Source organism: Oryx dammah, unplaced genomic scaffold (assembly GCF_014754425.2).
Source record: "Oryx dammah isolate SB20612 unplaced genomic scaffold, SCBI_Odam_1.1 HiC_scaffold_5, whole genome shotgun sequence".
NCBI lineage: Eukaryota > Metazoa > Chordata > Mammalia > Artiodactyla > Bovidae > Oryx > Oryx dammah.
In genome coordinates this window covers 82,535,293-82,823,650 of record NW_024070189.1, presented here as the reverse complement: position 1 = coordinate 82,823,650, position 288,358 = coordinate 82,535,293, and the positions used below count along the sequence as shown (strand labels likewise).

Sequence of the window (288,358 nt, the reverse complement as noted above, 5' to 3'; positions counted from 1 at the left end):
TGGTGGCCTTAAGAAACTAATACTTCCCTATTCTTCCCTAATTCTTCCTTCTTTTTCCCTTCCTCCTACTTTCTCAGCAGAGATATATAGCATCTCGTAAGATCTTGACACCTACTCTTATATCCTCAACTTTGACCCACTAGTAGTTGTGAAAAGTGAGTGTTAGTCATGTAGCTGTGTCCAGCTCTTTGTAATCCCATGGACTGTAGCCCTGTAGGCTCCTCTGTCCACCAGATTCTCTGGGCAAGAGCACTGAAGTGGGTAGCCATTCCCTTCTCCAGGGGATCTTCCCCACCCAGAGACTGAACACAGATCTCCTGCATTGCAGGCAGACTCTTTACCATCTGAGCCACCAGTAGTTGATGAGTGTATTTTCCTATTCAAGGACAGTTTTATCCCTAAGAGATAGTCTGGTGCCAGAGATTAAGAAAATATTTTTTTTCCCTCCACTACCTATAATGTATTTAGATTGTAAAAACAAATAATCCAAAGTCCCCTAATTAGATTTGGAGGTCAAAACTCAACAAATTGGCTGTTGCTCTTGGTCACAGAAGCAGACTTTTGCTTCATAACCATTGACAGCTTCCCATTGTCAGTAGGGAGGAAGGTCTTCCTGCTTTTCAGAGCTTGTAACGCTGGTGTGAACTGGCCTCTGCCTCCCTGCACCTCACCCCGAGCAGCTCCCCAGCCTCCGCTCTTGGCTCGGACAATGCTGGCTTCCTTCACTTCCTCTTTTTCAGTATGTGCGCCCTCCGCCCCCTCAGCACTGGCTCTGCTGCTCCGGCTGCCCGGAACTCCTTCACTCCGGACCCCGGCCCCGGCCCCTTTCTGAGCAACCACCTAATCATTCTCAGACCTCACTCAACTGTCAAGTTGTGTGCAAGGCCTTTCCTGACACCGGAGACTGAGTCACATGCCCCAGTTACAGACTTTTATGGAACCCACTGCTTTCTTTACTGATGTTTATTAGTTTTTAATCATAATAGAAACTCTTTTAATTGAGCTCCTCTGGGAAATTAACTGATGTTTTCAGATCCATCTGGAAAACGTATTGACTGATGCCAGAGCATGAGAAAGGCTTGCGACTTCTGCCGCCTAATACCCTCATCACTTCTCTCCCATCTAGCAGTGCTCTAGCCTTAGGAAGAGAGGGCTGTTTTTGTTCCCTAACTTGTTTATGGCAGTTGAACTTGATTACTATAATTATATAGTTTAATTAAATATCACATAAACTGATCAAATGTGAGCATAAAAAAGAGAGTCACTGTTTCTATGAAAACTTAAGTTCAATGCTATTGCTATGAAAAGACTTGAAAAAACTGGGGGAAAATTGCTCTTAAATTGTAGGCAAGATAAGTATAAAAGATTGGGGAAAAATAATAAGTTCTAAATGAATTCAAATTACTTCACAAGTGTCTTTAAGTTCTCCCTCTACTTTAATGTGTTTGAAATTGGAAATTATAGATGATATACATTTTGAGTGGGCCTTATGCAAGAAAGATGATGTTAACCTTCAGTTATCAGACTGATCCTCAAAGAAAGCACCTGGATCCTACCAAATTCAGCAAATAAACATTCGTTTATGCATTCGAAGTAAAAAATAAAACTGTTATGTTTGTGTATACATATATACACACACACTCCTTCTGCCTGCATTTCCCAATCACCTAACAAGCTACTAGTCTTGCTGTTTATATAAAAGGACTTCTGCAGTCAAGATCAGTAAATATTTATTGATGAGATCATTTGGTTAACACCCATCTCCCCCACTTTGTGAATTCCATTGTACCAAGGGGCATGTCTACTGGGTTCAAGGCCAAAGTTCTAGTACCCAACATTGGCATGTAGTACGTACCCAGGAAGCATTATTCTGAATAAATGAATGAAATATAATTTCCCTTTACTTTGTGTTATGCAGGTGTAGTAGATAATTTAGCAAAATATTTAAACATATTTCTAAAAGATGCTGAAAGCAGTGGGAAAAAAGTATCCTTCAGAATTCTTTTAAGCAATAAGTGTTAACTTCAACTCTGTGGAGGACTGCTCAGTGTGTCGGGGCATGTTTCTTTCTGACTGATGGGCTGGCTACCCCACTTTGTCTGTACAGGGCTCCCTGGATAGGTGTAGATAGGCAGCAGGGAACGAAGGAAGCACTTTTTACTCCTCTCTCCTCTCTTTATGTTCTGAGAAATCTATTCTCTTCCATGATCGAGGTTTAGTGAACATAACAGATGGGTTTAATCCATAAAACTGAAAAACTTTTCCCATTTCAAATCCATTTCCTGCTTCTCTAGGTAAAACAAAGCTTTCCCTGAGGAAATGATGTAAATGCACTCAAATGTTCTTAAAAGATGCCACATAGCACAAAATATTGCTATACACTGAACCATGTTTTTTTCATTTACATTTAAAAAGAAACATGAATTGTGGTAGTGGAAAAGAAAAATACAAATAAGAATTAAAACATGGTTTTCAATCCATGCTTCATTGTGTTCTCCCTCCCCAAGCAAGAATTTCCTAGAAAATGGGCTTGGTAAAAATACATGCCTCACCTATGTTACAGAATTCTTGTGAAGGATCAAAATAAATCACATACATGAAAACTTCCAAAATACAACAAAAGGTAAACACATGTATCCTGTCATCGTTACTACAAGGTGCCCACACCAGATTTCCTCAGCAGTGTCAGTCTCTGCCCTTCTTTGAGCCTGGCAGGCTGCATACCATCCACTGCCTTTTGCCCAGACATAGGCCGTCTTCTGTTACCACATTCAAGAAGTCCTGGAGTGTACAGTTAGGGGTAGACAGTCAGGTCCTGCTCCAGCAAACCTTCTGGGGAAATCCATAGGACACTCAATCCACATCTCCTCCCATAGTCTTTTCAAGACAGATATAGAGAGGCAGGATGAGTCCAGGCTCCTGTGAAAACCATAATTTCATTGCCGGTGTGGGTTTAAACTTTAACAGCTTTGGTATCCATCTGTAAAAATGTCATTTCTCTTGGTTCCATCCTAGTAGCTCAAACAATAGAAAATCACAAATCCACCTCCCTTGATAAAATGTAAAAGACTGCAGTCTCTGTATAATATATGTGCACTCAAGCTATACTAATTTATTCTACAATTACTTTTATTTTTTAGCATTTTTATTTGGCTCTTATACTACATAATTAATGGTGTTTACATGGAAAGGTTCTTTAACTAATGTAAATAGCATAAGTGGATTACTGAGCAAGGCTTAAAACAAATAAACATTTTTCTCCCTTTGAAATTTTCTTCAATGTCCTCTGAATGTCCGGCATGAGAGCAGAGTTTTTTAAACATCAAGGGGAATATAGAAATCAGGTTCCTGACATCCATTCTCCCCTGGTAAGACAGACTTATAATTCTCTTTCCTGTAACGGTTGGCCTGGGGGAGTCAATGGTGACCCAGCTGACCCAACACATCCAGACTCAGAAACTTGTCTTTTTTTTGGGAGGTTGCCACTGTTTTTTTCAATGACCTTAAACATAACACAATATCTGGTCCCTACAGATGATTTCCTGCACAATTTGCAGTACTGGGGATGAGACACTCAAGAGATAAACAAATCAGCTCACTATAAGGGCCAGAAAAAGACCAGGGAAGGTAGGTTTCTAAACACCTCCACCATCATGATCACATCGCCCAACTGGGGCAGTTATTAGGGCTGTCCCTCCTAGTCAAAGTTCAGACTACATTTTTCTTCAGTGACAGCACAGAGCCAGGTTACTGTAAAATAGAGTTGGCATGATATTCACTAACTGTCAGGACTTAAGTTATTTTTCTAAGGTGTTCCCAACGGAAGGCATTGGCATGAAAAGCCATTTCTTTGCTCCTTCTCTCCCAGAGGCAAAGCCTGGCATGCAGAAGGGAAGATACTTCACTCCTCACCACACATCCAGCCCTTAGGAGGCCTTAAAAGGAAGCCTGGCTCCAGGCCATCTCTGGAAGAACAGACAATGTGTTTTCTAAAGCATCCTTGGAGTTGAGGAGCTGTGGACTAGGCTAAACCAGCAGGCTTTCTCTAGAGCAGGCTTCTGTCTCAGAACTGATCACAGAGCTGGCAGGGTCTTGAGATCTAAGAGACAATTCAACCCAAGTGAGTTCTGAACGGACATTCCAGAACACAGAGATCCTTGCACCACTTCTATCCAGATTCCAAGAGCATAGCTTGGAACTGGAGTCCAAACCCAGATGACAAGATCAAATGCCTATGATAGGACTTCCCTGGTGGTCCAGTTGTTAAAAATCTGCCTCCCAATGCAGAGAACATAGGTTTGAACCCTGGTTGGGGAACTAAGATCCCACATGCCATGAGGCAATGAAGCCTGCCCACCACAATGAAGATCCAGCACAGCCAAAACTGAAAAAAAAAAAATCCTCATGACAAGCCAGTTTTGAGTGAACAAAGTCACTTAAGACCCATGGCTACACTAAGACCTCCAGATTCTCTTAAGACTCTTCCTTTCACATCACATGAACCATGTTAAAATCTATATACACCCTACACTTCATAATTTTGCTATATAAGATTTTATAATTTTACTTTTGAAATTATTTAGCTAAAATAACTAAAATATGCTGTGATTTCTCAACACATGCATATTAAGGAACTCTCACTCAGGAAAAGCATCTCATCTCTTTATAAAGAAATATAAAGAAATTGTTATGAACACTGAATCCAGCAATTAATGAACATGGCATAATACTGCAGGTTATAACTATTAATAAATGTTTATTAATTTTTCTTTGGCAGATGTTTTTTTATTTTGGAGATAATTCTTCCTGGTGAGACTTCAGACATTTTCTCCAGCTTAACTCATATGCCCAGCACTGTGAATCCTTTCTACTCCTAGAGGTAAACTGGTCCTCTGAGCTCATGGCACTCAGCCAAGCTCTTTCAGAGTGACTGGGCATCAATTACAGCAAGTCAACAGGGATGCCCAACTATCCATGGGACTTCTACTCTCTCGCACCATCACCTGAACAACACAAGAAATTCTTAGTAATTAAATTCTGTTTCTAGAATTTGTGAATTTTGGGCTCCATGGAGATATTTACCTTTAACCAATACTAAAAGCCTTCACTATTGGCCTTTGGTGGAGTCATTCTTCTCATTCAGCAGATGAAATCAGGTTTCACGAATTCAATTATATTTCCATTCTCCAAGAAATGAGATTTGGAAGCTGATTTGGAGTTGCATTTCTAGGAATTTTTCCTATCACACCACAAAATGTGAGTTACACATGTTCCACATTTATAACTAGACCCAGGATAACTTTTTTTAAAGATAACATATCAGCGACTATTAGGTGAAGTACACTTTGTCGATTGACTTCTTTTTTATTTTCTTCAGAAAGACTGAGTCTTATCAAAGTGTATCAACTCAAAAATAATCATAGGTAGTCTGTAGAGAGTCACAAATTCCCTCTTTTGTTCTCAACACATGATGAAAATGATAAGAATTTGAAAACTCAACTTTCTAGATGTGTCCTCTAAAAGTTATTACATAACCAATGTGGTCGTTTAGGGCATGCATTCCCGACCTTAGTTTGTTTTGTATCTTCTTGTAAATCCCTGAATAGAGCCTGAATGTACAGTGATAAACAGTGAATGCACCGTTTATCCATGATAAAAAGCTCGTGGACACTGACATCAGACAGCACGGGATAGAATCTCAACTCTGCCATTTTCCGGCTCGGAGAACTAGTGGTGACTGCCAGGTCTGTTGCTCAGTCGTGTCAGACTCTGTGCGACCCCAGGGACTGTAGCCCACCAGGCTCCTCTGTCCATGGGATCCTCCAGGCAAGAACACTGGCGTGGGTTGCTATTTCCTCCTCCAGGGTATCTTCTTGACCCAGGGATCGAACCCTCATCTCCTGCATCTTCTGAACTAGCAGGCAGATTCCTTATCACTGAGCCAGAATGCTGAGAACTAGAGCAAGTTACTAAGTCTCTATTTCTTTTCTATAAAATGGTACTAATAGTACTTAATGGATTGTTCTCAGGATCAATCAGGTTATAAGTGTAAAGCTGTGGTGAACAAATCAACAAATATTAGCTTTAAAAATTACTTATTATTATCCACCATTTGATCACTATTTACAGTAACAACTTCTTGAACTAACACCAAAAAAAGATGTCCTTTTCATCATAGGGGATTGGAATGCAAAAGCAGGAAGTCAAGAGATACCTGAAGTAACAGGCAAGTTTGGCCTTGGAAATACAAAATGAAGCAGGGCAAAGGCTAGCAGGGTTTTGCCAAAAGAATGCACTGGTCATAACAAACACCCTCTTCCAACAACACAAGAGACGACTCTATACATGGACATCACCAGATGGTCAATACCAAAATCAGATTGATTATATTCTTGGCAGTCAAAGATGGAGAACCTCGATACACTGAGCAAAAATAAGACGTGCAGCTGACTGTGGCTCAGATCATGAGCTACTTACTGCAAAATTCATATTTAAACTGAAGTACAGAAAACCACTAGGCCATTCAGGTATGACCTAAATCAAATCACTTATGATTATTCAGTGGAAGTGGTAAACAGATTCAAGGGGTTAGATTTGATAGAGTGCCTGAAGAACTATGGATAGTGGTTCATAACATTGTACAGGAGGCAGTGATCAAAACCATCCCAAAGAAAAAGAAATACAGGAAGACAAAATGGTTGTCTGAGGCAAAATGACCTTAAAAATAGCTGAGAAAAGAAGAGAAGTGAAAGACGAAGAAAAGGAAAAATATACGCAACTGAATGCAGAGTTTCAGGGAATAACAAGGAGAGATAAGGCTTTCTTATCTAAGTAAACAATGCAAAGAAATAGAAGAAAATAATAGAATGGGAAAGAATACTACAGATCTCTTAAAAGAAAATTAGAAATACCAAGGGAAAATTTCATGCAAAGATAGGCACAGTAAAGGACAAAAGCAGTAGGGACCTAGCAGGAGATATTAAGAAAGGGACAAGAATACACAGAAGAACTGTACAAAATAGGTCTTAATGACCCAGATAACCACCATGGTGTGATCACTCACCTAGAGCCAGACATTCTGGAATGCAAAGTCAAGTGGGTCTTAGGAAGTATTAGTGTGAACAAAGTTAGTGGAGGTGATGGAATCCCAGATAAGTTATTTTCAAATCCTAAAAGATGATGCTGTGAAAGTGCTGCACTTAATATGCCAGCAAATTTGGAAAACTCAGCAGTGGCCACAGGACTAGAAAAAGTCAGTTTTCATTCCAATCCCAAAGAATAGCAATGCCAAAGAATGTTCACACTACCACACAACTGTACTCATTTCAAATGCTAACAAGGTAATGTTCAAAATCCTACAAGCAAGACTTCAAAAATATGTGAACCAAAAACTTTCAGATGTACAGGCTGGATTTAGAGAAGGCAGTGGAACCAGAGATCAAATCGCCAATATCTGTTGGATCATAGAAAAAACAAAGGAATTCCAGAAAAACGTCTACTTCTGCTTCATTGTCTATGCTAAAGCCTGTGACTATATGGATCACAACAAACTGTGGAAAACTCTTAAAGAGATGGGAATACCAGACCACCTTACCTGCCTCCTGTGAAACCTGTATGCAGGTTAAGAAGCAACAGTTAGAACTGGACATGAAACAATGGTATGTCTGGTTCAAAACTGGGAAAGGAGTATGCCAAGATTATATATTGTCAACCTGCTTATTTAATTTATTTGCAGACTTGGAGAAGGAAATGAAAATCCACTTCAGTATTCTTACCTGGAGAATCCACGAACCAAAGAGTCTTGCAGGCTACAGTCCATGAGGATACAGAGTCAGATGCAAAATGGTGGGCTGGATGATGCACAAGCTGGAATCAAGACTACTGGGGGAAATATCAACAACCTCAGATACGCAAGCAGATACCAGCCTAATAACAGAAAGCGAAGAGAAACGAAAGAACCTCCTGATGAAGGTGAAAGAAGAGAGTGAAAAATCTGGCTTAAAACTCAACATTCAAAAACTAAGAATCATAGCCTCCGGTCCCACCACTTCATGGCAAATATATGGGGGAAAAAATGGAAACAGTGACAGATTTTATTTTCTTGAATTTCAAAATCACTGTGAATGGTGACTGCAGCCATGAAATTAAAAGACGCTTGCTCCTTGGAAGAAAATCTATGACAGATCTAGACAGCATATTAAAAAGCAGAGACATCACTTTGCTGACAAAAGTCCATATAGTCAAAGCTATGTTTTTTCAAGTAGTCATGTATGGATGTGAGAGTTGGATCATAAAGAAGGTTGGCACAGAAGAACTGATGCTTGTGAATTGTGGTGCTGGAAAAGACTCTTGAGAGTCCCTTGCACAGCAAGGAGATCAAACCAGTCAATCCTAAAGGAAATCAATGCTGAATATTCATTGGAAGGACTATGCTGAAGCTCCAATTCTTTGGCTACCTGATGGGAAGAGCCAACTCATTGGAAAAGACCCTGATGATGGGAAAGATTAAAGCAGGAGAAGAGAGTGGCAGAGGACTAGACGGTTTGATGGCATCATCGACTTAATGCACATGAGTTTGAATAAGCTCTGGGAGATGGTGAAGGACAGGATAGTCTGGCATGCTGCAGTCCATGGGGTCACAAGGAGTCCAACATGACTTAGTGACTGAACAACAACTACAGTAACACATTCAGGCCACCACACCTCACTCCTAGACTATTTACCACATCCTGCCTTTCCTGTTCCAGCTCTGCTCTCCTCTACCCCATCCCCTTCATTTGCCCTCCCTAAAGGTGAGTGATATTTTCCTAATGGAAAAACAATTCAACCTGCTTCCACATACAAAAACAGTAAAACAAAAAGTTCTCCAGCCGCCCTTAGCACAAACCTGAAAAGTCCTACAGGGTCTACTCAGGCCTATCCTTTCCAGCTTGTTTCCAACCCACCCCCAACTCCCAGATGCCTACTCCCATCCCTCAAGGTTTCGGCCTTGCTAGTCCTCTTCTGCACGTTGCCCACATTCCTGCTCCCTCAGGGTCACCTGTCCCTAGGCCTGGAGAACACAGTCCCTGCCCAGGCTGACCCTATATGTTCCAGTCTGAAAGTTACTTCTTTACCTAGAGTACATTCCTATTTTTCCCGAGGTCCCTTTCACAACAGTTAGCTCAGGAAACACAAGACTTGTAAAGCTGTTTCTAAATGTTTGACTTGCCTACACAGCCCTAAAGTTTGGGTGGGTTCAGGTACCCTTTCGTTTGTTCATCATCCCCATTCCCCATAACCTAGTTCAGCCGGGATTCAGAGAATGAGGGCAGTAAACAATGAATGAATGAATGCGGGGGAGGGGGAGTTAAAACGGCCTTCACTGCACATTCTCTAAAAGCTGGCTTTCACATCTGATGCTCGTTATTAAATGGTTCCCAAACATGCCAGGTCACTTTTCCGTGGTCTTAAAAAAATAAACCAGTGTGGCCTTGGTTTTAGCGTCTGTTTTCACGCCTAACAGCCCAGGCGCGGCCACCGTTCAGAGGGGCGACTGGCTCGGGTCTGGGCTCCACTGACACAAGTCCTAGGGGCTGCGGGCCGGGGCGGAAGTGCGGGAGGGGCAGGGCGCCTGCGGCCGGGGCGGAAGTGCCGGGCGCAGGGCGGAAGTGGCGACTGGGGCGGCTGAGGCTCAGGTGGGTCCCCGCGGTCGGGCGCCGGCAGGTGGGCGCTCGCGGTCCCCAGCCCGGAGCCGGTAGGCAGGCGGGCGAGGAGGTCACGAGAGCTCCACGCTGTGCCGCACGCTGCCGATTTCGATTGTCATTACAGGAAATTTAATTAAACCGGGAGCCATAAATCCGTGAACCTCCGGGGGCGAATTATAAGCGTGTGTGTATGTGTGCGCTCGCGATGCGCTTTGGGAAGTGAACACGGGTGGGAACAGGCAGCTTTTTAAGAGGAAGCAGAAAACATCACAACTTCATGCCCCTTCCCTGATTAACAGATGCTCTGTTTCGGATTTAATTGAGTTCTGTGAAGTGGCAACATAATCTCAGTTGGCTGAGATGACTGCCTTATGACATAAACGTTTTTGAGCAGCCATGTTGACCTTTAATTTAGGGCCAAAAGGTTTAATCGTGAGTGCTGTGGGGAACACAATCCTGGGGTTTTCTGCACCTCTTCTCTGCCTTTACTGCACAAAAGCAGCCTTCTGGGTGCTGAACCATGAGAGAATAAATCAGAACCTATACAATTCTTAATAAATATTTAACCTTATCAGTCACCCCTGACAAATATCACTCATATTTTTTTTTTTTAATAAGTCCAGAGTTACAGAAGTCCCTACTGGATTGTTACTAACATGAATAGGCAAGTGTCTTTCTAAGGTTGTCCTGTTAAAGAACAAGGAGTTATTCTTTTTTTTTTTTTAAATCTGGCTGATCTTTATTCTTAATAGAAAGTATTTTATGCAGTACTTTGTATTTTAGAACACTTTAAAAAAAAATCCACAGTATGACCGAGCTCAACCCCAAGATTCTCAGCTCCTAGAGCACAGAGATTGTTTCTAAGATCTGTTATATCCCCCACTCTCTCTGGCACCTTTCCCAACATAAGTAGGTTTCCTTAACCACAAACTGCCTTGGTTAAGCAGCCCTAGAGCCATGTTTCAGTGTGTGACTGCGAAAAGGTGAGGTGGCTGTTAGAGGCCAGTCTTCTCATTTACTAATTATCTCAGGAATGCTGTGTGAAAGTGCTTATGATGCTAGCAGTATTTGGAGCTATATACATTGAAACTGAAAACACTTGGAAAAAGAGCTGTGCCCTGGAAATACTGAGTGGTTATAGTGATGCGGGTAAGGCAGAACTAAATCATGGTTCTGTGTGAAATGTCGTAACCTAATAACCTGCGTCCTGCTCTGCCGAGGAACTGCCTGGAACCAGAACAGGTCCTGGTGTGAAAATTAAGGTTGGTGGGGCTGTCTTTTAGATAGGCGGACTCCCCAGAGTTTTTTAAACTTCATGCTTACTGTGGTCAGTAGTAACTGCCTGCCAAAGAAGTATCAATATTTTTTTGTCTCCTTTACTAGAGGAAAATGTGGCTATGTGGTTTTCTTTAGATGGATTGATGGCAGGTAAGGAAATAGAAATAAGGGTTTTCCAACTTGGGAATTTATTGGACTGTATTTCTATTTTATTCCAGATGCCTGTTTCCAGCAGACTCTTAAATACTCAGAAGCAGTGTGGAGGTATACCTTCAAAATAAGTTTTCTTTTTCTTATTATTAAGGTTTTTGTATTTCATAACATGCAAACTCCAGCTGGCTGATGCATTTAGTTATTCTAATGCCAGGGCTCAGGGTGTCACACATAGCAGGACCTTGAGGTGAGCTGGTACAAGTAATAAGGTTTTTTATGTTCCTTATTTTAAATCTAATTTTGCCACTGCTTTATTCAAGGGGTGTACATCAGAGGAAGCCAAAAGCCAGCTGGAATAGTTCCTGCTTGCAGCTTTAATCTTGTTTGCAATTATTTTGAAGGGAGAAACCATCTGGATCCAGGGATGTGTAGTTAACCCAGGTAGCAGAGTCTAGGTGAGCTTCCATCATCCTTCCCCTAGTATCATGGCCAGTTCAAGAGACAAAAATTATTTGAGGAGGAACATGCGAAGTGGAAAGTTTTGGCTAAGTTTCACCTAGATATTATTCCACATCCCTACCTCCCCATTGCAGTTACGGAGGCAGGGAATTGGAGGCGTGAAAACATTACTCTTTTTATTCCAATCCTTACCCAAGATAAGATTTCCAGAGATAGAAGTAAAACTCAAAATATCTTCTATTTTAAGAAAGTATCCATCTCCAAGGATTTCAGAGCATTTTACCAATATCTAGTAACAACCATTTTACTGCTGTAGACTGTGGTATTGTATTATTTGTTTGTAAATCTTTCGCCTACCCAAGGTGTGAGTTCCATAAGGGCAGGGAAAGTATCTGAATCACTTTTATATTTCTAGTACCTGGCACTGTACCTGGCACATTACAGACGCTCAGTACATGGTATAAAGGGGAGGCTGGATCTATAAGGAACGTGAAAGCATCAGTGGGAATCAGCAAGGTACAGAAAAGAATGTAAAACAGTAATCTTTCAAGGGGCTACCAGATGCAGTTATAAATGCTACAGTTAATGCCTTTATAAACAGCTTGGAGTAGGGAAGGGTGTATTTGAGAATCTACAGATGGTCACCAAACTGCCATCTAAGGTGATCTAGCCTGGTGAGTTGCACGGTCTTTCTTATACTGTACGGAATATGCAAAGTAAAAGACACCACCAGCCCTATTCCCATTTTCTCTTAAGGTCTGCAGTGCCCAACTCCTCACTCAAACACCTGTTGAGTGAATATCTGAAAAGTATCCATCTGAAGGTATACTAAATTATTAGCCTACCTAAGCCACTAATATCTTGGTTTGGTCCTGCCTAAAGGATAAAGGACTTTGATCACTCTTTTAAGGCAAGGTTACCCAAATAATATTGAACGAAAGCCACATCATCTTTTCTACTTCACTGACATTTCAAAAGAGTTCAAACTTGTCAGCTTTTTGTATTGTAATAGGGCAGGCATGTGGTATATGCTGCTTCCTTCTGTTGCCAATGGGAGTCCAGAAGAAGCCAGAATGTTACTGCTGGAAACAGATGACCTTCCTCTCATTGTTCCTGTACTTTTTCATATTAATCATGAAATAATGGGGAAGTGACTTCTAGTTTAGTCAGGGGTAAGGACATAAGACTGAATTATTTGATTTTGTTTTAATTCTGTACTTAAAACATGTAGTTCTTCCAGTCAGCCAAGAGAAAGGATACTGTTATTTAATAGAAATTCAGGGGGAAAAAAATGAATAGAAATTCAGTCAGCTGAAGCAGCTTAGTTCATAGACTGAAAAAAAAAAAAAAGATCTAAATTCAACTCTGTTTCTCCAAATTCAAAAATGAAGTTAATCTGTATCATCTTAGATTTAGAGATCAGAACCTTGTTCTTATAGTAAAAGAATTCTGCCACCTGAAGCTGAGATGTTTCCTCATTCGCTTCATCCTTAAATTAAATCTTAAACAAAATCTGGTTATCCATTACTTGGTATAATCTGAGGATTAATGTATAAAGCTTTTGGAGACTTTGGCAAAAGAGTTGACCTTGGAGATCCCTTTCTGTTCTGAAAATTCTGTGTTGGTCTCATATGAAAAATAAGCATTGTTCAAAGAGAAAATATAGAGGAAAAAACTGCAGAAAAAAAAATATGAAAGTCTTTGGTAAAACAATTTATCAAGCACAGGAATCTCCAAAGTCCCTTGGAATCCAGCTCCAAAATATTAAGATTTGCTATCAATGTGACAGCTGTTAAGTAACCAGAATAGGACTGAGAGAATTGAGGAATCTCATGTATCTGCAGGTTACTAGAGCAGGACCTCAAGAGTGGATAGTCCCTAATGTTCCAGTATTAGTGTCACAAGTCCAAAGAAGTGATGGATTTAATATCTCAAATGTTCCAAAGCCATTTACTACAAAATGGCTAAAAATGAATGAAACATCTTTCAGGTCTTGTGTGGTCATGTGGATAACTTCTGGAAGATGAATTGGAAATGGTGGAGTATTAGTGACAAATGGGAGACATTGCCTGGATGGATGGAATTTGAATTGCAAACAGTTGTTTTTGGAAATGAAATCGTGTGCTTTTTAAATAGCAAGGAAACTGGCATTACCAGCTGGGTACAATAAGACTAAGATGTTTTAATTAAATTGCCTTCTTTCTGGGTCAGTAGTAAGCATTAGAGATACCTTCAAAGGGAATGGGTCATTTTGGTTAAGAAGGATAATGTGGAAAGGAGTCTGCATAATTCCTTATGCACTTTATCCCCAACCCTTCAACTGGCTTGATTTTGCCCACATCTTAATGTTATCTTTATGGAATGAAGGAATTTTCAAATTGGTTTTTAAACGCTGTTAAGCCCCCATGTATGATATAACCCAACCACATTATTCAGGCTTTGTTGGCTTTCAGGAACAGCTTTGCAGCCATTATGTCCTAATTGTACTGGACATTGTTGCACGCTCTGAATTCAGAATATACCTCTGGCTCTAGGCCAGATGCTGAGTCAGTAACTTTGGGGTTGAGGATGAGGGGACGGGTACAGTGTGTGCAAGCCCCATTTTGTGAACAAGAATTAGTCTGGAATCCGTTTCAGACCCCTGGGTGCTAGAGGGAGGGATCCTCCCTCAACTACTATTCTTGATCAGCATCTTCATTTTATTTTTCTTAGCGAAATGTTTTTCTGGAAACTAACTCTCTTACCAAATAGGCTCTTCTGAAGCAACGATCTGGAAAATGTGACTGCTAAGGTCCAAAGATTCTAAAACAAACTCTTGCTTACTCAAAAGATTCCTCCTTCTTCCCATTTCACATTTGCTATTGGCCTCGGCAAACACAGCCGCACTTCTGGAAGTGGAGGAGAATGCCAAGATGATGAGGGTCTGTCATTAAAAATCACTCTTTAAATGTATCTATCAACAGGAAACAGTATTCTTATTTTTGGAGGCACATTCTTAGTATTCTTTTTGGAGGTACTTTTCCATCTGAGATGCTCAAACAATGCAAGATCAATGTCACCTCCCCCATTTTCCTGCAGGGTATTTTTGGATGCCAAGGCTTCCCAGTTATGATCAAGGAGCTAGAGAAACAAGCTTGGGATGAGGAAGCCCATGTACACTTCTGCCCAGATCTATGTATGAATTTTGGTTCTCTTTAAATGGGCCTAGCATTTTAGACTGCTACAGCTAACTACTTCCAAGGCTTTCTTTGGAGCCTTTTGACATCATGAGCTACTGCCACAGCATCTCTTCTGTACATGATTTTCCCTTTTCTGATCTGGAGGACATTTGATACCCAAAGCCTATGGGTATAGTTTCTCCTAGCCTCTGTAAAACGAGAGAGCAGGACAGGGGGTCGTAGTTCCATATTACAGTTGATGAAACTGAGGCTTAAAGAGACGAGGAATTGCCTAGCATCAGAGAGCTAATTGGTGGAGTTGCCTATCTTTGGGGGTTAGATTTATGAAATCCTCACACAGAAATGCACCTAGGAATTCAAACGTGCTGAATTCCAACTGAAACTCTGTAAGAAAGAGTAACTTTAAAGCTTTAGATGAAGAATCATGCCATTTGTGCTTAATTCCCCTGACTGATGAGTTTGTGGAAGCTATATTCCTTTACATTTACTTCGACCTCTCTACACATTTATTGAAAATACTTTGGAACAAGTTTTGTCTTTAAAGATTATTAATAAATCCAACTTTACCACTTCCTAGGCAGCTTCTGTTTTATATACAGGAGTTGGGTTGAGGACAGGTGAAAGGTAAAGTTGCTCAGTCGTGTCCGACTCTTTGTGACCCCATGGGCCGTAGCCTACCAGGCTCTGTCCGTGGGATTTTCCAGGCAGTAGTACTGGAGAGGATTGCCATTTCCTTCTCCAAGGGATCTTCCTGACCCAGGGATCGAACCCGGATCGCCCACATTGTAGACAGACGCTTAACCGTCTGAGCCACCAGGGAAGTTGAGGATATCATTGATAAAATAACAGTGGTACTGAATTTTCCCTTCTTTGAAAATATAAAGGCAAGTATTAGGAAGGAATAATAGGAAAGGAAGTGACCTTTGTTCAGAGCCCATCAAGGCAAAACCTCTACCTCTTGCATAATGAATTTCATTGTCCTGTGTAAGGCCTGAGTAAGCTAAGCCAGAACCTGGTGCCAGGGTATTTGCTGGTCAAGATATTAAGTCTTAGTGGAAAATAAATGGGCTTCTCTGGTGGCTCAGACAGTAAAGAATCCACCTGCAATACAGGAAACCCAGTAAAATCCCTGGGACAGGAAGATCCCCTGGAGAAGGGAATGGCTACCCATTCCAGTATTCTTGTCTGGAGAATTCCATGGATGGAGGAGCCTGGAGGACTATAGTCCAGCTAACACCAGAAAAATAAATATGTTGGGTCTTGAATCGGTTATAGCCTGTCTTAGAAATTCCCATTTAAGTAGTCTTCACAATCTCAAAGTTTTCAGCTATTTGTTTGAAATGTTTTTCAGTTTTCAATTCCCTGTTTCTGAGACAATCATTCCTGGAGTTTTAAATCCTCCTTCTGGGGCCAGTAAAAGCACATTTCAGTCAGTAGACTCATCATCATCAGAAACAATACCTTATCTTTGTATTATTTAGTAACAAATAGCTAAGCTTTATTTCTCTATTCTGCTTTTTAACTTGTACAAAGATTTTTACATTTATTATCTCTTTTTAAGTCACCCATCCAACTTTTGCTTTTACTCTTCTCCCTACCCCTCTGCCTCCATCTTCACCAGAAATATCTCCTTTTGTTTAAGAGGTGAAATTAGCCAGGGATCAGACAAGGCCGTTCATTTTAGGGGTTGACATTGGTTGTAAGATTTCATTCCTTTGGAGGGACATCAGACACATCTTACCTGATTTGTGGTAGATTCTTGGACTGTCCCTTTTCCAGTCCAAGCCCTCATCACTCTTTTTGACAACCGGCCGCTCCTATCTTTCTGGACACACTTTCTCCTCCTGGCTTCCACGACAGCCCACTTTTCTGATTTTCCTCCTACCCTATCAACCTTTCTCTTTGCCTCCTCCACTGGCTCCTCTCTACGGTACTTCTGGATGTTGAATTGCCTGAGCAGTCTCTCCTGGGCCCTCTTCTTTTCTTAGCTATTTAGATGATTTCACAATCTCAGCTGTAATTGGAGCCTTCAAACTGAAGGAGTCTTGAATTTTATCTTCAGTCCTGGTTTCTCTCCTGCCTACCAAACCTGTACATGCCACTTTCTACTTGAGCTCCAGCCTGTCCCTCACTGAGCTCCCAGACCTATACCCCACTCAATCTGTTCCTGCTTCCGCATCCCTCATTTTAGTAAACTGGCACCGCAACCCACCCAGAGGCTCACTACCGAAACTAGGATAGTCCTTACTGTCATTTTTAATTTCTCAAATCCAGTTCATCGGCAGGTCCTTTCAGGCCCATCCATGCCACCCACCTTTCTCCCATGGACTACTACTGCTGCTGCTGCTGCTAAGTCACTTCAGTTGTGTCTGACTCTGTGCAACCCCATAGACAGCAGCCCACCAGGCTCCCCCATCCCTGGGATTCTCCAGGCAAGAACACTGGAGTGGGTTGCCATTTCCTTCTCCAATGCATGAAAGTGAAAAGGGAAAGTGAAGTCGCTCAAGTCGTGTCTGACTCTTAGCGACCCCATGGACTGCAGCCCACCAGGCTCCTCCGTCCATGGACTACTACAGTAGCCCCTAACTGACTCCCTGGTTCCACTCTTGCTATCCCAAACACATTCTTCACACAGTGCTAAGTGAAAGTGAAAGTTGCTCAGTCGTCTCTGACTCTGCAACCACATGGACTGTAGCCTACTATGCTCTTCTGCCTGCTCTTCTCCAGGCCAGAATACTGGAGTGGGTAGCCGTTTCCTCTCCAGGGGATCTTCCCAACCCAGGGATCAAACCCAGGTCTCCTGCACTGCAGTCAAATTCTTGACTGTCTGAGTCACCAGGGATACCCACACAGTGCTAAAGTCATCTCTTTTTTTTTTTTTTTGGCCGTGACATATGGCTTGCCAGACTTCCCAGGTGGCATGAGTGATAAAGAACCCACCTGCCAATGAGGGTCTTATGTCTCTTGACATAAGAGATGTGGGTTCAATCCCTGGGTCAGGAAGATCCCTTGGAGGAGGGCATGGCCATCCACTCCAGTATTCTTGCCTGGAGAATCCCACGGATGGAGGAGCTGTTGGGTTACAGTCTGTGGTGTCGCAAAGAGTCAGACACGACTGAAGCAACTTAGCACTCACATGTATGTGGCTTGCAGGGAATCTTAGTTTCCCAACCAGAGATACAGTCCAGGTCCCCAGCAGTGGAAGCACTAACCACTGAACTGCCAGGGAAGTCCCTACAGTCATCTTTTTAAACTGTACATGTGATCACGTAACTTGCTTCCTCTAAATCTAATTATGCTTAAAACCTCAATTCGTTAACATAACCCACGAGGCCTTAGGTGTTCCAACCCCCACTGACCTGTCTCCTCTACTCTTCCCCTTGCTTACTTGCTTTAGCCACACTGTCCTTTCTGTTTCTTCCACTGAATCAAAGTTGTCCTCACCCTAGAGCCTTTGCACTTACTGTTCTCTCTCCCACAATGCTCTTCTTTCAGATCTTTGTACCTTCTTAGCCTTTAGTCTCAGCAAAAATGACACCTGCTCAGAGTACCTTATTTAAAGGCCTGCCTTGGTTACCATCACATCACCCTGTTCACTCCCTCCCCTTTGCTTACTACTGTCTGATGTTGTCTGACCTAAAGTCTCTTTAATGTGCCCAGTGACAGTATGGACCCCATGAGGGCAGGGACTTAACTTTTTTGTGCACCACTGAACCCAGTACCTATGAGTATCTCATATGTGGAAAACAGCAGGTAATTGCTGAATGAGTGACTCTCATCCCACACCTAGATTTTCATAACTCAACTCTTTCCTGCCTCCATTCTTCTTTCCTTTGCAGTCTATCCTGTTTGCTGCTGCCAGATCAGTCTCCTAAAATACTGATTTTATCGCATCACTCTCTTCTTTAAAACCCTTCTTTGGCTCCCATCCAAAAGACCACAGCGTTCCTACCTCATGCCTTTGTGTCTAACCCTGACTTCAGAAGGCTTTCCCCTTTTCTATGTATCCAAATCCTACATGACTTAGGATCCTTCTCTTGTGAAACCAGTTCCAATGTCAGCCCACAGTACTCTTCTTTTCTTTTCTCTATGACATCTGAAGTTGCCCATTAGATGTCCCTGTTGTGATCTCCTGTATTTATATTGTTTCAGTGAAGAATTTAACTCCCTCCTAAATCCACTGGAGTGTGTCTCTCTCTAATTCTTTTTGCTTATATCCAGAATGTGGAGTTGATTTCTCCATGTGAGAGTTTTATTTGAAGGGAAAGAAATGGGCTAAACACCAGACAGGATGAAGAAAAAACAATAAGGGCTTAATTTTACTGAGAATTTGAAGGGAGTAGGATAGAGAAGCAGAGTGTAGGTACTAAGTGATGGACATGTAAATGCCGTATACCTTCAGAGGAGTTATAATCTTATTGGATAGGCCAGGGCCCACAATTCAAACAGTTAAAAAACTTTTTGTGCAGATCAGTGTGTTGAATGTAAATGAATGGAGCACCCATTGCATCCAAACAGTGGAGCAGAGACATCCAGATACTTGGAAAACCCAGAGTCATAGTAATCATTTAAAAGAAAGTTAGAAAGGGGGTTTTATCTCTAGGAACTCATGTGACCAGTCATATCTTTCTGAAACTGCTTCTCTCTATAGGCTTCTCTTTCCCCTTTGTGATGAAGCTGTTGCCACTGAATCCTGGAAATAGAAGCTGCAGGGAGCAAGGTGGACGTATGGGTGTGTCTGCTCAGGATCTCATGTATTATGTGGGATCAAGTCAGCAGTCCAGATCCCAGACAGATGAGGCTGTGATAATCATCTCACAGTATGTGCAAATATCAAATCAATATATTTTATACCTGAAACTAATACAGTGTTACATTATTTAAAAAAAAAGAATGGAGCTGAGCATGAAGCCATGTACAGGTGGCCCCACAGGCACATGGTGAGCCAGGGGTCCTTGTTGTAACATCATGGCTGAGTTGGGGCTATCTCCTTGGCAGTTCCCCTGGCCAGGTACCCTGACTGCTGCAGCTGAGATACTGAAAAAGCACCTGAGATCCCACCTAAGGAGTGAGGGGCCCCCTCCAGGCTCCCTTCCACCCCCTACCCTGTTTCTGTTCTGCAGCCTCATTGTAACCCTGATTACTCTTGGAACTGACACCTCAAAGTATCAGCTCAGTCTCCAGCTTTGACTGGGTCCCTGTACACCACCTCACCTTGCACTCTTGGCTCCACCCTTGGACCCAGGATCCCAGGCTAGGCTCCCACTTGTTTGGGAGAGAGGGAGGTTTAGACACCTCTGACTGACCACAAACATATAAGATCCCTGGGGAGGCATCATTCATCCCTGTTTCTCTGGATTAGGGAAAGCCCAGTGACCTAGATGAGTGCCCTAAGAGCACTCTCACCTCATTATATGAGCGCTCAGTAATCTAAAACAGTGGATTTTGTTCCCAATAGAGGGGTGTTTCTGTAGGCCTCTGTGTGTGTGTGTGTGTGTGCGTGCGCACACGCACACACGTGTTTCTTGTCACTGGATACCAATAGGAATGTTAGACTTAGATGGTAGTGAATGTGAAATGGAGCACTTAACATCTCACGTGGCACAAATGATTGAACAGAAGCCCTGAGCCTCTGCTGGAACTCAGGTCCAGCAAGAGCAGTGGTAATAGTCAGGTTAATTCCAGCTCAGTATTAAATTTACATTATACTCTTGTGAAGAAGCTCCAACGTTGAGCCTTGGAGTACAAGCAGGGCAAAGACTAACAGAATTTTGCTAAGAGAACACAATGGTCATAGCAAACAACCTCTTCCAACAACACAAGAGACAACTCTACAGCTGGACATCACCATATAGTCAATACCAAAATCAGATTGATTATATTTTTTGCAGCTAAAGATGGAGAACCTGGATACAGTCAGCAAAAATAAGACCAGGAGCTGACTGTGGCTCAGATCATGAACTCCTTATTGCAAAATTCAGACTTAATTGAAGAAAGTAGGGAAAACGACTAGATCATTCAGGTATGACCTAAATACAATCTCTTACGATTATACAATGGAAGTGACAAATATATGAAAAGGATTAGATCTGATAGATAGAATGCCTAAAGAACTATAGATGGAGGTTCGTAACATTACATAGGAGGTGGTGATCAAAACCATCCTCAAGAGAAAGAAATGCAAAAAAGCGAAATGGTTGTCTGAGGAGGCCTTACACATAGCTGAGAAAAGAAGTGAAAGGCAAAGAGAAAATGAAAGATATATCCATCTGAATGCAAAGTTCCAAAGAATAGCAAGGAGAGATAAGAAAGCCCTCCTCATTGATCAGTGCAAAGAAATAGAGGAAAACAATAGAATGGGGAAGACTGGAAATATCTTCAAGAAAATTAAAGATAACAAGGGAACATTTTATGCAAAGATGGGCACAATAAAGGACAGAAATGGTATGGACCTAACAGAAGCAGAAGATACTAAGAAGAGGTGACAAGAATACACAGAAGAACTATAAGACCCAAAAAAGACCCTTAATGACCCAGATAACCATGATAGTCTGATCCAGACATCCTGGAGTGTGAAGTCATGTGGGCTTTAGGAAGTATCACTACAAACAAAGCTAGTGGAGGTGACGGAATTGCCAGCTGAGCAATTTCAAATCCTAAAAGATGATGCTGTGAAAGAACTGCATTGAATATGCCAACAATTTTGGAAAACTCAGCACTGGAAAAGGTCAGTTTTCATTCCAATCTCAAAATAAGGCAATGCCAAAGAATGCTCAGACTACTGCACAACTGCACTCACGCTATCAAAGTAATGTTCAAAATTCTCCAAGCTAGGCTTCAACAATATGTGAACTGAGAATTTCCAGATGTACAGGCTGGATTTAGAAAGGGCAGAAGAACCAGAGATCAAATTGCAAACATCTGCTGGATCATAGAAAAAGCAAGAGAATGCCAGAAAAACATCTGCTTCATTGACTACACTAAAGCATTTGATTGTGTGGATCACAACAAACTAGAAAATTCTGAAAGAGAAGGGAATACCAGACCACCTTACCTGCCTCCTGAGAAATCTGTAGGCAGTCAAGAAGCAACAATTAGAACCGGACATGGAACAACAGACTGGTTCCAATTTAAGGAGTACATCAAGGCTGTGTATTGTCACTCTGCTTATTTAACTTATATGCAGAGTACATCATGTAAAATGCTGGGCTGGTGAAGCACAAGCTGGAATCAAGATTGTGGGGAGTAATATCAGTAACCTCGGATATGCAGATGACACTACCCTCATGGCAGAAAGCAAAGAGGCACTAAAGAGCCTCTTGATGAAAGTAAAAGAGGAGAGTGAAAAAACTGGGTTAAAACTCAACATTCAAAAAATGAAGATCATGGCCTCCAGTCCCATCACTTCGTGGCAAATAGATGGGGAAACAATGGAAACAGTGACAAACTTTTATTTTGGGAGGCTCCAAAATCACTGCAGATGGTGACTGCAGCCATGAAATTAAAAGACACTTGCTCCTTAGAAGAAAAGCTGTGACCAACCTAAACAGCATATTAAAAAGAAGAGACATTACTTTGCCAACAAAAGTCCGTCTATTCAAAGCTATGACTTTTCCAGTATTCATAGACGGATGTGAGAGTCGGACTATAAAGAAAGCTGAATGCCAAAGAATTGATGTTTTTGAACTGTGGTGTTGGAGAAGACTCTTGAGAGTCCCTTGGACTGCAAGGAGATCAAACCAGTCAATCCTAAAGGAAATCAATCCTGAATATTCATTGGAAGAACTGATGCTGTAGCTGAAGTTCCAATACTTTGGCCATCTGATGTGAAGAACTGACTCATTTGAAAAGACCCTGATGCTGGGAAAGATTGAATGCAGGAGAAGGGGACGACAAAGGATGAATCCAATTCGATGGACATGAGTTTGAGCAAGCTTTTGGAGTTGGTGATGGACAAGGAAGCCTTGGTGTGCTGCAGTTCATCGGGTTGCAAAGAGTTGGACACAACTGAGCGACTAAACTGAAATGAACTGAATGAAGGTGGTACCTGAGCTTATATAGACTTTTGATTTTGCACATGAACTAACAACACTGCAGCTTACTGATGAGAGATCATGTGAGCTTGGAGATTCAGTGTGCCAAAGGATTCTTTGAATGAATAAAAATTCTGATCTGTGAAGGTCAGTTTCTCTACTCAAATGAGAACAATGTTGTTTGCCTTCTAATCAGACACACAGAGCATTTGAAGAATCCAGGAGCCCCACAAAGGTGATGTGCAGCCAGAGCATGAGCAGCTCCTCATGCAAGAAATGAATAATCCTTATTAAAGGCGCAAATGACCCTGGCTTCTTTCTGTCCTGTGATAAGTTGCTTTAATGGTATGCCCTTCAGTGCTTCGGAGGGAAAACGCTATAAAGTTACCTTTCTTATATTGCTTCAAGGAGGACGGAATTGGGTCCAGTCAGCCCTCCCCCATGGTGTATTTGATTCGGCCATAAGACCACTGAAGTCAGCCTCAGTTTTGTTGAAAAGCCAGCTTTCCCTCTCTCTTTTTGGGTGACCCATGCCTTTGAGCAGCCATGTACTTGAAACAACCGAAGTCACCATCTTTACTGTTAGGCTATGGAATTTGTTTTAGACACATTCTAAATCCAGTCTTATACTTTTTTTTTGTTTGGCTGTGACAAAGGTGACCCAGTTGTGCTTTTTTGATATTATGCACACAGCTCTTTTTGCTTATATTACAGAGGCATGTAACAGAATACAAAAGATAAAATTGTGTGTGTGTGTAGTAAAGACAGCCATTTCATGACAAAATTCAATGACATAATCAAAAAAGTGTTGTCCTCCTAGTCATGAGCCAACAGGTACAGACCACCTTTCAGAATATTTCTTACTGTGCTGAGATACTGTTAAAAAATAATAGGACTATGTTCTATGAAAACGTCACATTGACAGAGTAATCCATATTAAGATTTTACTTCAAGAAGGCATGATTGGGTGAATATGACATTGACAGCAATGCCATTAGGGTTTACAGAGTTAATAAAATATCCTAAGAAGAATATTATAGGATTCCAATTGGAGTGTACCATTTTACTTTTTATTTCTAAAACTAAGTGAACTCCAGTGGTCAGAACTTGAGCCTTAATATCTTATTTCTGCCTAGGAGAGGTATAGGGAATTTTATATATATATATATATATATATATATATATATATATATATATATATGACTCCAATATAATTTTATAATACAGTGCTTACAAAGAAATAAGTTAATTTAACAGTGTGGTAAAACGCATGTGCCTCAGGGCATTTGGAAATACGCAGGTAGTAAAACTGCATAATGCTAATGCATTTCTCAGTGAACAAATGTTCCATGTTTAAGTGATTAAATTCACATGGGAGGAAAAAAGGAGAAATGGAGACTAACATGGAGAAGAGAACTAGTTTAGGCAGAATGGTAGTGGCATCTCTGAAGACTTTATTTAGCTTTCTGGGTTAGTTGAACAAGTATTCTTCCAAATCTGGAATGAACAGCAACTCTGTTTACTATGACAGGCTTTATTTCTCTTGGGTGCAACCAAGACCGCATGCTGTGTTTTGTCATGTTGGAAATACTAAAGCAGATTTCTACTGTGATTGTGATTTTTTTTTTTTTTTTACAAAAGCCTTAGCACCTCAGTCTCAACTTAGCTAGCTAAAAGCCATAAGTTTTCTATTCCTTACCAGGCAGACATCAATAAATCTTAAATCCTTCCACCCAAAGCACACAGCTGCCCGTTCACTATCCTGGTTGTCATCTTAGGTCACTGCCTTACATGGCCTGCTCCTTCTCATTTCCAGGGCTGCCTTTCTGTTTTTACTCTCACAAAACTGATCTTCAGAATTTTCTTTCTCCATTTAGTACAGCTTCTTTACCTTCATACCCTAGGAGAGTATGTCACTATTAGCATAATGCCTTCCCCAAACCAACGATGCAGAAATTTGTACCTAGTGTAAACATGGCTAGCATTCTACTTTCCCCCTTCGTTTATATCCTCTGTAGACAGAGACATGTTTTGAAGCTGCTGTCCCAACCACATTCACCTACTAGAGTGCTGATTCTGCTGAATTTATGGAAAATATATACACCAGGGCTTATCACTTAGTTGAGAATACCACAGCACATTGTGAAACTCTTTAGATCTGCTGTCCACCTTAGAATAATGCTGAGTCCTTGCAGAATTCTTATCACATTCTTTTTTATGCATTTAGGATCATTTAGTTAGCAGGGAGATCCAGAAAGAACTGGAAGACTAAGGGTTTAAGAAAGAAGGAAAGATTATTGTTTCCACAGGTCAGAATTCAGTCCTTTTGTCTGTCTTTACTCTAGTTTGATATGGGTTCAGTGCTTTTAAAGTCATATCTTTCTGTTTGAAATGAGTTTGAAGCTAATCTTACACTGAAAAGCCTGGTCACCAGTAGAGACCAGTGCACAGTTAATACAGGCATGCTGTGTGGAGCAGAGCAGAGTGAGACTCGAGACGGTGGGGAAGGGCTGGGACCAGCTGCAGTGCCCTGCCTGCTTCTTGTGGACACGCGAAGGAGCGCTTACCTTTAGTTATGATATGAGATCTACCCAGACAGTGACTGCTCTGCACCCTGAGTGTCTGATGAGGGGTAGAGGTGAAACTGGAAAGGGGGATAAAAAGTGTTAATCATTCGGTCGTATCCGACTCTTTGCAACCTCATGGACTATAGCCCTCCAGGCTCCTCTGTCTATGGAATTCTCCATTCAAGAGTACTGGAGTGGGTAGGTAGCCATTCCCTTCTTCAAGGGATCTTCCTGACTCAGGGATCGAACCCAAGTCTCCTGCATTGCAGGCAGATTCTTTACCATCTGATTCACCAGGGAAGCCCAAATAGTGACAACTGTGCACACCGAGTGTCTGATGAGGGTTCAAGGTGAAACTGGAGAGGAGGAGAAAGGCTCACTCTAATACTATTAACATTCAAACAATTATTTAAACAGCTACTATATACCAGGTTAACTGTAGACACTCAGGAATTACTGGAGTGAATAAGTATCTGCTCCTGTGGAACTCATGTTGTAGTAAAGGAAACATATAGGCAAACAATTTTAGATAGTGAAGGATAATAGAAAACTATAGCAAGGTACAAGGAAGGAGAGTGGTGGACTGGCCCATGTTGATAAGGTATTCACTAAGGCATCTCTAAGGAGGTGACATGTGCCCAGGCCAAATGAAAAGCTACTTAAGAGTTTTTCACACAAGGGGACAGGAAGTGCAGAAATCCTGATGAAGAAATAATCTTTGGTTATTCAAGAAACAGAAAGAAAATCTTTGCTCTGCAACTCATCAAGATAAGGGAGGGGAAAACTGGTAGATGAAGTTGGAGAGATGGCGTAAAGAGAAGTTAAGAAATAAAGATCCCAGGAATGAATTCATGCTAGGAATATTGATAAGCAATAAAGTCAACAATGCATATGTTTTAAAAGTAAAATGATTATATATGTAGTTTAAAGGACAAAGCTGGAGGCTCCGTAGAATAACTAGAAATAAGTAGGGTGTCTTATGTCATGCAAACTAGCAGGATGAGAGAACTTCAAAGCCTAGTGTTTGACATGCTGCTGTTACCAAGCTGTTCTTATTGGAATATCTCCAGCAGAAACACTAGTACATTTGTGGATGTTTTCAAAAATGATGGCAATCTCCTTTTAAAAATACTTATGAAAAGAGTTGTGTAGATTTTTGTTTTTGACAAGTTAGCTCAGCCTAATTCTCCTTGTAAGTTCCTCTAAGTACTGCTCTGTGTTTCCCCACCTCTTGCAGCAGAGTACAGATCTCATAAGTAATAGCCTTAACCTTCAGCTGGAGACTTGTGCTGCTTACTTACTGATCCTTTACCGTGAAGGTGACTGGGCACTGTTGAATGCCTACCAATAAGATAAGCTACCTCTGCAAATAAAAACCATCTCAGGAAACTTCCACATTTTAGAAGATCATCAGGATGCTAGCAAAACCTACAGGTGAAATTTAATTTTTTAATCTAATTAACACTTGCATGCAATTTGCTTACAGAAACCAAATGATTAGACACATAGTTAATCCATACATTTGGATTTTTCTCCTTCTAAGTTATGTTTTCTTTGGAATACAGTGCATATTGAGGCATCATGGAGACTTGCCAAACATCTTGGCCTCTCTGCCACTCTTGGACTCCAAGAAGCACATCTGAAGTCTTCAAATTCCATTACAGACTTGCAGCTTACTGTTCCTATTATAAAGAGCAAAGTCTAGGGCACATAAGTTTACTGATCTGTTTTTCTTTTGGCAGAATTAAGATGCTCTGGTTTCAAGGAAATAGCATGCAGCTTGCCAAACACTCCTTTCAGCTGCTCTTGAGAAACCTCTCTGCTTCAAAGACTGCTCTGCCTGTGCTGACCTTATTCACAAAGGTACAGAAGAAAAAGTAAAATTACTACTTTAAAAACATAAAGTATTCAAATGTTGGGAAAAGAAAGTTGTACATTTAAGACAGGGGGAAAATGTTGAAAGGAAAGCAAGCAATGGTATAAATTTTCTTCAGACCCACTCATCAGTTTACCCTACCTAGCTACTTCATTGTCTCACTGTTTTCAGAGAGTAAATTAATATATTTATCATCTAATCATTACCTTGAAAGAAAAGAACTGATGTTTACAAGTGTATCATTTAGAAATAAAGTCAGTTCTTGGCATTTGAATCAGTTCTAATGAGGTGGATGAAACTGGAGCCCATTATACAGAGTGAAGTAAGCCAGAAAGAAAAACACCAATACAGTATACTAACATATATGTATGGAATTTAGAAAGATGGTAATGATAATCCTGTATGTGAGACAGCAAAAGAGACAGAGATGTATAGAACAGTCTTTTGGACTCTGTGGGAGAGGGCGAGGGTGGGATGATTTGGGAGAATGGCATTGAAACATGTATAATATCATATATGAAATGAATCACCAGTCCAGGTTCAATGCATGATACAGGATGCTCGGGACTGGTACACTGGGATGACCCAGAGGGATGGTACGGGGAGGGAGGTGGGAGGGGGGTTCAGGATGGGGAACATGTGTATACCCATGGTGGATTCATGTTGATGTATGGCAAAACCAATACAATATTGTAAAGTAATTAGCCTCCAATTAAAATAAATAAATTTATATTAAAAAAGAAAGTCTAAAAAAAAGAAGAAATATAGTCAGTTCTTGTTATTTGTGATAGTCATAGTCTATAAAATCGCTACAAATACTAAATTAGCAAGTACTGAACCACTGCTTCTAGGGCGAATATAGGGTTAGAGTCCTTTGAGCACCTGGTCACAACGTTTTTGTCAGCTGATCAATACATAACCTTTGTTTTAAGGAAGATGGTCGGCTTTGCCAAATACTGCTATTAGTTTGAAAGAATGAAGTCTGAAAATTGACCAGTGGATTTAGCAACATGAAGGTCATTGAAACTTATGAGCATTTTCAGAGAAATGATGAGAAAGCTCTAGGGAGTTGGTCAAGAGAGGATAAGAGGAGGGAAAAAAATACATAACCTTGTTTTATGTGTGTTTCTGTTTAAAGGCACCTTATTTAATATATACCATTGATCTATTAACACTGAGCTCAGGGCCAGCAGCACCATAACATATGCCTGAACAAAGCTTATCTAACACAGCACTTTCTCCCTATGGCACATCACAGCCTTCTTATGCTTAGAAACACTGGACAGCACTTCAGCACTACACTTGGCTATTTTAAATGGCAGAAAAACACAAAAATGCAAGAAGCATGGCACTGAATAGATCATGATTTGGCCACCTGAATGCGAAGAACTAACTCATTGGAAAAGATCCTGATGCTGGGAAAGTTTGAAGGCAGGAGGAAAAGGGGACAACAGAGGATGAGGTGGTTGGATGGCATCATGGATTCGATGGACATGAGTTTGAGCAAGCTCGGGGAGTTGGTGATGGACAGGGAAGCCTGGCGTGCTGCAGTCCATGGGGTCGCAAAGAGTCAGACATGATTGAGCGACTGAACTGAAGTAGATCATGAAAAGGACACTTGTTTACAGTATGAGAGCTAGAAAGAGCATCATGTTGTCGCAACTCAGCCTGAAATGTGCACTTTGGGCAACTCAGATTTTTTACTACTCTATGCAACTGCACATCCATGACTGACTGCAAAAGCTTGGGTGTTCATTTTAGGGTTACAAATAAGTTTTAGTGAATAGATGAATTCACAGATACAGAATCCACAAATAATGAGGACTGACTGTACTTACTTTCTTATCCCTAACACTAGTTTTAAGCCATAAAGCAAGTGTAAATTTTTTAAGAGATTTTTTCTGTAAAAGTTATAAGACAAACATTATGGATTTCCTTTTGCTAATTAACATTACTTTGTGTGATTTATAGTCAAAAAAGAAATAAAGTGCTGGGTAACAGAATTAACTTTAGTGAAAAATACTGCAATTCAAGCAAAAAAGGTCTCTTGTTTAATAGACTTACTCAGATTTCAGGCATTTTAGCAATTTGAATATATCTGACAATTATGTAATAAAATTCTTAAATTAATTTCTTACTGAAAATAATCTTAACTACTTTTCATATTCATAATAATATATTGCACTATTATGGAACAAAAGTATTTCATAATCTGTGTCTACATATGAGAAACGCATGTGAAAATTAACCACAAAAATAAAATAATCCCTTAAGGTTAATGGTGCTCATTCGGCCTAACTATTCTGCACTATTTTTCAGTTTGAACAACAGCCAAGTAAGCCAAAAAAGAAAGTGAAGTCGCTCAGTCGTGTCCGACTCTCTGTGACCCCGTGGACTGTAGACTGCCAGGCTCCTCTGTCCATGGGATTTTCCAGGCAAGAATACTGGAGTGGGTTGCCGTTTGCTCCTCTAGGGTATCTTCCTGACTCAGGGATCAAACCCGAGTCTCCCACATTGCAGGCACTCTTTACCATCTGAGCCACCAGGGAAGCCTAAGTAAGCCAACACAAGTGCCCCCCCCAAAAAATTCCACTAATCTTCCATTCAGCTTAAAACTTGTACTGAATCCCCTTCATTTGTGTCATTAGACTATAAGATATTACTGTCACCTCTAGGAGTTCCCAGTTCTCTGAAAGAAAAAGTACATATCAATTCTCTTCCAGTTATAAATAATAGAAAATACTTCCCAGAGTGGCTTAAATGAAAAAGGGATTTTATGGGTTAGTTTGGTTTCAGAAGTAGCTTGATTCTGCAACTTAAGCATATTAGCAGTCTCTTCAGCTCCACATTCTCTGAGTTAAATCAGTGCACACTCTGGCTCTTTAGATGGATAACTGCAGCAATCCCAATCCCAGATCTCATATTTCAGGTATCTACAGAAACCCCAGCAAAAGCCTCACACTATCCATTGTCTATGACTGGCCAGTCCCTGAGTCATCTGTAGTCGAAGAGCTAAGTGTGTGTGTGTTAGTTGCTCAGTTGTGTCCAACTCTTTGCAACCCTATGGACTCCTTCCAGGCTTCTCTGTCCATGTAGTTCTCCAGGCAAGAATACTGGAGTGTGTAGCCATTCCCTTCTCCAGGGAATCTTCCTGACCCAGGGATCAGACCCAGATCTCTTACATTCTTAACCATCTTGTCATTTTTCAGTTCATAGATTTCTTTAAATTTGATGAACCCTTCCTCATAAAAATACATACACATGTGATAATTTGCCCAGACTTCCATGGTCCCTGGGTTTAAAAAAAGAGAAAAAAGTGATCCTAGATGTACTAAAGTTCTTTATTATAAAAGCAAGTACTTCTTCAATTTCACTGGCTTTTGTTTTGGTTTTGCTTTTAAGATCCTCTCTTGACTTTTTTGAACTTTTTCAGAAAATTTTAATGTGGTTATCTTAAAAATCACAGACTATCCATAATCTGTTTATTATAAAGTGAAAGAGGAGAGTGAAAAAGTTGGCTTAAAGCTCAGCATTCAGAAAACTAAGATCATGGCATCTGGTCCCATCACTTCATGGGAAATAGATGGGGAAACAGTGGAAACAGTGTGAGACTTTATTTTTTGGGGCTCCAAAATCACTGCAGATGGTGACTGCAGCCATGAAACTAAAAGACGCTTACTCCTTGGAAGAAAAGTTATAACCAACCTAGATAGCATATTAAAAAGCAGAGACATTACTTTGGCAACAAAGGTCTGTCTAGTCAAGGCTATGGTTTTCCCAGTGGTCATGTATGGATGTGAGAGTTGGACTGTGAAGAATGCTGAGTGCCGAAGAATTGATGCTTTTGAACTGCGGTGTTGGAGAAGACTCTTGAGAGTCCCTTGGACTGCAAGGAGATCCAACCAGTCCATTCTAAAGGAGATCAGTCCTGGGTGTTCTTTGGAAGGAATGATGCTAAAGCTGAAACTCCAGTACTTTGGCCACCTCGTGTGAAGAGTTGACTCATTGGAAAAGACTCTGATGCTGGGAGGGATTGGGGGCAGGAAGAAAAGGGGACGACAGAGGATGAGATGGCTGGATGGCATCACCGACTCGATGGACATGAGTTTGAGTGAACTCCGGGAGTTGGTGATGGACAGGGAAGCCTGGCGTGCTACAATTCATGGGGTCACAAAAAGTCAGACACAACTGAGCGACTGAACTGAATAATAACATAATGAGCCCAGTTCTCTGAAGCAGAAAAATAGGGCCAGAAAGACCTTTCTGAAGGAAAATGTCTTTTGATGCTCTGGGCTTTTGTTTCAAAATATGGTGAGTTAAGCTGGAGGAAGGCCCTCCATAACAGCTCATCGTTTTCTATCCTGTTAAAAAGCAGGTTTTATATATGCATCAGTAATGCTGAATCTGTTTTTAGCTCATACAAGAGAACCTACGGTAGTCCTTGTTCTCTGAGTCAGGGCCTCACAAGCCTTTAAAATCTGCCGATGGTCCATAGCATTCTCGGCAGACTTCTCCTCTAGACAGAGTGCAAACAACAGCCACTGAAACTTGCGTGCTCCTACAGTGGAGTTACTCTGGGAAACCTACTGCTGACACTTACAGTGAGAAAACTGACAAAACATTAAAGAGTGGGTAAAATCAGCACCCAAAGTAAAGAGATTTTTCCCTTCTAAAAATGGGGCAGTAACTATCTAACTCCATCCCAGTGGGTTATTAGGAAAAACAGGCTGGGGTCTTCCCTGGCAGCCCAGGGGTTAGGACTCCATGCTTTTACTGCTATGGGTCCAGGTTCAGTCCCTGGCCAGGGAACTAAGATCCCTCAAGCCGCATGGCATGGCCAAAGAAAAAGATAAAATAAATGGAAAAACAGGCTGGCAAAGCTCAGTACCCCCCAGTCAAAACAGATTTTAAGATATTCTGGCAATGTCAGCCAGGCCTAGAAGGTGCTCCTTATCTCGGAAGGACAAAGCCCTAAAACTATAGACGTTTGGAAAATGATCTTCCCAGGTATCAATTATACTAAGCCAGTAAGAAGAACATATAAACGTCTAAATGTATTGTGTGTACATATATGCATGCATATATATGTGTAACATGTAAGCATCAACATTTATTAGATAAATACGCTTGTAGAGAAAAAAAATCAAAACACAGTTAAAAATTGCCAGAAGCCCATTTACCATGAAATACTAGCTATTTATAAGATTATGTAGTAGTGTTTTGCTTTGGAAATAAAACAGTATAATTAACCTGGGAAAAAACAGTCCTTTAAATTAAGTATAATCTGCTTCTTGTGGCTTTTGTCAGGCCGAATGCCATTTCTTTGGGATTAATGGCTTTTTTCTTCCTATAGGATCCATGTCCCCTTTGTGATGAAGCCAAGGAAGTACTGGAGCCTTATAGAAACCGGGTAATATGATATGCTATAGCTTTATGTATATGGAATGGATAGTATATGTAGTATAAGACAAAGCATCTGTCTGGATGCTTTCTTTAGGAAAAGACATTGAATGATTTTTTCATTTAAATTTTCTTTCTGTTCTTCAGAGAGATTTTAGTGCTGATTTCCATAAAAGTCATTACACCTAAGTGTTTTTCTCTGAGCAGCACTGGTTTTCTTACTTTGATTGTTAAAATGAGTCAGAGTTAACTAGCAGGTACAGTATTCATGCTTTAAGCTTTTGTCCCTATTCCTTTTATGTTATTTTGTCATTTCCATGGAAGTGTTTTCCAGTTGCAAACTGTGACACCTTTCCCATGTGACACCTTTCCCAGTCTTCCAGTCCAAACATGTCTTTCCTGAGTCTCAGGCAGCTTCCCAGTTGGGGACAAAGTTTATTTCATTTCAACTGAGTAGTAATGCTGAACCTCACAGATCTAACAGAAAAGTAGCGAACTGGAAAATTAAAGAATATAAAGAAATCAATCAGTCTAGGGAAAACAAGGTCATTAGATGACTGTGGACCTCAAACAAACAATAACAGTAAAAAATCTCTGAGTGTTAGAACCGGTCTGGGGATCAGTTTGTCACTATAACCATTGCATTGTTCCATGTTGCTGAAAAATAGAGCTTTAGTCTGTCTCTGTTTCAGTTTATTTTACAGGAGGTAGACATCACACTTCCAGAAAACTCTGCTTGGTATGACAGGTATAAATTTGACATCCCCGTCTTTCATTTGAATGGCCAGTTTCTGATGATGCATCGAGTAAACCTCTCAAAACTTGAAAAACAGCTCCAGAAACTTGAGCAGCAAGGTGCAGGAGGCTAACAAACACCCTCATGATTTTCTACCTTCTCTGTCCAGAATGTGTTCTCCTAAGGAAATGACTGTGTCTTCAAACTCCTTTTGTCATTTTCACACAGCTCTACAGATGTTCTGAACTCAGTGGTGCCAAATAGTGATATTCCTTTTGTGATTAATGGAAGTACCAATGTGGGAACTGTTTACGTGCTGGCATTTTGTAAAATAAGTGGAGTGTATTGGCAGGGAGGGGATGATGGAAGGCAGGAGAAATCCACTTGTTTTATTTATTTTACTGTTTTGTATTACTATGGAAGTATCTCACATTCACTGGACAGAGCCGTTTATAAGAAGGCGGCTCTGTGTCCCTGCTGCTGCCTTAAGGGCTTAACTTTTTAATGAAAGAATAAATGTTCTTCCACTTGGTAGATAAAGTGAAATGTGAATTGCTAATAACTGAAAACAGTCAATAAAAGGATGTTTTAACAAATACATCTGCATGAAGTCTATTTCAGAGGAATTTAATAATACCTGTTTAAAATTAGAGCTCATTTTTTTGTACAGAAGAGAATAAACTATCCTAGCCAAATTCATTTCATTTGAGAAAAACAAAAGACTTGAACCCCAAAATGTATGTAAGGATCTCAACATATCTTATACATAGACAGTGAACTGATTTGTAATATCTGAGAACTGCCTTTCATAGTTTTTCAGTTATCATCAATTGAGTTAATTGAGCATATTTTGGTTTTATCAGATTTTAATATCTTGGGGAAAATTCATGTCGGGGCATAACTGAACAGGTATGTCGCCTAAAGACAAAATACTCTTTACCACCTTATGTAAAGTACTAAAAATGCAGTTGTGTTCTCTTAATTTATAGTCAGGTTCAGCCAATAGAGGAATCAATTCATTTAAAAACAAAACTGCCCTTTTTTCTTAAAATCACATCATTGCAATTTCATCTATAATGAAATTCTTTTGTGAACTATTTCAATGAATTTGGATATTGTGAGTCACTTAGCTGGATTTTAATTTTATCAGTATGAGTTTGTCTTCGAAATTAGAGAATTTTAAAGCTGGCCAATCTTAGACATTGTTTAGATCCACCCCCCTCATTTTATACATGAAAAGGACTCTGACATTCAGAGTTTCAGGAAGTTAACTAAGTCACACAGCCAGTCAGATGTTAGACTAGGTCTTGCCACGCACCCCAAATCTCTAGTACCACCTGGGTGGGGGCCTTGTGTTATCTCACATAACGCGTTCTTAACCATTCTGGACCAACACAAATTAAGAAACAACTTTAGAAAATTTCCAAAGTAACAACAGAAAAAAAAAAAATCTTACAATTGAATGTCAGTGTTTATAATTTATAATTTTTGGAACATATATCATTTGATTTTATAAATATTCATTGAGCCCTATGATAGGCAAAATTCTAGGAAGACCCCAATGAACCATTACCCTTGTAATCTCTCCCCTTTGAATATGGGTGAAACTTATGGATATGATGAAATATCCCCACTATGATTATGTTACATTACAGGGCAAAAGGAAGATGATCTAGGGTAGCCCTGGTCTAATCAGGTGAGCCCATTGAAAGCAGCCTGGTTCTCTCTGGCTGGTTGCAGAAAATGAAATCAAAGAGATGTGCTCCCTCTCTAGCTGCCGTCTTGCGTCCCCACATGTGTGTACCTAACCTCAGCGGGTCTGCCCGAGACCACCTGAGCACCAAGCCTAGTCCCCCGCACACCCCCATCTCTGCTCCAACAAGATGAAAGAAACTATCATGAACCAAGAGAAACTCACCAAGCTGCAGGCACAAGTGCGCGTTGGTGGGAAAGGAGCTGCTTGCAGAAAGAAGGTGGCTCACAGAACAGCCACAGTAGATGACAAAAAACTTCAGTTCTCTTTTAAAGAAGTTGGGGTAAACAATATCTCTGTGAATATGTTCACAAATCAAAGAACAGTGATCTACTTTAACAACCCTAAAGTTCAGGCATCTCTGGAAATGAACACCTTCACCATTACAGGCCATGCTGAGCCAAAGCAACTGGCAGAAATTCTCCCCAGCATCTTAAACCAACTTGGCACAGACAAGTCTGATCAGTTTAGGGAGACTGGCTGAAGCTCTGTCCAAACAATCTGTGGATGGAAGAGCACCACTTGCCACTGGAGAGGATGATGATGATGAAGTTCCAGATCTTGTGGAGAATTTTGATGAGGTTTCCAAGAATGAAACAAACTGAATTAACTTCTGAAGAAAATAAATCCTGAAGAAGTTACTGGAAGCTGCTATTTTATATTATGATTGCTTTTTAAAATTTTGTTTATGATCTGATAAAATCTAGATCTTTTAATATTTTAAATCCTAAGTCCCTGGACACTGCAGCTCTTTTCAGTTTTTGCTTATATACAATTCATTCTTTGCAGCTAATTAAGCTGAAGAAGCCTAAGAATAAAGTTTGAAACAAAGAAAAATAAAATTCTTTGCCCAGTAGGAAAAAAAAGAGAGAGAAAGAAAGATGTGCTCCTACCAGCCTGGAAAGAATCAGACATCAGTGTTGTGAACTGCCAACAAGGCAAGGAACTGGGCAACCTCTGGGAGCTGAGAGTAGTACCTGGCCAACAGCCAGCAGAAAAATGACATCAGTCCTACAGCTTCAAGGAGATGAATCCTGTTAACAATCAGTGAGTCTAGAAGAGGCCCATGAAACCCAGGAGAGAATCCCAGCCCTGGGTTATTTATATCTTGCGTTCAGCTCAGTGAGAATTTGATTAGAGAATTCAGCCACCCCATGCCTAAACATCTGATCTACAGACACTATGAGATAATAAATGTGTGTTGTTTCAAGCTGCTAAGTTCGTTGTAATTTTTTACACAGCAATAGAAACCTAACAGAAGTCCTTACAACACTGAAGCTCAGTGGGAGGTGGTGGGAGTATAAAAGTGAATCAGGCACAGTCCTTGTCTCAGAGACACTCACTGTCTCGGGCAGCAGGGAGAGGCAAATTAACAAAGCGCGACGACGTAGCATTGTGAGAGCTGGAGCTGAGACGTGAAAAATGGTACAGCAGCCAGATGGGGAACATGGCAGGAAGACGTCACAGAAAATTAGACTTAAATTAGGTGAAAAGTAAAAGAGTGTGGAAGGGCATGGCATATTTAGAAAATGGCAGGTGGCTTTGTGTGGCTGGCATGAAGGGGAGAGAAGTGAAGGACATGAGACTGATGAAATAGATAGGGGTCCACATTGTGAAGGACCTCAGGTAAGGTGGTGTTTTCCCTGCAGCAGTGCCCTCCCTTACTCCCTGCCCTTGCCCAGAGTCAGCCCTTCTGGCTCCTGAGTCCTCAGAGGTATCTGGCCTCTCTACTCCAGCCCTTCTCAGTTCTCCTAGTCCTCAAGCATGCTAAGCTCAGAAGTCCCCTGAGGAGCCCTACAGGACATTGACATCTTCATTACAACCAGGGCTGAGAGGGCCATAGACAAGATCGCCCTCTCGTGTGTCTGGGCACCCTGTGTCCCTTCCTCCCTGCTCCAGGCAACTTGAAAGCTACATGGCCCGTGTCCTAGGGCTACTGATCCAAGAGCTTCAGGCTCTGCTGAGCTAAGAGGGAGAGAATCCACTGGTTCCCTTCAGAAATTGAGGCTGGCCAGAGACCCTGGAATGTGTTCTCTTGGACCACTTCTTGCTTAAGAATAGCCAGCTCATCACAGGTGTGGAGGATCTGCAGGGACTTCATCCAGACAACACATTTCTGACATTAGGATTTCAAACAAGCAAACAAATCCACCATGTCCACCATGTACTTGCAAGGTGTTAAAACTAAAGTGTTGGCTGAGGCACAAAGACACATGAAGTGCTGCATTCCAAAGGAAATACGGGATCATGTAAGGATTGCTGGAGACTGGGGAGAGGATATTTGGAGGATGTTTTAAAAGAAAAATATGCTCTCACTTCCCACCAAAATAAAAAGTTGGGGTCACGTAGTGTCAAGAACAAGGGACATAAGTGCAATTCATCAGAAAGCCTTATATATGTTGCTGGGTAGGAAGAACACAGTGGTCTAGTTCCCTTCTGGACAATCAGGTGAAAGAGCTTACAAGCATTTCTGGTGTGGAGTAAAGGAGGACAGCTGCTGCCCCGAGTTTGTCCAAGGAAGAAGGGGTAGGTAGGTGTATGTTCAGGGATCAGATGTGTGCCAGACGTGTGAGAGGGCTGGCTGGGGAAAGCCTTGGGCACAGGCAGGCCTCAGAAGAGGCGAAGCGGAGGGAGAAGACTGGGTCCTCGGGCTGAGGAAGCAGGTGGCTGCTCAAGTGGAGAGCGCATTTGCCTGAATCAAGGAAATAGCAGGTGAATGATACCAGCTAGGAGTGCAGCCTCCCACAAACCTGCGGAAGTCTCTGTGAAATGTCTGCACCACAGCCCCAGAAGGATTAGAACCTGGCAGAAGCAGGGAAAGAAAGACCTTCTCCTTCCTTAGCTGACTGACTACACATGGCTTCTCACTGGGGTAATGGTAAGACGTAATTTTAAACCAAGTTCCACATTATCAACATAGGAATGGATGCCCTAAAAGTGATTTAGAGTGACCAAGAATTTTCTATTGCCTGTTCAGTCACTAAGCCATGTCCAACTGACTCTGTGACCCCATGGACTGCAGCATGCCAGGCTTCCCTGTCCTTCATTGTCTCCAGGAGTTTGCTCAGATTCACGTTAACTGAGTTGGTGATGCCATCCAACCACCTCATCCTCTGCCATCCCCTTCTCCTCCTACCTTCAATCTTCCTAGCATCAGGGTCTTTTCCAATGAGTTGGTTCTTTGCATCAGGTGACCAAAGTATTGGAACTTCAGTTTCAGCATCAGTCCTTCCAATGAATATTCAGGGTTAATGTCCTTATGATACACCACTTGCCTAAGATTTCTGTTGCCTAAGAATGCTCAAAATAGTTCTGACACTACCAAGTTTTTATTTTACCCTAAACAGAGGGAGAAACTCCCAATGAATACATTTTATAGGGATAGAGGGAAACATAAAAAAACATGCTTTCTAACTGTATTGCATATTCAGAGCATTGATTGCATGTACCTAATGTTTTTTACCTATAGATCTTCAATGAATTTAATTACGCTAATTTGAGAGAGGAATGCAGTCCCGTGTCTAAGATTCCTGGAGACCTTCAGTAATCCCTCTGGTCTCAACAGCTGGAAAATCGAAAGGCAGCTCTCTGAAAACATGTCATCTAATTATCCCACCATTGCTAAGCATCAGACAATGTTATGTCACTTATTATAGTCATTTTTGTATCATATTTGTAGCAGCAATTACTTTTCCTTTCTAAAATTATGTTTAGGGATCAATTTGTTGACTGATTTTGACACAAGAAGCTCATAATATTCTCCCACTCCCAGAGGAAACAGTGAAAAAGCTCTTTTTTTCCTAAGCTAATGCTTAAAAATGAAGTGGAATGAACACTGAGTTTGGGACTGCACATTGTTGCTTTTGGTTACAGTTCTGCTTTCTTCCAGATGTCTCATCAGAACATGGTAAAGACTTACTGGAACACTTAACTCTTTGGCCAATTTATTGAGGGAAGCAGGGGTTCACTCAGACTAGGGTTGTTGGTTTGTTTATAATAATGTCATGACTCCTGGAACTCTGACAATAGGAATGAGAGTAGGGTCAGGCCTCGGGAATTACTCTTAAAGAACCACAGAAGAGATGTAATGTACAACATGATAAATATAATTAATGGTGCTGAATGTTACATATGAAAGGTGTTAAGAGAGTAAATCCTAAGAGTTCTCAGCACAAGAGGAACATTTCTATTTCTGTAATTTTTGTATCTATATGAAATGATAGATATTCACTAAACTTATCATGGTAATCACTTCAGTTCAGTTCAGTTCAGTCACTTAGTCATGTCTGACTCTTTGCAACCCCATGAATCACAGCACGCCAGGCCTCCCTGTCCATCACCAACTCCCGGAGTTCACTCAGACCATCGAGTCAGTGATGCCATCCAGCCATCTCATCCTCGGTCGTCCCCTTCTCCTCCTGCCCCCAATCCCTCCCAGCATCAAAGTCTTTTCCAATGAGTCAACTCTTCGCATGAACTGGCCAAAGTACTGGAGTTTCAGCTTTAGCATCATTCCTTCCAAAGAAATCCCAGGGCTGATCTATATAAATCAACATGATTCAGTATGTCAACTATATCTCAATAAAAACTGGAAAAATAAAGCACTGGGTTAACACAAGTCTTTAAAATTATATTAAATATAAGTGATTTTTAAAAAAGGATAGCAGAAACTGAGGCAGCACCCTGCTCACAGTGCCTCAGCTTCTTTCTTTCCTTGTTCTCATCTTGCTCACTGGGTCCCCTCCATAGGTACAGTATCTACTTTCTCATAACTATAGCTTGCTCATTTCCATCATTCTAACTGACCCTTCTGTTCAGCAGTGCAGTGATCCCAGTCTCTCAGCTTCTCTGTTCCTCCTTTGGAGAAACTTACTAGCTTGTATTTTGCAACCAGCCACCCAAGTCAGATGTTGGCTGATCGAGCCTATAGAACAAACCACCCTTGGACCAGGTACCCGTCCCTAGCCCAGTCAGCTATAGGGACCAAGATCATGTGAGGCAGATTACAGTCACTGCCCTCTCAGCAGAGACTGAGAGCATGGCTGGGGATCGGCAGCTCTGGTATACAACCAGAGAGTATGTCATTCTACCATATTCAGGAGAAGTCGAGAGGAACAGTCTGGAAAGTTCATTTATCTACCTGTGGGAGTGACGAGGGCTTGGACCATGGCAATGCAAGTTAGACAGAAAGAAATATCAGGAGATATTTAGCAGTCAGATTGACAAAACTTCATGGCTGACGGGAGGGGATAGTGGAAGGGTGAGTAGAGAGAAAGTGTGATGTCTGGGATGGCCCCCAGTCTTCTTGCTATGGCTATGAAGTCAACCCTGGTACTTCCCATTCCCTGATAGAGAGAGTGGAAGGGGGAGGGGAGGTTAGTTTTTGGTGGTACTTGGTGGGTGGGAAGGATGGGACATGGGGATTTGCCATGCTTGGGAGAAATCCAAATAAAGAGTGAAGTTGGAAGTTCAAACCAGGGGTCTGGGCTTGTACACATTTGAGAACCCCCAGAAAATGGTTGAAGATGGTTGGGCCTGCATCTACCTGGCATTTGAGGAGAAAAGTAGACTAGCACCAAGTCCTGAAGGGAATACCAGTCTCGACTGAATGGGTAGAGGAAGGACCACTGAAGAAAAGTAAGAATGAGAGGTGACAGAACTATGGGGAAGTGCATCCAATTTGTATTATTCAGTCTCTTTCGTGATTTCATAATAGTAGAGACTGTTCTAATCACTGGAGATAGAGCTTAGAAACAAAATAGCCTAGATTTCTACTCAGGGGCTTGCATTCTAGAGGGAGAGACAAAATAATATCAGACAAGGAGAACAAAATAACCCATATCTTGAGGTCAGAGGAGCAGTTTTTCCCAGAGTAACCAACAGTATCAAATGTCATTTGAGCAAGGATGGGAATAAAAAGAAGACACTGGGTTTGAACAATAGGAAATCAATGCTATAGTAGTTGAAATAATGGCCCCAAATACCTAGTAACTGATCCCTGGAACCTGTGAATGGTACCGAATATGGAAAGGGGACATTGCAGATGTAATTAAGGATCTTGAAATGAGGAAATAATTGTGGGTTATCCACGTGGGTTCTAAACATAACCCCAAGTGTCCTTATAAAAGGCACAAAGAGAGGGATTTGACTGCAGAGAGGAAGTAGGAAATGTGCCAATGGAAACAGCAGGTTGGAGTGATGCAAGAAAGGGGCCCTGAGCCAAAGAATGCAGTGGCCTCCAGAAGCTAGAAAAGGCAAAGAAACAGATTCTCCCCTAGAGACTTCAGAAAGGGCAAGTCCTGCCAGCCTCTTGACTTTAGCCCAGTTAAACTGATTTCAGACTTTTGGCCTGGAGAACTGTCACAGAATAACCTTGTGTTGTTTTGAGCCAACAAGTTTCTGGTAATTTGTTACAGCAGCAATAGGAAATTAATACAAAAAAGGTAACTTGACCTTAGGGAGAACAATTTTGGTTGCGAGAGGGAGGAAGACGCAGACAACTAAACCTGCATGTGGATGACGAGTGGGAGGTTCAGAAGAGATGGCAGAATACCTAACTTCCAGGAAGTTTTCAAACATACCTCAATTAATCCTCTAAGAAAAAGCATCAGAGAAGAGCTGAAGACCTGATTAACTGGTGAGCTCAAATCCTCAAAATGGTAAGCAGTGTTGGGGAAGCACTATAACCTTCAACCTATCTTAGAAGAGCTAAGCAGCTGGAGAGCAGAATTCAGGGGCTCCCAGTGCAACTCTGACACTGGAGAATAGACAGCACCACAGCACCACATTCTCATCTGCAGGCATGCAACAGACCCAAGACTCCTGCTCATCACAGAGACCAGAATACTTTGAAACTGTGACCCGAAATCCTGCACCTGGCGCAGATCTTATACTTCTCCATTAACACAGGAAGCCATACCAACCACTGAGCCCACAGAGAATGGCCTCATCTGGCCAGACTTTACTGTAGGCACTGATACTTTACACTTAGCCTCTCCTCTCTGGTTCAAAAAGGATGACTGCCCAAGCCACAGTACTTCTGAATTCTAAAGAGCATATAATTTCAGGAAATGGGGGAACTATTAAAGTCATACAAAAGATGGAGAACAACTCATACAGGAAGTGACAGCCAGTAGATTTAGACACAACAAGACGAATCCAGCAGTAGGTATCCCTTCCTCACACCAAAATGTTATATTTGAATTACTGCTGGTGGAAAGCTTTCTACCCTCAGAAACAGGGTACACAGCATAATATCAATTTAGAATTTTAATGACTCAGAAACAAGAAGTAGAAAAGACACAAGTTAAAGGCAAGTTCTGCCTAAGGTCTCATTGTGCTACTCACCATGTACCAATGTGACCCGACTCCCCTGAGAAACACTGCTGGCCTTGCAGCAGCACGGCATTGTACAGACCCCAGCAACGATCCCACGTCCTCCTGACAAGGTCAACCCATGCTCTGCCCACCAAAGCAGGAGAAACAAATCGGAAAAAACACTTCCCTCAAAACGAGGTTAAAACATCCAATTGCATCATGCTACTGCTACTGCTAAGTCACCTCAGTCGTGTCCGACTCTGTGCGACCCCATAGACGGCAGCCCACCAGGCCTCCCCGTCCCTGGGATTCTCCAGGCAAGAACCCTGGAGTGGGTTGCCATTTCCTTTTCCAATGCATGAAAGTGAAAAGTGAAAGTGAAGTCACTCAGTCGTGTCCGACTCCTAGCGACCCCATGGACTGCAGCCCACCAGGCTCCTCCGTCCATGGGACTTTCCAGGCAACTAGGTTAAATATCAGTTGGGAAACTCCCTTTTTCAGGACAATCTATAGCCTGACCAGGTAAGAAAGATGGTCTTGTACGTTCTTTGTTATGAATTTAATATCAAGAAGAGAAAATGGGCATCTATTTCTAATCTGGGTAATAAAGAGGCATTAGAAATTGGGAAGATCCAGAAGAGCTAGGTCGCTGCCAGAAGAGCTAAAATTCAGGAATTATTAATTCCACCTGTCCCTTACTTTTCTTCCAAGTAAAGCCAGCATCACTCTTCTAAGACTGGAGAAGATTAAGACATTCGGAAACCACAGTTTGTGGGATTTATTCCCATTGTGATTGCTGACTTCTAGTATCGGCCTTCTGTTCTGCATGATGGCTTTTGTCTTGCAAACTAGCAAGACTCCTGAATTTGGCAAGGATCCTGCTCTGTGAAGCATTTTCAAGTTAGTCTTTAACAATGTCACATTTCACTAATCCAGTAATAAAGAAGATGTTGAGAGGACAAAGGATGCCACTGAGTTCTCACCTAATAGCAGAAAACAATCTCCCAGCAGGCAGATGCAGGCCAATACATACAGGGTGATCATGACCTTTGAGTTACAAAAGTTTTTTTTTTTTTTTAATTTCTTTACCTTAACAAATGACTTTGATAGGTAAAACTGAATTTAGAGATTATCCCTCCCCGCTTTTGTTCTATTCATTGAAGGTGGTATTTTCTATTTGTATATACTGTGACTACATGAAAAATACAGCATTTCACTTCTTGATATGTTTTATAGCCTGTACACTAAGTGAGGTCAAAAGGATGCTTTCAAGACAAATAAAGGATATCACAATCACTCTATGGAGGAGGAAACGGCAACCCTCTCCAGTATTCTTGCCTGGGAAATCCCATGGACAGAGGAACCTGGCAGGCTATAGTCCAAGGGCTGCAAATAGGACATGACTTAGCGACTAAACAACAACAATAATCACTCTAAGTAAATTTTCCAGGAGGAGGAAGGAAGAGTGGAATAGGTGATTACAAATATTTAGGAAGACACATCACCTTGCCAATGGTGCAGAGCCTACAATTATGTGCAACTCCCCGCTTAGATTTTTTAGTTATGCAGAATATTGGAAAAAGCTAAATGATGGGGAGAAGAGAGAAAGGGGGAAATTTAAGCATTCCTTGTAAGCCCTTCACCATACGGGGGCAGTTAAGAGTCTGATAATTCTGCTGGTATCCTGTTGTCAGGGGTGTCTCTGGGAGCTCAGCTGGTAAAAAACCTGCCTGCAATGCAAGAGACCCCAGTTCAATTCCTGGATTGGGAAGAGTCAAACCTTTTTTTTTTTTAAACCATGAATTTGGGGTCCTTAAAAATATTCTATATAATTTTGAAGTCAAGAATGGTTCCTCCTGCTCACAAAACATGATCACTTTTCATCAATATTTTTTAATGCTTTGACTGGTTTTGCATAGGCAGAAGAGATAAATCTTCAACTCTTGGAAATAAATCTTTTTCCTCCCTGCCAAATCCATAACATGATCCCAGTCTATCAATGACAGTGCCATCAGATAAGTAGATGTGTCTTGCTTGGTTAGAAGTGTGCTGTGGTTTTCAGCAAGAATAAGACTGTAGTTAGAGATCCAGACTGAGACATGTTAGACCACAGTACAAATTCTTTTCAATTCTATTCTGAAAGTATCTCCTGGAGCCCCAGTTTGACTGTGTGACTCATTCAGGTCTGACATCCTCTGGAATCGAGTGTCTCAGGGAGGGGAGAGAGGAGACCTTTGGGACTTGGGCTTTAGGAGGTGACATTGCAATTCATGACCAGGTAGCTGCAGGCCCTTGGCTCTTTAGATTCCTGGGGTCTTCACCCTCAGGCTGAAGATGAGTTTATACCAGAATTGGTGCTCTGGGGAGGGAGAGGCAAATCTGAAGACGAGCAAACCACAGAATCACTCAGAGGTATCTGAAAATGTAGTGTGAGATTCTACAACAGCCCAGACCTTTTTTTTTTTCTCTTGTTCCCTTTCATCATTTCTAAGTAAAATGTGGAACAAGCAACAGGAAATAAGCTACACTACCTAGAGTTATATCGCATTTTCTATGTTCCCCCAACTTTTATTTTTAACATATGTTTTCTTTTTCTTTTCCTTCTCAGAAATCCTGAGATATAAATAGGGCCACTATTATTATCTTTATCTTTGAGATGAGAACAGTGAGGCCCAGAAAGCGGAAGTGGCCTCCATCAGGTCATGCAGCCAAAGGAGGCCCAAGGAATGATATTCAGGTCTGCTTTCGTTTAATCCAGAACAGTCACCCTACCGGCTTCCAGCGTCCCTTTCCTCCTTTTCCCTTTGGTGATTTTCTTTTGAACGTGATCCCTCACCAGTTGAGGAGTGAAGATAGATCTGTGTTCAGAGCTGCAGAGAACTGTTGTTTAAAGGTCCCCCAAGGGGCTTGTTTCCATTGCTTACCTGCAAAACCAAAGTTTGAATGTGTGACGGAAGTCCCTTAGAGGCATCTGTTAGGCTTCCTCCCACCTGAGACTGCTGTAATTAGCTCTGCTAACAACTGTGATTGAACATAGCTCGTTGCAGTCATTGTTCACTGACAGGCACAGATAAGAGCCACATGTCAGCAAGTGGTGTTCTAAGTGGTGCTCCCTGCTTGGTTAAACTCATGTAAGGCACTTATCAGAAACGCTGTTCCCAACTTCAGCTAATAGCAGGCAATGTCATTGCAACACCTTCCAAAGCCTCCAAAGGAGACCCCCAGTGAGCATAACCAATACCAGGCAGTGGGAGAGACGTGGTCTATTTTGATCTTGCCTGGGAACTGGCTGCCCCTCCTTCTAATGGAAAACATAGGTGTGGCCCTGCATAAATATGAGAAAAAGCAAACTTCATGATCCTTATGACTCCCACAGTCTCAGATCTCCCCTGTAAGAACACTGGTAAGTGAAAGTTACAAATGTGTGGTACATTCAGCCTATGCGTTTCAGAGGCTGTGCTCTCATTAGAAGCAAAACAGAAGGCTGCTTGCGAACACCTGCTGGTAAGGACAGGGCCAAGAGGCAGCATGGGCGTTGGAGGGGAGGTGTTGCCCTGGCAGTAAATCCAAGCTGCTCACACCAAGGGAATGGTTTCCAGGGAAGCTATCTGACCAAGAGGTAAATAAATACTTACCCATTCAACAGGCCATATATGACTGCTTCACCTCCAATGTGGGGAGGTCTGATTCCAATAAGCTCCCAAAATGAGAGGATAGCATTTCTTTTCCAGCCACCCTTTATTCACAATATACATTCCTTTGTTAAGAAATGTAAGAATCTCTGTAATCAAACCCTTGTTGACAAGGAGTTAAAGAGCTACAATTTGGCCGGTTGGTGTTATTTCAACAATATGAAATATGATTCTAAATTACATAAAAGGACCCAGCCTTTCTGTGGCCCAAGATACCCTGTTGTATATATCCTGTGCCCTCTCACCTACTCCCCAGTGTCACAAAATTCTACGATTCTCCTTCTTAAATGGTTTCTCACATCTGTCTTTGTTCCAGTGCTCACTGCTGCTGTCAGAGTTGAGGGCTTCGTTGCTTCTTGTCTACACCCTGCCCTAGCCTGGCCTCCTAAATGGTCTCCCCTGCTCACTGCCCTCCCACCCCATCTCCCAGCCACCTCAGCACCACCTTCAATTATCCTTCCAAATCACAGCCACCATCAGACCACTCACAAGCCAATCACAGTTCTATAAAAATGAAACTAGTGATAGAACTAGTATGGTAGTGAGCGCCGTGCATCTAGCCCCCATCGGCTGTACCCTTCGTGTATCCTAAACTCCATCTTTTCCAGTTAACTGGCCTTTGCATGAAAGTATCATCACTCAACTATCTTTGAGCCTGTCTTCCCTCCTTCCAAAAATCTCTGTTTTGACTCAGCTCAAATGCCATTTCCTCCAGGAAATTTTCTACTACTTTCTTCCAGTCCAAATCAATTAACCACTCTTCTCATTAAGTCTATATAACACTATATATATATATATAAAAATATGTATGCTGGTGCTGCTGCTAAGTCGCTTCAGTCGTGTCCAACTCTGTGCGACCCCATAGATGGCAGCCCACCAGGCTCCCCCGTCCCTGGGATTCTCCAGGCAAGAACACTGGAGTGGGTTGCCATTTCCTTCTCCAATGCATGAAAGTGAAAAGTGAAAGGGAAGTCACTCAGTCGTGTCCGACTCTTCGCGACCCCATGGACTGCAGTCTACCAGGCTCCTCCTTCCACGGGATTTTGCAGGCAAAAGTACTGGATATATTTATATAAATACACAGACATGGACTTCCTACATGGTGCTAGTGGCAAAGAACCTGCCTGCCAATGCAGGAGATGCTCAGGAGATGCAAGTTTGATCCCTGGGTTGGAAAGACCTCCTGGAGGAGGGCATGGCAACCCATTCCGGTATTCTTGCCTGGAGAACCCCATGGTCAGAGGAACGGCAGGCTACAGTCCATGGAGTTACAAGGAGTCAGACATGACTGAAGTGACCTAGCAGTAGCCGCATATGTGTTTATATAGACACACACTTTACTGAGACATGATTCTCATACAATTCACCCATGTAAAGTATATGATTTAATGGTCTTTTAGAATCGTCACAGAGTTGTGCAACCATCACCACAGCTTTAAAACATTTTAATCAACCCCAAAAGAAACCCTGTACCTACTAACAGTTCCTCCCCACTCCTCCCCAACAAGCCCCCAGCCTTAGGCAACCACTAGTCTATTTTCTATCTCTATAGACTTGCTTATTTAGGATATTTTATGTAAATAGAATCATACAGTATGTGGTTATGACTGGATTCTTTCATTTAGCAGAATTTTTAAAAAATCCATCCATGTTGTAGCATGTATCAGTACTTCATTTCATTTTATTGTTGAATGATAGACAGCTTATTGTGTAGACATACCACATGTTATCTATTTATCAACCGATGGACATTTGGGCTGTTTCAACTTTTCAGCAACTACGAATAAGGCCTCATATACACTTCGACCATCATTTAACATGTGTAGCTTAGTATTATAGGATTTTGGTTTGTTTGGCCTGTGTTTATTTTATCACTTGATTATAAACTCCTTGTGGGCCAGGACCATTTTTACTCTGCAATCTCCACATAGTAAGTATTCAATAAATGTTTGAAAAATGGATGAAAGGACAGAGATTATAGGTTCTTAATGTGCTGATTATCATACAAGGTAATCAGAATAAAAGCATTAGGGTGGACTAAATAATAATCCAAGAAAGGCTCCAGTAAGTTTACCCAATAAAGTATAGCATTCAAACCTTATCAGTTCTTAAGTAAACTTTCATCTTTGGATTATTTCCTGGAATTCCATGCATGGATACTACAGTCAATTATTTCATGGAGGCAGTTCCTTTGCTAATAACAGTTGTGAATTGGTGGGTAGAACCCCGGAGATTTCTCCTAAATTGACTCCACAGTGTTACTGTTATTGTTGCTTAATTGAGATTATTATTCTGACCCAGAATCATGGCTCTCAACCTTAGCTGAGCATCAGAATCCCCCTGGAGATTTTTCAAGACACAGATCACCTGGGTCCTCTGCCCGACTGTGATTCTGTTCTTCAGGTAGGAGGCCAGGTGCTCACATGCTCTCAGAGCTATAAAGATGTTTCTGATACAAAGCTAGGTTCAAGAATTCCTGTTTTGAAAGTTGCTCTGTGGTTAAAAAGAATTACTTTCATAAAGCATGTATAGCACTTTACTCCTGGAGTGTATTTTACTCATCCTGGGATCATGCCCATTAATACTACCTAACATTCATAAGGCACTTTTTATTTGGAAAGAGCTTTGATGTTATCTTTTACTAGCTAGGCTAGCATGCTGGGTGACCTTGTACAAATCACATAATCCCTGAGTGGCACATATTTTCTCAACTGTAAACTGTAGGCAGTAATACTGACCCACCCTCAAGGGGTATTGTGTAGACTAATGGAAGACTATAAGGCACTCAGCAAACATAAAAATGTAACATGCATGCTTATTAGATATGAAGTCCCAGTCACAGCCTTTTAAGATGAGACAAATACCAAAATAAACTCTTAAACAAGACTTTCTGCAACCCTCACTGTCAACCAAAAAAATCCTTTCCCAGCACTAGAGTACAGCAATTCCCTCTTTCCACCAATATTAATAAGCAGATATAATTTGCGGTCACAAAGAAAAAGCTAATAATGGCAGCAAATAAATATACAAAACAGTCCTGAAATATAGTTTGCCAACCGTGTTGTTTATCATTCACAATGCAATTAGAGATTGTATCTATAAATACACTTTTCTGAAAAATTTTCTTAGAAAATATTTGTACATGTTCACACAAGTCTTCAAGCTGATGCTACATACTCACTGTTGACGTTAAGCTTGAAGTTGTTTTTGCTGATAGTTATCACGTGGCTATATTTAGCTTCTCATTTCCACCATGTAACTGGAAAAATATATGGTCAAAATGAGACTTTGAGATCTATCTCAAGTTGTGGGTGGGCAATAATGGGGAGGCAGAGGAAGAGCCTCCAATCTTGGAATCAGAGACAAGTCTCATAAGGATGATAACCCACAACTAAAGACTCAATGACACCATATTTTCAGCTTCTTGGAAAAGGGGGTCAGAGAACAGACATGGTTTTCCTTTTTTTTTTTTCCATTTTACTTTGAAAGGGCCACAAAATTTTAAACGGCCAGGTCCAATTACATATTGCAGTTCATTTACAATTGAATGGTTTCTGTGATTCTGAACTTGAATTTGTGTCCTCACGCCCGCCACAGCTGATCTGAACCAGGAATCCTAAGCAAGCGTGACCTGTCTGGGGCCACTTGACATTTGACCATGCTCTTTCCTCTTTGCGCCTTCTGAGGGTTTTGGTTTTATTCACAGGGGAAGTTGTCTATATTGCTTAAGCTTACCACTTGCTAACAACTAAACTTACTGAATACTTTTATCTGTGGATAATATTATAGTGCTTACTGTGGAGGTTACCAAGAGTTCCTTGAGAGGCTTACAAGGTTGCTACAACTCAATGACCTTGGATCCTTGAGTCAGGACAAGACCAACATCCTCCCCACAGAGACTCCTAAGGTTTGGTCAGCTGACATACTGGTTTCTTGGGGACTGACTCCTGGACTTGCCTTCACCAGCAGACATCAGATTGAAATGTCGTTCAGCTTCTCACACATTTTCCTACCTGCAATACCCCATTAGACTTCACCAGAATTCAGAAGCTCTTGTGAAAAGAGCCTCTGTACAGGAAGCCTGTTGGTTGGGGAAATTATCTATTATGCATAATTATTGTTTTTTAAATAAGGTTAATTCCAGCAGGTGTCTACCCCAATAAAGCGTTGAGAGTCTCAGCATTTTTGCTGAACATCTTAAGGGAAGAAAGAGCCAGGTAGGCTTCATTTCAATAGTTAGGAGAAATTAATGCTAATGCATACCTTCAATGGGACTCACTTGGTACTCTGAACACTTTCTTCCATCAACATGGAAAAATCCCCAGACGTACACACTGTGGATTTTTCCTCTGTAAAGAGATGCAAATGGTTACAATAAGCTGTCTGATTTCCTCTGAGTCTTTCAAAGTCCTGTTTCCTCCATATCTCAAGGTAACCATCCCTGCTTTGTGGATCTAGAAGTCAAGATGCTGTGAATTCGTTTCACCGTGTTCCTCAGTGAAACACAGGCCACCACATCTCAGCCCATTGCTTTCCTTGAAATCAGAGGGAAGAGCCATGCATTTTAAGATAAGAGAAATCAGGTACAATTTTCTGGCCTACTGCTTGTGTTCCATGTCTTTCACAGGGGATCCTTACAATCTTAAGATCTGAGATGAAATGTAATCATTCTTACCTGTTAGCTTTACTTTCTTTCAACTTCTTAAACACACACACGTACACCAAACATGAACAAACACTCAACTATTTACTCGTGAATCTCTGCCTTGGGTCATAAAATATAACCTGGGCAAAGCCAAACAAGGCACTAGAGGGTTGAAAAACAGGAGAATGTTGTGCATTGCATCTAGAATTTTAAAATGTCCCATTTTAGTGGTTCTCATTTGTTTTCAGGCAGGCAGTTAAAGCTGGCCTATCATTTGCGGTAGATATTTGACCTAAAGGAAGACTTCCCTGACTGATCATGGATAGCCATTTTCAAAGAAAACTCTCCCACAAAACCAAATTGATTTTTTAAAAAAATCACCCTACTTAATGTATGTTGAAATTTTTCACTTTTAATTTTTATGTCACCTAAACATCCACCCACCTCCTTAGAGCACTGCTTTGCACCTTTATAGAAAGATTTAAGTAAGCAATCTGTTTCCTTTCTAAATATTTTTGGGTTAACAGTCATTCTTCTCTCACTCGTATTTTAGTCCTGATAATTAAACAGTAAAAATGCTAATTATATCTGGAGAGAAAAAAAGCTTATTTCTTGATGGGCAAAATTCAAGCTGAAATGGAGACCTTCAGGGCACTAAGATAAATGGGTTAAGTTACATGCTAAAGGGAAGGAATTAGATCAAATTGACCAAGACACTTATAAGACTAAAGTTATAAAAATGCAGGCATTTGTTCTTAATTGTAGGGCAGAGAAAATAGGAGGAAACACCCTTTGTCTTTCTTTTAACCTGGAGCTAACTTTAGACATAGAATTACATGTGAAGAAATTAACTTTATTTCTCTCCTATGTATTTTTGTTTCGAGAAAGACAATGAGCTAGAGAGAGGGGCATACTATTAGCTGGGTATCTTGAGTACACTGTCCGGAACCTGCACTTATTCTTCCCATAAGTACATATCCATGAGGAAGTGAAGAGTGCTCCTTTCAAATTCCTCATCTGTCATTACCTACATGATGATTTTTTTCATCCACTTAAGGAAGAACAATAACTTGTATCTTGCTGGAATGCTGTGAAGTTTAGAGAAGCTGATGTATGGGGAAAATATCTGGAGACTAAGCACAAAATAATAGCACTCAGTACATGTTAGAATAATGAGTGAATGGGAGAAGTCAGAGATGAGTCCAGTCCCCACAACCCACAGGCTAAAATCTTTATATTTAACTGGGAATTCAGCACCCTGGGAAATCTGTTCCTTTTGACTCTCCAGCCCTTTTTCCTCCACTGCCCTGCTGCAGTCAAACATTCTCTAATACATCCTGAATTTGCCCATCTTTGTGTCTCTCTGTCACTCCCATCACTCTCAGCCTCTATTTTCCAAAGTTCTACCCATCTCTCAAGGGTCTCAAATCCCATCATCTGCTTGAATCTTCGGAGACTCACCTCATCCTCCTCTAAACCCTGATCCTTGCCGTCTAGATCTTTCCAGAAGACATAATCCACCAAACACTTATTGCTCCAGCAGATCGCAGGCTCCTGCAGTGCCGGGGCCCTGTATACAGTCCCCACCTCTGTACGCCACAGACCGTGGTGCCTGCCAAGAGTAGGTGCTGAATGGACTCGTGATTGAATGGATGTGTAATCTGTCACCCTGCCCCTGTTGTGTTCTTGGACAAAACGCTTTGCCTCTTTCAGTCTCAGCTGCCTCAGCTGTGAACAGCGGATAACAGCACGGATGTACTCCCCAGGTGTGCTGTGAAGAATAAACCAATGACTGAAAAGCAATTTGAAAATCCGAAATGAAATGCTATATATAAATGTTACATAATCAAAATCGTTTCCCTCTGTATTGTGTTTTATTTGGCTTTATATCTTGGAACCCTTTGTGAGTTCCAGAATTTCACAGATGCAGTACCATCCACATTAGCACCTAAATTCTCTTGGGTAATAAATGATTGTGTGTATTATAGCTCACGGCTACCTTTCCCTGGCATACTTATATGTGAATTTTTCATAATTTGGGGTATTCATAATAACTAATGATAGAATTCATTTTTAAGGGATCATCCATTTTTTCCCTTCTTTGGCCAGCCAGTTAGGATTCCAATATTGTTGCCTCAAGGGAACTAACTTCCATTAAACCAAAACCCAGATGATGAGCACACAGTTTAGAAGCCCAAATCTTCTAGGAGCTTACAAACTAAGACCTGGAAATTGATTTGGAGTTTGAAGCACTTATTTTTTTGGCCCTTTTCGTGCTAAATTCTGAATCCCTCATTTGCTTTGCTGTAACATATGTGCCACAGAGTCCTCACGGTAGCCTCATTTTCTAGACACCAGGAAAGGTGGTATTAGCCCACTCCACATGAAAGCAAGACAATGGTAGTTTTAAATGTTATTTTCTTTCTTAGTATGTTCAAGAAAGAGGTTGCCTATAGAAAAATAAATTTTTTGGAATATCTCCAGTACCTATAAAAAGAAGATTTTGATTTTTACTACATAGCAGGATACTATTCCTAGAATAGTCTGTCTACATAGATAGAAACTGAGGAAGAGATGGCAGTGACATCATAAGGTAGTTGCAGGGATTCAGTGAGTCATTAGGTGAAAAGGCTCAGAACAGTGCACAACACTAAGTGTTGCTCAATAAATATTAGAGATTATTATTGGTAGACAGAGAAGGCAATGGCACCCCACTCCAGTACTCTTGCCTGGAAAATCCCATGGATGGAGGAGCCTGGAAAGCTGCAGTCCATGGGGTTGCTAAGGGTCGGACACGACTGAGCGACTTCAATTTCACTTTTCACTTTCATGCATTGGAGAAGGAAATGGCACCCCACTCCAGTGTTCTTGCCTGGGGAATCCCAGGGACGGGGAAGCCTAGTGGGCTGCCATCTATGGGGTCGCACAGAGTTGGACACGACTGAAGTAACTTAGCAGCATTATTGGTAGAGGACCCACTGGTTTGATCTCCTTGCTGTCCAAGGGACTCTCAAGAGTCTTCTCCAGCACCACAGTTTGAAAGCATCAATTCTTCGGCACTCAGCCTTCTTTATGGTCCAACTCTCACATCCATACATGACTACTGGAAAAACCATAGTTTTGACTATAAGCACCTTTGTCAGCAAAGTGATGTCTCTGCTTTTTAATATGCTGTCTAGATTTGTCATAGCTTAATATCAACCTAAACATCATCAACCCTGAATATTCATTGGAAGCACTGATGCTGAAGCTGAAACTCCAATACTTTTGCTACCTGATGTAAAGAGCCAACTCACTGGAAAAGACTGATGCTGGAATGAATGAAGGCAAAAGGAGAAGGGGGCTGACAGAAGATGAGATGGCTAGGTAGTATTACCGACTCAACTGACATGAATTTGAGCAGACTCTGGGAGATAGTGGAGGACAAAAGAGCCTGGCATCCTAGAGTCCATGAGGTCACAAAGAGTCAGACACAACTTAGCAACTGAACAACAAGAAGGCCAACTAATCAGCCTGGACCTGTGCTCAGAGTTTGAGACTCACAACAAACCAGTAAGAAAAAGTTTATCACCTTCCACCCCGACTCCAGCTGTTTCCAAGAGACTACTACTTATCCAAGGTCTCAAATTGAGGAAGCAGTGGAAAGAAAATCCAGAGCCCATATTCTTTGCCCTGTTTCTTAGTAGCCTTACTGTTCTTAAATTTTACTTACGTTAGGAGTCCATTTTTCCTTCCTGAACACACGGTCCTCCCTTCCCCACAGTCTAATTCCTTGGTTTTACTAATTTCGTTAGGAAAATTTTAAAATTAGGACCAACTTGTCTAATTTTTATGTCAGGCCATTTCTCCATGATCATTCTCATCTTTCATCAGACTTGTGCTCACTTAGTGGCATTCATTTTTAAGAAGTTCAATGTAGTTTTTTCTTCTGGTATGTATGAACAAATCCCACATTTCTGTGGAATAGAGGCTTTTCCCTTCCCCACCCATTTCTGCCATCACATTTTTACTTAGTTGTGTCTGTGGCAATATACTCTCATATGGACCAGTGGCACTGTCATTCAAATGCAATGAGATATCACTGTTTTTGGGGTGGTATCACCCTGGCCACAGATACTGTACCAGAATTCTCTGGGTTAAAAAAATATCTCCTAATTGTGGTGTACAAACTAACACCATATTTTAGTGTGCCAAAAACAGCTACATGATATTTTGTGGTCTGCACTACAATATTTCAAAGTGCCTTATCATTTGTTATCTTTCCTATCTCATTGATATTAATCAGAAGTATCACTGTAGTTTCATAGATGGGAAACAAAGGTATGGGGAATTTTAATGGTTTGCCTAAGGTCTCAGGATGAACTCATAGCCTAGCTGGTATTTAGAATCTGCTACTTCTGACTGCATTTCTTTGCTCAACCTGTTCAAATTCTGAATAAGTTTCTAAGTTGAATATATGTTGAAAGAGGTGGCAGACAGAGGAAAGGGGAAAAATATTATTCACTAAGTAAAACTTTCAAAACATGAACGTTTTGAAAGGACTGTGAGGGCTGTTTGCCCTCATTTCCATTTGCAGAATGGAAGGACAGTAATCCAATGAGATTAAAATGAATAGAAATTGCAAGTGTAAAAGGGAATTGTTTCAGACCACACTATTTTCCCATTTCAACGTTGTTTTGTTCTCCTTTTCAGCAGCTGGTACATTTACAGTGCTGTGTCACCATTGGCCTTAAGTAGATAAATACAGTGGATTCAGCCACTGCTGGTTTAGGATCAAGGAAGCAAGGGTAAACAGAGGTTAAGTGACTGCCAGGAGCACTCACCGCAGCAGTCACTCAGACTAGAAGCCAGTGCTCCTCTCAGTCACGCCCTATTGGAATTTAGGAGGTCCCAAAATATTCTTCCTGTGTCAGAGGCGGGTGAGAGTGCCTGAAGGCAAATTTGCTCACCATCCACAAAGGGACCAGCCCTGCTTCCATGGTTCCACCTCAGTCTTCCAAGCCATTCCATAAACTTCCTCAATCCTTTGAGAGAAAGAATATTTCTTTTGGTGAAACAGGAAGAACTAAACAAGAGATTTCCAAGTTCAGATTTCCATGGTTTGGTTTTGTTTTGTTTCATACAAATAGGACCATAATGAGTTCTCAGACAAGTAATTGGTTTGCTTTTCCTTTGTATTAATAGAATATGGGGATGACCCCAACTCGAGAGATCATTAGAGGGACTAGCAACGAATAGAGTAAGTCTATGCCTGATTGATAAGCTCCTGTCAAGTACCAATTACAACAGAACATGGCATGGAAATATGAATGTAATCTAGACGTGCTCTGCCTCTTCCAATGTCATCCATCCTATAAGGGAAAATAAGACCAGTTGCTTGTCTACGGATTCATGGATGGGAAGGTCTCTGTGAAACAGACAAACAGAAAACCTTGGAAACTGGGACATGGAAGTTACTTGTTTAGTTGTAACTTATTTCATGAAAAGACATTTCCTATTTCCTTTTCTCATTATCTAACATAAATACTATATCAAGTGTAGTCAACAGCCAATGTTTGGCTCCTACTACCAAGGTGATTTTTAAAAAAATAATATTAGCACCTGTGCAAAACCTTCTCAGGGTGTTAATGTGATAAACACTGGTAGAAAACTTTTTCTCCAGTCATCCAGGAGTTGAAAAAAAAATCCAAGGAGAGACATTTTTCCTGTATCTCCCATCCTGACCTCAGTATAGACAGACCTAGTATATATTCCATTCACATGGTCTACATCTAATTCCTTGTGGGAAAAGGCCACTCTCCACAGCATGCTGAACAACTGTTCGAACTGGGTGGAATGGTCTTCCGTGCCTGTACCAGTCTTTTGGTTCATTAGATGAAAATGAAAAAGTGAAAGTCACTCAGTCATGTCCCACCTTTGTTACCACATGGACTGTAGCCTGCCAGGCTCCTCTTCAGGTCAGTACACTGGCATGGGTAGCCATTCCCTTCTCCAGAGGAATCATGACTAATTTATATTTCAGGGCTTCCCAGGTGGTGCCCAGTGATAAAGAACCTGCCTGCCAATGCAGGAGGCATAAGAGACATGGGTTCGATCCCTGGGTTGGGAAGATCCCCTGGAGAAGGAAATGGCAACCCACTCCAGTATTCTTGCCTGGAGAATCCCATGGACAGAGAAGCCTGGCAGGCTACAGTCTGCAGGGTTACAGAGTCAGAAGTGACTTAGCACAATCAATCTTTCAGGGCCTACTAAGGACTGTCCAGACCCTGATTTTCTTGCCCCCCCCGCCCGACAGCCTGCTTTCCCCATTGAGATGGGGAGATGAGGTGACACAATTTGAAACTCAGTCCAAGCACATAGCTCCTCTCAGAGTTGCAGCCTTCCCTGCTAGAGGGGCCATTTCACTGCTTTTCAGCCACAGGCCTTTTCCTTCCTTCTTGCCAATGACACTCATCAGAACCTGCTCTTGAGAGGTGGGCTACTTATGATGCAGGTCCTTAGGGGGGCCAGTGAAAGTCACTCAGTCCTGTCAGACTCTTTGCAACCCCAAGAACTATAAGTCCACGGAATTCTCCAGGCCAGAATGCTGGAGTGGGTAGCCATTTCCTTTTCCAGGGGATCTTCCCAACCCAGGGATCGAACCCGGATGGGGGGCTAGGGAGCCACTGAAATAACACTTCATGAGGTCTATATTCCCTCATGTGTGATATCCTGAACAGTTAACTACACTGAGGGACTACAACCTTTGGGACTTATGGGATGTGTGGGAGACAATGAATGGTCAGTGATGGAGGTGAGTGTCAGGGTGCCAGGGAGCTTGACCCCTGTCCTGCCATGCACATCTTCATTCCACTAACATGGGTTGGGTGTCTACCTGTGGAAGGCATACAGAGGTCACTCCCCACGAACAGCTTACAGTCAAGGGCTTGCTAACATTCCAGGCCTCAGACTGGAAAGTAGCACCCAGCTCTGCTTTGTGACTCTTGACACCCCCAGCTCTGCAAAGACTTAAAACTTGGCTGAAGAGCTGATCTGCCGAGAAAATGAGCAACAGTGACCTGGCTGTCCAGGGAGGACAGAGCCCACAAAGCCTTCCTTCGAGGCCACTCAGCCACGGATTGACCCAGCGAGCTCAGAATGCCCCCAAGACCAGGCACTACAAAGGTGTCTAACTAGAACCAGGGACTTCCGAAGGAGAGAGGGCGAGAGCGCGCAGTCTGAGACAGGCGGGATTTGTTCTGTGGCGTTCCTGCTCGCCAAGATGGGACGGTCCTGGTCCATCCAGCAGACCCCAGGGACAGCGGCAGGGGGAGCCACCTCTGCGGAGGTCATCCCGCCAGACAGCCCCACTATCGAGCGCCCCAAGCCTTCCTTTCGCCCCTGGGCCCTGTGCAAGTGCCAGGGCTCCTACGGTCGGCAAGGGAGCCTAGGCACCCGGTAAAGTCCCTGCTGCCGGTAGTGTGGAGGGTCGGGGTGAGGAGGGACGGTGTCGTGAACTCTCCGCGGGGCTGGCGGAGTTGGTGATACGTTTCGGAGATAACATCAGACCTTAGTCAGAAGCTTTTCAGAAAACCCGGAGCTCGCAGTTCTCGTCCCGGATGTCCACCGGTGGCCCCGTGATCCAGCCCAGGCTTCATCATCTTTGGGCCTCAGTTTCCTCCTGCTGACCCCCTTTGGGAACGCCAAGTTCCGCACCTCCTGCGGGCGCCAGGGGTGGACGGCGTAGATCCAGTCTCGGCCCGCAGGGCGCTCGGGCTTCCTGCTCCACAGCGCGCCGACTCAAGGTGGTTCCAGGCGGCCCCAGGCCCACAGGGGCCCTCCGGGGTCACCACTACCCTTTCGAGGCGTCGGGCTCCAGCCGCAGGCTCCCCCAAAGCGCCAGCCCTCAGTCTCGGCTCCGCACCTTTGCCAATTTCCCCGCCGCGGGCGCGTAGCCCAGCCAGCCCTCAGCTGCGGGCGATTGGACGGCGGCGACGGGGCGGAGCCAGGCGCTTAGCAACGCCCGCGGCCGCCCCGGGCCCTGACGCAGTTGCGATTGGCTGCAGGCACCGCCAGTCACGGTTGGAAGGGCGCCCCGCCCCGCGGGGCTGGCCCCGGGCTGGCCCCGCCTCCCTCCGGAGCCGGGTTGCCTCTACGCGGCTGTCCGCCTCATTCTCAGAGCAGGTCCGCGAATTGTCGGCGCGCTCCGGGCAGCTGCTGAGCCGGAGCTACCATCGGGCTTGTAGTGCTCCCTCCGAGGTGCCTGCCGGAGCTAATGTGCCCCGGTCGGCCAGGACTAGAGCTGTCGCCAGTTCGGGGCAACTTGGGATTCAGGACTCGCAGCAGGGGCGTCGGTTTGCGATCGGGACTCAGCTACGAGGGTGAGTGGCCGCGCGCAAGGAGAGCGGCTCCCCTTGCGTCGTTCGGCGACTGAGGGGCGGGGGGATACTGGACGCGTCCTGGCGCGCGTCGATCTGTCCATGCGAGCGTATCGGCTTGTTGGGAGGTCAGGGCTTGGCGGTATTAGCTCCTTGCCAGCACCCCCCAATCCCGAACTTCTTGTTTCAAAGCGTCCCAAATCGGCCCAGGACGCGGCTCTGCGTTGGCGAAAACTTGGTGTGTTGTAATTGGCATCATTAGATGGGGTCCGAGGACGCGTCCCCTGGCCGTCTACAGCGGTGACAAGCGCGCTAGGGGCTGTTTTCGTGTCCAGTGGCATGCAGACAGTAGTTCCTAGAAGCTTGAAGATGGGTTCCTGAAAAATTAACACGCGCCGGAGTCGGCGGGAAGAGGTAGCCCTGTGCCTCTTGCCAGCGATCATCCGGCTCGGGGTGGGCCTTTAGGGGTCAGAGAACTTTAGTACCAGTCAGGTTCCGTAGCAGCGGCTTCAGTGCTTTGCAGTTATTGAAGGGAATTGACAGTGCAGATATAAAACTTTGTCGAGTAATTACTTCCCATTAGCGCTTGAATCCGCATCCCTCATGAGGTGCTCAGACCTCTGCATCCTTATGCAAGGTGTGCCCGAAGGACTTCGTTAGGACAGGGGGTAGCTGCTGTCTGTCCCAATGCTGGGAGGCCCTGGGGAATCCAAAAGACTGTGAAAACGACCACCAGGCTGGTCGGTTGGTGTTTGTTTGCGCTCCTGTGTGTTTAAGTGATGAAGTTGTGACAGGAACTGACAACAGAGGATTCAAGGTTAAATCTGACACTTGATGTTTGTGACTCAGTCTGGGATAGATTTTTTTCCCCCCTCTGGTTGATAAGGGGTAAAAGCAGCTGTTTTTGTTTTGTTTTTGAGAGTGGTTACATACATGTAATTTATATAATGTGTGGACTAAGTAGAATTATCTTCTTTTAATTCTTATTTAACATGAATGAGAGAGAGCTTACTGAGAGTACTAGGTAGAGACTTAGGGACAGAATTGGAGGATATTTTGATCCTTGAGAATGTATGAAAACATTGAGATATATAGCTACCCATGCATATGTAGGTGTGCTTATATATGTGTGTATTTGTGTGTGTGTGTGTATAACTGATAAGCAAATGAAAGAGATATGGAGGGGGAAACTGCCTTGAACGTCGTCTGATCTGTGGGGTGTATGATGAGTGTGTGTGTAAGCATGTCTGGATCTGCCTAGTCTGTCTGGGTCAGTGTATGTCCATGAACTTTATGAGCATTCAGTTCAATACCACTCCAAGCAGCTTCCCAGTTCCTGTTTTATAGCCCAGCAGCCGCCAGCCGGCCCATCTGTTAAAACATAGTATGTATACTTCACTGGGAGCTCTAGGGTGGAACCTGGGTAGGGGGCATCCCTTAGTAGAAACAACATGCTACAGACAAAGCCTCCTCTCAGGTCCATTTTCATTCACAGTTCAGCCTGAACATGTGATTTTTGGTGATGGAGGGAAGGAGTGCTTGATTCTTCAGAAATGGCAAACTGTATTTTGTGAAATAATTATAGGCATGGTTTGGAAAGGGGGACTATATAAGGAGGGGAAAAAAAATCCCTGTAGAAAAGAAATGTGGAGCTTGTCATATAACCATGCAACACTGGTTTACTGCTTTGCAGTAGCATGTATATCAGAAACTGTTTGCTTTTGCTTCTAAGAGAATGAATTAAAACGGAATTGTTTTGCACCCCCCCCCCAAAAATCTTAATAGAAGTAAACAGAATGTTACTACAGAGGCTATTTAATCTACTAGCTCTGACTGCCTTAGTAATTCTAACGAAACATATTTTTAAGAATTTATCACTCGGATATAAATTCATATTCAGCCTAATCACTAGGTGCAATGGTTCACAATTTATACTTTAAAATAATAATAATTTGAAAAAGCCTTATCACTAAACTTTTGATGACTAAATGGCTATAGGAGGAGTGGAACAGCTTATTAAGTTTCTGCAGCCAAGTGACTGCTACTTAAAAAAACTATAAATTCCTTTAATAGCATAATTACTTTTGGTGACAAAATAAAGCCAGTGTTTTTGAGAAGTAGGGTTGATATTTTACCTAATAATTTTTTGCTCGTAATCACATTTTAATAATGGTGCTTATTATACGTGGATAGAAAATACTGGCATGGTTCTTAAGAACCTATCACAAACATTGTTTTCATTTTTATGGTACTTAAACATTAGGGGAAAAATATCCTAACCCCCAATCCATACATTTCTGATGGACTGTGTAGATACAATAACTCTCCTGTCTTGATAGGCGTCACCTGAGTCAACTGGGCTTCTCCTTAAAAATTCAGTTGATGGGCTGGACTTCAGTCTCCAGGGTTAGATTCAGGAATCTGGGGTGGGGCTTAGGAATCTACATCTTTAACAAGCACCCACAAGTTACTCTGATGTCACGGATCCTCTCACAATATTTTGAGAAACACTGCAACGGCATTTATAATATAAAAGAACAATTACAGTCTGTGAGTTGATTCAATAAATGATTGTTCCAGAATTTCCAGGTGGCATTTATTAGCCTTGTGAAATTTATAGGTAAACTCTTGTGTCCTCAACAATGGTACCTTTTGTCCTCTGTTCAGAAGTGTCTGGGGACTCCTTAGGAATCCCTGCTCCAGGTTAGCCCCAATTCTAAGGAAGTCTGTCTTGGGAAGCAAGGTAGTTTGAGACCTCTCCCCAGCTGGATCCCTTCCCTCCTCCAGGTCCAGTGGGTTCCTGGGGTGCTCTGGAGTAACCTTATGTGTCTGAACTCACATTGTTGGGCATTTCTCCCTGGAGGGTACAAGACTTCCAAATCTTGAAAGCCACCTTTAACTCACTCCAAGCTTGGGAGCTAGAACCTCAGTGGGGCTAGAGCAGACTTGTCTGAGGTCAGGGATCTCCTTAGGAAGCTGTAGCTGGTCTGCCTGTTGATCAGGAGAGTGTCCCAGGCCACAGCCCAGAGGCTCAGGGAGTCGCAGTTTCAGAAAGTCATCTTAAGGTTTTTGAGGTATCCAATTAATCAGGTACACAGGTTTTCTTAAATCACAGGGAGAAGGATTGAGAACTGATTGCCACTTCTCCTTTCAAATCAGTGTGCGGACTTCCCTGATGGCCCAGTGGTAAAGAATATGTCCTGCAATGCAAAGGTGTGTGTGCCAAGTCCAACTCTTTGTAACCCTATGGACTGTAGCCCGCCATGCTCCTCTGTCCACGGAATTCTCCAGGCAAGAATACTGGAGTGGGTTGCCATTTCCTTCTCCAGGGGATCTTCCCAACCCAGGGATCGAACCTGCGTCTCTTAAGTATTCTGCATGGACAGATGGGTTCTTTACCACCAGCACCACCTGGGAAGCCCGCAGGGCAAGGGATGCAAGTTCAGTCCCTGGTTGGGGAACTAAGATTCCAAATGCTATGGAGCACAAAGCCTGTGGGCCACAACTACTGAAGTCCGTGCACTCTGTACACGTGATTCAACAAAGATCCTGCATGTTGCAACTAAGACCTGACAGAGCCATATAAATAAATCAATTAGTTAACTTTTAAAAAAGCAGTTGTTAAAAAAAATCAGTGTGATTTTGATGTATTAATCATTGTCAATTAGCTTTTTTATATGTAGTTTGATACCTTTAGATTCTGTTCTTCCCTTTCAGACTGGCATAGTTCTCAGTGTTTAACACTCCTAAGTTTAAAAGAGAAAGGATCTGTTGGAAGTTGCTGCCCTTCCCTCTTCCTACCTTCCAAGTACCTAAGTAACCAGGTGGCTTCTCTGAGGTCAGATGTGCCCAGAATATTTACTTCACTGCTGACAAAAGGACCTGTATAGGCGAGAACACTGAACTTGGATTCTTCCAGGCCACCAGATCGTTACTGGTACTTTTATGGAGCAATTTATGTTCTGAGGAACACTTGGCAGGCATGTTTATAGGTTGCTTATCTTAACAATCCTTTGCGTGCAAGGATTTTTTCCCACTTTGTTACAGATGAGCAAACAGCAGCCACAAAAGAATAATAATGCAGTCATCCATCAGTATCCTCATGAGATTGGTTCCAGGACTCCCACCCCTGCAGATACCAAAATCTGAGGATGCTCAAGCCCCTTATATAAAGTGGCATAGTTCAGTCGGCATTCCATATCCACGGGTTCCTCATCCCCAGATACCAAGAGCCAACCTTTAGATTTTTTTCTTTCACATCCAAAGATGACACCAATAACTGAGAAGTTGGTCTTGTATTGAAATTGTTTTTATGTAACTTTGTGATGAGATGATAGAGTCATGCTTAGTCATTCATATCATCTAAGTTTTTTTTTTTTCACCTCTTCAAATTTTTTATACTGCATGTGACCTTGGAACAATTTTCTTTCTAAAGCTAACCAGCCACTCACCATACATTAGTATGATAATAATTCAATGATCCTGACCTTAACCATCTAGGTTTGACCCAGAATGGCAAATAATTTGCAAAAGGTCACAGAACCCAAATGCAGCAAAGCCTATATGGAGAATTTGGGAGACTTTATATTTTAGAACTGTACTATTTTAGAACTGTATGGTGCCTATTGAGTCATGTTGTATGGCTAATGTTAAGCTGGCAAAAAGAATTTGCCCAGCTTCTGTGTGATTGGATGGACCTAGAAAATGTCCAAAGTCTAAGGTATAATCACAGCCCCTGATTCTACAATGGTACTGATTTATGCCTAGTTAAAAAACTACAGTAGAATGCTACTTTTCTTGAAACTGGCCATAGGCCATGGCAAGATTCTAAGCAACAATTCTCACATTTTTTTGGGGGGGGGGGAGGCCCATGACACTTTTGGCAAAATGTTTTGACAAAAAAAATTTGACAAATTCAAGTTTTTGACTTTTCTTTCTATATCCTTATTCCCATGCTGAAATCTACATATAAAAAATTTACTTTTCAAGTCAATCTGCCTTTTTAACATCTCCTAATACTTAAACCTTCGCCATTTTGACTTTTTCTCCTCCATAATGCCCCCTTAAGTTTCTACCTTCACTTTGGTTTTTGGATTCAGTAATGTCTTCTAATAATAGAATGGTCATTGAACTATGGAAGTTCTACTCTAGCTTTAACTTTGTAGATTAACTATAACAGTATTAAGAAAAAAGAAAAACTAAGAAGGATAATATGAAAGTCATGTTATTACAAGTATCTTATTAAATATTCCCAGCGTATGGGAAATTTAAGATCCAGATGAATAAAGTGACAGCTTCACTCATCTGTGTCCTTACATATACTCTTGTGATACAAGCTGAGAAATATAACTGAATACAGCATCCTGGGTTAGAGAAGAAAAACAAAAGTTAAGCCCTGAGGAAAGAATTGGCAAAAAAGTGAAAGGTCACAGTTGGGATGGGATGGAAAGAGGGGTGGGAAAGAAATACCTCCTGTAAAATGCCAGATAGGGTGGTAAGAAATTTATAGAGGTGCTGATGGTTTGGGGTTTCTTGGGGGCATTGATTCTGTTTTATATTGTCTTCACAACCCACTAGCCCTGCTTGCTTTAAATAATTTATTATAGCAGCAAGCCTTCCCATGGTTGGTTTCTTTTCTTTTTTATAACATTTTCCTTCTCATCTCTGAGTCTAATCAGAGGCATTTATGATAGTGTGGCTGTTCTAGAATACTTTGGAAAATCCATGATCAATATCCCTACATTATAAACCCAAGGCTGTTCTGTTTTATTTTGCAGTGTTTTCTTCCCTGCTATATTAACTCAGGATCTATGTTTTAAATAGTATTTTATTAATCTTTGCACAATAAGACTTCTGGGCTTGTTTTTCTTGGCTGGAACTATCTTTTGAGTAATCTATCATCCAACCAGCATTGATCTAATGATGTATTTATTGCTCACTATTGCAGCACTGGCAAGAAACCCAGTATGATTCTAAAAATTTGATTAAAAAGAAATCAAGTTTTTGCAAGGCGTAGCCACCCAATTATGTTAGCAGCTGCCAAGTATATTTTATGCTAAAATATACACACATATTTCAAGTGAACAAAATGTGATCTTTTCAAAAGCTTTTAAAACTTTTTGCTATGAAATAAGTATAATGAGAAGACATCTTGTAATTAGAAAAATTACAAGTGCACTCCTCACCTTAGCCAAAGATAAAGTATAGTAATTTTCAGATTATACCCATAGACACTAACCTAAAGATAGGTTTATCTTTTTGATCGACAATAATAAAAACAATGGGGATAAGAACTATCTCCTAGTCTTTGAACCATCTTCCAGGCAGTCCTCACAAACCAAAATGAACAGAAACGAATTAGCAAGTAGTAATTGAGTGTCTGTCACAGGTAGCACCTTTTCTCAGCTTAGCCAACTCAAAATGCAGTTCAAGTATAAGCACCTTTGGGAACCTTTTCCATGCTCCTCTTTGGCCTGGCTGTATACAACCAGCAGAGCCCTTACCTGCTGTAATCCCTCCCTCCAGACTGGGAGCCCCTTAAGGGCAAGGACCACACCTGACATCTTCTAGCTTCTCAAGAGATGGTATTCAAGAAATAGTTGCTAGGTGCACTAGAGACTATAAAGAATTATAGGTGAATACCTGCAAGGCCTTAAAAGGACATTCATAGGATATTTACCCAAAGTCTGCATGATAGTAATAACTGAATCGTAGTCCCAAACTTTCTGCTGTAGCCCAGTCTTAGAAATTCATAAAACTGTCATCCGTGCCTGCCCATTGACCCTCTGCATCTCTCTGCTCCATCCCTGCCTTGCCTTCTTCTCTTACCATCTCCCTGTTGTGTCTTTAAGAATGTCTCCAACTCCCCACTGCCCCAACCAGGCCATCTCTCCTGGTTCCTTTGATGTTCCCATACCCGTTGGCATATCTTGTCAAAGCAGTTGACTCATGGGTCCCACTTTGAGACTTGGGACAGCCTCACGCTTGCATCGTTTGAAGTCTTAGATGGCTTGGCCTCTTTTGCCATCCAATGCAGCTGACTACCTAGGTTTGGCCATAGGAGGTTTAGGGTCCTTGCAGGAGCTAGATGGTGCTGTGCCTAGAGGCTGCTAGTATCCTAAACCCAGCATAATGGGGGAACTTAGCACTTAAGTTAAGCTTTTATTTATTTTTTTTAATTCCAGCAGACTTTTATTTCCGAGATTAACTTGCATAATATTTTTCATTGATAAATCACCCTTTTTTCAGGAAGCATTGTCCCTACATAGTCAGGTTTATGACCCAGTCTGAGGGCTTAGATAAATACCAGCTCTCACCTCAGAGCTGGGTTACTGAGGTGGTGTACACACTATGTGTCCAGGCAGTTAAGCATAACTCCCTGAGGTCAGGGCCATTAGGATAGCCCTTTTATGTTAGATCTTAACGGGCTTTAAATGACTGCAAGAGATCAAGGACCCCTATTTTCCATTTCATCTGGGAGATTAAGCCTCTCTTAACATAGGTGCTTTCTTCTCATACCTGCCAAGAAAATATCAGTAGAAAATTGAGTAATTACATCTAAAAGTTATTTCAGTGTTCAAGGCAACAGAGAAGATGAGCCACCCTATATTAGGTCATGGACTCAACCACTGATTTCTTTTGGATCTTGCGTCAGGAGCACCTGTCCCTGCATACCCTGGGGCTTCTGCTTTCCCCTGGGAGCTGCGGCTTGGGAGGATTTGAGGAAGGCTTGGGTGGAGGGGTTGGGGTTGAGGCAAACCTGAGTATACAGGGCACAGTCAGTGGAGGTTCTCCGTGTTGTGCAGGGCTTTGGCATTTTCTCAAATCTGCTTCTGGGCATCCCTAAGAGCCAATCCTCTTCCTCTTACACTTTGTGAGTGTGTTACCCAACAGAGGTTCTCACACTCCGCAAGTTTTTATCCTTAACCTTCTAAGTTTTCCTCCTTAACCTTCTAAGTTTTCCTAATTTCAACTTCTCTCTCTCCTGTAGCCCTACCCTGCAATAATGTGTATTTTTTTTTCTTTAATATTCTCTTTCCCTTCTGTTCAGGTAAGAACTCTACGTTATGAAAGTTCTTTTAATCAGTGTTACTATTCATCTTTTCCCTGCAGGAGTAACTGCATTTTTGACCATTTTCAAAGGAATTTCCTAGAGCCTTCTGGTGTGTGTGTGTGTGTTTCTGGTGCTAAGAAAAAGATCACAATAGCGCAGCTCCTCCTCACTGGGATATTACAGCCTTTCACAGTGCAAAAGTAATTAGCCTCACAAAACCTCACTTTTCACCAGCTTAACCCATGCTTGCCAGTGACACAGTCCCTCACCTGCCTAATCGTTCTTACCACCTCCTGCTCACTTTTTCTATCATTAGGAAACAAGATCACACATCTCTATTAACACGACATATTCATTACAACCAAAGAGATGAAACTTTCCACAAAAGCCAAACCTGACATACTCAGAATAGGGAAAAGAGGGGTAGGATCACCCTGATTTCTTTAAAAGCAAGGCTATGTGAACTGATGCATCTTTTATTAAGTCCTTGATTTGTTGTTGTGACAAACCCTGGCCTGTTTCTTTTTTGAGACTGGGTAATTGCCTTATAGCTAATGTCAATAGCTGTCACTTTTTTCTTTCCCTTCAAAATTGTTGCAAGTTTCAGTTTTGTCGCCTTCATTTGTTTAATTTTTATTTTTGGTATTTCGGGTTGTTTATCGTGACCTACTTAACCTGTGTTGTTTCTAACTCTTCAAGATATCTTCCCCCCACTTTCCTGCCCCTGACAATGTCTCACAGCTAAACCTAGTCCTTATGTTGAATGAATTCCCATTTTCGCTGCAGATTAGTAATGAAGACATTAAGTGGGATTCTGATAGTGACCCTTTTGAGAGCTAAGGCACCATTTACTATTCTGTTTTAATTACAATCTTTCAGCAAATTTTCACCAGTTATAATGTTCACCCCATTTTCTAAGTAGCGTTTCTCAAATACTATGCAACATTATGAAATCTGTGTGCATTACCCTTTCTGTTCTCCATTATGGGCTAAATTTATAATTCTATAATTTTCTCATAGGAAAAATGCTTATTAGACTGGAATGGTTACTTTGGTTTCAAGCCATACTGCTTTTTTGCTTATTGTGAATCATTGTAGACATTTATGTAATCTTTGTTTTACTTCATTCCCAACCCCCACCAGTACCTCCATAAGCCATAATCCCACTGTATCCCTTCCCTACATAGTCTGTTATCATCTGTGCCATTTTTCCAAGATGAATATTTTATTTTATGGGTCTTTAATATTTTCAATTTTAAAATAATCCTGCACAGCTAAAACAAAAACAGGCAGGATCCTATCTTGACCATAGCATTTCCTCCTTCCTTTTCAGGAGGAAGGAAACCCCCCCTGCCTACAAATGGCCATACTGCACCTCCCCTCTGGAGTGTTTCTGCCTGTGCCTGGGATCTGTGCTTTGTTGCTGTTCAGTGACTAAGTCATGTCCAGCTCTTTGCGACCCCATGAACTGCGGCACACCAGACTTCCCTCTCCTCCACCATCTCTTAGAGTTTGCTCAGATTCATGTCCATTGAGTTGGTGATGCTATCCAAACCAACTCATCCTCTGCCACCCGCTTCTCCTTTGGCCTTCGATCTTTCCCAGCATCAGGCTCTTTTCCAGTGAGTCGACTCTCTGTATCAGGTGGCCAAAGTATTGGAGCTTCACCTTTAGCATCAATCCTTCCGATGAATATTCAGGGTTGATTTCCTTAAGGATTGACTAGTTAGCTCTCCTTGCAGTCCGAGGGACACTCAAGAGTCCTCTCCAGCACCACAATTTGAATGGGGATCTGTGTTTGTCCTGCATGTTCTCTGCTCATATTCTTGTAATTAGATAAGAGTTCACAATCGGCAGCCTTATGGGGGGCGGGGGAAAGCCAGTGAAAGCTGTGCTTTATTTGGGTCTTAAAACAGTTGTCCTAAGCAAGTGGGAGATGAAAGTCAAAGTTTTTGAAAGATTGGGAAAGCCAGAGACAGGCCATTTGGTATCAGCTACGCATGCCAAAGTACCGTCTTCCTGTGGTGATTTCTAGGGTGTTTTCCCCTTGGGCTTTTCTGGATGACTATCCCAGTGTTGCATCAAAATTAAAATGCTGTATCAGCTCATATCCAGGACAGCTGGAGTTCACTGGGCTGGAGTCAGAAGTCCTAGTTCCATTTGCAGACCTTCCCAGAGCCAAAGGAAGGAGTGATGTTTCCAAATGGAAATGTCCATATAGAGGTAATGTGCTTGGAGACCTTCCGCACAAAACAGAATTCCCTAACCCAAACTGACCGACATGGTAAGGAAGTGTATTGAGAAGCAGGTCAGGCAGCAGGATTGGTTGACTCAGTGACACAAAGACAGTGATACAGGTTTTACTCATCTCTTTCATCTTTCTGCCACTGTTGGCCTCAGGGACCATTTCAGCTAAGACTGGTCCTTTCCTTTTGCAGGATGGTGACAGTAGTTACTGACATGTCATTGCAGGCAGGACAATATCTACGGCACGGAAAACTGACCCCCCTTCTAGGTTCTTCTTTTGGAAAGTATGGAAACATTACCCAGAAAAATCCAAGAAGACCTGTCTTTTCTTCTCATGGATTACAGTAGGATTATATGCCCCATCTCTACATCAGTCACTTGCAAGAGGACCATATCAGGATTCTGTTAGTAAGAAAGAAGTATGTGTGTGGAAATGAGGGGGGCAGTAGATGCTATCAGGCCATTATCACCCACTCCAGTACTCTTGCCTGGAGAATCCCATGGACGGAGGAGCCTGGTAGGCTACAGTCCATGGGGTCGCCAAGAGTCGGAGACAACGGAGCGACTTCACTTTCACTTTCACTGCACTCAGTGACTTGAAAAATAGCTGTGAAATTCGCCCTTATGACTGCTGTGTAGTTGATAGATACCACTGAACTGCTACACAGTGCTGGATACAAAATGACAAGGCTATAGATTGACAAGGAGAGAAAAGCCACAATGCAGACTAATTAAGGACAGAACTGAGCCAAGATCAATAATTATTCTGATTAGAACCACAATAAGCCCTAATGAATTTGAATGTACTAATTCATGTCTATTTGTCCTCAATAAGAATATGATCTTTATGGAATAAAAAAGATTCTTTTTGCTTATTTCTCAATAATTCTGTATTTCTGATATATAATTTTACAGCATAGCCCTATTTGAATGGAAAAAAATTATTTACTTTATTTACATGTCAGAACATTAACAATAATGATAATTACTGATGATTATAACTGGTCATTATTTATTGAGTGCCTCTTATAAATTAGGAATTTACTAATAGCATCTAAGACACGCCAGCAATTTGCTTATGCCACATAGTGGGCAGGCTTGGATCGAGACTCAGGTTCATCTGCTCATGTTCCTTCAGCTCTGTGGCTTTCCTTTGCCTTGGAGGACAGTCTCAAGACTCTTGTAGCCTGCAGGGTCCCGCCCATCTCTGTGGTGTCACCACTTACCCTCTTGGCCTCATTCAGTTATCCAACCACAGCAGCTTCCTTGCTGTCTAATAAACCAGTCTCACTCTCACCTCTGGCCCTTTGGATCTGCTGTTCCCTCTGCTTGGGTCACATGTCCTTCTTTCACATAGCTGCCTCTTTTCCATTCAGGGCTTCTCATCATAGGCACTTCCCAGGACTCTTCCATCTCATCTCTTTAGGGCGCCCACTAAATTCCTTGTTTCTCTCCCATTTTTGTTTCCAATATGGTTCTTGAACAACCTTAGGTAATTACCCAACTGCTGCTGCTGCTAAGTCACTTCAGTCATGACCAACTCTGAGCAGCCCCATAGACGGCAGCCCACCAGGCTCCCCCGTCCCTGGGATTCTCCAGGCAAGAACACTGGAGTGGGTTGCCATTTCCTTCTCCAATGCATGGAAGTGAAAAGTGAAAGGGAAGTCACTCAGTTGTGTCTGACTCTTTGTGACCCCATGCACTGCAGCCTACCAGGCTCCTCCATCCATGGGATTTTCCAGGCAAGAGTACTGGAGTGGGGTGCCATTGCCTTCTCCGAATTAACCAACTAGTCTACTTGTTTTTGTCTGTTTCCCCCATTAATTAAGTTCCATGACGGCAGAGGTGGTATATGTAAAAAGAATGATCAGGGGAGTAAGTTAATGAAGGAATTAATGTTTAGAAGTCTTAACCTCGAAGAATACATGGTCAGTCTTTTATCTCCTACACTAAGAATAAGGTAGGATATTAATCATCAATGAGCTAGGTGTGTGCACCTTAGTTGTTTTTCCTGTAAAATTTGAGAACTGAAAGAGTCTACTTTTCATTACTTCTCTCTTTGAAGGAAAACAAAATATAGATATCATAGTTTTTTGGAGAAAAGATAGATTTACTATTACAGTAGTATTACATAAAAGTTCAAAAGCTTAATCTAAGAAAGAAATCTGAGTAATACTCTTAAGTCTAGTTTTTATATTGATTTTAGTTTTATGGACTCCAACTCCTTTCATTTTAGGGCATGAAAACGAAAAGTGTTAGTCTCTTGGTCATGTCCGATTCTTTGTGACCCTATGAACTGTAGCCCACCAGGCTCCTCTGCCCATGGGATTTCCCAGGCAAGAATACTGCAATGAGTGTGGAAAGAAATGGAAGGAAGGAAGTACTGGAAGGAAATGGCTATTTCCTTTTCCAAGGGATCTTCTTGATCCAGGGATCAAACCCTTGTTTCCTACATTGCAAGCGAACTCTTTACTATCTGAGCCACCAGGGAAGCTCTAGGGAGTAAACCCTTAAAAATGAAGGTATACATATAAGGCTAAGTTGTAAATAGGGAGACTAATAATTGCATGATAATTTGGAGTGGCAAATTCACTTAAAATCGTTTTCTCTGCTTGCACATAATTTTTCATTTGAACTCGTGTAACTACTAAAATGATTTATTCTTAGAACTGTGTTATTAATTATTCTGAGGTAATTATGAAGGTGCAAATTGAAAAACAACTTTGCCTCACATATTAACTTGGATGGGATTGACAGAAATGAAACAGAGTGCCTTCCTCCGAATTCCCCTTTCTTTGGCTTTTCAGCATCTACATTTGAGAGTACCTTTTAATCCAGTTCTTTCAGTTTGTTTTGTTCTGTACCAGAGACAAGTCAAAAGGCAGGTGGGGCGAGGAGCAAAATGTTTTGAGGCTGTTCACATTGTACTTCTTCCTTGGTGTGTATCCTGGCAGGGACCCCTTTCTTCCTCACTTTGTAACCTGCGTAGATTTGGGTGTGTGATTGGGTAAGAAGCCATCAGGATTCAGGTGACAGTGAGATCAGTAATTAAGGGGCTGGGTCAGTGTCTCATCATTACTAAAGTTAGACAGGTGCATGGTCTGTATACGCTCTTGAGAGCCTGCCTCTGGTGGGGCAGTTTTCATATACAGTAGATTGGTCCTCTCATGGCTCAACAAAGGCTTCTTTCTTTCTTTCTAAGCTGTGTGGGTGGGAAACAGCATGTGGTTATAGAAAATGTATAGCGAAAGCAGTAGCAATGAGAAAGAATCCATAATGGGTACACACACATTGCTGGAATATTTCCCAAGGATGTGTCGGGGGGCAAGGGGAGGGCAGGCAGTGAGGTTTCTTTGGCAGAGGCAAAGTAGAACATGTGCTTTTCCATGTGTGAACACTGTGCTTTGAAAGGTCCTTTATAATTCAGAAAAGCAGCTGCTTTTGAGTTGATATAGCCACAGAGTTTGGGAAATTCACTGAAAAAAGGTGTGCTGCAGACTCCTGACATCTGTTTTGGAGATCTGGTTGAGTGTTGGGAACTTGCTTATTCACAAGTGGCAGGGCACAAGTTTCCTCATTAGAGTGTTGGATCCTTTGTTCATTTCTTTAGGGTTTGTGGATCAAAGCTGACAAGACAAGACTTAAAATTTTGAACAGTCATTTGCTATGTTACATACACACTTACATAAATTTGCAATGATGGCTTTTTTCTTAATTTATAAAACTATGCATGGCAGTTTTACTTTGCCTAGCAAATCAACTTTCCTGAGTTACTTTCAGACATTTTCTGTTGTATTATAAGGCTTTCTTGCTGAGTATTTGTAATCTTAATTTGCTTTTTTTTGGTGACTTTTAGTTTTACCTAACAAATTCTGGGGCTCTTTTTGTACACTTCTGTTGCATTTCTAGTGTTTCATCATCATTATTAAGTTATTTCCACTTTTCTAAGAATTTCAAACCTAAATAATACCAGCAGTGTTGTTTCTTGTCACTTCCAACAAGACCCATTTCTGTCCAGTTCTTCGAATAAGATAACTAGGACATACGATTCTTTTACTTTCTGCTCATTAGTTTTCAATTTATTATATACTGACATAATGTGGCATTTTCACATTTAAGAATAAGGCAAAACCTTTATTTTTAATGTGTTATAACTGTTGTTATTTTCTTAAATGACAAAGCAAAAAAAGATTACCACCAAATAAGATTAGTGTGGATATCTTGAACTAGAAAGCATTTGAAATGTTTCACAGCTACACTTTGTGCTAAATATAAAAATAATTGTGTTTCCCGTGTGTGAGCATTAAAAGACCCAGTTGGAAAGTCACATAGTATAGCAAGTAGGTCACTATTGATGGTAGAACATGAGACGGGAAATGTCACAGCTAAGATTAGAGGCCAAGCAGTATGTCTCGCCATGCTCGCTGCATTGTTCATCCTAAGAAGTGGAAGAACTCAACAGGGTATAACTAACTTTAGCCCAATTTAAAAGTATTAACAAGGATAGCCTTTTAATCTGTCATTCCCATTTGTTTCTATATAACTCACTTTCCCAGTTGGGCAAACTAATTGAACTGCTTGGGTTTGCACATGAGCAGACCTCTGAATACCAATTAAAATGGTAGGCTTCGCATTTTAGAAGTATAAATGGGAAGCAATAATCAGCTATGCACAGTTATAGTAAAAGATATACCTGGTGTTTGAAATTCCTAACAAGGAGTAAGCAGTTAAAAATGAATTCTCAAAAAAAAAAAAAAAAGAATTCTCTTAAAATATCATTTATCTTCATTTTTGAATGTAAAGTACTATATGGATACGGGAGAAAAGTACACTCTTAGGGAATCCAGTTGCTCTTTACTTTTATTTTGGGGGTAATGTAAGGAAGACCTGGGCTTCCCTGGTGGCTCAGATGGTAAAGAATCTGCCTGCAATGCAAGAGGGTTTGATCCCTAGGTTGGGAAAATCCCCTAGAAAAGGGAATGGCAACTCACTCCAATCTTCTTGCCTGGAGAATTCAATTCCATGGGTAGAGGAGCCTGGAGGGCTACAATCCATGGGGTTGTAAAGAGTCGGTCGCGATTGAGTGACTAACATTTTTATGAGGAAGGTTTAATATTTATATGCAAGAATTTTCACCACAGAAAGTACCTCACTTTGCATACATTTGCATATTCTAATTTTAACAAAAGAGTAGGGAAAAAAAGCAGTGCTCTCTGGCATCTGCCCCACACCTTGTTGGGAAGGGCCAGACCAAGATGGAGCCTTGGATTATGAGAGCAGCCATCCCCCCATGCTAGACCGAGCAGCTGAACGCAAGCCCAGAGTGCCGGCACTTATTTGGATGAATAGGTGGAGGCATGCTGAGATAACTGAATTTGAATCTGTCTTTAGAGCACTGAGGATTCATTTACTTCCAGCACAGAGTCCTTCACAGAAGTACCCTGGCTCATGGGTTCCATATATTCTGCATAGATCATTTCACTGCTTGAATCTCAAGGTCTTCCTAGACTCACCTTTTCAAAGGTCATTAACGCAGATTAATACGCTCTGAACTAGGATTATTTCAGGCAGGTTGCAATTTTCAAGGGGTGAGCTGAGTGGTGTGGAGGCTCAATGAAAAAAAGTATCTTAACAGTGTTTTTAGTCTTTATTCCTCCTCAGCTTAAGCGCAGAGTCTACATTTTTATTCCTGATCCAGGGGAAGTATGTTGGAAAGGGGTTGGAAGCACAGTCTCACAGCTTCCTCTCTGGAGTGAAAATCCTGGCAGTGGTTTTCATTTGGCAGGAAGACGTCTGCTGGCTTCTGATTGAAGCAAACACAAGTGATGTGGCCACGGGGTCTGGCTCCATCACTGTGTGTGCCGGGTTCTTGCCCAAAATGAGGTAAGCTGATTGTGAGCGGTAAAGTTAGCTCATCTTCTAGGCCTCTGTTGACAGAGGTTGGTGGGAACATCCTAGAAAAGATTTAGGCGTGCCTGAAATAGATTTTTGCTTTGAAAAGTCTCTTTTCTAGTTTCAAAAATGTATGAATAACTAATAAATATTTCAGTCCTTACGTGCCTTGTAGAATTCCTTAACACCTTATGGAATTGGTTATCTAATTTTAGATCCTGCTACATGAGATTCCTCTTTGATATCAGTGTAAATGACCAGAGGGTCGGGTGTACCATTCTACTTTGACCTCCGTCAGAACCCTGAGCCTGCCTGTGACAAGAGGTAAATATAGAGTAAGTTCCCAGGATCCTTTGTAAACCTTGTATCCCTCTTCTAGGAAAGGAACAGAAAAATGGGTCACTTCTATGGACTTGTTCCAATCTAAATAATTTATGATATTATTCATCTTTCAAGGCCGTTTGCTTATTTTTCCTTTCTGTAGTGAGAAATACGTAAAATTTTCTTGTTGGCACCTTTTAATTGTAACGGCAATACGCATCAGGCTGCTGGTTGTCTTTTTGAGTGCTTTTTACGGCTGTTTCTTTTACCTGTGTTTTGTTTTGTTTTGTTTTAATGTTTACTTATTTGACTGTGCTGGGTCTTAGTTGCGGCATGGGAACTTTAAATTGTCACATGTGGGCTCTAGATCCCCAAGCAGGGAATCAGACCTGGGAGCACAGTCTTAGCCACTGGACCACCAGAGAAGTCCCTTTACCAGTGTTACATGCAAGAGCTCAAATACAATTTGATCATAAATTTCAAGCAAGGTTATCAGTAGGTTTTGCATTTTAACACAAGAAGGGTATAAATAGGGGGGAAAGGTGGGGTGGTTGATATTGGTGGGGTATGGAGGGCCTAGTTCCATGGGAAAATACAGAATCCATTATGCCAACATGTAACAGGAACCTAGTTACAATTCACACATTTAATAACCTCTGTCCCTGCATATAGGAAATACAGCATCAATGCTTATAAACCTGTGTGCAAGGAAGTAGCACAAATAAAATCTTCATTTATAAGAGCCATCTTGTCACTCTATAAAAGGCCTACTGAAAAAGAGTTTATATAATTTTAACTGAGATACAAATAACCCTTTACATTATCTTAGGCTCTCTGATGATAGATAATGTTGGTGGAATCTCTAAAAACAACCTAGATTGGATTATTTTTCTTCTTGTCTTTTTGTCAACAAAACTTTCTTTGCAAAGAAAGAAAGACTGAACATCACCTGTAGTCTCTACGCTATCCTGTCCTCAAATACAGACATGGCCAATCAAAGCTACTTTCATAAATGTGACTTATCCTTAGTTTTTCTGAAGGACTCTCTGGTTGTGAGAGTGGTTAACATCTGAAAGGAAATAGAGGCTTTGGAATCTCCTTCTTGGGAGTTCTCAAACAACACAAGAGAAGTTAATTTTCAGGGAAGAAAGTTGACTGGACAAAGTTCCAAAGATCATCTTTTGGTCCTGTCTTTATTTTAAAACCTACCTATGTTCTTGTAAGTTAGTGCCTTAAGAGATTTTACTTAAGGGTAACCAGATCTTGGCACTGTAAAAATAATTTCTTCTAGATGTTTATGTCTGTCTTCCCAGACTCTTGAAACAGGCTCTGGTCTCTGAACTGGGTTGTCTGGCCCCCTGCCCAGTGGATGACTCTTACTGCTGGCTGCAAAGAACACACTGGAGTTCCGGAACTCCTACCCCTCGGCCGGCAAATGTAGAAAACAAAAATAATCCAGGTACTAAAAGATTCTAAATTTAGAAGACTTTTCCCTTCCACATAATAGAGTACAATTTGTTTCTTCTTCCCACACAACCTGGAGCTGTCCAGAACAACCATGAAAACACATGACCCCCCCGCCCCCCATCCCATCCCTCCCACTTGCAGCTGTCCAGGCTTGCAAGTGCAATTTGTGTGTGCTGAATTATTTTGCTTGGAGACGCATCACAATCACCTGTTTTAATGTTTGTGGAGGCTGAAAACTGCCAGTTCATTTGAGGGGTATGTGAGTGTAGTCTAATCAGGAGACAGAGACTGGCCAACCTTACCTGGTTCTTCTGGATGAATTCAAGAAGGCACTCTTCCAGCTGACAGAAGATGACTCAGCCAGGTAACCCATCTTCATTCCTCACTCAGTTGACTTGTATGTGGTGGGTTTTTCCAGAGCTACCAAGAAACATAAGTTTGGGGGTTATCTAGGAGTTGTTTGAGCAGTCAAACAATGAGAATACCTTTCTAGCAGAACATCCATTCATTTTTAATTTTTGAATTGGAAGTGGCACTGGAGATTGTCTAGATCAGGGTTTAGAAAGTGAAATTTCCATGATAAACCAATGGAGCATGGGAAAGAAAATACTAGAACTCCTAATCACCTTTTTATATTCCAAAATTAAGAAAAATTAAATTTTACTACTATATATGAATTTATATTTTCACCCTCCCCTGTTGTTCAAGTCAGGAGACCCTATATTCTGAGGGAGGAGTAAGTTTCCCTCAACATACAAGTGTTGTCTGGGCCCTCACTTGTCTATAGTATGTTGCATTGTATTGGTATGTGTCCAATTAATTTTGCAGAATATTCTTAGTTTCAATTAAACTACCTTTCAACAATAACAACCTGCCCACCGCCACCATTGCCAAAAAAAAAAAAAAAGAAAAAAAAAAAAGGCAGGTAGCTTAAAAAGATTCTGACAAAGTGTGAATTAAAGATGTCACTAATTGTGAAAGCAAGCACAGGGGAACAATATGAGGACAGAGGAGCTGACACTTCATTCCTGGACACGCTCTTTGATAGCTGAATTGTAAGTTAAAAACAGTAATGGTATGATCCGTTCTGATCAGAAACCAGCCCTCAGATTTCAAAACAAATAACTGAAATACGGACTTGTAGCTACTATCATGAAGAAGAATGAACACTTTCCTGATGAGAAATGAAGGGACCATGATTAGAAAAACATGGCGGATAACCTTTGCAACTTTTTTAAACCAATGTTTAAATTCACCTACTAATCGTTATGAAATTTCATAAAACCAAATGGTGGTTTGAACTTCTCTCGACGTCTTTTACTTGTACCCAAAGGTAGAAAAGCAACATATCTTTAGGAAACACTGGTTCTTCCTCTTAATACAAGACCAGATATGTTGAAAACAATCTGAGTTTCCTTTTCAGAAACTACTACTGAAAGTATTAGTGAAGATATTGCTGAAGAAGCAAATACTGTATTAGAACAAGTTATGGGTAGCAAAAGACTTGTTCTACGTTGGTAAGATGTTAGAGCTAATCTGTTGTATTTGTTCATTTCTCTTTAACTGATGACATATATATATACTAAGTGCTTCTATTTGGTGAGCCACCACTAGGTGAGACTTATTCATAATCTTAATGAAAATGTTTTATGAAAAAAACTGAGTAGCATTTCCTCTTAAGCAGCAGCTGTTGCTTAGAGAAGGATGGCAGGGTAAGGTTACAGGAGACAAATTCATTCACTGCATCATTCATAAGCAAGCAGCCAAGTTGTTGAAGCCAGAGGAACACAGAATGCTGCAGGATGCTACTTTGTAGTCAACTTTATAAAAATAAAACACCCTAATATACAGAGTGGAAGCCATACAATATTTTGAACAAGGTTAAGAAGAGACCATGAACGTTCTATACCTCACAGAGGTTTGCTGGTTATCTTGTGGGAAACTACTTAGTTGTCAAACTTACAGATAAGTTATATTCATTTTTCTTTTATAAAAAGGAAATGGCTTTGTATTTTGTAACCACTTCTGTGATAAGAGGCAACTTGGATAGTATACTACCTACAGGTCATTAAAAAACAGTTAATTTGTTCTTTCAAAATAAAGGTATCACTTTAAGACTAAGTAAGGAAATAGCTGAATTTGAAAGAAACTCTTATAGAGAGAACATTGTGAAAACAGTGTTTGGAGGTGTTTATGTTGTTACGTGATTTTATTGCTTAAAATGACAGCCATTAAAACCCATCTTTGTAAAATAAATTGAAGTTAAAACTAGACCTTCAAAGTAACGTATCACAGATAATAAAATCTAGAGTTTTAAACACAAAGTATTCAGTCATACTGCCCTTGACAAAATGATGATTGTTTAGTAAGATGAAAAAAGTTTTTACTCTTAGATATAAAGAAAATATTCTTTATTTCATATTTACCTTGTACATTTGTCATTTTGACGTTTGTTTTATAATGTACCTAATATAATACATGTGTGCACACCTAATACATGAGCATGGTATGTATGTTCAAAGGCTTTTTAGTGTTGGAATTCATGATTCAGTAATTTTGGAAACTAATGCTAGGCTAAAGATTTTTAAAACTTTTGGGGGCAATAACAGTCACAGAGTCTTTGAAACAATAAAAGATATGTACCCTCTTCTCAGAAATATTATCCACATATTCTGCCAAGTAAAATTTTGTCCAGAATCTTAGGGCAGTCACAGGCCTACCGATGGTTATTGTCATGGACTCCATTCGATCCCCAGGATGAGGACATGAATGATCCAAGGAGCTATGCAGCTTACCCACAGTCACCCAGTGACATGATCTGGCCTTTCAATCAAGACTTCCTGAGCATATGTCTCTCTAGGCTTTGGTCTGGTTGCTGAGGATGCAGACATGGGGATGGAACTCTAGTTGGGCTCCCAAGAAATTCACAAGCTCCCTGGCAAATCCAACGTGCAACAAATAATCATGATACAATTGATGTCTAGGAGAAACTTGTTTATTTGACTGGCCTTAAATAACACTGTCTGAGGGTGTTGTGTTGCACTCCATAGGAAATGCAGAGATGGGCAAGACAACCCTTGTACAAAATCGGGTCCCAATTACTTGCTCCAGCTTCCAGGACTTTTTCTAACGCACCTTTTATACTGCTCAACCCAGTGATGCTATTCATTGGGGTTTTGCAGCTTCGTGCACTAAAGGATGATGTACAAGTAGAGAGGTGAGGCAATGGGGTCACACTCCTTCCTATTTCTAAGCAACCGAAAGCTCTCTTTTTGAGCTTATGTGCACTAAACTGCATGCCTTTGTGCAATAGAGAAATGAACTTTTAAATAAATTGGAAAATGGAAGAAAACAGGGAGTAATAAATGAGGTATGGAATTTTATAAGCTTCATGATCTCCTTCCCCAAAGGCCTGAATCTATGTAATAAGGTAGTAGAATAAATTCTTGCTGAGTCTGAATTTATTCCTATAAAAAAGGGAATGGTAGGAATAAAGTAAGTGTAAATTTTTTTTTTTCTGCCTAGGTCATTAGTTAGTATATTCTTGAAGGTGATATGGAGTTTTTTCCTACAAATGTTGTGCTCTGTGTAGGGACTAAAAATAAACAGAGCAGCGCAGGGAAATCGGCAAGCATTATTGATCGCTGTCAGAGCCATTTCCAATTTAATGTTTGCAAAAAGCACAACCCAGTGTTGCAAACCTATTTATAGGGAGCAGTTCATCATTCATTGGTCTGTATGAGTGAGAAAAACAAGGTGAACTGTCAGGTAAATTTTGGTTTATATTAGGAAATAGAACAAGAAGGGATCTCCTTCAGAATTAGTGAAGCAGGCTCCTCCCCTGTGCTCCTGTGGAACAAAGGAAAGACCTGTGGAGTCTGGCATCTGGGGCTCCCAACCTGAGTGCTGCCTCCAGCTGGACTTTGCTCCATTGGCTGCACCCAGCCTCTCTCAGCTGCAACCTGCCACCTCCAGTCCTGGGAGCAGGGCTAACAACAAAGGGTGCCTCCCAGACCCCTCCTGCCCTTCATTCCTTCCAGCAAGCTCTATTCCCCATTGGTCTACATGCTTTTGTACACATATGTATGTACGTGCGTGTGTGCATTCCTGTGTATGAATGGAATGTTTTGTGGGATCTTCTTTTGACATTTGGTTCTCTATTCATTTTTGGTGAATTTTTGTAATTTTTTTCTTTCCACTCATTTCTTACCAGAGTCATTTAGTCCTCAAATACTCCTGAAACCCTAATTTTTCTAATTTCCTTCCCACCCTACTCACCAGGCTTCTACCCTTGGGCAGCTTCTTCTTTTTTTTTTTTTTTTACAAGTGTCAGTTGAATTTAATAAGCGTTAAGTGAGTGCTGGTCACAGCTTCAAGATTTGAGGCTAAAGAGACAAGGCAGAATCTTTGTCCTCAAGCTGCTCAGTCCGGGGGACTTGTGGTCTGTGCTCTGCCTTCTTCTCTCTACTCTAGTTATTGATCTTGCCAGCGTACTCCACTGTAGTAATAGCTAAGCATTGGTTCAGTAGAAATGAATTCTATCTTAAACCCCCAGTGACATCTGATTTGTGAAAAGAACTGGCTTGTAGCAGGCTCACCCACCTTGAAATGTCATTTAAGAAGGGCTTGGATTCTGTGTGTTAAAAATGCCAAGGGGATGCTAATGAGCCTGACCACCTTCTACCCCGCTGCAGTGATGGTATTTCACTCGAGGGCATGGCCGTCCAGGCTCTGGGAAATGGCCTGTTGACTGTTTTCACTCTGCTGTGGTGGTTTTAGTGCTAGTACAGCACTGGAATGCTAAAATAACTAACCATTTTTAAAACAGTACCCAAAACAGACAAGCAAACCAACTCTGATGCTGGGAAAGATTGAAGACAGGAAGAGAAGGGGACGACAGAGAATGAGATGGCTGGACGGCATCAATAACTCAATGGACGTGAGTCTGAGCAAACTCCAGGAGACTGTGAAGAACAGGGAAGCCTGGTGTGCTGAAATCCATGGGGCAGCAAAGAGTCAGACATGACTGAGTGACTGAAAGACCAACTCTGACTATGCGTGGTAACAGTTCACTTCAGTTTGTGGCTGGTAAAATTGCTTTCCATCATCTCTGTGTCCATCTCTTCCCTTTAGATCTTTTCTAAGTTCCTCTGTTCATCCAAACACAACGTCAGTTTATTTTCAATGAAAGAGGCACCAAGAATAGTGACAGGCAGTTCATCTTCCACAGTCACAAAACCATGCCAGTTGTATATAGGCCAGACTTCAAACAAGCAATAGGGACGGAACTTGAAAACTAATAAACATCTTAAATATAACCCTCATCTCTGTCCCTCAGTCTTTCTGATGATCACCAGACAAACGGTTATCAGGGCTGAGATAATGTGAGCTCTTTACCCTTCAGGGCCTTGCTGTGTGGATGGAATTCTTAACTGGTTTCATCACTCATGACAGGGTTAATATCTTTCTTGTGGCTGGGTACTGTTGGTTTCCCAGATTCATTCTTGAAATCCTTTTGCAGCATGTCACTCTTCAGTAAGTCTACTCAATCCATCCTTTGTCTTCCTCTGTTTCTCATGCCATACTCTCTGGAATATGTCACTATGCTTGGTGTCCATTCTGTCATTCTCTGAGTGGCATGCCTCCAAATGATTACAGCTGTCTTCCTAGAACCTTATACAGAATAATTCATTCTTGCCTCTTTCAAAGAGCAGTGATGCTTTGAAGCCACTGGCATTGCCAACTCCAAATTATTCCTCATTTTCCTTCATGTTATATCACTGCCCAGCATTCCAGACTAATAAAAGTTGCTGGGATCAAATTTGCCATGATTTCCTCGCATGTTATAAGCACCCTGATCACTGGTTGTTGCATAGCAAATAGACTGTACATGGACGAAAATGGAAGCAAGGCAACCAATTAGGAGGTTACTGCAGTAATTCAGGGAGATCTATCAATGGCTTGAATTAGGTGACAGTAGCGAGGCTGGACGGAGAAGGCAATGGCACCCCACTCCAGTACTCTTGCCTGGAAAATCCCATGGACGGAGGAGCCTGGTAGACTACGGTCCATGGGGTCACTAAGAGTCGGACACGACTGAGCGACTTCACTTTCACTTTTCACTTTCATGCACTGGAGAAGGAAATGGCAACCCACTCCAGTGTTCTTGCCTGGAGAACCCCAGGGACAGAGGAGCCTAGTGGGCTGCCATCTATGGGGTCGCACAGAGTTGGGCACAACTGAAGTGACTTAGCAGCAGCAGCAGCAGTGAGGCTGGAGAGAAGTGTGAAATTTCAAGGTGGCAGAACAAATGGGATTTGAAAGTGAATTGAAAATGTGGCATGAGGAATGGAATGAGGAAGTATGACGCCTCCTAAGTTTTGGGGAGAAGGAGGTTAATAAGGGAGGTGTGCTGAAGAGGAGGGGAATAGAGATAGCACAAATAAAGTTGGTTAAATGATGCTAAGGATCTCTTTCAATTCACTAGTGAGAATTTGACTTAAGATCATTAATATTGAAATATATATATTAGCCTCTTGAAATCTATAAAGTTGAGAATGACTCTGAGGGATTGTTATTATTTTGCTTTGGTTCCATAATATGGCTGCCATGGAGTGGGCTGATTTCTTTGCAGTGTGGGGCATTAGTGATGGGTAAGTTCTTTGACTAGATCTGATAGACAGAGTGCCTGATGAACTATGGAAGGAGGTTCGTGACATTATACAGGAGACAGGGATCAAGACCATCCCCAAGAAAAAGAAATGGAAAAAACCAAAATGGCTGTTTGAGGAGGCCTTACAAATACCTGTGAAAAGAAGAGAAGCTAAAGGCAAAGGAGAAAAGGAAAGATATACCCATTTGAATGCAGAGTTCCAAAGAATAGCAAGGAGAGATAAGAAAGCCTTCCTCAGCGATCAGTGCAGAGAAATAGAGGAAAACAATAGAATGGGAAAGAACAGAGATCTCTTCAAGAAATTTAGAGATACCAAGGGAACATTTCATGCAAAGATGGGCTCAATAAAGGACAGAAATGGTATGGACCTAACAGAAGCAGAAGATATTAAGAAGAGGTGGCAAGAATACACAGAAGAACTGTACAAGAAAGATCTTCACGACCCAGATAATCACGATGGTGTGATCACTCATCTAGAGCCAGTCATCCTGGAATGTGAAGTCAAGTGGGCCTTAGGAAGCGTCACTACAAACAAAGCTAGTGGAGGTGATGGAATTCCAGTGGAGCTATTTCAAATCCTGAAAGATGATGCTGTGAAAGTGCTGCACTCAATATGCCAGCAAATTTGGAAAACTCAGCAGTGGCCACAGGACTGGAAAAGGTCAGTTTTCATTCCAATACCAAAGAAAGGCAATGCCAGAGAATGCTCAAACTACCGCACAATTGCACTCATCTCACATGCTAGTAAAGTAATGCTCAAAATTATCCAAGCCAAGCTTCAGCAATACGTGAACCATGAACTTCCAGATGTTCAAGCTGGTTTTAGAAAAGGCAGAGGAAGCAGAGATCAAATTGCCAACATCCACTGGATCATGGACAAAGGAAGACAGTTCCAGAAAAACATCTATTTCTGCTTTATTGACTATGCCAAAGCCTTTGACTGTGTGGATCACAATAAACTGTGGAAAATTCTGAAAGAGATGGGAATACCAGATCACCTAACCTTCCTCTTGAGAAACCTGTATGCAGGTCAGGAAGCAACAGTTAGAACTGGACATGGAACAACAGACTGGTTCCAAATAGGAAAAGGAGTACGTCAAGGCTGTATATTGTTACCCTGCTCATTTAACTTATATGCAGAGTACATCATGAGAAACGCTGGGCTTGGAGGAAGCACAAGCTGGAATCAAGATTGCCGGGAGAAATATCAATAACCTCAGATATGCAGATGACACAACCCTTATGGCAGAAAGTGAAGAGGAACTAAAGAACCTCTTGATGAAAGTGAAAGAGGAGAGTAAAAAGTTGGCTTAAAGCTCAACATTCAGAAAATGAAGATCATGGCATCCAGTCCCGTCGCTTCATGGCAAATAGATGGGGAAACAGTGGAAACAGTGGCTGACTTAATATTTGGGGGCCCCAAAGTCACTGCAGATGGTGACTACAGCCATGAAATTAGAAGACGCTTACTCCTTGGAAGGAAAGTTATGACCAACCTAGAGAGCATATTCAAAAGCAGAGACATAACTTTGTCAATAAAGGTCCGCCTAGTCAAGGCTATGGTTTTTCCAGTAGTCCTGTATGGATGTGAGAGTTGGACTGTGAAGAAAGCTGAGTGCTGAAGAATTGATGCTTTTGAACTGTGGTGTTGGAGAAGACTCGAGAGTCCCTTTGACTGCAAGGAGATTCAAGCAGTCCATCCTAAAGGAAATCAGCCCTGGTTTTCATTCGAAGGACTGATGTTGAAGCTGAAACTCCAATACTTTGGCCACCTGATGCGAAGAGCTGACTCATTTGAAAAGACCCTGATGCTGGGAGGGATTGGGGACAGGAGGAGAAGGGGACAACAGAGGATGAAATGGCATCACTGACTCCATGGACATAGCTTTGGGTAAACTCCGGGAGTTGGTGATGGACAGGGAGGGCTGGCGTGCTGCAGTTCATGGGGTTGCAAAGAGTCGGACACGACCGAGTGACTGAACTGAACTGAACTGAAGTTCTTTGAGGGTGAGACCAGGGCCTTATTTGTTGTATCTACAGCACTAGGAATCTTAACAATCATAGGGACTTCCACTTGCACTGCAGGGGGTATGGGTTCAGTCCCTTGCCAGGGAACTAAGATCCTGTATGCCACATGGTGTGGCCAAAACAAAAAAAAGTACAGCTCTTACTTAACAGCCTTACAATCACAGGTGTTGGAGGTCTGTCAAAATTAAAAAATTAGGTTGTATATTCGATTTACAGAGAACTTGACCATCTAAACAAACCACATGTCTTGAAAATACATCTCCTTGAGGGGAAGTAATGCCCGCCAAAGAAGCCAGGGACCAGAGGACCATGGGCTGAATCAGCAGGGTGTCATTACTGCAAGAAGACTGGCTGGACAGATGCTGTAATGGGGTATATTTAGGCCTGGAATAGAATAGTGAAGGCCAAATCTGAAAGTCGGTGACAGAGTAGCCTGCAAGAACAAGGATTAGAGTTTGGAGTGGGAGGCCCAGCATGTAGGTCAAGACTTCCAGGACTTTGCCCTGTAAATAGCCTCCGTGTCCCCAAGGTGCAGACTGTCCATGAGGTTGTGCTGGGCTTCTCACTGAAAACTGGTCTGTGCATAATTGCCATTAAGATAGGCATTGCATAAGGGAAAAAGAAATGTCTTCTATTTGGAAAAGAGGAAGAAAATAAACCATTTTCTGCATCATGTACATCAGATAAAAATTCCTTATCCCCATTGGCAATATTTTATCTGTTTGCCCCAACTGAGGCCTACAGCTCATAGACCTGCCAGTATTATAGGATCAATGTAAAAAATCCTGTTGGTTTGCTGACTTAGGAATTATTTGAGAGACAGACCTGGAAAGCGATGATATGGCAAATTCAGTATGCTAGTTCTCCTTGAAAGAGGGTCTCTGAGAGAGGACTTTCTGGGGACCTCTCTAGTTTTCAGTTCCTCCCGATGTCTGGTGGCATGTGGTAATGTTTCTTCCAGTTCTTAGTCTTTTCACTTCAGTCCATCACTTTGGGGCCTCTTTAGGTAACATCCACAAATATTTTGGAGCTTGTTCTTTTAACCACAAATCTTTATAATATTTCAGCTTGTTTGGGCATGGTCTGGGGATTGGCACAGAGGGAATGGTGCAGGGGGACAAGTGAGACTGTTGTTTTTAAAAAAATGGCTTTTCTCAGCTTGATAGCTAGGGAAATCCCCATTTCTTGTCCTCCTGGCATAGATTTTAAAGTAGTCATGCGGTTGCCTTTTCTCCACCCTGTTCTTCACTTTTCTGCACCCCATCTTCCCACCTGTTCTCCCCACAGTGAGAAAATAGGTTTTGCTGGAGCCGTTTCCACCTGCTGGCTTCCAGAAGTGGCCCCAGCCATGGGATGCTGAATGTTTGTACTGCATTCGCAGAGAGCCAAGTCGAGGAACAAGTGTGTTTGTATGAGGCCACGTGCCCTTCGAGTGTGGCTGCTCTGGTTTTGTCCGTGACCCAGGCTGAAGTACATTCTCCAGGATGAGGAAGGCCAAGGAGTGGCTTGAAAAAAGAGCAGGAACTTTGTGCTTTATTCTTAGCTATGAGAACCGAGTTCTACTCCACTCTCAGTCAGTACTTTGTGCTCTCTGATCCACAGGTGTAGCCAGACCTGGCTGATCCCTGGTTGCCCAGCTCACTGGCTGCCACATGGGCCACTTGGAAGCTACGATGAATACTTTTGCACTTCCACGCGCCCTCCTTCCCTTGCACATGACGTTTTCTAACTTCTTTTGGGACCTACACAAAATAGAAGAATAACCCACCAACACCTAAGATTTCCCATGTTGTGAGATATAGTGTTATTTCCTGCCATTCAAGAGATTGTTTTATAATGCCAGCCAGGAGAATTTTTAGGAATAGGCTAACATTCTTTTTTTTTTTCCTCTTAGCATTTTCTCATTTGTTCTTAGATTGTCAGCAGCCTCCAATGGGTTTCTGTAATAACAGTTCTTCAGTGTTTTCTTTGTAGTGATAAATAAACACTCAGCCAATTATTTATTTTCTAAAGTCAACGGCAGTGTTTCTTTGCTATACTGATACCAGGGTACAAATGGTTAATTCCCCGACAATGGTAGCAGTAAAGCCTAGGCTGGTCAGATATAAGTGGACACGGAATGATCGCTCATCTCACAAATGTTCTTCAGAGAGAGAGAGTTCTGAAAAAAATGATCATCATAGCAAAAAATAAGGTATCCAGTCATCTTGGCTAAGCTGGCCAGAAGAATAAACTGAATAGGTTATTCTATATTTTCTATTAGAAAGAGAATCTGAACTCACAGGAAAGGCTGCCCGGAGCCCCCTGACCCTTCCACTTTGGGGTACCAGTGATGATGAGAAAGAGTAAGCCTGTCAATCAGGGCAGAGGGCTTCCTCTTCATACTCCTATCTCCACACTTGCAAAGAGAAGACTGTTTCTCGAGAAGTTTCTTGAGATAGAGCACCAAGCATATACACTGGTAAAGAACAATCCTGTGAAAGGCTGGCTGCTCTGGTTGAACATTATTCATACATGTACCAATGCTTTTTTACCACTGACAAAGAAAAGGAGATGAGAATTTGTTTTAAAGTGCCCATGTACACACTCCAGCATGTTTGTGAGGCAGGGGAGGAAATTCTTTAGTAGTATTTTCTCATTACTAATTCTAGTTCTTGGGTCTTGGTCCACATAGCTTCAGTTTTTAAAGCCTTTGATGGAAAAATATTAGCCCTTGTGACTGAGAGGGGCTGAGATTTTCAGATCTTGAAATTTTTTCTGGCTTCTAATACTGATCAGATCCAAAACAGAAATAAGAAGGGCAGGTGTCTCCATGTCAAGTGAAGGGCTTGCCATGTTATTGTTTTCTCATTGCTGCTCTTTCCTTGCTTCTTCTGCTTCACCAATTCAAACCCTAAGCCCTGCCTCCTCCAGGAAGTCTCCTCTGCCTGGCTTTCCCAGCATTCACATTATGTGTTGTGTTTTTGTCTTAACTTACTGCTGCATTCTACTATATTAGCTGCTCAAGAACTAAAACAGTGACATATCCAGTAACCACTTATTAAACTGTTTAATAATTATTGAAATGAACCTCTAGTCTCTGAATTGGCCCTCTAACAACAGTAGTCAGTGGTCTTCACTTTATATTGCAAGTCAGCCAAGGGATGATTGTAAGTATTAATATTTTATGTGATCAAAATTATCATCATCTGCACAAGTAATTAAAAATAAACTCAATAAACTCAGTTACAGAAGGGTAACAGACTGGCTCAAAATTTGGAAAGGAGTATGACAAAGCTGTATATTGTCATTCTGCTTATGTAACTCATATGCAGAGTACATCATGGAAAATGTTGGGCTGGATGCAGCACAAGCTGGAATCAAGAATGCCGGGAGAAATATCAATAACCTCAGATATGCAGATGACACCACCCTAATGACAGAAAGCAAAGAGGCACTAAAGAGCCTCTTGATGAAGGTGAAAGAAGAGAGTGAAAAAGCTGGCTTAAAACTCAATATTCAAAAAACTAATATCATGGCATCTGGTCCCATCACTTCATGGCAAATAGATGGGGGGAAAATGGAAACAGTGACAGACTTTATTTTCTTGGGCTCCAAAATCACTGTGGATGGTCACTGCAGCCACAAAATTAAAAGAAGCTCTCTCCTTGGAAGAAAAGCTATAACAAACCTAGACAGTGCATTAAAAAGCAGAAAAATCACTTTTCTGACAAAGGTCCATATAGTCAAAGCTATGAGTTTTCCAGCAGTCATGCACAGATGTGAGAGTTGGACCATAAAGAAGGCTGAGCACCTGAAAAACGACGCTTTTGAATTGTGGTGCTGGAGAAGACTCTTGAGAATCCCTTGGATAGCATGGAGACCAGTCAGTCCCAAAGGAAATCATCCCTGAATGTTCATTGGAAGGACTGATGCTGAAGCTCCAATACTTTGGCCACCTGATGTGAAGTACTGACTCATTGAAAAAGACCCTGATGCTGGGAAAGATTGAGTGCAGGAGGAGAGAGGGGAGACAGAGGATGGGATGGTTGGATGGCATCATCAACTCAATGGACATGAGTTTGAGCAGACTCTGGGAGATAGTGAAGGACAGGGAAGCCTGGCATGCTACAGTCCACGGGGTCGCAATCGGATACGACTGAGCAACTGGATGACAACAGCAGAAGGTTATAAACTGAAAAGTGAACATTTCTCTTTCTCCTACCCTCATTTTTCACTCTCCAAATATAACCAATGCTAACAGCTTTTATGTATCCTACTAGAGGTTTGTGTGCAAATGCAGATATAGCAGGGAGTCCATTATACATACCCTTCTGCACCCTGACTTTCAAATAACATGAGTAATTTATCCTAGAGGTCTTCCTGTCTCCTCACACTATTTTTTCTTGCTGACTATAATATCCTATTGGGTAAGTGATCAGTTATTGATTACAGCAGTTCCCTGTTGATGAGCATTCTGATGATTTTCATCTTATCAGTAATGATAGTGCTGCAGTGAAGCTTTCCCTGTATTCGTTACTGGTGTTTCTTGCTAACACCACTCCCCAAGGAGATTGAAGATCCTGGATCCATACCCCACTGAGAGGGACACGTGCTCCACCCCCTCTTGAAGCCTGCCACCAGGGTGCCCTCTTCTCTCTTTCCTGTTCATTTTAATTTTTCACTCACCTCTTCATAACTCAGCCACAATCAATCCACTTAAATGCCTTACAGAAAAGGCAGTAACTTAAGTACATGAAGTTGTCGTGTGTGAGAGAATAGGGTGCATTGGGATTCATGGAGAAAGGGAGAGCCCCAAGGCCTCAAGACATGGAAATTCCAGAAAAGTTTTAAACAGTCGTGGTTTTCAGGCTCTAGGACGCTAGCTGATGATAACTGATTTGAACAACGTGCACTTACAGGACCCTTTCTGCTAAGTAGTTCCTCAGCCTGGACTGTCTGCAGTCTCAATCTTCTCCATCCTTCAGGGGCCCAGCTTAAATTCCACTTTCCCAGAGTGTTTCACGTCACCCTTGCTGCCTTAGCACTATATTTTAGCCTCTGGTTATAACACATCACACTCTGCCTTCCATGGGAGGTTTTGAATAGCTGATGTTGGCCATCCAAGAGCCTGGGACTTTGAGTTTCTCATTCTGTCTACCTTCAGCATTTATTTCCATCTAGTGGATTCCTAACAGATGTTCTTACTAGGAGAAGGACAGAGAAGAAATAAAGCCTAGTTTTGGTGACAGTATATTATGGTCAGGGCATCGAAGAAAACCAAACAAAATCCTTTGAATATCATGGACATAAATGTTTTTTGGCCAAAAAAATTCTGTACAAGGAATCTGTATCACTAAACTAGGGAAGTCTGTCTTCTTTGTGTTATGTCTGGTTGGAATAATAAGGTTAATTTTCTTTATCATAGAAAACACAGACACAGGGCAGGCTTGAATTCTCAGTCTGAAATAACTTTTAACTCAAGTGGTTATAAAAACAGTGACATCCAGGCAGTTAGAACATTAGGCGAAGCAAGCTAGGAACATAGGCAGCACCCTGTACAGTCAACAGCACCTTCATGTCCGAATGTCAGAGGCTTTCTCATGAAGCACAGGCTTGGAAACATCCTAAATGAGTAACCCTAGACATGGGGACATGCTGATATGTTTACTTTATTGATTTATGTATTAGAGCTTTATTTATGTGTCCAAGAGTGACTGAGTGCCTGGCTTCTGAGCACCTCCAGATCCAGTTTGGGAGAAGGCCTCTAGATCCTGATGTAGGTAGGAAGTTCATCAGCAGTTTTGAAGGCTGCCTTTCTTAATCATTGAACATTTTCTACTGAGATTTTATATTAAAGTTGCATTTTTTGAGGCATAATTTCCATACAGTAAAATTCACTTTTTAGTGTATAGAACTATGTGTGTTTAACAAATACATACAGTCATATAACTAACACCATGATCAAGATATGGAATGGTACTATCATCTCCCCAAATTCTCTCAAGTCTTTTTTTTGTGACTACTTTTGGTAGTTGAGATTTTACTTCTCATGCCCTTTTACTTGCTTTTACTCCCAGCCCCTGGCCACTGGTGACTGGTTTCCTGACCCTATAGTTTGACTTTTTCCAGGATGTTACATCCATGGAATCAGGTGATATGTAGTCTTTTGAGTCTGATTTCTCTCATGCAGCAAAATATATCAAGATCCATTCATGCTGTTGTGTGGATCAGCAGTTATTCCTTTCTGTTGCCGAGGAGCGCTCTGATGTATGGATATACTGCAGTTTATCGCTTCACCAGTTGAGGGACGTTGGGGTTGCTTCCAGAGTTTAGCCATTGTGAGGAAAGTCACTATAAACATTCACATACCATTTTCTTTTGGTGTGAACATATGTCTTCATTTCTCCTACCTAGGTGTGGGATTGCTAGGTTGAATGACAAATGTGTGTTTAACTTTTATAAGAAACTGCTGAATCATTTTCAAAGTGGCTGTTCCATTTTGCATTCTGAGAAAAGTCTAGAATTAAGGTTACATCTATACCATCTTAGATCACTTCAATAGGACTTTATATTTCAAGTGGATTAGAAGTCGCTTAAAGGTGTCCATGAGGTTGTTCTGCTTCAGCTGTGGTTGAGTCGAGAAGAAGGGAGAGAAGTGGAAGAAGGATGTAGACCCTATCTCAGTGGGTTAAGCTTTTTATTTATATACAGAGCTTATTTTTTTTCCTTCTGCCTGAAAATGATTAAAGTGAGTGAGTGCTTGCTTGGCAAGCCACAGATGTGATATTCAAGGCAGATTAGAGCAGCTTTGAGATAAGCTCAGAAAATCTGCTGGGCCACAAAGTCGTTTCCCACGCCCCTCTGGGCAGTCCCCAGTGTCCTGGCGTGACGATGCTGGATAACGTCAAGTACTGGGAACCTGAAGATGGCACGTCTTTTAAGGATGATTTGCCAAGTTTTATTCCAATTTTCAACTGCCTGGTAACTGACGTAGCACTTCACCTAAATGCTTTCAGATTCTGACCACTGGGCATCCTCTCCTTGAAAGGCTACTTATTATCTAGATTTTATGTGGTTCGTATAGGGGGACTGTGGATCTGGCCTCTCCCACTGGCCTTGGAACCTCAGCCCTGACTCCTGACAGCTGTATCTGTGGGCTCTCTGGCTTTTGCTGCCATCAGCAAGCACTGCTGGGCTCCGCAGGAAGATCAGTTCAAAGGCTCTTCAGGTTGAAGGCCTTGTCCTCCTATGGCTTGTCAGGAGTCATACTGGTTTACTTTAGAGTCAGCTGGGCATCAAAAACAGGAAGGAAAAAAAATCAGTGACATGGGGACCTCTAATGCCCTTTTGTAACCTTCAAAGTTCTGTGTAATTGTATCAAACACCTTGACCTGGAAATCCAGCCAGTGTCCTCTGGGGACCAGTTACTTGCAGTGTTTGAGTAGGAATTAATGCAATGATCCTGACTAAAGGCAAACTTCCAACCAAGGGCACAATGGGGGTTTTGTATTTTACCTCACAGCTTCTACTTGAACAAAACAGAGAGGAGATGGAAAAGCAAATGGAAAAATGATTTTTCCGTCTGCTTTTGCTTCAGGGGACTGTCTGTTCAGTGCTTGCCTCTTGGGGGTCACAGCTTCCAGCTCCCCCTCCCCTCCCTGAGTCTGTGCGCTCAGAGGTGCTATGGAAGGTTTTTCAGCATCAACTGGCAGGTCTGTTTTTGGAGCTGATGTGACAGTCTTCTTAGTGATGCCAGTTTGAACAGAATGTTAAGGGCCAATGGACATGATACCTGAGGTATTGAGAGGAAGCAGCTTGTTTTCTTTCCAGCTATAGATGTGACTGCAGGTGAGCTCTTTGGAATTGAGCTACCAGAATTCAACAGAGAAGCTGTGGCAGCATGGGAAGACAATCACAGGTTTTGATTGTGCCACACACCCTGGAGCACCCAGCAGTTTTGTAACTTTTCAGTTGGCATTAACTAAACTCACAGGATGGCTTTCCCTATTTTTGTCCAGGAAATTGTTTCCCCAGGGCTGCCGGTGTTGGCAGCCCCAGTGAATGGTCCAACTTTGTGTACTGCACGTGGCCCAAGACAGACTCAGCTGGCAGGTCCTATGCATCAATTCCAAAAGGCAGAGAGTAAATGGAAACATCTTTGGGGACTCTTGCTTGCTAGGCCTATGGCGAGTTCACAAAGCTAGGCATCTTATCAGGCCAATAAATACATTTGCCAAGGAAAAGAATATAGTGCTAATGGTTGTAAGGGAGAAAAAACTCAGAGAAGCAGCCTGATGCTGCTAAATTTCATTCTTAATAAGGGAGGTTGCTATCAGTGCAGGAGACACTGAGGATGAGAGCATAATATCATAGGAAGCTGTTCATAATGATCATTGATGTGCTTTAAGTATTATAATTAATATATTCATACTGGTTCTATCAGTAAAACATTTCTCTCCACGATGTGTATTATAATTTATGGTTTGCTAGGTCACAGTAGTGCTGAATACTCCACAAATCTCATTCCTCAGCCAAGAGATGGTGTCAGTAGACCAGCTTATAGAAGCATTTGGTCCATTTTTCTGCTTAGATTTATGGTGGACCAGCGCTCATACACTGACAAAATCTACAGCATCTGGGGGAGAGGGAGGGGCTACTAAAGTGCTTTTTAAAAAATTCCTTTGCTTTTTGACAAACAGGATGGTTCAGAAATTTCCTAATCATCTTCCTGTGTGAACTTCTCAATCTGCATTTGAAATTGTTTCCCTTTGGTCCTATTATTATAGGCTTTTTTCCTACACTGAAGTGTGTTAGCCATGTCAGTGAGTATCACCTACATAAAAAAACATCTCATTCAAGTCTGACAGAATATTTTTGAAGAAACTCCTTTTAAGTTTTTATGAAAATGATACATGTGTAAGTTAAAAAATAAAATATCACAGAAATGCTTATATGAGAAGCCATGTGCCAACCCCCAACACTGAGAAGGGGCTAGATTTTAGACAGGAGTTTGGAGGTGGTACTCCAGATGTCTGCTGCTGCTAAGTCGCTTTAGTCGTGTCCGACTCTTCACGACCCCGTGGACTGCAGCCCACCAGGCTCCTTCGTCCATGGGATTCTCCAGGCAAGAACACTGGAGTGGGTCGCCATTGCCTTCTCCGCCAAATGTCTGAGGGAGAACTTTATTCTAGAGTGTTGGAACACATGCTAGCCCTCCTACGCCTTTCCAGACCATATTTTTAGGGTTTTATTTTGAGCTAATTTTAGACTTAGAAAAAAGTTACAAAAATAGTAGAATTTCTGTATATCCCTCACTCAGCTTCCCCTAATGTTAATGTCTTACATATAGTACAGTTTCCAGGCAGCTCTAAGTTTTCTCTATAGATAATGAGTCCTCTGATAGTCTGGGCACAAGTCACTTTTGGAGTGTCTAGCACAGCACATGGACCTAAGGCCCGGGATGGGGAGGAGAGTTAGGGGTACCTGCAGGCCACAGGTACATTGTTCTTGTTTAGTTGCTAAGTTGTGTCGGACTCTGAGACCCCATGGACTGTAGCACGCCAGGCTTCCCTGTCCCTCACTATCTCCCGGAGCTTGCTGAAACTCATGTCCATTTAAGTCAATGATGCCATCCAACCATCTCATCCTCTATCACCCCTTCTCCTCCTGCCCTCAGTCTTTCCCAGCATCAGGGTCTTTTCCGATGAGTTAGCTCTTTGTGTCAGGTGGCTGAAGTACTGGAGCTTCAGCTCCAGCATCAGTCCTTCCAATGAATATTCAAGGTTGATTTCCTTTAGAGTTGACTGGTTTGATCTCCTTGCTATCCAAGGGACCCTCAAGAGGCTTCTCTAGTACCACAATTCAGAAGCATCAATTCTTCAACACTCAGCCTTCTTTATAGTCCAACTCTCACATCCATACATGACTACTGGAAAAACCATAGCTTTGACTAGACAGACCTTTGTCGGTAAAGTGTCATCTCTGCTTTTTAACACACTGTCTAGGTTTGTCATAGCTTTTCTTGCAAGGAGCAAATGTATGTTAGGTAGATTCAATGAACTTTTCTGTTTTTCATCCCCTTCAAAACCCCAGTCTCTGTTGCAGCTGCCCAGTGAGCCTGGGGTTTTTAACGGTACATTGCCAAACTGCTCACTCCCATCCTCCCACTTAACCAAAGTTTTCTCCTCCATGTTCTCAACTTTTATATTCTTTCTCCATATCAGTCAGGGTTCTCCAGAGAAAAAGAATCAGGTAGATACAGATATACATAGAGTGATAGACACAGAGGTTGATTTATGTTAAGGAATTGGCTTACATGATTGTGGAGGCTGGGAAGTCTAAAATCCACAGGTCAGGCAAACAGGCTAGAAATTCAGATGAGTTGCTACTGTGGTCTTGAGTCCCCAATGCATAGGGCTGGCTAGCAGCCTGGAAACTTGGGCAGGATTTCTATGTTAGTGTTGAGGCAGAGTTCCTTCTTCCCTGGGAAACCTCAGGTTTGGATCGTAAAGTCTTCAGCTGATTGGTCGGACCCTGTCTCCCCTCAGCCCACCACATTATGGACAAAGATCTCCTCCATAGAAAGTTACATGATCATCAACACTCACCACATCTTTATAGTAACATCTAGACCAGTCTTGGTCCCCAGACAAGTGAGCACCGCAGCCTACCCAAGTTGATGCAGAAAGTTAACCATCATCTGCCCAGTTCTCATTTCCCATCCTCTCCTTGACTTGCAGAAATCTGTTGAAATCTTTCTCTTCTTTCCCTGATGCTTCTTTCCTGATTGCTCCACTGTTACACCCCTCCTCCCCTAGAATCATTTTACTAGCGTCCAGAGAGACAAATGCTTGTGTATATTCCGCTATTAGTAGATATCCAGGTTTCTTTGTCAGGGAGACTAATGGTCATGCAAGTGCCTGTCTTATATACTGGCCTGTTGGCAGAGATCAGCAGCCCCTTTAAGGTGAGAGGGGAAAAAAACATCACGATTCATCTCAAATTTATTTGCTTTACATATTACTTGATTTACTAACATTGATTCTTAGTTATCTATTGCATTGTACTTATTTAGATTTTTTTCAAGTATTCATTTTATTTAATCTGACCCATCTAAGTGAAATTATTTATTTTCCTATTCATTTGGCTGTAAGTCCACCCAACTTTGAAATATATGAAAAAAATCATAATGTGAATTCTGACCCTTAGTTTTTTTATTTTAATTTTTAAATCATAAACAAAGCTCTTTCAAGGACTTATGGTCACCTCTGTAATTCACAACACCTAGAAATGTGCTTTATTCAAAATAGGCACACAAAAAATTTTCAATATGCTTACATTTTCAAAAAGTCCTTTAGCTTTGTATAATAATGTCATAGTTTCATATGGTACTTTAGAGATGTCAAATGTTTTAATTTCTGATATTTCATTCACTGGTCACATTTGATACTGCTGGGGGTAGGGAGGTTGCAGGCATGTTTAGTCTTATTTACTGGTAGAACACTTGAAGTCTGTGTGAAATGGTGAATAATTCGCTGAGGTCGTGTGACTTACAATTTAATTTCTGAATCTGCCTGATACCAGGTCTTCTGACTCCTAGTTCTATGCTCTTTACTTAGGATACATTGCGGTGCTGTACACATCCTAATGGGAACATTAAACAGTGGGCCTATTTCTATAAATCCTAGTGCCATTAGATATGCTTGTGAAGGACTCATACTCAGGGCATGTTCTGGTAATGATCTAAACTATTTCTTTCTTTTGTAAGAAGCTAAATTTCCCTGGACAGTCAGTCCCCCTCACTGTGCCCTTACATGTTCTGTACCCATGGATCAAATGGAGTCATGCATGAAAAATGCTTCTAAGGTCAGACTCTCTCAGAGCAAAGGCATGTGTAAGAGTCAAAAACCACTGTGTTTTCTGAACCAGACCCTCCTCGCCACCAGCAAAAATTCATCCATACAAGAAATGCTCTAGTATTATTATAAAAACATCCAATTAAACCCATCACAGAATTTATGAACAGAAAACAGAGATGCAACCCTTTCCCCTCCACACAAACCTTCCAAGATGCAGCTTTTCAAAAATAACGTTAAGGTTTAATTAAATGACTAGAGGAAAAGTAACAATGCCTTGTTCAGAAAAGAACATCATTGCAATATAAGTATAGGCTCACTGGTGCAAGTAAATATTCTCTCTCCTTTTTTTTTTTTTTTAAGAAATACCATGTGTTACGATTTAGTATAAAGCAAATGTGACAAAAGCCAAGAATGGTTCCTAAAAGCAAAGCCTGATCATGCAGGGCCATTTACCATTGTTCTGAATTAACTTCTCCCACCACCACCTGGGGGTGAATGAGGGGTAGTTTCCTTGCCAGATACTCCCTACCTCTGGTTTCCCAATTTTTCTTTATTCCACTTTTTTCAGGGCTGCCTCTGGCACTTCTCTCCTGCCCTTCCAGTCCCCACCTCTCCACTGGATTCATGTACTCACCATCAGGTGAAGTATCTTAACTAATCCTAGTTGTAAATTATGGATTATTCAGACCAGTTTCAGGCCAGGTCTCATATTATTCCACTGAGTCTGGCAGAGGCTTAAAGGATTAAACAATTCTTCAAGTCTTTCCTGTTATCACTGCTCCTCTTTCAGTATCTAGGAGCATCCTTAGGGCCTGGGGCTCATAACCATGGAAGGGTATGTGACTTGGCCTATGGGGACCTGTGAATCTCCAGACGTGAAGGTGGAATAATATAAGCATGAATGCATTTTCCTGGGAAGTGGGTCTAGTGTTTTCCTCAGATCCTAAAAAGGACCCATGACCTAAGAATATTTAAGAAGCAAAAGTGGCTCTCAGAGGCCTGTGAGCTTCCTCCAGCTTCTTCTGTTTTCACTTGAGGCCTGGGCTGGGCCCTGGCATTGATCCCTCAGGCCCTGGCGCAGCTGCCTGTTTCCCGCCTGGTTTCCCCAGATGTGCTGGGCTTTGCTTCCTGCACTTTCTCGCCAGTGTGCTGCCCGTTGGCTAGACCTAACCTCTGCCTGACTTTTCTTAGTCCTTTACACACACCCCTGTCCTGGTGTAGAAGGTATTCCTGTCCAGTTTCTTTCCCAAGTAGTTCTACTCCAGTTTGGTTTATCCTAGAATATCTTTTCTGAATATAGAGCATCACCAGGAATTTTCCTCAACCCTATGCCCCTTGATATAGCTCAGTTGGTAAAGAATCCACCTGCAATGCAGGAGACCCCAGTTCGATTCCTGGGTCGGGAAGATCTGCTAGAGAAGGGATAGGCTACCCCCTCCAGTATTCTTGAGCTTCCCTTGTGGCTCAGCTGGTAAAGAATCCGCCTGTAATAGGGGAGACCTGGGTTCAATCCCTGGGTTGGAAAGATCTCCTGGAGAAGGGAAGGGCTCCAGTATTCTGGCCTGGAGAATTCCATGGACTGTATAGTCCATGGGGTCGCAAAGAGTCAAACATGACTGAGTGACTTTCACTTTTCACTTTCACTGCCCCTCATCAGTCCATCTGGTCCATCCCAGACCCACTGCCCTCCTTAAGGGTGACACATAGGGGCTTCCCTAGTGGCTCAGATGGTTAAGAATCTGCCTGCAATGCAGGAGACCCAGGTTTGATCCTGGGGTTGGGAAGATCCCCTGAAGAAGGGAATGGCAACCCACTGCAGTATTCTTGCCTGGATAATTCCATGAACAGAGGAGCCTAGGGGGCTACAGTCCATGAGGTTGGAAAGAGTTGGACATGGCTGAGTGACTAACACTTTTACCTTCTCAGGGAGTCATACTCCAGGGACCAGGAGCATCCCCTTGCCCTGAGAAATCCTGGCACTGCCGCCCCTCCTCAGTTTCAGTTCAGTTCAGTTGCTCAGTCATGTCCGACTCTGAGACCCCATGAATCACAGGACGCCAGGCCTCCCTGTCCATCACCATCTCCCGGAGTTCACTCAGACTCACGTCCATTGAGTCCATGATGCCATCCAGCCATCTCATCCTCTGTCTTGCCCTTCTCCTCCTGCCCCCAATCCCTTCCAGCATCAGGGTCTTTTCCAATGAGTCAACTCTTCTTATGAGGTGGCCAAAGTACTGGAGTTTCAGCTTTAGCATCATTCCTTCCAAAGAAATCCCAGGGCTGATCTCCTTCAGAATGGACTGGTTGGATCTCCTTGCAGTCCAAGGGACTCTCAAGAGTCTTCTCCAACACCACAGTTCAAAAGCATCAATTCTTCAGCGCTCAGCCTTCTTCACAGTCCAACTCTCACATCCATACATGACCACAGGAAAAACCATAGCCTTGACTAGACGGACCTTTGTTGGAAAAGTAATGTCTCTGCTTTTGAATATGCTATCTAGATTGGTCATAACTTTCCTTCCAAGGAGTAAGTGTCTTTTAATTTCATGGCTGCAGTGATTTTGGAGCTCAAAAAAATAAAGTCTGACACTGTTTCCACTGTTTCCCCATCTATTTGCCATGAAGTGATGGGACCGGATACCATGATCTTCGTTTTCTGAATGTTGAGCTTTAAGCCAACTTTTTCACTCTCCACTTTCACTTTCATCAAGAGGCTTTTTAGTTCCTCTTCACTTTCTGCCATATCCCCCTACAATTGCAAGGTCCCACACTAACATTATATAACATCCTGTTGCTCCCCGCCCCCCATCAGTCCCATCCAGGGTCAGCTGCAGATCACAAACAGGTTTTACCTTGCTTCAGCCTCACTTTAACAATTTCTGTCTCTCTTGGTTTTATGAGAGCAGTTCCTACATTTTCTGGTTAATTTTGTTTCAGTTCAGTTCAGTCGCTCAGTCGTGTCCGACTCTGCGACCCCATGAATCGCAGCACGCCAGGCCTCCCTGTCTATCACCATCTCCCAGAGTTCACTCAGACTCACGTCCATCAAGTCAGTGATGCCATCCAGCCATCTCATCCTCAGTCGTCCCTTTCTCCTCCTGCCCCCAATCCCTCCCAGCATCAGAGTCTTTTCCAGTGAGTCAACTCTTCTCATGAGGTGGCCGAAATACTGGAGTTTCAGCTTCAGCGTCATTCCTTCCAAAGAATCCCAGGGTTGATCTCCTTCAGAATGGACTGGTTAGATCTCCTTGCAGTCAAAAATAGCCAACACTGATTAAATTTGAAAAACAGGAAGCTGGACAGAGATAAAAGATAAGAAAAAGATCAAAGAACCATAGAGTTCTAGTACTTTCCATTGGGTAGGGTCTGTGCTTTGGTTTGGGCCTCTTCTAAGCGACCCCTTCACAGCCTGTGAACCTTCTGCTCTGCTACCCGTGAAGGGCCTGGCCAACAGAGGGGGGACAGTTGGAAAGGAAGCTGAAGGGTCTGGCTCTTCGGTCACAGGAGCCTCTGTGGATGGACCCCAGATCATAAGTCACATTGGCAATGAGGGAGGTTTGGGGCCCCGAGTAACCGCCGTTCTAGTCGAAAGTGGCTCCCCGCGAGGTCTGCATTCTGAGCCTGCTGCCGTCTCCCATAGCCAGCCTTTGCTGATTCCCAAACGAGAGAATTCACCCTGCTGTCTTTAGATCCCTGCTGTCAGAGTTCTGAGCTGTCCCTTTGCTGCTTATGATACTCGATCCCCAGCCGAGGAAGCGAGCCGCCTGTGGCCTCACAGACTCACAGGAAAGCTGAGTCATAGGCAGAGGGCTAGTTCCTGTCCTCAGACAGCAATGAGGGGTGCCACAGCCCCACTAGATCTCTTGCCCAGGTGTTCCCTCTCACCCTGAGGCCAGCTTTTCAGAAGGGATCATGTGTGCCTTTCTACCGCCGAAAAATGAGCAGTTCTCTTGGGAAGCCAAAGCCACCTCCTCCCTTGGGGCGCGTGGGAGCGGCTGTGCAGTGTCTGTGCCAGTCCAGCTCTGCTGTTCCTCCACGGCTTTCTCCATCCAGTGCTTCTCCTGCCCAGGGAGAAGAATGAGGTGTGCACAGCCGGCTCCATGAGAAGGCTTTGTCACCATTAAGACTTGTTAATGAGGCCTTGCAAAGTATTTGAGAGCCCATGGCTACCAGGTATTCTCGGTTTAATGTATACAGTGAGACCGTGGGAGGAGGAAAATGATGATTGCGTTTAGTTGGCTGCGGAATAGGGTGTCAAGAACAACCCGAACTGTGTGTGCAAGTTTCCTCCCATCACAGAGCACACACACAGAGTTCTCCTGTCTCGTAACCCGGTGGCCCTCCTCACACCACACTGCCTGCGTGACCGCGCTTCCCTGCATTGTAAAACACTGAACCGATGCAAAGTGTTGGGACTAGGCCCTGCACCTGTGCTGGGATCAGTTTAAGAGCCATGGTACCCTCAGCCAGCTGTCATTTTGCCTTTCAACAAAGGAGCCACCCTGATGTGGGCCCTTGTAGGAGACATACAGTGGTTCTTGGCTGGCACTACCCATGTGCGCGGTGTGACGAGGACAACACAGAACCGAGGCATGCATTCCCTACTATACCATCCACTTTCTGAGCACCTTCTATGCCAGGCACTCAGCTGTCTACTTCATCTGATTCCATTCATACTCAGAGCAGTTCCATGAAAAAGGTGTGCTTAGCCCCTGTTGCAGGTAAGCGCATTGAGAGCGGAGAGTTAACATGCCCCCAGGTATCACAGCTAACCTCTGGTAGACCAAGGTCTTCTAACGCAAGAGCGCTTGCTTGTCCTACTAACACTGTGCTATTGTGATAGTCTGTAAGATCCCAGAACTGCATGTGGGAGTCACCTGGAGACTTTGAAAATAATGTCAGAGCCTCTTCAGTTGGGGCCCAGGCAAAAGCTGCCAAACACCCAGCTTCTGCTCCAGCACTGAGAGGACAGCCTGCCTCACTGTAGCCTCAGGCTCAGCATAGGTCTGTGCAAAACCACCAGCTCTTCTGCACTTCCTGTCCTCTCTCTTCCCCTAAGACAAAGCCATTCAGGCCGTCATTAAAAAGTCCACAAGCAATAAATGCTGGAAAGGGTGTGAAAAAAAATGGGAACCCTCCTGTGCTGTTGGTGAGAATGTAAATTGGTGCAGCCACCATGAAGAAGTATGGAAGTTCCTCAAAAAACTAGAAATAGAGTTTCCATATGATCCGGCAGTCCCACTCCTGAGCACATGCCCAGACAAAAGCTGTAACTCAAAAAGATACTAAGCCAAGAGCAGCACTACTCATAATAGCCAAGACAGAAACACCTAAAGGTCCATTGGCAGCTGGATAGATAAAGAAGATGTGGTACATATATACAATGGAATACTATTCAGCCACAAAAAGGAATGGTATCATGCCATTTGCAACAGCTTGGATGGACCTAGAGAGTATCATACAATGAATCTAAACTATGACACAAATGAACTTACCTATGAAACAGAAATAGACTCACAGACATAGAGAACAGCCTTGTATTGCCAAGGAGGAGGCTGAAGGGCAAAGGATGGGGATTAGCAGATATGAACCATTATATGTGGAATGGATAAACAACAAGGTCCTACTACATACCATAGAGAACTATATTCAATATCCTGTGATAAGCCATAATGAAAAAGAATATGAAAAAGCTTTGTGTGTATATATATGTGAATCTGCACATACATATGTATTATACTTATGTATGTATTATATATATATACATATATATGTATGTATTATATATATACATATATATGTATGTATTATATATATATACATATATATGTATGTATTATATATATATATACATATGTATGTATTATATATATATACATATATATGTATGTATTATATATATATACATATATGTATGTATGTATATGAATCACTTTGCTGTACACGGGGAACTAACACAACATTTTAAAATCACCTATACTTCAACTGAATACATTTAAAAAATTAGATCCATTGACAGCAGTTCATTCCGGCTAGGGCTCAGCAACGGTGCAGACTGGAGCAGATGACTGCAGGCAGAGCCCCAAGGAGGGTGGCTGTGAGAGGGACTGGGACCGGGAGTGAACCCGAGGACACAGAGGCAGGCAGACAGGAGAGGCTGCGGAGGCGTCTAGCACAGGGATGGATGCATTCGACTTCAATGAGGGAAAATTGACTAGGTGTTCCAGTTTGTGTGGGCAAAAGCTTTTCATTACCAAAGATGAGTGGACACAGAAGAGTATTGTGTTTGGAGAGGGAAAACGCTGAGGTTGCATGGTACACACTGAGTGTGAGATGCTGTAAGACCCAGACCAGAAGATGGCTACTCGCAAGTGAACATCTGCAGTGAGAGACCCCAGGACCTGCTTGATTTCCTAAATGCATTGAGATGTGACACAAAGTCGCTGAAAAAGGTGACGCAGTTAGCAGCAGGACAGTGCTGCCCAGGTGCTTTTGGAGCATTCAGAGGATATTCTTGTGTGTGTGTAACATATCTCTTAGAAACCTTATAACAAGTGGAAAAAACAAACCAGGCCAGAAGGCTCCCTCTTGTTGATACAATGTATATAAAATGTTCTCAATAGGCAATCCATAGAGAAAGAAAGTAGGTTAGTGATTTCCAGGGACTGAGGGCAGAGAAGAGTGGAGAGTGACTGCTGGTGGATGTGGAATTTCTTTGGGGAGTGATGAAAATATTCTAAAATTGATTATGGCAATGGTTGCAGTACTCTGTGAATATACTGAAACCCACTTTAAATTGGTGAATTGTACAGTGTGTGAATTGCATCTCAATACTAATATAAGGGTATATACATATATTCTGTTCAAATTGTCATTATTTGCTTGACTAAAAATAAAATCCAAACCAAAAACTAATTCCAAATTGTATCCAATCTTTAACTCAAGTATATATGGGCATCTTGACTTCTTATGCAGACAAAATACACATCCTTACTCACTTCCCTTTCAAACGTTACCTTACTTGTCAGAGCAAGAAGCAAAAACCTATGAAATTGGAGATGGGAAAGCAATCTAAGGAATAATTAGATTCTTTATTTAAAGAACCAGAGTTGCTTGCAGGAGAGAAAAGCCCATGATCCTTTGCTGTCTTGTTTGTTCCCTGGGAGAACCATTCTTCTTGGCTTCTTTAACATATGTGCTCTTACATATTTATGATTTGAAAAAGTGGGATAGAAAAGGAGAAACTGAACAGTTTCTGTCTTTGAGATTTACACTAAAATATGTATCTGATCCTGGCCCATCATTTTTAAACCTGCAAGATACAGATGCCTGGACAATGGTATCAGATTTCATGATCATTGGTATTTCCTTATAACAGGTTGGGACTGGGTATGGGGAAATCTGAGTTAGCCTCAAAGTTAGGCACAATTTATCAAGTTGACTTGAAAGTGTTAATGGAAAGTACTGTTTAGAAACAGCCTTGGATATTTTACGAAAAACCTTAGGAATACTCCAGGATAGGGATTCTAAATACCACAGTAGTCGAGTCATGTGCTCTCCTTGTAAAATGAAAATGAGCCTGCCTGGCAGCCCATGAAAAACTAAGCTTCACTCCAAACATAATATTTGATACTGTCCACACTTTAGTGCTCTTGTTACTGTTGGCTCAGGTATCTGATATGATATTTTCTTTTGTTGTTGTTCAAAGAAAAAAGGTTGGAAAATTCTCAGATTGCTGGTGTGATGGGAGGGAGGTTCTGTGAATGCACAAATAGAAGTCTGTCTCCAAACTAAACACGCACAGTATACATCTTCGGTATGAAGAGAACAATGTGTTCAGTAATACTTCCCAAAGCCTTGCAAAATACATTAATATGCTGTTTCCATTTCACTAATGTATTTGAAGAGAAGGCGGCTCGAGGAAGTTTTCTCCACATACAAGTCTTAGATCTGGAGTAGGACCTAATGGAAACTAATGCTTAAAGTTCTCCAAAATCTCATCTTCTTAATTATGTTTTGGTATGGCTTCTTCCATCAGACCTTCAGAGGCTTTGCTGTCCAGGAAGTAGGCTGAGGGCCCCAGGTGCTCGAATGCTGGAATAGTTGATCCCTGAATGAGCCTAGATTTATTTGGCATTTTGCACAGCCTGGCTTGACAAGAGAACAAGGTATAGTAGGGACCCATCTTTAAGGAGAAGGTCCATTCTTCCGAAAAGCTGGTCTTCCTCCCTGGACTGTGACTAACTGGAGAAGTCCTGGAAAGACTCATTTGCTCGCTGCTGGAGGCTGATTTGCTGCCCTGCAGAAGCACACACCATGCAAGAAGACCTGCAGTGGGTCGTGGATTTTTCTGCAGATTCAGCAGAGTGCTGCATGCTAACTACCAGCTTGAAGAGTGCTGAAGTCATGTGTCACTGCATCCTAGGATGAGGCTTTGCAGTGGAGAGCTTGACTGGAGCTTAAGGATGTCACACACAACTGGATTTTCCATTTGGGGCCATGGATGGCTTCTTTCAAACCCACAGATGGTCTAAAACTTGTAGCCTCCCTTTTAACCACTTCCTTTACAAACCTTTCAATAAAGAATTGAACAATCAGCAGAACTGAACTCCCTTCCATACCCTCAGTCTGCCTGACTAGATCAGAACAGGCTCCCAGATGTTTCCCAAATGAAATCCAGGTTTGCATACTGGTGGCTCACAGGCCCACCCAGCCATAGATGACGTGTTTTATTTGGCCTATATTCTGTTTTTAAAAAATACTTGAATGAGTTGTCAACATCTAAAACTCAGGAAATTCCATATTTAACCTACATTTCTGGTTTCTCATAAAATTCCGAAGATGTGACCATCCTGGGCCAACAGTGATGTCATGACAGTGATACAGTGAGTCCAGGGGGGCAGCTGTGCCCTTCGAATTAGATGTGGCTCCCTTCTGGGTACCCCAGTTCTCACCCAGCCCACCTGAGTCACTTCCTTTATCTACTCATCCCTTTAGATGTTTGGGTTTGAGACCCCCACCCCACCCCAACAAGAGAAGACACCTTGTTTCTTGATGCTTGGACAGTGGTACCAGACTTTTTGACAAAGTGCCTGTCAGTATGAAATTTGATCTAATGATAAACAAGATTATCATACACATGCCTGAGTCCTGAATTCAGAGACAGGTAAAATGAGTACCATTTAGGATATAAGGTTCCACACTCATGTCTAATAAGGAACAAAAACTATTTCAAACAAAGAGATGTATATGGAAAGGCCCACTAAATGGAAGATAGGTAACCTGAATTTTTGACTCAGCTTCCCATGCCCCATGCTGATAGAGGTTAGCTTCCCTACCTTCATGATGGCAGCATTCGTAACCACCAGCATTACTCATTCAGCATTCATTCAATGTTTATCAAGTGCACATGATGCCGAGGCTTTAGAGTCTTGCAGACGTGGGTCTGCACATAGGACTTCATTTTCCTTATCTAGAAAATAAGGAACATAATATTAGACACCTCCATGTGAGCTGCAGGACCAACTGTATGCCAAGCTGGGCATCAGGCTCAGACTTTTTTTTTTAAAGAGGAGTTCCATATCAGACTTCTAAATCAGAGGTCCTTAGTGGATCAGCCCATTGATACTTGAATCCGAGCACGACCCCCTGCTACAAAGTTGTCCACACACAATTGTTTGCATGACATTCCAGGGGTTGGGGAGCCCACCCATGGGGCCAGCTTCATCTCTAGAACCTTCTCACTGGCTTGGTCACACAGGATGTGGAAGAAGTGGTTCCAGAAGAGACAGAGCCACATACCAACATCAGTCAGACAGGGCAGCTCTGTGTGAGGGCAGGGGGCTGAGGTGCACCGAGGTGAAGCGGGCAGTGAAGGGCATTTTCAATGAAGGTGTCACTCAGCCAACACAGAGTTAGCTTTCTGTGTATCTGTCATGTAAATAACCATGGCTACTCTGGCACAATCACGAAACTGATTCTTTCACAGTTTTTTCCTAGGTTGCTATTTGTCATCCTGGGTATGAAAACTAACCTCAGTATTGAGTGAGTCAGACCGCTGCTTTTGCAGAAGGCTGGTTTGACATACTGCATCCCCTCTTCCTCCCCGCCCACCCTATAGCTCCCAGTATGTTCAGGACTGGTTGCACATGGGACCTAGGTACCTGTTGATGACCCAGATGGTCTCTCTCAGTGGTCTCTGTCCTTGACCTTCTCTGACCTTTGGGTTGGATACAACACTTTATTACAGTCCTTCCAAAGCAAATCCAACTGCAAAAGTATTGGGAAACAGGTAGATTCTACTGACAGTTTGGCAGGCAGGGTGAAAAGAAAACTCATTGCACTTCACACTCAGATTCCCAACAGACAACCCTCAGCTGCCAAAGCTTGTCTCTGTCAGAGGCCAGCCCCCACATCTTTCCTCTTCACCCCTCCTCACCCTATAGCATGGGCTAATAAGTCAGAGAATGGAGCTCCCTGGGCTTCTAGCGTTGCTTCCTCAGTCCTGTTATCTAATACTGCCCTGAATATGAGAAAGCCTCTGTGCTGAGGATCACGGCTCTGTTTATACCAGGCAGCCAGCAACAAGTCCTTCTTAGTGTCCCTTCTGTTTGTGGTGGGGTTGGGAGAAAGTTTAAATAACAAATATAACCTCCTCTTCCCTCTTGCCACAAGGTAGCTTTTATTTCCACTTAATACATTAAAGACATCCTTTAATGGGTTGAGCATGTAAACTCATCTCTCATTTTTAGTAGTTGCATGGTGTACCATCGTATACAGCAGCATGATGTATTCATATTTCACCATTACTGAGCATTTACTTTATTTCCTTTTTTTTTTCTATTACAAACAGTGCTACAGTCAAATAAATATCGCACACTTGTGTGTGTCTGAAGGATGAATTTCTGGAGTAGGTATTTCTGTTTCATGAATATGTACATTATAACATTTAATAGCTATTGCTGTCCAGAAATTTATCTTCCCACCAACTGTGTAAAAGAGACTCAAGTTGCTGTAAAATTACCTCATTCTGTATGTTTGTTTATACCTGTCCCACCTTGATTCAGGAACAGTTTAAAGTGGCTAGCAGGGGAATATAAATGAGAGGCAGATGGGAGGAAGCATGAACAACAAAGATAAAGACATAAAATGGACTGATGAGTAAGGTTATTGTGAAAATTCATTCAAATTCATGGTATGCCCCAGGCAACCCTCATGTTTGGCACTAAGCTTTCCAGTAGCCAATGCAAAGAGGAAACGCTGGTCAATTACAGAATCCACACCCAAAAACAAAGTCACAGCTTGGCAGCCTCATATAAAGGACCTCGTATGGCAAGACGGTATTCTTAGCAGTGCAACCTCATGTGACCCCAACAGCACCCCTGTGGCTGCCCATTTTTCTCAGACCCAAAACACATTGCCCAGGAACAGAGCCCTGTCTTAAGGTGCCCATGTGCTGATTATGTTGGGTGGGGAGCAGGCTGGCCAAGACTGATACGCCAAGCCTCTGCTCTGAACGTGGCCAGATAGCAAGGCATTCAGAGCAAGTGTCATCACTCGAACACAAAGACCTTCCTTTCTCCCAAAAGCTTCTGGGAATTGCCTTGGAGGAAGAGACCAGAAGCGAATCTGGGCCAGTGTGCGTAAGGCTAGTCAGGAAAACACTCTGGAGATGGCCCCCGGGCAGGATGCATGGGCTGCCTGCCAGGTAGGCGGGCAGGGTGCCAGACGGCCATGCTCTCTGTGCTGCCCAAGGGTGAGGGCGAGGATCCCAGAGGGAGTGAGAAGCCAGGGGCCACCGGTGCAAGTTGTACATGCCTAAGAGTGGGCTCATGAAGGGGCTGGGGGGAAATTCAGACCTCAGACCTTGGAGAGTGGAGACAGGAAGAACCCGAGCGAGCTCAGCTGGGAGGGAAGACTGTGCTAATTAGCCCCCCAGGTGTGGAGCCGGCAGAGAGCAGATGGAGGATGTGAGGAGGCCTGGATGGAGAGAGAAAGGAGAGGAGCTTCCCCGAAATCACCAAGGACCCGAGTATCCCTGTGCAGATGGTCAGATGGCTCTTCAAGGAAGCTCCAACCCAGAGCAGAGGGAATGAAGCTAGATACCCAGCTGCAGGTCTGCTAAGAGACAGCTGGACTTGGACCTGCCTTTGAAAGGAGGGCAAACTAGCAAGAAAGAAGAGAGACTCCAAGGGTCAGGACTGGCAAAATATTCAGAAAACAAAACTGATTGAGTCACATCAGACTTTGTCCCCAAATCCCAGTGAGCTCTGGATAACTTTACCCTCAAGGTACCTGCAGTATAGTCCGGACACCCAACCACGTCCCATGGAGGACATATCAGAATGTATCAGGAGCAGGAAGAGAGAATTCAGAACGTGTAGTGCAGCCCCATGAATGCAGAAAAAGAGATATCTTCCTTTGTCATTCCCTGGGTGACAAAGTAGAAAAAAGGAGGGGAGAGTTATCCAAGGGGAAGAGAAAAAGACAGTGAGAACCTGACTGAGGGAGCTTTGAGTGTTACCCTGGGGAGTCACAAAAGAGAGAGAAGGATGTAAGAACGGCGGGCACCTCCAAAGGGAGTAAATGAAACGAAAAGAGAAGCTGGGACAGGCCTGCTGGGGATGTGACATGGCATGGGGGGAAGAGGAGGCACATTTCTTGTCTGGTAAACTTATACCAGAAATATACTAGAACCTAAACTGGGGTCATATTTTCTCATCAACCACATTCTGCCAATACAATAAGCCAGATACCCCAGGAAGCTCTTTATCACCAGGGGCTTCCCTGGTGAAAAATTTCCTTGATTCCTTTCAGGTGCTTCCATATGAAAATTTGCATTTCAAATCATCCTGAGGCTCGGCCAGTAAAGCTGTTGGGTTTTAGCTTCACGCACATAGACCCTGATCCATTATTTTTAAAACCTACCACCTTCACATCAGTTTGCTAACAGACTGCTTTTGCTCTTCCTGGGAGAAGAGCTTCCCCATCCCCATATTCTGCATCCCTCTGCTGCTGTTTTCTTTAGTCACTAAGTTGTGTCTGATTCTTTTGTGACCCCATGGACTGTAGCTCACCAGGCTCCTCTGTCCATGGAATTTCCCAGGTAAGAATACTGGAGTGGGTTGCCATTTCCTTCTCTAGGGATCTTCCCTAACCAAGAATCAAACCCACATCTCCTGTTTCGGCAGGCAGATTCTTTACCACTGAGCCACCAGGGAAGACCCTGGTGATAAAGTGCTTCCTGGGGTATCTGGCTTACTGTATTGGCAGAATGTGGTTGATGAGAAAATATGACCCCAGTTTAGGTTCTAGTATATTTCTGGTATAAGTTTACCAGCAATATCATACAAGTAAAATATAATGTGAACCCATATACGGGAAAACAAGAAAATGTGTCATAATAAAGTTTTAGTGTTAGAATACCATATTCTATTTTTAAAAAGATATCAGGGTGTGGCTCAGTGGTAAAGAACCCACCTGCCAATGCAGGAGACATAAGAAACATGTGTTCGATCCCTGGGTCTGGAAGATTCCCTGGAAGAGGAAATCACAACCCACTCCAATATTCTTGCCTGGAAAATTCCATGGACAAAGGAGCCTAGTGGGCTGCAGTCTCTAGGGTCGCAAAGAATTGGACGTGACTGAGCACACAAACAGATGCAATGATAACCAAATGAATTCAACTGCCACATATAACTTAAATAGCTTTTTGTTAAGACTTTTAAGTCATAGATAAAAATTAATTTTTTATAATAAAGTCATACTCAGGATGTGATTGAATATGCAAAAACTTAGTAAATGGAGTGTGTCTTATAAAAAGATACCCATTTCCTTATTGTCTAAATAGCCAGTTTCCATGAATTTAATGTGATCAGAGGTCTTGGTCAGGACTCCCCATGTTCAAATGGGTTCATTATATGAACACTACTAGAAAGGTGCCACCTCTGATCGGTGTAATGCTTTTGATTTGAAAACCCCTAATTAAGGATCTTCATCATTTCCTTGGTAACAGAGAGTTTTGAGCAAAATATCAGAGCAGGAATATTATGAAAAGGTTATTTATTTTTCCCTCCGCCTCTCATTAGCCAGAGAATAATACTGCCTAAATATGGAGGAAAGCAAGGCCTCTTTGGGTCAAAAGAATAGAATTCAGAAGTAGAACATACTGATGAGGCCTCTCTCTCCTAGGGTGATGGCTTCCAGGAATTTTTTTCCTCTGCTCAGTTGGGTGTAGCTTTGACAGAGTAAAGTAAGAGCCGCAAGCCTGGACCACCATCTCCAGCAATCAGACCGTCTTGATGGACAGAGGGTTTCCTATCCATCTTTTCTTCATTCTAGGTCCCCACCTTAAAAAATCTTTTGTTCTGTTATGAATAGGAAGCATATATTCCGCTAAGACATCCTTCAGCCCCCCAAATTACAGCGTTTTAAATGAATATTCTTCTCTGCCATCAACTTTAGCCACTTTTGTGTAGTGATTAACTACAAAAACATATACATGTTCTCACTAATAGAGATCACTTCCTACTTTATAGCCATAATCCACACCCCAGCATTTCTTTTCTAGCACTGGAAACTGATAGAGTCATTACAATGCCTTTTAGGCAAAAGGGATGTGAGAGTTGAGAACTGTTTACTCCAGCTCTCTCTGTTGCCTTCTTTGCTCCGGGATGGGCTGCTTTAGCCTCTGACTAGGTGAGAGGCACAGAGTCCTGTGACCTCAAGGCTGCCAGGTGTAGGTGCATCCCCTGCAGGGAGAAGCCTTGCTTCCTCTGGCCCACCCCACCTGGCAGGAGCCCCCCAGAGGTGGAATGCACTGGGGTGTGTGCTCACTCAGGCCTCCACGCACTACAGGCGACACAGAACGTGTTTACTTAGTTACAGTGACCCCATCCCCAAACGTGTGGACACAGAGTCATCCCAACTCCCACGGCAGCCTGAAGGAAGTATGCAGGTCAGGTTGTGAAATACCACCCCTGGTTATTTAGAAGGGCATTTGGAATTCACAGCGAGGCTGGTTTTGTTTTAAGCTCTGCTTATTGCACTAATAGGAAACAATATGTGTTGATTACCCTTTCTTCTCCGTAACATTAGTGATTCTTAAGGGAGATGCTTGCAGTGTTATTCTCCAGGGAGACATGATGACATGGACTTAGGTCCTGTAACCAGGTATTCAGCAAAAATAGCTAAGTAACGAGCCTGAAACATATTGAAATAAGGAAAAGTGTGAAAATACACGATTACGAACAAAGGTTTCTTTTGTATTCACAGCAAAAAGAGAGACACTGTTTTAAAACTGACATGATGATCGTGTGACGTAGAGAAATAGGTATATAATTTTTGCTGGGTATGGGGGAAATGCAGTATATAAATTATTCAGGAAATAAATTTTCTCCATTGCCTGAGGGTATTTGGGATTCATCTCTAAATCCTCTTGAATTTGCAAGTTTTATTTACAGTATTGTTTCTTACATTCCGTCTCAACAACTAGGTCCAAGTCATCAGACCTCCTTTCCCACAGTCTGGACACTTTTTCTTTTTCTTCTCATTTGACCAGGAGGCCAGTGAGGGCTTCCCAGGTGGCTCATTGGTAAGGAATCTGCCTGCCATCACAGGAGACACCGGAGACACAGTTTCGATCACTGGGTCGGGAAGATCCCCTGGAGGAGGAAATGGCAACCCACTCCAGTATTCTCGCCTGGGAACTCCTATGGACAGAGGAGTCTGGCAGGCTATAGTCCGTGGGCTAACAAAGAGTCAGGCACAACAGAGCACAGCATAGCAGCAGCAACCGGTGAGAATGAATTTGAGCCTTCAGTAGTAAAAGCCTCTCTCCCCCTCCCCTCACGTTTTGACAGCAGTCATAGAGGATGAAACCTGCTAGGGATGTGAGTGGTTGGTAGTAAGGTGGTACCAGGTGGGAGGAATATGCTGATGGAGGAATCTGACCCTCAATTAATGAATGACATCAATGCCTTTCATGTTGAATGGCACACCTGAGGGCTACATGAGACAAGCAGGCAAGAAGATCATATCTTGCTAATTGACCTAATCGCACCTCCTCCCCCAAAACTATGGATGATTTATAATACGGAACTTCCTTTAATTTCATCAAACTGCCTCACCCAGAAACGAAACACGGTAGTGATTATGAACAGTGATTACAGACATGAAGATATTTTGCTCCTGTCTCTTGCCATTATTTTCTCTATGAGCTAACTTTTTTTAGGGAAAGCTGAAGTGAAGCTCATTTCTTGTTTTGTTTAGGGTGGGGTGTTTTTTTGTTGCATTTTTTTTCTTTTAATTTTAAGCAGCCACACCCTCTGTTCCAAATGGAGCGCAAATGCCATCCCTTATATTCTTGGTGTTATAAATGTCAGGCTCTGCAAAAGCAGCCACAGTAATGGTGGAACTGGTATGGATAATAAAAACTTTGGGTCTTGGAAAGGAAAAAATGAAAAGACCTGTTCAGAATCACAGGGCCAGGGAGTCTGGCAGTTTTTCCTCATATTTCTAGATGATAGACAAATTGTTAGTTACCAAATGTATAATTTATTAGTAATTGCTCTAATTTGCCTCGGGTTTCTAAATTGCCAGTTCAATGAGATCAACTATTTTGTACCCATAAAATAGGAATCGTGTGGTCATTAAATGAAGTAGCTAACCAGTTGGGGTGATTTCTGTGCAAACGCAGTTATTGCCATTGTAATTTAGAAAGTCAGGGAGGAATACCACAGTCAGGTTTCTTAGAAGCCGAGTGACTAACACTACTCACTGGGATGAAAACACTGCACATATGTTTCCCTCTGCTGGATGTACGGATACTGGGATGACTGGTTTTCATTGGGTTGTGGTCTATTTAAAATAAAAAGCTTCATTCCTCCTTGGGAGGGTTACTGTGGGGTAGAAGATGAATCCCTGCTGTGGGTGGTTGGGTAACAGAAGGCTTGAGAGTGTGCAAATGAAGCTTGGAGCAGAGCTGGGCCTGCAGATGTTGCAGACAGGGATGGCATAGAACTCTTGTTTCTTCTTCTCAAAACCAATGTCCCATTTCTCTCAAAAAATGATTAACAGACTTCAGGGATTGCTATAAGAACCTAAATGCAAAGTGTCTTCTTGTGTCCGGCCTGTCAGATTTCTCTCTGTTCCCTGATCACCTCGATTGATCAGCAGAAACATTTTCTATTTACCCTTTCTGCCGAGAAGCCAAATGAGCTGAGGTCTCATTCTGCCACGTGCAGTCAGCAGCACTGGAAACTCCCTTCTGCTTGCTGAACTCTGCTCCTGATGATTTGTGAGAGACAGGAACACAGCTTGACATTCAGTTCTCAGGTTTAAGCTTGTGTCCTGGAAATGGCAGAAAATAGGAAAAATGAAGTTTTTAGCTGACCTTTCAGAAAGTAGGAAGTACAGGTGACAGAGTAAATGTGGATTGTGCAGGATGTTTTAGAAAGTCACTCTTTTGCCCAGCTCAGCTGGCAAACATCCTGGGACTGATAAAATTCCTTTGCAGTTCATCAGAATTTAACTTTGGCTCAATCGTCAAAGTCACAACCACATCTCTCAAGAGTACCATTTGGCCGTAGGTCAAATCCATTATGGCAAACACGGTGGATGTTCCTGAATAGCATTCCTAACCACAGCTGACATATACATGCATCAAGCAAATCAAATACCAAAGGAAAAAAAAAACTCAGTAAAACAAAATAATTTAGATAATCCCTGCTAATTTTATTCAAATCGCGATGCATTCAAATTGGGATGCATTCCCAAGTGACCAAATGGCATTTGGAAAAATTATCATATTCTTGGAACCTGAAATGAGACTGTCAGTGACTAAGAATTTAAACCAAATTTGGAAAGTATACTCACAGCCTCATGACTTCCTATTAGCATGTTCCTGACCAAGGTGGAGCACAGAGGAGTCTCCTGGCTTAAAGCTTGCTTGCTCAGGGTTCACTAAGCAACAGGGCGGGATGGGCAGTCCATTTATCCTCAAGCCGGGCCTTGGGGCCAGAATCTCCTAGCCTATCAGAAAGGCACATTTTGGGGCTCTTCCCCAGCCTGTTGTCCACCATTTCTGGGGATGGGGCCCAGGAATCTGGGTTTTTACAAGCTCTCCAGGTGATTCTGATGTTCATTTAAGTTTGAGAACTACTGGCTTCAGGGTCTAGAACAAACTGTCTAACAACTGAAGGTTTGTGGATGTATCTGGGTGGACATGAACTTGGGCAAACTCTGGGAGATGGTGAGGGACAGGGAGGCCTGGCGTGCTGCAGTCCCTGGGGTCGTGAAGAGGCGAACATACCTGGGCAACTGAACCACAGCAACAGCTGGGTATCCTTCTACAGTTGAAAAGTGGCCATCATGCTGTCCTCTTGTGGTTAGAAGCTAGGTCCCACCTGCTGCTGTTGCTTTCTTTTCTCCCTGACATTTTCCAATGTGTGGATCAGAACAGTGGGGCACCGTACACTGAAAATGACTTAACTCTGTGTTTTTAAACTTGGAACTATAAGGAGCATTTCCTAGATATATTTGCACTGTTTTCATTTTCTGGTACCCTAAGAGGTCACCATACACTTAAATAGTAGTACACACTTTTCCTGAATCAGCTCTCCGCACATCTCAACATTCTGCAATATAGCAAAACACTACAAAGGAGATTAAAAAAACCTCTCATTCAACTGTTTAAGAAAACTGTGCACGAAAGTTCATACTTAAATAAAAAAAAAATTCTTGGAGGCTGCCAGAATCTACTTACTCTTACTTTCTAAAACTAGTTGTACCTCAGAATTACACAAGAAGCTTTTGAAAAATTCAGATGCATGAAACCTAAATGTAAGAGCTAAAACTATGAAACTCTTAGAAGAAACTTAGGTGTAAATCTTTGGCATCTTAGATAGGCAACAGTTTCTTAGATATGACGCCTAATGCACAGGCAAACTAGGAAAAATTCAGTTCAGTTCAGTCGCTCAGTTGTGTCTGACTCTTTGTGACCCCATGAACTGCAGTACGCCAGGCCTCCCTGTCCATCACCAACTCCCGGAGTTCACTCAAACTCATGCCCATTGAGTTGGTGATGCCATCCAACCATCTTGTCCTCTGTTGTCTCCTTCTCCTCCTGTCTTCAGTCTTTCCCAGCATGAGCCAGCTCTTTGCATCAGGTGGCCAAAGTATGGGAATTTCAGCTTCAGTATCACTCCTTCCGATGAATATTCAGGGCTGATTTCCTTCAGGATGGCTTGGTTGGATCTCCTTGCAGTCCAAGGGACTCTCAAGAGTTCTCCAACACCACAGTTCAAAAGCATCAATTCTTTGGTGCTCAGCTTTCTTTATAGTCCAGCTCTCACATCCATACATGACCACAGGAAAAACCATAGCCTTTATTAGATGGACCTTTTTTGGCAAAGTAATGTCTCTGCTTTTTAATATGCTGTCTAGGTTGGTCATAACTTTCCTTCCAAGAAGTAAGCGTCTTTTAATTTCATGGCTGCAATCACCATCTGAAGTGATTTTGGAGCCCCAAAAAATAGTCTGCCACTGTTTCCACTGTTTCTCCATCTATTTGCCATGAAATGATGGGACCAGGTGCCATGATCTTTGTTTTCTGAACTTTTTCACTGTCTTCTTTCACTTTTATCAAGAGGCTCTATAGTTCTTCTTCACTTTCTGCCATAAGGGTGGTGTCATCTGCATATCTGAGGTTATTGATATTTCTCCCAGCCATCTTGATTCCAGCTTGTGCTTCATCCAGCCCAGTGTTTCTCATGATGTACTCTGCATTTAAGTTAAATAAACAGGGTGACAATATACAGCCTTGACATACTCCTTTTCCTATTTAGAACCAGTCTGTTGTTCCATGTCCAGTTCTAATTGTTGCTTACTGACCTGCATACAGATTTCTCAGGAGGCAGGTCAGGTGGTCTGATATTCCCATCTCTTTCAGAATTTTCCACAGTTTGTCATGATCCACACAGTCAAAGGCTTTGACATAGTCAATAAAGCAGAAATAGATGTTTTTCTGGAACTTAGACAATTAATTTAAAACTTTTACACTTCAAAGGGCACTATCAAGATACTGAAAAGATAGTCCACAGAATAGAAAATAGTTGCAAATTACATAACTGAAAATGTCTAGTACCTTGGTTTAAGAACTCAACAGTGAAAAATAAAACTCAAATAACCAGTTTAAAAATGGGCAAAAAATCTGAATAGATATTTCTTCAAAGAAGATAGGCAAATGGCTGATAAGCACACAAAAAAGACACTCAGCTCCTTTCATCACTGGAGAATTGCAAATGAAAACCATGATGAGATGCCATTTCACAATAGGTATGGTGGGAATCAAGACGACAGCAAGCACTGGGAAGAAACTGGCAGCCTCTTACATTGCTGGTGGGAATAAAATGGTGCAGCCACTTTGGGAACACTCTAACAGTTCTTCAGAAAGTTAAACATACAGTTACCATCTGAATGAACAACTCCACTTCTGGGTGTATACCCAAGAGAACTGGAGACTTAGAAACTTGTACATGAATGTTCCCAGCAGCCTTGTTCATAACAACTGAAAAGTGGAAACCCACATGTGCATCAGCTGGTGAATGGATTAACAAAATGTGGTGAATCATAGAATGGGATATTTATTCATTCAGGAAAAGGAGTCAAGTATTGATACATGCTACTACATGGATGAGCCTTGTAAATACTAAGTGAAAAAGCCAGACACACAAAAAAACTGGCATATTGTGTGATTTTCTTTATATGAAATGTCCAGAATAGGTTAAGGCCATAGATGTGGAAAGTTGATTCACGGTGGTCAGGGCCTGAGTCATACTACTGGGGTGGGGCTGCTGCTGATGCTGTAGAAGCAGATAACAGTGACGACTGCATAACTTTGTAAACTAAACCACTGAGTTATATACACTTAAAAGGGTGTATTTTATTGTGAATGAATTATATCTCAATTTTTAAAAAACTCGCAGCAAGTTGGATTTGGCCTGTGGGGGCAACTTTTTGTTTTTTGTTTTTAAAAACAAACAAAAAAAAATGGGGAAGGAGCAGATACATGGAAAAGATCAACAGAATGCTAATAATTGTTGAACTGGATGATGTAGAGGTTCATTGCAGTGTTTTTTTCTACTTTTGTGATCAGTATACACAAGCGTATTTCCATAATTTAAAGAAAGGTGATATGGGATGCATCCTGAATTAGAGATTAGAATCACCGAGGAGGGAGCCTGGACATCTGCAGTTTTGACAAGTTTCCAGGGATATATTTGAAACCAGTCAATTGCTGGTTTGTAAGTCAATAGGTGGGAACCACTGCTCTATACATACATGTGCTCATAATTTGATTATCTTAGAAGTTAGAAGAGAGGAAAGCAACTTCTATAGAGAGACAAATAGGCAACAGCAAAAAAAAGGAAAGAAAAGCTTGCTGATAGCCCAACAAGAGAAAAATAGGAAAGAATAAGATGCAAGCACAAAAACTTAAAAAGCTCAGTATTCTGAGGCCATTTAGCATAGAAGCAAATAGTTCTATGTGCAATAACAAACTGAAATCATCACCATATTACAGAATAGCACAACTTTTTATATTCATAATGATGGCCTCGAGGCATTCAGAGAAGATTAAATTGTATTCAGTAAATGTTATTTAAGGCATATGGATGTAAATAGTCATTTTAGCAAATAGCATTTTAAGAATACTCCGAGTGGTAAAACCTCAGATATAAAAGAAATCTGATTATCCAGGTAAGATGGTTTAAAAATTCTAAATAGCTTTATTTTTAAAGTCTAATAATGTTTTTCTACTTGGCTTTTATGAACAAAATCTAACTTGCAACTAAGGAAAAATAACAGGATATAAACTTCCTGAAACATTCCTGTAACATTCTGGTTACAGAAAACATTGTGGAAGAGAGAAACTGAGATGGAGGAATTTTTGTTTTTTAATGCATGCTCTCTTCTAAGCCAGTAATCTTTTTTTTTTTTTAAGTCAACTTTATTGAGTTGTAATTTACAAACAGTTTAGGTCTATCATCTGAATTCCTTGACTCATGTAACCACCACCCCTTCAACACTCAGAAGATTTCTTTGCAAAATTCTCTGCCCCTTTGCAGTCAGTTCCACACCCCAATACCCACCTTGCCCTGGGAAACCCCTGAGTATGAATCAACTGTCACTGTTGATTATTTCTGCCTCTAGAATTACATACAGACTTGTACTGTATATATGGCAGTATCCAACTTCTTTCAGCATAACTATGAAACACATGTATATTGCTGCATGCTATGAATTCATTTCAATTTATTGCTAAGTAGTATTCATTATGTGAAAGTGAAGTGAAAGTGCTGGTCGCTCAGTCGTGTCCAAATGTTTATGAACCCAAGGACTGTAGCCCGCCAGGCTCCTCTGTCCATGGATTCTCCAGGCAAAAATACTGGAGTGGGTAGCCATTTCCTTCTCTAGGGGCTCTTCCTGACCCAGGGATCGAACCTGGGTTGATTGCAGGCAGATTCTTTACCCCCTGAGCCACCAGGGAAACCAAAATTATTTATCCATTCTCCTGTAGTTTTCTATTTGAGGCTTTATAGAAAAAAAAAAGGAAGTCTTTTTATGGACATATATTTTCTCTTCGGTAAATTCCCAATGCTGCTGCTGCTGCTGCTAAGTCACTTCAGTCGTGTCCGACTCTGCAACCCCAGAGATGGCAGCCCACCAGGCTCCCCTGTCCTTGGGACTCTCCAGGCAAGAACACTGGAGTGGGTTGCCATTTCCTTCTCCAATGCATGAAAGTGATAAGTGAAAATGAAGTCGCTCAGTCGTGTCCGACTCCTAGCAACCCCATGGACTGCAGCCTACCAGGCTCCTCTGTCCATGGGATTTTCCAGGCAAGAGTACTGGAGTGGGTTGCCATTGCCTTCTCTGTCCCAATGCTGGGTCATGTGTCAAATATATATCTAATTTAATAAGAATCTGCCAAATTCTTTTCCCAAGTAGGTTCACCATTTTATACTCCCACTGGCAATGTATGAGAGTCCCTTGAACTGCAAAGAGATCCAACCAGTCCATCCTAAAGGAGATCAGTCCTGGGTGTTCACTGGTAGGACTGATTTTGAAGCTGTAACTCCAATACTTTGGCCACCTGATGTGAAGAGCTGACTCATTTGAAAAGACCCTGATGCTGGGAAAGATTGAGGGCAGGACGAGAAAGGGACAACAGAGGATGAGATGGTTGGATGACATTACCGACTCAATGGACATGGGTTTGGGTGGACTCCGGGAGTTGGTGATGAACAGGGAGGCCTGGCATACTGTGGTTCATAGGGTCACAAAGAGTCGGACACGACTGAGTGACTGAACTGAAGTGCTAATTAATTATATATGTAATTCGTGCATGTGTGCTCAGTTTCTCAGTCATGTCCAACTCTTTGTGACCCCATGGGCTATAGCTCGCCAGGCTCCTCTGTCCATGGGATTCTCCAGGCAAGAATGTTGGAGTGGGTTTCCATTTCCTTCTCCAGGGGATCTTCCCAACCCAGTGATCGAACCCACATTTCCTGAGTCTCCTGCATTGGCAGGCAGATTCTTTTCCACTGAGTCATCAGGAAGGCCTAAAATTTTAGTTTTATTAGTCATATATTAATTATATACAGTGTTACTTATATATATGTTTCCAGGTGGCTCAGAGGTAAAGAATCCACCTACCAATGCAGGAGACACAGGTTCAATCCCTGATCCAGGAGGATCCCACATGCTGAGAAGCTACTACGCCTGTACGCTGCAGCTACTGAGCCTGTGCTCTAGAGCCTGAGAACCACAGCTAGTGAAATTTTCATGCCCTAGAGCCCATGCCAGAGAAGGCAACGGCACCCCGCTCCAGTACTCTTGCCTGGAAAATCCCATGGACAGAGGAGCCTGGTAGGCAATAGTCCATGGGGTCACTAAGAGTCGGACACGACTCAATAACTTCCCTTTCACTTGTCACTTCCATGCATTGGAAAAGGAAATGGCAACCCACTCCAGTGTTCTTGCCTGGAGAATCCCAGGGATGGGGGAGCCTGGTGGGCTGCCATCTATGGGGTCACACAGAGTCTGACACGACTGAAGCGACTTAGCAGCAGCAGCAACAGCAGCAGAGCCCATGCTGCACAAGAGAAGCCACTGCAATGAGACGCCCACACACCACAACTAGAAAATAGCCTTTTCTCATTGCAACTAGAGCAAAGCCCACACAGCAATGAAGACCCAGCACAGCCAAAAATAAATAAATAAGATTTAAAAACCAAAAAAAACTAGAATTTTAAACACAAAATATTTTTCCCAGCACTGATAGCCAAAAAATGTTTCTGAAGCAGCATTTATGTTCCTTTCTAGTAAGTAGGCAATGACAACCATTTAAAGTCTTGGCAATTTATGTTATTTACGCATTTGAAAGTCGACTTTCTATGGAACCCAGAGTCTCTGTTCATGAAAGAAGAGCAGTGCAATTTAAAGATAAAGAGCTCTAGCTTAAAGTAGTAGTCAGAGCAGGATGAGAATCTTGGCATCTTTCGGGAGCACATTCTTTAACATGCACAGTCTCGGTTTCCTCATCTGCAATCTGGGGCGGAGGGAGGGGAAGGCAGTCATAATTATACACCTCTCACATGGTTGTTCTGAGGACAGTGATCTCATGTATATAAAGCCTTGGCAGTATTCCGAGTCTATATTTATTGCTCAACAAATGGAAGCTTTAAAAAGATGTGTTCATTGAAGAAAAAGCTCATCACAGGAAAAGACAAGAGGTTCTCTAGAATGTGAATTCTCTCTCTTCCTGGCTTTGACCAGGATCATGTTCCCTCTCTCCCCTTAGAAGTCAGAGAGACTCCCATTCCATCGGCTTCCCACAAGCCTCACCCTCAAGGTCATTCCCTCCCAACCCTCCACTCCTCCTGGGGCCGCTCAGTCTGAGGCGGGGTGTGACCCTTCTCTCACCAGTTCCAGTCTGGCTCGCCTGCTCAGAAGCCTGGATTCAAGGCTAGCTTACCATGCTGCACTCTGCCTCAGCTGTTTCAACTAATCTCACACTGAAACATCCTGCTTCCTTCCAGAATTCAGCCTTAAGTAACATCCCACATGTTCAGGAGAATTACACGGAATTTGTATGCAGCTGCTATATGGACCCCAGCCTCAAACAATCATAATAGGACAATGCAGGGGCGGGGGGGAAACTCACTGGACTCACATCTTAAAATTCCAGAAAATCTTTTTTTCCCTCAATTTTCCAAAGTCATGAACCATAAGAAAGGAAAACTCCCCAGTCTCTGGCTTTAAACTGTGTGCGTGCCCACACGCCAAGTCATGTCTGACTCTTTTGCGACCTGATGGACTGTAGCCTGCCAGGCTCCTCTATCCATGGAATGCTCCAGGCAAGAATACTGGAATGGCTTGCCATTTCCTGCTCCAGGGGATCTTCCCGACCCAGGTTATCAAACCCACATCTCTTGTGTTTCCTGCATCGGCAGGCAGATTCTTTACCACTGTGCCACCTAAGAAGCCCAGTTTGAAGACCGCTTGGTGACTGTTCGTCTATGCATCTGCACACAGGGCCTTTATGGAGTGGCCAGTAATTGCATCTTGCCTAGCTCCTGAGTCTGGAGAAACTGCAATCTGTCAGGAGGTGAATAAATCATAATAGGGAGTAAGTTAAGTAAGAAACTCTGTGTCTGTGTGTATATATATATCAAGCAAATAGAGTAACCAGAAAAATCAGGTTGCACCAGCATTATGACATCATGCTACTCATTTGAACCTCATATTGAGGCAAATCTTGTTATCCTCACCTTTGTGTGTGCTGTACCGTGCACCCTAGGGTGTTAATTCCACCTTCAGGCCAATGAGTGATGAGGTACATCTCAGAGAAAGTGGGGAGGAAGGCAGAGGTTATGGTCTGGCAGTACTGGGGTGAAGTCATGCTAACCTTAGGTCAGTGTCTTTCTGTCAAATACCCTCCCTACAGAGCATCAACTGAAGGCTAGCCTTGCATCCTTGACCACTTGATTCAAGCCAGCAGCTGGCTCACACAGAGTCCCCTCAGCCAGAACTAGTGACGGTGTAAGTCAAATTTTATATTAAATATTGCAAATAGGGACCAGAGTAGGAATGCTCTTTAGATAAGCACTTTAGTCCTCTGACACTGCTCCTCAGGTCAGTTCTATGTTACAAAGAGAAGAGGGGATAAAGGAAATATTGATGAATTATTTTGATGAGTTTCAGTAGTTTACAGTCAATACCCTTGGCATTCTGACATCCTCATCTACTCTTCTTTGGTTTTCCTGACAGAAGAGTATATACCAGCTGAGAAAAAATCAAGTGTCTCTCAACTCTTCAACTGCTCAAAAATTCATCAGCGTTTTTTCTTGGAAAATTTACTAATTTAAAATTTAAAATTTATATTTATTTATTTATTTGGCTGCATGGGGTCTTAGTTGTGGTACATGGGATCTTTGATCTTCCTTGTGGCATGAGGGATCTAGTTCCCTGACCAGGGATTGAACCTAGGCTCCCTACATTGGGAGTCTTCAGTTCGGTCGCTCAGTCTTGTCCAACTCTTTGCAACCCCATGGACTGCAGCACACCAGGCTTCCCTGTGCATCACCAACTCCTGGAGCTTGCTCAAACTCATGTCTGTCGCATCAGTGATGCCATCCAACCATCTCATCCTCTGCCGTCCCTTCTGCCTTCAGTCTTTCCTAGAATCAAGGTCTTTTCCAGTGAGTCAGTTCATTGCATCGGATGGAAAAGTACTGTAGTTTCAGCTTCAACATCAGTCCTTCCAATGAATATTCAGACTGATTTCATTTAAAATTGACTGGTTTGATCTCCTTGAAGTCCAAGGGACTCTTAAGAGTCTTCCCCAACACCACAGTTCTAAAGCATCAATTCTTCAGCATTCAGCATTCTTTATAGTCCAGCTCTCACATCCATACATTACTACTAGAAAAATCACAGCTTTGCCTAGATGGACCTTTATTGGCAAAGTAATATTCTGCTTTTTAATATGCTGTCTAGACATATTAAAGACAGCATGTAGTCTTAGCCACTGGTCAACCAGTGAAGTCCCTAAAAATTTACTAATTTTAAAACTAAATTTTTGTGAGCTTCTAGTTCTAAAAAGGTTTAGTGTCTAAGATCAAATTTATCTTACGTTAGTTCTGTCTAATAAGTCAGTCTCTGTACCAAACATCTTTTATGCCATTTATTCAGGCAGAAAATGTATGTGCTTGGTTTAACTTTCTTTTCATATATAGCATTCCCCCTTCCTCCTTTTTTCTCCTCCAATTGTTAGCAATAACATTCTAAGTTTTTTTTTTCCCCCTGATAACTTTGACAAGTTACCTAAGATTGATCATATCTCCCATTTTGGTTTATATGGGTATTAAAATCAATACTATCTGGGCTTATCCTACAAAGTAGCAAAGCCAATGTGTAATTACTCTAGTCTGTCTTTTAAAGGAGGATTGCATCATTTTAGGATCTATTCCTTCTGTTGAAAACATGTATTTCCGAAACTCAAATGCTGCTTCTCTGAATAACTGTAACTCATTAAAAAATATTTTTGTAACAGTTCAGTTTCCCTTCAAATTGGATAATCATAAGACTACTTATTCTTTATTTACTTGTTTTATAAACAAAATAGAGAGGGTTACAAAATAATATTTAAAAATGTATCACATACTTACTGTGTGCCCTGCACTAGGCCAAATATTACATGTATTATCTGGGTAATACTCACAACATGCTATAAACAATGATATGTGCTATTATCAACTTAATTTATATAAAAGGAAACAAAAGCTTGGAGAACATTAACATGCCCAGTTACCTGGGCTGAAAGAAAATCCTGTTATTAAAAAATAATAAACCCAATAACAAGTTACAGAATGTCAAGCTCATATGAGTTTTAGTATTATTGCTGTTGTTGGAAGCATATATATATATATGCATAGGCACACACAGAGATGATCCTTGTTGTATAACCTTAGACTGGAAAGGAATTCACAGGCAACATCTTATACCCTTGTTTTCCAAATGACGAAGTTAGGGTTCCTGGAAGTGAAATGACTGGCCCTCAGGGACACAGCCAGTTATGTGAATTTCAGACATAGTCAGCACATGTGTATCGTGTGCCTCCTGGGAATATGAGTTCCCCAAACACTGTCAGTTTGTCCCAAAGTTCCTTCCTTCCCTGAGTTCTCACACTGCAGAGTCACTGTGTTCATGGCATAGACCCATCCTTGTTTCTTCACATGATGCCGCCTCCCTGCCTCCATGGACAAAGATGCATACTGCATACCGCTGTTCAGTGCTACAGATGCTTGTTTGTTTACCCTGTCAAAGAGTCACCAGCGTAGCTTCAAGGTTCTCACTATCCAGCCTATGAATGTAATTGTGTAGTATCACTGGAGTTGTGAAACAAACATTAATATCCACTCCTTGTGTTTATATTTAGCAGTGAGTGTTAATGGTATGATTATTGAATGGAAACAAGCTCCACCCAGAAGGAGACTGGATGACGAAACAATTGCCTGGGGGACTTAAGTTATCCAGTGCACATTGCACTCTGAAATGAAAATATCCAGCGTAGACAACTTTATTATGTCTATAAATTTGGCTTCCTACTATCACCATTTCAAGCCAAATTATGTATGTTTGATGAGGCATAATTTCTTATTAGATCGAGAGAATACCAGGGCAGAATACATCACGATGGAATTATAATTTGAATTTTAATCAAGCTCTGTTCATTTCCCAATACTAGCTAATGAAATAAACTCCATACCGTAGTTATACAAATGAACAGGGCACAATATACAACAAAAAGGGAGCAAATCATACTGCTTACCATAAATATTTTTTATAACAGTAAGCATTAACTGTTGGCACTTTTTTTTCCTGACCTTTCTGTGAACCCTCTTTCATCAGCCTTATGGTGGTCGCTCCTGAAAGACAGATGTCTGACTCTGGGTTTTGGCATCTCTGATTAAGGATTTAATATGCTGTATTCAGCCCTTTAATGATTCTCTAAAATTTTATTTTGATAACCTCTATGTAAACCCTGCATGGAGATCAATGTTTCTCGTTTCTGACAAAGAGGATATGTTGAAACCTTTCCAACAACACGTCATTAGTGAAGTGGAGAGGGAACTGATGTGGTGGACTTTGGTTTGCTTCATTCTGCTTGCTGTTTCCTCTCTTCTCTTCATCTACCACACCCAGAATTCAGACGTTTGAAGCAAGTGTTTATAATAAGAGATGCCATTGGATGAATGAAGTCATAGCTGGAATTGCCTCTAACACATCATTGTATTGTCTGTACTAACCACACCAACAGCTCCATAAGAATGATATAAATAATACAAAATTCAGTTATCTGAATAATGAGCCATTTTCCCTTATTCCTAGCCACTTCAATTTAGTCTGGTGAGTAACTTCTAACCAGAGTATTTATCACCTGGTCATTTTTATTAGTTGGTATAATAAACTTGAGTGTATGAACAGTTAGAGTTTTGTAAAGGTTAAAGAGTCAGGTGGCCAACAGACACAAGTTGATATAATTTTGAATATTAAAACTGTGGTATTTGCCACCTGCCAGACGCTTCTCTCTTTAATCGCAAAAAGCAGGAAAATATCATTGCTGTAAATGGCTTGGGGGCCTGTTAAAACGTTGTTTTTCTAAAGTATTTAAGTCATCAAACAGGTAGCAGGAGGTCAGTGTCTAATAATGTTGGTTAATAGCTGGAGGCAGATCAGAATACATTTAGATTTCTTTTTCTAAACATTTTCACAAGGGCAAATATTAATAAAAAATTTAAAGCTTTAGAGTTTGCATAAAATATGCAGAAATAAGATTTATACTCTGCCTCTGTAAGGGTGTTGAATATCATTTCGACTTTCAAATATTGGTACAATGGTCATATTATTTTCACATTGTGACAGTTTTGCATTTTCTTCACTTGAAACATTGTCCCAGGGGGCATTGTGATTGTTAAACTAATCTTTATTCATGATTTATGCAGCCTTAACTCAAATCTCTGGATGGAACAAAATTAATAAATCATATGTTGATAGAGAATGGCAGAGACCGTAGATAATTTGATGAACAATTTCTATGTGATCAGTACCACTTATGCCAACTTATAGTTTATGTAAATTTTTTCCATAAGATATAAAAACTCTTAGGATCTTCTGAAAACTATAGAAATTCAGTTTCTTGCCTGATTTATTTCAAGATGGGCTGAAGCCAGACTGAACCAAACCAATGTATGGTCAACTCACCCTTAAAAGATTAACTAGCAAAGAATATCACATAACTTGAATTCACAGCATACCAGAACTCTTAACTCAAAACCCTCCTGCTGCAATTTATGTCCATTTGTTCTTGCTGTTGTCTCAAAGGAGCTCTTACAGTATAACTGAGTATCCTCTGTGGAACTATAACTAAGCAATAACCTAGGAGAAAAGGTACATGGGTAATTAGTCCAGGAAGTGATGCTGGCTGGAATACCAAGCAGGGCTAGCTGTCTGTTAGTTACAGAGTTTTCATGCCATTATAATAATTGCAGCTTTAAGGACATCCAGGTATTACTGGGTATAATTATTGAAGGTAAGATTTTTTTTAAATAAATTTTTAGAATAGTTTTATATTTACATAAAAATTGCAAAGATATTACAGTGTTCTCATATACTTTGCACCTGGTTTCCCCTGTTATTAACATCTTACCCAGCTGGACAACCTGAAAGAAATGGTTACATCCTTAGAAACATACAACCTTCCAAGAGAGCATCATAAAGAAGTGGATAATCTGAATAGAATGATTACTAGTAAGGAGATTGACCAATAATCAAAAACCTCCCCAAAAGCAAAAGTCCATAACCAGATAGCTTCATCAGGGAATTCTACCAAACATTCAAAGAATTGATAGCAATCCTTCACAATTCTTCAAAACAATTGAGGAGGAGACAATACTTTCAAACTCATTTTTACAAGGGCAGCATTACTGTGATAACAAAACCAGACACATACATCACACACGCACACACACAAAAATTGTAGACCAATATCCCAGATGACCATAGAAGCAAAGATCCTCAGAAAAAATCAGCCAACTGAATTCATCAACATAGTAAAATGACTATACACAATGATCGAGTGGAATATATTCCAGGGATGCAAGAATGGGGTCAACATCTGCAAATCACCCTGTGTGATACACCACATTAACAAAATGAGCGATAAAAATCTTATGATTATCTCAATAGGTCCAGAAAAAGCATTTGGCAAAATTCAACATCCATACTCAACAAAGTGGGTATAGAAGGGACATACTTCAACACAATAAAAGCCATATATGACAAGCCCACAGCTAACATCATACTCAATGGTGAAAACCTAAAAGCATTTAAGATCAGGAACAAAACAAAGATGCTCATTCTGGGCACTTTTATTTAATGTAGTATTGAAAGTCTTAGCTGCTGCAGTTAGGCAACAAAAAGAAAAGGCATCCAAACTGGAAAGGAAAAAGCAAAACTGAGATGATTTAAGGATGACATAATTTTATGTATAAAAAACTCTAAAGATTCCACCAAAAAGAAATGTTAAAACTAATAAAAACATAGTAAAGTTTCAGGATGCAAAATCAATATGCAAAAATCTGTTGTTTTCTAAAAACTAAAGTATCAAAAGATAAGAACCATAAGAACAATCCCATTTATAATTGTATCAAAGAGAGCAAAATGCCTGGAAAGAAATTTAACCAAAGAAGTGAAATACCTATACACTGAAAACTGTAAGACTTTGATGAAAGAAACTGAAGACAAATAAATGGAAAAATATTCTATGTTCATTGATCGGAAGAATTAATATTGTTAAAATGTCCATGGGGATGGACAGGTACACACTGCTATATTTAAAATGGATAACCAACAAGGACCTACTGTATAGCACATAGAACTCTGCTCAGTGTTAATGTGGCAGCCTGGATGGGAGAGGAGTTCTGGGGAGAATGGATATGTGTATACGAATGACTGACTCCCTTTGCTAGTCATCTGAAACTTATCACAACATTGTTAATCAGTTATATATACTCCAATACAAAATAAAAAGTTTTTTTTTTAAAAATCCATACTCCCCAAAGCAATCTACAGATTCAGTGCCAATTTCCCATTTTTCATAAAAATAGAACAATCTTAAAATTTGTATGGAACTACAAAAGACCCCAAAATAGTCAAAGAAATCTTGGGAAAGAAGGACAAAGCTGGAGACATCATGCTTTCTGGTTTCAAACTATCTTATAAAGCTATCATAATCAAAACATCATGGTATTGGCATAAAAACACAGAATAGAGTCCAAAAATAAACCCATGCATATATGGTAAATTAATTTATGACAAAGGAGCCAATAATATATAATGGGGAAAGACCAGTTTTTTTTAATAAATGGTATTGAGAAAACTGGGCAGCCACATGCAAAAGAATAAAACTGGACCACTCTTACACCATACACAAAAATTAAAATAGATTAAAGACCTGAAACCATAGAGTTCTTAGAAGAACACATAAGCAGTCAGCTCTTTGACATCAGTCTTGGCAATCAGCCTTGATTTTTTAATGTGACACCAAAATTGAAGATAATAAAAGCAAAAATAAGCAACTGAGACTTCCCCAAACCAAAGTTTCTTCACATCAAAGGAAACCATCAACAAAATAAAAAGGCAAACTATGGAATAGGAAAACATATTTGCAAATCATGTATCTTACAAGGAGCTAATGTCCCCAATATAAAGAACTCATATAACTCAATAGCAAAAAAAGAAAAAAAGAAACAATCTGGTTATGGGCAGAAGATCTGAATAGATATTTTTCCAAGGAAGACATACAAATGACCAACTGGCACATAAAAAGATGCTCAACATCCCTAATCAGAGAAATGCAAATCAAAACCGCAATGAGATATCACCTCATACCTGTTAGAATGGCTGTTATCAAAAAGGTAACAAATGACAGGTGTTGGTGAGGATGAATAAAGAAACCCTTGTGCACTGTCCAACGGTGGCTCAGACAGTAAAGCGTCTGCCTGCAATGCGGGAGACCCGCATTCAATCCCTGGGTCGGGAAGATCCTCTGGAGAAGGAAATGGCAGCCCACTCCAGCATTCTTGCCTGGAAAATCCCATGGACGGAGGAGCATGGTAGGCTCGCAAAGAGTCGGACACGACTGAGCAACTTCACTTTCACTTGTGCACTGTTGGTAGGAATGACAATTGGTACAACCACTATGGAAAACAGTGTGGCGTTCCTCAAAAAATTAAAAACAGAACCACCATGTCATCCAGCAATTCTACTTCTGGGCATCCATCCAAAGAAAATGAAAACATTAATTTGAAAAGATCTGTGTACCCCTCACCATGTTCATTGAAGTAGTATTTATAAGAGCCAAGATATTGGCTAAGTGTCCATTGACGGATGAATGGATAAAGGAAATATGACATCGATACTAGAATACTATTCAGCCATAAAAAGGATGGAACCTTTACATTTCTGACTACATGGATAGATCCTGAGGGCATTATGCTAGATGAAATAAGACCTAGAAAGAAAAATACCTTATGATTTCACTTATTTGTGGAATCTAAAAGAAAAAAAAAAAAAAGAAGAAAAAAAACCCAAGTCCAGAAATATCATATGACATCACTTAAATGTGGAGTCTAAAAAGACTTGATACAAATGAACTTATTTATAAGACAGTCACAGATATAGAGAATGAACTTAAGGTTGCCAGGGGAAGGGATAGTTAGGGAATTCGGGATGGATGAGTACACACTGCTATATTTAAAACAGATAACAAACAAGGACCTACTGCACAGCACAGGGAACTCTGTATAATGTTATGTGGAAGCCTGGATGGGAGGGAATTTGGCTGAGAATAGATACATTTATATGTATTCCTGAGTCCCTTTGCTGTCCACCTGAAATTGTCACAACATGGTTAATCGGCCATACTCCAATACAAAATAAAAAGTTTAATTAAAAAAAAACAAAAACCACCACAAAGCTCATAGATACAGTGAACAGTGGTTGCTAGAGGGGAGAGGGGTAAGGTAGATGAAAGGAGTAAAAGAGTTCAAAAGATACAAACTGCCAGTTATAACATAAATAATGTCCAGCATGGTGATTATATTTAATAATACTGTATTTTGTATTTGAAAATAACTAAGACAGTAAAAAAAATCTTATGTTAGATGTTTATTTGTTACAACAATCACCCAGCATTGATACATTATTACTAACTAAAGTCCATACTTCATTCAGATTCTTTAGTTTTTGCCTGATACCCATTTTTCTATTCTGAGATCCCACATTACATTTAGCTATCATGTTCCTCTTGGTTGTGACAGTTTCTCAGCCTTTTCCTTGTTTCTGACAACCTTGACAGTTTTAAAGAGCACTGGTCCAGGTATTTTGTAGAATGTTTCTCAAGTAAGATTTGTCTAATGGACTGGGGTTATGAGTTTTGGAGAAGACAAAAATAAAAGTGTCAATGTCATCAAATACGAAGGGCACATACATTGATGCTGATCTTGATCACCTGTCTGAGATGATTATTTGGTTTCTCCATGTAGCGTGACTGTTATGTACTCTCTGGAAGGAAGTCGCTATGCACTGCCCACACTTAGGGAGTGGAGAGTTATGTTCCACGTCCTTCAGGTCAAAGTGTTTACATAAATTATTTTAATTTTCTCTGCACAGGAGATTTGTCTCTTCTCTTTTATTTAATCAATTATTTATATATCGGTACGAACTCTTATACTTTGGGTTATAATGCAATACTGCTTCATTTTGTTTCTCAGATTATTCCACCTTTGGCCACTAGAGTTCTTAACACTTGGATCCTACATCTCTCTGACATAACCCCTCACCCCTGTGGGTTTTTGTTTTTTCTGGGGTTTTAGTGATTATTTGGAAGGAATGATGCTAAAGCTGAAACTCCAGTACTTTGGCCACCTCATGTGAAGAGTTGACTCACTGGAAAAGACTCTGATGCTGGGAGGGATTGGGGGCAGGAGGAGAAGGGGACAACAGAGGATGAGATGGCTGGATGGCATCACTGACTCGATGGATGTGAGTTTGGGTGAACTCCGGGAGTTGGTGATGGACAGGGAGGCCTGGCGTGCTGTGATTCATGGGGTTGCAAAGAGTCGGACACGACTGAGTGACTGAACTGAACTGAACTGAGTGATTGTTTTCAAGTTAATTATTTCTTGCACTGAAAATCAGTTGAATTGGTAGTTACCAACTTTTCTCCTGTATTCCAGTATTCAATCATTTTCTATTCAGGTGAACAAGTAGGATTTTTAAAAATCACTCATATTTGATTATTAATCAGACTATTAAGTACCCTTAATCTTTCTTCATCTTGTATATACTACCCAATCATGAGACCCTTTTTGGATTTAAAGATTCATTATTTTAAAAGCAGTGATAAACAGATTAGATCAGAAGTAAATAGGGACAAAAACTGGAATATAAAGACTCAGATAATGAAAACAAAACAATAGAATACAAAAGCAATGGGCTTTTAGAAGTAGAAAAAGGAACTCTGTGAAAAATGAGCTTAAAATTCAAGATAAATACCCTAGACCATTTATTAAACTAACATACATCTTAATATAATCAAGAGTGTCTCAGCCAGAGAAACAGCTTAGAACATGCTGAATGGTAAGCTGGAGACATTGCATTAAAATCAGGAGTGAGACACTCTTCACCATGATCATTCAGTATTCTACTGGAAGCTACAACCCCCTCTAAGAAATAGAAATCAGAGGGAAGGAGGAAAACGATAATCATTATTTGTATGTTATATACCTATTTATCTAGAAACTTAATAAAAATAATAAATAAAAATGTCTTAAAAAATTAAAATCTATATACAAAATAAACCAAAATCCGTAACTTTTCTTATGGACAATAATTACAAAATATAATGGAAAAAAATTTTCATGTACTAGAGTATAAAATAATAAATAGTAATAAATGATATCTTGGAAATTAAAATACTTTATGGGGAGAAATAAAAGGAAATTTTGCATAAATGCTGTGTGGCTAAATGGGAAGATTAAATTGCATCTTTAAAATGGTGGCTAAAAAAAAAAACGGCAAGAATAAACAGATCAGTAACGTCTGGGGGACAAGAATGTTGGAGATCTTCCTGTACTAGTTACTAAAATGAATTATAAAGCTATAATAACTTTAAAACATGGTATTTTACAAGAACAGACCGACTACTGAGACAGAACATAGGAAGTGCTTCTAGTATGTGTAAGAACTTACTCTAGATAAAAGTGATACATAAATGAAGAAGTTATCAATAAATAGGATTGAACCAACTGATAAACAATTCATAGAAAATGAAAATTAGCTTTTGACATCATACCATACACTAACATAAATTATAAATGGATTGAAGAGTTTATGAAGTCATAAAAGTCAGAAAATCTAAGAATTATTATTTGCACTTGGACTGAGAAGACCCTTCTACATAGAGGAGTAATAGAGAAAACCACAGAGAAAATAACTGATAGGTTTAAATTCTAAAAACCTCCAAGTCAAATAGACTATAAACAAGATTAAAAGATAAATGACAGGATCTCTTATAAGTTAAAGACAGAATACTATGGGCCAAGAAGTTTTTAAGGAGTATTTATGTACTTGATATTTGTGTATTTACTTATTTATGTCAAGAAATTAATAACGAAATACTATCCCTAATCTGCCAATTTGAAGAGATGTTTTGAAACAATGAAAACCCAGTCTTGGCAAAGATTCTGGGAAATGGGCAATTTCATTCACTACCCGTGGAAGTAAAACCTTGACAGAAAATGAAATTCGTAGGAGTGGTAGCCTAAGTGGAAAGAGGATTGGAATGCAGGCTGAGATCCTACTCTAAGCTTCTGTTGTGCAGTGTGAACCTAAACAGGAAGTATGAGATCTCTGCTTCTTTGTTTTCTCATCTGTAAACAGAGAGATGGGTTTAAAAATATTGTCAGTTTAAGTGAAGACAAGAGAAGCACTGATACTGGGGGAGAGATGAGAAATTTAGAGACCAGAAGAGAGAATCTGTTTGGAGAGGGAATCTAACTAAAATCTCAGATCTATTCATTGTAATAACATAGAAACCCCAGAAACAACTCCCCACATCTATAAGGGTAAATTAAAGCATTAAAAATAAGTGGGAAAAGGATTATTTGATAAATTATTTAGCTCTCATTATGAAGAAAGAAAAGCAGAGGCATCACCCCACACAGATGGATAATTTTAGATGGATTAAAGGCTTGAGTGTGTAAAATAAACCCTTAAATGTTTTAGAAGGAAATACAAAAGAATATTTTGGTGAAAACAGAAAGTATATTGATTTCCAGACTATATAGGTGGAGAATCCTTGATGAGTGAGTAAGTGAGTAAAAGTCACTCAGTCATGCCCGACTCTTTGTGACCCAGTGGACTATATAGCCTGCCAGGCTCCTCTGTCCATGGGATTCCCCAGGCCAGAATACTGGAGTGGGTAGCCTTTCCCTTCTCCAGAGGATCTCCCCAACCCAGGGATCAAACCCAGGTCTCCAGCGTTGCAGGCCGATTCTTTACCATCTGAGCTACCAGGGAAGCCTAAAAAGGTGAACATGTTAGTCGCTCAGTCACGTCCAACTCTTTGGGACCCCATAAACTGTAGCCTGCCAGGATTCTCTGTCCCTGGGATTCTCCAGGTAAGAATACTGGAGTGGGTAGCCCTTCCCTTCTCCAGGGGATCTTCCCAACCCAGAGATCAAACCTGGGTCTCCTGCATTGCAGGCAGATGCTTTACCATTTGAGCCACCAGGGAAGCCCAGAGAATCCTTTCAAATCAGTATTAAAAAGACAAACAACTGACTACAAAAATGAATAGCAAAGATACTTTCAGGAAGTAAACAAAGGAGGAGGTTTAAAGGACAAATAAATATAAGAAGAGATGCCGAGCCTTACTAACAATTAGGAGAAATGCTTACTAAAATAGGCACCATTCCTCATCCATCAGAATGACAAAAAATTATGAAGTATGACTGTCCAAATGTTGGGCAGGATGAATGGAATGAAGCATTTTCTCAGCTTGCTAGGCATGCAATCTGGTACACCTTTTTGGACAGCAAGTTGACAGTACCTGCTAAAGTTGAAAATGTGGTCTATTAAGCAGCAGTTTTACCCCTAAAAATATTCCCTAGAGAAGCACTTGCAACAGAAGCCCTGTAATAAGGACATTCATTTGTCATAGCAAAACCTAATGTCTGTTAATGGAGTAAAGATAAAATACATTATGCTATGTTCATATTTTGTTTTCTTCGCTGCTATGTCCCTAGCCATCAGAACAATACCAGGAGCACTGTTGATATGCATAAATATTTGTTGAATGAAAGGACAACTTACAGCATTAAAAATGGAGGACACTTACAGCATTAAAAATGAATAAATTAGGTCCATATGTACCAATATCAGTAGATTCCAGAAACAGTGTTGGGTGAATGAAATGATTTTTGAACTTGTATATTGTACAAATTTAACACACAGGAAACACTATTACATAGATACCTACATATAGTAAAACACAGTCTAGAAAAAAACAAAAAATGTTAATAGTGGTTGCCACTGGAAGAGAAGGGAAGGATGATAGCAAAGAGGAAAGCAGAAGAAGAAATTTGAGAGTAGGGGTTGGGAAACAAAGGAGACTTCAGTTTACCTCTGTGGTCTTATTTCTTCTAATAAAAATTCATCTGAAGTACAAATGACAAAGTAAACTTTTTAAAAAAATCTGACTTGGAAATACATGGTTATTTTTTCTGCTTATAAAACTCTTTAAATAGAGAATACTTTTAATTCATAAAACAAGAAGAGATAACTATATAAATGGGAGTAAGGAATATGAAACGGTGGATATTCAAAATACAGTAGATGAAATCAATTCATTTACTGAGTTTAAAATAAAATCAAGTAAATCTCCTAGGCTTTAGACCAAAAAGACAAGAAGATAGACTATACAAGAGAAAATATAATGGGCACGGACACTCAGTCCTAGAAGTCTAACATCTGATTAATGAGAGAAAGAGAAAGAGAAAACAAAGACAACAGTGAGGAGGTAACAGGTATTTAAAGAGATAATAAAACAGTTCCTAGAGCTCAGAAGAAGCAAGGGCCTTCAGATTTAAATCATAAATCCTTGTGAAATTGGAAACGCAAAAGATAAAGAGAATATGCTAATAGCATTCAGAGGGGGAAGAGAAGTTACTTACAAAGAAATGAGAATCAGAGTGGCATTTTATTTCCAATCAGCAACACTTTAGAAGAATGAATTCACAGTTCTGAGGAAAAATGATATTGAACCTAGGTATAGTTCAATGATATTGACTATATCATTAAGCTATTAGTCAATGGAAAGGCAAAATAAAGATTCTTTTGGAAGATTCAGGAATAAAGATCTCCAGGGAAATACTTGTTTGAGAACATTTTCTAGGAGAGGAAGCAGGGAACTTGAAGGAGAGAAAAAAGAACATCATTTGAAAAAATATTGACCTCACTCTCAAGAAGTACAATGAAAAGAAACCCAAAGTTGTGGCATGTTTAGATAACACTATGTCTGAATTACAGCATAACAGTCAGAAAGCAACAGGAAATCTTCAAAAAGAATGTGAATCTTCTGTATTGATTTGATTAACCAGCCATATGAAATTAGTATTAAGGCAAAAAATAAGCTGCCACTGTCAACAGAATAAAAATAAAACAAAAATAGAAGCAGTTCATACTGTCAGGAAAAACAAAAAGCTTCACAAGAAATATAGTCCAACTATGAAACAAATGAAAATGTGATTTGATTTTGAGCAACCGGTAGAATATAATACAATTTTTTAAAGTTTTGACCTTGAGGCTTGGAGGATTCTCTTTCAAGCAATATGGATTAAGCAACCCAGTATCGCCTTTTCTCAGGAGCTGAAGTGAGTAATATCTATAGAACTGTAATACTGAAATGCTTTTTCTTAGTTTTTGCTTTCTACAATTTATTTATAGAGAATTTGTGGAAGGCAATTAAGACTACCAACAATTTAAATTATAAACCCTAAAATACAAAATGTATGCTCTTGCTGAGAGAATTTAGGTGATGGAAGAAGAAAAGTGCAATGGAGGGAAGTGCAATGGTGCCAGTTTCCTCGAGGTACACAATTAAGAGATACTGGTTTAAATTGATGGATTAAGAAATAAGTGTTTAGGCATGTTATTTAAAGTTCTAAAGCTAGCAAAGAACTTTAGAAGTAAAAAATATAGCAAAATTTGGGGAAAGGAGGAAGGAGGGAAGGGGTGGTATATAATCTGGAAGTGTTATCAATATCCTCCTATAGTGAGTGAATTTGTATAACCATGAAAGTTCATTACTTTTATAATACATTTTTAAAAGGAGATAAAAAATTGTAAGACTCCCTCTGCCTTGCTGATTCCTCCAACACCACTCCATAAAAAGAGTCGAGCCAGAGGAAAGGGCAAGAGCTTGCTGTCAACGTTCTTTGTGTTATAATTTCGGCAGTCTTCTTATAGAGTAAAAGAGCCTAGATTACAGTTTGGCCAAAACTCAAAAACCCTGGAGCAAACACTGAACAATGTACAAAAATGTCCAAAGAACTCTAATGGAAACATCTAAGGTCACTGCTTTACAGACAATGCTGTTAGTGGTACATCTAATCCACTATTCTTATCCAGATGCATCGAACGTTACCCAAAACTATCAGGGAAAAGAGTGAGTCCCAGGAACCCAGTCAGCAGACAAACGGATGGACTAGAGATATAGTATACAATAATAACAAAGGTGAAACTCTATACTCAAGTTCATTGTTCATTCAGAGGAAGTCAAAGTATGACTCAGAATATTATTGTGAAGAAACTTCCACAAGTAGTACAACATTTTGAATTCCATTAAACATAATAGCTAACATTTTACTGAATGCCTATTATATGCCAAACACTGTGCCGAGTGCTTTAAGTGTATTATTTAATCTTCAGAAGATTCTAATGAGGTTAGTACCGTTATTATTCCCAATTATAGATATGGAAAGGGCTTCCTCAATGGCCCAGCAGGTAAAGAATGAGCCTTACAGTGCAGCAGACATCAACCCAGGGTTTGATCCCTGGAATGGGAAGATCCCTTAGAGAAGGAAACGGCAACTCACTCCCTGGCAGGCTACGGTCCAAAGGGCCACAGGGAGCCAGACTGCACTGAGTGACTAAGCCCGCAAGCATCAGATAAGGAACATGAGTCAGTGAGCGTTCAATAACTTGCTCAGAATCACATAGACAGTAGGAAATGGAACATATGTCCCAAATGTGCCCAAGTCCTCTGAGTTTAGAAAATATGAATACATTTTTAAGAGGTGAATTAATAATTATAATCTCAACACCCTGGGATTTTTATGTACTTTTATCTCTCTCATCTTCCCAATGTATTTTTTGAGTGTGATGCATTTTCTATTTCTTACTGATTTGGGGGTCCTGAATCTCTTTCTGTATGTGTGTGCTGTGCCCAGTCGTAGCTGACGCTATTGTGACCCCATAGACTGTAGCCTGCCAGGCTCCTCCGTCCATGGGATTCTTCAGGCAAGAGTACTGGAGTGGGTTGCCATTTCCTCCCCCAGGGGATCTTCCCAACCCAGGAATCAGAACTTAATCTCATGAGTCTCCTGCATTGCAGGTGGATTCTTTACTGCTGAGCCACTGGGGAAGCCCCTTCTGTACTGTATAGATAGATAGATGGATAGATTTCTATACTATATCCATCTATATATATATATATCTCTACATATATATAGTGTGTGTGTATGTCTATGTATGTACAGATATACACACACAAAATATATATTGTTTAATAATCTTTTCACTTAAGAATAATTGGATATTATTCCATATGATTCCATGGTCTTCTGCAAATCTGCTTATTAATTTATTCATTCACTCGAAGTTTATTGATGAACGAGACACTATTCTAGACACTTGTACTACACAAGTGAACAAGTACACAAAAATCCCCAAATTTATGAATTTATGGAGTTTACATTGCACTGTGGGGAAATGACAATAACAGAGGAAGTGGCATGTGTATGTTGGAAGCTGAAACATACCATTGCTCTTAATCCAATATATGGATTAAAAGATATAGCAGGATAAGAGGGATCAGGAGAGCTAGGAGGGTGGTAAGGTGACTGAAGTTTTCATTGAGAAAATGACATTGGAGAAAAGCCTTGAGAGAGCTAAAAGAGTAAGCCAGGCAGATAGCTGGGGAGAAAGCTCTTATAAAATTGAGATATAATTCATATATGATAAAATTCACTCTCTTAAAATATATAGTACAGTTTAGCAGAAAAATTAAATTCTTTAGGGAGAATTAATTTGAGACACTATCATTTACTAGCTGTTTAGTGCCTTGTTTTAACATACATACATGAAGGAGTTGCAATATGGATTTGTGTGTATTTATACCTGTATTTGAGCTTCCCAAGTGGCACTAGAGGTAAAGAAACTGCCTGCCAATGCAGGAGACATAAGAGATGCGAGTTTGTTCCCTGGGTTGGGAAGATCTCGTGGAGGAGAGCATGGCAACCCACTCCGGTATTCTTGCCTGGAAAGTTTCATGGGCCTTTCCAGGTGGGCTACCGTCCTTGGGGTTGCAAAGAATCGGGCACAACTGAAGCGATTTAGCACGCACGCACAAATACCTGTGTTTGCCTCTTAAGCCTTGTCTTTTAAGGTATTTCCTCTACTGGGATTTGCCTTTAGAAAAGCTAAAATTCACTTCAAAAGAAAGAATTCCATTATGCTGATATCATAAGCCTTGTTGATTACTAAGTAAGATTTTCCTTCATGGTGGGAAAAAGCCTTTCTGCCCTTTACATGCCCACATTCCCGGTTATGTCTGCCTCCCACCTCCCCAGCTGCACACCAACAAAGGCACGCACATGAAATATGCACGACAGGTGGTGCCAAGTCAAGAAGCCTGCCCTCACTGTGACGGCTTCCGCAGCCTGCTTCCACCAGGCGCAGGTACTGAAGATCATGACTTAGGGAGGATCCATCCACCTTTATTATTTCTCTGTTTTCTCAGTGTCTCCTCTACACACTAGAGGCTTTCATCCATAAGTGTCACCAAGTTCCAGGCTGCTGGCCTGTGTCACAGACATGATGAAATCCATGAGCACTTGAGAAATAACCCCCATTGGACCTGGCTCCAAGGTCATGATACAAAACGCCACATAACAGAGAAACTCCAATACCACGATTAGGGACTGTTTTCAACTGCCTCATGCATTCTTTCACTCCATGTATTGTTTTTCCAAGGAGCATGGGGATGATCAGGGGCAACATTTTCTCTATGTCTTTGTGTATTTCTGCACAAGCCCTGGTCTGGTGCATAGAGTGGATGCTCAAGTATTAACAGCCTGGGTGAGAAACTGGGCAGTCCCACTGAAGAGAGCCCAAGGGGCCGCCTAGAATGGGGCTACAAGGGGCTGTTGGTGGTGTTTGGGGAACGCAAGTGGGCGGTTCCTGGCCTGGCATTATTTTGTTGCTATTGGATGTATATATTGCTTTCTCCCTCCACCAAAAGATGATTTTGGTGAGTGAAAAGCCTTGCAGGAAAATGCAGTTAAGCCGAGAAGCAGGTACCTGCAGACACCGCTGAAAATGTCTTCTGTGATCACATACACAGTTGTTGCGTTTAGTGTCTGCTGTCCTACTGCTGGTGCTCCCCCCACACACACACACCCCCCCCGAGAGGTGGTTTCCTAACAGCTATGGTTTCGGTGACTGTCTGAACTGGGCACGTGACAGCTCGCACGCAGGGAAAGATGTTCTTCTGTTCTTTTGCTCCCTCACCTTCCTCAGTGAAATCAGGGTTTAAGAGGTTATTTTTAGCCACTTTTGTCATAAGGGAAAGAAGGAAAAGGCAAAGTGAAGATGCCCTGATGTGCTGTGGCAACTTACTGAAAAGAATGGGCTTTAAAAAACATCATTGGTGAAGATTAATTCCTTTGTCGATAAACGCCGGCAGCTAATCTAATGCCGATTGCACATGCCTGGGGAATGAGCCCTGTGGACCCTCAGGAAACTAAATCATTGTGTGACGCAGCACTCGTTTTTTCTCCCAAACCCTGACCAGGCATCTGCCATTACTTTCCATTTTTTAAATTGCAGAGCAAAAAGAAATGCCAAGTGGTTCTTGCAGCTCCAAAGGGCAAACTGCATGTTTTGACATAGGATGAAAATAAATTATTCTAAAGTCTATTCACATAGAGAATTATCTTTCCAAACTAAATGTCTGTTTCACCTCTCAGTTCCTTTCTACATCAAGCCTTTGGGCAGCAACCTGACTGGGTGGTGGTAGTGAGTTTGCCTCCTTTAGGGCTGAGTTTAGTGACCACAGGGCAGCTGAGGCCCTTAGTACCCTTTTCCCCCCATTCACACAGCCACTTCTGCTTAGAAGAAACACTCCCTCCCCAGCCTTTGGCTTGTGGTCACTTTCAGGGGCTACTAGACAGCAGACAGCCTAGAGCTAGGGTCCCATCTAGGACCACAGTGCATCAGTTTTTACTGGAAGTTAAAAAGCCTTGGAAACTCAAGGAAATAAACCCCTAAACTCGGACAATCCCAGCTCCTGAAGTAGGAGAAAGCTGGGCTGGCCCTGTTTCTTCTCATCCTGCCTACACTAACCCAGAAAGCTCACGGGAAGTTTCCTGTGGAAAACTTTCTCACTTTCTAACTGTAGTCCTCAGGAATAAATTTTAACATGGCAACCCAGTATACACAAACTCAAAAATAAAACTTACCTTGCAACGTACGGTGGGCTCCAGTGCTTATTTTTTTTCCTAGCTCCATTTAATTCTCTTTTTCTTTCTTTTTTAAGTGCTGCCCAAGACTCACTAAATTCATTTCACAACTCACTAGTGGGTCACCACCCACACTGGGAGAAACACTGTCCTAGACGAGCAGTGTTTTGAGGTGGAAAGAGCTGCATACACAGCGCCCGTCCTAGAGAAGGTGTGCGTTTGCTCTTCTGTGAGCTGGTCTGTGCTGGGATGCCTGCCCAGCGACTGCGAGGAGCCAGGCCTTCTGCTGAGCACCTGACCTGCAGAGCTCCAGCTGCAGGTCTGAGCGCTGTAATCGCTCACAGATGAGGCTCAGCTGAGCTAAGATGCTTGCCTGAGGATCCCCAGCTGGTGGAGCCAGAATTTAAGTGGCACGGCTCTGAACACCACACTCGTAACCTTGACCCTGCCCCAAAGCCCACTGGTTGCCCTCGGGATCAAGTTGAACTTCTTACCCTCTCCAGCTTCATTCTTCTCTCCTCCCTTGCATTGTAGCCTTAACGACCTTTCTTCAGCTGCTCTAACATGCTGGGTCTTTACACAAGTTGTTCCTTTTGGAATTCTATTCTCTCCCCTTTGCCTGCCTAGCCTCCCTCATTATTTAGGTCTCATTATTTACGTAAACCTCATTTCCTCCAGGACACCTTCTCTGGATGCTCACTGCCCGGTTCACAGTAACCAGTGCCTCCTTTAGGCTCCCAGGTCACTCTGTACTTTCTCCACCCCAGCACTTTGTGCTATTTTATTATTTTGCTTCTGTATCCAGTGGTGTGCTGGTAAAAGTTCAACAACCAGCTTCTGGGGAGTGGGGAAGGAAGGAGAAATTTGTAGCGTTTGCCTGTTTCCATAGTGTAAATACCTCCACTGTTGCCAATTTCAAGCTACCAGCATGGCTTCACTGAATATGAAGTCGGAAAGAAATTGGTGACAACTGCTGGAAAGAAGCCGGCTCCAGTACAACACTGGACATCTGTCTTGTCTTCTCTGACCTGGGGGGGAGGGTAGAGATCCTCTTTGTTTTGCTGACCCTTGTGTAACTCTTCAGTGGATGAAAAGAAGAGGAAAAGATTGGCAGGAAAAGGGACTGATATTCTGAGAAATACTAAGATAGTCCCAACAAGTAAAGAAAGACTGAGAGATGAAAGGATAAAGGCTGTGTGTGCTGAAGATAACCAGCAACAATGACCCCTTCTTTGTAGTGTATAGAATGCTTCCACATGCTTTGTGTCATTTGATCATATTCACAGAAATGTTAGGTTACGTGTTGCTCAGGAGATGAAGAAACTGTGTCTCTTGGAGGTAAAGTGATCTATGTAGGGGGTCACACAGTTCACACCTGAACTAGAACCAAGGTCCCGAGTTCCAGCCCCACATTCCTTTATTATTTAGGTGACTTTCCACATGAACATACCTTCTCACTGCACGAAGGCAGATAGCCAGACACATGCACGGACGGGAGTGAGGCAGGAAATGGTGCAGGGAAAGGCAAAGGCTGTCTTGGGAGTGACGAATGCTGTGTGTGTATGCCCGTGTGCATATGTGTATGTGTGCGTGTATGCACACTGGGGCCAGCATATGTGACACATAAATCTGTAATATTTTTATGCCATCATTTCCTACTACTAACAATTTTTTAAAGAAATAGTGCCTCCCTCCAAGAACTGAGATGAGGATTATATGAGATAATTCATGCTAAATCAATAAAGCACTACTTCTCATAGAGTGAACACTCAGCATTGTTTTTGTATCTTTTGTTACCTTCTCTTTATCAGGCTTTATTTTTATGACCCTGAGGTGATTAAGCCCTTCTACTGATGTAACTTATAGGAAAAGAAAGCCTTGCCAGCAGTGCAGAGCTGTTAGCAAGGCTGCAATGCCACCCAGCCTTCGAGCTCAGGAATGTTTTACTGTGTTTCTGAGGAAGTTTCAAAACATGTCAAAATACTGATCTGAAACAGGGTTAGAATGAAATCCAGTGACCACTTGGACTTGCCTCGTAGAAAGCTCTAATGATTTCCCTTCTCCCTGTCAATTCACCAGTGGCTTTACAAGGCTTAGGACACGCTTTGCAAAGCACCATCTTGAGTAAAACATACAGAAACATTAAACTCCATCTAATACAAATGACCCTCTCCTATTTTCTTACTATGTCTGGTGTATACTTCTCTGTGTTTTGTTTGTTTGTCTGTGCTCACAGTCATCACTTTAGATATTAAACTCCTAAGCAGTTAGACAGGGACTGCATTTGAGTTTTTAAACCAAGAGTATGTGTTTACATTCTTAAATGATTTTTAACAAAACTGAAAGACTACCATTTTATGATATGTGAATATCACTTGAAACTCAAAGCTCAGTGTCTATAAGTAACATTTTCTTTAAAGTTTTTTCATACCATGCTTATTCATTTAGTATAGTCTATGACTATTTTCATGTTACAATGGCAGGGTCAAGTAGTTGTGACAAGTTTGAATGGTCTGCAAAGCTTAAAATATTTACACTTTGTTCCTATAGAAAAAGTTTGCTGACTCTTGGCCTAGGATAACTAGTACATGCATGCTAAGTTGCTCTAGTCATGTCTTATGGACTGCAGCCCACCAGGCTCCTCTGTCCATGGAATTTTCCAGGCAAGGATACTGGAGTGGGTTGCCATGCCCTCCTCCAGGGGATCTTCTCCACCCAGGGATTGAACCTGAGTCTGTCTCCTGCATTGGCCGGTGGGTTCTTTACCACTAGCACCACCTGGGAAGCCCAAGACAACTAGTAGATCCCTTAAAAAGGTAAGGTTTCATCAGCAAATACTATGATGTTCATATTGAGGCTTTCAAGATTTTCAGTGCTTCTTAAATATGGGGAATGGTGGAAACTGCTGTGATGCTGTCTCTTTTTAAGCCAAATGCGATTAAATAGCTCAAAATGCTCAAGAAGGCTTGCTTTCAGAGATACTTATGAGGTTCATTTTCATTAAGAAGCACGAGGCAGGAAGCCTGCAACATTGAATTTCAGACAGCCCCGGGATTCTACAAACTAGCAATAATAACTGGTACTGCACAGGGCTGTTTAAAAGACTAACTGGAATGGTCTGTTTGTTGTTTTATGATACCCTCATTGTGTGCTCACACCTCACAGCACTCAACTCACCTTTCCATCCTGAACTTCTTCCACGAGTGGAGTGCCTGGGGATCTATCTGGGGTAAAGCAATAGCAGTGGAGTGGTCAGGGTGGCGGCTGGCTGCACTACCAACAGAAGGACCCTGAGACAATTTCATGTGGTTCCTCCAGTGATCCAACTAACGAACAAACGAATGCTTTCCTGGGGTCAGGGCCCAAATGCAAACTGTGAGAATCTTATTTCAGTGCTGTCCTAGACATAGACACAAGTCAGTCCTGCCTTATTCAGATTCTACTCCATGGGACACTTATCACACATAAACATGCTTTGGCTTAAGTTTTGAAAACCCAAGCACAATTCCGAAAACTGTTTCTAACAAGTGTGAATTTTCCCACCTGGTTTGTTTTTTGGTTGGTTGGTTGGTTGGTTGGGGGTTTTTTTGTATTTGTTTTTCCTACTTATTACACCTGCTTATTGAGTAGATGATGTCAAAAATTTTCTCCACAGTTTAGAGAAGATAACAACTTTTAAAAAATAGGTTTGAACTTCTCATCTTGCCTGGAGTGTTAGAAAGTTCCTGTAATGCAGCTCAGAACAAAAGGCTTAAGAAGACAAAGGCCTCATTTTGATATGTTCAGTTCAGAATCTCTCCCTTTTTAGAACACTTAGGAATTGGTCATGATTCTTCTACAAAATTCTGAGCCTACCATTTCTGAACCAGAACAAGTTATAATGCAGTACTTGTAGTTTTACTTGAATTACAAAAGTTGACTGCTGTATCTTTTCAAATCAGAACTCAGATTCAACACTATCTTTTACTGTAGCAGGGAACTGGAGGAAATTTTGTGAGCTTGTAGTTTTATACTTTCTACCACTCACAGTAATGTTCATTAGTTTTTCAAAATCAAATCTTCTAACATTCATCTACTTAAAAAAATAAAACAAAAACAAGCAAGCATATAAATAATATACAGTTGCACTACAATTTTAACAGCCCCCTAGCATAAAGATATTTTTTGGTGTTCAGCATGAGAGATCACTTTAATTGAGACTATCAGTGCTTAGGAGAAAAAGAGATAAACAAAGCACGATTTTCTATTGGATGAGAGGCAGAATTTCTACATTTGATTCTTATTATTGATGGATTCCATATTTGAGAATTTACACCTACTTGTTGAAATTTACTTGTAACCCTAAAATCAGTAAATGTAGCATTTTCTCTGCAATATGCAGGCATGCACAGAGAGGTAAAAAATTTGAATCACCCTCTGTATATTAATATATTCCGAGTCAAGGTCAAACAGGCAATGCTCAGCTCTGCCTTCTTGTTTCAGCTCTCATATTGTATCTTCTTTACAATATACTCCTGCGGTTCTTGTTGCTCCTCTGCTTTTTAAAATGGCCCAAGCAGAATGCTGAAATGCTGCCTGTGTCCCTGAGCACAAGAATGCTGTGATGTGCCTTATGGAGAAAATATAAGTTAGATAAATCTCATTCAGGCATGAGTTATAGCATTGTTGGTACTGAGTTCAATGTTAATGAATCAACAGTATATATTAAATAATATATCTTGAAACAAAAACACATAAAACAAGGTTATGTATTGATCCATTGATAAAAATGTGACCAAAGGCTCACAGGAAACTGACCCTGTATTTCCACTAGGAGCAAAGGTCTGCTGTTCCCTAATTCAGTGTTCTCAACAATTTATAAAACTAACTACCTCAAATAACAAGAATCAGCTGCTTTTGGATTTACTTTCAAGTCTCAAATTTGGAGCTTAGGTACTGTTACTCCAGAAGAATCTCTGGCTGTTAAAATTATAACTATATTTTATAATTACAATGGTTATTCTCAAAGCACTAACAAGAATTTCTTCCAGTCCTTCCAAGATAATTACAGTTCTCTATTTTATTAATACTGTACCATGTTCAGAAAGGAATCATAGTGAAGGCTGAATACCTAGCACAGATGATATTGGAAGAGGTTGGGGATAAGAGGGAAATGAAGAAATGGGTGGCAGCCAGGGAAGTATTAGGAAGTGATCTCCCATCCCAGCCACTGCTGAGACCTTTTTTTGCCCGCCCTGGCCAAACAGTTTATACCACTAGGAAAGCTTACCTCTCAGGAAAGGGCACGAAGGGAAGGATTATATGGATGAGATGTTGATCCAACCTATTCATACAAGGAAAGTATAGGCAAGAGAATGGAGCTGTCAATGAATAAGTAATAGTGTTTAAGTTGTTAAAATCAACCCTAACATAAGGTTATGTTTGTAAAAGAGCTGGATGCTAGCAGGAATTTGTACATGCACTATTATCACACAGTATCCAAAAAAGGGGGAGACCTCTGGCAATCTTTATAAGCTTTTCTAAGACAAACAGCCATTTGCAACTTTAGTGATTACCATATCCACGGAATTCACTTTCATTCAGTGAAAGAACAATCTGTGATTTCCAGCCCCTACTCTGGTGGCTCAGATGGTAAAACGTCTGCCTACAATGTGGAAGACCAGGGTTCGATCCCTGGGTTGGGAAGATCCCCTGGAGAAGGAAATGGCAACCCACTCCAGTATTCTTGCCTGGAGAATCCCATGGATGGAGGAGCCTGGTAGGCTACAGTTCATGGGGTTGCAAAGAGTCGGACACGACTGAGCAACTTCACTTCACTTCACTTCACTTCACTCCCCAAATACCTGATTTTAATAACAAAGGAGATCAGTGTGGACTTTTCTTGTTGTATGTAAGAAAGGAGGAAAATTATTTATTTTGGCTTCTGTGAAACTGAGGAAATATTACATTTTCTTCATTGTAATGCACATGTGATGTTATTTCCCTCAAACCAGATTCTAATTTTCTGTAATTCAGTAGGACAGCTCACAGAACTTTGTAGCCCACAGTTCTGAAGTGCTATGGGGAAAATTAAATCATTGCACAAGATGGGAAGTAGATGAATTGTGATGCTTATAAAAATGTGTGATGATTCACAGATAAGAAGAGAAATTTCATCCACAGTGTGAGCCTTTGGGAATACTAAGGAAAATGATTCAACTTCAAGGTTTTTGTAATTTATTTTCTACTTTTGTGCCCTACTCATTTAAAAAAGTTATATAGAATCAGATCAACAGAGCTGAGAATTATGTTCTACTCACCTCTAAGTAAAATGTGTTTTGAAAAAACCTGAGGTGTACATCAATGTGATAGGCACTACAACTGTCTATCATAAGATTTAATCATGAAATCTTGCAACCATTACACACTGCCTTGCCCAACCATTTAAAATACCAAGAATTCTTCCAGTTTCCCAATTTGAGCCTAATCAAAAGAGCATGTACTTTCCCTTGAAGCATTAACCATACTCAGTGTTATTAGGATACTCAGGAATTCTTCTGTGGAATATGCTTGTCATAACTGGAGAAATCACCTACTTTGTTAACTTTAACTTTGGGGAAAAGAGTTTTCACTTTTTAATTTCCTTTTTCCTACTCTTCCTTCTCACCCACTCTCACCCCAGCCGGAATGACTAAGGGTGCAGAATATGCAGGCATGCTCAGTCATGTCCAATTCTTTGTGACCCCGTGGACTATAGCCCCACCAGGCTCCTCTGTTCATGGAATTCTCCAGTCAAGAATACTGGAGTGGGTTGCCATTCCCTTCGCCAGGGGATCTTTCTGACCCAGGAATCAAACCTGCATCTCTTGTGCCCCCTGTATTGCAGGCGGATTCTTTACTGCTGAGCCATTGGGTACCTTGCATCATGTATGCATTTAATCCATGTTAAATAACAATAGTGGTAACAAGGCATAGGGAGTCAGAGGTGGAGTTATCAGATTCTTCCACTAACTGGAGGGTGCAGAGAAAATCATAAAATTCCTCTGCTTTGGTTTCCTCATGTAAGAAACAGGTGAAAATGCTCACCAATTCTCATAAGGCCATGTGGCTTAAATATACAATTGATGGCCAGGCAATTATATCAGTTCCAAACAGGAATGATAAATGATGTGTTAGAAAAGCTTGGCTGGTTATTACAGCTTCTGTTTATACATTTGTCTTCTCTAGCAAGGATATGACTCACATTAAGTATATGGGGTTTTAATCTAAATTGGCATGTTTTCTGGTTAAAAAAGAAAAAAGCCAACCAAATGTTCATTTAGGGCACGTTATATTTGTGTATGAGGGAAAGTAGAGAGAGAAAGAAAACATCCTGTCTGGGTCATTTTGTCTCTCCACTGTTGACATCTGTGACTGGCACCAGGGGAGTAGGAGGGGCCGTCAGAAGATTCAGTCACGAACCTCGTGGTGGGGACCAGCGATGATGTCACGCCGCAGGGCTTTGTACTTGGGAGTATTTGTGAATTTACTACTTCATTTTATTCTGACAAACCCCAGTGTAGCTCATAGAAACGGATTTAGTTCTCATGTATTCCTGATGAAAGAACCGAAACTGAGGGAGAGTTAAACGACACGCTGGTGACCCCAGCAGGCAGCAGCAAAGAGCCTGGGGCCTCTGAGGTCCGACCCAGGGGCCTTCGCACTAAACTAGCTATTTCCTAGGGCAGGCTGCTCTGGACAGGGGTTATCTAACTTCCTTCCCTGGAGGTCTGTAATGTCACGTCTGCACCTATGGAATAAAGGAAATCTTTCTGGCAGCTTTTTGGATTATTTATGATGAAGGTATGTGGTTTTGGGGGGTTTTGGGGTTTCTTTGAGTTTGGGTTTGGCTGGTTTGGTTTTCATGTTTATTGTTTACTTTCTCAGGAGGTGGTTTAATATGCTTCCCCTCTTGAGGGTTCTAAAATGTTATTCACTCGTCCTTTTTTTCTAAATACAATAAAAGTATTTTTTATTTTAAAAAATACAAAAAGCATTAACATTAAAAATAAGAATCATTTATTACCCAGAAAGAATCACTGTTCACATTTTGATATACCTTCTGTCTTTGGTGGTTGAAATCATAGGTACAAATACTTGTATAGTCCACTCCCCCCGCCCCACCCTGCTATAGCCTTATATTGTATTTTCAGTGCCATTACACAATTATGACAGTAATATTGATGGTTCCACCAACAGTTCCCTTTTGGATGTGCTCTATTTGTTTAACCTTTCCCCAGCTGTGGGACGGGCTTCCCTGGTAGCTCAGCTGGTAAAGCTACTTGAGATGCAGGAGACCCCAGTTGGATTCCTGGGTCAGGAAACTCCCCTGGAGAAGGGATAGGCTGCCCACTCCAGTATTCTTGGGCTTCCCTGATGGCTTAGATGGTAAAGAATCTGCCTGCAATGTGGGAGACCTGGTTTCGATCCCTAGGTTGGGAAGATCCCCTGGAAGAGGGCATGGCAACCCACTCCAGTATTCTTGCCTAGAGAATCCTATGGACAGAGGAGCTTGGCGGGCCACAGTCCATGGGGTTGCAAAGAGTCGAACATGACTGAAGCAACTAAGTACAACAGCACAGCTGTGGGACAGTTGTCTTGCATTACTAAAAGGAATCCTGCACTGTATAACAGAGCACTGCAGGTTGTGCCTAAGTCCTTGTTTGCATTTCTGATTACATCACTAAAATAGATTCCCTAAGAAGAGGTTCAAACATTATGTCTTAAAAACAGATTCCTAAAAGGAAAGCCACAACCATTTTAAGACCATTGAAACACACTTCCAAATTGCTTTTCAGCGTGTGTGAGGGCTCGTCACATGCTGAGACAAACTTGTGTCTTCTCTGCCCATCATACCCCTGTTATCCACTCTCTCAATGTATGACTGGGATCATGGGTTACTTTTTTACAATAGCCTGAGCATCAGCAAGATGGACGGAAATTTGCTTAGATTTTGCTTCATGGATTTTAAAGCCATAAAGGTCTATATAGTCAAAGCTATGGTTTTTCCAGTGGTCATGTATGGATGTGAGAGTTGGACCATAAAGAAGACTGAGCGCTGAAGAATTGATGCTTTTGAACTGTGGTGTTGGAGAAGACTCTTGAGAGTCCCTTGGACTACAAGGAGATCAAATCTGTCAATCCTAAAGGAAATCAGTCCTGAATATTCATTGGAAGGACTGAGGTTGAAGCTGAAACTCCAATACTTTGGCCACCTGATGCAAAAAATTGACTGATTGAAAAAGACCCTGATGCTGGGAAAGATTGAAGGCAGACGGAGACGGGGATGACAGAGGATGAGATGGTTGGATGGCATCACCCAATCAATGGACATGAGTTTGAGTAAGCTCCGGGAGTTGGTGATGGACACAGAAGCCTGGTGTGCTGCAGTCCTTGGGGTCACAAAGAGTCAGACACAACTGAGCGACTGAACTGACTGATATTTATATGTATACGTACATACCTACACACATAGGTGTATTTTTAGGTTATCAGTTCCTTGGTGCTTCCTGCTATATTAGTCAGTATCTCCAGAGAAATAAAACCAATAGGATAGGAGGGAGATAGAGATTTATTTTAAGGAACTGTCTGACATAATTATAGACGCTGACAAACATCAAGATCTACAAGGTGAGTTGGCAAGCTAGACACCCAGGAGAGTTGATGGTATAAGTTTGCTTCCAAAGGCTGGCAGGTTTGAAACCTAAGGAGAGCCAGTGTTTTATTTCAAGGCTGAAGGCAGGGAAAAAACCGATATCCAGCTCAAAAAGAGGTAGGTAGGTAGAATTCCCTCTTATTTATGGGAGAGTAAACCCTTAGTTTTATCCAGATCTTCTACCACTGGATGAGGCCCACCCAGATTAGAAAAGACAATCTGCTTGTCAATCGATTTAAATGTTAAACTCATCCCAAAATACCTTCAGAGAAATACCTAGAATAATATTTGACCAAATGTCTGGACATCCTGTGGCCCAGTGAAGTTGACACATAAAATTAACCATCACACCTCAGGGGACTTATAAAATAGCAACACTTTTTTTTTCTTTAGGACAGTAGCATTTTCTGGTGATTTTGCTACTTCACATCATTCAGAAACAGAATGGGCAGGCCTCCCTTAACTTGATGACGTGATGGTTTCCAAAACTAGCTCTTAAGAGCCCAATCACGTAATAGTGTTTCTGAATGCAGAAGTAAGGGTACCATTCAACTCTAACTAGCCATTTTATCCCCACTGGGAAAATGTACCCTCGAGTTCCAAATCAGGATGCCAGAAACATGCAGCTTGCACCATGCGTCTGCCTCACAGAGCAAATCAAGCCTACATAGACAGGATGGGATCGTTGACCTGAGATCCCCCTTTTCTGCACTTTCAAAGTGTCCTGAATTGACGGGGAAATAGACATTGCTTTACCTCTAAGTATTATGGACCTTTATTTACTCATTCAGTCCTTTCTTCATGATATTCATTCTTTAAGGATACTTATTTCATAACAGTATCCTCCATGCCAACTTCATACTACATGCCTGGGGCAAGTGGGGAAGGGGATTAGAAACTCGTTTTAGAGATGCTTGCAAGTCATTTCCAGATTAGGAGTCCAAAGTCATGGTCTGCAGGTTACTTTTTCTAAATAGCCTGTAGATTTCAAGTTTGGTTATGAAGAAAATTATCTGAAATTCAAGAAAAAAAATTAAAATATAGGTAACTGTCAAGTAATAGAGGGGAATGCTAGACTCGGAGGTTAAATGAGATAGAGGGTATTGTATTTCTAAATAAGAGGTATCAGCCTTGATTTAGAAATGAGGTATCTGGATCCAGAATTTGATATCAAGATAGTGAATTCACTTATTCATTGAATGAGTCAGCAAATATTATATGCCAGATACTTGTGAAAAAAGAAGTGAGTTTTAATATTTTTTTAAAAAGGAAAGTAGAGACAGGTTAGAAGGCAGCGGGAAGATCTATAAAACATACCCTTTAATTCAGTCTTCCCAATGACCGCATTGCTATTAAAGAAGATTGCTCATGTAAAGAAACTGCGTATGTTTTGTAGTTTAAAAAATAATGCAGTTTACTGAAGCAGATTGGAGCTTTATTCCTTGGAACTAATAAAAGAGGCTTATGGGAGTTGGAAAGAAATAAAGAGAATGACTTTACAATCATTTGTAGATACACAAGTATCTTTAAATGGCCTTTTTATTCTTTATAATGAAAATATCCAAAAGCCTCCACAGTAATTGGTAATTCACCTAGGAACTCATCTTCATTATTTGTGTAATTTTTAATTCCCCCAGCTTTTACCTTCATGTACATCAAAACCACTTAAGGGCTCTAAAAAGTTACTGAAGAGAATGCCATGTTTAGAGCAGAAAATTTTGTTATTGAATTTACCATAGTGATCATCGTTTGTAAATCTAAGGAATGAGTCCAATTTATGAACAGACCAAGCTGGAGAAATCAACATGTCTCATTTTCCATCTGTACACACTGTCATCATGGATTAGCTTTCGCTGCATTTTCTCCCCTAGTAGACACACATATTTTATGTCACCTTGAAAGTAGAACTTAATAAAAACCATGAGGCAGTATATTCTAACTTCTTTCAAATGTGCAGATCCTTATGACCTAAAAATCCAAAAAGTTGTAAATTTCTCCATCCACATATCCCTGTTTTATTAAAAGAACATCCCTTTCTTCCTGATGTACCTAGTAAACATCTGAGCGGGCCTTGTGCTGAATACTGTGTAAACAAGATAAAGACCATGCCAGGTTCTGGGAATGTTGACATCAACAGATGGAAGTGGAATTACAAACTCAATTTGATTCTCCCTTTATTGTTAGGAAAGTGCAAAGACACATCTTCCTCAGAAAAGAATGGGACCATTCATTTCTCTGTATCCATGCTGAATACTTCAGAGTGGCTATATCACTTTAGGGCCAAAATGGTACCTGGCTCTTTAGTAAACCCAGGGAGGATAAAGGGAAAGTTCCAAGAGTTATAGTGGCCCACCTGGCTCCCCAAAGCCTCGTACATGCCCACCATGTGAAGGGAGACAGTTTTATATTTTGTGTTATATTGATGCAGTGTTTTAAGATAATAGGCTCTGCACACTTCACTTTCCAGTAACAATTTCCTTAGACTTCTGATGTGCCTGGGATGTGCGTTCAGCCCCACCCTGAAGTTCCCCTGGCAAGTTCTGGCATGTCCATTCCAGTATCACAGCATCCAGTGCAGGGTTCATCAGGCCCACCTCTGTCCCTCTCCAGAGCCTCATATATTACTCTAATAATTCTGGGAGAGACTACTGAGTGGGCTTTCATTGGGTAAGGCATTGTACATACCCTGTGGGCTGACTGCACAGTGATTCTGTAGGAAAGTCAGCCACCCTCTGCCTTTTCCAAGATGGGCGACTCGACCTGAAGAGAAGCATCGTATCCAAGGTTGAACCCTGGGAACTGGTGGCAGGAGCCAGTATTTAAAGCCAGGTGCTTGATTCCTAAGCTCATGTTTTTTTTCTCTCAGTACTGCACTGCTTCCCATATTAGTATCGGTATTGTGATAAATTGGAGAAGGAAACGGCAACCCACTCCAGAATTCTTGTCTGGGAAATCCCATGAACAGAGTGGCCTGGTGGGCTACAGTCCATAGCATCGCAGAGTCAGACACGACTGAGCGACTAAACACACACATGCTGATAAATGTTGGCTTGAGCAGAAATATCAAATAACATAGATTACCCTAGAGACAGTTGAAGTTGCTGTAGCCCTAGCACAATATTGTAGGTAGCAGTGTTTGCTCTGTGCCAAGCTCTATGTTAGGCACTTTACATATATCATTGCACTGAATGCTCAAATATGAGATGGGCACAATTTTATTTCCACTATTTGGGAAGACAGAACTGATAGATGGAAACTCTGGGATTCAAACCAAAGGTGTCCAGTTCTGTGGCTCACATGTTGAATCATTGCAGAAAATAACCTTCCCTGACTTTGCTTTTAAAAAAGAAAATTGTAACACTATTTCCCTGGTGAGGCTAGTAATTTCTGGCTTCTCTCCTAGTCAAGTTGACTGCCACCACTGGACACAATGGCACTTGTTTTCCTCCTCCCCGTGCCCATCTTAGAACTTTACAGAAGGAATTATACTTGCGTGGGCTCTAGGTCCATGGCTCAATCCAGGATGGTAGGATTTTACAGTGAACTGTTAGCATGAACATGGCATTCTATTACAATTATTAATTGAATAAGTTAAAGTGGATTGAAAAAAAGATGGTATTACACAGGGCGTGTGTGTAGGATACGTGTGTGTAGGATATGCTTTTATTTGCATTAGCCAAGAAGTCAGGACCTGAACATACGGTTGGAGATTCAAATAACTGAGTAATGGTATTACTTTCTGACAAAGAACTATTTACTGGAAAGATTCTCAGTAGGAATCGAATTGCTTTTATTAGTTTATTTAAAGTGTGCAGTTCCCTTTTCACCTCCGTTTCAAAAGGCAGTATTTATGCTATTTCAGAATGTGTGAACATCCTCCATTTACAGAGCCGTGGAAGATGTTTACTGCCCATTCCCTGGTTCAGCAGCTCTCAGAGAGTTCCAGTGAGGCCAGAAAAAAAAACAACCAAAACCCTGCTTTCATCCTGCTCATCCTCTTTGGGATGCATTTGCTGACCAATCGCTCTCCTGGGCAGAGCAGCGGTCCCTGCTGGTGTCTGCAGAGCCATTTAGGAATTTCTTCTGATCCCTTTTCTCTGTTATTCCTCTTCTCACTGCTGTTATCCTCCACTCAATTTCCAACTTAATAGAAATGCAGATGGACACATGAGTTTCTAGGTTTCCCAAAATACACATTTTTCATGAGTGCTTCCTTCTTGAAGTGTGTGGACAAAGCCATTCTCTTCCCAGTATTACTCTGTTTTAATGTCTAACTGACAGATGCCTGTCAGTAAAACAAGGCGATAATGGGCAGAAAATATCTCTGCTCCTAGAGAGCAGAAGAGAAAGCTCCTGGATCCTGTCAGTCTCAGAGACTTGTCAGCCGTCATTAAGGAAGACCTATGATGGGCCTAAGTGTTTTTGCCCTTATTAGTGAGAAAACGGGAAGGAGCTGTTTCTAATACATGCGCAGAGTTCACCCACATGCAGGTTGTTCCCCAGTGGAAGCTTGCCCAGCGTGTTAAAGCACCACCTTTGCAGCCTAGAGCTGGGTGTGGCCATGCCAGATGGCACCTGAAGGCTTTATGGGACGGGAATGGCTTCCTGACGGATCATAGACAAAGCCCAATAATGTGATTTTGACTTGATAGCCTCAGCTATTCAGTCTGAAGTGGTGTAGTTCTGCTGATGGCTTCCAGACTGGAGGCACCTTCTGATATGTTTAGTAAATACTGTGATGGTGGAAATCCCCAGGGGCAATTTGACACTAAGTCATCTGAGCCACAATTAGCAGAAGAGGGGAGATTTTAATAATTGTTCTCATTTTCCCAAGGGATCAGTAAATGCAGACTAATCGCTGTCTGCAAGGAGTGTTCGGCCGGCCTGGGGGAAGACTTTATCAGACCTAAAGAGGATATACCAAAGCAGATGAGGGAAACAGTGCCTGGCCTTCCCGTCAGAAGACAGCTACAAGATGACAGGGATTTGTGCTCAGACTTAATTTGTGTCCTTGTAAATTACAAATCCAGATCTCTGTACTCAAGCAGAAGAGTTAGTTATAGAGTGGTGGTTCTTTTTTCCTAACTTCAGTAAAAGCAGATGGACCTGTAAAAATAATATGAAAGTGAAAAGTGAAAGTTGTTCAGTCGTGTCTGACTCTTTGTGACCCCATGGACTATACAGTCCATGGAATTCTCTAGGCCAGAATACTGGAGTGGGTAGCCTTTCCCTTTTCCAGGGGATCTTCCCAACCCAGGGATCAAACCCAGGTCTCCCGCATTGCAGGTGGATTCTTTACCAACTTATAGACAACAACATGGAGAAGGCAATGGCACCCCACTCCAGGACTCTTGCCTGAAAAATCCCATGGATGGAGGAGCCTGGTAGGCTGCAGTCGAAGGGGTCACTAAGAGTCAGACTTGACTGAGCAACTTCACTTCCACTTTTCACTTTCATGTATTGGAGAAGGAAATGGCAACCCACTCCAGTGTTCTTGCCTGGAGAATCCAGGGACGGGGGAGCCTGGTAGGCTGCTGTCTGTGGGGTCACACAGAGTTGGACATGACTGAAGCGACTTAGCAGCAGCAGCAGCAGACAAAAACAAAAATAACTTAGTAATAGGATATATATAAAGCACCAGTCCCTTACTCTGAAAATTGGCAAAGGAAGGAATGAAGAAGTGATTATGCCTTTTCTGTGCAAATTGTTTTTCAGAATAACCAGATTGAAAGGGTTGATGAAGGGAAGTTCTTCTTCACATGAGAATTCTAGCCACTAAATGTGGAAGGGAAGTTATAATTGAAAAAGCATAATTTTGTAGACCCCAAATGAAATCATTGATTCAAGCACTTGTCATCAATGGATGCAATCATTAGACCATTAGAAACATCATGAAGAACTCCGCAATGAAGGAATCAGCCTGCCATTACCTGAAGCCACTAAGAATGGATCATTATTATATTAGGAGCCTTCTGCAATGATGCAGTAAATAAGTACACAGTGCCACCAATGAGTTATTGCTGCAGAAGAGTTGACAGGAAGTTTCTAGAAAATACAGAGGATAGAAGAACAAGTTAAATGATACTGCAAGAAAAATTAAGAATGTGGCTATTCACTATGGTGAACAGTGTGGAGATTCCTTAAAAAAACTGGAAATAGAACTGCCATATGACCCAGCAATCCCACTGCTGGGCATACACACCAAGGAAACCAGAATTGAAAGAGACACGTGTACCCCAGTGTTCATCGCAGCACTGTTTATAATAGCCAGCACATGGAAGCAACCTAGATGTCCATCAGCAGACGAATGGATAAGAAAGCTGTGGTACATATACACAATGGAGTATTACTCAGCCATTGAAAAGAATACATTTGAATCAGTTCTAATGAGGTGGATGAAACTGGAGCCTATTATACAGAGTGAAGTAAGCCAGAAAGAAAAACACCAATACAGTATACTAATGCATATACATGGAATTTAGAACAATGGTAATGAGATAGCAAAAGAGACACAGATGTAAAGAACAGACTGTTGGACTCTGTGGGAAAAGATGAGGGTGGGATGATTTGAGAGAATAGCATTGAAATGTATATATTATCATATGTGAAACAGATCGCCAGTCCAGATTCAATGCATGAGACAGGGTGCTCAGGGCTGGTGCACTGGGATGACCCAGAGGGATGGGATGGGGAGGGAGTGGGAGGGGGGTTCAGGATGGGGAACACATGTACACCCGTGGCTGATTCATGTCAATGTATGGCAAAAACCACTACAATATTGTAAAGTAATTAGCCTCCCAATTAAACAAAAAGAAGAAGAAGAATGTGGCTGTTGAGATGGCCTCGTGTGGAGCCGTGTATGATTTTTTTTAACATGGAGAAAAAAAGAGAGGTGACTGTGTGCAAGTGAGAGGGACTTAGATGTATCCAGATGTTATACCTTGTCTGGATCATTTAAACAAAGCAACCATAACCTACTGCATAGCACATGGAACTCTGCTCAGTGTTATGTGCCAGCCTTTGGGACAGGGGTTTGGGGGAGAATGGATATGTGTATGTGTATGGCTGAGTTCCTTGAAACTACCACAACATTGTTAATCGGCTGTACCCTATGCTATGCTTAGTCACTCAGTCATGTCCAACTCTTTGAGACTCCATGGACTGTAGCCCGCTAGGCTCATCTGTCTATGGGGATTCTCCAGGCAAGAATACTGGAGTGAGTTGCCGTACCCTCCTCCAGGGGATCTACCCAATCCAGACATCAAACCCAGGTCTCCCGCATTGCAGGTGGATTCTTTACCATCTGGGAAGAATTCTTTACATTCCTGGGAAGCCCAGGAATACTGGAGTGGATGGCCTATCCCTTCTCCCTGACCCAGGAATCAAATTGGGGTTTCCTGCATTGCAGGCAGATTCTTTAGCAGCTGAGCTACCAGGGAAGCCCCGGCTATACCCTAATACAAAACAAAAAGTTTAAAGTTGGAAAAAAAGATTTTTCAAGATAATTGGAGAAATTTGAGTACAGTTTGGATGACAGATGATGCAAAGAAATTATTAAGTTTGCTAGATATGATCATGGCTTTGCAGTCCTGTAAGATATGTCCATGTTTTTAGAAATTCATATTGAAGTATGTAGAGGTACAATGACAATTTCTGAGATTTGCTTAAAAATTTGAATAGGATAGAATGAAGGAGGTAAGGGTGAAACGAGCGTGGCAAAATCTTGATTAACTGTTAGACTGAGATGATGGAAAATATGTGGGTTTCTGAATTCTATTTGTTTGAAATTTTTCATGATAAAAATATTTTAAAAAGAGTAACAGCTCTCTCAGAAGGTGGTGGGGATCCATTGGAGATGTGATTAGAGAAAGATCATTCTCTAATGATAAAAAAAAATTTTTTTAATATCCTTTATTTTTTAAAAAAAGTTTTGTTAGATTTTGGAGGTCGTTACTAAAAACCAGTTTCATCACTTTATGTCAAGCAATTGGAGGAGAATTTGGGAGACAGATAGTCCCCTGTGTGAAAGTGAATGCTGATCTTAGCTGGAATAACTTGCTTTCTTCAGCATCTGCAGTGCCTGGTCTCTAAGGACCTATCTGGCTACATGTGTTTTTCACATTTATTAGTGAAATTGGAGATTCAAGAGTAAGACACAGTCCTCGGGAACATTGTGTTAATTTGTGACACACTAGAGATTTTTTAGCCCATAAAGCAAATGAATGAGCTCCATGGGGGTATGACTGTTATTTTCACCCTGGAAGGCAGTAAAGACCCACTGTATTTATTAAGTACTTAGAGAATGGAAAGTGAATAGTGCTATGAAAACAGAAAAATACACTCTTGCCATTAACAGTGTAATTTTTTCATCTGTTCTGAAGGAAAACTACCATCAGACGAAAATTTTAACATTAAGGTTAACCTCTGTATATTTGGTTGTTTGATCTTGGGTAATAATTCAGTGTCCATGTAAAAGTTGCTTTTGTTTCTGTCAAACAGGTGGGGTGAGGTTAAGGAACCTCACCCATTATTTTTGCAGGGACGAATATACAAAGAAATGAACAGATCGGATACTTGATTTAGGTCCTTCCCTCTGAGTGGTTGAGAGGCCTAAGGGAAGACATCCCTCTGTGTCCGCTGATGCTCTGGGGCGTTTCTCGCTGACTGTGAAGGCTCGGCTCCCCTGGAGGCTTAGGGAGAGAGTGGGCTGGTTCTCACAGTGAACAAGTCCAGGTGAAGCTGGTGCTCCAACAGGTGGGGGCTGTGTAAGATGCAGGGACCAGTACATCCACCAAAGTCAAGATGCACGGCAAGATGGGGCAGACAGCCAGAGAAGCAAGTGCAGGAGGGGGCATGTGTTCTCCTTAGAAAACATAAGGCCTTCGAGGTCCCTTTGAAGAGGTTCAGAAGTGCTTTGCATTGAGGTAAGTAGGAAGCAAGCACAAATGAGGCCCCATTCACCACCAATTTCATGGTCCACAAGAATTTAGGATATACAACTGTGAAGAAATTAAGTGATAAAGACAGCTCAGGTAACTTGGTCCTGGGCTACGTGTTAGTTTTTTCTCGTGCTTGTTTATATCTTGATGGTTTAAAAGACTGGACACTTTTAGGGAACCAGTGAAAAGAAACTATGGTTTTTGTGTATATGTGTGAGTGTGTGTAGTGAAAGGGTAGTGGTGTCCAAGAGCAGAGTAATTCCAGGGGGCATTGCTGCGGTTTTTTTTTACCTCTGTTCATACAAGACTGTCAAAGCATTTCAGCCCCTACAAGACATTCACTTGGGAAAATGGGAGGGAAGTGAAGAGGACTGCAGAGAGGTGGGCTAGGCAAGGGGACTTAGAGGTAGGGTCTGGAAGGGACCTCTCTTCCTCACCCTGGTCCTTGGCTGTTGTGAGATGACCCTGCAGCCCTGCAGTCTCTTTTTTTTGGAATGGCTGCTTTACAGTGCTGTGTGTTTCCACTGTACAACAAAGTGAATCAGCTATAAGCGTACATATATCCCCTCTTTTTTTGGATTATCTTTCCATTTAAGTTACCACAGAGCACTGAGTAGAGTTCCCTGTGCAATGCAATAGGTCCCCTATTGGTTATCTATTTTAGACATAGTGTCGGTCATGTATATATTGAGGTCAATTCCAACCTCCCAGTTCATCCTGTCCCTCCCTTTCCCTCCTTGATATCCATGCCTTTGTTATCTACATCTGTGTCTCTGTTTCTGCTTTGTAAATAAGATAATCTATAACAATGTTTTCAGCTTCCACATATATGCATTAATATACAGTATTCTTCTCTCTCTGACTTACTTCCCTCTGTATTACAATCTCTGGGTCCAGGCATTGCGGTCTTAAGCACTGCCTGTTACCAAGTGACCCCCACCGGCCAGGCACATATCTATCCAAGGGCCACAGTGTCAGGAAGGAAGCTGAGGCTCAGTGCCAAGTGGGTGCTGGCTGGCAGTTCAAACCCTAGACCCCTTGATCCAAAGCCAAGGCTCTGTCCCCTCCCCTGCAACGTCCCCCAGAGCTTCCTCTGAATCCAAAGCCAAGGATGTACAAAGGTAACACAAAATACCTAGAGATTCTGACCATGTGAGAAAGAACCAGTGGGGTTTGGGGACCTTCAGCAATATGAAGCATATGATGGAGATCCTACCCATAATGCCAGAGACACAGCTAAAAAGCAAAAGCTGAAGAGTGTTGGTCTTTGCCCTTGCCTTGCTATTCCTCGGCTAGCTGAGTAAGTTGGGATATCCTTGTGTGTAAATGGAGGTCAGCCAGCCATATGTCTCCTGGGGCTCCAACAAACCCTGCAGAGAGGCCTGGGCCCCCAAGCCTGGCAGAATGCAGAGCTTGGACCCTGCCTCCTGAGAGGGCAAGATGGCAATCTCCCCATGGCCTTAGTGAAATGCAGCCTAGGAAAGCCCTGGGGAATGCTGGGGTTTAAAATAAGCCATAGCTGGCTTGATTCCAGGCTGCAGGAGGCTGGGGTCAAGACGGAGCACATCTGTGTAGCTAGTAGGGAGTTGTTTGTACAGAGGAGAGCGAGACACAACTTGGAATGAGCCCCAAATCAACTTCCTCTAATGATGGGCATTCAGCTGGATGCTGGTGGAAGATGTGTATGAACTTAATCACAAATCCAGAACTTGCAGTCCTCAGAGCATCTTTAGCCCTCACTTGTAGCTGAAATAGCTTCCTCCCGTATCCTCAGACATCTGGTCAGTGTGCCATCCCCTTCATACCTTCCTTATGCTAGACAGGTAGCCATTTGGCACAGGGCACCCTGAATGTCATCTGAACCATACACTTTTCTTGCTCATCTCTGAGTAACGTCACATGAACATCTCATTCTACTTTGCCTGCTCCCATCTGTTTTTCAAACTTGACATTTAAACTTTTCTGATGTGCCCTGATGGTTCACCAGCCCCCAGAACTCAACCGGGCAGCTCTGTTTCCCCTCAGTTCCCCTAACTCAGCAGGGCATCCCAGACAGGACCAGTTGTTATTTACAAGTGTGATTCAGCTGTCACTGTGTCTTTGAACACACGGGGTTGTTGCTGTGGGATTTTAATTGCCATTTTCCTCTGTATAATTATAATAAAATGAAAAGATGAGATAGTCTCCAAAATCTGAATTAATTTCATGAGTACTTCTTGAGGGGAAAAATATGTATAAATATGATAATTGTTACTTGCCTTTAGCAGAACTAGAGAATTTTACCTGGCTGAAAATAAAATATAGTCATTTTAAATGGAAGAAAAATTAGTCTGATACTTTTTGTGGCTGAGAATCAGAATTAATAACATGGATGGGAAATGATAAATAACTCTGGATATAAGTTTCAAATAGAACACAGGGAACAAGCTATAACTCTCTCTGGAGCCAGCTTGCCTTATGCTGGTCTGGGCTTTTTTCTCCCCAGGGTTCATCATTGATATTTACACATTTCTCAATAAAATGGCATAACCCCCAAATCAAACATTCCTTCATGCTTGGAAACAGGCATTTCACCTGCTTACTCTGCTCTGTAAGGGTGACAATGAGCACGTAGCAGAGAAAAATGAAACGACAAAAAGAGAAGGTTTTTTTTCTTTTCTTCTTTATAATTCACTGGGCCCCTAGTGTTTCACTCTGCAGACTTACCAAGCACCTGATGGGCATGTTTATAAAGACTTGGATGGTCACTTTATTTGGAATGACAAACTCTCCGCTCTACATAATGAGGTCAGTCAAGCATCCAGAAAAGAAATGTATAATTTGGTAGCTTGGGTCTGTAAGCACAGCCCTGCTGTGGCTATTTAAGTTTAATGAAGCAGCTACTTTGCCGCTAACACGCTCTTAGTGAATAGCCTCCTTGGCATGTTTTTGAAAACTTAAATGTTGCTGGTAATCATGTCCCAGCCATCTCCTTGGAGAGCTTTTGTGCCCTGTTCGCAGAAGAAATATGCTGCTTTTACATGTTAATGGTTTGGAAATTAGTCATTTGCTCCATTTTCATTGGAAAGGAAGGTCAGTGTGTGATTTCTTGCCTGCCTTATTTTCTCTGAACATACAGAATTCTAACTCGGTTCATCAGCCATGCAGTGCACCGTCTGGTTATAACATGCCTGAGAACCCAGGGAAATATTCTATCAAAGAGTGTTCCTATTCTCAGAGACTGTTCTTAGAATTCAACTCAGAGGGGAAAGTTCCTGGACAGGTCATTATTGCTATTTTTCCCCCTTTCAATTACCAACCAACTTGTATCATCCATTCCTTGGCCTCATTAGAGGAGGACTTGCTCCATGAGTATGCAGCTCCTCGAAGAAGGCTAAGGGACACTTTAGAGACCCTTTTTGAAGCAGATTTGCTCATGTAAAACTAAAGTCAGGTTTCCGAATCCTGGATCAGCATTAACGATGCACAGCTCTGTGGGAGCAGAAAGCCATCTAGCCATGCCATAGTTCTGCACTTTCATTCCCTCAAATTTAGAGCATAGAGTGCTGTCCTCTGAATTAGCAAATGCATGATTGCTAGTGTTGTTACTGTCACTGAGTCATGTCTGACTCTTTGCAACTCCATGGACTGCAGCACACCAGGCTTCCTCGTCCTTCATTATCTCCCGGAGTTTGCTCAAATTTATGTCCGTTGAGTCAGTCATGCCATCCAACCATCTCGTCCTCTGCTGCCCCCTTCTCCTTCTGCCTTCAATCTTTCCCAGCATCAAGGGCTTTTCCAATCGAAAAGTGAGTCAGCTTTTCACATTAGGTGACCAAAGTATTGGAGCTTCAGCTCAGCAGCAGACCTTCCAATGAATATTCGGGATTGATTCCCTTTAGGATTGACTGGTTTGATCTCCTTGCGGTCCAAGGGACTCTCAAAAGTCTTCTCTAGCACCACAATTTGAAATCATCAATTCTTTGGTGCTCATCCTTCTTTGTGGTCCAACTGTCATATCCATACATGACTACTGGAAGAGCCATGGCTTTAACTATACAGACCTTTGTCGGCAAAGTGATGTCTCTGCTTTTTAATATGCTGTCTATGTTTGTCATAGCTTTCCTTCCAAGGAGCAACAGTCTTTTAATTTCATGGCTGCAGTCACTGTCTGCAATGGTTTTGGGGCCTAAGAAAATAAAATCTGTCACTACTTCCACTTTTGCCCCTTCTATTTGCCATGAAGTGATGAGACCAGATGCCATGATCTTAGTTTTTTGAATGTTTAGTTTTAAGCCAGCTTTTTCACTCCCTCTTTCACCCTCATTAAGAGACTCTTCAGTTCCTCTTCACTTTCTGCCATTAGAGTGGTATCATCTGATACCACTGGTATATCTGAAGTTGTTGATATTTCTCTCAGCAATCTTGATTCCAGCTTGTGATTCATCCAGCCTAGCATTTTGCATGATGTACCCTGCATATAAGTTAAATAAGCAGGGTGACAATATATAGCCTTGTCATACAGTGGACTCATGTACAAAGCCCACTCTGTTGTACGGAGCCTCATGGCTCTGCAGCCTTGGAGAGAGTCTGGGGAACACTCTAGATTATTTGGAGACCTATGCTTTTCTTTGAGAAATGAAAAGCAGGGCTTGAAATGGTTAGACTCTGTACCACCAGAAACTTCATAGGAATAAACAGTAAACTCTCAAAAAATGCTTGTTTGAATGGATGAAAGAATAAGTGAATCCTTTTGTTGAAAACTCTGATTGCAGAGATGATACACAGGACCCTTCCAGGTGTATTGTGACCTGAGGAGCCTATTTTTTAAAATCTCTGAAATTATCATTAGGGTTGAATTTGGAGGTCCAGGCTAGCTCTGGAATGCCCCTCTGAGCTCAGGCCTATTCAGCCCACTGCCCATGCAGCCCACATGACCAGGTTAGTGCCAGCATACACACAGTATTATGCCCATTTACACCTTTAAATCCTGTGGGTAATTTTTATACCCAAATAGAGTTGCCAACGTACCAGGTACCTCCCTCAATTAACTTTGTCATCTTACATCTGAGAAATTAAAGTTGACTTGGTACTGAAAACACAAATCTGATAGAAGCAGGCTTGAAAAAGTATCTGGGAGTGGCTTCTGTTTTATTTTTCAGTGTATTTATCATGCAATAGATTAGCTAAGATAAAGGTATGCATGCATTCTAAGTTGCTTCAGTAGTGTCCAGCTCTTTATGGCTCTATAGACCATTGCCCACCGGGCTCCTCTATCCATGAGATTCTCCAGGCAAGAATACTGGGGTAGGTTCCCATGCCCTCCTTCAGGGGATCTTCCCGACCCAGGGATAGAACCCGCATCTCTTAAGTCTTCTGCATTGACAGGTTCTTTACCACCAGCGCCACCTGGGAAGCCCCAGATAAGGGTAGCTACGGTAACAAATAGATATGAATACCAAACATAATAGCAACTTTTCATCATGGATCTTTACTAAACATTTTCATGGAAAAGTGCAACCTGTGTAGGGGGCTATGGAGGTGACAGGTCTTGGGAGAATGAGAAGTTGGGTGCAAGGAAGATTCCCTTTGTACTCCCCACTGGGAGAAGACGGAGTGGTACAAGGTCAGGGCTCAAGTGTGATCTAAAGGGTGCAGTGGGTACAAACTGACCAGCGATGGAGGAAGATAGTTCTAGAAAACAGAAACAAGAGGCAGCTCAGGCCAGAGAACAAGAAGGTTAATGCAGTAATAACATGTGCATATGCCTAGCTCCCTGTGCATGGCTCATCCAACTTGCAGAGCACGTTCACATGTCTCATCCTATTTTAGACCTCACAAATAACCAGAAGAGGTGGCTCAGGAAGTATCAATACTCTGATTTCAAATGCAAAAAATCTCAGCAAAGTCTGAGAGACTGTGCCGTTTACTCCGGTGAGTGATGAGCCAGGGCGCAGGCTTTGATGTCCTGCTTCTAAGAACAGAGCCTTTCCTGTAACTCCACGATCTTTGTGGAGGTTCAGGGGCTGTGGGGCGCAAAGGCTGCAGAGGTGAGCACGGCTCGCTTCCCTGCCCTTCCCCCATGTCCTCTGAATGCATCCTCATGATGCTAGCCGTGTTCCCATGGAAATCACTCACCTTCAGCAGCCTGTTCAACCATGATTAGCTGCAGCCTGGTTGGGTCCATGCTTTTATGAAACTGTACTCTAGCCTTTAAAGGGGTCATAGTTTCACAGACAGTCCTTTTTATCTTCACAATTGTCTAATCAGGCTTTCATTTCTGTAGCCACTCCTTCCTTTTTTATTTGTCTCCCTCTCACACACCTATTCCCAGTCCGCCCACTGAGTGTAGCAGAATTTGGCCAGTGCCAAATCATGTTTTATTCTCAGCCTGAGGAATTATATAATGTGTCAAACCCAACCAACAAAGAACTCCCATCAGTGTAATTTGAGGTTTTGCATTTATATGGACACTGCTCCCTCCCAGCATTAGTGTTTTTGTCCTGAGAAATCCAGAGAGCAGAATTCTTGGGAGAATTTCCTAGGAGCAGTATTAATTTTAACAAACAAAAAAAAGGCCATCAAATGGCACTTGAAATTTTTCAGGAAAATCAGTGGAAGACCAGTGCTAGGCTACAGACCCTGACTAGGCTACAGCCTGATATTTTTAGCATCCTCAGCAAGAGCCTGCTGTTCTCCTAAGTGGCTCTGGAAGAGACAGGGCAAACCAGTGGGCCATTTGTCACTGCCCCAGGTGCAAACATGTGCATGCCAATTGATGCCCGCAGCCTGTGAGAACCACTCCTACCCCATGCCTTGATCTCAGCCTCAGGGCTTCTTTTTTACTGAGGTTGGGGAGACATGCTCCCCTCTCTCTTCTTCCACCTGATTAGACTCCCTCTTCTGGGGCTGGCACCCACTCAGCCCTTCCCACCAAGGTCAAGGTGCCCATCCTCCATGTAATCCCTCCCGCCACATTTTCAATTCAAGACAGGCTTTCAGGAGCGTGGGGACTCACCTCTGGCACACTGGACTTAGTACGTCAGGATTATTCTGGTGTGTGGTGGTCAGCGGATGTGCCGGTGTGTTCTTCAGTGAGTGTTGGACGCGAGTATCATTTCAATCAGGTGCTAGGTTGGGTGCAGAGCATGAGGGAAAGAGCCAGGGCTTGCTTGCAGGAGAAGGCAAAGTAGAGGAGGAATCTTTTTCCTTTATGCCCAGTTCAGTGCCTGATGCTCTCTGTGAAAGGAATAAACTGATCAGCTGGTGGGTAGTAGCTCTGTTGCCTTTGAGAAAGCAAGTGAAATGAAGAATATCATCTAAAAGTAAAATTATACTTCTAAGGAAACTCTACTTCCAGAACTGTTTTAAGGGCAATTTTATTGCAGATTTAGGTCATACATTTAGAACTACTACCTCTGTGTGTGTGTGTGTTCAGTCGGTCAGTTGTGTGTGACTCTTTATGACCCCATGGACTGTAGCCCACCAGGCTCCTCTGTCCAAGGGACTCTCCAGACAAGAAGACTGGAGTGGGTTGCCATTTCCTTCTCCAGGGGATCTCCCAGACCAACGGGATCAAACTGCATCTCTTGCGTCTCCTGCCTTGGCAGGCAGGTTCTTTACCAACTGCGCCACCTGGGAAGCCCTCAGTGAGGGCTTAGTCTTAAGTTTATAAGTGAATGAACCTGGGGACCTCATGTGTCTAAGAGGCAGACCCCTCATTAGGGGCAGCCTCAGCGCTGGCCGGCCGGGCCTCCTTTCCTCACTTTGCATCCCTTCTCCTCCTCCTTGCAGCTCCACGGAATGGAGGGAGGGAGTGCTTGGGCCTCTGAGTTGGAGTTATGCAAAACCCGAAAATAGACTCTCAGAGCGCACTCAGACATAATGATTTCGTGCAGCAAGAAGGTCACCGTGTCTGCTTTTCCTGCCAACACACCCCTGGCTCTTAATCTATGGCTGCCTTGTGAAGCAAGAGAGCTGTGCCAGGAAGTTACACTTTGTGATTGTCAGGCACTATGAGAATTTAAAATCATGTCAGTGGGGTTTTATCAGAGCAGGCCAAGGGAAGAGGGGTTAGACATAGTTTTCGAAGCTGACCTTTGAACATCCTTTTTGTTCTGTGGTCTGAAAACTTTGGAGGAAAAAAAAAAAAGATAAAGCTATCTGACCCCAGTTACAAATCAGCTCCACCCTGCCAATCCTGCCAAAACTTAAAAAGCTATCCACCCAAAAAGTTTACTGTGGTTATTCAAGTGGTGGCATTTTGAGTGAGTTTTATTTTCTTTGTGCTTTTCTGTACTTTCTTTAACATATATTTCTTGATTTTGTAATGTGAGAAAAAATAAAAGAGACAAATCCTTTTTAACAAGCAACACTATACTAGCTAATCAGCTCATTGGGTTTTTTGAATGCTCGGTACCTGCGGGTTGAGAAGGCCAGAGGGTCCTGATAGCAGGAACCCTGCCACTGTCTCACATCAGGCCTCAGACCATGGCTGGTGTCCACGGCCCCGGCCCCATTGCCAGTTTTCAAAGGGCTCCTGGGAGAGGCCAGACCGCAGACCCCGAGAGGACTAGAGGCAGCCAAGGAGGACAGGAAGGGGAGGCCAGCCAGACTCCTCGGCAGGAAGGAGGGGATTCCATTCCCATCCGCTGGTCAGGGCTGTGGATATGTGCTTGTCAGCAGTGACCGCAGCAGCTCAAGCTCATCTGAAAACCCGGCATTCTCCTCCTGAAAATGTCCAGTGGATGGACATTGCTCTGGAAGTTGGGCTGACTCTATTTTCCAGACCTGTAGGAGTCAAGTAAAATGTAGTAAATAGAGACAAATATCTAGTAGAAAATAACCCTTTGAGGAATTCCAAAAATCCTCTTAGGGTTGGGAGGCAGATTTATTTACACTTGGGGCCTTGACCACCCAGACCACTAATTGACAGGAACTTAGTCTGTCCACCAGCCCTGCCACTGTCCACTGAGGTCAGGCTGTGCCGGGCTCAGAAGCTCAAGGTGAGCAGGCTGGGCGGAGACGGTGTGTATGGACTGTGAAGCTGTGTCCTCTCAACTTTAGACATGAAAAACTGCCTCCTGCGAGTTTCTCTTAAGGCCTCTATTTCTTACACATCACATGCAAATCTGTTATTGGATGCAGTGGAGGTCCTTACTCCACTGGGTCTGAATGCTTTGAACTCGAGGTCAAGTTCAAGCCTACACCGCACAAATTGGAAACAGAATTTCTTGCAGTCTGTGTGACAGGCTGTGTGTCAGCGAGGTAAGGTCCTTATTAAGAATGGATTATTCGTAACAAGTGGTAGAGACCTCATTCACCTATGTGTTCACCTCTGAGAAGGCAGTGTCCCTAGATTTTAAATGGTACACAAAAAGAACCAAAAGCTTAGTACTAATGTATTTATTGTAATGTCCATTAAAAAAATATGTAGGGACTTGCCTGGAGGTCTAGTGATTAAGACTTTGCCTTCTAATGCAGTGGGTACAGGTTCAATCCCTGGTCCAGGAGCTATGATCCCACATGTCTCACCACCAAAATACTAAAACATATTATAGCAGTATTGCAGCAAATTCAACAAAGACTTTAAAAATGGCCCACATCCAAAAAAATAAACATCTTTAAAAGAAAACTGGTATAACGAGCTCATCAAACTTATCATTTCATGAATAACTTTAAGACAAGGCTAAAATAGGTTAACTTTTTAAAGCAAGCTAATTTTCAAGACACATTAAGTAGATAATTTTGTTACGGAACACAGACATGGGAAAAGTCAGAAAGGTGGTTCATTAACTGAGTGATTCATGTTTGGCAAATATTGCCCAGGAAGGTGCTACTTGGCCAAATTCACATAGTTTTGGGTTTTTTTTCTCCTTTCTTTTTGCCTTTTTTCACTCTCTCTCTTTTTATTTTTTATTTTTTTTCTCTCTTTTTAATCTTAGCATCTCAGAATGAAGCTGCATAGAGGATAAATTGCTTCCAAGAAAAAAATAGTTGCAAACGGTTTTAATAATTGTTCTAGTAACTCTGAGAGAGTGTCAACAAAGACTTATTGCTTCTCTGGCCCAGAGCGGGAGAACTGCTTATCTTCTCTTCAGATCCGGCTGCAGGGCCCACCATGCCCTCCCCTCTCCGATCCTCAGTGTTTACATACACTGACACGCTCACTGTCCTGTTCATAACCATATCTACTGTTTCTTGTGGGTCGAGTGTGTGCATGTGCTTTGTAAATGGTTGCAAGATAAAGTACCACCTGTTATTTCTATTAAATCATGACATGATGATGGTGGCCATGATTCTCCGTTTTCTATTAAGTACCCTGCCCAAGTAAACTGTTTTCTGATCTCTTTTAGATGGAAATCCTATATGAATGTGGAAGCCATTAGCAGAGTAATTGCTGTCTGTTACCATGACAACCAGCCGCTGCAGTCACCTGCCCGAAGTGCTGCCAGACTGCACCGGCTCTGCTGCGCCCGTGGTGAAGACCGTGGAGGACTGTGGCAGCCTGGTGAATGGGCAGCCGCAGTATGTCATGCAAGTTTCCGCTAAGGACGGGCAGCTGCTGTCAACAGTAGTGCGGACGCTTGCCACCCAGAGGTAGTACCACCATTAAAATCAATGAATCTGTAATTGATCCCGAGCGCTTTCTGTCAGATGTGAAATGCTGAAGAGAATGTAATTAGTGCTCAGGTCTTTGTGTCAGGTGAGAGGAGGTACTGGGGAGGAAAAAAAAAAAAAAACTACACAAGTTCTGTTATTGCTGTTTCTATAGCAATGGGGTAAAAAGCTAAAACTCACACTGTGGAGTTTTCTGCTTAAAGTCACACTCGCAGAGAGCCAGGCAGGGAAGGATCCCACAAGGCGCAGGGTCACTTGCTTAACATTTGTTATTTTGACCTTGCAACGGTAATTACTTTCTTGTGGACTTCAGGTACTAACAAAGGTAGCCCCCTTTGTTAGGATAAAATAAGGAGGCCTCTGGTTTCAGGTGCCTGAGCCAAAGTGATTGGATACGTGGGTAAAACTTTTGAAGTGACGTTCTGGTGTGCAGGCTAGTCAGCACCCCGTGATGGGGACCCATTCAGCGCAGCTTCCTGGGGGTTCCTCGGGCACATCCCCATTTGGGGGCCTCTTCTGCTGCCTCCTTCTTTGCCCTCCACATGCCCCCGCCACGATCCTTGATACACACTCTGCCCTGTGAAGTACTATCATTAATACCCTGCAGCTCGTCTCCCCTGAGTGATGAACTGAGCCAGAATGAAGGCTTTGAGCAGCCCAGACATGGTTTATCCAGGCCAGCCCTTTGTTCTTGGAGGTCTCCTCTGGTGCTCTTGCCACCCACTGGCAGGTGGAGAGCCACAGGCTGCCTGGCCACTAAGTGCTCCTCGGCTTCTCCGTTTATTTCAGAATGAGTAAGTGGGCCCTGACTTATGACTGTAAAATGTATTTCAATAGTAGGCATGCCCTATGATTTCACTGCTAACATGTCTGACCATGAAACTTTGGGTCAGCCACTCAGACCTCAACTGCTTACCTTGGTCTGAGCAGTTCAGCCAACTTCTCCAGTGCAGATACAGGCTCAGCAACCCCTATGTGCAACAGGACCCCTGGTGATACCACAGCACTCTCTACACCGCCCCGGACCCCCTGGCCCCACGTGTGCTGGCCGCCAGACATGGAATCACCCACCCACACCTGTTATAAACATTATCCATGTGCCTTCGACTGTCAGTCTGTGTGGCCTTCACAAAGGGAAGAAATTAAAAAAAAAAAAAGGTCAATATATATTTTTCTACCCCTGGGAAAACTTGTAACAATTGGTCAGGACTCAGAATACAAGGAGGCAGTGAGTGTGAGTGCTTGGCTGTGAGCTGAGACAGATAGTTATCTGTCTGCATGTGCTCCTGTCATCCTTGAGCTGTCAAATACCCCATCTGATCAGGAAGCATGGGCTGCAGAGCTGAAACGACTGAGACCTGGGAGCCAGTGTGTGTGTGTGTGTGTGTGTGTGTGCACGCGCGTGTGTGTATCAGGCATTTTTACATGTTCTCCTACCATATGGTAGTGTAAACCAGAACTTTTACAATTTTATAAGCATTTTGGTTCAGTGTGAATGATGAAGGCCAGGAATAATGAGAGAAAAAAGTCAACTCTCTAAACTTTCTTTTCCCACCCCTGAGCATGTGGGGCTCCTTTTGGCAAGTGGGAAGGAGTCTTCTTTCCTCTTTTACTCCCCTTTTAGCCTTCGCTCAGTCCCAGGATCATCCCCAGAAAAGCCTTTGGGAAAGAGCAGTGTTTTCATGGCTGTTTCCACAAAGATGGAGCCAGAGAGAGTGGGGTTAGCATAAGCCTGGGTCACTGTCTGCTTTGGGGGACAGGAAGAAGTGAAGAAAGGTGGGTAAAAAGTCTGGTCCTTGGGTTTGCACATACAGTGATGACATTTAAAAATCTAATACCCTGTAAGGACCTCTAACAATATAAAAAGACATTGATCAGAGGCAGATAGCCCTCCAGTATCCATTGAGAACTGAGGCCATCTTATTGGAGCTTTCCCTTGGCCTTTGACATACGTGATGAGGGCCATGTCATTTGATTTTTCCTGACCTGAGTTTTTCTACAAGTGAAGATAGTGAGCATTAACTAGGCACTTACTACCTGCTGGCCCCTCATCTAAGCTTTTAGCCTGGCTTACACTTTCTCATCCTCACAGTCACCATATGAGGAAGGTACCCTGCTTTGTGCCCATTTTAGAGATGAGGAAGCTAAAGTCCAGAGAGATGACATTACTTGCCCAAAGTGAGCCAGCTCATGTGCAGCAGAGCTGGGGTTTGAGCCCAAGTGGCATGACTCCAGAGCCTGCCTCACTAGCCACAACACCATGAGTCCTCACAGGGGTGATATTTCCAAGTTAAAGGCCAAGCCCTGGACTGAGGCCACCTTGGTAGGACATACCTTTACCGGCTTTCAGCTGAGTGTCCTCAGCAGCCCGAAGTGCAACATAGGAAAGCTCCAGCTCTGTTGTCCGGCTCAGGCTGCAGTTCTGTGTGGCGGCTTCAGGGTTGGCTGCCCATCTGCTTTCCTCCTCTCACTCTCCCATCCCACTAAAAAGAGAAAGGCAAAGAACCTCTGGGTATTCAAAAGTGTCCCGGCCTGGTTCAAAAGACTCAGTTTGTCTAGAAACTATAATCAGTGCTGTTTGCAAACAATTTCTTACGAGCAAAGGATGATTTTTATTTTTCGATTGATAGTTTGCCTGAACTACATCAACGTCCAAGGCAAAATTAACACATTGCTGCTTTTCCCTCACTGTGTCCCTGGGTCCGCCTACTCTGGTATTAGCCGCCCCCTAGTTCATTGTTTTGACAAAAGTAGATGCCCAAGGACCCTGGCCCCCATGGCCGAATGCCAGTGTAGATCTCGGGTTTTAAAGCAGGTGTATGTTCTGAGCAGCTGCCGCGGGGGAGGGTCCGAAGGCCCCAGAGCCGGAGGACCACGGCATGGTGGTGGTTACCAGCCCGTGACCCGCAGGTGCTCCTCCTTCTCTTGCAGTCCCTTCAATGACCGGCCGATGTGCAGGATCTGCCACGAGGGCAGCAGTCAAGAGGACTTGCTCTCTCCGTGTGAATGTACAGGGACCTTGGGGACAATTCATCGGAGCTGCCTGGAACACTGGCTGTCGTCCTCAAACACCAGCTACTGTGAACTCTGCCACTTCAGGTTTGCAGTCGAGCGCAAACCCAGGCCGTTAGTGGAGGTCAGTAATTGGGGCACGTCTTGAAAACTTAGCTCTAATGAGCAAATGATGTCTGCTTTTATGCCCAGCTCATAGACCCTGTGCTGCTTCACTGAAGCATAGTAATAGCTGTGTGTGTGTGTGTGTGTGTGCGCACGCACGTGTGTGTGTGTGACATGAGACACAGAGCCAGCACTCGGGAGCCAGTGGCAGAAAGGTGACCTCTATGAAGTGGAGATGAGAGAGTAGAAGAAATCAGTGTGAGGAGATAGGGGATGTTTTAGAGACTTGATCTCCATTTTTCCATGCCTGTGACACGGAGCAAACAGATCAAACACTGTTCTCTTTGCACACCATTGCTCACCTTGAAGCAACAGATAAATGGGATTTGGGTTGCCTAGTCTGAGAAATCTTTGTAGAAAAGTATAACTGCATGTGTGTTCAGCCGCTTTAGTCGTATCCAACTCTTTGTGACCCTATGGACTGTAACCCGCCAGGCTCCTTGTACATAGGATTCCCCAGGCAAGAATACTGGAGTGGGGTCTAGTATAACGCACAAAGACCTACATTTGGGGGTTTGACTAGTTCTACACCTTAGATAAGTGACTTCACCTCTTGGAGTTACTATGAGGGGTAAATGAATTAATATCTATATAATATTAGGTATATATGCAAGAGTTTGAATTTAAAAAAAACTCTCCTAGGAAATTACACACAAGCTTTTTTCAGCTAATAACCTAGTATTGATATCTCTTTTCCTAAAAGTGATGCTGTCAACCCAGCCATTAAAATGGCAGGACATTACCTTTCCTATTTTAGGAGCCACGTGATTCTTCTTTAGACCCAGGGTCCAGTCTTGTATTGCTGTTCAGTTGCTAAATTGTGTCCAGTTCTTTGCCACCCCATGGACTGCAGCATGCCAGGCTTCCCTGTCCTCCCCTGTCTCCCAGAGTTTGCTCAGATTCATGTCTGTTGAGTCAGTGATGCTACCTATCTCATCCTCTGCTGCCTCCTTCTTTTACCTTCAATCTTTCTCCACATCAGTGTCTTTTCCACTGAGTTACCTCTTCGCATCAGGTGGCCAAGGTATTGGAGCTTCAGCTTCAGCATCAGTCCTTCCAGTGAATATTCAGGGTTGATTTCTTTTAGGATGGACTGGTTTGATCTTGTAGTCTAAGGGACTCTCAAGAGTCTTCTTCAGCACCACAATTCAAAAGCATCAATTCTTTGGTGCTCAGCCTTCTTTGTGGTCCAACTCTCACATCCATACATGACTACTGGACAAACTATAGCTTTGATTATACAGACCTTTGTCAGCAAAGTGGTATCTCTGCTTTTTAATATGCTGTCTGGGTTCGTCACAGTTTTCCTTCCAAGGAACAAGTGTCTTTGTATTAACTGGAGAAACTAGAAAAAATTATTAAGTTATCTTTGCCTTCTCTCCTACTCCCCAGCTGCCAGCCAATCAAAAATTGCACATTGGCAACAATAAATATTCTAATACACTTGAACCAGAGCTAGCTGGAAGAGGCCAAGACATTGTGCCTATAATCCAGTTGGGCCGATAACCTCATTTCAGCTGACTCAGTGGAACTTTGACACTAAACTAAAGCTAGAAATCAAGAAGCCCTTCTTGGAGGCTATTTAAAATAGCATATGCTGTTAGCGTGTTGGCACTAAGGTTCTAGAGAGCTCTGCTTATACATTCTCTTGGTTCTGACCTTGAAAATCTAATCAGGACCCATAACTGGGGGCTGTTTTAGCTGTGACCTCCTTGCCAAATGGCACAAAATTTATTTGACTTGCCCCAATAAACTCAATACTCCTTTTTAAGATTCTAGATCAAGTGACCTCTTAATTTAGGTGTCTTGCTGCTTGACATCTACTTCCAGAAATTCATTTCTGTAGAGTGCCATGAGGATTTAGCTCACTACCACATTCCTTGAGATTTTCATTTCAGAACTGCTCTGCAGAGGAGGAAATATAATTAAATAATAAACAAAGGAGGCAAAGATTTTCAAGCCCAATGGCCAAAGGTAAAAAGAAGCCTATTTCTCCTTTCCAGAAACTTTGTGGAACCTCCCAGCTTGATATTACAGCTCTTTCCAGGGCAGCTGGCTTCCCAAAGAAAGAAAACCTTGCTTTGAAATGGGCTGTATCCAGTGGTCTTTTTTTTAAAGTGGTCTCTCCCCAGTAGAGAAGACTTTTTACTTGGCAAAAACCCCAGTATGTGTATGCATAATAGCTAACAAAGGCTGGGGTTGGGGGTGCATGCATGTCAGATAACACACATGTGTCAGGTCATGCAGTGAACCCGTGCAGTCTCAGAGAGGCACATGTGCCCCCACACAGAGGTTTCTTCAGAGCCACGGGTGTCAGGCTGTAGGTGGACTCCAGGATCTCAGACCACTGACATTAAACAAGGAAACAGGGCAAAAGACCTGGAGAACGTGTGAGGTGCTCTGACGATTTAGGGCCTCGCCTACAAAAACTTCACCCAAACGGTCATTGGTGGTGACATTTCCATTGCACAAATGGAATGTGACATTTTTCAGAGTTAATGATGATTGAACAGGTTGAAAGTGAAAGGCAGGGCTTCTCAAGCTGGGGGAGGCTGGCCGTTTGATCATCCGATGACGAGATGAACTTGCTGTTTGACCACAAGCAATAAAAAGAAGTTGTCTTTGGTTTCTCAGCTGGAGGACAAATGAGAACCAGGTGCAGGCGGATTTTTAAACAAATGACGTTACTAATTGACTTTTCTCCTCTTACCAAAGGGCAGGTTTATTCACAGAGAGCCTTGCTTCTCAATATGTTTACTTCAAGATGAAAATGAATCTTTTCAGCAAATCAGCAAAACCTGCCTATTTGGGTTTAAGCATTAGGAGTATTGTTACTTTATTTATCATTTTCCCTCTTTAATTGCTTTAATCATTACTTTATTTACCAGTTGGTTCTGCCTTCTCATTAAAGCAAGAAAATTCCGTAACATTTCATTTCAAGATCAATGTGATAGTAACAACTCCCATTGCTAGAGGAAGCGGTTTAAAAAGCCATTTATAAATTTTATTTGTCAGCATCCAGACATTACATCAGTTGGAATTGCTTAACTCCGCAGACTCCCATTCTTTAGTAAACTCTCAGTCCTTCATCCACCATAAGCCTTCATCTTCCTCAATCCCATTCTGAAGATACTTCCTCTCCTGTTGTTTCTTACATTCTCTGCAGCCAGCAACTGGATGTTCATTTTTAACAGATCAGGAACCCAAAGCTATCTTCTACACAAGCTGCTACATAAAGTCTTTCTTCCCTCTCCTTGCAAAGAATGAGTTTCTACTCAAAATGGCCAAGTCAATAGACTGATTATTAATAGCATCTCCAAACTGGGCATCACTTCTCCACTTTCCACTGACCATCTGGGTGACATACCTGTTTCTCTGAGCTGCAGTGTGGAGGGTGAACTGCAGATTATCCATGATCTCTTTGGTCTCCAAAAGGCTCAAATTCTTGTGCAAAAAAAAAAAAAAATCTATACTTAAAATGAGCCCATTGTAAGGTGAGTAAATTATATTGTGTTGGCCAAAAAGTCCATTCTGATTTTTCTATATGGTGTCACAGGAAAACCCAAGTAAACTTTTTGGCCAACTCAGTGCTTCAGTAAGTTGCTGTGTGTATCTACTTACCTACCTACCTACATGGCGAGACTAATTCTTTTAGTCTTTTTAATTCATTTTGTTTTATACCCTAAATATTTTCTTGGTGCTAAGTAAGCTAGTATAACGAGGTAGTTTCAACCCAAGAGAGTTGGTTGGGTTTATTCAATTATGGGTGGATTTCCTCTACAGTCCAGCTAGTGTAAATTTCCTAAAAGATCTGTGTCTACTTGGGCAAAGTTTGAAAGGAAAGCATTCAAACTGTCCATAGCAAAAAGGAAAACAAATATAACCCACATACATTTCATACCTACCCAGCCAGCACTTCTCTCAGGAAGGCCACATATTTTTGTTGATGATGGAAAATGTGTCCAGTGGCAATTTGTCAGATGAATTAGCCCCAAAATATTGACCTGGTAGAATGCAGTAAATAGACATCCACTAACCATAAAAGGATTCATGGAATGACTGGCCTGGGTGGTTTTATGGTCTCCTCTCTACTCATTTTCAGTTTTCCTCATTTCTGTCTGTAAGATGAACTCTAATACCATTCTTTTATAAGGGTGAAATACAGCAAACCAATAAAAATAGCACAATTTGTTCCCAAAAATGTGTGCCTTGACTTCCGCCTTTTGCCGTGATTGTATATCTGATTGAGCAGTTTTCCAAGGAAATCCGGCTTTCTATGTGCAGATAGCGTGCTTGCAACATCAGCTTCTAGGATGGGAATATCTGCCAATGGGCTTTCCTAAGACATATATCAGTAACACCTGCCCTTGCCCGGGAAACTCATGAAGTAATAGATCAGCTCAACAATGTCAAGATTAAAATGAAACAGCCAGGAAATGGTGGAAATCTGCAGGAAAGGCTTCCTAGGATCTGATCTGTCCCCAAACAGGAAAACATGGTGATTTTTCACAGAAGAAGTGATTAGGTTTCCGTATTCCTATTTCCCTTTACACAACCCCAGCTGATTGATAGGAATTGTATGAACAGTTTAAAAGCTGTTCCCGGTGCGTCTGAGGTTGAGCTAAATTGAAACTGAGAGTGTTTTCACACATATCAGTTACTCAGAATAATGGAATATAAAGCTTGGGAGATGAGGATTAAAGACTTTTTTTTTTTTTTCAAACTTTTCATTTATAATTTTTTAAGTCACTGGAGGAAAATGGTTTTAAAGTGTGCCAAGGATTCAATGTCATCTTCAGCTATACAAAAGGGAGCAGAGTTGAACTGCTGTGAAGAAATGACTTTGTACCTTGGTGCTTGGCTATTTAATAGATTTGAGATTTCACTGAAGCCCTCCTACTATGTTTCTGTCTGGCTTAGGAAAGGATGTTGCTCACTTCATCGTAGTGGGTTTGGTTTCTTTTTTATTTTTAACTTTATTTTATATTGGAGTATAGTTGATTAACATTGTGTTAGTTTCAGGGGCACAGCACAGTGATTCAATTATACATATACATGTACCCATTCTTTTTCAAGTTCTTTTCCCATGTAGGTTATTACAGAGTATTGAGCAGAGTTCCCTGCACTATACAGTAGGTCCTCATTGGTTATCTGTTTTAAAATATAGCAGTGTGTACATATGTATTCTTCTAGGTTAAAACGTGCTGGCATGCTGCAGTCCATGGGGTCGCAGAGTCAGACATGACCAAGCGACTGAACAACAACAAGGTTAAAATGTGAACTTTTGGTTTCAAAGTGTTCGTTTTCATCAGCAACCCCCTGTAGCCTTGGGATAATTAAGGAATGACACCAGAGAGGACAGAAACTGAAGGAGGAAGCTTCCCAGGCATGAGGACCCCCTACTTCCTCAAAGGAAGGTGGGCAACCTCCCCTCTGCATTCCAGCCGGTGAGCAAAGCACAGCCCAAGAGTAAGGTGGCTGGACCATAATCACAGCACGTGATAGGCCATCACAAAGCCTCTGTTCATTAAACAGACGGATAAATAGAGAATCTTCCTCCCAACTGCAAACCATATATCATATTTGGAGCCTGTGGTTGTACATCAAAGAGAATGACCCTTTGCCCTTCAGTTCAAGACTGACACAGTTGGACAAGGGTTTGTATAATATAAAACCAGCACCACTGCTTTGAGCCACACAACAAACGTGATGATTCTGACAAATTCTGCCTGCCTTCTAGTCATCAGTCCTCAGTCAGGTGGCAGGAGCCCTGTTCCACTGGCAACCAGTGAGGAGAAAACGTGTGCTTCAGAGTTTGGCCAGGAGACGCTGACCAGAGTTAGAGGAGGGAGACTGGGAGTCGGGAGGGTCAGGCCGACTGGGAAGATCCAGGCCCAGTTGGACTTTGCAAGCTTTTTGGAATGCAAGCTCTGGGCAAGCTAAGTCTTCAGCATGGTGTGCAGGGCAAAAGATGGTCTTGCCCATGTGGTAGATGAAGGCACAGGTTTGCCATGGGCCTCCCTGGTGGTTCAGATGGTAAAGAATCTGCCTGCAATGCAGGAGACCCAGGTTTGATCCCTTGGAGAAGCCCATAGAAGACCAGTCCAGTATTCTTGCCTGTAGAACTCCATGGACAGAGGAGCCTGGCGGGCTGCAGTGCATGGCCTCACAAACAGTCAGACACAGAGTGACTAACACTCACTCACTCACTTGAGGTCAAAATCCCAGCAAGCAGCAAGGAAGGTCTCAGGTACCGCTCTCAGGCCTTGCTCTCCTCCTGCGTTCTGGAGGGATAAGGAAAAGCCACACGCCGTGTCTGAGCGGTGGGATGGGGAATGGATTTACCTGAATCCACCTGGCGCTCCCACTTCCCTCCCTCCTGTCCACCAGGCATGGGGCCTCAGCTTCCCCAGGGCTGATCAGGCCTTCCTCTGCAGCCCTGTCTCCTGGAGGCAGCTCTTCCACCTGCTCCAGGCCAGGTTGAGGTTCCCAAAGCCAAGAGCAAAGAAAAGATTACATAACAGAAAGGGGGCGTGGTGAGGGACTTCTGTGTCTGTTTTTCAGAGAACACAACAAAAGCCCCTCACACTGAGTGACATCTGTGCTGGTGACTTTTCCTAGCAGGGCTTAACACCCCGGCTGTGGCTGCTGTTGTAGAACCAGCTGGCCGCCCACTACCTCAGTGAGAACCTGAACAAATCATTCCTCCTCTGAATGCGTCAGTCTTCTCACCAGTAAAACAGAGCAGAACTAGCCAACGGGTGACCTCATTCTTGCACACAGGTGTGCTTTATTGAATTAATGCTCTTTTTAAAAATTGAATGCCTTCAGGTTGGACATGCATGCATTGTCTAGTTCCTGAGGGTCTTGCCTTCTGCTTACACCCACCCAGTCCTCTTCACCCTCTGCAGCATGTGCCTGCTTTTTACATTTGAGATTCCAGAATTGCGTGGCATCCCCTACCTTTAAAACCTAACACTAGACAGTGTATTAAAAAGCAGGGACATCACTTTGCTGACAAAGGTCCAAACAGTCAAAGCTATGGTCTTTCCAGTAGTCATGTATGGATGCGAGAGTTGGACCAGAAAGAAGGCTGAGCACCAAAGAATGATGCTTTCAAACTGTGGTGCTGGAGAAAACTCTTGAGAGTCCCTTGGACTGAAAGGAGATCAAACCAGTCAATCCTAAAGGAGATCAACCCTGAGTACTCATTGGAAGGACTGATACTGAAGCTGAAGCTGCAATACTCTGGCCGCCTGATAATGAAGACTCATAGGAAAAGATCCTGATGCTGGGAAAGATTGAGAGCAAAACAAGAGAGTGGCAGAGGATGAGACGGTTGTATAGCATCACCAATTCTGTGGCCATGAACGTGGGCAAACTCCGGGAGATGGTAAGGCACAGGGAGCCACGGCCTGCTGCACCCATTGAACTGCAGAGTCAGACATGAGTTAGCAACTGAACAACAACCCCACCTTTAAAAGAATTTGCTAATGGTATGTGATTTCTTTCCACCAACATCCTTCTCCCAAGGTAGTACAGACTGAACGTAATGATCTCCTCCTATTGTCCCCACATGATGAGTGAGCTGAAATGGCTGGTTCCAACTCACACAATTAATGAGCCGGTAAGAGAGAGAATACTAGCACAGACAGTGGTGAGAAGTACCGTGCACTGCAGCTGCCTTAGTGTTGGCCAAGTGCTTCCTTGCCTGCCCTGTCACCAGCCTCCCCATCCTTTGTCCAGTAGTTGAGATGACCTGCCTGATGACTGAAGTCTAGAGACGCTTAATCCTACAGTTGTTCGGATTTGGATTTTTCTCTTGGTTCTGGTGGCTAATTTGGCAGTTGCTTCGTTACTTAAAGCTTAGTTACAAAGAAGCTGTTCTAAGGTATCTATTAAGTTCACAGCTTGCTTCATTAAAAATCACTTCATTTAAAAAGGCAAGCCAACTGAAGTGTTCACATGGCCATGCCAGATGGAAGGGAGCTAACTGCCTGGTGCCTGGGTGTTCAGCCCATCCACTGCTGGGAAAGGACTAATTTGGAGGGGAAATCCTGTTCCCTGCATAAAAAGAATTACAGGACCGATTCTAGCATTTTAACTTGTATTGATACTTGCAGTGACTTGGGTTGAAATACAAATTAGAACTCATGTTTTCTAAAGGCCCTTTCTCAGACTGGTGGCTCAGTGAATAAGAATCCACCTGCCAATGCAGGAGACACAGGTTTGGTCCCTGACCTGGGAAGACCCCACATGCCTCGGAACAATTAAGCCCCTGTGCCACTACTATCGAGCCAGCAAACGGCAACCACTGAGCCCACGCGCTGCAGCTGCTGAGGCCCATGCACCCTAGAGCCCGTGCTCCACAAGAGAAGCCCCCGCAAGAAGAAGCCCAAGCTCTGCAACGAAGAGTAGCCCCTGCTCAGCACAACGAGAGAAAGCCTGTGCAAAGCAAGAAAGATCCAGTGCAGCCAAAACCAAACTAATTACATTTTTTAAATATAAATTTTAAAAGAGGACCTTTCTCCATCCTAGCAGCTGCCTTCGACCTCTCCTCATCTGCGGGTCCCTGGAATAGAGGCCCAAAGATGCAAAACACTAGGAATTGTTTCACACACCTTTTTGATTTTAATTGTTCTGTGTTATAACACAGAGAGAGGAGGGCAAAAAACGATATATAGACAAGTGTGTATCCACCACCTCGAACTAACGAATGTCACCATTTTGCGAGCAACACATCTTTTAAAGAACAGCCTCCTGAGGGGGGAGGAGAAAAATGTCTGTAGTTGTCACCAACTCGGGCTTCTTTGATGGCTTAAATGGTAAAGAATCTGCCTGCAATGTGGGTGACCCGGATTTGATCCCTGGGTCAGAAGGATCTCCTGGAGGAGGGCATGGCAATCCACTGCAGTATTCTTGCCTGGGGAATTCCATGGACAGAGGAGCCTGGTGGGCTGCACGGGTCGCAAAGAGTCAGACACAACCAAGCAACTAACACACTTGTCACTAACTCCTCCTCAGGTAGTATCAAAAACAGGACAAGACTGAGCCAAGTTTCCCTGAAGCACATCTGGGCCAAGAACAAGTAAACAGAACACAGAGAATCCTGAAAAATGCCAGCCCCTTTGAGCTCCCTCCAAATGTAAGAACAAATAGTACAGTAGTGCTGGCCACCAAAGGGTCCACTTCTTTGAAAGGCAGACAGTTGGCAGCCATTATATGGGAGTTTTGGGGGGTTGTGGGGTTGGAGAAGAAAGTGTCCTCAGCTGGGCAGAGAGCTTTGTAAAGGCGAGTGTGATCAAGAAGCAGTGAAATGTCACTGCGTAACTACACCAAATAATCATCTTTGCCTTAAGTCCTGCTGAAATAACAAGGCACAATTAGCCCACAGGAGTGGCCCTGTGCAGGTGAAGGCACCAGGCTGAACTGAAGGGAGGCATAAATTGCATGAGCCCTGGTGCAAATTTCAGACACAGAGCTATCAGACATGCATAAAACTCCACACTGAGGACATCTGCCTGCCCTCCTCTGGCCTTTTCAGTTTTAAGTGTCAACACCTACACTTTTAATTCCAAAGAAAGAATACACATTTTGAAATACATAATGGTCTGAAATATTGTGAGCAGTACATGATTATGGTTAATGGTGCCTAATGGACAATTATATTTGAATGAGCCAAGTGAAGAAGTATCTTCAGTTAGGCAGTAGGAGCCCAGTGGTCATTTATTCACTGAATAACACCCTTCTTTGCCCATTTATGCTAAGATCTCCATTTTCTACAATAGGCACAGATCTTGACATGATATTCCAATCCAGTGGCATTCATTAATTTCACTTTGAGTCCATCTATTTTTATGCTTAAGATATTCACACCCCAGAGTTTTCTCTTCTTAAATTATTTAACCATTTCCTAGGCAAAGGAGAGAGATATATATTGTACATTTTATATAGCCATCTTATTTTAGTGTATCTGGTATCCCTATAATAGCTTTTATCCCATTTTATAGATAAAGAAGCTGAGATTCTGAGATGTAGTCACTAATCAGAGATCTTAAAGACTTTCAGCCACAGGGAAGTAAGCAGAGAAGGTAGAAGAATTCAGGTTCCTCTGGCTCCAGAGTCCGTGCACTTGCCACCATACCTGCCTGGCTTCTTCCTTCCTGGCTCAAGAGGTCTTTCCACTTGCTCATTGACATGTTAACACACAAGCACACAGAGAACTGAGGGCTTCTCTACCAATAGCCAGAGTTTCTAAGGGACTATATGTACTTTAGAAAGGGAAGCATGGAAAAGGTGATGACTAAAGCCCTGATGTGCCTCTTGACATTGACCCATCTATTAAATACAGAGCTCTGAGTGAGGAGGGAGAGGTAAACAGGCAGAGCAGAGAGGATTTTTAGGGCAGTGAACCTATTCTGTATCATACCACAATTGTGGCTATGTGTCATTATACATTTGTCCAAACCCACTGAATATACACCAAGAGTGATGTACATTCATCCTGTTCATTGGGAGGACTGATGCTGAGGCTGAAACTCCAGTACTTCGGCCACCTCATGCAAAGAGTTGAGTCATTGGAAAAGACTCTGATGCTGGGAGGGACTGGGGGCAGGAGGAGAAGGGGACAACAGAGGATGAGATGGCTGGATGGCATCACTGCCTCGATGGACATGAGTCCGAGTGAACTCCGGGAGTTGGTGATGGACAGGGAGGCCTAGCGTGCTGGGATTCATGGGGTCGCAAAGAGTCAGACACAACTGAGCGACTGAACTGAACTGAACTGAAACTATGAACTTTAGGTAACAGTGTAGGTACATCGATTGTAACAAACGTAGCACTCTTGATGTGAGGATGTTGATAGTGGGGGAGGCAGGGGATATATGGGGACTCTGTACTGTGCACTCAATTTTGCTGTGAATATAAAACCACCTCTAAAGAATGAAGTGTATTAAAAACACAACAACAATGAGCTGTGCCAGACTGGGTGCTGGGCAAGTGGAATGGCATTTCTTCTCTGTGCTTCTGATACTCTGGGCTTGTTGGGAAACAAAGCACAGAGGTACGCCGCCCTATTAGAAGCCAGAGAAGTCATTCTTCATTTCCAAGGGACTTTATATGCCCTGTCTCTCTCCCTTTTCATCTAGTTACTCTTTCTCTGCATTAGTCTTCATTTCCATGAATCATAATGTCACTCACTTCTTCCAAGGTCTCTACTAGGAGAGACGTTATTAGAAAGCTTGGTGAACCCAAAATGTTTAAGAGCCTTTTCCCTCCTTTCAGGAGCAGGTTGTGAGGATTAATTGCTTATAATATGGTTGTACACATGTGTGAGGTGAATTTCTATAGACACTGTCATCTATATAACTCAGATTGGTGAAACTGATTTTGCAACTCATGAAGGAAAACACTGGTCTTTCTCTTGAATTATTTATATTATTGCCTCTGTTCTTTGCTTCCGTTTCTTGACAGGTGCAGCAAATTTGGGGAAAGATAAGAAAAACCCTGTCAGGTCTCGCGGCTTTGTGTTCCTCCTCCATTGTTCACTAAACGTATATTCCTGTGCAGTGCCTCATAGCAGCCTGCCTTCATTCATAAAGAAATAGGAACCCTATGAGATTGCCTGAGATAAAATTGTTTCTTTGCAGTCCATTATTACAAAGCTATAGGGATAGGTTTATGCTGTGATGGATATATGAGAACAAAGTTGTATTTGTGTGTGTCTAACATGAAAGAGAAAGAAAAACGCTTTTAAAGCTTTTAGTTTAGAACACTGAAAAACAGGCTTAATTCTTAGGTATGCCCCTTATTAAAATGTGTAAAAGATCTGTTTGTAAAGACTGAGGTCAGATTAAAAGAAGAAAATGAAATATTTTCTAATCATTGTTTTATCATCACTTCATCTCCAGCGATGCTATTAGAGACAGAAAGTTGGCATACAGGGTGAAGTTCAGAATCTTTTAGGGCTCTCAGGAAAAATGGCTAATGTCGTATATGAAATGCTGCTGGCAGGTAGGAACTGCAGGAAAGTTGTAAAATAGAATTTATGGGCATTAAGGACTTATATCTGTGTAGAATCAATAAAAACAGAAATCAAGAGATGAAGAGAAAATATTCACCGTGCGAGGAATTTATGCAACCTCTCCTAACACTTTGCTTACTTCCAAAGGCTAGCTCTTTGCCTTACCGCTGGTAGATGATGGGAGGAAAGGGATGAGAGATGAAAGTAATAAAATGGCTCTAATATTTTTCTAAACACTGGCTCATCTGCTTAAAAGCCATGACTCTAATGCTAAAACCCAGAAGTCATTCGTTCATCAAAATATATACACATTATCAGCTGTTTGTAAGACGTACCTGACAGATACATATATCTGAAAAATAACCCTATTAGATGAAGTTGTGGCAAGGTGGAAATACCTGCAAATCAGAATTCATGCAAGAGAAGGGATTCTTTAGGGAAATCTACAGGCCACTTCAGAATATTTTTACCAAGGGTGTTTTTCCATCTCAGATTTTTAGAACACTTATTCAGACACAATTCATATACCATACAGTTCACAGAAATTTTAGAACATTTTCATCACCTGAAAAAGAAATATCACACACTTCAGCCTGAACTCTCCAGTCCTCATATCTCTACCTTCACACCCTCCCCCAGCCCTAGGCAACCAAGAATCTATTTTATATCTCTGTGGATCGATCTGCCTGTTCTGGACATTTCCTATAAATGGAACCCTGCAGTTGAGACTGGCTTCCTTTATGCAGCATAAGGTTTGTAAAGTCCAATGTCAGAATTTATAGAAAACATATCTTAAGCTTCCTTGCTATCATTTTCTTACTCCTTCTGCACATTCTATTCACCTTAATATACTGCTTCCTCTCCTACTTGCTGTCATTTACTGAGTATTTACCCTATGCCACTGTTCTACCCTGTACCACTTTCCTGTTCAACTGTTTGTATATACAAACTTCTTTGTCTTTTTTGGCTGCACTGGGTCTTCATTGTGGCACACAGGTTCAGTAGTTGCATTGTGCAGGCTTAATTGACCCACAGCATGTGGGGTCAAACCTGCATCCCCTGCTTTGGAAGGTGGATTCTTAATCACTGGACCACCAGAAAAGTCCCCAACCTTTTCCATTTTCGAAAGGAAGAAAGTGACACAGAGATGTGGATGGTTTATTCCCCTCTTAAAGTTTTGCCTTTTCCCTATTACAATTTATGTGATGAAACTCTGTTCACTTTTATTGAGAAGAAATAATTATGCATTGATTTTATGTTGTCTGAAATTTTGCCATCTTTGTCCAGTAAAAGCCTTTTTTTTTCCCCTTAAGCCTTTTAAATTTCATGATTCTGCTGCCCTACAACCACACAATTTATTTTTTAAATATCACAGTTTGTGCCCTAGGTTGATTTTTGTCTTAAGTCCAGGTCTAAGGAGATATGGATAGGCCATATGGATTCTCAGAAGGGAATCAACATCCTACCGCCCATATTCTGAAATTTATCAAAGCTCAGAAAGCTGGACCAGACCAAAGAGGGTCTTGAGACAGTTTAGGAAAATGCTCTGGAACAGCACTGCTTCCCCTCAGTCATGTTTGAAAATAGGATCAAGGCTTGAATTCTCTCCCCTGAAATGCACAGACACCCAGTGTTCACATAAAGTCACAAAGGGGTCACAGATTTTCTGAAGCCCTGCGCCCAGGGTCAAACATCCTTGACCTACACAAACAGTGACATAGGCTGCAAGGGAACATGCAGACTGTCCAAAAGCATCTCTTGCACCCTTAAAAGGGAAACTTCTCATTGCTTCACTGCAAATTCCTTCTTCTGTGAGGAGGCCACATTATAATTCTAAGGATATCCACAACAGTGGATATGACAGTGTTAAAGGGACAGCTGCTGATTCAGTTCTGCCCACATACAGCACTGGGCTGGTTATTAACTTGGGTTCTCCCGTGGTTGGCTTGGTTCTGCAGCAAGGACACATGTCTCAGCGTCACTCAAGCTAGAAATGTCCCCTGGTTGGGGCTGAGCTTTCCCCCAGACAGCAGTTGTGTCCTTCCAGCCGGTCTGCTGCTTGGCCTTCTGTAAACACTAGTCCCTGATGTCATGACCCGTGACATCCAGCCCTTGCCACTACTCCTTAAGAATGTCTTCCTTGAAGGCAGCCATGAGAGATTTGTAGCAAAATGGTCTGCAAACACTGAACATAATCAAAGCAACTCATGCCAAAAAAGGAAACTGGCACCCTCCCCTCAGGTAACACGGTGGTGTATTTTTACTTGGTGGTCTGATATTCTGGGACCCGTTCCTAATGAAGGATATCTGAAAAGTCCAATGTGTGTGTATTCAGTCATGTGCAAATCTCTGTGACCCCATGGACTGTAGCCCCCCAGGTTCCTCTTGTCCATGGTATTTTTCAGGCAAGAATACTGGAGTGGGTTGCCATGCCCTCCTCCAGGGGATCTTCCCCACCCAGGGATCAAACCCAAGTCTCCCACATGTCTCTTGCATTGGCAGGTGGGTTCTTTACCACTGTGCCACCTGGGAAGCCCCCTGAAGAATCCAAGGGAGCCAGAAAGGTGACTGGGGTGGCCTGGACAGAAAGAGGGAGACTTTTTCATTTGGATGTGAGGAGGCTAAGGAAGAGCATGTCTGAAATCTTACAAATCATGAAAAACTTAGATAACATGAGCATGGTGTTCGTAGAACAATCCGGATTGTGGGCTGGTGGGCTCCCTTTGAAATTTGAGGGCAAGAGTGCCAAACAAAAATAAAGAGTTCCCGCCAAATACTGCAACTTGTAAACTTAAGCCATTGTCTCAAGTGGAGCCTTGAAGGATTCCAGATCCATTGGTTGCTAGGATGTGTCCAATGTCAGCAAGATCAGACAGGCCCTAAATATTTGGGGAACTTTTTGGCAGCAAAACCCTGGACTGTAAGCACTGTGAATCTGGAAGTTCCTCTATTCTCACAGTCGTCCATCTAGCATAGAGTTCCTCTTCTCAAAGTGTTCCCATCCTTGCTGACTTTGGGAATATATGGTCCTGGTGAGAATGTCTCTTCTATCCTTTATTTTGCACATGGATCACTTTTCATTGAAATTCCTCCACCGCACTCTGCTTGGAAGCGTTTTCATACTCATAGTCTTAATACATGAGGATTTTTCACTACCGGTTTTTTCAATGTGGTCCCACTTTGAGGATCTGCTTGTAAATGTGATTTCTCCCTCTGTATTCCTTTAAGCATCCCTGATTCTCAAAATAGGTATTTATTATTCTTATACATGTTATTTATCATATTCTCATACTTTGTCCAGTGTTCCACTGAGGGTTCTTACTTGGTACCCTGTCACGGTACCATTTACTCTGTGATCCTGTCTTTCTCTTGGAAGTAATTATTTAAAGCTCCAGAATCCTGGGCTCCAACCACAGGCCAGCAGAAGGGGTGTTAGATGGCAGCAACTTCACCAGCTGTAGGGCCAGGGGTCCCATAAAAGCTCCAGGAACTTGGAGCTCTGTATGTGTCCTATTTGTAATAGATTACACAGTATAAAACCACTGTCTTCCAGAGTAATCATTTTTATTGTTGGCCCTATGCTTTTTATTAATTTCATCTGCAATTTTCTGTTTTCTTGCTCTTCCTGCTTTCTTGGTTGTTTATCTCATCTTATGTTTCTGGCTTTATATGGACCACATATGCCACATAATTCTGCAGTATCTTCTTATATTTTGGATAAACAATCTGCATTTGGCTGTGATCACTTCTACACACAGTGATATAAAATAGAGAAAAATGACTCCCCATTTTACTTATATCTGGAATTTCAAGTGAATATACAAAATTATTTTGCCATCTAATCCTGCTATGCTGCTAATCTTATCTTTGGAAAATTTCAAACCATTGGTGTGTGAATGTGTGTAGCAGTTGTTCAAATAATGCTGAAGCCAAATTATAATGTTCCAGACACAAATATAGTATTTATGGAGCATTATAGCCCTTTAATTGGCTTATTGGCCTGAGTCCTCCAGGGAGCATCACAGATCTCTAGGGTGTCCTTGAATATGATGTATACTTCAGCCAATTCACAGCTGTGAAGGCCAGAACAACTGCAAAGCACGTGTCTGGGACAAAAATTACTTAACTGGATTTGATCAGAAGAGTCATGGGGAGTGATTTTATGTATGTGTGTCTATATTTCACTTAAACTCGTCTGATTTCTACTAAAAGCAATCACCAAGTTTAGAAGGATTTATGTATTTCTTCAACTAACATTTATCAAACACAAATATTTTAGAAAATGGGATATAACTGTGAACAGGCTAGAACACTGTACTAACAGAGTTTACCTGCTAGAAAGAATGACGGAAAATACAAGTAAATAAAAAGATTAGTTCTGATAGTGATGTAAGTTATGAAGGAAGAAACAAGCTGTTATGTTACAGAATGACTCAGGAGAAGGAATTTGGGGGTTTGTGAAGGCCTTTCTGAAGAGGTGATGTATGAACAAAGGGATGTCCCATGGGAAGGAACTAGATGTGGGAAGAGTGGCAGGCAGAAGGAGCAGCCACTGCAAAGGTGCTGAGCCAGGCCAGTTGAGTATTTCTGAAACAGGAAAAAAAAAAAAAAAAACACTGCAAAGGAGCACTGTTTGAGGAGTCAAAGGAGCTAGGTTTCAAGGTGCTTCAGCTTTTCTGTCATGGATCCCATAGGCAGATCCAGTCTACTTGTGGATCTCTTCTCAGAATCATGTTTTTCATCATGTAAAATGCAGGCTTTCCCAAATGGCGCTAGTGATAAAGAAACTGCCTGGCAATGCAGGAAACCTAAGAGACATGGGTTCAATCCCTGGGTCTGGATGATCCCCTGGAGGAGGGCCAATATTCTTACCTGGAGAATCCCCTGGTCAGAGGAGCCTGGTGAGCTATAGTCCATAGGATTGCAAAGAGTTGGACCCGACTGAAGTGACTTAACACACACAAGATAAAATACATAGGAATGCAAAGAAAGCCAATTACATTATAATACAGCTATAAAAATATTTAAAAGACAAAGCTGTGGCATGAAATATAGATGCTGCTTTAACGCGTCTTGTAGCAGATCTAATGACTATGAAGTTAATTTGTCAAGATATCTGCAACAGTTTTAGTGTGAGATATCTGTGGTTTCTGTAGGTGACAGTCACTAAGATTTTCTGCATAACTCAATGAGATACTAAACTTCAGTTAGAGGCTGTGAAAATAAAGATGTGATTCCCCCCCCCCCCATCGTAAAATCACAGATCCCATGAGTCATACCCTTGGACCCCTTGGGGTCTGTAGAGCCCAGGATACAAACAGTGGGGCTACAACACGCAGGCTTGGTAGCTGCAGCGAGGCATTAGACTAAGTGCAATGGGGAGCCACTGGGGAATTTTAAGCAAGAGAAGTGATGTGAGCTTGCTGTTTTTTATATAGAACCTGGATTCTAGAGTAACAGGACGAGAAGAGTGAAGTGACTATTACATGGTTCAACTAAAAGGTGAGGGTGGCTTGGTAAAGAGCAGTGGCCCTAGAAAGAGAGATGTGAATGTGTCAAGATGTGTTCCAAAACGTCAGCATCTGCTGATGGGTTGGGTAGAAGGAGCGGGGAATGCAGAAAGGGAGAATAAGAATGAGCCTGTGGGTGTCGGTGTTGCCGCGGACTGGTGTGGAACCTCCTGGGAGAGGAACTGGAGTCAGTTTGTGGGTGAGTTACAGCGGTGGTGAGTCCAGGGTTGCACTGTGGACCTGGGGAAGGGTGAGATGTTTGTTACACAAATGGAGAGAGATTCAGCATGCAGTGGGATCCACGAGCCTGGAGCTCAGAAGAGAGTAGGGCTGAAAAATGACATAGCCACTCTACAGTTGGATTGGACCTGATGTTTTGAACAAAAGTGGGACATTAAGACCACTAGCGAGGGGTGTTCCCCATCCCCTCAAAGCTGGACCATCCTTGCTCCTTGGAGGGAGACCCCCATTTTCACTCCCCCAGAAAGGTGATGGAACTTAATGAAGTTCACACAGCATAAGGGGGAACCAAGAAGATACACCTGGAAGCAGGGTCCTGTCTCCTGCTTCCAGTCCCATGATTTATTGCTGCTCAGTGCTGCTTCTCCAACCTTACTCATTGTGATAGCAAACAAAAATGAGGGTCAAGGTTTTCTGTAGCACAGAAACAAGCTGAAGGGAAGATATGAAAGAACAGTAGGCTGGAGATTTCAGATACTGCCTCCTCCACCGTGTAACCTTGAACAAGTCATTTAACCTCACTAAGGCTTAATAACCCAATTCAAAATGGGAATACCACCACCATCTGGTGTCATTAAATTCAGTAAAAAATACCTGGCACATAATAGGCACTGAGCACCTATTTTTAGCTGAACTCGAGTTGTATAATTTTTAAATGGACACTTGGTATTGTCTTTTTCTCATATATTTCAAAGTACTTTTTTTCCAGAAAAAAAATAAGACAGTAACTGTGACTAAAACAGTACAAAGGACCTTGAATAATTTACTGGATTTCTCATGCTATTTCATGACCTATAGAAAAATAGATGATATTTCATGATTATTTACATCTTAGGGTAAAAAGATGACTTGAACAGAATCTACAGGATTTTTCACCTTGTAGCAACAAAACACTGTATTATCTTGGCAACTGGAAAGGAGTGCTATAAGAAATTCTATCTCCAAACTAGAAGGCTAAAAACAGTAAACTTCAGGAATTGATGTTTACCAGCCAACAGAGTTCTTCTCACTGACTGATTTAATTAGTTTAACATACTGCAGGGTCATTTCTAGTCAGGGCCACTGGCATCTCAGATGTTTATTCATTCATTTTCATGAAGTGTCTACTATGTTCCAGTACTGTTCTTGGATCAAGGCATACAAGAATGAACAAAAATGAAGTGCTACCATCATGGAGCTCTCATTGAAGTGGGGAGCAAAAAAATAAACAAGCAATCAGATAAATAGATAAACAGCATCATTTCATAGTGTCATGCACTCTGTAGAAAATATAGCCAGGTAATGCTTAGAGATGCAAGGAGTATTTTTGAACTAAATGATGAGAAGGAGCCAACCATGCAAGAATATGGGCAGAGCCTGTTCCCCTTATGGGAATAGCCACGTATAAATTTGGAAATGCAGGGGGAGAAGTTATAGGAGACACACAGAGGAAGGGCAGAGTTTTATTCTAAGCATCGGAGAATTTTAAGCAAAGGAGCAACATGGTCTGATTTATGTATTTACAAGGCCACTCTGACTGCTGTTTTGGATTTGGACAAGAAGGTGACCAGAATGGAAGCAGGAATGCAATTGCCTCCCAAGAGGTGATGGAGGCCTGGGGATGGCAGCAATGGAGATGGAGAGAGGAGCAGAGATTCCAGATGTGTGTTGAAGGAGTTCTGACGGGGCTTGCAGAAGGACTAGATTTGCAGGACACGACATAGAAAGGAAACAAGATTAATGAAGCAACGGGGGCTTGGTCATGTCATTTCCTGATAGGGATCCTTAGAGAAAAGAAAGGTGGCGTGCAGTTCAGTCACTCAGTCGTGTCTGACTCTTTATGACCCCATGAACCGCAGCACACAAGGCCTCCCTGTCCATCACCAACTCCCAGAGCCTACCCAAACCCATGTCCATTGAGTCAGTGATGCCATCCAACTATCTCATCCTCTGTCGTCCCCTTCTCCTCCCACCCTCAATATTTCCCAGCATCAGGGTCTTTTCAAATGAGTCAGCTCTCCACATCAGGTGGTCAAAGTATTGGAGTTTTACCTTCAACAGCAGTCCCTCCAATGAACACCCAGGACTCATCTCCTTTAGAATAGACTGGTTGGATCTCCTTGCAGTCCAAGGGACTCTCAGGAGTCTTCTCCAACACCACAGTTCAAAAGCGTCAATTCTTCAGCACTCAGCTTTCCTTATAGTCCAACCCTCACAACCATACATGACCATTGGAAAAACCATACCTTAACTAGATGGACCTTTTTTGGAAAAGTAATGTCACTCCTTTTTTAATATGCTGTCTAGGTTGGTCATAACTTTCCTTCCAAGGAGTAAGCGTCTTTTAATTTCATGGCTGCAATCACCATCCGCGGTGATTTTGGAGCCCAGAAAAATAGTCAGACACTATTTCCACTGTTTCCCCATCTATTTGCCATGAAGTGATGGAACCAGATGCCATGATCTTAGTTTTCTGAATGTTGAGCTTTAAGCCAACTTTTTCACTCTCCTCTTTCACTTTCATCAACAGGCTCTTTAGTTCTTTTTCACTTTCTGCCATAAAGGTGCTGTCATCTGCATATCTGAGGTTATTGATATTTCTCCCGGCAATCTTGATTCCAGCTTGTGTTTCCTCCAGTCCAGCGTTTCTCATGATGTACTCTGCATATAAGTTAAAGAAGCAGGGTGACAATATACAGCCTTGACGTACTCCTTTTCTTATTTGGAACCAGTCTGTTGTTCCATGTCCAGTTCTAACTGTTGCTTCCTGGCCTGCATACAGGTTTCTCAAGAGGCAGGTCAGGTGGTCTGGTATTCCCATCTCCTGAAGAATTTTTCAGTTTATTGTGATCCACACAGTCAAAGGCTTTGGCATAGTCAATAAAGCAGAAATAGATGTTTTTCTGGAACTCTCTTGCTTTTTCCAAGCAGATGTTGGCAATTTGATCTCTGCTTCCTCTGCCTTTTCTAAAACCAGCTTGAACATCTGGAAGTTCACGGTTCACATATTGCTGAAGCCTGGCTTGGAGAATTTTGAGCATTACTTTACTAGCGTGTGAGATGCGTGCAATTGTGTGGTAGTTTGAGCATTCTTTGGCATTGCCTTTCTTTGGGATTGGAATGAAAACCGACCTTTTCCAGTTCTGTGGCCACTGCTGAGTTTTCCAGATTTGCTGACATATTGAGTGCAGCACTTTCACAGCATCATCTTTCTGGATTTGAAATAGCTCAACTGGAATTCCATCACCTCCACTAGCTTTATTCGTAGTGATGCTTCCTAATGCCCACCTGACTTCACATTCCAGGATGTCTGGCTCTAGATGAGTGTGAGTGATCACACCACTGTGATTATCTGGGTCGTGAAGCTCTTTTTTGTACAGTTCTTCTGTGTATTCGTGCCACCTCTTCTTAATATCTGCAGCTTCTGTTAGGTCCATACCATTTCTGTCCTTTATTGAGCCCATCTTTGCATGAAATGTTCCCTTGGTATCTCTATTTTCTTGAAGAGATCTCTAGTCTTTCCCATTCTTTGTTTTCCTCTATTTCTTTGCACTAATCACTGAGGAAGGCTTTCTTATCTCTCCGTGCTATTCTTTGGAACTCTGCATTCAGATGGGTATATCCTTCTGAAGGTATTTTCTTCTTTGCCTTTCACCTCTCTTCTTTTCACAGCTATTTTTAAGGTCTCCTCAGACAGCCAGTTTGCTTTTTTACATTTATTTTTCTTGGGGATGGTCTTGCTCCCTATCTCCTGTACAACGTCACGAACCTCCGTCCATAGTTCATCAGGCACTCTGTCTATCAGATCTAGTCCCTTAAATCTATTTCTCACTTCCAGAGTATACTCATAAGGGATTTGATTTAGGTCATACCTGAATGGTCTAGTGGTTTTCCCCACTTTCTTCAGTTTAAGTCTGAATTTGGCATAAGGAGTTCATGATCTGAGCCACAGTCAGCTCCCAGTCTTATTTTTGTTGACTGTATAGAGCTTCTCCATCTTTGGCTACAAAGAATATAATGAATCTGATTTTGGTGTTGACCATCTGGTGATGTCCATGTGTAGAGTCATCTCTTATGTTGTTGGAAGAGGGTGTTTGCTATGACCAATGCGTTCTCTTGGCAGAACTCTGTTAGCCTTTGCCTTGCTTCATTCTGTACTCCAAGGCCAAATTTGCCTGTTACTCCAGGTGCTTCTTGACTTCCTACTTTTGCATTCCAGTCCCCTATAATGAAAAGTACATCTTTTGGGGGTGTTAGTTCTAGAAGGTCTTGTAGGTCTTCATAGAACCGTTCACCTTCAGCTTCTTCAGCATTACTGGTCGGGGCATAGACTTGGATTACCGTGATATTGAATGGTTTGCCTTGGAAACGAACAGAGATCATTCTGTCCTTTTTGAGATTGCATCCAAGCACTGCATTTTGGACTCTTTTGTTGATGACGTCCATGCTAAATCAAGTGTTCAGCTTTGGGGACTTCCCTGTGGTCTAGGGAGTTTGAGTTGTCTATTAGTCATGTAAGTGGAGCTGTGGAGTGGCCTGCTAGATATACACATCTGGAGCTTTGGAGAGAGGCCAAGGCTGGAGACTGGCATTTAGGGTCATGAGCAAATCATCTATGAAGTTTTTGTTTGAGGTGCATTGCTTGCAGCCGGGGTTGATGGACATTTGAAGCGAGCATCTCCTTAGCTTCCCTGGAGTCAGAATATCCTTCTGAGCAGCTTCAACTGTCCTGGAAATTCACTGACAGACTGCAAAGTGCAGGGACTTAAAACACTGGTGGGAATTTGTTTGGTTTTGTTTTCTGATATGTTTCAAGTTAACTGAAATGTGTGATTTTTTTAGTTTCATCTTCAGTTCTAAATTATGTCGAGGACCTGTCACTTGTCTTCTGATCTTTGCACTGCCCCTTTCCCATCGCAGCTCTCTGGGCAAGCCAGACAGCTCGGTGCAGGCTGTGTTGTGTTGGGCTTCAAGAAGAAGCCTTATTCCAAGAAAGGCAAGCACTTGGTGAATAACTCTACCAAGTGTCAGATTAACAGGAGACACTCAGGCAGATAAACCCAAGTGAGTAAACATTCTGAGATCAGGCCTTCTTTTTTCTGTCTTTCTACCCTATAAATTTGTTATGGTTCTATCGGTTATTATCCCTCCTATCAGTTTCTTTCATTTTCATGATGGTTTCTCATTAAGGAGATTCATGGGGAAGGTTGTAATCGATCGGAGCTATTAGCCACCAGAGTGTAATCTGGTTCCAGTACAAACTGACCTGCAAAATGTCCTGTCCACCTTGGGGATTAAAGCCGATTAACTCAGAGTCTGGGAGGCAGAATCTAATGTCCTATAGCACTGCACCCCCTCACTCCTCCCCAGCAGTAAGGGATTTAACAAACTGACACTGTAATTAGAACTGAACCCACAGTTAACCCACCTTGCAAATAACCACTAGTGCCTGGCTCAGCTTGGATATCCATTTACAGCCAGTGAATGACACTGTGTCCCTGGCAGTGGAATGCTGCTTCAATTCCCTCTGCTGTCTCGGGCCCTACACTGCTTATTACCGTGGAGGTTTCTGTTGTGTTTCATTTGGTTGGTTGTTTGGTTGACTTTTGTACCTGTTTCCAAGAGTGGATTAATCTCATCACTTGGGAACAAGCCAATGATTGGAATGAGAGTCCCACCAAAAAAAAAAAAAAAAGCCAGCTCACTGCTAGGGCTTTCAACAGTACAATCTCTCTGCTTTATGATGGAATCAGAGAACAAAAGCCAGGAAGGTGCCCCTGGCTGCCCACATATCCCCTGGCAGCCATGTAGGTGGGCCTACCAAGGCAAAAGAGGCCATACAAATGAGCATTCTCCATCACTGACCTCTGCTCTTAAAAATACAACTAACCACCAAGTACAAGCTGAGGACTAAGGTCAAACTAAAGACTCTTTAAGAATGATATTTTAGGGAATTTCCTGGCTGTCCAGTGGTTTCACTCCAAGCTTTCACTGCAAGAGCCCCAGGTGCAATCTCTGGTTGGGGAACAAAGATCCCACAAGCTGCACAGACACCCCTCAAAAAAAAAGGTGATTATTTAGCTACAAAAACTGTCCACAAGCAGCAGGATAAATTAATTGGTATTTCACTCCAGGGGAACCATGGGGAAGGAAATGGCAACCCACTCCAATATTCTTGCCTAGAAAATCCCATGGACAGAGGAGCCTGGTGGGCCACAGTGCACAAGATCACAAAGAGTCAGACATGACTGAGCACACCAGGGGAACCATAATAGGTAAATATTCCTTCTTGCAGTAATAAAACCAGTTAAGGTCCAGACCTCTTCCTCCTCTCCCCTTTATCCACGCACCCTTCCTACATCCCAACCTTTTTTTATTTTTTGAGAATGAAGATACAATAGGACCACAATCTTTGGAGCTAGACTACGTAGATCAAGACAAGGTCAAACTTCTATAACTTATTTCACTTCTGCATGCCTCAGTTTCCCTATTAATATAAAATACTAATGTTAATAATGGTACCTCTTTCAAAGGTTATTGAAGAGTGGATACTACATGTAGCAGATATGATAGTGCTTGACATATTGTAAGATCTGAGTTAACATGTAAACATAAGGTACTGTCATTCATTCAGCCTCCGAATGCTGAATGTGCTATAAAATGCCAGCGATATAAAGGTAAGGGCCATGTCAAGTCAGTGGGGAGACTGGACATAGAAACAAACCTGCCGTTCTGCCTCTGCCTGCTCTTTACTGAGTGTTTGGGACACAAAGATGCTACTTCAGAATAGGGATAATACTTTATGTTGAATAAGTGCAACTGGTAAGAGAGAGGCAGAAGACATATAAAAAGCAAGAAATGCAATTGAACAATAGTTGAGATCAATCTTTTGCCTATTATGAATTAAGCTAAAATGCATGATAATGTAGCTGAGATTAAACACCCAGAATGTTGTAGTGTGGTAAAAGAATTAACAACGAACAGAACAGCAGCCTAAGCAAATTTTATAAAGTTACCATGATAACATCCTGGCCAGCCAATCATTCAGTTACGTGATGTACCAAGAAAACAGCAGGACTTACCATATCCCACCTAGCTGAAAATCTGCAAAACATCTCGTGTGTACACGGGCAGGTGTATACACATACACACACACTCACTCATGCACACATGCAAATATCACTTGGTGCAGAAAGAAAACATAAATATGGAAAGCAAGGATCAGACCAGTGAGGCTGGTTGCAATCTCAACCCTTGCTATCTATCGTTAGGTACATTGCTAAATTCTGTTCCCCAGTGTTTGTATCTGTAAAATGGGTATAATGTTAGGAATCTGCCTCACAGGGTTATTGTGAAGACTCAATGAGCTACTGCACAAAACACTCCAAATATCTAGCACTGGCTGCCCCAGCCTTGACTCAGTAATAGTTTATTTTATTGCTATAGTTTGTTCTGAACACCTGCCTCGCCTGACTTCCTCCTCTCTCTTCATCTCTCTCCCTCCACCCCCCCTTTCCTCTCTCTCTCTCTCTGGATGTTTTGTACATAACTGCACAAGTAATCCATGTTCATTTTAGAAAAACATGAATATACATACAAAAAGGGAAAAAGTTAAAGACCATTCTGATTCCACTACCAAGAACAGCAACTGTTTTGCTAGGATCCTTCTGGTCTTTGTCTATGTAAATTCACTACATCTATGTAAGTATAAATGTTCATGTGGATGTAGACATATCACTACATATATAGGGTCATACTGTAGTTCTGTCTAGTAGGATTCTTTTCTTGTTCAGCAATATATATCAGTAAATACAAAATATACGTTATCACTTGAGATTACTCCATAGAAGTCTGTTTTAAGAAAATTCCATATTGTATTTAGACAATCCTCTATTGCTGGAACTTGAGGCAAAATCACATTCTCTCTGTTACAAACCCTGTTTAAATATCCTGTATCAACTTTTTGGACACATTGGCAGAGGGTCTTACCGTGGCACAAGGCGAATTTTTCCTCAACAACAGATATTGCTGCTGCTGTGCTGCTGCTAAGTTGCTTCAGTCATGTCCGACTCTGTGCTACCCCATAGACAGCAGCTCACCAGGCTCCCCCGTCCCTGGGATTCTCCAGGCAAGAACACTGGAGTGGGTTGCCGTTTCCTTCTCCAATGCATGAAAGTGAAAAGTGAAAGTAAAGTCACTCAGTCGTGTCCGACTCTTAGCGATCCCATGGACTGCAGCCCACCAGGCTCCTCTGACCATGGGATTTTCCAGGCAAGAGTACTGGATTGGGGTGCCATTGCCTTCTCTGACAGATATTGCTAGTGGTCTTATTCACGGGCCTGCATTTGTGAGAGATAAATTATACTTAGGATTCTGAAGAAGTCACAGATTTTAACATAACAGTATCTATTTAAAGAACTTCATACTAGGCTTCCCTGGCGGTCTAGTGGTTACAAACCTGCCCGCCAAAGAAGGGGTCATGGGTTCAATCCCTGGTTTGGGAAGATGCCACATGCCTCGGAGCAACTAAGCCCATGGACCACAACTGCTGAGCCCACATGCTGCAACTCCTGAAGCCTGCATGCCTAGAGCCTGCGCTCACCAACAAGAGAAGCCGCCACAATGAGAAGGCTGTGCACCACAACCAGAGATTAGCCCCCGCTTGCTGAAACTAGCAAAAGCCCGAGTGCAGCAGCAAAGACCCAGCAGAGCCAAAAATCAGTTAAGTAGTTGATTAAAAAAAAAGAACTTCATACCTAAATATGACCCAAATAACACAAAGAGTAAAGTGAGCAAAAAAAAAAAAAAAAATATATATATATATATATATAGTGTTAATAATATGCAGAATCCAGGTCCTAGTGGTCATAGACATAAAAAATGACCCAGAAATTTTTTAGGAATATAGAAGGTCAAAGAACAATTAGAAAGTAGGAAACTGGGAACCAACAATAGTAATTTCTAGTTTGCCTCTGCAATTTATTGTGCATTAGGCAGAGTTCTGCAGTGATCCATAATCACCTCCTTGCATACCTGAGTCATTTCAGTGAGCAGTGTCAAGGGCCACATAAAGTGCTGTTGCTGCTGCTGCTGCAAAGTCGCTTCAATCGTGTCCGACTCTGTGCAACTCCATAGACAGGAGCCCACCAGGCTCCCCCGTCCCTGGGATTCTCCAGGCAAGAACACTGAAGTGGGGTGCCATTGCCTTCTCCAATGCATGAAAGTGAAAAGTGAAAGTGAAGCTGCTCAGTCGTGCCGACTCATAGTGACCCAGGCAAGAGTACTGGAGTGGGTTGCCATTGCCTTCTCCTACATAAAGTGCTAAGTTAGGTTTAATAAAACATGTTCAGAATTCCCAAGGAACAGAAACTGGGGAGGTGCAGGGGGGGTCTTAGCCAATGAAGTAAGCTTGTCTGTGCACCTGTTGCAAATTTATTGAGAACCTACTATGTTCCAGCAAGTGGGGGCACCGAGAAAAACAGGCCAGCTTCCCAGATCTACTTCCTGGGAAAATCTAAGCTACTGGGGGAGTCAGGTTGCTGCTAGGTCAGCACTAGTGTTTAAGAATCTGGATTTCTGAATGCGTTGCCACTTTGGTTTTTAAATATTTCACTGGCAGGACATCTGAACAAGAGTGGAGAGACCCTGATCCCTCTCAGTATCACCCGGAGCAGTCATTCTCCCTTGCTGAGCCTCTGTAAAGTGGGGATAACAATATGTCGTTGCTACTCTCCACTTCACAGAAATATTGCCAGTATTTAGATAAGAAAACATTAATTACTAAGAGCTCTTTGAATTTCTTTGAAGCTGCTGGGATGTCTGAGGTAGCATGACAACATGTAGTGAGGTTACTACTGTTTGCACTTGATCGTTTTGGTATTTGTATTAAATTTTATAACACTGTTTATATTCACAGACAAGCCAACCCCCCATTATCTATGGGTCCACTTTTGAACTGAGGTAACTTCTTTCAGCATCTCAGCCGTTTTTAAAGTGGAATGCCAGGGACTTCCTTGGTGGTCCAGTGCCTAAGACTCTGCACTCCCAATGCAAGGGGCCAGGGTTTGATCCCTGGTCAGGGAAGTTGATCCCCCATGCCACAACCAAAGGTTGTGCGTGCCACAACTAAGACCTGGCACAGCCAAATAAGTTTAATTAATTAATTTAAAAAGTGGATTGTCACTGGAAAGGGGTAATTTAGGCATTTGGGGCCCTTTCCTATTTGCCTCAGGCAAACATTCAAGGAAAGTCTGCTCCTTCCTTGAACAGCAAACTGCCTTCTGTCCCTCTGAGCTTCCACCTCTTGGGCTCACTCTTGAGGCTTCTGCTGGCCTATACACAGCTCTTTCCTGGTTCCCTGGCCCTCTTTGCAGCTCCTGTGTCTTCTGGGTCTGCCCTTGAGTATAGCCTTCCCTCTCTCCAGTCTCCCCTGTCTTGGTCCCTTCCCTCCCACCAGTGGTTTTGAAGGAATCACTGTGCTGGCCCCTTGGGGTTACTTCTCAGCAGCCCACAGCACTGCTGGCCCCTGAGAAGAGGTGGAAGACAGTCAGCCAGCGTCTCTCCCACCTCACCTGACTCCTTCTCTGGACTCGTTGGCCTCTGTCATTGCTAGTTGGGGTAGTGAGATGAGAAATTACTTGGGCATGTTTCCATGCTAATCTGAAGGAAAACAACCTGGCCTCGTTACCAGTATGATAACTGACATCGATACATAAGCATGACTTTTCCTAGATGGATTATGGAAAACATCTCAGCAGACATTCATCAATTCCCCAAGTGGGAGGACAGCCTTGTTCCTATCCTGCGGGAATGCTCATCTCTAGTCTTTCAAAAAGCTGATGTTTTCCCCACCCTTTTTGGAATTGGTTCAGTCAAGATGGTAGCACAATTAAGATGTCAGAAAGTGAAGTCGCTCAGTTGTGTCTGACTCTTTGCGACCCCATGGACTGTAGCCTACCAGGCTCCTTCATCCATGGGATTTTCCAAGCAAGAGTACTGGACTGGGTTGCCATTTCCTTCTCCAGGGGATCTTCCCAACCCAGGGATCGAACTCGGGTCTCCCACATTGTAGGCAGACTGTCCGAGCCACCAAGGAAGTCTAAGATGTCAGAGACAGTCTTAAGTAGGAGATCCAGGCTCCTGAAAAATAAGGGAAGGGGCATTATGGAGTTCATGGAGTACAGGTGAGTCTCCTTCCCCAAGACCACCCTCAGTGACTGACTAGGACTCACAAGACCCAGAAAAGCTCTTATACTCATGGTTACAATAAATGACAACAGAGGGATACCAATTAAAATCAGCAGAGGTAGAAGGTGCTGGGGCAAAGTCCAGGAGGAACTAGGCACAGGCTCCCAGATGTCCCTTCCGAGTAATATCACACAGATATCCCTAATTTTTATAGCAATAGTTTATAACAACATGTGCAAGGCATTATCAACCATGGATGCTCACCCGAACCTTGGTGTCCAGGGCGTTTATTAGGGTCAGTCACATAAGATATGCAGTGCCCGAGTGAAAGACCTCAGCTACTCAGACTCCAGCCCCTGGAGCAAAAGTAGGTGTTCAACATAAATCACACCACTGGCATAAACTATCTGCTTACCCTGGCACCATGTGGCCCAAGGCCTCAGACATACAAAAACACGCTTATCAGGCACATTATCACAAGGACTTAGCTCTTTTCTTCGGAGAAGGTGATGGCACCCCACTCCAGTACGCTTGCCTGGAAAATCCCATGGACAGAGGAGCCTGGTAGGCTGCGGTCCATGGGGTCACGAAGAGTCAGACATGACTGAGCGACTTCACTTTCACTTTTCACTTTCATGCATTGGAGAAGGAAATGGCAACCCACTCCAGTGTTCTTGCCTGGAGAATCCCAGGGACGGGGGAGCCTGGTGGGCTGCCGTCTATGCAGTCACACAGAGTTGGACACGACTGAAGTGACTTAGCAGCAGCAGCAGCAGAACTCTTTTCTTAGGAGCCAATCTTAGAAAAAACAGGTGTTGGAAATGTGCAGGATTTGAGCAATGTGGGTGCAACGTGGGCATGCTGAGTTAACCCTTTCCTGCACACATTCCCAGGGTCGAGACACAGGAAAGCTCTGGCACACTACAGCGCTTCCTGCACCTCAATTACCGTTCAAAGATAACATTCTCTCTGCCTTCCCCATAGGGTCATTGTGATTCATAATAATCATTGAACTCTTTTCAAAAACCAGCAGGACATCTACAGCAAGGATGCTTTTCTTGTTATTACTATTATCATCATCACTACTATTGATGGGACAGGGCTGAGAATGAGCCCTTACTGCTTCCACATAATCTCAGAACAGGTCAGAAGTGCCTTTTCCAGATGCTGAAGACAAATACAAGCTCAGAGTAGCATGTTTCCACCCCTCCCTGGTGTTTAACCTTATCCCTGCTTTTCTCTGTCTCCCTTCCCCTGGCAGTGGCTCAGAAACCCAGGTCCCCAGCATGAGAAGCGGACTCTGTTTGGAGACATGGTGTGCTTCTTGTTCATCACCCCGCTGGCCACCATCTCGGGCTGGCTCTGCCTGCGGGGCGCTGTGGACCACCTGCACTTTAGCAGTCGGCTCGAAGCCGTCGGACTGATTGCACTCACTGTTGCACTCTTCACTATTTACCTCTTTTGGACACTAGTAAGTATGGCCCGGAGCCCGGGGATTGCAGCCAGTGGGAGCTGGCAGCACCCAGCTGGCATGGCTTTCCCTCTTGTCTGTTGCTCATCTCACCTGCCTGGAAGCACAAGAGCTTTAAGTGCTGGCAATAGTGATTCGGGGTGCGTGTGTGTGTGTGTGTGTACATGTATGTGCACTGCTGGGAAGAGCAGATGAAGCAAAGAAAAAGCCCCAGCTTCTGAGAGTTCATCCGTCAAAGGCATACACCCTGGGCATTCCTCCCCTCTCACAGCCAGGCACTCCTCTGAGAGCAGGCCTGGCATCTTCTTTCTCTTGCTCATGCTCCTCACTTTCGCCAGGATTGTGGTATATGATGTACGTGATGAATGACGCGCTTGACTGCTGTTGCTGTTGCTGCCTGCACAGACCATGAATCCTCCTGCTGGTTATTTTCTTCGTTCGTCCTGACAAGGCCTAAAGTCTTTGTTGGATGAGGAGATGCACTTCGCCTGCTGATTATTCTGGGCTGGGACATTGATTCTGCTGCCCATAAAACCACTAATTCATCTAGCTGAGAAGCTACCACTAAAGAAAAACCATTTCCCAATAAGTGTTCCTGCTGGATAGAAGGAAAAAAAATTTAACCCTCTCTGGTTTTTTATTGTTTTAATTAACCTCGGGATTGCTTGGGTACCAGTTAGCAGCGCCCACAGAGGGGGCAGCATTTGCTCTCTCGACGCTTCCCTGTGAGACCTGCAGGGAAGAATGTCATAGTCCTCTAGACGGCTTTCAGAGACCGGGCCCCCTGCTTCCCGGCATGTGCCTGCCCATCTCTAATCTGAGCACGCTCTGTTGTCATCCAGTATGTATTTCCTGTCTAGGCTGTCCGGTTCCCATCTCTGCAGCACAGTGTCAGCATGCGAAGCTTACGGTGCTCACACGTGCTCCCTTACCCTATATCCCAAGCCCTGTGCCACCAGCTGCCATCCCTACCACGCTGACCACAACCCCCTGCTCACGGCCCTTCCCTCTTGTCCAGCTCTGTGCCTCCTCTCGGGTGAGAGTTTCAGATGCCAAGTGGGGGATGCATTTCAGTCTCAGTAAAAGGGGCATGACTTGAGCCTGGGTACATAGGGAGTATTTTGGTGCTTGGAACTTTATGGGAGTCTTCGGGTTAAGGGAGGCATTCATTTTCCCAGCCTAATAAAGCCCTCAGGCAAAACTTTAATTGTCTCCTCTAAACATCTACGCTTCTATACTGTGTCTTGATTCACTGTGAATCAAGCAATCAGGCTTACTCAGAAGCTGCAAGGACAGTGTTATGGGAAGAGAATTACAAATAAGAAACTAAATTGTCTGTCCACTACTGTCTAAGTCCTGCACCACCCCGGAAAAGTCATTTCCAATGTCCTCATCTATAAAGTGGGGATGAGAGTCACACCCATCCTACCAGCTTCTCCTGGCCTTAGGGGATTGATGTGAAAGCATATGTGGGAGAGCACTTTGGTAAACAATTAAGTGTAAGTTTTACCGTGTTTGGAAGTTTGCTAGTCTCTCATTTTTCTTGTACAAGTTCCTAAGATGAAGGTTGAATGAAGATGTAGTCTTAAATGCTGGACATTCAAATTAAGTTAAGGCCTTTTTGAAAATCTGCTTTGTAAAGCATACACTTACCTAACAGGAAAGGAAAAAAAAAAAAAAAGAGGAAGGAGTGGGCAAAAAGAAGGAAAGAAAAAAAGAGATTACCTAGAGAAAAATGGATGTTATCCTGTTTCATCTCTCGTCTCAGGTGAAAGGAAGGTTTGGGTGGGAAAGCTCCCTGGAGTGGCTCTTTTGGGAGACTGATGACATATTCCACTCTAGAAGTGCTGCCAAGAGGCAGCGCTGCATGGTAAAAAAATAAAATAAAATAGAAGCACATGCCTTCAGAATCCAAAGGCTCTGTGTTTAAACCCAAGATTTAGCATCCGAATAGCTGTGTAACTTCAAACACGGTCCCTAACCTTCCTGATCATCCCTCTCCTTATGCACAGACTTGAGGAAATGACTGCTGACCCCCAGGTCAACTGTTGTGAGGATGAGGTGGGATAACTTTGGGAACATCCATCGGGCACTCAGCAGAGGCATGGGCTCTCTCCCCCAGCTGCTGTGCTCCCCCATCTCACACTCTCCCTTCCCCTCTCTATACAAGGAAGAGCAACTGCAGGGAAATACGGGCGTTTCTCCCCTTTCGTGTGAAAAACTCACAGCGGCCACAGCTCAGCGATAGGTTACTGAATCTAGACTAACTCCTTCCCAGATAAATGCTGTACTGAGCGGGCCTGGCAAGAGCCTTAATTCAGAAGCTGACAGCACTTGGAAACTGCCCTCCAGCAGAAACCCATTGTAAACAAGCTGTCAAACTTAAGGAGAATATGCTGTGAAAATGTCTTAGATAAACAAACGTCGGTGTCAGTCCCAGCCCGGCTCTCCCCAGAGGAACCTTCCCGAGAAGGGCCTTGCCAGCACTGTCAGAGGGACCCACACCCGCGCTGCTCAGAGGTGCGTTTGGAGCTCAGTGCCTCCACTGGGGCCCAGGCTTGACAGACTCAGGGAGTTCTGCCTTCTGGAATCCGCTGCTCTGACACACAGGTGTCTGGCACCCAGGAGGCCAAGACCTCGGTCACCTCCACCCTGACAGCTGGAGGGAAGAGGTGCCCCAGAAACATCTCTGTGCATGCCACAAACCATTTGAAGTCTGTGCACAGGCACAGGTGGGTGAGAACTGAGTCCACGTGAAGAGTTCAGAAAGTGTCCACACAGGATCTGCATTGGCGCAGCGTAGCAGTGACCACCCCCCGAGGAGGTCCCGCCATCTACTGAGTCTCGGTGGCAACTGATTAAATCACCAGACGAAAGGAATGAATGATCCAGCCCTTCTGGCTGACTCCCTGTCCCGTGGGTCAATCATTTAAATTCTCTTTACAGAGGGGAAAGCTTGAATAGAATGCTGTCCTGGCAAGGCTCATGGTGGGTTCAGACACACCCTGAAGGTGTCCGGCAAGACCCGGTGTGGCTGACTCAGTCCCTCACCGACCTCTTGTCTTCCACAGGACCATCACAGATCAGAGGTCAGGCCCCCTTCTGGGAAGACAACTTCCACAGCCCTGGCCTCATCCACATGCTTCAGTCACACCATGAACTCCAAAGAGAAAGGGCAGAATCAAAATTCCTAATGAGATTTCCCAAATCATGCCATGACTTTACAGCAAACGTGGCGGCCTTAGCCAGTCACCTCCCTTGGGGAGCTATTGTTTCGTTTCTAAGTCGAGTCTGACTCTTTTGTGTCCTAATGGACTGTAGCCCACCAGGCTCTTCGGTCCATAGGATTTCCCAGGCAAGAATACTGGAGCAGGTTGCCATTTCCTTCTCCAGAGGATCTTCATGTCTCCTGCACTGGCAGGCTAATTCTTTACTGCTGAGTCACCAGGGAAGCCTCTTGGGGAGGTGATGCTAATACGTGCCAGCCCTCTGTGTGCCGTGCACCTGACCTTCCCCATGGCCGGAGGTTAATAAATAGCCTTTGGATGAAAAAAAATGAAGACACTTCAAGAAACCCATCCCCAAAAGAGTAGTTATTAGAATAGTGGTCCTGTGCTCTTTCTTCCTCCTCTTTCTTTAAAACCTCAGAAATTTAATAAATGTCTAAATGAAGTTCCCAGTGTTACTACTGCCATAGCTTCTTTTTCGCTTTGTTTATGTTTTCCCCTCACTGCCTCTTTGTATCTCTAAACCAAACCTGTCTTATTCTTCCTCTGTTCCACTGAGGGAAGGGAGTGTCTTGGTGCTCTTAGAGACCAGAGCCAGGACTACCCAGGGCAACTGCAGACCCATGATTCCTGTGCTCTGCACCTACCTTCATTATCTCTGACGCAGCGTCATCTTCACATGATGCTTTCTTATTGATTGAATTTGCCTGCAGACTGTGGTGGTGAACAGCAATTAAGATAGATGAATGCGTAGTAAGGTCTCACTTGTTTTTCTGAACAAGTGGGTCTTATTTTTGTACTTCCCAGCCAAGGAACTGAGAGACCTCCTAAGGCATGGACTCCCAGTTCCTTGAAGCAGTGCTTCTCAGGCTTGATGGTACATGCAAATCACCTGGGGATCTTGTTAAAATGCACGCTCTGATTCCCTGTGTCTGGGTGGAGCCCACAACTGTTATATTCTAACAAGCTCCCAGGTGGTACGTCCTTCATGGCCACACTGAGAGCAAGGCTTTAGAGGAAATAGCCCAACCTCTCTTTTTCTTTTGCCCCCAACCTTCCTGTATCTAAGAAGGAGCGTTGCAAAATTATCTTCTTTTCAGATTTAACCCGCCAGAAATAACAGACCTGGAACACTAACATGTGGCAACGGCACTGTGCAGCGTGCTTTTTATCCATTATCTCTGATATCATTATTCACATTTTACAAACGAGGTATCCCACTGCCTGCCTCCTACTGCACGCAGCTACCGCTGTGCCCGCGCTTACTGAACATGCGCAGTTCATTACCATCCCGACGGAGGGACTAGATTTCAAATCCAGCTTTCCTGTGATATTTCCAGATTCCAGATTTCTTGTACTGCCCCAGCTCTTCTTTAGTACTTGTCTGTTTCCTACCCCTTCCCTGCCCTTTGCCCTGATCAGCACGTTTTCCAGCCTGCCTCTTACATTCATGAGTAGCACCAGGCAGCAGCAGGACAGAACAGATATAAGAGAATCAAGCTTTAAAAACAGAAAAAGAAAAAAACCCAAAACCTCTGATCCACTCTGGCATGTTCACAGCCTTTTGGAGAAAAGCACATCTGTGTGAGTTTAACAGCTTATATTTTCATACTGAAATCTCTCTGGCATTCTGTCTCTGGTATCTGCTTTCTACCCTAGGAAATTTGAGTGAATGGCCTTGGATTTCATGATCCTGCCATGAAGACAGGCCCTTTCTGATCAAGAGCCTGCATTCTCTTCCAGAAACACTGAGCTCAAACCATAGGGTCAGTCCACTTTGGCCAACAGGGACCCTGTACTAGGGTCAGCATGACTCAGCTACCCCAGGTGGTTAAACACTCTGTACCTTGAATAATTTGTCATCCTGAGGTCATGGGCGCCTTCTTCCCCAGCACTTACCTAGACATCTAGATATACTCAAACTAGAACCTATACTTCCACTTTTAAAGGCAGTTTATACATCTTCAGAAGAATCGATTCTTTGAATTTCCTGGGAAAATTGATAAACGCTTTTCTCCAGTCTTCTCCAAAGCAAGCCACAGAAGCAAGCAAGCTTCTTCGAGTATATTTACACCAGAAGCAAGCACTTTGGGGCACAGTTATGTCACAGCTGATGATGACCTACTGCTCGTGCTGTCGTGTGTTAGTGTAAGAGAGGCCTAAGTCTAAAAGTGGTGTTGCAGTTAGAAGGTACAGGATGTGTATTCACTCACGATTCACTCGGTGGACTTAACTGAGCAACTTCCTAAGCACCAGGCACTGTGACAGGTGCAGAGCATGCGAAGATGAATGCAACAGAAGCCCCTGCCCTCAACAAGATGCTTCTAGTGCAGGGAGAGGGAGAAACAAGGCCAGTGGTGTACAGGGCGCTGATGCCATGCTGAGGTGGGTACAGACGCTGGCGCAGGAAGAACTCATCGGGGGAGCTGGTGCCCATGCTGAAGCTTCTCCACTGGAAGCCATGGAGCTGGGGGCAATGGGGATCGCTCACAGGGGCTGCCAAGCACAGTGGTGCAGGTTGCCCGCGTCACAGTATGAAGAGTGCCCTTCTTATCATACTGTGCATGGGGTCCTTTGAGTTGTGCAGTGTCCAACCTACAGAAGGGTGTGAGTATCCTTCTCACTTAACAGAGAGAAACTCGATGACCAAAAGTCCCACAGCTGCGTGAAGACTGGCGCTGTACCTGCTCTGCCCACAGCCCCCAACCAGCTTTCTTCTCCTTTGGGGTCCAAACCACTACTCTGAAAATAAGTCCAGGCTCAGGAGCAACCTCATTTCCTATTATTACTGTGATTTGACCCAGTATGAAGAGGCACGAGGGGAGCCCTGCCCCTGTGTTCAGGGCGTGAGTGCTCTTTGGTTGAACCTCAGACTCAGCACGCATCTACCTGCTAAAGCAGCTTTGCCCCAGGCTCTTGCCCAGCTGTACTGATGTTTGGAACTTTTTAAAATGGCACATAGGTTGTTTCAATTGATAACCAGCTTCCGTTACCTGAAACCTTCTCTTGTTTTTCCTCTCCCAACCCCAGGTGTCATTTAGGTACCACTGTCGATTGTACAACGAATGGCGTCGGACCAATCAGAGGGTGATTCTCCTCATTCCAAAGTCTGTCAACATCCCTTCTAACCAGCAGTCGCTACTGGGCCTCCACTCTGTCAAGAGGAACTCAAAGGAGACGATTGTTTGATGTTTGTGTGTTTGGTTGGGTGGTTGATCTGTTGTTTGGGGTTTGGAAGTTTCTGCACTGGGGCCAGGCACTGAGCCACTCCCAAACCCTTCCTCAAGCCTGTGGGTCGAAGAACATCCAGAGCCATGTAATCACATCACCCTGACCAACGGACTCCGCCCGAAGAAAGAGAATGCTCTTTGACTTCAAATCATGGATGCTGCAATCATATGATATTTGCTAAGCTGCCAAACATGTTTATTTAGCAGATATGGAATTTTCTGAACACCTCTTTCACATGTGAGGAAGGTTGTCCTGCTAAGGATGCAATTCAATTCTTCCTTTTTTATTACTGTTTCAAATATAAATATATATATATATATTAAACTTAGATGATAATCAAAATTGAAAAGCCAATGTCAAAACTGGTTTCCTGGTTTGGATGGGTTTTGTTTTGGTTCACTGGTTTGTCTCCCAGTTTTTACTGTAGATTCTTTGGGGTAATTTGATAGCTTGAGTGGTCTTTTCCATCTCTTCCAAGTCCCTTACTCAAGGGGACAGCATAACTGCAGGACAAGTCATATTTGAAGGATGTTTTATACTAAAATCCATTTAATTATTCAGTTTTTAAAGAAAAAAAAAGGCGTGACAACTCTCCCCACAGTGAACTGTTTATTTAAACTTCATTAAGGAGAAAAACAATTTATGGTGAGAAGCACGCTCCTTTCAACTTGTTTGGTACTGACAGCTGATAGAAGCTATTTTCTAATAATAAATACCCAGTGTGTGAAAGACAAACCCCACTGATGGCTATACTATTTTTTTTTAATCATAAAACCTGTGAGGCTTCCCAAAGTAGATATGAAAAAGGAAAGATAAAAAGAAAGGAAAGCAAAAAGGTTGGTGTTCTTACTCCCATTTCACTTAGTGCGGGTCTTAATTCTGCATTCACAATGAATTGGAGGATCATTAGACATTTCTAGGAACTCTGGACCTGTTTTGCATATCAATTAGCACTCCCATTGCTCTGCTGAATTTCTAGCTTGACAGGTAGATGTAGCAAAAAAAAAAAAAGCCTGTCCAAGCAGTCTTAAGACCCCTTTGTCTGATTTCTGAAAAAGAGCCCCATGCAGTGCCTCCCCCAACCATGAGCCAATTCTGTCACAGGCTGAAATAGGCTTCCTCTAAGGACCCCCTCTTTTATCCTTCACAATGTAAAAGGTCTAGGCTTTCCCTGCATTTGGGTGTCCACTGAAGCCAGGGAGCAGACGTGAGTCTGGGGAAAGGCACTTACCCACGGTGGCACTCAGGCTCCCATCCGCTCTCTCACCCACATGCCCTGAAGAGAAGGAGGAGCCCAGCCTTGGGGGAATGCTTAAAATATGGATTTCTAGAACATGACCCACATTGTGACTATCACCTCAGCGTCTGCCTTGTGCTCCTCCAGGAAGTGCAAAAGAACAGGCAGTGAGGAGGGTGACAATTTTGTCTGCAGACTGATCAAGCCATGCAGGTGTCGCCTTTGTCTGCCAAGCCCTCCGTTCACAGGCCGCTCCCTGTGCTGTCTGGGGAGGGAAACAGCTGTACTGCTTTCCGCTGCAAAACTCAGATGTGCTTTATGGCTTGTGATAATAGATTTCCACCCCACCACGCTTCACTTCGACACTTCAATTCCAGTAATATACATCTCAGCCCTTCTGTTTACTCGGCCCTGCTCACCCCCTTGGGCCGTCATGAGCTGCACCACCATCAGCCGTTTCTTAATTGACCTTTTTAAAATGCTGGACACCACTGGCTTCACGCAGCTGTCACACATTAAATTTCCAGAGCCAAGAGTCCAACTTGGTAGCTTGCAAACTGCATCCCTGTACCATCATTGGTAAACGACGTCCACGCAGCCTGGGTCCCCGAGCTGTGAGGGGAACCAGTGACACCTCTCAACTGAGTGGCACAAACACTCCTGAGAGGAACTTGTCCTTTCTGTGTTCTCCATGAATTAAGGGAGAAGCAGCAGATTCCCAGGATCATTTCCTGTTGAGATTGACTGCAGAAAATCCCTGCTGTCTTGGTTCATGAGATATAATGAAGCCAAATAGCAAAGGCAGACAGGTTCCGGCAGCTTGCTGGGGCTTCCAGCCCGGGGAAGGTTGGCAAGGTGGTACTGTGTCTGGGCCACGCCCCTTCCCTACATGGGCATCTCCACCCCGGGAAATTAAATAGAGTTCATGTGTGAGGAGTGGGCTGTACGTGGGGTGGTGGCCAGGACACCTTACCAGCTGAGAGAAGCATCAGTGCCTCCCTACCCAGCCTCCGCCTGTGAGACACTGATCTCCCTCAGCACCAGGGCCCGTCTGGGATTCTGAAAGCTCTTGGAAGACACTTCATCCTCTCTTGGCCCTTTAACCCTGAGGTCATTCAAGGCAGGAGAGTCCAGGGAACTGCAGCCATAAGCATAAGACACCAGCCAAGAGGACAGAGGCTGTGGGAGCTTTGGTCCAGGCTCTGCATCTGTCACCAAGCCACACTGCATCTTCTAAAGCTGAGTGTACTCCTGACCGGCATGAAGGCGCTGTCTGGGTTACCAGTGGCCTGGCCAGCCTTGTATTACACTCTCTCTCTCTCTGCTTCTTTCTTTTTGAAACAGGAAAAGGCACAGGTGGGTAAAGGATTCTGCTGCCTCATTGCTTCCCTGCTCTGAACCCTTACACAGTCCTCTCTCAGCGCCCCTTGCTGTCTCCTCTCCTTGAGAATCTTAGAGAAAAATGTGTGTCACAGCAGCGATGCCAGAGGGAAAGGAACAGCAGAACAAGTCCAGGGCACTCTCGCCGTCCCCATGTGTCACCAGTCCTTCCCTCCTTCCTCGGGGGAAGGACAGGAACACAGAGCATGCACCCGAATCCTCCAGCTCCTCAGAGCACTGAGCAGGAGCTCAGATGAGCTGTAAAACCCAATTAAAGAGACATAAGTAGCTAGACTTAGAAGTTGCCTGTAATTGTCTTTCATGTACAGGTCTCCCTGGACCCCCAGCGCCGGGTGGCCACTTGCACGTGGCTGGGCTAATAACTCATCTGAGGATGCTGAAAAGCCAAAGAATATGGAAGTGAATGGGGAGTCCAGCTACCTGCATTGGGGCCCCAGCCAGCTGGAGACTCCCTCCCCTTGGATTTCTCTTGGCCCCGCCTGGGTCTGCCTAGCCCCAAAGCTCCATGCAGCTCACAGAAAGGCCTGGCGTACACGAAACCTCTGTCTTCATCCTGTCCTCCCAGGAAGAGTCCCCAGGCTGGAAGACCCTAAGGAGGAAGGGAAGGGAATAGGCACATGTTCCCTCTCTACTTTCATCCAGTGTCTTCCCAGAAGCTCCCGGCAGACCAGCCATAGGGTGGGCGGAGCTCAGGCTGGAACAGATTCACAGGTTACGATTCTGAAGCCTTAAGAATGGCTTAAGGGGCATGGGAAGTGGGCCAGCGGGTGGGGACAGGGTCCAGGATTATTTTAGGTTGAGATGTTGGGACTGGGACAGACCTGGCTGGACACCATCCCTCCCAGCCAAGCACATGCAAGATCTCGCAGGCTGCCAGCCAGAGGCTTCATGCCACGAAGGCTGCAGCCACGAGAAATCAGCTCTAGATAATGATAGCCCGGGAAATTGCAGACCCTGTCCAAAATGTGTCATTTCTATTATATCCCGCGATCTACCTTTTCTGACTTTATGAAAGTTTTTGTGTCAAGAAGCTGGCTTTGGGCCACTCTGCCTTTCCCTCACTATTGAGTTGCCCTGGGGTGAGCCTGACTCTTTGCTTCTCAGTGGGACGGAGCGGGAGAGGACCAGCTATGAGTCTGTCACCCTGGGTTTGCAGTGTACCAGTGGTGGGTTGTGGGCAAGGGCTCCCCTCTATGTAGGCCTCAGTTTCTGCATCTATAAAATGGGGATAACACCAACCTCAGACAGTCCTTATATGATTTTGAAGGTGCCCAGTAGGCAGCTCATGAATGAACATCAGCACCCTTCCTTCACCTTCCTTCTATTCGCTGTTGCTAACGTCTGGCTGATTGCCTGGGTTTTAACAACTTTGATCAATGATTTGAAGAACCATAAAGAGTTTTAAATCCTTTTCAGAAAGACGAGGGATTAAAAAAAATGATGAGGGATTAATTTTAAATAATCAACACATATTTATCCAGCACACTTTGCTTGGGAGTACAAAGAACTGTGAGAGATCCTCCTGGAGGATGAAACAACTGACTTGACTGAGATCTCTGAATCACACGTGGATTTCAATTAACTTGGCATTTCCTGATACTGGAGCCTATGGCTAATTAAGAATTCATCACAGATGAAAAATGTGCCAGTTCTGGATCTCGCGCTACAGAGGAAAACAAATATAGTCCATCAGTTGTCTGTGTTCCCAGAAATGAGGGACTCGTGAGTCACTGAGCTCACATAGCTAGTGCCTTCTTAGAGGTTCTGAATTCCATGCACAAAGACAGCAAAAGGAGATGGCTCAGGAAGTTTTACTTCCTTTTGAAAAATTCTTTTTTTCTTTTTTGGATACACTTTGCACCTACTGGGCCATAGTTACCCATCAAGGAAATGAATAGATGGACCTATAAGAGGTTTTATTTTATCTCATTTGTGGGCACCAGGTACAAAGAATTGAGTTATTCATATATTTTAGACCATGACACGGTTTCTGTCACCATGAGCCAATATAGGTCTCTATTCTATTTTATTCCACAAATGTGTACAGTGTCAAGCACTTCCCACAAGCCATGCACTGTTCAGCACCTTGAAAATTACCTCCTTTAATCCTTACAACAACTTCATCCATTGTTACCTAACAACCCTCTAATTTAGTGATCTCAACCTCATGAGTTTTGTACTATGGGTCATCTTATTTACATTTTAGAAGTCCTTTCTCTTTCTAAAATCACAAAGATAGTCTCCCACACTTTCTTCCTTTATCTTTATGGTTTTATGGATCACCTTCAGGTGTTCCATTGATCTAGAGTTCCTCTGTGTTTGACGTAAGGATCCAACTTTATCTCCCTAAGGTGGGTCATTTGCCATCTCCATCTTCTAAACAGTCTCCCTTTCTTCATCCACCTGTGGTGTCACCTGGATGGTGTGTCCTCTTCCATATAAACATTATCTGGTTTTGCATACTCAGTTTACGACTTTAACCCTTTCGTCTTGTTCCCTTGTTACGTCACTGTTTTTCTTACTAACGGCTTCATAATGTGCTTTATTATCTAGTGGAAATAGCAGTTCCTCCCCAGTCCCCCACCAACTTCACTCTGTTTTTCAAAACTGACTTAGTTACTTGGGAACAGGCTTTTTATTCTTGTGTATATGTTTTAGAATAATTTTGTTAAGTCATTTTAAAAGTCTTGATGGACTTGTGATCAGAATTGTAGTGAATTTACACCACAATTTCATGAAAATTACAATCTTTACAAATCTTTACAGTTTTTAGCCAATCTCATATGATAATCGTAACATAACACCATTTATTCAGCTATTCTTTCCATCCTGAAAATAGAGTTCTAAATGTCAGTAAATTCTTGTGCATCCTTTGTTAAATTTCTAAATAGTTTACAGTTGTGTTGCTATGGTACGATAAGTGATGTCTGATTTTCTATTCTAATTTCTCACTGGTTAGTGCTGGTGTAAAGGAACGCTTGTTATCCTCTCACTTGCACCGTTGCTGACTTCTGCATTTGTTCTCAGTTTGTGGATCCCCTTCCAAGCCATCTCTCTCCTGTCCTAGTGGGTGGCCAGGCCCTTCCTGGAGCCCTGGCTTGCTGCAGGGGACAGGGCACAGGAAGAAAGCCCACAACCTTGGCCCTGGTACCCCAGCCCCACCCAGCCACTTTACCTCTGCTTCATATACTGGGGATCTGGGCTAGATCTCACCTCACTGCTGAAGTCTTGGGTCCCTTTTTTATTCTAAAATCCTGAGTAACCTCAGCTGGTTTCCTGGCTCTTGGGGGCCCTGGGTTTACAAAAAGTGATGAAGTGCTTGGCAGGAAAAGATCTGTGCCATGCGGGCCACTCCTGTATGAAAAGCGAATGACCGCCTACTCTCCCTCCCCACTCCATCCCCTCCTGGTTCACAGCAAGAAGGTAGCTGTGACTTTTAACCCAGCTGCAAATAATTAATACTTAGGAGACATGAATGTATTTCATTCGCAGATAAAGCTTAAAGCCTGTTGATGTTAAGATTTTTTTAAAGTCAATCTGAAGATTTGTAGGAGAAAATGCCTAAGAGTGACCAGGAGGCTGACTGTGCAGAACACCCATCACAGACCTATTAATACATGGAGGCCCTTCGAGGCCAGGAGGCAGTGAGCAAGCCTGTGATGGTGGGAGGCCCCACAGCGGGCGAGAGGCATCGTACAGCAACTAGAACTGTTTTCCTGCCCCTTGAACAGAAAGCTCAGAGTGGCTTTGGAGAAATTTGCAAATAACTTTTCTAACATATAAATATACTCCTACATAGCTTGAAAATGTCACTGGCTTTTCTCTATCATGTACCTTTCTTCTCACTGTCCCTGCTGAGTAAATGCAGGGCCAACTACATCTGATGCCTCCAGCCTAGCAGCTGAGGGTACCAGGCAGTTTGGTGACATCCACAGGACACTGGGTCAGAGCTTACCCTCTGCAAGACCTCTCAGCAGCAAGGGGCTACCAGCACCCTGGCCCCAGACCACAGAAAAAGACGAAGAGAGAGGCTATGGGCAGTGATCTAAGACTCTGTCGCCTGGGTACCACTGGATCTCTTCTGCAGTCTGTGAGGGCACAGGACCCAGGCTTCACGGACATCTCACCACAAAGTTAGCAATCCTGAGTTAGGTCTGTGTGGGCAACAACCTGTCCAAGGGCATGTACGCACCACCCTGGAAGGGCTGGAGCAGCCTGGCTGGTCTTACAGAACAATAGCTGCTCTGCCCTCAGCAGCGTTTAAAGCACAGAGGACTGGAGAATCCTCAGCCTGACCATCTCCTCTCAGAAGCCTGTGCTCATGGAAGGGCTAGAAAAGATTGAATGCTTGTGGGTATGTCTAATTCATCCCAGGAGGAGGGCTGGGAATCATACTCAGGCAGGGTCTACAAAATCATACTGCATTTGAGGGAGCTCAGGTGGGGTTTGTTTGGTTTAATGAACCTTGGGGAAAATGCAGTGGCTGTCAGTCACGCCCCTGCACACCACTTGGGTCTCCTCTGTGTATAGAGATCTCTTACAAGCTCATTTGTGCAAAGCCTTCAAAAACTGGGCATAACTGGTTGTGGTTTCTACATACTGTTTTCCTACTAAGACGAATCAGGTCTTCTCAGAGAAATGTCTGAGTCTAGGTCAGAGACAGGGAAAGTGTAAGATGAATATGGAGCACCCTGTCATACCAGAAAGCAAGGGGGACTCCTGTGGTCATGTCCAGAGGACAGAGGATAAAACCCAAACAGACTCCCACCAACCTAAGGTGAAACAGTATGAGCAGCACAGAGAATAAGATTGCACTGAATTGTTACACATCATCTATGTTAAAAGTCACAAGTTTATAATGATGCTAAAAAAAAAAAAAAAACACCACCTCACTGGCCACCTTTGGAGAGTGCTAAAGAACTGAACCATTATTCCGATAATGGCTTTTTTAAAAAATGTCTTGTGTGCTCTGTACCTTGGGGTATAATTGATGAAGGAAAGTTCTTTAGAGAAGACTTGCACCTTAAAAATGTAGAAATAATGACAGAATCTAAATGAAATCATCGATGTGCCTAATGATCATTAGCAGGTGCCAAAACCATTAGCTGATGGGGCACTTTATGAGAGAAGTCAGACCCTTATCACCCAGACTCACAGATGGATCTTTACATCATGAGAAGGAGAAAATCTGACGCTGGGTACCTCCTGATGTGATGAGGTAGGAACTGGGAAATACTCCTGCGTGTGATCAAGCACTGCTGGCTATTAGTTTACAGCGGTGAGGGGGATCAATAGTTCATTAAACCACACTGACATTTAACAGCAAAGAGCACCATCACTATTGACACTTTCAGGTGGATAATTCATTTAGACTTGAAAAACTGATATCAACAAATACAAGATGTGGACCTTGTTTGGATCCTGATTCAGACAACCCCTACATTTTTTAAATTATGAGACTATCAGGGAACTTTGAACAGTGGATATTTGATCATATTAAGGAATTGTTTTAAATATGGTTACAGAATGATTGGAGAAGGAAATGGCAACCCACTCCAGTACTCTTGCCTGGAGAATTCCATGGACTGAGGAGCCTGGTGGGCTACAGTCCATGGAGTTGCAAAGAGTCAGACACGACTGAGGGACTTCACTACTACTACTACAGAATGATGGTTATGTTTATAAATATAAGCATAAACCCTTGTCTCTGTGTTGGCCAAAAAGTTCATTTGAATTTTTCCACACTACATTCTGAAGGATTTATGGAGAAGTTGTGCAATATCTGAGATTCCACTGGATAGCAGAGCAGAGTACACGCCTATAAAAGACACAAGACTGACCAGAAGCAGATCATTATTGAAACTGAGTACATGGGGTTCATTACACTATTCTCTCCACTTCTATACAGGTTTAAACTTTTCCATTGTAAAAAAAATTATTTAAAAAAAGAAACAAAAAGTAGGGCACAGCTGCCTAACACAGACTCTCTAACAGGCCTCCCCACTCTGCCGGGAACAGGGAGCTGAGGGAGAGAGGGCTGAAGCCAGTGCCGTAGGAGGGAGAGGCTTCGCAAGAACACAGAAACCAAGGCGGGGCCTGAATCAGAGGCTGTAGGGTCAAGCCTGGTCATTTTTCTTAGCGCTGTTACACAAGGCAAGACCAACTGCTTCGTGGTTTGATCTATCCCCACTGGGGACAAGGAGGATGTGCCTGGTGGGTCCCAGGGTATAACAGAGACTTGCCACCCAAAGGGCAAAATGAGGAGAAAGCTTTGTCAATCAAACCCTCTTTGGGTCCAAGATGAGTTAACAACACCTAGACCAAGAATCAAAAATGGGGTTCTTCTCCTAGAGAAGAACTCACTTAACAATTTAAAAGTAATTGTGAACCAGAAAGTACACACTCCATAGACCACACATGCATGCAAGGTGCACATTAAAAACCCCATCATACAGAGAAAGACAAATATCCTATGATATCACTTCTTTGTGGCATCTAACAACAATAACAACAAAATTGTTCCAATGAACTTATTTACAAAACAGAAATAGTCACAGATGTGGAAAACAAACTTACAGTTACCAAGGGGGAAGGCAGGGGATAAATTGGGAGATTGGGATTGACATATACACATGACTATATACAAAATAGGTAACTAATAAGGGCCTACTTTTTAGCACAAAGAATTCTACTCAACAATTTGTAATGACCTATATGGGGAAAGAACCTAAAAAAGAGTGGATATTTGTGTTAACTGAATCACTTTGCTGTATACCTGAAACTAACATAACATTGCAAATCAGCTATACTCCAAATAAATAAACAAACACCCTGGAGAATTCCTTCATGGTAGAGCAGTTAAAACTCCACGTTGCTATCACAGAGGGCATGGGTTCAATCCTTGGTCAGGGAAGTGAGATCCCACACACCTTGAGGCACAACGAAAAATAAATTAATAAAAATAAAAACAGAATTCCTTAAAAAAAAAAAAAACACTCTATTACAAACACAGCATTAAGAGAATCTTGGGACAGGCCAACTCTTTTTGCTGTCAGTATCAGAGTGTCTCAGGGTGACATCGTCTGAAACCCCTCCTCCTTCTTCCCCACCCACACTCCTGAATTCAGCACCACTCAGGAAAGAAGTACCTGGAACAGGGTGATCACAGGAGGAAAAAGAATGAGCCAGCAGGTGTAAGAAGCAAAAGTGGACCCTGCAAAGAAGACATGGGAAAGAAGTGGCCGTAAGCCCTGCCCAGGTCAGGGGGTGAGAGGAGGGGAGGACACTTCCCTACCCACAACCTCCCGGCAGCTCTTACATAATAGCCTTCAGATGGGGACAGTTGCTGTATAAGTCAATTAATGGGGAGTAGACAAGCTCACGGAGAAGCAATGGCACCCCACTCCAGTACTCTTGCCTGGAAAATCCCATGAACGGAGGAGCCTGGTAGGCTGCAGGCCATGGGGTTGTGAAGAGTTGGACACGACTGAGCGACTTCACTTTCCCTTTTCACTTTCATGCATTGGAGAAGGAAATGGCAACCCACTCCAGTGTTCTTGCCTGGAGAATCCCAGGGACGGGGGAGCCTGGTGGGCTGCCGTCTATGGGGCTGCACAGAGTCGGACATTACTGAAGCGATTTAGCAGCAGCAGCAGCAGCAGCAGACAAGCTCAAGTTTCTTGCTCCTCCCCTCTCTCCCTGGAATTGAACAAGCCTCCTCAAACAACAACCTTCCAGAATCCTGTCAGTTTCCTCACTTTCCCCTGAGACAGAATGCATGAGCCGCTCACTTGTTCCCCACTTATAACAATCCAGAGTCATTCACAGGTCAGCTCACACATCCTGAGTCTGTTGATAATAAAACACTGAAAAAAAAAAAGTTGCTACAGAATAGCACGGCACCCTGTGATACACCATCACAGGGATAAGCTCATTACTGTAACTTAGCATTCATGAGCCAAGGATGACAAAAGCACCCCAACTGCCTTCCTCTATTTCATAATTCAGTGTTTCCCAACCTTCATCATGCAGTTTGGGAAAGAGTTGCCAAATACCCATAGTTACTCCTTCCAGCAAACGAGGCAGGGAGGCAGGGCTCAGTCCCTCTGGTTTGTCCCCTGCAGCTTTAGCATCCCAGGGAGGCTCTGCCTGGCGACGCAGCCGTCCCCTCTCCCAGCTGAAGGCTGGCATTATTTATTTAAATGAAAATTTGAAATCAACCTAAAGCCACCAGATTGAAGACGAGAAGAATCCTGCCATCTCAGTTCCCTGGATCAAACACAGACAAGTCAGTGCACCAGCATTCACGTGCAGACAGCTCAGCTTCAGCTGTGTGCAGGCCCCAGGCTCGGAGAGCACTAGAAGGGTGGCCAACTGGCAGCAGCCGAAAGGCTTCCTCAGAGATAGGGTCTCTGTGGAGAACTGGGGAGTGATTCCCAAACACGCTCCAGAAATCCTCTCCATTTCTCATTTGAACCCTGAGCACAGAGGCACCTTGACATTTTTGATAATCTCTGACAGGCTGGCCACGTTGGCACGTTTACCCCTGTTGTTTAAAACCAGAGTTCACAAGTGCCTCCTTCCTGACTCCTCTTATGGGAGACCAGCTGCCCCTGGTCTCTTACAGGAGACCTACTGTGTGGGGTGCCTTCCTTTTAGAAGCATGTTTACTAGAGCTGTGGTTTTCCATCTTTGTGTGATTATCTGATTGAGGCCCACACTGAGCTGTAAAGCTCCTTCAGGGTCAGGACAAGATTACCTTTTACTCAGCATTGTACTGAGTATTTGTCAGTGCTAGAACACAGGACGGCACTTGGGAAATGCTGAATAAATCTTTGATGAAATTGATATTTACTCACAAAGTGAATAAAATGTGGCACTAACAGTAATTTCAATGGTTTTCCTTGTTTAGCCATTCATTCAACAAGTGTTAGCTCTAACCAACAGCATCTGCACTGGTAGACTCATGTGTACTAAGAACAACGAACAACCTACCTTTCAAAACCAGAGTCTCACCTTACTTCCCAAATTTCCTCATCAAAAATTTTGAAGTAGTCATTAGCTTTAAATTCCTATGTGTTTATTTAGATCTACCATATTTGTATGATCATTCTACGTGTTCTAAAATAATTCTACCATCAGAAGTCTAGTAGAATTTTTTTTTTGTAAGTCTCAATTGACAGATGAGGAAACTGAGCAACAGAAATGTCAGGATCATACCATTCAGGGACAGCAACAATGTCACTAACACTGCTCCTATCCAGGGTTTCCCATTCACAGAGCTAAGTTCAAAGACGGAAACAATGCTGTTTTTCCTTCTATATATAGCCTGTCTTGTGGAGGCATATCCATGTGGGAAAGTACAAATTTGGGACATAACCCATGACTACACTTGGAATGTTTTGAAGAATAGTTAGTTCTCTATGATTAAAAAAAAAAAAAAAAACACCTCCTTTGTAATCAGAGCTGAATCATAGTTCCAGTAATTCCTGTCATTCCCAGGCCCTTACTGCCTGCAAAGATGTGGGGAATACGTGACCACTCTCTAGGCCACTTTGAACCACTCCCAGATTGGACACTCACATTTTGCTTCACTGAGACCCAGCCTTCACTGAGGCCTCTTTCAAGCCCTCCAACAACTCTGCTTAGCTTACCTGATGCTGACCCCACAGGAGACTTTAAACCAGAACAATTAATCAGCTTCCTGATATCAGGGAAGATGCATCCTAAAACAGCTCCGGAAAGGGCAGTCCACCCAGGCTGTGGCTTGCCATCTCATCTTACAGGGTAGAATGCAGTGCAGAGTGAGGCAGACGGAATGAGCACAAGCTCGAGCTCTGGAAAGAAAGCAGAATCCCTCGCTGGCTCCTAAGACGCATCAGCTAATCTACATGAAAGCATTTCCTAACCTGCAGCATGCAAATAATATCCATTATATCTTCCATTAATGTGAAGAACATCAGAAACACCAGAGACTTAAAATAGGGCTTAGGGGGTCACCTGACAGTTGGGATTATTCCCATTCATTGCTGCCAGTGACCAGCACCGTTGTCACTGGTATACTAGCTACGTACATTATTTTCCAACAGCTGCCTGGGACAAAGGAATAGGCAGAGCTATCAAAGATGGTGGCCTGGGGATTGCTCTGGCAGTCCAGTGTTTAGGCCGCCACGCTTCCACTGCAGGAGTCCAGGTTCAATCCCTGGTCAGGGAATTAGGATCCCACAAACCGCAGGGTCAAAGGAAAAAAAAAAAAAAATGTGACCTGGGCAATCAGACTAAGTTCCCAAGAAAACCACTGAATCTCTCATCTTGATATTCCAGGTGTTTGCTAGGCAATGCCCAGCAAAGCTAAATCGCCAAAGCTAATTCAGTTATTGAAGGAATGAATGAATAAATAAATGACTTAACCTCTGGGCAAGTTGGGGCTTCCCAGGTGGGAATAGACCACCAGTGAATAGACCATCAGTGGTCAAGAACCCGCCTGTCAGTGCAGGGGTCCATTCCTGGGTCAGGAAGATCCCCTGGAGGAAGGCATGGCGAGCCACTCCAGTATTCTTGCCTGAGAAATCCCATGAACAGAGGAGCCTGGAGGGTTATGGCCCATGGGATCACAAAGAGTTGGACCAACTGAGCATGGACACATGCTGGGCAAGTTGCCCATCTTCAAACAAGGGTAACATCACTTGCCCAGAGTGACACTGTGAGCTTTAAGTGAGTCAACATTTGCTGTGACGCCCCTGAGCAGGCTGCCTGGCTGTGTGAGCATTCAACAAAAAGAGAAAAGGATGAAGGGAATGAGTACCTGGGTCTCAGGGTTTGGAAAACAAGACAATGATCTAAGATTGCCACTAAGCTCACTCTTGGCCACTAAGCTAGGAAGCCTATTTCTGCCACAGTGAGACCTGCTGTCTTGAGACGTGTCCCGCCGGTGTGGTCACACAATGGACGCTTAGCTTACACTCATGGCTAATTTGTCATGGCTATGGAAATACCCAAACTTATTTAATAGACCAAATCAGACTGTCTGAAAATAGTTCCCCAGATGGAGTCACAAAGCACGGAAGAAAAACAAAGACTAGGGAAGGTATCAGACACTGTTACAGTTGTATGGGGAACTGCCCCAGGCCGGATGTGTGGAGAAAATCAGAAGGCTGGCAGATGCTAGGGGCAAAGAGGATTAGGGCACATGAGTCACGGGTCAAGCGGGTCATGAAAAAAGGCTTAAAAGGCAGGTGAGGACTCTATCTTAAACCAAAGAAGTCAACAGCACTATTTAAGAAAATGGCATACAAAATGCAGAGAATTATTAAAGTACATGGGCTGGGGTACTCACGTAATTAATCCACCTGAATATGTGTTTTATTACTGTAAGTAATCAAGCTACTGAACAGGCTGTCTCCTTAAGCTGCGAGGTGCATTGTCTCTTGAGAAACATCAGCAGAAGACAGGATTTACTGCGCTGTTAAAGAGAAGGAAAAATTCATATGGTGGAAGTGAGGTTAGGAGGTGGGGAGTGAGGTGACTCCCCACTGTCGATGCATGTCTCCAGGGTAAACTGGCTCGCGGGGGACCTCAGTGATTGCCCTCTGCCCGCGCTCTGACCCTTCAAACCGCAAAGCAGCATTGGCTCCCAGTCCTGCTCCATCAGTTTACTATTTTTCCCATTCAACACGTTAGTCAAGCTCCCTCTTGACACTGGAGGGAGCTCCCTCCCTCCAACTTCAAATATGACCTCTGTGAGCTTTACATGTATTTTGCCTATTTTACTCATTCCCATCAACTTGATTCTGAATGCCGTTTTAGTAAGGAAGACAAAAACATTGAAGGCTAAATGCTACCTCTTTCGGTGCCTTTTTTTGGTAGGGAGGAATGGAGTCAGTCTCAAGTTCAGAATTCTGGGTTTTGCCAGGTAAGTATCATGGAAATTCCAGAACTCTGCTTCAGAGGTTCAAAAGTTTGATCTTCATCCTTCTCCTCTGGTGGTACCCCATAAAATCATATCCATGCTGCTCCTTCATGCAGTGGAACTAAGAAGATCTGTGCTTTGTTGAGAAGCCAGTGATCCAGAAGCAAGGATTCAAGAATCTTTTCAATTTCTGACTTTGGTTTAAACATGTGGCCAGGAAAAGAAGAGGCATTCAAATCGGCAATTTATGATTCGGTAAAAGGGATAATGGGTAAGAAACTAGAACTCAAAAGAACATGATTTAGCGTAACTGTATCTCTTCAAAATATACACACATACAAATAAAGTGCATTTATTTGTATGTATGTATGATGGTGGAATGAAATGATAAAGATGACCCCTTCTTTCCACTATAAAACTGATAACATAGAACTAATTTTTGTTTTAATACAGGGACAAGTCTAAAAAAACAAGAAATGTCCAAGTATAAGGGAACAAAGAACTCGATCGGAAGAAGCCTCAGGGACTAGAGACTCAGACGTGAAACATGTCTTTAAGTCCATTTATGGAAGAGGGCCTGCTGCACAAAGCACATAACTGTGCCGTGCAGCCCTCAACACAGGCGACCAGAACACCACCTGCCAGCCCAGAGCAAGAGCCACCTCCTGCTGAGGCTGGGTGACTGCATGTGGAAGTCACCTGTGAGAAACAGAGAACACCCCACAGCAGCGTCCTGGAGGTGGATCTTCACTACCACAAGGGGAGAAAGCAGCAATGAAGGTCCAAACCACTATAGCGTCTCATCACCAAGGAGACACACGGGAAACTTCCAAACTATTCTGTAGCAAAACGCTGGGACAGGGACCCACTCACAAAATGAACAGCCCTTGCTGAAGATAAGTTCGTAATCCTAAAAACCCCAAGAGGAAATAAATCACCATTCATTTTTCGGTAGCTGAGGAAAAAAAAAATGAGCCCTGCCAAGAACTCAAGAATATAGAGACTATAAAATAAGTATGATTAAAATGACCTTTTCAAAGGAAGAAAACTATAGTTTAAAAAACTGAATAAGGAACAGGCAAATATGAAAAAATATCATCAAACACAATTTCAGAAATGAAAAGTATAGTTGAGGAAACTAGAAGCTACAAGTGGGATAAACAGATTAGACAAGGCTGTGAACATAATTAGTGAGGCATATACCAAGTTACTGAGACTACCGCACAAAAAAATCCTAAAACCTGGAAAAGGATAGGTTCAGTGTAAGCCTGAAAGAAATCCCCAAAGGAAGAACAGCAAAAGGGGATGAGCTGATACTCAACGAAATATGAGCATCCAGAATTTTCTTGGTCAAAAACCCTGAGGAGAGGAAAATAAAATCTGTATCTAAACATAATAGTGAAACCAGACCACTGAAGACAAGATGAAAGGGGGAAACTCCACACTCATTATGAAACAGTTCAGTCATGCAGCCCTAACCTCCACTGATGGAGAAGGCGATGGCACCCCACTCCAGTACTCTTGCCTGGAAAATCCCATGGGTGGAGGAGCGTGGTAGGCCGCAGTCCATGGGGTTGCGAAGAGTCGGACACGACTGAGGGACTTCACTTTCATTTTTCACTTTCATGCATTAGAGAAGGAAATGGCAACCCACTCCAGTCTTGCCTGGAGAATCCCAGGGACGGGAGAGCCTGGTGGGCTGCCGTCCATGGGGTTGCGAAGAGTCGGACACTGAGCAACTTCACTTTCACATTTCACTTTTATGCATTGGAGAAGGAAATGGCAACCCACTCCAGTGTTCTTGCCTAGAGAATCCCAGGGACGGCGGAGCCTGGTGGGCTGCCATCTATGGGGTCGCACAGAGTCGGACACGACTGAAGTGACTTAGTAGCAGCAGCAGCAGCAGCCTCCACTGATGCCAAGACGCATCTACTACACACAGGCAGCCTCTGAGTCTCTGTCCCCATGATGCTCCCTGGGAACAGCCGTAGGTGCACCTCACGTTCAGAAAACTCTGCTTCAGGGGTTCGAAAGTTTGATCTTCATCATTCTCCTCTGGTGGTACCCCATAAAATCATATCCATGCTGCTCCTTCATGCAGTGGAACTAAGTCTGTCAGCTTAAACAGACTCCAAAGTCTCCTGCCACATATTCAGTGGCACCCAACTATGTATTGAGTCCTGGATTTTCAGTCTATATTTCATGAGTATATATAATACTCCTCTGTATTAAAACTGCCCTTCTTAATGCCTATTAAAGTGATTTCTATAACCTAATTCATCCAGCAGTAGAGTACCTAGATTGGATCCTGATGACGAGAACCCCATCTTGTGGCAACACTTTTCACAACCAAGTTGGGCCACACACAGCACTGCCGTTCTCATTCTGAAGACAAATCTGTGCGGAAAAGTTACCATTTTATCTGCTTCACCAGACAGGATTTCTAACCCAGCATTTATCTTGTGTCTGCGACAGCACCAGAGTACACAGTAAATCTGCAGAGCACAGAAATTCTGAGACTTCGTGAGTTATTTTCAAGTGTAAGCTGCTAATCTTTGCACAGCTTACTGCAGGAATATTTTAAGAGAAAGGCAAACACTGACTCTGGATTAGCTTCTGAATCGTTATCATTAGCTCAGTCTAGGGAAAATTTGGATATTCTTTCTACAAGACGAACTCACTGAGCTAAAGCAATCACAAGATAAAAATCCCCCAAATGTATAACAAATGACACCCTAGTTATCACTATATAGAACTACCTCACACAGCACACACCTCCCTGCATTTTCTATCATTCATACCGTACGTATTTTAATCAGTGTTGTTCAGTCACTCAGGAGTGCCCAACTCTTTTCGACCTCGTTGTAGTAGTCCAGGCCTCCCTGTCCTTCACCATCTCCCAGAGCTTGCTCAACTCATGTCCATTGAGTTGGTGATACCATCCAACCGTCTCATTCTCTGTAGACCCCTTCTCCTCCTGCCTTAAATCTTTCTTAGCATCAGGGTCTTTCCCAATGAGTCAGCTCTTCACATCAGGTGGCCAAAGTATTGGAGCTTCAGTTCAGCATCAGTCCTTCCAATGAATATTCAGGGTTGATTTCCTTAAGGATTGACTGATTTGATCTCCATGCAGTCCAAGGGACTCTCAAGAGTCTTCTCCAACACCACAGTTCAAAAGCATCAATTCTTTAGCACTCAGCCTTCTTTATGGTCCAATTTTCATATACATAAATAACTACTGGAAAAATCATAGCTTTGCCTAGATGGACCTTTGTCAGCAAAGTAATGTCTCTGCTTTTTAATATGCTATCTAGGTTTGTCATAGCTCTTCTAAGGAGCAAGCATCTTTTAATTTCATGGCTGAGTCACCATCCACAGTGATTTCGGAGCGCAAGAAAATAAAAGTCTTTCACTGTTTCCATTGTTTCCCCTTCTATTTGTCATGAATTGATGGGACCGGATGCCATGATCTTCATTTTTTGAATGTTGAATTTTAAGCCACCGTTTTCACTCTCCTCTTTGACCTTCATCAAGAGGTTCTTTAGTTCCTGTTTGCTTTCTGCAACAAGGGTGGCATGTCATCTGTGTATCTAAGGTTATGGATATTTCTCCCAGCAATCTTGATTCCAGCCTGTGATTCCTCCAGCCTGGCATTTTGCATGAGGTCCTCTGCATATAAGTTTAATAAACAGGGTGACAATATACGGCCTTCATGTACTCCTTTCCCAATTTTGAACCAGTCTGTTGTTCCACATCCAGGTCTAACTGTTGCTTCTTGACCTGCATACGGGTTTCTCAGGAGGCAGGTAAGGTGGTCTGATATTTCCATCTCTTTCAGAATTTTCCAGTTTGTTGTGATCCACACAGTCAAAGGCTTTAGCATTGTCAACGAAGCAGATATATTTCTAGAATTCTCTAGCTTTTTCTATGATCCAATGGATGCTGGCAATTTGGTCTCTGATTCCCGTTTTTTCTAAATCCAGCTTATACATCTGGAAGTTCTTGGTTCATGTACTGTTGAAGCCTAGATTGGAGGATTTTGAGTATTACCTTGCTAGCATGTGAAATGAGTGCAATTGTGTGATATTTTGAACATTCTTTGGCATTACCCTTCTTTGGGATTGGAATGAAAACTGACCTTTTCCAGTCCTGTGGCCACTGCTGAGTATTTCTTCCATATTTTAAGACAGTAAAACTAGATTCTAGAAATATTATCTCCACCTTTTTCCTTTAAAAGGAATATCTTCCCCAATTTCTCCCACAGTCCCTACATTCCTACATGGCTTTCTTAAAGAGATTTTAAAAGGTCTTACTGTTAATAAGCTAAAAAATATAAATGATAACTGGGCTCCAAAAAAATTAGCTATTATTTTTATTATAAGTGCTATTATTAATGACAGCAGGGTACTGAAAACAGGGGAGGCCCCAAAAGAGTCTGTGTGTTTATCTTCCCATTGTCAGGGCCTTAAAGAAAAACCTAGTTCAAACAAGAAGCCAAATTATTTTTATCAAGAGCACAACTGAAACAATTTTCTCCCCTCAAAATGTTTTTAAAGTTAAAACAGACAGCAGATTAATATTAAAACAGCCTTTTATTGTTAATGTCACGTAAGAAATTTAAGCAAGTTACACTATCTTAAAAAACACAACTAATGCATTTTAGGAGAAACCCTTCCCTTCCCTCTCCTCCCCCTCCCCCCATTCCCCTTGCGAATTAAGAATCTAAGAGAAGAAGTTAACCATAAAACAAAGTTTTGTGGAATCCTTCATCCAGAGTGCTTACATGATGATTAGGTTATATTGCCTTCTTACAAAATTTCTCTTTTCTAGTTAAAAAAAATTTTTGTAGCCTTGATTGTTTATTACAAAAAAATTCAGTACAAAAGTTTGATATATTGAAAAATGCCTTTCCCCTCCCTCACAGCACCGTTATATATAGCAGAGGATAATCAAGAGCAGATTGCTAATCTAGATGGAGCAATCTTCAAATTAAACCCAGACACACAGTGGTTTATTTACCCTCCCCCTCTGCCTCCTAAGAACTAAAAAAAAAAAAAAACCACACATACAAAAAAATGTCAAAAAATTTGAGGGACCCTTTCCAAACAGTACAGTTAATTCAGTGTCAATAATTCACATCTTGCAACAAAGTGTATGGATATGATTTCTTTTATAAAACTTTCAGTGTCAAAAAAGGAAATTAAGGCCATCAGATTCGCAGCTTAAAAATTCACATAAAGGAATATAAAAATATTCTGTGCTTCTGAGAAGGCTCTGCACTGCATGTAGGTAAGGATTACCATACTTCTTTATTCTGAGGAAGACAGTTGACTTGAGAAGTTTACATAATTGCACAGCTTCTGTTGGAACCTCTTGGGGCTCCCTGATGAGGAAAACAGAAAGAAAACTCTTAGCGCTAAGACAATGGATCACAGCATTTTAAAATAAGGAGGAGATACTACAAATTCATTATCACTTACCTCCAAATGGACCTTTATTATTTACTACTTCTCACCCTTTCTAACCTTCTCTTATGGACTGCCCCCTAGGATGATGAAACAAACTCAAAACACTGATTCTCAACTCTAGCTGCATGTACAAATCCTGAGGAGCTTTAAAAAAAAAAAAAAAAAGCTGATCTAGGCCTCTAGATTAAATGAGAAATTCTCACTTACCTGGGGAAGAGTATCTATTTATAAGTCATTTTAAAGTTCCCTAAGTAGTTCTAATATGCAGCTGAAGCTGAAAACCACTGTTCAATAACATCTTTTTGTAACTTAGTAAGCAAGAAATCAGTGGACAGGATTTCTGAACACAGAGAATACAGCTGGCTGGATCCTCAGCTTTCATATCCTGAAGCATGTGCACTGGGTTGATGTTCAAATGAGAAGTCAAAATGGCTCCATCTACCCATTTCTTTCTCACTCACCAATTCCTTAAAATCTCACAAGATGACTGTGACTCACCACTTGACTAAACAGAAACTGGTTTCTTAAAGGTCAAACAAAAAGACTTCAAATCAACTCAAAAGGCCACTGGACTCTTTCTCTAATGTGAAGTCAAAATAGCTGATCCGTCTTTTCATCTTCCTTCTTTTGAACCTCGATACCATTATTTCTTCTCATCACAGAAGCTAAAAAACCTTGCACATCTTTGATTTATTTTTCCTTCTTGCCCTCTAGTTCAGTCACTATGCCTTAATGATTCTCTATTTGTATAGTCCCTCAGTGTGTCTGTAGTCTCCCTCTGATGCTGTCTCAAATTCTCCTTTGCTCCCAAGTGTGCATAAGCCACTTCCTTAGGCATTCCTAACTACGTCACTTTAACACCAACCTTGCCATTTCGTTTCTCTCATGCTCACACAACCTACAACAAACCTGGATGGACAGATATACCTGGTGCTCAAGTCGACATGTCCCCTGTGATGAATTAAAAATCCTCATAAATTCACTGCCATTCCTCTCATTATGAGATACCCAGGATTTACTGGCCCCCCACCCCACCCCAGAATTGGAGCTGGCCTATGACTTACTTTGACTAAGAGAATATGGGCTTTTAAGAAATCTAGTGCTCTCTGTTTTCACTTTGTTGGAAACCAGCTGCCATGTTCATGTTGCAAAGAAGGCTGGATTAAACCACCAAATGATGAGAAACTGCATGGAAAGAGACATGAAGAACATTCCAGTCCCAGCCAAGCTTCCAGCTGAATGCAACTGCATGACTCACTTCACTCTCCATTGTGTGAATCAAAAAAATGCCCAGTTAAGCCCAGTCAGAGGAATTAAGAAATCACTGTTTTAACCCACTGAGTTAAGATGGTTTCTTAATGTAGCAACAACAGATAATCTAAACACCCATAGAACACCACTATGTGCGTGTGTTAAGTCACTCAGTCGTGTCTGACTCTTTCTGACCCCACTGACTGTAACTCATCAGGTTCCTCCGTCCAGGGAATTCTCCAGGCAAGAATACTGGAATGGGCTGCCACTCCCTTCTCCAGGAGAGCTTCCTGAGCCAGGGATCACAGCCGGGTCTCCTACATGTCGAGGTAGAGTCTTTACTGTCTGAGTCACCAGGGAAGCCCAGAACACCACTGTCTGACTTTTAACACTCAAATAACTGCCTATCCTTCAAAATACTGGACAGAACCTATTTTCCAGAGATCTTCTCAACTGTTCTGGTGGCTTAAAGAGCCTTCTCCAGCATTTGACCTGCTATAACGCAAGCTCTGAACCCCTAGTCTCTTATATTATTCTACTACCAGTCATTATAATGCTTCCCATAAGGGCAGGAAATGGATGTCGTGTCTGTTTCTTGTTTAAGCCAAGTTTAAAATACCTGTTCTTAACGCATTACTCACCAGAAATTATTAATACTATATATACACCTTAGTTCCACAACCTCCAGACCCCCAGGGCAATAATGTGCTAAATATTCCTCCAAAATGTATGAGGAAGTATCCAGGCCAAAATCCATCCTACCGTAGCCTACCTCAAGTGGTTCTCACTTTAGAGAGCGAGCTCCTAACTCCTGATTCTGGAGGCTGAATACATAAGAGGATGTTTATTTGGAGCAGGACTGGGGCTAATTAAGGCAAATGAACAGATTTATAAATCTAGAGACATGGTGATGAAGTCTTATAAGGATAAGAGTAGGAATTTTGATTAATGATCAGACTTGAACAGCTTGAGAATATAAACTGAAGGCTTATTACTTATTAATAATTCCAATTTAATGAATTAAAATCAAATTTGGAGTTCCCTTATTTCAAGGGCTCTCAAAAGTCCAAGCATCAGCTAAAATCTAGCTTGCAATTAAATGATTAAAAACTTAAGACAGCAAGAATTTTGCTTCACATTGAAATTGAATATTACTCTTTTTTAAAGTTTATATGTAGATACCTACTCTAACTTAGTCATCTAAACTCAAAGAACCCTTTAATAAATAATTCTGAGCATGCATTCCAATCCATATATACTTATGTGGCATACATGTCCTACATACATTATAAAACAAAAGACAAAACTGAAATTCAATATGAGAAATAATTTTTTAAAAAGAAGCACTAACATTTTCTTCCAGTACTCAAACGTACTGTATCTTGAATATCCCCTCAGGAAAAACAAACCCCACTTGGTAGATCACCGATTTGGTCCATCAAGTAATAGGGGAAAAGGAAAAAAAAAATCAAGCCCCACTACTGGTTTTTGGTCTTCATGTAACTACGTTAATAAAATTTAAAAAGAACTATATTGAAGTTAATACCTGCTGGTGAAAAAGTTCCTCTTCGACAGCCACTTCGGCTGCTTCTTCCTCCTCCTCTTCCTCTTCAGGTATGGTTGTTTTGAAGACTGTACTTCTCTGAGCAACCTCCTAAACAAGAGTTTGATTTTAAGTTAAAACACTATACTCAAAACCACAAAGTCTGTGGGAGGACATCCCTTCTTTGCATAAATTTAAGAAACTGCATTCCTACATCAGGGACTTTTTTTTTAAGTGGTTCATCAGTACTTCAACTACTAAACAGGAATTTTTGCATAATTAGTAGCAGTTCTTAGATCTTCAATATTCCTTGCAGGGAAGCTACTGGGATCCAATTTGAAATACCCACTGAGAAGTTTCCACTGCTTTTTATCCCATTCTGTTACTAAGAATTCTGTAAATGATTTGGCACACTAAATTCTTTATAATACTCAACATGAATTCAGCTTAAAGATCGTGGTTCCTAGCAAAGAGGGGGTACTAAATAAATGCTGAATAAAATGGAAGTCAGAGGCCAACTGCTGTGCTCTCAGGGATCCTGGTAGCAAGAAGACCTCCTGAGACTGAAAAGGACAAGCTTTCATCCCTTCAGCAACTAGTTCCTCTTAAAAGAAATGGAATAAGACACAGGAACAGTATTTATTCATAACACGCTAGTGAAGTCCCAATGTACTCTGCACAAAAAATTGATTTGTCATTCACTGGTCTAACAGAAAGTAGGCGCAAATACAGATGACTTTCCTGTAGAGAATGCTGACTTGCACAAATGCAGCAGTGTTTTTGTTTAAGCACAAGGCTAACCTGATGATCTAGCAGCAAGTAAATGTGTCCTAGAGTGCTACAGAGCTTCTAATTTTATTCTGTAATTGTATTCTTAAGGCCACTCAAGAAAGGTAAGTCCAGATGAAGACGCTAAAGTCATGTGAGTAAAAGCTTATCTGAAACTTAAACATGGCCCAACTAGTTTAAACTGGCAAAGGAAGAAAATCAGAGAATAGTGTCAGAAACATGAGACTTCAATTTAAAGTATATCCATGGATATTGTTTATAAATGAAGCTGAGGTAGCACAGTAATGTTTTGCATAGACTTTTGATTTTTGCTGCATGGCCAAGGAAGATGGACCATTTTGAGTCTCAATTAGCCAGAAACTTCTATTCTGTGAGATCAGTCTGTGTCAGATTGCTTAAACCAAATCAGTACTAACAAAAAAGCATGTGAATCCTTAGATCAGTTACAGCTCTTTGAACTAAGATATACACTGAGGTATGGTGGCACACAAAACAGAAAAAAGACTCTCAAAAAGTTTTCAGAGTATCTAGCTTCCCTCAAGTCATCTTAAAATAAGAAAAGTCAAACAAAATCGGTTACAGAATTCTCAGACTTCCTGGTTGTCCATCAGTTGAGAATCTGCCTGCCAGTGCAGGGGACACAAGTTCAATCCCTTGTCTGGGAAGATTCCACAGGCCTTGGGGCAACTAAGCCCATGCACCACAGCCCCTGAGTCTGTGCGCCCTAGAACCCATGCTCTGCAACAAAAGGGGCCACTGCAATGAGAAACCCATGCACCACAACTAGAGTAGCCCCTGCAAGCCGCAACTAGAGAAAACCCACACGCAGCAATGAAGTCCCAACGCAGCTGGAAGGAAAGAAGGAAGGTTTGTTTTTTTCAAAAGACAGTTAAAAAAAAAAAAAAGTGTTACAGAATTTTCACATTTCAGCTTCTAGCAGCTCATGACAATGTACACATCCCATATGGAAACACTGGCTCTTAGAGCTTGTGATAAAACACCAGACTATGAGCCTCAAATGAGAAGCTTAGAAAATAGCAATTTGCCCAACTTCATTAATTATGAATTACTTCAGCATAACTGCCTTTAATTTAAGCCTGCTGTTAAGCACTTTTCATTTGACAACATTTAAAAACCAATTAATCTAATACAGAAAGCCTGTATGGAATACAAGTGAGCTAAATGCCTACAGATTTAAATAAAAAAATAATAAAACAAATTCAGAATCAATACTTGTTGGGAGGTTTAGGCCCAAAAAGGTACTAAAGATAAATGTCTTTACCAAAAAAATTCCTCTTAGAAGGACACCGAACCGTACCAGTGATCTGGAAGGCACACATAGATGGTTTGCTTCTCTATCAACATGTCATGGGTCTGTCCAGGTAAAGCCCTGGGTACATACAGGTACACCATCTACCCAGCAGTGAAGCAGGGCTAGCTCACATGCTATCTCTCTGGCTCTGCACTCAGTCACGCCATGTGGGTAGCCTGAAATCACCAGTGTGAGTATTTACACCACAGAAATCAGCAATTACCACAAGTCAAGGTGGTTTTTATTGATGAAGGAGCTGCCTGTTAAACTATGGTGTCTCAGGACACACAAGTAGTATCTACATGTACTAAAGTTTCAGGGACACCTATATTTTAGAGGTACAGAGAGACGGCTTTATTATTTTCCTCATTAGAAAAATAATAATAATAATCCACGTTTTCTGTGGTGACACTGCTTTTAACCCACCAGCATTCCACCCCACTCATCTCTCATTAAGAACGCACAGTTTTACCTGGGTGCCCTCTCTCACATGGTGATGTGACGTGTGTCACAGAGTTGAGTGTGATCTAGCCGTGGAGGTGGAGGAGGGCTCAAGCTCAAATTATGTCCTCCCAACTCTAGGAACTAGCTAAGAGATGGGCACATGACCCAGGCTGGTAAAACAAGAGCAAAGCCCAGGCGAGGACCTGACTGGGCACCATGCTCCTGCCCACAAGAAGCCAATCTGGAATGATGGCACCTCCAGCCAGCAACTATTTTGCATCCATGAGGGAGACACTCAGGAAACAGACGGCAGAAAGATCCCAGGAAACAGAGGGCAGAAAGATCCCTGGGGACGCTGAGTGAGCCAATGGATCAAGTCCGCTCTCCCTGGATTGTTGGTATTGTGAGCTCACGTATCCCCATTACTTTAAAGCCATTTTAATTGGGTTTCCTGATATCTCCAATGCCTCAGCAAGAAAACATGCATTGAAAAAGTAAGTTGACTCAATAAGTCAGTTACCTACAATCTTATAGAAAAATGGTCTTTACAGGTGGTAATTATGAGTTATGATAAATACAGTCTGGAACCTACTAATGAACATGGCCTTACAGAGTGAAATATATAAATGCCAAAAGTACTTGTCTGACAATCACAGAAATAAGAACCGTATTCATAATACTTTGCTCATTTCTGACAGAAGTCACTTTACAGAGTCTAGCAAGCAGAAGACAGAAGTTTGTTAAAAGAACAGGCAAACAAACTCAACAATCTAATATTCAGTGGTTTGAATTATGAAGGGAAACCTAAGCTCAAGTCAGCTATATTGATACATCATCAGTAACACTACCTCTAGACATATCCCATGTCATGGTATCTACTTTGTTCACTTGTCCTTGAACCTCTTCTGTGGGCTTTTAAACCTCCTGCATCCCAAATTATCTTCATAAGATCGTTTCTAAGTTGGAACATGTTTTCACACACAAAAAAGATGGGACTAGATGCCATGGCTCATAAAAACCTATTTCATCTACCATGGCCCCTTATAACAGCACTTTTCAATCTGGGTGAATCGCCACTCATAACATTTTGAAAAACATGTACTCTGCCAGTTTCAGACCTTGGAGAAACTACCAATTTAGGAGCTGCAATAATTTCAGCACTCAGGCAGCACCAGCTACAGCTGGGAAGAGTTCCAAAGTGCTGAAGGCAAGAAGTAAGCAGGGCTCCACGCTGCAAAGAGGAGGAAGATTCTGTTCCTTGAAGTCTGTCAATTACTGAAGGCATTTTTAAACACCCTCCAACCCTGAGAACCTAGGAGGTATTTGGAGGTGAACTGTACTGAGGTCTACAGTGAAGAAAAATCAGAGGCCCTTTCATTTTCAGCCTCAGTCTGAGATCAAGGGCATTCTTCTTTCAGCAGACAGTGAGCTCCATATGAAGAGAGGGCTAAACACCAGCAGATGTTTACAGTGAAGGATGGGTGGGACGATGGCTGGGCATAAGGCGCCTCATATGCAAACACCTCAGAACCCATCATGAATCCAGTTAATAACTATTTCTCTGTACTTAAGTGAAGGTCTATGTTTGATTTTTCTAAAATTTTATCTAGTAAATTCTTTCTGAATATGTGCCAGGAAAACTCAGAACAGGTCCTTGTCCTTGTGTGCTTATTACTCTAGTGAGACAAGACAACCTGATAAGCAAGGCAAGGTCTGTAACCTGGCACTATGGGAGCAGAGAAGGAACTCCTGACCTGTAACCATGCCTTCCTTTGCAGACACTTTGATCTCTTAGTATATGTGTGTGGCTGGGGGAGCTTGGGGGTGTCTTTATGTGACAGTAGGGGTAGGTTAGGTTCTTTGACAAGAATTCTATGACTGATATGTTGAAAACATACACATCAAGCAAAGGTACACTCCTCAACCTTGAAACTCAGTTTCACAAGCATGCTGAATGCTAGTAACAAGGTTAATAATATAAGCATTTACCAGAGGCCAGATACTATTCTGGGCACTTCCCAAGGACTGTTTCATTTATATTACTCTTAGTATATTATAGTAATTACTTTGTTATTACCATCTTCACTTTAAAATGATAAAACTAAGAGAGCTGAAGGAACTCACCTAAAGTCACAAGGTCACTGGGCAGTGGAGACAGAAACTGAACACAGACTGAATTCTGGAATCTGTGCTAACAATCAAAACTACGACAGACTCATATTTCATTCCTAAAATCTAAAACCTGCAGTTAGCTTTACTTTGACTGACTCAGCAGCCTTGGTCTGATTTAAGCAATCAGTTACTTCACATTTGATTTCATCCTTGAAAAGAAATCACACTTGCACGATGAACTCTCAAATGAAACTGATGCCGCGGTGGGGACACAAATAACAGACTTTTGGTTGCCAAGGGGGAGGGGGTTGGAGGAGGGATGGACTGGGAGGTTGGGGTTAGCAGAAGTACACTTTTACATATTGAAAGGATAAACAAGGCCCTACTTTATAATAGCACAGAGAAATAATACATTCAATATCTTATGATAAACCATAATGGAAAAGAATATTTCTTAAAAATATACATATATGTATAACTGAATCACTTGGTTGTACAGCAGTAATTAACACAACACTATAAATCAATTATGCTTCAATTAAAAAAAAAAAATGACACTTTGGTGGAACCGACACGTACTTCTCCCTGAGAATTTTTCAATATAACCTTCACATCTTCGCCAGTGCCCCAAGAGTTCTGGTTCTTCCAGATGAGGTCGGTGGGAGGACTGGCTGTGACACCGGCATTCGCAGCCCAGATCTGGGAAGAGAAGGGAAACCAAGTCAGTCTACACACAGGCCTGCTCTCCCACGCGCCAATAACACAGCGATGAGACTTTCTAACATCTTGTAAGAGGAGTGACTCTAGAATTTCCAGGACCATGTGGCCTAGCTTCAGCCTTGCTATATTAACCAGTTGTGTTGCCAAGAGCCACAGAGCTTATCCAGATCTCAGCTTCCCCATCTAATAAGTAAAAATGCTGCTACAGGGACTAGATTCATATCCTAGCTCTCCTAACTTGTCAGCTCACCTTGAGCAACCTACCTTACTTTTACCCTCCAATGGGACAGAAACGGTACTGTTAATACATGGGACTACTGTGAAGGAAAATGATGGCCCACAAAGAAGAGCTGAAGCTGAAACCCCAATATTTTGGCCACCTGATGTGAAGAGCTGACTCATTTGAAAAGACCCTGATGCTGGGAAAGATTGAGGGTGGGAGGAGAAGGGGACGACAGAGGATGAGATGGTTGGATGGCATCACTGACTCAATGGACATGGGTTTGGGTGGACTCCAGGAGTTGGTGATGGACAGGGAGGCCTGGTGTGCTGCGGTTCATGGGGTCGCAAAGAATCAGACACGACTGAGCAACTGAACTGACAAAGAGGAGATGGCTGACTCAATGAATATAAGCTCTCACTGCTAGCACTCTATTATTCTATGGGTTTTATGAGCCATCCTTCCGTGTAGAGCCTTCTGCCCTCCTCCAGTGGGATCCTCTAGCTGCCTACAGCAGGAGCTGAGGAGATGACTAACTTCTCTCAAAACCTCTGCAGCAGACAGCCTTATCTAGAATACTGTAATGGAAAGTGGTATGTACCTAACTAGAGACAGTGTCATAATACCCCAGAGTGTCTGAGACTGAATTCCAAAAAGGAGTCAGGAAACAGAAAATCACTCATTATTCAATGGAAAACATGACTGCTATTGAAACAGACAAAACAAACAAAAAGAAATATTTCCCTTTCCCTAAACAGGGAAATTCTGCAACATTTTAATGTATTTACTGGCAGAAGAGAATTGATAGAATAGAGAAAACTTGAAAGTTAGAAAACCTGGGTTTGAATCATGGACATATGTGTGTGATATGTGATGTGATAGTCCCACAGTCATGTCTGACTCTTTTCGACCCCATGGATTGTAGCCTGCCAGGCTCCTCTGTCCATGGACTTCTCTAGGCAAGAATACTGGAGTAGGTAGCTATTTCCTTCACCAGGGGATCTTTCCGACCCAGGGATCAAACCCAGGTCTCCTATGTCTCCTGCATTGCAGGTAGATTCTTTACCAGTGAGCATAACACTACACCTCTACAAACCTCTACGTCTTCTCCTGTAGAGACACTACAATCAGTCCTGATCTTTCCAAAAGACCATATGAAAACAGAGAGCAAAGTTTTGTACTCCATACATTGTTTAGGAACATAAAGGGCCATACAATGGCAAAATGAAGACTGGAGATGGTATAAGCTGGTATCTTTTTAAATGGGGAAAAAACTTTATCAATTACTAATTAGGAGAAACCCCTTTCCTCTTAAACTCCTTTGAAGCTTCCAAATCTTCCATCAGCTTTATAAATGGAAAAGGGCAGAGAGCATTTACTAGGATAAAACTGAAAAAAAAGAACTGGATCCAGGCTGACCTTTGGGTTTTGTGGAATATTAATCTAACCTCAAGCTATACTTTTCACTATTCCATATGGAATCATACACTTGATTTAGTGTTAATAATAATTGTAACATGTCAGTAACCTTACTGGGTAATTTAATCTAAAACTAATATGTCCTAGAGCTGTACTGTTCAACATGGTAGTCATATGAAGCTTGTGAGCACTTGAAACATGGCTAGTAAGTATAAAGATTTAGTAAAAAAAAATAAAATAAAATATCTAGTAATTTTTTCTATTGATCATGATTTAATAATGAATTGGTGAAATGATAATATTTTAGATATACTGAGTTAAAAGATAGTTCTAAAATTAATTTCACCTTTCTTTTTCAGTTGTTTTAAATGTGGCTACATGAAAATTTCAAATTACATATGTAGTTCCCTTATTTCTGGTCTAGAGTTTTAAACTGATCTTTGCTATTGCCTTGCCTTGTACAATTTTACAGGAAGATTACTTATCACCACCATGTTCCACAGAGCTTCTTAACACATTTAATGCCAGTTAACATATGGACAAAAAAATATTACTTTTTTATGTGAAAACTGATTTCTCCCCTAGATCCACAGAATATATATTATCTATTTAGTCATTGAGGAACTACATTCAGTGGAAAAAGCAGATGACTGGCCTAACAGTTTTATACTACTTTAAAGAGATAAAGGGCACACTCAAATCTGAAAATTCTGAATTAAAATGTCAGATTCTTTCCAACACATTATGCAGCTTCCACATGACACACAACAGGACTGAGCAATTTTGTCTCACTATAATAATCACAAAAGAGAAGAAAAGACAGTGTGGTTAGGGTATGTTCCCATTTTCACCAATTATTACAAAATTAGCATTTGATATTTTCATAATGTGGTGGCAAGTTCCATGAATACATTTTTTAAAAGAGAAGTTCTAACCTATTTGAGGCTTTGATATTCAACACTAAGTAAGGTTTGCATCAATCATAAAATATAAAACATTTAATATTTTTTAAAAAGAATTGATAAAAGGACAGCCACTTCAATATTCTTCACAGATGAAAACAGTGACTTCTTTAAAATCTGTATCAAACGTAACATATTTTGTTTGCTAAGTCTACTTAGTGAGTGAAAACAAAGGAATTGTGTATTTGCTCAAGGGAAAATATTTCTCTAAAAAGTGACTCAGTAATACTTAGTAATTACATATGTGCAACTGCAGAACACAACCGCAAGATACCATTTAGAATTCAAAACAGTCAGAAGGGCACGAAGCCCATCTCACTCCAGATCTTGACCACTTAGATATCTGAAAAACCACGCTTATCTGGCTAAAATATTATGTTTAGAGAATGAAGCTTTACAACAGTACCTATCACCTAGCTGTGTTCAGTCGCTAAGTGGTGTCCAACTCTTTGTGACCCTGTGAACTGCCTCATGCCAAGCTTCCTGTCCTTCACTATCTCTGGGAGTTTGCGCAAACTCATGTCCACTGAGTCAGTGATGTCATGCAACCATCTCATCCTCTGTTGCCCTCTTCTCCTCTTGCCCTCAATCTTTCCCAGCATCAGAGTCTTTTCCAATGAGTCCACTCTTCTTTGGCGCTGAAGCACCAAAGTATCAGAGCTTCAGCTTTAGCACCAGACCTTCCAATGAATAGTCAGGGTTGATTTCCTTTGGGATTGACTGGTTTGATCTCCTTGGAGTCTCCAAGGGACTCTCAAGAATCCTCTCCAGCACCACAGTTTGAAAGCATCAATTCCTCAGCGTTCAGCCTTCTTTATGATCCAACTCTCACATCCACCCATGACAATGGAAAAACCATAGCTTTGACTATACAGATCTTTGTGGGCAAAGTGATGTCTCTGCTTTTTAATACACTGTCTAGGTTTGACATAGCTCTTCTTCCAAGGAGCAAGCAACTTTTAATTTCATGGCTGCAGTCACCATCCTCACTGATCTTGGAGCCCTAGTAACTTTTGTTAAAACAAGTCCCTATCCCAACCTCAGAGATGGTAACTAAGAGTGAGGTAGACACCACCAGTCTAGACACCAAAACACTATCCAGATGATACTGATCCTCACCGAAGGCTAAAGACTGCTGTTTTAAGGCATACCTCAGCATTAATAGATCACCTCCTAACAGTTCTTTATGCCAAGTAGTATCTTCTGCATTACACTGGGCTACCAGGTAACACTCAAGAGGCAGCTGTTTTTTTTTGTTTTGTTTTTCTTTTGTGGGGAGACAAGCAGGGAGGGGTGGGGGAAATCAGCTGTTAATATCTACTGGCGTAGATAAAAATATTTCAGAGGCCAATTCTTTCACTTTTAACAGTCAATTACCATCTCAAAAACACAGAATTTTTTAAATCTTTGGTAGTACTTGTAATTCCCTAATAATGTAAAAAACGTTTCAATGCCCATATCTAAAATGTGTCTCTTTAAGCCAAAATGGTTTCAATTACTTCAATTATTGGTTAAGATAATGAAATTAAATGATGACTAAATTAACTTACTGTAACAGTCTGGCCTGCCTTCAGCACATATCTTGAGGTATATTTGTAACTGACTGATGTGTCTCCAATTTTTCTGATCATCTCCCAGCCTCCCATTGGTTGGTCCTATTGAAAAACAAAACAAACAAACAAAAAAATCAAGGTCACTTCAAATATACAAAAAGTTGTGGAATAATCAAATAAATCAATCCACAGGCAGTTAAACTAAGACAACTTTATGACTGTCTTCCCATGGTTCCTATTTTCCCTACTATAAAAAGAAAACATGGTTTTGTCATTCAACAAAACAGAAACTTTGACAATGCTGCAATCTTAATTATTAAGGTGTGTGATCTTAAAGAGGGCAAAACTGGGAGAAAAGAAATGGAAACCAAGCTAAATGGTCATATTCAATGCTAGATTAGGTGCATAATTTAAACTTATAACATCACCTAGCTGAATAACTACCATTTCACACATCGAATTTTTGATCACCATAAGCTTTTAAAATATAGACACATAAAGCCTGAAAAGAGAAGGAAGAAAATACACCCTTTTTCTTCCACATCTGTACCACTTGTGCCCATATTTAACACTTATCTTAAAGCATAAAAGGCTCAAAAAGGGTTAATAACATAATGAGCCAGTCCCAAGCGGTCTGTCAATGTTAGCCGGTAGGCTGCCCAGAGCTGCCCGACTCCTAAGGAGCAGTTCAGGGTATTAAAGCAATTAGCTGCACTAATTTATTTATATCCATCTCTTACTCAAAGACAGGAATAAACGAGGCTGAGAGCCAGCTCCAGAACAGCTCCAAAAAGGGCGGCGATGACTCTTGTAACACAGCCAAACCACTACAATGGAGCAGCAGAGGCTCCTCTGTCGTTCAGCTTCTAAAGTCGTGACTGAGAGGGCCTACAGCCTGTGCTGCTTTGCATCAGAACCACTAAAGCTCCTCTGCCCATCCAAAGTACTTATTCATCCAGACACAAAACAGTTTTAATGGCTGTGGGGAGAAAAGTGATTTTACAGACATTTTACAAATCCTGAACGTCCACTGTGCCTGCCTCTGGCATCATCCGACAGCCCTTCACGGCCCCAGCTTGAAAGCTCAGGACTCCCTGCTATGAATATTTTATGTTTACTTTTTTGTTGTTGTTAATTGTTTATTTATTGAGAGACTATTGCTCACCCCAGATAGTTAGTTTCATAGTTCAGGAGCACAGGAAAGTGAAAAACTTCCAAGGAACTCAACCCAAAGAGATTCTTTATATTCCAAATCACTTTGCACTCTGAAAGGTACCAGCCTTCCTCATCTCCTCAAAATCTTTCATGGAATCATAATTTCTGTAGAAGTCTGCATATGCCTTCTTTCTTTTTTCAGCCACAGCAAACTTATAGAAAGTTGCAAACCCCAGGGAGACCACGAATGCTCCCACAATATGAGATCGCAGACGTTTGGCCAGGAGGCCACGCATCTGAGGTTTTGCCAAAGCAGTGGACATGGCGGTTTTTCTCCTCGACGGCTCCGACTCACCTCAACCGCGACGTCCTCTCAGGCTGACGGAGAAACGGACCAGAATATTTTATGTTTACTTTTAAATAATTTCAGGATTGGGCTTCATGCTATTCCTAGTGTATATTATATCAACAGTGTTCATTCATTTATTTAGAGAGAAAAACACTCCTAACGTGTCAGAGTCTGGGCTCATATTTCCTTCCTTTCATAAAGCTAACAGCTGTGAAAGAATATCTACACAATCCATCTTCTTCACAATTCTGGCTAGGACAGGAAATATTAATAATTCATCCTTAGGAAAGCCACGGTGACAAAATGACCGGGTGTGAAAAAATCCCTGGCTCTCTAAAGAAGAGCTAATGAATAAAATTTTTAAACCACTAAGTGCACCATCCCTCTTCCTTTTCCTACTCAAGTTTATGCTACACTTCATGAATTTGGGTTAAAAAGGAGAGGGAAACTCTTATTTCATGAAGATGACTGAATCCAAATAAAAGCTGAGGAGTTATTACAATTGCAAGACATACCCCCCAATTAGCAAAGCCTCTCTGGACAAAAAGGGGTCTGCGTTTTCACCTGTTCTGAAGTGTTCTTCAAGCGGATAAATTTTCCGTCAACATCTATCTCTTCAATGCAGACATTCCCAGTGGCTGAGGCAGAATGAGAGATGCTGACACTACTGCTGGCCTCGGATTCTTCCACATCCACTCTCTTCCGCTTTCCTCTGGTGGTTCGCACGCTGCGACTCGAGGATGCGCGTGATACTGTCACGCGGGAAGAAGGGCTTGGAGAGAGCTTCAATCTACATAGGAGAAATAAAACATTCCAAGTCTGAAACACATATCCTCTTCCTATCTTAATGCGCATGCATGACTGAAGCACAACATGGATGACGACCTGTTAGACAAAGCCAACGTACATCTTAAAAAAAGGAGACTCATTTGTGCTACAATGCCCACTATCAACTTTCTTTTTAAAAATTATTATCTGAATGTTTTAGCTAAGGAAAGACCACAATCATAATGCAGGAAGTTTGGAAAACTGGGAGAGGGGGTGGTGAGAGGTTGGGGTGAACAACTCATCTACCATCACCCTACCACACAACCACTGTTACATTTAGTATACTTTCCTTAATTTTTTCAAACCTGTATTTTCTGTTTACAAAATTACAATCACAATGTATACAATACTGAAATTAAATGTCTGTTTATTCTAAGTGAGATACTTTCCCTTTGGAACTTTTTCTCAGAAAAGGTTTAAAAGGATTTACACACTAACCAGATTTGAAAAGTACACAGTCTCTTTCAGCAAATCTGGTATTTTGCAGCAGGCCTGCATGCATGCTCAGTCTTGTCTGACTCTCTGCGACCCCATGGATGGCAGCCTGCCAAGATCCTGTCCATGGGATTTCCCAGGCAAGAATACTGGAGTGGGGTGCCATTTCCTCCTCCAGGGGGTCCTCCCACCCAGGGGCTGAACCCACGCCTTCTGCAGCTCCTGCGCTGGCGGTGGGACTCTGCACCACTGGGCCACCTGGAAGTCATTCTGCAGCATACTGAATTATCAAAACATTTAAAATCCCAAAGGAGAAATGGTATCCTTTCACAGTTCAGCATTGAAAATAATAATACTAAGACTGCTTGTACATCTTCTGTTGTTGATGTAGAAGAAAGATCTATTACTACCTACCTCTACACCTAGATATTAAAAAAAAAAAATGAGAAAACACTTAAAATTGTCCTAATTGTTTTTTTAAAAAAAATCCTATTTACTTTGCTTCAAATAGAAAGGGTGGGGGCAAAAAGTAGACTACGAGGTAGAGTGACAAGCAAGTTACATACCTCTCTTCTTCACCTTCTAAGAGTTTCCTATAAGCACTGATTTCCATGTCCAGGGCTAACTTGACATCAAGAAGTTGTTCATAATCGTTCAACTGTTGCTGCATCTGATCACGTATTTCCGCCATCTCTCTCTCTTTGTCAGACAGCATTCGGCGAGAGTTGTCTCTTTCTTTAGCAAGCAAGTCCTCCAACTCTTGAATCCTCTCCAAACATGCTCTAGACTGAAGATTCAAGGGAACACATTTACTTTCTAGGAACATTCCAACATTAGCACAACACTAGCACAGCTATTTTAAAACATTTCCTGACCTGGAACAAATCCAATCTCGTAACACCAGAATGCAAGAACATTTTTATTTTAAGAAATTAAAAAACAAAATTCCTCCAATACAAAATACAACTCTTAGGAAAGTTTTGTCTTATAAAAAGGCTAGGAAAAGACATTCATCAAATGTGTCATAAATATACACATAATTTTTCTTTGTTTGACCAAATGAAACAAAATTTTGAGCTGTGGTTTTAGTAAAAAAGTCTGGCTCCCTATAAACCATTTACCTCAAAAGTATAAAGTAACGAAAGCAAAGAATGAAAAGAAAACTCACTGACAAAAGAAACCAAGTATCTTATGGGGAACTGCTGGAACAATTCAGAAACTTAACAAAAGGGATTCTAGTTACCACTTCAGAAACGGTGTGCTTTCCCACACTCCATCAGCATACAAACACCATATGATATAGTGTAGGCTGTAAATATTATTGTAAACATGGAAACCTCATATTTGGTATTAAAAAAAATGAAAAATCACACCTCCTACGAAAGAAGGTTCATCTTAGAAACCTGTCGTTCACCAGGTAATCACTCATCTGCATGTCTCCAAAACAGAATTCATCTCCTCAGAAAATGACCAAGATAATCAACTCCAAAAGACTGATGTAGAGCTTAGGCTCTTAAATCACAAGTACCTATGCATCAAAGCAGGAGGGAAAGGGCACATACTGTGCAAAAGTGAAATCTGGAAGGCTAAAGATAAAAAGGATCTCTATTCTGTGCAGAAACATTACACTCTAGCTAGTGAATTTATTTCACACAGGGGTATAGGTTAAATAATTTGAAACTGCTTTACATGTATACTGAGGTTGGACAAATAAGGAAACAGGATGGTAGAAACCAGGCTTCTTAGTCTCAGGGAGAGAAGTTATAGATAAGCAAGGAAGGAAGCCTACAGTGAACCCAGTGAGTGGTACAGGGTTAGAGTCCCAGACATCTGTGTAAACGCATGGTAACCTTAATATACATACAAGTGGACAGAGATACAATTACAGACAAGCATGTAAACATGGGTTAGCAGATACACACTTACCTAGCTCTGCCCACAAGCAGGCCTAGAAACAATGACACCTCAATACCCATGAGCATACCCAGGGGCCACAACTTGCTTTCAAGATACCTCTCTCAAGTAAAAAGAACCAGAGCTCCCTAACGAAAAAGCTGATACCAGTGCTGAGATAGGGAAAATACACGACGAGCCTGGAGCATATTACAGAACCATAAAAAAAAGAAGTGCTCCAAAAAACGGGGAACATGGTAGCCAATCTGACAAAACTCCTCAAAGCCAAAGCTGGAACAATCTGAGCCAATAAAATAATCTATTATCCAAATATAATCCAAATTACAAAAAGATTTCCGTGAGGCCATACTGACAGAAACCAATGAATGGACAAATAAATACACAAATGGGGAAGAAGAGATGAACCTTTACAAAAGCGTTCCATTTAATAAAGGTAAATACTCTCTTCAGAATGTGACGCATAATTCCTGCTCTTGATCCCTGAGAGCAGGCTGGACTCGGTGACTTGCTTTCTAAAAACAGAGTAGGGAAACACAAAAATAGCAACTTACAGTTGGGAAACCTGGCAAACAGCGTCTTAGCCAATGATGAGGATTATCACCATCAATGATGTTGTGTGCATGTCACGTAATCCCTGACATGATGTAACAAGAGGGGCACTTAAAATCCATATCTCCAGGCTAGTCATAAGAAAAGCACCAGACTAACTTAAGATTGGGGGACAGCCTACAGGATACCTGACCAGCTCTTCTTAAGACTGTCAAGGTCATGAAAAACAAAGAAAGTCTAAAAACCTGTCACTGACCAGGAGACTAGGGAGATCTGTGGTATCCTAAAATAGAAAAAGAACAGTAACAGAAAATCTGGTAAAATCCAAATCGTCTGGAGTCTAGCTGACAGTAATGTACCGACGGCAATGTCTCAGTTTTGACAAATGAACCACAGCCATCTAAGACACTAACAAAGAAGGAAGACTGGGGGAGGGAGCTAAGGGAGCTGTGTGTACCAGCTTTCCAACTTCCCTACAAATTTACAATTATGCCAAAATAAAAATGTTATTTAAAAATAATCAACCAATGAATTAATTAAAATCCAGAGACTTTCTTTATCAGAAGCAAGCATTCATCTCAAGAGGGAGGCTAAACAAAATCCTGCCTCAGAGAACATGCATTTAACTGTATTTGCAAAAAAAAAAAAAAAAAAAGGCTATAAACTGAGAAATCCATTTTCCCCCTTTCTCAGGGTTCTTAAATTTTCTCTCCTCCAAAATAAAAAACAGTTAAGTGTAAAATGTATGTTCTTTGGGCACTTCCTGGCACTCCAGTGATTAGGACTCCATGCTTCCACTGCAGGGGGCACAGGTTTGATCCTGGGTCAGGGAACAAAGCTTTCTCATGCAGCACCACCTAAAAATAAGGAAGTAAAATGTCTCCTCTTCAATCAATCTCTTTATTTTTATTTACCAGGTGGGAGAGACAGATTGGTGACAATGTCTAATCTGAAGAGACATAAATCAACCAAGATTCAGAGAAAACTTTTAGCCTTGATCTGTAAAGGCCAAAATGTACTCTATTTGTCCACCTTAGATGTTACAGGGTTCTGTAAGAGGAAAAAATCAAAATCTAGGTATAAGTAAGCTTTAAAGTTACTCTGAATCATTTTGTATTTTTAAATGTAGTTTAAATAACTGCACTACACCTGCTTCATAGTGAAATACAAAGAATACAACAGGAGAGATAGATCTAGATCCTTCTTCCTGATTCTGCCACTAAATAGCACACCTCACTAAACTGGTACCGTTAGGAAAACGAAGCGGTCCAACTAGTATCTGTAAGATTCTGCCTCAAAACTCTAAAACTGTACTACTCATTTCTAATGGGGTCGGGTTCTTTTTGTTTTAAAATACCTAATTTTACCAGTTTATTATAATCTAGCTCTCGCAGAAATTTCCAGAATTTGGGTGCTAGAAAAACAAAAAATAAAGGTGCTTTCAAAGTGCCACTAACTTCTTCTGCAACTCAAACAGACCCTGACCAATTTAATAATCTGGCCAAAGTAAAAAATCTAGATAGAAATGAAAGAAAAGCTGTAAGCAATATATGAAATGCCTAATTACAAAACATAACACTGCTGCTATACTACATAAAAATATCTTCTAAGTCACCATTTTAAAGGCTGTATCAATTGTAAGTAAAACTAAAGAACTACTTCATTAACATGAGTCACATAACCAAAGAGGAAACTCTATGGCCTAACATGCAGCATGATGAAATCAATGACTCCACAACAAATACTCCAAAACAAAAATTTAGATATGGCTTTTTCTTTTTAATGATCTAAGGCTAAAATTCATCAACCAAAGAAGATATCCCTCAAGATATATTATTTATCATAAAATTTGATACCAGAAAGGATCACTCTCCACCCCCCCAATAGAGAAATTTAAAACTATCTGGCTGAAGCAGGCACTCCTCTCCTATTTCCTAAGGAAGGAGCTCTTCAAAACACCGAGGGCCCTGCCTAACACTGTCTAAGAGCTGCTAACCTGATGTGAAGAACTGACTCATTGGAAAAGACCCTGATGCTGGGGAAGATTGAAGGCAGGCAGAGAAGGGGATGACAGAGGATAAGATGGTTGGATGGCATCCCTGACTCAATGGACATGAGTTTGAGCAAGATCCGGGAGGTGGTGATGGACAGGGAAGCCTGGTATCCTACAATCCACAGGGTCACAAAGAGTCAGACGTGACTGAACGAAACTGAACTGAACCTGAAGTTAACCAAAAAACTTGCAAAAAACTTGTAAACAGGCAAACAGGGAAAGAGCCCTGGACCTGAGTCAGAAGACACTGCTACCAAATTTCAGAGCCTACTGCTATTTAACCACAGGCAAGTGCTCTTCACCTCACCTGTAAAACATCCACACCTAGCATAATCAAGTGCAGTAAGCATCAGCCCCTGCCCCAGCCTCCTAAAAGATAAGGAAATGTAAAACTGAGGGGGAGGGAATAACCAGAATACCATTTATTAAATGGAGAATAGTAGTAAATGTCAGCTCAGAGTAAAAACAGACAGGACTATCTTTGGAAAGGTACCTATTAAATGGGGCAATGGAAAAAAGGTGGTTAAATTCTTAAAAAGAAAATCTTTGAAGACAGTAAGGTATAAAGAGAAAAACTGGGAACAGTGAAAAGAAACCCATTTATCAGCTTACAGTCTCTGGGCTGGTCATTAAACTCACCCAGGTCTGGGATCAGACTGAGTGAACTCAAAGGCCATTGTCCTTCCAGCTCTTTAATTGTATATTGTGAGTAATGATGTACACATGATAACAGCAAAGTAAAAACTTCTGTTTTAATCAAGTTCTTTTTACATTACCTCGTTTTACACAATAAGGTGTCTTCTAAATTCCTACAATAAATGCCTTCAGTTTTGTAATCAGAAAAGGATACTACTAAAAACAAAATATTAAAAAAGAAGCTTATTTAATGAAGAATAAAAAGGCTACTCTTATATGAAAAATTTAAAACAACATAATTTCCTCCCTTAAGGAAAACAGAAAACTGAAGTTGCTGCCTAAGTCATTAAGGTGAGCAGCAGATTATCAACATATCCTGCACTTATATGGTTGTACATGTACTTTGCATGCATATCAGCATCACCCTTGAACCAAAACCCCAATTTCAGGCAGTGTCCACACCTGCTTATGCAGCACCTAGAGTGCACCGTCACGTACTGACAGACACTCGTCAACACACCAGCAACAGTCACAAGACAGGTGTGCCGATGAATGAATGAGTCACTAAATTCTTAGCCAAGATGCAAACTGATGCTGCTTCCCAAGATACTAACTACTGAGTATTCTAAGCACCAAGGGAGTTTGTCTAGAAACACAAAGCATTTACCACCCACAAAGAACTTCTGCAGGTTTTCCTTCATAACAGTTTCTAAATGTGATGAAAACGAGTACGTTGGGAAGAGCACCGTGTGGAGATCAGGCTGCTGGCTGGGTCAGAAAACCAGGGTCCTGGGGTAAGTCCAGAGGATAAGCCAGCAGGTCATTCCCTCAAGGGCAATTCCCTTAGCTCCAGATAATCTATTAGGTTAGGAACAACAGTCTCTGCCCGGAGGATGCTTATGCAGTGAGAAATAGAAAAAAACTGGGGAGCACTGTGAAACCAGAATTCAAGGAAATACTATCCTCTCTGAAAAGTGATTTCAGGAACAGCCAAGCAGGTGGACTACCGTGGTGGAGGTGGCCTTCAAGTACAACTCTGAAGCTTAGTTACCTCTTTCTGTAGATTAGAAAGCTGAGACGAGAGGCTCTCAATTCTCATACGACTTTCCATCAGTTCTTCTCTGGCGCTATTGACAGTAGAAGTATTCATCTCTGATGACAGCCTGGCATTTTCAAGCTAAGAGAAGAAGCAAACCACGGTCAGTCTTATCTAGTGAATTAGAACAAAGAAATGAGGAAGTATGAATCATCTCAAGATATTTCATTTCAAACCTAAGCCCTGTCAGTAACTAGCTGATGAAACAGGAAAAGCATCATGAAGTTCGCTGATGTGCTATGAATTACCTTAGAAGTTTTTCTGCTTTTTCAGCTCAGTTTCCAATATGGGAGCTTAACAATGCTGATATATGTGGGTTTACCCAAAATTGAGTGCTTCAATATTTCATCCATTATATGTCTAATGTCTCAGATAATGCTGCTAGTAAGCAGACTGAACAGGATTTAGCCATGGTGGTGATTGCGGGAAAACAAGCATCACATACCCCTAACCCAGCAAATCTGATACAGAATATAAAACAATAAACAGAACATACTAATTAAGAGATTATCTCCAACCAAATAGAAATACTTCCTTTCAGAAGCAAAAAAAAAAGCTCCTCTGGTACAAACAATAGCCCATTCCCCCAAATGCCCACAGCATTCTGTCCTGCCTGTCTTCAGGTATGTCTTCTGTATGTCTCTTCCCTGACTCCCTCTGAGGCCAGAGTCTACGTGACCGACCCACCCTTAGCTTAGCTTCTTCAGTGCCCAGCACGGTGCCAGCACCAAGTAACGGCTAAACAACTAAATGTAGGGATTAAAAGATCACCCTCTCATTAGCCAACTACTACTTCATAAAGTGGATTAAAAGCAATATGACCAATTTGAGGCCATGCAATGGAAATTATTTTCAACACCTCTATGGCTTATTTCTAAGTCTTCCACTAATAACTTTTTAATCAAATCATGTAATATTTAACACATTGGGGTAAAATCATTTACTATGAAAGCCTGTAGACAGTGAATTAATAAATTTTTGCATGGTCTCCTAATATAACAGAGAAGTTTCTATATTCTTTTTTAAATGAGTAATTAGTGGCTGAGGAAGAAATATCAGAGTGTCCATTTGGCCTTTGTTCAAAACAGCCCAAAGTGTGGTGGTCACAATCTATGTACAATGATGACAGGCAGTCAGAATTAGATGCAGTCCAACAAGGTTAGTACTTGTTACTGAATGAAAATTTACTTTTAGATGGCTGGAGTTTAACTAATATAACTTGACACAAATGATCAATTGGACAAAGAGTTTAAAGACCATACCTTTTGTAAAAGTGGAATAATCCTACTTTCTCTGATTAATTTCTAGTTAACATTTACATTATAAAAAATTGCTTTCTTAAAAAAAAATCAATTTTCTATATTCATGGAGACCGCAGGAATTCATTTAATAAAACTAGAACAAACCAACTATCAAGTTCTGTTCCCGGGGAGACTCTGACACAAAAGCTTCCCGTGCCCCCAGCCGTCCCGGGCAGTCTGCTCACCTTGGCATGGTAAGTCTGCTCCAGCTCTTCTTTGTACAGCTTGACTTGGGCATCGTGTTGCTCTCTCATCTCATGAAGGGCTTGAGCCAGCTTGTACTCGTACTCAATTTGACGCCCAGAATCCACCTCTACCAAGCGAGTTTCATGCTTTCTTCTGGTCTCATTAATCTCCTAGGAAGAAAAAAATGATGTAAAACCAGGTTACTTACCATGGCGGATATCAAGACCATCTGAAGTTTTACACACCAACCTCCTCATGTCTGTCCTGACAAGCATGTGAATAGACAATTTTTTGCCTTCGTTTTCAAATGAGAAGATTTTTGAGACAGAACTAATGACAGAAATGGTAGCATCTCAGACCCTAGGAATTTTATGTTTATTTTCAGTAGCACAGCTATTTATTTCTCTAAAGGCAAGGAATGGCTGGAAGGCTTTCCAGCCATTCTAACTAGGTATATTGAATAGCAGGTAATTATTTTTCTAAATTGTACTGACAGTAGTACTAAGAATAACTCTGAAAAAAAATTCCACATGAAAAGTTAGAAACTTATCAGTAAAACTTCAACTAGAAGATTTATGCATAAAATAAAACTTGTCTTAGACATACTAAGACAGAGCAAGCTAATTTACATGACTCATCCTAATAGCTGGTTGATGCTAAGGTATCAACATCAATTGATACAGAATCTTATTGACCATATTACTTTTCTATCTCAAATACATATGACAATTCACCATCAAAGAATGGAAATAAGAGGCATAATCCTTCACATTAGGTTTTAAGGAATTATCCAAACTAGAATGGCTAGGAACACAAGTCCAAGAATACAATTTCCATTCTAGCGTCTAGCTCTGAAAATACAATAGATCTGTCTTTAATGGCAATAATTAAAGAGGCCACAAGAGGGGGATATAAGAACTTCTTGTTTCTGCATCCTCTACCAGCATGCGGTTTTTCTGTACATGTCCTCATCTTTCTCTTAACCACAGGAAGATGAGCTGGACAGAATCGGAAAACCAGGGATCAAATCCCAGTTCTGCTACTAGTCTCTTAGGGCTCATATCTATATGAAGTGAATGTTACTTAAATCATAAAAATATGCAAATGAAAAGGTTTAGTTCAACCAGTATCAGGTACCTACTAGCCATTTTGCCCTTCATCTGCCTCCCTTCCTCTTTTTGTTGCTTTTCTCCTTCCTCTTACCCCTTAACTGTTCATAATAAGGAATCTAGGTATATTTACTGAATAGAATTTGACCCTCTATGGGAAAAAAAAGAAATGAGGAATATTTTTTTAAATTCATTCTCAAAAAGGCAAAACCCCAAAATTCAAAGTTGCTACCCAAACATTCTAAAAATACTAAATTTTTACTTTTTAGTGATGTTGTTTTTCACTTAGTATTTTACATAAAATAAATGACTTGCAAAGAAAAAAATTCTAAACCTCTGGTTTAAAGATGCAGGAATCCACACAGCTTCAAAATTAAGAAACAATAGATCGTGGGAAATTTTAACAAAATGAAACAAAAATGTAAGTCAACATAAAGATACTTCAATTTATGAACTGTAGTAAATAATTATATGATAGCAGTCACTGTAATTTATAAGGAGCTTTCACACATGGTATTTTACTTTGATCCTTACCACTTCTTGGGGAAAAAACAGCAGGAACTGATATTTCATTTTTAAATAAGAAACCAACTCAAGAACTGTCCAAAGTCTGGCTGCTTATCCAATGAGTGCACTTTGTCCCCACAATACCCAGTAAAAATGGTCAATTTCTATTAAACTATTTTTCTCAAACTAAAATTATTTAACTTCCATAATAAATTCCTATTTTAAAATTGTTAGTCACCATTTTTAACATTCAGTTCAGTTCAGTTCAGTTCAGTCGCTCAGTCGTGTCCGACTCTTTGCGACCCCATGAATCGCAGCACGCCAGGCCTCCCTGTTCATCACCAACTCCCGGAGTTCACTCAAACTCATGTCCATCGAGTCAGTGATGCCATCCAGCCATCTCATCCTCTGTTGTCCCCTTCTCCTCCTGCCTCCAATTTCTCCCAGCATCAGAGACTTTTCCAATGAGTCAACTCTTCGCATGAGGTGGCCAAAGTACTGGAGTTTCAGCTTTAGCATCAGTCCTTCCAAAGAACAACCAGGACTGATCTTCTTTAGGATGGACTGGTTGATCTCCTTGCAGTCCAAGGGACTCTCAAGAGTCTTCTCCAACATCACAGTTCAAAAGTATCAATTCTTTGGCGCTCAGATTTCTTCACAGTCCAACTCTCACATCCATGCATGACCACTGGAAAAACCATAGCCTTGACTAGACGGACCTTTGTTGGAAAAATAATGTCACTCCTTTTTAATATGCTGTCTAGGTTGGTCATAACTTTCCTTCCAAGGCGTAAGCATCTTTTAATTTCATGGCTGCAATTACCATCGCAGTGATTTTGGAGCCCAGAAAAACAAAGTCAGACACCATTTCCACTGTTTCCCCATCTATTTGCCATGAAGTGATGGAACCAGATGCCATGATCTTAGTTTTCTGAATGTTGAGCTTTAAGCCAACTTTCCACTCTCTTCTTTCACTTTCATCAAGAGGCTTTTTAGCTCCTCTTCCCTTTCTGCCATAAGGGTGGTGTCATCTGCATATCTGAGGTTATTGATATTTCTCCTGGCAATCTTGATTCCAGCTTGTGCTTCTTCCAGCCAAGCGTTTCTCATGATGTACTCTGCAAAGAAGTTAAATAAGCAGGGTGACAATATACAGCCTTGACATACTCCTTTTCCTATTTGGAACCTGTCTGTTGTTCCATGTCCAGTTCTAACTCTTGCTTCCTGACCTGCATATAGGTTTCTCAAGAGGCAGGTCAGGTGGTCTGGTATTCTCATCTCTTGAAGAATTTTCCAGTGTATTGTGATCTACACAGTCAAAGGCTTTGGCATAGTCAATAAAGCAGAAATAGATGTTTTTCTGGAACTCTCTTGCTTTTCCCATGATCCAGCGGATGTTGGCAATTTGATCTCTGGTTCCTCTGCCTTTTCTAAAACCAGCTTGAACATCTGGAAGTTCACAGTTTATGTATTGCTGAAGCCTGGCTTGGAGAATTTTGAGCATTACTTTACTAGAGTGTGAGATGCGTGCAATTGTGAGGTAGTTTGAGCATTCTTTGGCATTGCCTTTCTTTGGAATTAGAATGAAAACTGACCTTTTCCAGTCCCGTGGCCACTGCTGAGTTTTCCAAATTTGCTGGCATATTGAGTGCAGCACTTTAACAGCATCATCTTTCAGGATTTGAAATAGCTCTACTGGAATTCCATCATCTAAACTAGTTTTGTTCATAGTGATGCTTTCTAAGGCCCACTTGACTTCACATTCCAGGATGTCTGGCTCTAGGTGAGTGATCACACCATCGTGATTATGGGGGGTCGTGGGTCATGAAGCTCTTTTTTGTACAGTCATTTAAGTATTTAACTGCATGTTCTTTAACCTGCATGTTCTCAAACCCTCTTCAATTTTGAGAAAATATACATGTGCCTTTTTTCAACTGTATTACTCTACACGTCTTTTCTGGTAACAGCTGTTACTTTTACCCCTCAAGGCAGAAGCACAGAAGTTATGGCTGATAGATATTTTTTAATACACACATATAACTATAAACGCTGTGGGTAGCCAGCCCCCAATGACTGCTATGTTCATCTCCTGTGTGAGCCCCGTTCCATACTGTATCGTGGTTCATCTGTGTGATGGGGAGTGACAGTATATCACTTAGGGATTTAGTCTCTACAAGACAATATGGCTTGCCTTGCTCGCTCTCTCTCCCCCTCATCATCCACTCTGGAGGAATCCCATCATGAGCAGCCCTAACAGAAGAGCCTAGTGGGCTACAGTCCATGGGGTTGCAAAGAGGCAGGCACGACTGAGCGACCAATATATACACACAAGGAAGCCAATGGTGAACTGGCATCTCCAGACAACAGTTGTGAGTGAACTCTGAAGTGTCCCTCCGGACCAGGCTGAGAGCCTGACTGCAACCTCATGAGACCTGAAGACAACATCCAAGTTAAACAGCTCTTAGATTCCTGACCTTGAGAAACTATAAGATAGTAAAAGTCTGTGATTTTAAGATACTAAATTTTGAAGTAATATTCACTAATACAAATGCTTAAAGAGGTTGACAGTTAATTAACAGCTGTAGCCAGACCTTTTTAAGTTAGATGAAGTAAGTTGAGTTATATTATTGCACAAGTGAAAGTCACTCAGTCATGTCCAATTCTTTGTGACCCCATACAGTTTCCGTACAGTCCATGGAATTCTCTGGCCCAAAATACTGGAGTGGGTGGTAGCTGTTCCCTCCTCCAAGGGATCTTCCCAACCCAGGGATCAATCTCAGGTCTCCCCCATTGCAGGCAGATTCTTTACCAGCTGAGCCACCAGGGAAGTCCAAGAATACTGGAGTGGGTAGCCTATCCCTTCTCCAGCGGATCTTCCCGACCCAGGAATCAAACCAGGGTCTCCTGCATTGCAGGTGGATTCTTTACCAACTGAGCTATCAGGGAAGCCCTAGATGAAGTAAAAGCTTATAAATTTACCATAACACCTTGAATTCTTACATGCAGCCTTTTTAGCAACAGTGCCTTAAATCCTTTGCCTACAGAATTCTTCCCATTTTTTCACACGTATGGTTTATAACAAAGCCTTTGGGGGTCCTTCCATTCCTTAAAGAAGAAAAATTATATATAATTACCTCCTCATACATGTTTTTACGAAACTCCAAGTCCTCAGTAAGGCTCTGACAGCGATTCTCCAAATCCACTTTAAGTAAAGTTTCATCTGCCAACTGTTTCTTCGCAGCAGCTAAAGAGGCTTCCAACTAATAGAAGGAAAAAGAACTAATGAAAATTATACAGCAATCATTTAAAATAGTAATGAATTTAATAGATACTGATGGATTGAATCAAGTCAAGTATTACAATTTCTATGTATTTGTCAATGTATGAGAGTCCCTCATGATAATCTTTATCACAGAAGTGTGGGTTCAACTGCTGGTCCCACCCACAGAGTGTCACATCAAAACAGCCCTCAAATCCAGTAAACGGCAACAGGGGATGAAGAGATACCTATGGCTTACGTTTCAAAACTTAAACGAACGATTTTGGCTACCAATTTCATTTTTTCCTGTGTGGAGAGCACCATTAAGACATCTTCTCTCTTTTTACCCTACATTTTGGTACAATAATGAAATAAGCTGTGAGATCAAGAAACAAACGATCACAACAAGCACAACAGAGAGGACGAACGGCAGCAATAAGATCTGCAGAGTCCAGATACAATGACTGAGAGGTGAGGGTGCTTTACATGCCAGCTAGCTCAGGTCTATCCTTGCAGGTGTAATCACCACCCCGCCGCCGGCGGCCAAAATAACTCAATAAATTTTTTTAAGATAAAAAGCATAAATCAAGTTTTACAATCAAGACAGACGGGGCAATTAACCTGCAAAATACAGCTCAAGAGCAGAGTCTAACTTACCTGGGCGATCTGATCCTTCAGATCTTCCAAATCACTCTCTAAACTTTTCTTATCACCAAGCGCAGTCGCCAAAGCTGCATCTTTCGAATTCAGCGCTGCTTCGTATTCTCGAAGCTTGATCTGGGCTCCATTAAGATCAGATTCTTTCTTAGCATAACTGCAAAACATTTGAGAAAGTGCAAGACATCATATTATACACCTGATCTGAACCATTCTCCCTCCCTGTTTAAGGGGGAAACAAAAGAGGAGGCAATTTAAATAAAGGCTGCCATAAGCTACTAAAATCACAGGAGTGATTCGGGAGCACTCTATCTGGAGTGCTATCTTTGGTGGATAATAACTTCTTCCTTCAAAGACCACCCTTCCCTGATTAGCAATGACTCTAGCTGTAAGATGTCCAGAGGCCAAAAGTATCAGACTCTGGTTGTCTCTGAGGGAGAACACAAGCCTTGTTTTATAAAGAGGTGTCTATATGGTTCACTAAAACATTTCTGAAGAAATGAAAACCTGTTATTTTTAAATACAATGAATATTAAAAATCAAGACATACAGGAGACATAAATCAAGATAAATGATGAGATTAAATAAATGAAAATGAAAAGTTACTTCAAAAAGTAATGTTATGACTTGTTGATATATATTGATAGACACTTCTTAGACATTACCTAAGAACTGACCCCAAGCTTGCAAGTAGTTTCCATTTCTTACCCAAGAGGTGGTTTTAAAACTTCCTTAACTACAAATAAGGGGCTTCCTAGTATTTTGAAGAAAATAATTTTTTTCAGTTTATACTAACAACTATCCAAAAATGAAATTAGAATGAAGGTGTATTTTATTTCTAAATATCACTTTTTATTAAATGGAATTCTACATTATAAAATTAAGATTCCTTAGGATATAGTTTGTCAAATAATTATATTGTAAAGATCAGTATTTTTTCATCCAAATAATTCTATTATCATTAATAGGTCATACTGGAAAGCCTTAATAATATAAAAACTCTCAATATATGTTCTTAATTAAAACTGCTATTATAGAGAAGTATTTCTACTACTGATGTTTGACAGTGGGTCAACAGAGGAATCTTTAATTAACAGAAATCCTCAAAATAGTTATATCAACACCATAATAAAATGAAGAAAAAACTATCCAAAGGATAAGCAAAGGTAGTGAAAAGAGAAGATTTAATAGTACTCAGTTTTCGCTCATTTTGGTATTATAAAAAACTACATACACATACAAAATCTCAGCAGTCACATAACAAGAATTTTTTTCTTAAATTCTGTATTTTTAAAAACCACAAGATGGCAGTCTTTCACTGAAGACTTTGTTTAGAAACGCAGGGGGGAAAAATCAACTGTAGGAGAAAAAAAAAACTTCCCATACAGTTATTAATTTGTAACAAAAATGCCTAATTCATAAACGTGCTGGGTCTCAAAGCTAGGAACACCATAGAAAAGAATCAGTACTTGTGGAAGAGCCATTACTTTACCCCACAATATAAATGACCAGAGTTGGAAGGGAGAAATAGCGCAATATAATGGATTTTGAAACACAATCATATTTTATAGAGAATTGCACAATATTTACAAAAGCTACTAACTCAAAATTACTTAATGGTTACAAAATTCTTCTGCATCACTGACTAATATTTAAGTCAGTAAATATTAGGAGGGGCTTCCCTGGTGGCTCAGTAGTAAAGAATTCACCTGCCAACGCAGGAGACATAGGTTTCATCCCTGGTCCGAGAGGATCCCACATGCCACGGAGCCAACTGAGCCCCTCGCCACAACTACTGAGCCAGTGCTCTAAAGGCCGGGAACCGCAACTGAAGCCTGCGCCCTAAAGCCCCTGCTCCACAACAGGGAAGTCACTGCAGCAAGAAGCTTGCACGTGGCAACTACAGAGAGCCCCTCCTCGCCACAACTAGAGAAAAGCCCACACAGCAATGAAGACCCAGCACAGCCAGAAATAAATAACATTATTTTTACAGAGCACGCAGGAAGTCTTGGTCTAACTACCAGCACACAAAGTCCAGAGACCTGCAAAAGTGACATCATAGAATACACACATGTGAGGATGCGTCACCCAAGCACAGAGCAACATCTTACACTGCTCGCAGCAAAGAATAGCTTAGACAGGAATCCAAAGTTGTGAGGAAGTATCACTTGAGACATCGGTGGGCATTCTTCTGAGACTACACTTCCTAACTGAATTTCTTCAGTTACTGACCTGCTTATTCAAAGGCGATGTTCTCACACATGCACATGCTGAGTATAAGTCAGGAAACATACCCATTTACCAGAGGTATTTACCTAAGAACCAAAACTTTAAATTGCAGCAACAAAAAAAAGGTTTATAAAACATAGCCAACACTCAAATTATGAATCTCCTCCCTTAATAAACAAAATTAGTTTCATTTCAAGTAAAGCTTGAATTTCAGTCATAGAGAAGGAAATAGCAACCCACTCCAATATCCTTGCCTGGGAAATCCCTTGGACAGAGGAGCCTGACAGGATACAGTCCGTGGAGTTGCGAAGAGTCAGACACAACCTGGGGACTAAACAAGCTTGAATTTCATTCATAGCAAGTAACCAGGTCTAATCAAATATCTGACCATTAAAAAAAATCAGCTGGGAAGGCTACATTTACAGCACTGTTATTCTATCTCGGTGGATCAAGAGAAACAGACATAACTTCAATAATGGACTTCCCAATAGAACCTGGTACCTAAATCTGGGACCTGTCCTTATAATCTCCTGAGGCTTGTAGGACTAAATAACCTAAATACAATTCATTGCCTGCTACTCTCTGAATTACTCCTGCCCACCTCTGACTACCAAGAAAACCACTGCTTTAACCACCTTGGTTTTTCAACCTGCCAACTCTCTGAACTTGGCGAGTTTTAGGGCCAGCATTTCAACCCAGTGGCTTCGGCACTGAGCTGCCTGACTCTTGGACTCTGTGTCTGTTTGCTGAGGACTCTGCACTACCTTCTCTCCTCGGATGACAAGTACCCCACTCCCTCAGTAGCCTTCATTTGTTTAAGTGTACCCATTCCAGACTACTCCCACCAATAAATAAATGGAGATTAGAAAATGCAACCAATTACACAATTGCTGGAAAACGAATGCTTAACTGAGCTCCTAGGGGATATCCATCATTGGCAGGCAGCAACTATAGAGCACATTCTAACTAAAGTCACATCACCTATACATAACACACAGAAAATCACTTAAGACCTAGTAAGTATATAATAACGACTTGAAAGTCAATTATGAATCATACTGTAGTTGTAAACCCTGAAAAATTAAGTTGACCACTTAAATAGGGAATGAAGAATTAGTCTGAACCAGAAATTAAGCAGAACTAGAGGGATAAATACATACTAGAACATGATCTGAAACTTGTTACAGAACAGTTTTAATTAGTCAGGCATTGGCAACCTCCCTGGTAGCTCAGACGGTAAAGTGTCTGCCTATAATGTGGGAGACCCGAATTCAATCCCTGGGTCGGGAAGATCTCCTGGAGAAGGAAATTGCAACCCACTCCAGTATTCTTGCCTGGAAAATCCCATGGACAAAGGAGCCTGGTAGGCTACAGTCCATGGGGGTCGCAAAGAGTCGGACACGACTGAGCACTTCACTTGGCAACTTACTGCCCTTCCGTTAACTTTTCACCGGTCAGTTTATACAAGTCAGTATATAGCACAGTGCTCAGCTGAATGAACTCTCTAGCTTGACTAGTAACACAACCCCAAAAGTCCCTGAATTCAGGTTCCCTAAACCACCTACTACATACCCATGAACGAAGACTCCATGTTCATTTTCAGGATAGAATTTATATATTTGGGTTTGGCTTCCTTCTTTCACAAGTGCCATTAATTTTCAATTTTTCCTCAAATACTTTTGTCCTTGTTCATTGATTCTCATATACGGAAATATAAGTAACAAAGTGTTACAGAATAGTTACATAACTAGAAGAAGATATACAAAATTACTTTCCGGATATTAAATGGCATTTCCAGGAAATTTACCAAAGGTAAATATACAAGAATAGATAAGGGCAAGAAAACTAGGGGCTTCCCTAGTGGCTCAGATGGTAAAGAGTCTGCTTGCAATGATGGAGACCTGGGTTTGATCCCTGGGTTGGGACGATGCCCTGGAGAAGGGAATGGTTACCCACTCCAGTATTCTTGCCTGGAAAATCCCATGGACAGAGGAGCCTTGGAGGGCAATAGTCCATGAGGTCACAAAGAATCAGACACGACTGAGCAACTAACGCACGTGCACACACACACATACACAAATGCTTGCTATATTAATAAAATCTGTTGAAGATGTGTATTCTTATGAAAAAAATACATCCAAACTGTAATAATGATAGACTTTAGAATACTGACTTTAAAAAACCATACATCTGGTGGGGGGCGGGGAACAGGCAAGAAACACGTTTCTAAAGATAAAAACAGAAATACAAGTATTGGGTCTTTTTAATTACTGCCTTCACATGTCAGACAACAGCTTATGGAAACCAAAAAGGAACCACTCACAGGTATGTTTTAAACCCCACTCATAATATTCCATAGCAAAATACTAGGCAACTCTGGTTGCTCAGATCACTTATTTGCAATTTTGAAAAGCTATTACAGATTGTCAAGTTCATCTTATTTAAGAGTAGCTACTCAACAGATTCAGACTTAATAATGTTTCTAATTTTTAATCTCCTAGATGGAAATGAGACTACAAAAGAAGATGAAAGACCAATAAAAACAAAACACGCCAATGAGTTCTCAGCAGGTGTCCAGCTACCTTTCTTAACTCAGCACTCATCACTAACATTTACTTCAGGACCGTTCTTTAGAAAAACAAATTACAGGGAATGAAAGGGAAACGTCAGTTTAGTTTTTTACCTTCAATCAGGTAACAGGAACCATTCTTTATAAAATTATTTTTAATCATATCCACAAAGGCTTTTTAAATCCCTCAAAATAGACCCACTCTACATGGAGAGCCAGGCTGATCAGGCCCAGCTCTTTGAGCTCTGGTGTTAATATACAGTAAAGTTCTTCTGAACAGCTGTCTGCTGGCAGCTGAACACCACTCAACACTAACGCAATTATTCAATGACTATCAAATAATCCAGCTTCTGAGGCACTTTTCATCCCAGAGTTCAGAATCAACATGCCCTATATTATGTAGCCATGGTTCAGACTTTTAGTGCAAAAATAAACTTTATTTTGGGCTTCAGTTCAGTTCAGTTGCTCAGTTGTGTCCAACTCTTTGCGACCCCATAGACTGCAGCACGCCAGGTCTCCTTGTCCATCACCAACTCCTGGAGCTTACTCAGACTCATGTCCATTGAGTCAGTGATGCCACCCAACCATGTCATCCTCTGTCATCCCCTTCTCCTCCTGCCTTCAATCTTTCCCAGCATCAGGGTCTTTTCAAATGAGTTGGTGTGGGAGCGACTGTGAGGAGATACCCCACATCCAAGGGCAGAGAAGGCCTAGAAAGATGGTAGGTGCTGGAGCGGAGGCTGCGTGGCGGCTGTGCGGCTGGAGAGTGGCTCTGAGATGATACCCCATGTCCAAGAACAAAGGAGATGCCCCAGCAAGATGGTAGGAGGGGCAAAATCGCGTTTAGAATCAAACCCCATACCCGCCAGAAACGCTCAGAGGGCTCAAACAAACCTTTTGTGCACCAGGACCCAGAGACCCCACAGAGGCTGGGACAGAACTGTGTTTGGGCTTAAGATAAAGGATATTAATATGCCTAAACAAAACCCTTCTGTCCTGAAACTGGGTAATCTATCTAAAGTAATAGACTCAAACTGCATATTAAATGCATCTGCCCCAACATTCATTTATCAGCCTCAATACTGTCCTCAGAGTATCTTCCCTTCCAAAGGGAGAAAGGATGTGATCCCCAGTATTTCTACCAAGGAAAATTAATTACAAACTAAGTATAATCTAATATATAATGTCACCAAAGTCATGTGATCACAATTTCCACTAATAAGGGTCTCCTCTGACAAAAGCAAAAAGACTAAGATGCTTCTGCACAAACCCAAAATGGATCATTTCTGGTGGTAATAAAATTCTGCTTCTCATTCAATAAATTGAGCAGCTGGGAATTCTCTGGTGATCCAGTGGTTAGGACTCCATGCTTCTACTGTAGGGGGCATGGGTTCCATCCCTGGTCAGGGACCTAAGATCCCACAAGCCAAGTGGCGTGGCCAAAAATTAAACATAAATTAATAAACTGAGCAGTCAACACATTAGCAACAACCCAATCAAAATCAGGTAAACACTAATTGCAATCAGATTAAAATTAGGAAAAACATTAAGCAAGATCAACACTGGACCACAGAACCATTTCTCTGAACAAAAGAAATCCACTGACATAAACAGATGCAAGAGAGGAATGGACAAATACAGCTTAAGTTTTAACAAAAAAGTGACTTACTGGGGGAAAAAAAAACAACTAAAATCACAACTTTGTTATGCTAGGTCACTGATCTGGGTGTGTGGAAACTAGCAATGAACAAAACATATAGAGTCCCTGATCTTACAGAAGGTACATTATACTGGAGAGAGACACAAATACATATATAGCAGGGATAATCAATATTTCAAAGAAACATAATTCAGAATAAGGAGTTAGAGAAAGAAAGGGAGGATGATCATTTTACATAGTGTTCAGAAAGAGACTGATTTTATGTCACCAGCCATTTTTCACATCAGAAAATCACTTTTCAAACCCAAATTTTATCCAGCAATACAATTACTATCATTGGTTATTTCATTGTTCCTCTATGGGTTTTGTGCAACCCAATCTAAAGAGAAAATAGTCTCCTACAAAAATGGTTATTACTAAGTCAGTAATTATTTGGGGAAAGCCTAGAGAGTGCTAGGAAATGTGCTGATGCAAGAAGCAGCAAAATCAGACTCCAGCCCTGTGCACAGAGAGACTCCAGTCCAGCAGGGGAACCAACGAATCACACAAAATTGTCTTAACAAATCAAACCTATCAGCAACATCCCTAAGAAACAGAAAAAGTACACAGTGCGGTGAGAGCACATGATGTAACTTCCCAGTGAAAATGGCACATTAAACATGGCTCCACTGTTACCCCATCCAAAAACACAACAACTGAGCAACAAACTGACAAGGAAGGAACAAAATTTTAGAAGCTAAAATTAGATGAGTGACAATGAGCTTAGGCAACCCTAGAGGGCCAAATCTAAATAACCTAATTTATACTGCAGATACTGTTGACAGCAAGAGATACCCCAGGAACCTGAAGTAGGACTGGATGAAAATCTATTTGAGAGGCTAAGCAGACCATACTCTCTGTTCCTGGGCCCATGGCTCCTCATTCACCAGGATGAAAAAGGAAAAGTTTACTCTCTAAGGAATAAAACAGAACCTCAGACCCGGCGCCACCTGAACAGCCAAAGGCACACTATCATACTGAAAAGGCAGAATTCCAGTGGACTTTTACAGATGCTGATGTTGCCTCTCAATTTCCCTCAGCTTAAAGCATACTGTACAGACAAAACCCAAGAGAGAAGACTTGAAGACAGACACTGGGTAAGTTTCCAACTAAACGATTCCACTGTTACACAATGATGCTTAGTCATGAATGCATCCATTCATGCATACAGCTTCCCATTTTTAGAGCCCTGCTTCCGAATACAGAGGACATATAACAGTCATCAGACCTTTGAGAGAAACTCTCACTGTAAACTGACTCACCCAATGTCCATTCCACCCTCCTAGTTGCGCTTTCTTAAACTAGAAAACATAAACTACATTTGCCAGAATCTCTTGCAGCTAGGATTCTGGATGCAAAGTATATACTCTCGCTGCTGCTGCTGCTGCTAACAGTCGTGTCCGACTCTGTGTGACCCCATAGATGGCAGCCCACCAGACTCCCCCGTCCCTGGGATTCTCCGGGCAAGAACACTGGAGTGGGCTGCCATACATCCATGATACAAAAGAAGGACCTATCATGGGGCTACCTTCCTAGTATTTATGGCAATTTCTCTGCTGACAAGTAGGGTCAACACCACATACATTACTATAGTAATTTTGAAATCAGGAACTCGTTCCTCCAATTTTGAGACTGTTTTGGCTATTCTGGATACCATGGATTTCCATTTAAATTTTAGGCTTAGCGTGACAATTTCTACAAAAGAGACAACTGTGATTCTGAGAGAGACTGCATTGAATCTGTGGGTCAATTTGGGGAGAATTGCCAGTTTAACAATATTAAAGTGTCCAGAGACAGCAGTGGGCTTAGAAAGCCTTTGGGCAACCTGTCTGCTGATGGGTGGGACTGTGTGCCCCACTGGTTGTATGCTAGGCCTGAGAAGTCAGAGCTTACAGGCTGTTGGGTGGGGCTAAGCCTTGGTGATGGAAACCCAGGCAAGACGTCCACTTCAAGGAGAGTTTGCGCAGATGGATACTCCTGATATGTTCACCATCAGATTTTATGACTCCAGAGTGAACCACATCAGGCACCCACCTTCACAGGAGACCCTTCAAGACCAGCAGCCTCAGATTCAAGATGTCCAGCTCCCCAAGGCAGACAGTGGCTGTGATGGTCATCACCTTCCACAAGTACTCCAAAACAAAAGGATATGTCCTACAAACTCTTTAACTTTTCAGTCATTAGTACTTCTTAGTAACAACAAAAGCTAGAAAACCGTAGAGCATGCTTTCAAAATCCTGAGGAAATATTCTTTACAACTTAGAATTCTACACCCAAAGTATCAATGCTTATGCAATGCAACTAGACAAGAAAAAAGCACAGATGCAAAATTTTATTTCCATAATAAGATAAAACTAATAGAAAGCCTCCTGATTATTACTGACTCAATGTCTTAGCAACTGACATCATCTTTCTTTATAGTTAAAACTAAATAAGTGGGGGGGAGGGGGAAGCAAGGGAATTAAAAAAAAAAAAATCTACTTCTGCTTCATTGACTATGCTAAAGTCTTTGACTGTGTGGATCACAACAAACTGTGGAATATTCTTAAAGATATGAGAATACCAAACCACCTTACCTGCCTCCTGAGAAACTGGTATGCAGGACAAGAAGCAACAGTTAGAACCAGACATGGAACAATGGACTGGTTCCAAATTGGGAAAGGAGTACGTCAAGGCTGTATATTGTCACCCTGCTTATTTAACTTATATACAGACTACATCATGCGAAATGCCAGGCTAGAGTTATCACAAGCTGGAATCAAGACTGCTGGGAGAAATATCAACAACCTCAGATATGCAGATGACACCACCCATATGGCAGAAAGAGGAGAAACTAAAGAGCCTCTTGATGAAAGTGAAAGAGGACAGTGAAAAAGCTGGCTTAAAACTCAACATTCAAAAAGCTAAGATCATGGCAATCGGTCCTATCACTTCAAGGCAAATAGACTGGGAAAATGTGGAAACAGTGTCAGATTTCATTTTCTTGAGCTCCAAAATCACTGCAGACGGTGACTGCAGCCACAAAATTAAAAGGCGTTTGTTCCTTAAAAGAATAGCTATGTCAAACCTAGACAGTGTTTTAAAAAGCAAAGACATCACTTTGCCCACAAAGGTCCATATAGTCAAAGCTATGTTTTCCCAGTAGTCATGTATGGATGTGAGAGTTGGATCATAAAGAAGGCTGAACGCCGAGGAATTGATGCTTTTGAACTGTGGTATTGGAGAAGACTCTTGAGAGTCCCTTGGACAGCAAGGAGGTCAAACCAGTCAATCCTAAAGGAAATCAACCCTGAATATTCACTGGAAAGGCTGGTGCTGAAGCTGAAGCTCCAGTACTTTGGCCACCTGATGTGAAAAGGCTGACTCACTGGAAAAGACCCTGATACTGTGAAAAATTGAGGGGAAGAGAAGGGGGCAACAGAGGATGAGATGGCTGAATGGTTTCACTGACTCAAGGGACATGAGTTTGAGCAAACTCAGGGAGACAGTGATGGACAGAGAAGCCTGGCATGCTGCAGTTCATGGGCTCACAGTCTGACATGACTTAGTGACTGAACAACAAGTAAGTGGGGAAAATACTATTTTCATAGGTAATCAAAAGGAAAAGCAGTACAGGAAAGGAAAACTATAGAACACTACTGAGTTCTGTTGAGGATTATGTTCATAGAGTATAGGCCTCTCTACTGTAATACAATTTGTGTTTCTGAAAACTCTTGCACATTAAAAATAATAGAGAATGGGAAAATAAGGTTGGAACCAATCATTCAAAAGTTACACAGCCCTAACCAACGCACCAGCAGTAACATAATTAGTACCCCAGGAGATGGCTTGGGCAATGCAAACAGTCAGTTCAGCGTGGGTAGAGCGGCCTCAAGAGATGCTCAGAGACGCACAGCATCAGAGAAGCCTTGCTGATCTGCAGGAACTGAGACATTAGAGACAGAAATAGACTGAATACAACCAAGGCTATAAGGACAAAGGTATAGTACCTCTCTCGGGGAGGGAATCCTGGGTGCAGGATCCTTAACTTTGTTAAAATGGAATTGAAGTCAGAGCTTTCTTTTCCTCTGAACTCTACTCTTGATATTCTGACTCTCCTTTACTGGGAAAAGTCACATATAAATCAATACAACCTCCAATTATAATTATACCATTTCCCTATTTACCAGTCACATACGAGCAAATTGGTGCTCCAGGAGCATTTGCAGCAGAACACCATTCATTAATACTTTATATACCAAAAACTGACCTAAAGCTAATCTCAACTAAAACATAATGTATGACTATTAGGAGGAAAAGAGGAAGAAGAATTTGTATTATGAAGAATAGAATGAAAAAACTCAATTCTTCATCTTCCATAGATGGGACTGAATAAAAAACTTCATGTTTGGAGGGGAGGGAGCAAAGCCAAGAACGGTATAAGCTGAAGCCAGAGAGTCACTCAGGAGCCAGCGCATGAAGGGAAGAACATTTAGGTAAAATGACCATTATGTCCAAGTCTGTCTAGGGCAATTTCCACGGGCACCAGTTGTCCCAGCATAATTATCAATAGCTCTCTCTTTCACACACAGAAAGAAGTATCCCTGTTTGGATGCTAAATTATATGGTCAATCTATTAGGTGATACTCAGGAGTTTACTCTTTACTCTAGAAGCCACAGTCCTGGAAGCTACTTAAAAGTGTCTTAGACAAAGGCAGGGAAACAATCACATTTTTTAGTGCAGAATCTTAGAGGGATAAGTGTTCTGGTACCCTATCCAATGTTTCGCTACATAAACATCAAATAAAAATCTACTTTAAATCGACCTTTAAGAATGTCTTCTTCCTTTCACATCAAACACCCTTTGTGACCTACATGTTTATTCCCATTTCTTCCTTAATAACAGCCTTTGACTAGCATTAGATGCTCCTCACAGTCAACAATATGCTCCCATGAACAAAAGTCAATGGATAGATACTTTTTGGCCTTATCAAACCAGAACTGCACTAACATTCCTTTGTAAATCTCCTTGTTCCATGACTCAATTCTGGGCCTACTTCTCTTGCTATTACTTATTATCTTAGCTGTAGGTTTTCCATCCTCTACCTCATCCTCACATGTAGACGTTTTCCATGTCTCTGACTTTGTCCTTCTTTTTTCTCTCTTTACCCCTCAATGACGCTAAGTCACGTCAGTCGTGTCCGACTCTGTGCGACCTCATAGACGGCAGCCCACCAGGCTCCTGCCCCTGGGATTCTCCAGGCAAGAACACTGGAGTGGGTTGCCATTTCCTTCTCCAGTATCAGGCTCCAAAAACTGTATCTCCAATCAAGTCTCTCCTCAGAGCTCCAGAGAAGTCCTCCAAATTGCTGGCATCTCCACCTAGCAATCTAGCAACAACTAACTGACTAACACCATTAACTTCTCATTAATTCTGAGTGGGATGCTTCACATCTGGTCCTTTCCTGCCAGTCTCTGTTAAGAGCAACTCCATCTCCCCAAGCACCCATGCATGGAAGCCATCACCCAAGACTCCAATTTCCCTAACCTCGCACACTCAGTACCTCTTCAATCCACCTCTGCCCTTTCCCACTTCCTACCTCAGTTCAGCAGCCATGAACGACCCCACATGCTCATACTAGTGTTTCTACCTGTATTTTTTTTTCCTCCACGCAAAAGCCAGACTGATCATGTCAGTCTTCTGCCTGAAATTCTTGAGGCTCTTCATTACCTAAAATTAAACCCTCCCTCACCTCGTTTCTATATACATCTATACGGCTCGAGTTTGCCCTTCTAAAGTTTTCCATTTAGAAGTCAATTCTACTTATGTCTCAACATTCAGCTCAGATTTCCCTGCCTCCTCCAAGTCTCCTCAGCAGCAGCTTTACAAGCTCTTACTCTGCCCTGCGTGGTTGGCAGCCCCTTCCCCCACAGCATGAAGAGGATACTGCTATCACAGCACTGCTTACATTGTATTAGCTGCGCTTATGTGCTCAGTCGCTAAGTCATGTCCGACTCTTTTGTGACCCCATGGACTGTGGCCCACCAGGCTCCTCTGTCCATGGGATTTCCCAGGCAAGAATACTGGAGTGCGTTGCCATTTCCTCCTCCAGGGGATCTTCCCGACCCAGGGATCCAACCTGTGTCTCCTGCATTTGCAGGCACATTCTTTACCACTGAGCCACCAGGGAAGCCTGGGTATGTATTAGCATATCGCCTTAGTATTTCAAAACAGCTGCCTCAGTTACTTCACCAGTTTCCTCACCCTTTGAACAAGGTTATCGTAAGGCTTGAAAGACAGTATCTGTAAAGCATCTAGCACAGTATCTGGCGAACACAATAGTCACGAAATAAACATCAGCTCTTTTTGTCCTGCATCTTGCACATGCATTCTAAGCTCTCTAGGTCTCAATTTCTGAACCCACAAAGTGGGCTGGATAGATCAGAGATCCAAGTCTCCTCCTGGCAGTAAAAGTGCTGTAATTCTATAAATGCAACAAATGCAAATGCAGTAAAGGCAAAATTTTATTTTAAAGGACCAAGTAAACATACTAGCTAGGGATAGTCTCCCTTTCATTCAGGTCTACAGCAAAGACATCAGCAAAAACCTAAGACTGTGACCCAAATGTGACTCCTTACTCCTTTATGCTTGCAACATGACCGTAACAATAAAAATGATCAAGAACAAAAAGAATTCCCCCAGAAACTAAAAATAAATTCTCTGAAACAAGAAAAGTACACCCATATACTGTCAGTGGAATCAAAAATTGGCAAATTTGTCATTACTTTATGCAGTGGTTAACATTTAACCAAAAAATTAGTTAACATTTAACCATTTTTAGGTTAACCAGGAGGAAAAAAAATCTTACACTGTCAGCAAGAGAGAAGATAATCATGGCCCTCTATGACCTCTCAGAAATTAGGGAGATATAATCACTGCAAAACCTACATCTTTGGTCACAGTAAACTAATCCTACCCTAAAGGCTGTTGATGGATCTTCAGAATGATGATACACCCCATGTCCTGACAGGTAAAGAAGTTCACAAAGCAGTGTAGCATGAAAGAAGGTTACGCATCAATATTTATCACAAACCCATTTTTGTTAATTGTATGGATATAAACAGGAAAACTTCAGAACTCTTACTTATGGAACTAAGGGTGATTTTTATTTTCTTCTTTGTGTTTATCTCTATTTCCCATAAAGTACATATAATTTTTGTGTAGCTATATATATATATATATATTTTAATTCCCCAACAATAACTGCCAAAGCACAAACCGTTTTATCAGAAAGATATACTGGGCGGGGGGTCGTTGGGTAGAGAGTTAAAAACTCCGATTAGGAAACCGTGGACCCCAGAAATATGGCGACTTCAGTTCAACAGGATCCTGTCACACAATTGATACTTAGGGCTCATTCTCAGTGTGCAAGAAATACATCTTCAGTGATGATGTAAAAGTCTAAAGATACCTAATTCAAAAATACCTGAGGTGACGTCATCTGGACAAATGAAAAGAACAAGCATATGGAGTGTATGGCAGGGAAAAAACATGGAGCACATTTTTATAGAGCTTCATCTTTCATTCTGTGTGTTTACTTCCTTGAATCTGGGTACACCAAGAGAATACCTAGTCCATCCTCCTAGTTTAAATAAACAACTCCAAAAGTTATCTTGCTTTACCAAACATCCTTTGAAAGCATGGGAAGGAAGCATCATGATGGTTTCATTACTTAGGACCTGTCGCCTAGACTTTAATACCAATTCTAGGCAGCAATCCTTCCCATTCTTCCCTTGAAAATTAAAGTGATACTTACCATGAAGTTTTATACTTCTCATATTAAGGCTAGGGAGTTACTGGCAACTTGTTTCTACCAGGGCAAAATCAGGACATAAATAGAAGACCAAATAATACATGAGATCAAGGTTTTTGGAGGTTTTTTTTTTTAATTAACTATACTACATACAAAGAAAAGTCCCTAGAGCAGATTAGTATTTATTATTTTAGATTTGAAAACTAGAAAATATGAATATTAAAACAACCTGCAGGATTGTTTAGTCTATGCACCTAAATTTTATTCTCTGTGACCAAAATATGTATAAAGTCAACAGAATAAATATATACAGTAAGTCCAATATACAGTAAGTCCCCACCACTCCCTTTTCCCCTGAGGAAAGTAAGAGAAAAATAAATAGCTTCTGTGATTTACACTGCATTTCAGTATGCTTCCTAATTGCTTCAAATTGCCAATCCTGCTAAAAACTCACCCATTAATATAACACAAGTAAATGAAACACTAGAAAAAGGTCTGAGTTTCTTCATTCTTCCTGAGATTCAGAAAACAACTACTTACATCTTATCCCAATTATTCAGATGAGGAAATGAAGGTTCAAAGAACTGAAGTTACCTGTCCCAAATCACAAAAAGTAAGGAGTACTACTATCTCTCAGGCTAATGAGACACATGCTTGACAAGTGTCCCAATTGTAGCACATCAGCACCTGTACACAATTTCTAATGAAAACACACAAATCCAAATTTTCCAACAGAAGTTTCCTTACTAATGTACTGACAAGGCAAAAGTCAGAGGAAAGTCATTTTCCCGAAGGAATATACTATGTAGGCTTGATCCCCTCAACCTGAAACCTATCCCACTCAAAATCTGCTTGGGGATCGAAATAGGAAGCCTACATATCCTCAGATGCATATGCAGCATGAAAAAATACAACCAACATTAAACTTTATTCTGTTTGGAGAAAAGACATTCTTTTCACAAAATTTTATTTAAAAAGCACCAATTTTTGAAAAGATATGAAACTCCACTTTAACAAAACATTTGTCCAGTACCTCCAAGATTAATATGAAGAAACACTGGCTTTGAAGCCTAATATCTATAATATACTAAACTAAGTTTCCTGGGACATCCTTTAAAATTTTTTTTTTTAATGAAGAAATGTAAGTTGACTTGCTCAGCATCTCAAACAATCCTACAGTAGCATCCACCGTATTAGTTACATTCCAGTGAGAAAGCTGAGTGCAGAAGAATTGATGCTTTTGAACTGTGGTGTTGGAGAAGACTCTTGAAAGTCCCTTGGACTGCAAGGAGATCCAACCAGCCCATTCTAAAGGAAATCAGTCCTGAGTGTTCATTGGAAGGACTGATGTTGAAGCTGAAACTCTCAATATTTTGGCCACCTGATGTGAAGAGCTGACTCATTTGAAAAGACCCTGATGCTGGGAAACACTGAAGGCAGGAGAAGGGGACGACAGAGGGTGAGATGGTTAGATGGCATCACCAACTCAAGGGACATGAATTTGGGTAAACTCCGGGAGTTGGTGATGGACAGGGAGGCCTGGCGTGCTGCAGTTCACGGGGTGGCAAAGACTTGGATATAACTGAACAACTGAACTGAACTGAGCTCCCATTTCCACTTTCCTAATTATTCATAATGCTCAAAAAAGAGAAAATCACTACAGAGTTAATTTTGCATCAAGTTTGAATATCTACTACGAATCAATCAAATTTGTGTTTGATGAATAGAGTACAACTTCTAGAACCGGATAAGCCAAGTGAAGTTACTAAGGAGTCAATTAAAAAACATAAATCATTCCTTTCCTATACATAAGTCCAGAGCTCTAAAGCTTACGTTTTCATTAATTCATTTGGTGACAAAATTTGACCTGAATGGATATGAAGCTATTTTTAGACATTTTTCTCCACTTACCGTGACTATTAATATCTTTCCTTGCAGAAATATCTATTTCACAGAGTGCTACCCCGGATGCCACTGGGGGTCTCATATACAGTACATGCATATTATTACCTTCTTACATTTGTAATTGCTTTTAATTCCAAACACATGTGGCCATGTGGGTTTTACATGAAAGACTGTGGACGTAAACCACTGAAGGAAAAAAAGTATGTATCCATGTAATTAGTTACTAAACAATCATTCAACATTATCTCTTATATTTAGTTTTTCTGCATAATTAGCTAATACTGAAATTCTCAATTAAATCCATAGTTTATTTTTTGTTTAAAGTGTTGATTGATAGTATGCATCATCATTTTTTGCCAGTGATCCCCAAAAACCTTCCAGGGAAACATACTAAATAAACAGGCTTTAAGTTCAGTTCAGTAGGTCAGTCATGTCTGACTCTTTGCAACCCCATGGACTGCAGCACGCCAGGCTTCCCTGTCCATCACCAACTCCCGGAGCCTACTCAAACTCATGTCCATCGTGTCAGTGATGCCATCCAACCACCTCATCCTCTTGTCATTCCCTTCTTTTCCCACCTTCAATCTTTCCCAGCATCTGGGTCTTCTCCAGTGAATCAGTTCTTCACATCAGGTGGCCAAAGTATTGGAATTTCAGCTTAAGCATCACTCCTTCCAATGAATATTCAGGACTGACTTCCTTTAAGATTGACTGGTTGGATCTCCTTGCAGTCCAAGGGATTCTTGGAGTGAATCGAAGTAGCTGTATCTTAGATCTGAGATCACCTGCACAGAAACTGTTGTCAAATTCTTTCTAACGACAAGCGTCTCCAAGAATTCTTCTGTCTTTGGACTTCCTTGGCAGTCCAGTGGTCAAGACTCCATGTTTCCACTGCAGGGCACAGGGGTTCATCCCTAGTTGGGGACCCACACATGGAGAGGTGAGGCTAAAACAAAGAATGCTAAAAACCAAAAAGGAACAAAGTAATTTTTGAATCTATAATTCTCTTAAGACTTGTTTCCCTAACCTAAATACACCCAAATGATAAGGCTAATTACAAAGACTTTGACTCCAAATAAGTTAGAGAAAATTATTCATAAATAAAAGAGCTCAATGGACCCAGATAATAAAACATTACTTCTTTGTCATCCTACAAATGTTATAACATTGCTCAAAATTAAATGATTTCCAAGACTTCCATGCATTGATCTCCCCCACTATACTCGACAAAAAAAGCAGTTAACAACAACTAAACCCACAGGATCAAAGTGAACAGAAAGGGCTCATTAGCAAACATTTCAACAAATTTCTAGTAGATGAAATGTAGATAAATGTACCTATCACAGATCATGCACACAAAGGCTACAAGTGAAGCAGAATTAAAATGATGGATTAACCCATGAAACAGCTTTACACCTCACCCTCTTGGGCACCCCTTAACATAAATGCAGGCTTTCCAACAAGTGGGCCAAGAGTACATTCCACTCATATATAAAGAAGTCCTAATTTGCTATTCCACTCAGAAAACTAAGAAGTAGCTACCTAAACAATCCAACATTCATTTTCAAGCATTACCTAGTCCTTCACTTGAAAATGTAGATTACCAAGGATCAGCAATTGACAAAAATTAGTAGGGAAAAAAAAAAAACAAACAACCCAAACAAAAGAACAAGTAACCAGGGAAGAAAAAGAGATAATCCAATGAGCAGAAGAGAATTTTAAAAAGAAAACTAAATATTGCCCTCAGACAGATTAAAGAAAATAAAGCATCCTTAAACAGACACAAGTTGAATAAAGAGAAATATCTATATAAAGATTTCTTGGAATTAAAACTATGACTCTGCTTTTAAAATGTCACTACTGAGCTAGAGAAAAGCAAGGTGATCTCCCAGAACAAAAAACGATTATGAGAAAACAAGATACCCAAGAGTTCAACATTCTAACAAGAGAGAACTAAGAAAATAGAACTCAAAAAACATATGGAAGAAAGGTCCCAGAGCTAAATAAAGATCAAGCCTTGAAAATGAAAAGATGCATAACAACTACAATGCATAAGAGGATATCTATATCTAAGTCCTATCACCATGCAATCCCAGAAAACCAGGATAAAAGAAAATCCCAAAGCTTTCAGAGAGGAAAAGAAAATCAAAAGCAATTACCAAAAAAATATGTATATATATTACTGTGACTGGCATTAGATACACATTTTCAAAATTCTCCAAGCCACGCTTCAGTAATACGTGAACTGTGAACTTCCAGATGTTCAAGCTGGTTTTAGAAAAGGCAGAGGAACCAGAGATCAAATTGCCAACATCCACTAGATCATCGAAAAAGCAAGAGAGTTCCAGAAAAACATCTATTTCTGCTTTATTGACTACGCCAAAGCCTTTGACTGTGTGGATCACAATACACTGTGGAAAATTCTTCAAGGGATGGGAATACCAGACCACCTGACCTGCCTGTTGACAAACCTATATGTAGGTCAGGAAGCAAGTTAGAACTGGACATGGAACAACAGACTGGTTCCAAATAGGAAAAGGAGTATGTCAAGGCTGTATATTGTCACCCTGCTTATTTAACTTCTATGCAGAGTACATCATGAGAAACACTGGGCTGGAAGAAGCATAAGCTGGAATCAAGACTGCCGGGAGAAATATCAATAACCTCAGATATGCAGATGACACCACCCTTATGGCAGATAGTGAAGAGGAACTAAAAAGCCTCTTGATGAAAGTGAAAGAGGAGAGGAAAAAGTTGGCTTAAAGCGCAACTGTCAGAAAACGAAGATCATGGCATCTGGTCCCATCACTTCATGGGAAATAGATGGGAAAACAGTGGAAACAGTGTCAGACTTTATTGTTTGGGGCTCCAAAATCACTGCAGATGGTGACTGCAGCCATGAAATTAAAAGACGCTTACTCCTTGGAAGGAAAGTTATGGCCAACCTAGATAACATATTCAAAAGCAGAGACATTACTTTGCCAACAAAGGTCCATCTAGTCAAGGCTATGGTTTTTCCAGTGGTCATGTATGGATGTGAGAGTTGGACTGTGAAGAAAGCTGAGCACTGAAGAATTGATGCTTTTGAACTGTGGTTTTGGAGAAGACTCTTGAGAGTCCCTTGGACTGCAAGGAGATCCTACCAGTCCATCCTAAAGGAGATCAGCCCTGGATGTTCTTTGGAAGGAGTGATGCTGAAGTTGAAACTCCAATACTTTGGCCACCTCATGTGAAGAGTTGACTCATTGAAAAAGACTCTGATGCTGGGAGGGATTGGGGGCAGGAGGAGAAGGGAACGACAGAGGATGAGATGGCTGGATGGCATCACCGACTCGATAGACATGAATTTGAGTGAACTCTGGGAGATGGTGATGGACAGGGAGGCCTGGCGTGCTGTGATTCATGGGGTTGCAAAGAGTCGGACACGACTGAGCGACTGAACTGAACTGAACTGAACTGAACAACAACTGGGTGCTAGAAGTCAATGGGGTCAATATACCTTCCAAGCTGTGAGGAAAAATTCTGAAAGTGGAATTTTATATACCTAGCCCAACAATCAATCAAGCATGAGACAAAAATTAGTTATTTTCAGACATACAAGACTTGGAAAGTTTAACTCCTGCCATCTTTTCTGAATAAGTAACTTAAAGCTTCTCCCAACAAAATGAATGAAGGAACCAAGGAACCAAAAATATGTGACACAGGAGGAAACTAGATCTAAATCAGGTATATTAGTCTGTTAGTTGCACACGTCTTAGGTGCAGGGAACTTAGGGAAGAAAGCGGCTTTGCATAATATATATTATAAATAGATATATTCAAAACATCTGATATGCTAAAGGAAAATTTTTCTTTAATCAGCAAGAAAGATGGAAGGCTATTTAAGAACAAAAGAAAGTTAAGATTGAAATATCAAAGTAAAATGTGGCATGTTTTGAGGAGTTGATACTTACTAAAAAAGAAAATATATCTGACTCTGACAACAGAAATATATGCATAGGCTCTAAATGTATAAATATACAATAGATATATATCTATCAAGCAATTTTCCTACCAAATCCCAGCAGACATCTAAAATATTGTTTTCAGTTGTCAAGCCCTCAGACAAGCCTTCCTTAACTACACCATCCCTCACCCTGCTTTTTTTGTACTCCCCTAGTATCTGTTACCCTAGCATTATATCACATACACTGATTTCATTGATTCTACTAATGATACACGTATTCTTCACTTTCTCATCTTGCTGAAACCAGCATGCATTTTACAATCCATGCAGAGCCTTCTACCACTACAGTCAGCCAGGTGGCAGTCTTGTTACTATGTAAAAAAACCTTCCAAGTGGATGCCTTCTGGAAAGATAATAAAAGCACCAAAAATGTTTCAGATTATATGAAACACAATTGTTACTTGCTGAGTATCTCCCCTACATTAACATAAGGGCAGTAACTTTTTTTTTTTAAATCCCTGTATCCTCCACATAAAACAGTGACTAGCACATAACAGATACTTGATCTGTGTCACAGTTAACATCCCTGAAATCAGGATGGGTCCAACAGGATACATCCTACATATTTGGCCCTGAAATTTCTTTTTTCTTAGTGGTACATATGATACTGGTGAATCACATAAGCAATAGCATCCAAGGTAAGAAATTCAGTAACAACAAATTTGGAGGAAGAGGGGGACAGCGGTGAGAGTACTGACCCATTTCAAAAGGCAACTCCAAAGGTTGAAAAATCCAGGAAACAGAAATACAAGCTTTTCTTTTTTGGCCGAGAGGCACGCAGGGATATTAGTTACCAGACCATCTCCCACCAAGGATGGAACCCATGTGTGCCTTCTGCATTCTCCCATATTCGTTCGGCAGGATCTTAACTACTGGACTGCCCAGGAAGTCCTAGCTGATTATATTTATTTTGTGGAACTAAATACTCAAAGAAATAAAAACAAAAAGAGCTAAATGTGATTTGTCTCCTGGAAAGAGTCAGGAGACATCATTTATCACTATAAGCCAGTCTATACAGTATTTTAGTTTTACCAAGTGTACATACTCTTTCTGAACCGTTTTTCAAGTATCTAACATCTGGGAAGTTGAAATTCACATATACAAAACCACAGGGACCCAGACAGGGATATTTACACGGATGGAGACAGAAAGACACTCAGGGGAACACAAAGTAAAAGTCAGAACCAGGTATCTCCAGAAATTTCAATTGGCAAGAGGGGATGGAGACCACCGGAATTCTGCTGACAAACAGCAATACTCTAAAGCATGACGTCAACACTAACTGCCTACTGGTGATAATTATGCCATTATTTTTTGCCTCACAAAGGCAAGGTAGCATCGGCAAAGTTTATCTCTGTGCCCTGGACTGATAATTCACACTCTCTTACGAGAATTAATTACAAGCTTTCCTTCGTTCGATCTCTGGATTGAGAAGATCCCCTGGAGAAGGAAATAGCAACCCACTCCTGTATTCTTGCCCCTGGGAAATCCCATGGACAGAGGAGCCTGACGGGCTACAGTCCACCGGCTCGCAGAAGAGTCCGACACGAGTCAGCGACTAAACAACAACTACAAACTCCCTCACCACAACTCTCCACATTTATACAACACCCCTTTCACCTGCTCTGGCGTGTCAACACGACAGTTGGGGGCACTGTCCTAGGTCTATCTTACATTCGAAAAATCAAGTGACTATTTCTTGGCGATGCAAAAGTTAGGCGAGAGGACTGTTGCCGGGGAGGCAGGTGGTCCGGCGATCGGAGAGCAGTGGCCATGGGCAAAAACCCAGCTTGCGAAGTCCTTTGCAAAGCATCCAAGGACCCGCTTCTATCTCCACAGAAAGGACACCTTTCCCCACAGCGAACCAGCTTGAAAAACCCAACTTGCCAGGAGGAGACAGTGGCGCGCGGTTCAGACTCCTCCCCTCCCTCCGTGCGCAAGGCAGGCGCAGAACGAGCGCAAAATGTCACAGGGCCAAGACTAAGCGCGCCAAAGCGGGTCCCACCCCCGGGAGACCGGGACGCCAGAGGCAGGTCCCTCCCCTTCCTCTCTCGCGGCCCGCGCAGAGCTCATTCATTCTCCAGGCGGGCAGAGGGATCTCCCCAGATAGCCATTCTTGCACCGCAAACCCAGCAGACGCTTTGTCTCCGGCCTGGCCGGAAACCGGGGCGCGCATTCAAGCGCGCGCCCTGACGCCACCTCCCCGCACCTGGCGCCCGCCGAGTCCCGGGGCGGAAAAGCCTTCTGGATCTTACGGTCCGAAGCCCCAGGCCGGGCGCTCATCGTTGGCGGGCCCACGCACGCACTTCGCCGGGTCCTACTAGGTATCCAAGATCGGGAAATGTGCATCCCCGTCCCACTATCACTATTGCTTGAGGGCTCTGAGTGACCCCTGCCCAAAATGAAAAACACTAGATTCTTTCTTCTTGGAGACCGAGACCGTGCCGGTTCCGAAGGGCGTGGGCACTCCGGCCCTCGCCTCCCGCCCGAGCAGCACCCCCCGATCCGTGTGTGAGGTACAGCGGCCGCCAGGCGAGCACTCACTTGAGGAGCAGCTGGTCGTGCTCGGCCTTGAACTTGCCCAGCTCGATCTGCAGCTTCGCGCGCTCGCGGGCCGTGTCGTCGAGCGCTCGTCGCGCGTCGGCCAGCTCGGTCTCGTAGAGCGCCTTGAGGCCGGTGAGCTCGCGGCCGCGCACCTCCTCACGCTCCGTCACCTGCAGCTGCAACGCGCTGTTCTCCGTCTCCAGGCTGCGCACCTTGTCGATGTACACGGCCAGACGATCGTTGAGCTCGCGCAGCTCCTCCTTCTCTTGGAGCCGCGACAGCCGCGTGGGGCTCAACGGCGTGGCGGGGCCGCCGGCGCGACTGCCGCTCCGCGGCGGCACGGGGGTCGCTGTCGCCATGGCGATCGGCGGGGAGAGCGAAGCGCGGAGGCCGCGGGCAGCGCCGGGACACGGAGGGGGCTGCAGAAGGCGAAGCGGGAAGGAAGGCACGAACCGGCGACCCGCGCTCGCGGAGAGGCCGCTGTGGGGAGAAAGACGGAGGACCCGGGGCTGGCGGGAGACGGGTTACAGCACAAAGGGCAAAGGGGGAGGATCGCGAATCAGTCAAACGTAAAAGGCCCTTTGTAAAACAACAGGCACAGACACACACGCGCGCACACACACACACACGCTCGGGAAATACGGGGCGATGGTGCCCGAAAGGGCCGAGCAGAGTCCGCGCGCCGCCGCCACCGCCGAGTCTCCCGCCCGCAGCACTTTGTTTCCTCTCAGGCGGCGCAGAGCCGCGGGCGGGGGGAGGAGGGCGGAGGGGCGGGCTGGCTGCGAGCCGCGGGGGGCGGAGGTGGCGCGGGCGGCGGCGCCGCGCTCCCTCCCCAAGATGGCCGGCGCGCTCCGGCATCGCCACGTGACCGTCGCTGGCCAACGAGGAGCCCGCAGCTCGGGGGCCGGGCCTGTAAATTCAAAATCGGGCCCTCAGGCAACCGTCGGCTTCGCGCGCCTGGCTGGGCGTGGCTGGGGAAAGGACCGAGGGCGGCAGGGAGGGGCAACGGGGACTGCTCGCGCCGCGGCCCTGGGCCCCGCGCTGGCGGGGCCTTCCCACCACCCCGCGGGGACCCCCTGGCGGGGCAGGGCCAGCGGATGGCGGGAAGAGGCCCAGAGGTTTCCGGGGCGGATCTGTGCCACCACCCACACCAGGCGGTTCAGGGAAATTCAAAAGTAAACGTTTCTAATAGCCACACACAGAACTCGCAGAGGCTGGGATGACCGCGGGCGTTGTGACCTTATCTCCGCCCCGCGAAGAAGGTTCGGAAAACTGCCTGGAGGCCGGACCGCGGTGGTTACGTAATGTGCGCTGGTGACTCGCGTGCGGGTTCCAAGTGCAAACCTGTGCTTTTTCTCTCTCAGTGGAAAGCGTATCAGAACACCTTCCCATCAAATTGACACACGTGCGTCTTGAAGACAAGATAAAAACCAAAGAAAAATCAGTGTTGACAGGCAGTCCCTGTTCCGTTTTATTTCTTAACAACTTAGGGCCTTATAAAATCAAAACCTCACATGTGATATGATTAACACGTTACTAAGTATTTAACACAAGCTGTTCATGCTCGTGCTTTTCCAGTGCATCGAAAACTAAACTTGTGAAAATGTAAGTAAAAACGACTTTTTGCCTTAAAAGGGGAGCCCCTAAACTGTTGACCACAGTTCTAATAGAACGTCCGTTAATCCCTTTGAGAGTTTTAAACTTTCATGTTTAACGTTAATTGAAATTTACTATGTCCCCTGCCCTGGGCTTTTCGTGGATTATCGGTCCAGACATTTATGTGGTATAGAAACTAGATTCTTTCCGTTTGAAAATGTCTCCACTTAATACTTGAATTTCCCTACAATCTCCTAGCAGGCAACTAGACAGTATTTGCCCCCAGGCGGTTCCGCTATAACCTAGAAGGCCATCTCATAATCCTTTAGAGACGAAATCTGTAGAGTAATTACAGGTTGTGCGAAGTCGCTCAATCGTGTCAGACTCTTTGCGACTCCATGGACTGCAGCCCGCCAGGCTCCTCTGTCTGTGGAATTTTCCAGGCAAGAATACTGGAGCATCTTGTCATTTTCTACTCCAGGGGATCTTCCCCACCCGGAGATCAAACTCTTGTCTCCTGCATTAGCAGGCGGATTCTTTACCACTGTGCCACCTGGGAAGCCCCCAAAATTACCGGTTAGTTACCTTAATAATGGCAGGAAGACTAGAATGTTCTTTAAGTATTAATCGAGTCATGTACAGAAGAATTAGCCAAGGGCACCAGGCTGAGTATCATCTGTCAATTTCCTGGCACTCTGAGTGACGACACTCTCCTTCTTAGTGGTTCTGTTTTCCTGCTCTGTTATCTAAAATACTTCCTTACTTAACCTCCTTGATAATTAAAAAAATTGAAAAGGTTCTAGTTTGAAGTTGGTGTTACAAGTTTATAAATGAGTATTAAAATAATTTTAATAACTTAAAAGGATCTTGAAAGTCTAGATTACTTATAAGAAATGAGGCCTACAGAAGGTGAATACTGGGCCCAAGATGGTAGAATCTGGATTGCAATGTAAATCCATTCTCCTTGGGGCCCTTTCCCACTGATGACTTGGCTTTCACTCCATACCCTCCTTTAACACCTCAGACATTTTAAAAAAGTGGAAATTTTTAAAAATTATTTTTTTCCCATTTTTGAAGTTTCAAGATTGAATGTGATTTCAGGCATGGTCTTTACTGCTCTATTAAGCTGTCTCTTGAAAATTTGGGAATTCCTCAGTCTCATTGATTTAGGAAACACTATGTCCTATTAGCTGAAATAACACATACACTGGAGTCAGACAGTTAAGGTTTTGCTGTTGATAGCAGTGTTAACTGTATGGAAATTATTCCCTGGTTTCCTCATAGGAAAATGTAGATGATTCCTATCTACCAGGGGTTTGCAATAATTAAAGTAACATTAAGTAATATGTGTAGTGTTTAGACATAATATGGGATGGCTAAATAGTAATCCTTACTAATAGTTATCCTGTGTCTCCAAGCAAAAGCAATGAAAAAAATGAAATTTTAGCTTTAGAATTAGTTAATTGTGCAAATATTTGATCAGGCACTTTACCAAATGAACACATTCCTTACTTATTCTCTTGGCTTTTCCCATGCCTACTCTATACCTAGAGTAAGAATTGTTTCTTCCCTGATCTTTCATACTGTGTCCAGCCCTCTTCTTTTAAGCATTTCCTGCAATCCCATTACCTCCAATGTTTTCCCCAGTAAATGAGAAGTAAATACTATATAAATAGGGTGATAAGAACAGCCATGATTTCAAATATTCTGCCTGATTTTTTTTTCTGTGAACCTTTACTTGTCAGTGCACATGTTCTGACTAGTGGTTAACCATATACAAGGCCACCAAACTTCAACTTCCCAGGGCATCTTTTACCTCTGTAAAACCCCTCCCACAGCACACAGCCTACCTCAACACATACAGAGAATTAGACCTTTGCCTTCCTTTTTTCGTATGTTATGTGGATCTGGGACAGATAAATACAGGATACCTATCATGGCTGGGCAGAAGGGACCCAGACTAGGATGAGGATGGGAAGGAAGGGAGAAGAAAAGGAGAGACTGAAAGCTAGCAGTAATCCAGGTTTGTCCCAGGAGAGGGTGGTGACAGCTGGCAGATAGCTGAGTATACAGTGTAAACACATGGGGTAGCTAGGGATTCAATACAAAATGAAAGTGTTGCTAAGTGGTGTCTCTCTTTTTAACTGATGTATGTTTTCTGAATATTTGAATGGTGAAAAAAATTAATATATGATCTTACATTAAACCAGATTGTTTCTATTTAATATACTTTGCAAAGTTAATACTTTTCCAGTTATCATAGAAACATAATACATCATGTTTCAGAAGATGGTTACAGAATGTTACAGAATCCCTTCCAACTCTGATAAAAATAATATTTGTGTTTTTAAAACCACCTAAGAGTTTTTGTAGTTGTTGTTTTGTTTCTTTGTGGGGTTTTTTTTTTTTGGCCACACCACCTGTGGATCTTAGTTCCCAGAGCAGGATTTGAACTTGTGCCCCTTGCAGTGGGAGTGCAGAGTCTAGCAAGTTTACTAATAGTTACCCTGTGTCTCCACAGCCTAAGAGTTTTAGAGGTTATTTATCACCTTCAGTAGAGCTGTTCTCTTAGCATAGCCCCTTGAAGTTTATATACTGCTGAAAATTGTCTTCAGAATTGCTTGTTAAGATCTGGACACAGGGCAAAGTAGAAGTGACAGCATTGTTTTAACTCAGTGGTTCCATCTGAGAGCTTGTGATTTAGTCAAAAAGAAAAACCAATTTGCAGTTTTATATTTTAGTTTTATTTTATGCCAAAATATGTTCATGACACAGCATTTTGTTGTTTTTTTTTTTAAATTATTTTTAAAAGTTATCTTTAAAGCATTTGTTAAACTAATACCTGGCTTTTAACAGCTTTTTTTTTTTTTTTACTCTTACAAAAGTATCCCCCTTCACCCTATATTCTGCATCTTTGCCTTTAAATGGTAAAAATAGCAAAAGCCTAGAGTCCAAGTGTCGGATTTACAAGTAATTCAGCTGTTTCTGCTCTGATTGGAACTGACCCCACTCAGCTTTTCATGATCAATCTTTAGTCACTTTATCTTGATGTATGGTTTATCCCTCCCAATTACACTTTAATTTACTCACTTAGTTCTTAGTCTATTGAGCTGAGACTTTCCTTGCCTAAAATTTCCCCACCAGTCTGCCTCTTTCGTTTTGCCTTAGATTTCCCCATAAAACTTAGTCTTTCAGGTCAGTCTAGAAAAGTGAGGATGCTGTTTCCAGATCCCACAGCTGAGTTCAGGAAAGCAGAGGAAAAAGGAAGACACAGTATCTGCAGAGTTGAAAGGGGAGAATAGAAGAATGAAGCTTCAACCAGGTATCAGTGTGTTCTTTTCTTCTTCCTCATTACCACAATTTTGGGGTGCCGTTCTTCCCATAATGGCACAGTAATAGTTAATAATGGCACAGAATTAAAGATAATTACACCATTCTCAGCTTCTACATTCAGTAGCTTTGACATTGGTATAAGAAAAGATTTGAAAAAAAGTGTAATCTGGCTGGACCTCCACCCCATTTCTCATCCTTACCATCTCAACCCCAATAAATGCCTCCTGGCTAGGAAAGGGAGGAGAATTTGAAGCCAGATACACTGGGAGAGTCACGGTCCCTTGTCCCATCCCTGATATCCAAGAGTGGAGATGGTTTGTGCCTCACAACAAAGTCTCCTGTTTGCTTCTATCTCAAGGCAACAGAACAGAAGCCAAGAGCAGCCTTCCTTGAAACCACTCTAGTGAGCAGCCTCAAAAAAAAAAAAAAAAAGCCAAAATGGGTGGGAGAAGCAAGAAAGAAAATGCAGAACAGCCAG

At 42.1% G+C, this 288,358-nt stretch overlaps 4 protein-coding genes and 1 pseudogene across 8 annotated transcripts; 3 read left to right on the top strand and 2 right to left on the bottom strand.

Annotated features, from left to right (window-relative positions):
• The first annotated feature begins 9,617 nt into the window (after positions 1-9,617).
• On the top strand, positions 9,618-34,492 carry CUNH5orf63 (chromosome unknown C5orf63 homolog). 5 transcript variants are annotated; one of them, XM_040241753.1, is made up of 5 exons: positions 9,637-9,677; positions 11,183-11,228; positions 27,098-27,218; positions 32,585-32,641; positions 33,336-34,492. In XM_040241753.1, the coding sequence occupies exons 3-5, from the start codon at positions 27,105-27,107 to the stop codon at positions 33,498-33,500; spliced, it is 336 nt and encodes a 111-aa protein (XP_040097687.1). In that variant the 5' UTR covers positions 9,637-9,677; positions 11,183-11,228; positions 27,098-27,104; the 3' UTR covers positions 33,501-34,492. The 5 variants fall into 5 exon arrangements, with proteins under 5 accessions (XP_040097684.1, XP_040097687.1, XP_040097686.1 ...); XM_040241752.1 differs by having other exon boundaries at positions 33,324-34,492; XM_040241750.1 differs by lacking the exon at positions 11,183-11,228 and having other exon boundaries at positions 9,618-9,677; positions 33,324-34,492.
• Positions 34,493-34,577: 85 nt separating this feature from the next.
• On the top strand, positions 34,578-35,926 carry LOC120864710 (annotated as a pseudogene).
• A 22,964-nt stretch (positions 35,927-58,890) lies between these two features.
• On the top strand, positions 58,891-212,860 carry MARCHF3 (membrane associated ring-CH-type finger 3). Its single transcript, XM_040241748.1, has 5 exons — positions 58,891-59,134; positions 171,526-171,769; positions 174,722-174,926; positions 205,167-205,376; positions 211,634-212,860. The coding sequence occupies exons 2-5, from the start codon at positions 171,582-171,584 to the stop codon at positions 211,790-211,792; spliced, it is 762 nt and encodes a 253-aa protein (XP_040097682.1). The 5' UTR covers positions 58,891-59,134; positions 171,526-171,581; the 3' UTR covers positions 211,793-212,860.
• An 18,093-nt stretch (positions 212,861-230,953) lies between these two features.
• LMNB1 (lamin B1) lies at positions 230,954-283,758 on the bottom strand. The gene is made up of 11 exons (XM_040241745.1): positions 282,952-283,758; positions 260,208-260,364; positions 259,426-259,551; positions 254,675-254,845; positions 253,144-253,269; positions 247,507-247,727; positions 246,242-246,467; positions 244,171-244,275; positions 239,879-239,998; positions 234,646-234,753; positions 230,954-231,763 (listed from the first exon to the last, which is right to left on the bottom strand). Exons 1-11 carry the CDS (start codon positions 283,308-283,310, stop codon positions 231,722-231,724), a joined length of 1,761 nt encoding a protein of 586 aa, XP_040097679.1. The 5' UTR covers positions 283,311-283,758; the 3' UTR covers positions 230,954-231,721.
• On the bottom strand, positions 245,423-245,684 carry LOC120864707 (cytochrome c oxidase subunit 6C-like). The gene has a single exon (XM_040241746.1). The coding sequence runs from the start codon at positions 245,649-245,651 to the stop codon at positions 245,427-245,429; it is 225 nt and encodes a 74-aa protein (XP_040097680.1). The 5' UTR covers positions 245,652-245,684; the 3' UTR covers positions 245,423-245,426.
• Positions 283,759-288,358: the final 4,600 nt, after the last annotated feature.

Bases quoted from the DNA above. Each gene is read 5' to 3' on its own strand.
- LMNB1 (XM_040241745.1), bottom strand. From the start codon at position 283,310: ATGGCGACAGCGACCCCCGTGCCGCCGCGGAGCGGCAGTCGCGCCGGC. The intron at 259,552-260,207 runs GTAAGTTAGACT...TCCTTCTATTAG, and splicing joins TGAAGGATCAGATCGCCCAG to TTGGAAGCCTCTTTAGCTGC. The intron at 244,276-246,241 runs GTGAAAACGCAG...GTTTTTCAATAG, and splicing joins TGAAGAACACTTCAGAACAG to GACCAACCAATGGGAGGCTG.
- MARCHF3 (XM_040241748.1), top strand. From the start codon at position 171,582: ATGACAACCAGCCGCTGCAGTCACCTGCCCGAAGTGCTGCCAGACTGC. The intron at 171,770-174,721 runs GTAGTACCACCA...CTTCTCTTGCAG, and splicing joins CGGACGCTTGCCACCCAGAG to TCCCTTCAATGACCGGCCGA. The intron at 205,377-211,633 runs GTAAGTATGGCC...TCCCAACCCCAG, and splicing joins TTTACCTCTTTTGGACACTA to GTGTCATTTAGGTACCACTG.
- CUNH5orf63 (XM_040241750.1), top strand. From the start codon at position 27,105: ATGCTCTGGTTTCAAGGAAATAGCATGCAGCTTGCCAAACACTCCTTT. The intron at 27,219-32,584 runs GTACAGAAGAAA...TTCTTCCTATAG, and splicing joins TGCTGACCTTATTCACAAAG to GATCCATGTCCCCTTTGTGA. The intron at 32,642-33,323 runs GTAATATGATAT...TCTCTGTTTCAG, and splicing joins TGGAGCCTTATAGAAACCGG to TTTATTTTACAGGAGGTAGA.
- LOC120864707 (XM_040241746.1), bottom strand. From the start codon at position 245,651: ATGTCCACTGCTTTGGCAAAACCTCAGATGCGTGGCCTCCTGGCCAAA.